Raw genomic sequence first — 223,396 nt, forward strand, 5'->3', positions numbered from 1 at the left:
TGCTGTGACATGTTGGCTCGTATTTCTCTAATCCACAGAATTTGAACTGATCACAAACTCAAGAGGAGAGCTGACCTTAAAAGCACTGTCTGTTAAATATGTAATCAGAGCCTCATCTGGGCAATCTTCCTTTCTTGCCAAACATGCCTGCTCTGCTTCAGTCCTAATATGCTGAACTGAGCCTGAACTATTTCCTAGAGCCATGATTTTCTGTTTGACCTCAGTGCTTCCTCAGAACTGTGAGCACTGTGCACAGCAGCAACGAACACATCCATCAGTCATTCATGCCAGCATAAGCAGAGGGCACTCAACCTGCCACAAAAGCCAACCCAGGGCATTTGAATCTCTCACTACAGGGCTGCCAAGAACTGTAAAACTGCTAAGCATTGTGTACATCAAATCTTTTGGAGAGGATCACTTTGCTTTCAAAGGAAATTGGCCTGGCACAGGAAGGACTTCTCTCCCTGCATCCTGGTCTCAGTGGCAAAATCCGCACTGTGCCAGAGACATTTTCCAAGTCCAGCACAACCCCCTCCTGCCCTCTTGCTTTTTCCTAAGGACGAACAGCTCTCCTAATCTTCCTCCTTTTCCCAAATATGCACTTTGCCCACAAGAGGCAGAAAGCTCTGCAGATAGGTAACAGGGAAGCAGCAATAGTGTTGTCTCATCTGAATACAGAAGTGGCATGAGAAGGGTGAGCAGAGCCAGGCTTGAGAGATCAAGACACAAAGCCAGAAAGACAGGTCTATCAATAGCACAGCAGTCATTTCCATAATGAGTCCGTATCATGGTGATGTAAGGTGATGTCACAAGCTTTTAAATTCAGAACTTTTATTCCAGCCTTGCTTTGTGAATTGCAAAAGACAAGGGACAACAGTTACCATTTACTGACGTATGTAAGAAGTTACTATCACTAGTGTGACAAAAGGAGAATTAATCTGACCCCAGTGCCAAGGTGACAGAACAGCACTCTGCTGCAAATATCCTGAGATTTGGTCTCAGCCTAGCAAAGAGCTGGACATGATTGGTACACGGCATCCTGTCAAGACCATACTGCAGAGGCAGGTCTGGCTAATCTTCTAAATTACATGATACACACTACTACATCTTCCTGATGGAAACATTCCTCCCACGCCATAGATTAGAGATTATTGGATTAAGCATGCAGTGTTCACTAAAACATTTTAGGGCCCAGCTGTGCTGCACTAACCTGGTTAGCAGCACTAGTTTATCATTCAAAATATAATTGGATACACTTCAAAAGCCACGACAAACATAATACTGTTTATGCTAGGCCAATTGTTCTCCTATCAAACTCACATGTAAAATGCAATTTAGAAAAAAATTATAATCCTTTTCCGTTCTTAATTTTAACCTCTGTTTGGGAATCAGGTTAAAACATCATTCAGTTGTTAAAGTTTATAGAGTCCTTTGAGAATTAATAACATGTCTAAATGAGACACAAGACATTACAATGGTTTCATTTGTATGAAACTCCCAATTTATGTTACAGACTGCCCATTTCATTTAAATGATTTGAACTTAATTTCTCAGATTTCAAGAGGAGCCAACTTCTGCCAATACTCACTTCAAAGTTTGGAGTAAGAGATTTTATCCTTGACTTTACACCAGTTTCTGTTGTCCATTATTTTCTCAACTTGACACGTTCTTCCTTAGTGGCTTTGTTTATTTCCACATGGCTTCACCCACAGCTCACCACCCTTTTGGAGCAGCCAGCCCCCACCGTTCTCATACGAGCACCTCACCTGTGAAATACGAAATTAGCCAGGCACGGTCCCAGTGTTTCCAGTTCATCACCAAGGCAGATGTATTAAGTTGGAGATAATAGCCTATTGCCGCAGCATGAAAAGTACAGGTGCCTCATTTTTACATTAGTAAGATATAGAAAGCCAAGTGTGTCAACACTATTATTTTTACACAGAAAGTGCAACAGAAAGTTACACAGCTTTCTTCACAGATTTCAGACGACAGTGCAACCCGGCCTTGAACGCCTCCTGGGATGGCAGATCCACAGCTTCTCTGGGCAGCCTGTGCCAGTGCCTTACCAACCTGTGAGTAAGGAATCTCTTCCTTATATCCAGACTAAATCTGTTTCTCTAGTCTTAAAGCGTTGTTCCTCATCCTACCACTACAAGCCCTGCTAAAACCTTTCTCCACCTTTCATAGAAGCGCCCTTTACTGAAAGGCCACAGTAAGGTCTTCCCGGAACCTTCTCTTCTAGAACAGGCTGAGCAAGCCCAGCTCCTTCAGCCTGTCTTCCCAGGAGAGGTGCTGCAGCCCCCTGATTATTCTGGCAGCCGTCCTCCGGACCCACTCTAGCAGGTCCATGCCTGTCCTGAGCTAGGGGCCCCGAGCTGGACGCAGCATTTCAGGCAGGATTTAGCAATGGGGGGAATCACATCGCTTAACAAGCTGAGAGCGTACTCCTACAGCGTACTACTAAGAGCAGTCCGGGATACAGCCCGCTTTCTGGGCTGCACACACCGCAGCGCCTGCCCGCCTCACCCGGCCGCCTCTCCGCCCATCCCCACCATGGCGCGCGCACGCCGCCCCAGCGCCACGTGACGCGCAGAGGCCTCTCCGCTCTTTGTTTACCTCGTGCGGGGGCAGCGCTCCGGTCCGCGGCGTCCGCACATGCGCAGCGCCGCCCCACCCCGCCCACCAGCCCCGGTCCGCTTCCGCCGCGGAGATTTTCGGTGTTGCTGGTTGACGGCTTTGTCCGTTCACTTGTCCGTCGGTCTGTCTAGTCATCCATCCGCTCCCGGCGCAGCGAGAGCCCGAGGCGGCCGCTCGTCGCCCGTCGTCGCATGCCCCCCGTGGGCGGAGGTGGCGGGACCGCGGTGCCGGCGGTGAGGGGCCATGGCCGCTCCCGGTTCGGAGAAGAGCAGCAAGAAGAAGACGGAGAAGAAGCTCGCAGCCCGCGAGGAGGCCAAGCTGCTGGCTGGCTTTATGGGCGTCATGAACAGCATGCGCAAGCAGGTGCGGGCCGGGCTGCTCGGCGCTGGGGCTGGCGCTCGGAGCCGGGCGGGGTTGGGGCCGGGGGCTCCGTGCGTGGCGCCGTCACGTGCCGCCGTTCGGCTGCGCTTCTCCCGGCACGAGCCTTGGACAGGGCGCCGTCCTGCCGTCAGAAACCGGCAGGCAGCGGCGGCGTTGGTTCTGCTTTGCTCCTCCCTTCGTTCCCGTCCGACGGGCCGTCAGTTACTCTCGTGTACTTGTAGAACTTCACGCAGCTCAGCGGTGTGTGAAGGACTAAGTCGGTCTCCGTGAAAACTTTGTGGTGATCTGAGGTAATGAAATGTTAAGAGTTATGCAGGGACTCAAAGCTGTGAGGGCAGCTCTGCTGAGAAGGACCAGGGGATCCTGATGGATGAAAAGCTGCCCACGAGCCAGAAGTGTACACACAGCCCACAAGGCCAGCTGTATCCCGGCTGCATCTCGAGAGAGGTGACAGCAGGGAGAAGGAGGTGATTGTCTGTCCCCTTTGCTCTGTCCTCACGAGGCCCCATCTGGAGTACTGCATCCCGGGGGCCTGGAGTACAGGAGGGATGTGGAGCTGTTGGAGCGGGTCTAGAGAAGAGCCACGAAGATGATGGGAGGGCTGGAGCACCTCTGCTATGAAGAAATGTTTAGGAGAGCTGTGCTGCTTCGGTTTGGAGAAGGTTCTGGGGAGATCTCACTGTGACCTTCCAGTACTTAAAAGGAGTTTATAAGCAGGAGGACCAACTTCTCACATGTTCTGATAGTGACAGGACAAGGGAATATGGTTTTAAGTTAAAAGAGAGGAAGTTTAGGTTAGATGTTAGGCAGAATCCTTTTAAGCAGAGAGTAGTGAGGCACTGGCACAGCTGCTCAGAGAAGCTGTGGATGCCCCATCCCTGGAGGCGTTCGAGGCCAGGATGGATGGGGCCCTGAGCAGCCTGACCTACTGGATGACAGCCCTGCCTGCTGCAGGGGGGGGTAATTAGATGATTTTTAAGGTCCCTTTCCAACCTAAGCCATGCTGTGATCTGCTTATTGATGTAGGATTTGTTTCTGTTCTGGTGGGGTGTAGCTGAGCTCCTGCCTCTCTCCTTGTTGACAAGGGGATGCCTGGTGCTGTTATGCTTTGGAGACACGTTGTCAATTAAGTTTCCTGAAACATGTTTGAAAGGACAAGTCTTTTTAGAAGAGGCGTTTATTCTACATGGGCTGCAAGGCGTGAAATGCCCAAAAATCAAACACGCAAAGTCTTTACACTGACTTCTATTTATAGTCCAAAATGCTTTCACTATCCACCTACCTAATACATAAGTCACGCCTACCTATGACATATTCATAGAGTTATGTAAGCTTACATAACATTTGAATCTTCTGCGATTGCGCGGGGTTCTTTGGTTGGTCTTCTAGTGATCATTTGGAGAGCTGTCCCACTCCTCACTTCATCTGTGTTTGAGCATAATACTTAGTCTCATCTGATTGATTACTATTTTAGACTCGTGTCTCATCTCAAAGGTGTCTTTTCTTGTTCCTTATTTATGGCCATCTTGGATCTCTGAAGAGAAACAGCTCGTCTTGGGAAGTTTAGTTATCCTCAATGAGCAGGACATCTGGAACTTAAAGCAGAGCTTCAACCTTGAGCAAAATCCCTCAGCCACACAAAAATGTCAAATAATCAGCTTTTGAGACATCAAGCAGGCAGAGGAGATACAGCCCCCAGTGTGAGAGGATCAAACCAAAGTGTTGTGCCGCTTCTGGTTGTCTTCAAACTAACTGTGCTTGAGGGATTGGGGATGCAACTCTAAATTTTGCCTGCTACTTTTTACTTTTAGCCAGACTTCAGATGGTGGCTTTTATGTCTGCTCACCCCTGCCAGTTGACTAGTCTAGAAACTTTTGGGTAGTTTGAGACATTCCTGCTTCTATTAGCTGTGTGTAGGAGGAGCAGCAACCATAGGAAAGTGTTCAGCTTGCTCCTTGTGCTGCAGGAAGCTGCTGTCATATTTTGGTAAGTTGAGACCTCTGCTGTGGTTATAAAACCTCAATGCACTATGAGTTAAAACTCCTGTGATAGAAACAGCAGCCTGTGTGCAGAGCCTACCTGTTCATATGCATTTGGTTAATGATGTAGGAAAATGGGACAGGTACAAAGCACAGCTAATTTTGAAGAGGCTGCTTTTTTTTTTTTTTTTTTGGTGAACTGTGATCTATAGTCAGCTGCTATGTGTGGGATTTTGGAGTAGACTGTGGGCATGTTGGCATTCAGTTCTGGTGAGATACTGGGAGTATGTTCAATGCATAAGGACTAATTGCTGACCTCAAAAATGAAATGGATGTATCTCTGTACGTAATGAGCTTTTTTGACAGCATGTGCATACATCCTGTGTTGCCACTTTGTAGCTGAGTGGAGATGGGTCAAAAGGAAGAAGCTGAGAATGAAGCTGGGATGGAGTTGCAAGGTGTCATCGAGTTAATGAAGCTTGGAAATGCTGGGTGACGCTTGGGGTGTGTGCTTTGGTCGATGAAGCAGCAGTCATGGGTTGCATCAGCAGAATTACTGAGTGATGCAAACAGATCCTTTTGGAAAGTTCTTACTGAGCATTTCTGTACCATGGTTGAAACAGAACAGTTACATCCAGAAATGTCACAGGAAAAGAAAGGAGAATGATGATCTGGTTTGGTTGGCAGATATTTTTTCCCACATCCAGTGAGGCTTTAGGGTATCTGAGATGCTTCAAATACTGAGCTGAGGCATCAAACCTGCCTTAGAAACACAGCATGTAGTTAAAGCAGCAGTTCTGTTTCGTAGCAAAGCTCAGCCACAGTGTCCTATGATGTTGTGTACTGCTAATGTACCTGTTTGGAGCCAGATGTGCTGGGAATTCCAGCTTTGAAACTTTGTTCACATGGTCTTTTTTGTTACTGTTTCAATCTTAAATGTTTTAAAGTCCTGGATGTACAAAGGAAGTTTAGCGACACATACGCTCCCCAAATCTGCACTTGTAATTCAGACTCTTCTTTTTGAAATGTGTTATTTATGTTTTATTCAGTGAATGCTTTCTGATGAGTATCCTGTAAGAAGCTTAAAAAACAGATTGGCAGTTGAGTAGATAAGGATGAAAAGGATGGAATGTCAGTGTAGTCCCTGCTCAATGCTGCGGAGCCTTTAGCATAGGAGGCTGACATAAATGCCACAGGAAAAGCTTTAATCACAGCTCGTGTTATCAGTGACCAGCCTGAAGGCACAAGGTCATGGGAGCATTGAGCTTCCCTAGTTTTTCAGGTTGTTGAGCTTTGTTGACTTTCAGAAAATCTTTTTATTGTGTGATACTATTTGGGTTTATGCAGATACAGGAGACCAATGAATTTTCATAAGCTGTTTTTAGAGAAATATTGTTGAAAGTGTTTCAGGAATGCTGATCTTCTGTTTTTCCATCTGGTTTTCTTCCTCTGATTTAGAGAACGCTCTGTGATGTTATTCTTATGGTTCAGGAAAGGAGGATCCCAGCTCACCGTGTTGTGCTCGCCTCAGCAAGCCACTTTTTTAACTTGATGTTTACTAGTAAGTATTTTCCAAATTGCTTAATTTTATTCTTTCATGAACACATCTTGATAAACAGCTTGTCAGTCACAGTTTCTTTTTTATGAAGTGATTAATTTCAGGGACAGGCGTAAGTGAAGATTTCCTCAGTTCTTATCCATCTTCCATTCATCTCTATTCACCATTCCTCTTATTTTTGTTTCCAAAAAATGTAAGCATTATTGTACTTGTTCTGCCTTTATACGTTCAACTGCATAGTATCTATCTTACAAGTCGTAGGTCAGGTATGCAGAAGTAAAATTGCTGTGCTATAAATCACATGTTAAACTGAAGAAGTAAAATGTCTGTGCCTTCTGGTGGTTGGCTTGTATCCATCTGTGGGTAGATCTGCAGTGCTGTGACAGCGTGGGAGCTCTGAGCTGGCTCTGCTGTTATCAGCTTGAATATGGAAATAGCCTTTGGTGGTGCAGAGCATGCTTCCTATCTTTGGTCATGCTGGCTTGGCAGTCTGCATTGCAGTCCGACAGCATTTTTGACCGTTCCCATTTAAGGCACTTTTCAGCAAAATTGACATAATGCAAACATGTGCACACACCACTTATTTTGGTTATCAAACCTCTTCTTTCTTTCTTGACTTGCATTTGTAAGGGAAAAGCAGCAACCAACTGTGTGCAGTTTTTAGCAGGTTCCCATTTTGTATAATGACTTTATTTCCTAGTTTTTAAAATGGAAACTAACTGGAGTGGCTTATTGATGTAGTTTGTCTTTTAACCTTTTTGCAGCAAATATGCTTGAATCAAAGTCCTTTGAGGTGGAGCTGAAAGATGCGGAACCTGACATTATTGAACAGCTTGTGGAGTTTGCTTATACTGCAAGGTAGTTTTGTTATTTAAAACTGATGCTTCTGCTAGAAAGCCTGCCAACTCTAAATGATGAAATCTTAAAACAATGCTTTTATGATTCATCAGTTTTCATATTATTACAATTCTTCACTTGTTTTAAGTCTGTTGTGACTAAATTTATATCCTCCTTCCTTTTTCCTATTTATTTCATCAGTAGGGAAGCCCTGTGGACTAAAGAGAGTGGTAATTGTCATCAAAAAGTAATTAAGAATACTTCTGGCGTCCGTGTTGGAGTTGAATTATATTCACCATTGTTCTGAAATGTAGACCCTTCTTGTTATAAGCAGGGGCTTCTCCTCATGATCCTAACAACTATCACAAATACCTGTTTTGGGGACTTACACCTTCACCTCTGCACAGTCTGAGTGGGAAGCTGCTTTGCAAAATGCATTTCCCTTCTATCTCCTATGTGTTTGTTTTTAAATAGCACTGCAGGCACTGTAACGTTTAAACGGAGCTTGTTCAAAAGACTGGGATTCCGAGCAGTACTTTGCAACAAGCTCTTATGATGGATGGCAGACCCTGTCTTTGTAGTGATGGGGTGAAGGCTTTTTCTCTGCTTTCTAAGAGAAGTTGTATGTGCTTATCTGTGGTGAGATGCAGCCGATGCTGGCACCCTAGCCCTTTTGGTGCCTTGCAGTCAGAATGGTTGTTCTGCTTGTGCACTCTAGGCAAATAAACTGTAGCAGTTTTGACAATGAGTTTAGGCAGATTTCACTGATGTGCATTTGGGAGTGGGAGGCTGTCAGGGGAAGGCTCTTTTCCTTTTCTGTTCTTGTGAAAATGGCTAACCACACAAATCAGAGCATGGTGTTCCAGATGGCCTGTGTTAAAGGCTAATTCTTTAACTAGCCAATTCTTTAACAGGCTAATCCTGCACTGTTTGCTCTCTGACCTTCCTCAGTAATGTACAGCAAATTAAAGCAATTTGAAAAGACTATGAAGGGAAGTTGTGTCTCAACTGTTTGTGAGTTCAAGAAGCTTGGGGAGATAGCAGGAGAATAATTTTGCCACTTATGGATCGGTGTTTTGGCTACGACTAAGAGGTAGTTTTAGTGATGCTAATATTGCACCTTCTGTTTTGCAGAATTTCTGTTAACAGCAATAATGTCCAGTCTTTACTAGATGCAGCAAACCAATATCAAATTGAACCTGTGAAAAAAATGTGTGTGGACTTTTTGAAAGAACAAGTTGATGCTTCAAATTGTCTTGGTAAGAGAAATATGGACTGGTCACTTTTTTAACTTTTCTGTTCTTGAAAAACAGGTAGTATAATAGTATAACAGACAGTAGTACTTGGCTAAATCCAAATGCATGCAAAGAATAATTTTGCTCTGAATCTGAACTGTTTCCCCTTGCCATAAACAAAATAATTTGTCAGTTATCTTGGCCAGTGTCAGGATCCACTGACTTTGCAAGGTCTCATCCCAGTTTAACAACAGCCTGGAGATTCTTGTTTGTTTCAGATCCTCGGCTGTTTAACAAGGTGATGCTTTCAGTTGTTGTTACTGTTCTTGGAGACTAAATTTGACGGTCGTAGTTTATACAAAACTGACATACCTTCTAAAAATTCCAAATAAAATGAGTTTGTTTGAGTGAAATCAAAAGGAGAAAGCAGCAGCTAAAAACAAAAGGGAGTGAAATCTATGAAAGACATCTGCACTGTTTTGCTGTTTGATGTGCCCTGTAGCCTTAATGCAAACTCAGTATTACAAAAATACAAACACCAAGCAGAACTTGGTGCTTACTATTATTTAGAGATTTGGAGTACTTAATCTTTGGTCTTTGATGTAAGAAAATACTTAGAATTATTGATGTTAGTTATGCAATTCTCCTAACGACATCTCAGTTAAGTATGTTACAGATGTTTAAATATCAACAAATGTTTTGCAAAAGATCTGAATTACAAACATTCAGGTGATGTGCTGTGATGCTGCAGTATAGCAGTGGCTCTGAAATAACTGCTGGAAGGAAGGCATTATTTTCCAAGGAAAATGCCACTTACACTTGCTTTGAGGCATGTTCAGTCCTCTGCAGTCTTTGTTAACTAGAAAATTAATTATATTCTTTAACACTTGCATACTTCGCTAATTCATATCAAAAAGGAGATAGAAATTAAATCAAATTTTCCTAAAGATATACCTTATGAGTTCTATGTAGACTTACAGGCAAGCCCACAGCTCACAAAAATGAATATTTGAAATAAACTATGACTTATTTTGAATCTCTTGAAGTTTTGTTATTTCTCACTGGAAAACCAGCTAGGTCATACTCTTGAATTTTATCATTGGAGTTCGCATTTTGCTTTGTAGAGAGGCTTCACTCTAATTGCATCCTGTGGATTGCATTTCACTCTGGGGTTGCTTCTACTCCACTTGTTGCCATCCTCCAAAAGAGGAGGAGGGGGAAGACCATAGCGTGGTGGGCAAAATGCGTCCACTGAACAGCTCTGTGCTCACCTGGTAACCAGAGAGGAGGTTGGAAATAGTACTTCTCCCCAGAGCCCTGTCCCTAGAGGTATTCAAGGCCAGATTGGATGGGGCCCTGGGCAGCCTGGTCTAGTGTTAAATGGGGAGGCTGGTGGCCCTGCATGGGGCAGGGGGGTTGAAGATTCATGATCCTTGGGGTCCCTTCCAACCCTGGCCATTCTGTGATTCTCAGCAGCATTTGCTGTTCATAGCTTTACGCCAAGCTTCTGCTTTTGCTTCAGTGCTAGCTTGACTTTTTTGTGTTGGTCTGCAGCAGTCTTCACTACTACACTGAAGAGTCCAGCTCACTGTGCCTCTTAGTTGCACTTGGCTGGTGACGTTTGCTGCCTGAGCAGGTCAGGGCAGGTCATGAAACCTGGAAATATCAAGCTGTTCTGGTTAGACTTCAGTGTTACGTGGCTCAGACCTAGTTAATATACTGTTGTATTTTCCATGGTAAGGAAACAGTGCTGGAGAAATAGTACAGCAAGTGCTACAGGCCTGACTTTGCATTTTGCCCTGTAGAGGGGGGGTTCACATACTTGTGCTTATCTTAGTTTGACTTGAGTTACAGAGGAATTATGATAGTATTTTTTTCATTAAGCATATCAGTAAGTACTAAACTGGCATTCTAAGTATCACTGGAATTATGGTATTACCATTTGAGTCAAACATATTAAAGGTAATTGCAGTTCAGTTTGGAAAGGTTTTCTTAATTTTTCTTTCACAGGTATAAGTGTGTTAGCAGAATGCTTAGACTGTCCAGAACTGAAAGCCACCGCAGATGACTTTATCCATCAGCATTTCACTGAGGTTTACAAGACAGATGAATTTCTTCAGCTTGATGTTAAGCGTGTGACACACCTCTTGAACCAAGATACACTGACTGTGAGGGCAGAAGACCAGGTGAGATCTGTTTCATTGTGAAAAGAGCTCTTCTATCAGCTAAGAAGATCGAACTTCACTATCTCTTTTTTAATTGAGAGAAAGTTTCGAGTGTCTTGTTTCAGGTATTCCTGCACAGTGCTTGAGCTGAGGCCACACCAGTGCAGAGCAAAGCAGTACAGTCCTTCACTCAATCAGCTAGCAAGTGTATCCCTGCTTGGCCAAAACGAAACATAAGATGAATATCCACACTTAATCTGGATATAATATATGTAATATCAGCAAAATGGAAAGAAAAGTCATAAATGATGTAGGCAGAACAGTTTCCCTTATTGAGATACAGGGCTTCTGATCCCATGTAACATGAATTGAATTAAGTTTAATGTATTACAACAGTTGCTCCCAGCCTGGGAATTTAGGCACTGTTAGTGGAAGTGAATACCTCAAAGTGAGGAGCAAACTGCATGTGATGTCTCTACCTGACTATGTGCTGAGTGTCAGCCTCTTTCAGAAGGGAGCTGCTGCTGATGGAGACATGTATTCATAAAAAAAACTTGCAAAATTGAAGAACTTAAGAACAAGGTGGACCTAACACTCAAACCTAGAAGCACTGACAGTGACAGATTGATGGAAGGCCCTTGTTTATGGAATAGATACAAAAAAAGCTTAAGTAAATGGGAAGTGCCTTAAGTTTTATTGAAAAGCTGTGAACTGTGGTGGAGATTAGTCACAGCTGTCCCATTTTGAACACTTGATTCAGTATACCATAGCCCTGAACGTGTTTGCCAGCTTATTTTTCCTGCTGCAGGGAAATGGAGTATAGGTGTGTCTGCACTGCAGCTAAAAGAGCTGATTGCGAGATGGTTGTAGCTGCTGGATACTTCCTGAAGGTTCTCAGTCACATCCTCACTGAAATTTTGCCTTTCTAGCTGGTTCTGGTGCGTGTGTTGGGTAATTTAAATTCATTTAGCCATGTTGTCATGAATTTACACTCTTTAAAGTGCATCAGAAGGATCTTGTAATCAAGGTGGTATGTATATGCATTTAAATAGAGACGGGAATTTTACTGACTCTGAAGTTAAGTATTCATAGAATTAATGCATTTTCTTCAATACACGTTACCTGAAAATAGTAATTGCTGTGTTGGGAAATAATATCAGGTGACAAGATCAAAATTCTTACCATGAATTGGGAAGAGTTCAGGCCCCAGGTAGCTTTCCCAGAGTTAGGAGTGTTTTATGCTTTGTTATCTTGCAGTGGAATTTATGCTTTAGAAGCATAAATTTCTTGAAGTTCAGTTGATAAAGTAACATGGCATGCTTCAACTTGGCAGCAGTGATAGAAATTTCAAGTAGGAGCATGGCATGATTAAAATTCCTCTTATAAATGGACAGCATACCAAAGTAATCTTATTTTTCAGGAATACCAATAGAAAGTTAGTGTACTTTCATTTTTATATTGGTATAAAGCATATTTTCACTTAGCAGAAGCAGGAAGGATAGCTTTCATTACTACTTGGCCTCTTGTTCCTGTATGCTAATAGTGTTTCTGTTAGTGACTGAGAAAACAACGCTATATCCCAACATTCTTTTGAATTTCCTTAGCTGATGGAACTTAAGTCTTAAGTTTCTTTATTTCTTTTCCCTTGCTCTCTGGTCATTCCAGCTGGGAAGGTTTAGCAGTCCTTCTGAATAACTCATGACATGGAGAGACTTTTAATGGCAGAACTAATTTCAGTCATTCACTGAGCGCCGTGATCAGTTTCAGCTTCAGTGAGTGGGTATTGACTGCGTTATTACCCGTAACAAAATTAGTGCTGACTCTGGCATGGCAGTGTACTGGATAAGTTTGCTATGTCTGCAGCAGCACTGAGGAGTGTTACTACGTTGGTAACGTTGGACTTCCTTTCTATTCCTTCCTGACTAGTGGATAATCATAAATAGAACAGGTTTCTTGGTTACCTTCCCTGTCCTGTCTGCCAAGAAAATCCATTAGCTTTTCCAGTAAAGAGAAGATAACAAAGGAAAGTTTCAGAATACTATACTTGAGGCAGTCTGTAGCTTTAAAAAAAATAGGGGTTTTTTTTGTTATTTTTTTTTTAATGGTCTGCTAAGAGACAATTTGGAACTTCTTAAGAATGGTTTAATAACACAGTTTGTCAGCTTAGGACACTGTGTGAAGTACAAGCTATTTCAACATTCCTGATGAAGCACTAGCAGTGTTGTGACACTGAACACAAAGCATATTTGTCTTGTATGCTGTGCAGGGATTACGCACGTAGATGTGAATTACAGATTCATGCTTCCTTTTGGGAAAAATGTTAAAAGGTAGTAGAAATTATTGGCTTAAAAAACATAGAGGGGTTTTATCTTGCGTCCGTTCGTTTGTTTTAATTTGTGCCTGAGCATTGTCTTGCCTTTTTTGGAACATAGTGGCATAGATAGTTTTTCTGAAGCCTCTGCATACTGCAATTTTATTATTAGTTACCCTGCAGGGGATGGAAGAATCTGATTGGAGCACTGATGTTTAGTTTTTGCCCGAGTCTGTGGTGATGCACATTACCCTTTTCTTTTGTTTTCTTCTGTTTAAGGTTTATGATGCAGCAGTCAGGTGGCTGAAGTACGATGAACCAAATCGCCAGCCATACATGGTTGACATTCTTGCTAAAGTCCGATTTCCTCTTATATCAAAGAACTTCCTAAGTAAAACAGTTCAGGCTGAACCACTTATTCAGGATAACCCAGAATGCCTTAAGATGGTGATCAGTAAGTTGACCTCTAGTTGAAATCTCTGATGTTCTATATATTTTAAAAATGATGTGGAATGCAAATTTTTATAAGTTATTTCAAATGCTCTGATGATGCTTTCACATTAAAAACATCTCTGTTCCTTCTAGGGTGTTGCATTTAGTTGAAGTTGCATTAGCAGATTGTCATGAACACAACATCTATTCTTATAAGAGAAAAGTGAGAATCGCTAGCAAATGACATTAACTTCACGATGCATAATGGAATGAATTTTCTGCCACTGAGCTGGTGTAACTGGAAATGTGCCTTTGGGACAGGATAGTACCTCAGTGTCTCTTATTGCTCAGAGGTGAATTACTAAAAATCAGTTTGAAGTTTTGAGTATTACGAAGTGTCCCTAAGCAAATAAGGATGTTAAGCCTGAGTTGCACTGTTTTCATCTCTCACACTCTGTGACATTTGAGGCTGTAAACGCTTATGTTCTTAATGTACAAATGAGAAGGGAAAACAAGATTTCTTTTTCTTCTTTTAAGGTATCAAATTTGAAGTTTCATCATTTTATCATTTTTATCATTTTATCATGTATGAGAATAAAGCTTATGTGTTGATGAGTACTCTCGAAGATTTTTGTAAAATTTCAGTAGCAATCAGTCAGCTTCCTTTAAGTGTAGATCTAGAAATGGCATGCAACTCTTTTCCATCAGTCAACGAGTAAGATTCAGATTAACCTGTACGTTGGTAAGTATTTGCTGACCATCAACATCTCAGTTGCACTCCTGCATGACATGGAATTAGGTGCACTGCTGAAAAAATAAGGGTTTTTGTTTTAATGACCTGTAAGATCAGTAATGTTTTTGCATAATTTGGACTGTTTCTTAGAGAAAAAGAAAGCACCTATTTTCTTAAAGCAATTGTAACTCCTATTTTGCATTGTCAAGTTATGAACAGTGGGATTTTTTCCTAAGATGCAGGATGCTAGAGATGTTTCACTTTCAGACACCCAGTTTTGCCAATATTTTTCGTAAGTCACGCTTCCTTTTGCCAGTTTCAGTATGGGAGACATAGTTATTAGCTAAAAGAGCTGATTGATAAATTGGAATCTAACACGAGTCCATATCCAAGTCCAGTTTTCACACAGAGTAGGAAGTTTGAAATAAGATGCAAGTCTGGATGTAATCTGCCACACTCACATTCTTTCATTTAAGAATGAAAACAAAGCTGCATAGATGTACTGCAGAAACTTGAGTCCCTGCTTTTCTCCCTTTCCTAGCTCTGAAACATTCCCTTCTTTGTGAATTAGGCTGGGTCTGCAACAGTTGTCTTCCTTCCAGGTGGGATGCGATACCATCTCCTTTCCCCAGAAGACAGAGAAGAGCTAGTGGAAGGTACACGACCAAGAAGGAAGAAACACGATTATCGCATTGCTTTGTTTGGAGGCTCACAGCCCCAGTCCTGCAGATATTTTAATCCAAAGGTAATCGTTACCTCAGAATGCATTAAGATTCACTGTTTGTAAAGCTTACGTGTTTTACATTTGCTGGTGGTATTAACCAAAGCATCATGGTCTGCAAAATGGAATGGGAAGGATGGATTATTCTGTCTCTTGAGTGTACAGATGGAAGGTATAGCTAATTTGGTGCTTTTAGATCTGTGCTCTAGATGTAATACTTGATTTTAAATAGAATGATTGTGCTTGTCTGTTGCCAGTGTTAGATATAGGGTTCTGAAATGCCTTTGAGTCAGAATTTATTGGTATGTGCATCCCATAGCTGGAAATAAATAAAAGTTTACAGAAATACCAAGCAGTCAGTTTGGAATATATAAATCCATATGCATGTGCTTGCTCTTACTGCTTTGAGTTAGTCTCTGAGCACATTTTTTCTTAGTGTAATTTGAAAGATTGACTTTTGTGATAGTGTAGAACCTGTTTTAGAGTACAGGGGGTTTTGATACTCTTATTAAATATGTAAACATTTCTGAATCCAATGGTTCACAATTCTATTAGTTAAGAATATGTAAGAAAGAGAATTGAGAGCCAAGTACCCCAGAAGTGGGGAAAAAAGTGAATTTCTGCAAAAACCTTAGAGATGATCACTTTAGATCAGTCAAGATTTGCCTGGAATTTGTTTCCATGTTTTGTGAAAGAAATCAAGCCACAGGAATTGTGTTTGTTTCAGCTATGCAGACTAGGTGATCTAGAAACATCAGCTACTTGCAGAAGGACTATCCATATGCTGTTTTACCAGACAACATTTGCAATAGTACAGAAATAAGTTTCTACTCAAGTATCACTGCTGCTCTGATAAGTTCTGAAATTATATACATCATATATTTTGTTAAATAAGTTGTCTTTTCCAAGTGAGCACATTTAATGCCCATTGCAGTTTCAAACAGTTAAGTAGTTCAGTGTGTCATCTGTGAAGTACATTGTCAGTGTGAGCCCTGTCAGATCTAATTCAGGATGAATGACCCCTTGGGACATTCTTCTGAGCTCATTTGATACAAATTTGCATTCCTGTATGTAAAATAGAATTGAAGCCACCTTTTCTGAGCTCTGATTGAGTTTGAAAAAAGCTGCCAGATTTGCTAACTTAGTTTGAGGCATTTAATTTGAATCTTAAGATTTGAGAATTCCAAATTCCTAAGTGTTGTCCATCTTCCTCCTTATTTAAGTAAGCGATATAAATAGTGCTCCAACTGAGGGTGGGAGGAACTGGGAAGATATTTTTTTTCCTGTTGTGAAGCAATAAATTCTTTCCAACATCTGAACTGGGGAAGTCTTTGATCGGGGCATTCATCATCTTCAAATGGTCATTTGGTTTAGGCATTTTAACAGGTTGTAATCCATCTAACATGCTCTGACCTTTTTCCTACTAGAAGAAAATTGGATTGATGTTTCTTCCTCTTGATCTATAGTAACTTAGGTTGGAACAAAGCTATTCTAAGGCAGTGTGGAAACTAGCTTTGAGGCTGTCTGTCCTAGTTGTTAGCTGGCAAGGGTATTATCAGCATAGATAATACTGATCTCTTTGCTAACCTAACTGGCACATGAAATTCCAAAGTAAGCGCCTGTATAATCAATGGATATCAAGATGTTACAATCACAGTGTATAATCAATGGATATCAAGATGTTACAATCACAATGTATAATCAATGGATATCAAGATGTTACAATCACAATACAAACAAGAGAGTTAGGCGAAGTGGACTATGATAACAAGAGAGAATAAACGAAAGGCTTACCCTTATGCTGGGCTCACCACAAAACACCAGAAGGAGGGATCTCCAGAAGAGATCCTTCCCCCCTGGTAGGCAGCTCTTAAATAGGTCTAGGAGGTCACCTTCCGGCAGCACAGCTGAATTGCCTTCACCTGTGCTCCTCTGGCTGACTCATGGCTCACCTCAGGTGATCAATCAGAGGTTCAGGCCGTGACTCAGTATGTCAGCGGTGGTCAGAACTGAAGAAATGGGAGTAGTGGTTTAGTGGCTTCATCACTCTTTATGCATTAATATATAATCTTCGAGTTGACTTTTTTTTTTTGAGGTTTTAATTGTGTTTGAAAAATACTAGGGTTTTTTCCTTTTTTTTTAAAAAAAAAACTTGATGTCATTGTAAAAATAATAACCTCAAGGCATGCTGTGTGGGAGCAAGAGGCAACGTCAGCTGGAGGGAAAATTATATGTAGTTATGGGATATTCTGTCATCAAAACTAGAATATTACAGAAATCTGGCTTGTGGATGAAAAGTCATGCCTACATAAAGCTGCATAATGCATAGGATTAAGATCTCTCTTTTTTTTTCTTTTTTTCCTTAGACTATTTGCCCAGGCTAAATACAAATAAATACATAAATAGAATTTGAAGGGAATTTTTTAGAATTTTCACTTGATGGAACTTACATGTGGGTTCAGTAGGGAGCTGGGGGTGGGCAGGGAAGGAGAAGGAAAGAAGTGAGTGGCTGATTCTAATAAGCATTGTCTCCACTGAATACTATTTCTAGTGCTTATGTGCTTCCTTGAGTGTTCCTAGCTAATCTGTTGTGTCTTATTCAGTCACTCTTACTTATTTTATTTACAGCTTTTAAGTTATTTAAGCATATTTTCCTGGATATTTGAGTATTTCAGTTTGATCTTCAACTGTGACGGTAGCCTAAATGCCACAAACCAAGGATCCAGAACCCCTGCTGGATTAATATCATGTGCATGTAAAATAAGAAGTGTGGGATGTAAGGCACTACATCACAAGTTTGGCTTGCTTTAATTAGTCTCATCAAAAGATGATAGAGCTGTCACCGTGCCAAAAATCAAGGTTATATATGTACTTCTGCAAGGTTAGGACCTTAGGAAGGAATTGAATTTTTTTGTCTGCTGAGCTGACTGAATAGTGCCCTAATCCTCTATTTTTGATTTTAATTAAATTCGGCAATCTAATATATCAGATGAAGAGGTGGTTCAGACAAACTTAGACTGTTTCTCCTGAAAATATTGTCTTGTTTGAATGATACAACTTTCAGTAATTCTCATACTGCAAGGTTAGTGCAAAAATTATTTTCAGTAACATCGCTTTGCATACAAAAATCAGTCTCTGACGTTGATCTTCATTTCCTTTGTCAAAAAGGGTTTTTTTTATGGATGAATAGACTGTTATTTGTCATTGTTTAACAATATTACTTCGTCTATATTTGTTGTCCTTGTTATGCTGTATCTGATACTTCTGTTGATGCATGTACTTCAAGAGAGCAAAGTGATGGAACAGATGCAGACTGGGACATAAAACTCCTATGGAGCAATCTGGCACTATTTTGAGAAGAGATGTTTGGTTTTAGAACTATTCAGAAAGTCTGAGATGACATTTTTGTGGTGTTGGGAAGTGTTTTCTTGTTGAATTTTCCACAGAACATTACAAATGAAAAAAGTTGTTTTTTTTTTCCCAAATTGGAACAAAAATACATACTTTTTGAATTCTTATTTAAAATTTATACATGAGTTTATAGGATTTTGAGGCAGGAATATACTTTCGGAGAAGTAGCTGGTAGTGCTAACTTGTTAATAATACAAAATCCACCAATGGAAATGAAACAGGTGCCTGGCATTGCTATTTCTTGACAAATGGGAGAACCAGCATGCCTCTTAGGAGGAGATAAGGAGTTGTCAATACTAGGCTATTAATAGCAAGGTTGTCCATGGTAGACACGTCTGCTATTCTTCAGGGTATCAACTGAAATTGAAGAAAACACTTTAATCACACCGATCCACTCTTTCACACTGCCCGTAGCTACATGAGGAGTTGTTGTCATGGGGTCTTGTAGCTGACAACAGTTCAGTTCACTGCAAGTTAAATTCATGAAAGTTGTGGTTTTGTCTGGTTTTGTCTTAAAAAAAAAAAAAAAGAAAGAAAGAAAGAAAGAAAAAAAAAAGCAAAAAAAAGCCTTTCAAAAACTATTTAATGCAGCTTTTGCCTCTGGTGTCCTTGCATGAGCAATTGTGGAGAGCCAAGGTCAGCAGGCAAACTGTCACCATATATCTTGTTCTTTCTTTCCTCCTAATGGTCCTCTTCCCAAAATGAGTCTTGCCACTGCCCAGAGTTGTATGGATCTTGACTGGGGCGGAAGGCAGCTGTTGAAATAAATTCTGTGTGGTGCAGACCAACACTGAAGAGCGTTCCAAGAGAAGGAGCTGAAGTGCCTCGTGCTGGAGGAGGCGGGTTCTGCTGAGTATGCTCAGGTTATGGGAGAGCCTGCGGTTCTTTGATAAAGGTGTGGATGAAAGGGTAGTTATGAACTGAAGCCACAGAAGTGGGTCAGATTGCAGCCCTTACGACAGTAAGGGAAAACAACAGGGTTGTTTTTTGTTGTTGGTTTTTTTTTTTTGGTAAAAATGCTGGAAATTTGAGCCAGAAAATATGATGATCTTGCACAAAGCACTGAGACGTTTTTCTTAAGATTTATGCAGCTATTTATTTTGCCATGCTGTAGTATGGCTTTCCTTTCTAGGATGCCCCAGGACGCGTTTCTCATCATAAAGGGCCACATGCACCTGCCAGCTCTTCTTGCTAAGGGGGATGCTACAGGAAAAGATTGTAAGATGTTTTGGACTATAACATGCTCTGCCTCTTTCTTTGAACCCCCATGTAGAAGTCGCTGTTCTTCCTCACTGACCAAGGTGTTTGAAGTATGTCCTTGCCAAGAAAATGTAATCTTGTAATGTCTTGTGTGATTCATTACAATGAAGGTCATGCAGCTGGTTTAGCTAGACCATCTTGAGGTGACAGATAACAGTTAAGGTCCCAAACTTTCCTGTTCAGCATAAGATAAAAGCTATGCTTACGATGGCATGGAATATGTGAGATGCAATTATTCAAGAAGTGTTTCTTGTGCTGTATGCTATCCTGGTCTGCCATCAGTTGCTGAGTTTGGTGTTTTTAAGGCTTTGGGTAGCATTAATGCCTATATTTGATACTTGCTGGTTTTGCCAACCCATGCAAAAGCAGTTTCTAGGCAACATGACTGCCAGTATTTGTGATAAAGCATTACACCATTTCTCATGCTATCAACTGTGGATAGCTATAGATCACTTGTGTTTTGCAAATTCTGTAAATAAGCTTCTAGTTGTCATGGTAATAAAGTATGTACTGGAGCTTTTCAACTGAGTTGCTTGTCAATTGAGATATTATCTTCTTTTTCCATCGCCTTTGTTTGGTTTTACTTTCTGTATTTATTTTCCTTAGAGAGAAAGAGTTTCTTAGTATATGTAAGATGTTTTTTCCATTTCTATAAAAGAAAAAGTAATTCTGCTTTATTGATTACATGCATTGTTTCTGACTTGGTAGCAGCAGGGCATCAATTCTGTTGAGGGAAAAGAACCCTGTTTTTCAGGAAAGCTGTACTGGGTCTACAGAGGGAATGAGGAAATAGGAATTGATTATGTCATGGTTCATTGCAGCTAACTATGTCTGTGTCTAAGTGAATTTTTCAAGAGTACGCCTGAGGAGTATTCTTCAATAAACAGTGTTCATGTTTGTTTTGAAAAGGAAATTTAAAACTGACCGTATCTAGATCTCTATGAAAGCTCTGTTTGAAAAACACTCGCTGTGCAGGTAAGTGTTACAATCTATTAGACATTACTTGTTCTTTGTAATGCAGGATTACAGCTGGACAGACATCCGATGTCCCTTTGAAAAGCGCAGGGATGCAGCTTGTGTCTTCTGGGACAACGTAGTTTATATTTTGGGTGGTTCCCAGCTCTTCCCTATAAAGCGAATGGACTGCTACAATGTGGTGAAGGATAGCTGGTATTCCAAGCTAGGACCTCCAACACCTCGAGATAGCCTTGCAGCCTGTGCTGCTGAGGGCAAAATTTATACATCTGGTGGTTCAGAAGTGGGTAAGACACTAAAAATCTTTAAAAACAACCCCCCAAAAAGCACAAACAAAGATACCTGGAAAATGTTGTTTTTTTGCATGACTCTATTGAAAAGAAACTGCACGTTGCTGTGTTAGCCTCATGAGTTAATTTTCCCATATTTAGAATTCTCTTCTCCCTGAAATCCAACACCCTATTTCTGTTGTGTTCTGTTTCTGATTGAAATTGTGTTACTCACATTAGGAGTTAACTAGGGATATTTGCTAGCTAACTAGCAAATATAGTTTGAAAGTCTCACTCTGCTGTTAGTTTACTGAACACAAATTTGCAGATCTCAGTGTGGTTTAAAATTTCATGACAAATGGCCAGAATAGCTGCATTGTGTTATTCATTTTATATGTTGAGCCTGATGAGCTTTTTTATTATCAATGAAAAAAAGGGATGATAAAAAGCTTTGTAATTGACTGGTTTTGGTGGTGAAATTGTATCTCTCCCAGTAAACTGATTTGTTTCTGTCAAGTGACAGAAGTTATCTTCTTTAATTATTCTGATGGTTTGCTTCAGTAAGTGGAGAATTTAGATGTCATTCACTCATTGTAGTTGAAGAAAGACCATTGAATTCTCCCCAAACCAGGAAAGAAAAACATCTGTAAAGAAACACTGCAGTGCAGTACAGCTTTTGTTAATTTCTGTCTAAATTGTACATCTTGAGCAAACCAAAAGTAGAATGTAAATATGCCATATCTGTAGAAACAGCTTAAAAGAAAAAAGAAAAAGAAAACAATTCTGAAGTTCTGCCTTCTCCCCAAAAAAACTCAACAGGAACAAAAAAACCACTATGCCTACAGATAAATTTTTTAGTAGTTCCTCCTGAGTTCTGTCTCACTGCAGAGGGAAGTGAAGAGACAAAAAGGGTCATAAGGAGCGCCTAAAATTGATGCATCACTCAATAGAAAGCTGTGACATTTAGGTGAAGTTATCTGACTTCTAATGTGTTAAGAGATCTGATGTAGCAGCAGATAGTTCGTGGCTGCCACCTAGTGTGGTAAATGTGACATAACACTTGTCCCATTATTTGCAACAGGTTAAGGCTTGGAACACTACAAAACTGCAAAATCTTTTAGAACTTCCCAGTTTCCCCACACTCCATGATCATGAGGAATTGTGATCCAAACTTTCATTGGATAGTTTTTTTTCTAATGCATCTACATTACAGTATTGTTAACTTCAAAGTTGCTTCTGGTCTACACTTGCTGTACTGCACTGTTTTACTTTGTTTTCTATACATATTTAAGACAGAATAGTAAAATCTACAAATTAATAACAGGTTATTGTGCAAGTCTATTTATTCTTTGGAATCCAATGAATGTTGCTTGTCTAGAAAAGTATGTCTCACATTTTTCTAAACTGGAGCAAACAATTATATGAAACTACTAATTTAAAAGTGTTGTAATTCATAGAATCTTAGAATGGTCCTGGGTTGAAAAGGACCACAATGATCATTTAGTTTCAACCTGCTGTGTGCAGGGTAACCAGCCACTAGACCAGGCTGCCCAGAGCCACATACAGTGTACTGAAACAGAAGCTTTCCTCTAAAAAGACATCAAAGACAGCTTTATTAAATTTCCTCTGTATAAGAATTTGTACAGCTTCCAAGCAATGGATGTGTATGTACATCAAGAAAAAAAATATGGCTCATTCCACAGTTCTTACTGATTTTGAGCACTGTGGTAGGAGTAAGCAAACACGGTTCACAGAAATCTACTCCTGCATTTTTGAACCTGGAAAAGTAGTGCTGTTCCGTGTGATTTTTTTCAGCCCAGTTCCCCAGCTGGCAGTGAGTGCAGCTAGTGTAACACACCTAGCTCTTTTCTGTGAAAGCTGTGCCCAGTCTACTCTGCTTTAAGTATGGCTGGTTATTTAAGGACAAGTCTTGACACTCCCACTTACCTTCATTAGAAAAGTTGCTTTTGATTTCAGTAATTCAGTAAGCTTGCTGGGCCGTGAGAGTGGACGGCACAGACCTCACACTTTGCGAAAATACAAGTGTCTGCCAGGGAAAGAAAGTAAAATGGTGAAGGTTAGCTGTTTTGTGATTGCTAATAATTCAGGAATATGTTGCAACATAATTTAGCTATCTAATTCCAAAAGCACCAAATATTCTGGGAGTAGCGTGAGTCACTTTGCTAGAGAGAGACTCAGGTGAATCGGTTAGGTTTACAAAACAGATGCCACGTTCTGTACACTTCTCAGTACTGAGACATGAGATGATGGAAATTTGATCAGTAATTTATATACAACTTCATTCAGTCTTTCTAGCCCCAGCCCCCCCCTGCCCCTCCTGAAATAAATCTGTATCATTTGTATTTGTTTTCAAACACAAACAGCAATTATATAAACTCACATCCTTTGGAACAAAAGAGCCAAGAAAAGAATTACAAGTATGTGCTTTTTGAGTATCCCAAATTTCAAGTTGGTTAGCTCTGTTTTTAGCGGTGGAAAGCAGCTTTCCCTTTTCAACTAACAAAGCGCCAGTTTGATAAGTACTGTTAGTCTCTTCTCTTGGGGGACAACCATCAAAATTAATGCCACTTTGGTGGGTTTCTTATTTCTTTAAGGAAATTCCGCACTGTATTTGTTTGAATGCTACGATACGAGAACCGAAAGCTGGCATACAAAGCCCAGCATGCTGACTCAACGCTGCAGTCACGGAATGGTAGAGGCGAATGGTCTCATTTACGTGTGTGGAGGGAGCTTGGGAAACAATGTTTCCGGAAGAGTACTAAATTCCTGTGAAGTTTATGATCCGGCCACAGAAACGTAAGTGTTGTGTCAACTGAGTATTTATGGTCGCTTTTGTTCACCCTGCAAAATGTAATATAGATGAACAGGAAGAATTGGGCCCCTCAGCTAGGCCTGGGAGTGTGTCCAGAGAAGGGCAGGGGACCTGATGAAGCGTCTGGAGCACGGGTCTTAGGCTGAGGGAACAGGGATTGTTGAGTCCAGAGAAGTAGAGGCTCAGGGAAGAGCTGGGAGAAGAACTCTTGTCCCAGCTATCTCCTGATAGGATGAGAGCTCATGGCCTCAAGTTGTGCCACGAGTTGTTCAGGTTGGTTATTAGGAAAAATTTCTTCTCAGAGTGGTGACGCGTTGGCACAGGCTGCCCAGGGGGGCAGTGGAGTCACCGTCCCTGGAGGTGTTTGAGAACTGTGTGGGTGGGGACATGGTCAGTGGGGATGGGCTGGCATTGGACTGGGTATCTTAGTTGTCTTTTCCAACCTTAATGATTCTAGGATTCGATAAGTTGCATGTAATCATGAATGAAGCAGTAGTATATCAGCTACTTGTGGTTTTACTTAAAAAGTTAATTTTATCCAGTAGCTTTCTTTCATACTTCTTTTTCCTAACCCCAGGATTTATTTAATATGTATATTTTAAGAAATCCAACCGTGAATTTTCCTGTGATTTTGTTTGTTTTTTTTTTTTTTCATTTGTTTCTTCAGATGGACTGAGCTGTGTCCAATGATTGAAGCCAGGAAGAATCATGGACTGGTGTTTGTAAAGGACAAAATATTTGCTGTGGGTGGACAGAATGGCTTAGGTACTCCAATTCTTTTAATTCTCTAGCTGGACTTGCAAAGTTTTGATGGGGCCTTAATTCTACTTTATTCAGCTGGACAAACTTTGAGCAGTGCTATAAAACATGTTCTGTTGTTGACATTGTTGCATTCCTTTGTTCACCTCCATACTTCATTATATCTTGTTTTCCAGTCTCTTAGTACTGTAAAATTCAGAAATGCATCCATACTAATATAGCCAAGTCAAATATCTTAACAAAAGGCAGTCTTTTAGTTTGTGTATTTGCTTTAAGTCTTTCATTTTCTATTTCAAGAGACTTTGTCATTCCTCTAAACAAAACAGGTGAAAGTGTCATCACTATTCTAGGAACTTCAGTCTGAAGATTTAAAGCTAGTCAGCTATTTTCAAGTGGTGAAAAATAGAGAATTTTCGTGACTGCCCTAGTTAATGAAATGTGACTTACGGTCATGGTCTGTCTCTTTATCTGTAAAACTGGGATGATAGTTGATTTCCCAGGAGAGTTGAACTTCAATTTTAATTACATAGGGTTTCTGAAGCGCTTTTGAAAATGAAAGTTCTCAGCTATGAGGTTTATTAATCACTATTTATGGTAACTAGAATATCTAAATTCACATTAATGCTGCTCTAGAATATAGCTTGTATTTTAATTAGTCACTAAAACTATTCCAGCATGATTGACTCCTATTCAAAAATATTAGTATGTATAATTTTTTGTGCGCTTCACTAAACAGTTATAGCCACAGCTGTCACTTTGCAAGGTTTTAGTGTTTGCTGAATGCATGTTGCTGAACTAATAAGTAAAATATTGTTTTGCTGCTCATATTCTGCAACTTCAATGATAAATTGTTCTTAATTTAATATAATGGCAAAGAGTTATGTCTGGAATGAAATATCTTCTGTGATTATAGAAGTTAATCTCTCAGATCTAATAATTCAGGACTGGAAGTGAAAACTTCTCTGTGCCTCATAGTCATTTATTTTTAAGTATGTATAATAAGATGTTTGTAGATATTGTGAAGTGTGACCTGTGTCTTAAAGAAGAAATTCTTACATACTTCACATAATGTAGTTTCCTTAATAACTTTTGAAACTGTTGGCCCTTGAAAAGTGACTTAGGTTTTTACGATATAAACATATTTGAAGTTTCATCAGTAAGTGGCCTACTGATGTAAAGGTATGGGGATGAACCAACTAGAATGACATGGCTTCACTGGAGATAATTTTTCAGGTGGATTCTTAACTTTTGGTTACTACCCACAAATCCATGAGAAATCAGGTATTGTTGTGTTTGTGGAGCAACTCATTAGAATCTTCACAATGTGAAATTTGTAGCAGCGCATCTCATTTTCAGTCTTTCTTGCCTTCTGTTTCTGTATTTAAAGAGTGAGTAACAGCTAGTTTAGAAAATCGTGACCTTTCCTTTGAAGGATTTTGTCTGTTATATATTTTAATGTAAACTCTGAAAAGTTTTATGTAGCATTCTGTACTCAAGTTCATCCTAGACAGTACGCTGTAGTAACTTCTCTATTTCATTGCTTTTTAGGTGGCCTTGATAATGTAGAATATTATGATATCAAGATGAATGAATGGAAGATGGTGTCTCCAATGCCATGGAAAGGTGTAACAGTGAAGTGTGCTGCTGTGGGATCCATAGTTTATGTCCTGGCTGGTTTTCAGGGTGTTGGTAGATTAGGGCACATTCTTGAGTATAATACTGAAACAGACAAGTGGATAGCCAACTCCAAAGTCCGTGCTTTCCCAGTGACAAGTTGTTTAATCTGTGTCGTAGACACTTGTGGTGCAAATGAAGAAACTTTAGAGACCTGAAAATCTGTAGAATATGCAAAGAAATTCTTCAAGGACTTGGGGAAAGATGGCCATTGGTACTTTGCTTCCATGTTTTATTGAATCTTGTTATACCAAGTAATAGGAAAAACTGAAATGCAGTCTTATTGTATAACATGGATTTTTGTGATGCCCATTTTATTGTCTGTTTTGAGATGGGGATGTGCTTTGAGAATTCACATACCTACCTGAACACGTCACATCTTCCTTTAAAAGGACTCTGTGTGCTGCCTTGTCAAAAAAAAAGACCCAACCCAGTTATTTAGAAGAGCTCAAACCATTTGATAAAGATAACATTTGTGGTTAAATGACACCCAAACATATTTCTTCATTTGATAAAGGTGAGTAAATATATCTTGCATCATTAGGAACACAAACTTTTCTCATTTATACATACCTGCAAAAATCTTATTTTGATGCCGTGAACATTTTGCTCAGGAAAGACCAAGAACAGCTGTTTGACTCCTGTAGTGATAGAGTATCCAACTGTCTTATGCCAGTGATTTTCATCTTCATCTGGGTGACTGCATATTGAATTCCAAGTCAGACAGACCATATATATCATGTATACACAGATCTGAGGAATACTTGGCTTAGTATCATCTTTGGCATTTTGGAAAGCTATCACAAAAAGACTTTCTTAGTAGATGGAGGTGGGTGGGGAAGGTCTGCAGTAATTGTAGACTGTGTAAGCAGGTTAGGAACTTGAGGTTAATTTTCAGTACACCCTCCCAGGCAAACGACTGGATGTACTGTGAATGCCAAGCTGTTAGCAAAGATGGGAATAAGAATAAGAAAGCAAAGTCAGTACCAGAAACATACTGATTTTTCTTCTTGAAAATGGCTGTTTTTAAAATGGCATGAACCAAGTCATTAAAGTTATTTTATAGAAGTCTTCTGAGGTTGCACCTGGTTATTGCTCTGGTTTATAAGAAAAAATTTCCAGCAGACACATTAAATGTGACGACGGTGGTTCTTCCAGCGTAAGGTAAACTTGTCCGGCTCTGCGGGCGGCGATGCTGCGTACATTTCCTCAGTCAGAGAGGGGCCTTGCGCTGTTCTTTTTCTCCTCTTACGGCTTACTGCGGGCCCGGGCCGTGTTGAAATCGGTACCTCAACTACGGGGCCGTACCGGAAGTTTTTTGCAGCCTCCGCCGTTGCGTTCCTTCTGGCTCCTTGCTTATTGGAGATGCGTACCGGCGAAGCCGAACCTCGGCTCGGGGCAGGAGCGCCTACGCCGAAGCCAGCTACCGCCGGCGGCCGGCCCGGCGCAGGCGGAGCCGCGCCGCGCTCGGGGGAGGGGCCACGCGCGTGCATTCCGCTCGGCGCCGCCCGGCGCTCCTCTATGACGTCACGGCGGCGGCAGCTGGCGGCGGCGGTTGGCCAGGCTGGCCATGGCCATCTGTCAGTTCTTCCTGCAGGGTCGCTGCCGCTTCGGCGACAGGTGCTGGAACGAGCATCCCCGCGGCGGCGGGGGCCGCCCTCACTCAGGTACCGGGAGGTGGGGAGATGGGCACAGAAGGAGGGAGGGAGGGGGAGCAAAGCCGCGGCGCGCTGCGGAGAAGTCGCCGTGGGCTGCGAGGTGAGGCGGTCGTTCGCGAAGCGTCGCTTCTGGGTGCGCGTGTCCGGCACCCGCGCCTCCTGCCTCCCGGCCGTAACTCGAAAGCGGCTCCCGAGCGCTGGAGCAGAGCCGAGAGGCGGCACCGAGCCGGCTGCGGTGCGGCGTTGCGGCCGCCGGACGGGAGGCGTGCCCGCGCCGACCCGCCGTCTGGAAGCGGCGCGGGGCTCCTCCGCAGAGCGGCACAGCCGTTGCGCGGGCGCTCTCCGCCCGGACGGGACCCCCGTGTGCGCGTCCTGCGGGACGGCCGGCCGGCTGCTGTGCGCGCGGGGACGCCGTGGCGGGGCTGCGCGGGGGGCTGCGCCGGGGTGACTCGCTGGGAGAACGTCTCGTTTCCGTCGGCGTTGTGCCAGTCGCGTCCCGTGTGAAACGCTTTGCGTCCTTTCTTCTTCCTTAGCGGGTCCCGTCAGAGGAGCCGGAGGAGGATGGGGTGCCGCTACCCAGAGATACGCGAACGTCATCCAGCCTCCTACATTTAAGCACGGCACGTGGGGTGGCAGCAGTGATGGAGGAGGATTCTCTGGCGCCTCCGGTTTTGGATCACAGGGCGACAAAAGCACGGTCTTCTCACAGAACAGATTCTCTGCATTAAGCAGTGCAAACTCTGGTGATGGCTTCAGTGATGAAGAACAGAGACTTTTGTAAGTGATGGCCCTGTCCCCTGGGAAGTGCCTGCGATGAGCTGTTTAACTGCCTACTGGCTTCCTCTGGATAATGGAGAGGATGTGTTCTGGGGGATGGAAGCTGGGATGTGTGGGGAGAACTGTAAGAAACATTGCTTTGTTTAATTATCTTGAGATCCGGAGATGCAGGAAGAAAGCAATCTTTGCTTTGAGGCTGGGTAGGGCAGCTGGACAGCTGTGATCCTAGGAAGACAGTATGGTGTTTAAGTTGCCCACAGGAGTGTAATGAAGGAGAAGCTAAGATTTCAGTGCTTGAAATTAAAGGCTCAAAGCACCATAAATGGCATTTCAGCCTGTTAAAATTTGAGCCTTTAGTTGGCTTAGTTTCCCTGATATTAAAGATAATACATTATTCTACCTATATCGAATCTAATGAGACCTGGTTTCAGACCCAGTTGAAAGTGACCACCGTGCTCACACCCATTACCAGGCATGTGGTGAGATGCAACAAGCAGTGTGATTTCCTGCAGAAATAGAGCTTTGGAACCTGGAAAGTGAGCAGCGCTACCACCTGCAGTTACTTTTTATGATTATGTTAAGAAAATGTTTAACAAATTATTTACCTGGCTTCTGAACTGTAAATGTATGTAGTATTGCAAACATCTGAAATATTTGCAATTAGTATTTAGTGACCTGCTTCTACTGTTTAACCTCCACTTTAACCGTTGGGCTTTCATTCTTTTGCTGTAGCTTCTGTTGTACTTTTGCTAAGTTTGGATTTCAGTGCTCTTGATTGTTTAGCAAAATAAAAGAAAAAAACATAGAACTATTCTCCACTCCCCTTTACTGAGTTTTGCTTTTCAGTACCACACGTGTTCATTCATATTGTAAAATTAGCTGGTACTGAGAAGGTTTTCAATTTTATTGTAGTCAAACAGCTTCAGGGAAAAACCTGTAACAGTGTATGCTGCCAAGGATTAAAAATGCCTTGTGTGGTTTTGTTTCTCGTAAAGATCTGATGTGAGTTACTTGTGGTTTGATGATATGGTAAAATGCTTTGTAGGGAGTCTGTGTGTCCAGCAGAGTGACTGTCGTGTCTTTCACAGATAACTGAATACTTCAGTTGCTCCCTCTGAGCAGCGTCCTATGGAATTAATTCGAATGGCTTTGGCTATTGGAGTTTGACTTTGCTTTTCACAGTTTTGCTTCTGACTGTGTAATTTCTTCTTTTGTTGCTCCGTTTTGTTTCCTAGTGACTGTATAGCAAAAGACATGGCAAGCTGGGAATCATCTAGACAGTGGATGTTTTCATGTTACTCACCTATGAAAGATAAGCCTAATGTTTCAGGTAGGTAACATTTTGAGCGTTGCTGAGCGTTGCTGAGTGCTGCTACTGTTTGGAATGTATTTCTATATTTGTCCACACTGCCGTGCCTCAATGTAACCACTTGCAAGGTGATGACTTGCTTTGTGATGCAGCAGGTAGGGCATTAGATGATGGTATTTGTGTGTTTGCACCTCCGAAGTTGCGCCGGGAGTCCTTTTTGCATCTCCAATCAGAACTGGCTTGTCACAGGTGGTTTAGCAAGGGCAGTTTCTTGTAAAACTCTGAAGGGCAATTTTGTATCTTTGTTGTATTTCCTTTGGAGCATGTTGATTGTTTGCCTCCCTGCAGGTTTTCAAGATTTCTCACCTGAGGAGGTGCGTCTGGAGTATTATAAATGCAGCGCAAACAGTAACACTGAGAACTACGTAAGTATTTAAAACTGACCTTTTATGTGGGTGCATTCAAGGTAGGTAGACCTGCTGGCCTGAATGTTTTGCCATAACTGAGCAACCTGGTCTGGCTGTAGGTTCCCTGTTTGTTGCAGGGGATTTGGGTCAGATGACTTTAAAAGTCCCTTCTGACTCAAACAAGTCTATGATTTTACCTTCTTCTTTCTGATAGCTGCGTGACACAGGCCTCACAAATTATGCAGGTACAAAATGTATTATCCATAGCATGAGTTTCTGTGCATAATGTGGGGCAAAACCTGTATTTTCCAGTCTGTTTTATAAGAGCTGATAGCAAACAACGTGATCTCTTAGCATGTGACTAGACACAAAAGAATTATTGATGTTTGTGGTGCAAGATTCTCTTGGAAAAATTAAGAAATCCAGTAATAAAAATACTCAGCACTTTGCTCTTGGAAGCATTTGGAACATGAGTTGACTTTTTTTGTTTTTTCAGGAAAATTCAGGTAGGCAGAGCTTCAGTTGTGGTGTTTTTGTAAATTTAAGTGTGGAAATTTCTGAAAAATATTAATCACTTTTCTTACGTAGCACTTCAGTCATAGCTACTAAGGCACAGTTACTATTTATTGCTGCATAAGTTGTGTGCAGCAGTCTGTTGGTTTGCATTAAAGGAACTGATTTAAATTAAGCGAGTTCATTTCTGCAAAGCTAAAGATTTTAAGGTGAAACTGCTAAAATAGTTGGAAGTGTTCTGATTTGAAAATGGTTGTTTTGTTTCTCTGAAGACGTGATAGAAGCTAAGACAGACTTAGGGCATGAGCTTAAGGATTGAGCGCATATGTGGATGGGCCAGAAATACAACAAGAACAGAAAAGCTTCGTCTTTTACATTTCAGACTTGTGTTTTTTGTTTTCTTTTGCAAGCACCCTATTCAGATAGTGATAGAGCCTCAATTTAGAAAGCTCCAGGAAATGTTTTAAATCTTACTAGTTTTTATCTTACTAGTTTTTTTTTTTTTTAATAACACTTAATAAGAGCATGTTTGTGTTTTCCCATGTTTAGATAAACTCTGTCAATCAGTTAGTGCAGCAATGGAGAAACAGGCTGCAAGAGCTGAAGGCTTTAAATGCCTCAGGAAAAGCATCCTTGGTAAGTGTTAAAGAAAGGTAAATTATTTCTGTTCCTGTTATTGCTTTTCTCTTAAATCTTGAGCAGAGGTTTTTCTGACAATTCTGTTTTTTAGTCAGATTTTTTAGTCAGAGCCAATTAAGCTGTCTTGCTTACACCAACATCAGTTTCTGTTTGAAAGGCTGTTAATGAAACAATTTCTAAGGCACGATAGTTACAATATGCAACCTTGTTTTCAATAAAGACAGGTTGCAAATTTTCTATAGATACTGCTGCTGTTATCAAAGGATTCTCCTGCAGTCTTACTACTAAAGTAGGTGACAGGTATTGCTTTGAGCATTTTAGGACACAGACTTACTACCAAATATATGTGATAGTGCATCCTTGTTTGTGCCTTAACACCCGAGGCTTGAGAAAGTTTCATTCCTACATTCAGTGTCAGTTCTAATGGTAAACATGTGAACTGTTCTGAGTATCTCAACCATGATGTGTTTTATTCTGGCACTGCAGCCACAAGAAAACATCTGGCAAAAAAGGGTCTGGCTGACCAGCGGCATGAAGATCTTAAGAGTAATCTTAGAGTGCTCCTGGGAGCATTAAAGAAACTGGAAAGGTTAAAAGGAGGAATTACGTGAGGGAATAATTGCAGTTTGAAATCTGCACCGTGCCTATTTCAGTATGTTTTTATAGGTGATAGAAGAGTTTGAGTGAATACTTGAGCACTGTGCCAGTCAGATGAACATGGAAGTCTGTGAACACAGCTTAGGTTCATCAATCTACCTTTCTCTAGAATCATGAAATCAATGAGTTGTTTGCAAGTTGTATTATAAATGAACCTCATTAGTTAATTAAGGAAAAGAGTGAATAACGGTGATTCCAAGATAGCAAGGCAGTAGCTGGATCTCAGTGTTGGAAAATTATCATTATAAGCTGCATGGAAATACCTGTACTTTCAGTTTGTGTCTTGGTCATATAACAATTGTGAATCAGGTGTGTCAGAAGAGGACACTCAGCAGAACAGTTCAAGCCAATATTCAGTGATCAGGGAGATGGTGTAAGTCAATTTAGGTGATGGCTGCGTGAAGTGCATTGAAGTTTCTGTAATGTGATTTGGAGCCCTTGCTCTTTTCTGAAGCTAAAAAGGTGGGGTCCAGACTTCAGCACAGATGGTTGTTGTGCAACACTCAGAGAGCAGACTGAGATGAGAATGAGAGCTCCAAGAGAGTTTGGTGATTACAATTACAGATTTATGCTTCTAGGGTGTTTGACAGAGAATAGCCTGAGAGCATTTTCTTTATAGCTGCAATAGTTTGTGATCAGTGTCTAATTAACTTTGTCTGAGTAATGTTAAATTGGATGGCACGTATACATTTTCGTGTTAAGCACTGATTGAAAGATACTTGCCTGTGTTGGAATGTAGTTTTCATTTATGTATTTGGAATTTTTTTAAGCTATCTCAGTTAAAGAATGCAGTCAGTCAACCGTTACCTTCTCTTGGATTTGGAGGACAGCAAGCCTCAAGCTTTGGTTTTCCAAGTAAGTTTCATGCATAAACAACCAGCACTTAAACAGACATTTTTAAAAGTTCTTCTGCGTTTTTGAAATGCAGCAGTGTTTCAGTATCACAGGTGGACCCATTCTGACCATCCTTATACATTTCATAATTGCAGGCTTTCCAGTGAGCAGCAGCAGCAGCAGCAGTGCTGCCAGTTTCTCCTTTAAAGCAAATCCCAGTGTTCCATCTGGAAATGCTCCAGCTTTTGGGAGCTCTGCTGCCGCCTCCAATCCCCCTACATTTGGTGTGAAGTCCTCCCACAGTGCTCCCACTCCTATTGGGTTTGGCAATTCTTCAGCTCCATCTGCAGCCTCTTTCTCATTTAAAACTTCTGGAACAACCAGTGGCTCTGGAACTTCTGGACTCTCAGGCTTTGGAAATTCTGCTGCTGCAAACTCTTCAAGCACTGCTCCACTTACAGTTTCTGGAACCCCTAATGCAGCGACAGGAACTTCTCAGTCAGGTGCAAGCAATACTTCAGCTGCACAGGCTGCCAGTGCCTCTGGACATAACGTCACAGCCACACCTTCTGCAGTCCTAAATGGTATCACATCAGACAAGCTATATACACCAAGGAGTGAATTAACAGCTGAAGAGTTGGAACAGTTTGAAGCCAAAAGGTTCACACTAGGAAAGATACCTCTTAAACCACCACCCGTAGACCTTATAAATCTTTAGACCTCGTTTATTCTGAACATAAATGTCTTAGTTGTTGTTCTGTGACACCTCCAATAAACAATGTTGTGATGGAGTAGTGAATTGGAATGCTTTCCTCTGACTAAAATTTTCATTTAGTCTCTTAATTTTTTGTAGTAATACACTATGTGATACACACCAACAATCCCTGTTTTTCTGCATAACCCACCAAGTGAACCCAGGTCCCCGTGCAAAAACAGTTCCATGGAGAGGTCTGCCCTTTCCAGAAACTGGGAAGATCCAAACCGTGTTTCCCAACACGTTCTTTACATGGTACTGCAGGGAACTTATCTCCCTGTACATTGTGTAGGGAGCTGGATTAGGTAGAACCATCGTGACTGATAGATCCACGAATATGGTCCAAGCAAGTGGCTTCTGCCAAATGCTGCTCCCAATGCTTAAATATTCCACTACCCATTGCTTTCAATACAGTTTTAACAATACATTGTACCATTTGATTTTTTACCAGAGACCGGTGCATGTGAGGGGATATGATCAATCCACTCAATGCCCAAGTATTTCCAAGGGAATTTTTGAAATGGGTCCCATTTTCTGACTCAATTCTTTCTGGAGTGCCATGTCACCATAGGACTTGCTTCTCCAGACCTTGGGCAGTAGAATGGGGTACTGCATATGACACCCAGTTGTTGCCTCCACAGTAAGCACATAACGCTTACCATCGTGAGTTCATAGCAAGGTGCCACACCTCCCCATATTTATACTTTCACCATCACCCTTCCCCCAGAGAGGTTTCATTTTCTTGGCTTAATTGTGGCACATGTCACAGTCATGGATAACCTGAGTAGTAGTATCCATAATTAAATCCACCCCTTGGTCTCTAGCCCATTTACTCGGTGCATCTCTTCCTTCACGGCCCAAGGTTTCATGGGCCCACCAAGCCAGAAATAATTCACCCTTGTTTTGCCAGTCCAAGACCATTTGAGCCACCTCAATTTTGGCAGCTTTATGTCCTTGGTGGTTATTCTGGTTTTCTTCAGTAGCTCAACTTTTGGGCACATGAGCATCTACACAGTGCACCTTTACAACCGTATCTTTCTTTGGGCAACTTTCCCCAGTTCAGCAGCCCAAATAAGTTTACTTCTTCTTTGTCAGCTGTTTTGTTGCCACTGCTGCTGTTGCAACTGCCCCATAAGGCAGTTGCCACCATCCATGAGTCAGTATAAAGACTGTATAAAGTATAAGGACTTCCCCCACACACGCCTCCTCCTCAGTAACACCTAAGGTGAGCTGGACAGCCATTACCTCTGCAAAGTAGCTCAATTCTCTCTTACCTTCAGTGGCTTCTTCAACTCGCTGTGTGGGGCTCCACACTGCAGCTTTCCATCTGCAGCACTTCCCCTCAATTCGACATGGCCCGTCAGTGAACAGGACATATTTCTTTTTGTTTTCTGGCAATTCATTGGATTGTGGGCCTCTGTAGCATGCAGTATTTCTCCTGATGCCGTTCCAAACATTATATCCTCAGGCCAGTCTGTGATCACTTTTAAGATTCCTGGACTACTGAGGTTCCCCACATGACATTGTTGTGTAATCAACACAATACACTTACTCCAAGTGGCATGAGTAGCATGATGGGTGAAGGGAGCCTTTCCTTTAAGCATGCAGTTGAGCTAACAAGGGGTTAGCTCAACCAGTTTATGACCAATCACAGTTGCTTAGGGAGATGGGGAAGGGAAGTCAGGTGGAAAAAAAAAAAAAAAAAAAAAAGGGTTCATTCAGACAGCAGCCATGAACCCCCTCACACACAACTAAGATCCTTCTCAGTTGGAGTGTGGCACTCTTCAGACCCCATGTGCTCAACTGCAGAACCCCAGGGGTTCAGCTTTAGGTCTCTCCTGAGGCTCTTTGCCACAGACTCCAAGTGGGACCTTTGTCTCCAGCAGCAGTGTAGAGGATGTTCTTTACATCCTGTCCCATCCATACTGGTCCCAGTGCCACGGCTTGGGCTATCAGGGTATCAACACGAATGAAGGAACAAGGGTGAGGAACAGAGCTTTCACAGATGTCTACAGAGAGATAGAAAAAAAATGTAGAGTTGTAGGGTACTGTCTGTAGAAGAACTTGCAGTTGTTTAGATGAGAAAAAACATAGATTGAGATGCAGAAATCTCATTCACTGAGTACTGCTGCATTTCAATCTGTCACTGTAGAGCAGCTTGGCTACTAGAAATTCAGAGAGCAGCCAAAGTGATGGACAACTGGAAGCAAGGCTTTCTTGGAAGCAGAGAAATGAGTGGTGAAAGCAAAGTCTGTATGATGGAATGGCTGTCCTGTTTGGTGTATGCTTTCAGAAGAGAGGAAATTGAATTTTTAAAGCACCTAGACTAGTAAATCTGAGTATTGAAGTCCTTCCTCAGAGACATCTTAGGCAGCACATTTCCCCTCCAGGAAGTCCTATTAACCCTCTGTTAAGGTCTGGCCAGGCCAAAAGTAAAACATTGGAAACAAACTCCTCCCTATAGGCTAGCAACACAAGTCCTCAGAAACCAGAGGCAAGCACTGCACAAACAGTTCTGATCCCATACCTTTGAACTAAAACACACCAGCATTTGTGAAGGGTGACAAGGGTGCAAAGCAGAGCATTGAGAGCCAGCTCTGCTAGGAAAGACTGAGGGCTCTGGCTGTGAACAGGGAACCTCTCCCCATTCACTTGAAAGAGGCAGATGAGCTCTAAAACTGCAAGCAAATACACTCCTCAGTTCTGAAACTCTCACACACAATTGTTTGGTTTCCCTGATAAGGATAGCCAAGTAGAAGAACAAAGAGTAGTTATCAGTAACTCAGCCCAAGGCTGTATACTTATTCAACCCAAAGTGCTGTTGCAAGTTTTCAGTCTGTTCTGCACAATAAAGCTAGGCACTCCTACCACATGCTCTCATGCGACAGGCTCTTTGGTGGGGCTTCCCCTCCTGCAATATGATAAGAACAGCTCTTATGTCAGAGGGAGAAGAGCAAGAACAGCAAGATTCAAATGCCAGCAGGCCGATCAACATTTTTTCCCTTGTTACACAGATTGCTTTGTCTTCCATGCTTCCCTGGACAGGCAGGGAGTGGGATTTACTCCTACTAGGTCACATGAGAAACGAGTTTTGCATCTTGCATCTTCCAGCAGGAGGATCTGTTACATTGCTGAATGCAGAGCAGTCAGCTGAAAAATGAACTGATGGATTTAAAGCCCCTGTAGCAATCGTATCCTATTCCACCCAAAATTCTGTTTCATTATGGGGGAACACTCTTAGGAGGTGTTTTCCAGTGAGTATCACAGAATGGCCAAGGTTGGAAGGGACCTGAAGGATCATGAATCTCCAACCCCCCTGCCCCATGCAGGGCCACCAACCTCCATGTTTAATACTAGACCAGGCTGCCCAGGGCCCCATCCAACCTGGCCTTGAACACCTACGGGGGCATCCACAACCTCTCTGGGCAGCCTGCTCCAGCACCTCACCACTCTCATAGAAAAGAACTTCCCCCTGACATCCAACTCAAATCTTCCCTCCCTCAACTTAAAACCATTTCCCCTTGTCCTGCAGTTATCAACCCTTTCAAAGATTTGATTCTCCTCCTGTTTGTAGGCTCCCTTTAGGTACTGAAAGGCTGCAATGAGGTCACCCCGCAACCTAACTGGATTAACTGAAGATGAAATAATGCCAAAGTCATATTAAACTGAAATAGTAGCAATTTGTATCTGCTATATAACCAAAAAAAAAAAAAAAAAAAAAAAAAAAAAAGCATCAAAATGTAGAACAAAACCTGGCTTTGGATGACTGTTCACACAACAGCAGTTGTTACTTTATACTCAGGGCAGAAATATCCTTACAGTGTCTGTCCCACTCGTGTGCTTTCAAGATATGGGATTTAAACATGTGAATATGGTATTTCTTGCAAAACAGTTACCCTTAGCATTCAATCATCTTACATAATCACTGGTCAGCTTCTCCTGCCCATTCTTCTCTATCTTTGCCTTGTACTTCTCAAAACCTATGCAGAAAATCCAGAGACACGAAGGCTCCCTCCACCAAGAGCATTCTTCTGGTGTTCCAGATATCTGACCAAAACAGGACAGAAGGTTTATCTCTTGAAACGCACCAGTGTGATGACATACCTTCCTGCCTGACTTGTCCCCTGGGCCTCAGCCCTTTAGTACAGGGCCTACTGCAGGAATAGTCCCATCCCAAGACACGATGGGGAGGCAAAAAGCTGCACCAATGCTTTGTCTTTGGCCCCAGTGTGCCACCCAGGGCAGGGTGGGGACACCTCTGGGAGCCCCCTCCTTTAATGAGCATCACCTTTCTGCTGACAGCTGTTTAATTATCTGTATCTGATGGCATTCTTCTGTTTTTTTGCTCGGAGCAATGTTGTACAGAGAATAAGAGAGGAAGAATGGCACAAAGTATCCAGCAACTTTGTTGGAAGCATACTGAAAATCCCTGATGCTACTAGTGGAAGAGGAAGAGGAAATAAATTGCATTTTACAGCATTCCCACCTCAAATGCCAGGCAACCTCCAGAAAGGATGTCGCAGAGCTGCAATGCTGCCTGTTGGCTGTCTAAAAATTACTCTGTGGAAGTAGAACTCCCAAATGTCAATTTAAGTATCTGACATCGTGCACAAGAGCCAGAAGACTGCTGAGTCCAATTCATACTGTTTTCTGTTTTGCAGTCAAATTACTCAATCATTTTAGCAGGTTTCCTAAGAAAATAACATGGTTTTGATTAGACTGTCTGATCATCTGTCTGTCATTTCTTCTGCCCCAGTCCCTTTTTTAAATCCCTTTGGCCAGCTTCCTACCAGTCAAGTCTCAAAGATTATTCTACTCTAATAGCTGCAAGAAGAATTGGCAGCTGGATGAGGAGGGAGACCAAAATTCATTTTGCAATTGGAAGAAAAACAAGTAAAACTCAGCTGCTATTAACATTGCTGGCAGCTGGCTGGCTGACCAGCACCCTTGTAAGTACTTTGCCAGGCTTCTGCCCTACTGAGGTATTGCAAAGGACACCAATCTATAGAAAGTTGAGTTTCATAAACATGTTTGTGGGTCAAAGCCAACTTGTTTTAAACACAAAAGCAAAGTTCTGTCACTTCCAAATGTGAAGTTAACCCAAGACTGAAGAGTAATACCAAAATGCTATGTTTGTAAGTTCAGATAATATAAACTGCAGCTCTCAGCTCCTTGCTGGTTTGCTAACTTGCTACTGATTTCATACTTAGTTAACACTGGTTAAATTATCCATAATGCAGCAGCTGTACCAATGGATCCCAGACCCTTTCCCTTCTAGGACCCGACATGTGACTTCCTCACCCCTCAGAGCTGATGGGAGAACAAGACTCTGGAAAACAAGCTTCTGCAGTTCTACTAACAGACTGTGAAGGATATCTCACTTAAAAGGAACTGGAAATTACTATCTGACTAAACCAAGACCTTTTTTCCTCCCGCTCCTCCCCCCCCCCCCCCCCCACTACTGGCCACAATTGTCACTAACCCTTTATCACATGATATAACATGGTATACAATTTCTCCTGCTCTATCTTGTGGCAGAGGAAATCACATCTGCCAACACACATGGAGATTTTCAAGACATTTCACAAATACTCAGGTTGTTCTGAAGCAGGTGCTGGCCATGCATAGCAGTTGTCATCCAAAATCAGGAAGAACTCTCTAACTCCATTAGAAAACAGCATTCCTTTATTCCTTACAATGCATACTGGGTGATTTGATCAATTAAGCACACCTTCCCAGAGTTCAAGTTCTACATTTAAATAGTTAACACCTACATATGCAATACATTGCACACTTATTCACTCTTTCCCCAAAACTCATTAATATATGCTAATATCCTTCTGAGTGTGCATGGTAGTGGCCTCCAGTGGTCATAGATTACTTACTTTCTTCTCATTTTTCCATCATCAGCTTCACAACAGTGACTTTCGGATGACTTTTAGCTGGTTTTCCCCCATTTGGCAAATTCCCATTGCTTGTTAGGGCATAATGAGCAACTTTCTATCTTTGAGCATTGTAACTCAGAACAATATACCAACGTAATACAATATATCGAAGGTAAAAGCCCTTGCACCTGGTGGATGCAAAGATAAAAGTAGCCTATCGTGGCTTCAGTACTCCTGTGAGGCAAGATCATCGAGAAAAAACAAGGTTGTCCACACACCAACCAATGCTAAAATGGAAAGTTTTAGAACTGGCACTCATTGATTCCATTCGCTAAACTAATATATTATTCCTTAAACTAATATACTGATCCCTATTGCTAAACCACCTTATATCACAGCTGAGGAGACTTGCAACTTATTCATTCCTCTTCCAGCCTTAAATCTAACAAATTCTGCTCCTAAGCCTTATGATACAAGGCAGTCTGAATGTGAATGAATTCCAGAGTGAGATGTTTTTTCTGCTTTCCAGATGGCGACCTCCTGTGCAGCTATCCTACTAGGCCAGTCAAAGAGGAGTTGCATGTCTCAAGCATAAGACAATAAAATAGAGAGCAGAAAGGCACCAGATAAGACCTCCCGCCCCCTGCGTGGCTCCCTGTGGCTGTGCTGTGGGGCACAGCCTGCCTCCTGCTGGCTTCACCTACAGCTCACTTGGGCCTGCAGGCCAGGTGCTGGGGGTCAGGGGCCAGAAAGGCCTTTACAATAATACTGATACCACAAAGACCATGGAATATTGTGCTGATCCCTAACAGAGAACTGCACCTCTGTGCATCTTCCCCTCTCTGCAGGCATGTAGGTTCCACAGAGGTTTGGGTTCTGGCTCATCAAACTGCAAGATGCAATCTGATGGTGATGCTTGCCCTCATTCCCTCCTACCACACTCCCTCCCAGGCTTCTGTGTGAGGCTGCCTGCGTTGGCCAAGCTGGAAGCTACCAAACATTGCCTGCTCAGCTACCACAGCGTAAACAGAAGAACAATGTGTGCTTGCAATCAGTAAATGTTAGTGATTACAGGGAGGCTCTGCCTTCCTGCCGGCCACCAAAGCTCACATGGCAGAAACCGGGGCCACGCTGCAGAACCACGACAGCTGCACAGGACAATCCTGCTGCCATTCTGCACCTGGCTCCCTGGATATCAATATATGCTCATGAAGCGCTTAGCACAAAGTAGCGAGAGTGGATCTTGCCAACTAAATACTACTGTGGCCCTAATGTTAAGTGGTTCTACTACCAAGTTCATTTTCCTGGTTCTTAATTACAGAGAAAGCTGGAAAGACGTGCACATCAAAGAAATCCTTTTCCCTAGCCAGATACGTCTGTTTTTTTTTCCTGCAATATTTTTAAATTCCACACCCTGTTCAGTTTGAAAACCTGCTCTAAGGTGCTGGGATTTAAATCACTACACACTTACCTGAAGCTTTTAAAAATACATGAAAGGTAACATGGACTGGTACAGAATTTCTTTCGTGTAATATTTTTCAGGTGCATAAGAGATGGAATTAAACATCCTCCTATTCTCCCAAGCTGTCCATCGCCAACCTGCAGGCCGGTTGTTTTTTTTTTTTTTTAACCAAATTTTAAAAATTCTCTGAGAAGAACATTCTGCATTTTGAAGCACACTCGGCACGAACTCTGAAAAACATTATTAGCAAAGAACTCATGTGCATCAGCTCTTTTCCTACACAACCTTCTGCAAAAACACTGCAAAGTGAATAGTTTTCATTTCTCAACAGTTCTTGAGAACCAAGTTTTAATCAGACCTAGCTCTTGAGAGCCAAAGCCTTCCTTGTGCATTGTGGAAGTTTATTTTAAGCAGAAGCCATATCAAAGCTCTGCATGAGCTGCAGACCCTCACCCAGCAGGAAATGACCTTCCTTCAGTTACACATAACCTGAAGCTTTAAATATATCTGTAGATATTTAAAGTTAATAACTGCTACAAATACATTATGAGAAGGAGTTGTGTACAATACAGAAATGCATAAAAATCATTCAGAAGAATGATTTTTACACCATAAAAACACCATAAATAAATACAATGCAGAGTTTGTACATCCTTCTGCTTTTAGTACAGCTGTGACAGTGAGGTGGGGTCTGTAATTTGGGCAAAAATTTCACAAAGATTTTCTTTGCTGGGGCTTTTGGCCCTACCTGAATGAACACACAGCCTTGAAGCCCTCCAGTAAAATCTACCCAAAGTCCAAAGCACATGAATACATAACAGCGTAGATGTACTCCCTGTACCTTTTCAAGACATTAAAGGAACTTTCTTAACTTGCTACATTTGACTTCAAAAATTTCATAATGCTGTTTGCTCCCCACTTTATTTCTTGATGCTATAATTAATGTGTTCTAATTAGTGCCCTGAAGAAACAACACTAAACTCTTAATGGAAGACTCTGTGATTTTAATGGAGGATTCCCCCCCCCCCCCCCCCCACAGAATTCAGATGGCCAGAGACAATTTTCAAATGCTTAAACAGAGGAGCAGTCATCATTATATTGTCCATTCCAGAAAGAGACAGTGTGAGCACAGGGGAAGATCCTGGTAATTTATTCAGAGGGAAGAAAGCTGGTTTAGGGTACTTCAGTGGACTCCTCCACCCAACACAAGCATCATCTTTGTTTGTTTTCACTCACAGCCTTCCCATTTCAGATGAATTAAAGGAAGAGGAGGAGGAAGACTTGCAGACCCTCTGCAAAGCCCACCCAAACGCTAGCAATGTTTTTCCCCATTTGTTTTCTGGGGAGGAGAAAAAAAAAAAAAAAAAAAGAAAGAAAAATACCAGAACCCTTCTCTCTATATTCTCTCCTCAGTTTTGTGGCCCTACAAGTTACTTATGAAGATTTTGCTCTTTCTTCATCCACACAGAGAGACAGGCATCCTAAGTCAGCATTGCGCTAAGTGTGGAGATGTGAGCATTGGCACTGTGAGTGATCTCCAGTGGGCTTTTATACTCAAATAGATTACTTCTGCTTAAGAATGTAAGCATCCATATGTTCCATAAACATGGGCAGTTTCACCAATTAAAAGCATGGGAGGGAGGAGGAACATAAATGTTTATCAGTGTGAAACCCAAGAACTCAGAGGTCACAACAGGAAAACAGCTTCAGTGGGGTTGCAACTGCCTTTAAACTTCTGAATTTCATCCCTGACTACGCCACCATTGGAGGGAGAAGCTCTGGCTTAACATTATATCCTAAACAAACTGAACATAGTACTTTAAGCTAGGTACTACATTGCTTTGAATTTGTCAACTTCTTGATTTGCACAGAACTAGACTACATACAAATGCATTTCTAATTAATTTGCCCATTCTCAGCACCCATATGATGTCCTTATTTGTTACCAGAACACTCTTAGAAGGCAAAATGTTACTCAAAGAGAAATGCGTAACAGGCTGGCTTAGTGGCTCCATCTTAGCAAATGCTGATTTTTCTTATGCTTTTAGTACTACACAGCACCATTCACTAGCCAGTTTTTAAATGCTGAGAGGTATTGTGTATCACAATAATAGTAGAAACTGGTACTTGGGAATGCAGCAAAAAGAACAGCAATCTAAAGATCAGGTTATTCCTAAATAATTTTACATTGTTCTTAGTTCGTAAGAATATATATTGTTATGTTCATCTTATCCCTACTCTCATTGCAACTGCAGTGTAAAAAAAAAAAAAAAAAAAAAACCAGAGCAAGTTTTTAGAGGACTGAAAGTACAGCCCATTTTCCTCCTCTTCACTTACACTTGTCTTTATTTTCTTTTCATCAGGGCTTTCTGATGAAGAAAATGATGAAAAAATTCCTTTTATTATTATTATTATTATTAACTTTGACATCATACACAGTACAGGATTAAATCTAAACTATTTGAACTGGAAGCAGCATCTCTAACTGAAGATAACAGTGAATCTGAATTATTTACTAACTGTTAAATTTCCCTCCACCTGCAGCAAAACTAAGCCATTTGCAGTGAAGATGTAACCCCCCATATTGGGCAAGGAAGAGCTTTGTCCCTTTCAGGCTATGGCAGACAAACAGTAGAGCTTGGAGCAAGCAGCTGTAACTAAGCACATCCAAGGGAAGATTTGTTAAGCTATTTTGCTCTTTTAAGAGTGAGAACCACATTTTTCTGTTACACGATGCACACACATTTTCTTTACTAATAGTTATCAAGTCATTCAGCATCCCACATGCAAGCCTCATAGCTATTGCTATCAGCACTTTACACCTAGTAGACAGACAGTTCAGCCTTTGTATTTTGCTTAAGCCAGGGATCTCAAGTGTGCTGCTGTATTAAATCAATTTTTTGGTTCTTGTAGAGTAAGAGTTATGTTAGGTTTTCCAGTACTGGCAAAGAAAGCTGAAATAAAACCACCTTAATCCAATACAGATTTAAAACAGGATCAGTGCAAATTTACTGCTTGCAACACAGGAAATATAAATGAAGTATGTCAGTGTTCAAGATGAACTAAGAAGACATTCCAGTACACGTAATGTACATAATATTATATTTGTCCACCTACAAGTGATTACAACTGTTAAAGATTTTGGCAGTAGAGCATTAAAAAAATAATAAAATGTATATATATATACACACACACACACATAAATTTTGGTTTTTTTTATATAAACACATATTATTTAAAAAAAATTATATATATATATGCGCACACACCCACCCCTCCCCCCATAGTGACCTTCAGAAAACCTTCAGTTTCTGTTAAAGCTTCTGCAGGTAGGAAGCCCTCTACCCATGGGTCTGGCCTCCAAGGAACAGGTGACTCTGATTTACTGCCATGTGCCAGTGGAGTCTAAATAATAACGTAGTCCAAAAAATGCAGGATTTTGCCCATGTTCTTGTTTTTTCAATATGCTAAAGAGAATGTTCTGCTAAAGTTCATCTTCCAGCACTTCCATTTTTTCTGACTGTTTCAGAGAAGTGCTGAGGTTAACTCTTGAGTAGTCAAGACAATTGCACTGGGCTGTGAAACAACATACCTTCTGTGCTGCGCCCTTGTAGCCAGCTCATAATGAATGGAACACAGCACATACAGAGAACAAGATACGATTTAGCATGTTAAGTTTACTCTATTTCTTAGAAAACCTTTAAAGGAGCAGATTCTGACTCTGAGATCACTTTGCCTTCAGTGTCCTACCACTAACATGACTACACAGCTAATGTTTTCATAATGTATTATTCTCTTTACTACATTATTTTCTTGTTTAGGTTTTATTTGTCTTATTGGTCACATATTATTTTTTAAAATACCTTTCTTCTTCTCACAGCCAAAATATCAGTAAGAGTCTTTAGGAAAAACAGCTTTTCAGCAATAATTTGGCTGCTCTGTCTTGAGCTGATGGACACAGAATCTTCCTTTTACAGTCCCCACAAGCAGCAGAGAGGTCTGAATGGATTTCATTACAACATGGTATAAAACACAGGCACTACAGTCGTAATCATGCACTCTCACAGCAATTATCTGCCTCAACGAGCAGAGGATCGTGCCTTAATGAGTCACTGTGAGTATAAACCACATAACTAACCATTCATTAAACCAGCATGAGAAAAGCAGCACAGTAAAAACCAATGTCCATACCGAAACAATTGGTGACAACTCCACACAAGGCTCAGCTGAGATATGCATCAAGCCACCAACAGCTCACAGAGGCCTTTGAGGACATCAGCTAGAGACTGGAACAGGGATTACCACATAACAACTCCTCCTTGCATTAGCACCATACTTTAAAAACCCGCCTACAGACATTAAATGAGGCTCACCTGCTTCATCTAAACACCTGAAGAAGAAAAGATGTGATATCTAAAGGACCAGCATCTGTTACTGTGCTTCAACTGCAACTTCTGGTCATCTGCAGGAATTAACTCCCATCAACAGGAAAACACATCCGCATGTGAGGGAATGTGTGGGTTGGTGCAGATTTGTATTTCATGGCTGAGCTCTTGTGGATTTTTTTTTATGTCAAAAAGCTGCAGCCTTACCCTGATGGAATGACGCCTGGGATTTCCGTGCCTTCCTAAGCTGCTTTCACAAGGCTTCTGGGACACTATCATAAATGTGGCTGTACCTGAGCAGCGAGGCTAGCATTAACATGGAGGAAACAACAAAGACATCCCTAAAGAAGCAGAGGGATGGCATGCTCATTCAAGTCTTTGCTTTAGGTCAAAAGTGACATCTAACACGTGAAAGATCCAGAATTCTATACCCTGGTCAAGTGCAAAGTTTGGGCAGCATCAGTGCTAACACAGGAGAGTAACTGTGTGGAAATGTCTTCCCTTAGAAAGTGGTACAATCTTAGCTGTAGCTTTAGCTGACAAAAAGAAATTAATAATAAAAAAATAAAAATATTTAAAAAAAAGGAGATACTGAAACTATTAAAAGCCATTTCAACTAGTTGTGAGGGTTAATTTATTCTTCAGTGATGAACTGAGCTGGATGGCACCATAAACTGATTAGGAACTTTTGTAGGGCTCTTTTTCCTCTCCTCTCTTCTTTTTTTTTTTTTTTCCCCTCTAAAACAAACAAACAAAAAAAGCAAACTGCTAACATAGTTTTATTTACATGTTCAGTTTTCTCAGCTGATGGGCCCCTGTCCCTTGAGAAGTGAGACACAGGTGATTTCCTCCCAGAAAGGGAACTTGTGTAATCTTAAGCAGCGTTCCCTCAAGAGACTCCAGGGAATGGCAGACAGTTTATACCTGCACATACCTGGTTAACTCAAATAAGATCGTCTCATTTTTGTGTGCTGGCTTGGCCAAAGATCAAGGTCATTCTTCAAATCCCCCCTCCTTTTTTTTCTTTAAGCTCCTGTGAGAAGTGTTTAATAATTCTTGTACTTGTGTTGAGATGGAAGTGTGATAGCATGAGAACATGCCAGCTCTGTCACAATCTAGACATGTAGGTACACATGATTTGATCACACCCTGTCATCTGACAAGCCTTCAGGTAACACAGATCTGTATCTCTTGGACAAGTTTTAATAACTGAGGAAATAAAGCTGTGAAGTACCCACCCATTTCTTTGTAAGATTAAGCCCCAAATCTCTCTGAATGTGTTTCTTTGCTGGAAGAATGTTTAGGATATATTTTAAATATTTCTGCCTTTATAGATATTTAGTTCAGCTATTTTAACTGTGAAGGTGCTTCTCAAGGGACCAAGAATAATAATGTAAATTCTACAAAGTTAATTTAAGATCCAGTGATGATCAGCCAGCTTCAAGCAAGTCTTCAGTATTTCAGAGGAACTCCAAATGTAAATGGTGAAGTCAGCTGAGGCTGTGACACAGATCACTACTTCAATCACTTCAGCCTTCATTTCTAACTTCTACTGCTTTTCCTTGGCCTCTTTATTCCTCTCCTTACTCTTTTTTACAACACTATTCTTCCTAGCTCTTGCTTACATGGCTTCCTCCCCTTCTCTTTTCTTGCTAATGAGTCGGCTGCAGCCACAGCATAAATGGATCCAAAAGTTTTCTGTGTCAGCCCTTCTGGAATGTTTAATCTAATGCCCAAGAGCTGAGGAGGGAGAATGTGAAGGACCAGATCCTCAATGGCACAGCCACCATTTAGCTGTCAACCACCAGCCCTGGTGGTTTTGGATTCCTCTAACCACACACCCAACCCTCAGTGCCCCTGAAGTCTATTTACAACGTGTTCAGTAATTTTCACCAGCTGGCTCTTATTGAGAGTGTCACTCAGTATTTATGTAACATTTTCATGTATCAAATAACACGGCAAAAAATCTCTGTCTTAACCAACTTCATTATTTTTAGGCTGATAAATTTTTGGTTTTAATTACTAGGCATTTGTTGTCAGCAGTTTTCCCCCTGAAGGTTCTAAAAAACCCCATTGGGAAGCAGTGCTCAAACCTCCTTTCTCCCCATCAGGCTTTGGATCAGGCCAACCATGCTGAAACATGGTCTTTGAAGGTCACTTTTCACTTCAAGAATCAACAACCTGGAAACAATGGAGTGCAATTAAAGCTAATGTTCCACATGGTTAAAAAAAAAATTGTGAATGACTTCGTAACCTGGCATTTCATTTGGGAATGGAGTTGATTTAATAACAACAAGAAAGCAACAATCACATGAGGACGCTGCAATCATATGATTTTTTTGCATAGTCAGACACAGCTCTAACTTTGATTTATGCTTCTCTCCTTTCTGCCAGATAATGAGGGCTTAGTCCCAGCAAGCCTGGCATCCCTAAGGCTACTGCCTTCACCCCTTTCCCTGGCTGACGGGAGGCTGCTGAAGCATGGAGCCTACATATGCAGGATGCACTATGCTGTTCACACAGCCTGGGATCCTTCTCTTGGTGCTACTGGGAAGGCAGGAAAAAAGGATATCCAGCTCTCTTCTCCCTTTGTGCAGCTTCATAAACATAGGCCATGACTTAATGCTTCTGAAAGCCCCCCGAACATGGTGTGTTAGAGGACAGAGGGGTGCAGAGAAAATGTGAGAAAAAACGGAAGATACCAAGAACAAATTAAAAATAAAAATAATAAATTATCATAGTTGTAAATTTCCCTCTCATTGAGCAATCTCTTCATTTTGTTTACAGTACCTTGGCTTACAGACTTCCATCTGCTCTGCCCAAATAAAATATAGTTTAGTGTTGCCCAACTTGTTGATTTCTCATTAACTGGTGCCTCCCTTGCCAGTGCTCTACTTTGGGATCACTGAGTCCACTCTTGAGGCCCATACTTGATTCCATGCCATAGCTCACCAAAGCTGCTGCTTTGCTGAAAACAAAAGAAACATCACCAGGCTGACAGAACTGCAAAATAGTTATTGCACTGCCTGCAGAAGACCACCTGTGTCTGGTGAAGCAAGCTGAAGCTGAATGTGAACCAGAAAGTGCAGTGTTTGCCAATGTTGCCCTTCTTCTCTTCAGGCACTGATTACATTTCATTATTAGGTTGGGCAGTAAAATCTATTTTTGCTTCATCCCTATTCATCACACACTACAGTGAAGTACTTGTTAGTGTGTAGATCAACTTGTGACCTAGATATTGACTGTCTATCACAACATAGTCTGTGATCATACCCCTAAGTGTCGTATCACACAACTGTGATAGTAAGGTACGTGTATGTACCCACTAAGTGAACATTTAAATAATGTTTGCCTTCAGGATCAACTCTGATCAAGAGCCAAGTCCAGGGAAGTGCTAGAATCAGCCAGTTTTCATTTAGTTTATGGTTGCTGCTCAGCGTGTGGGAAGAGAAACATGTTAAAAGTAGAGACCAGTTCATCAAATGCAATGAGCTGTTGCAGTAACACTAGCAAATCAGGCTAGGGTGAGAGTTAATTTGGATTTTTGGAAGTAAATAATCCTAATTTAAAAACAAATTAGGTATAAATATTGATCAGAGTGCAAAACCAATATGAAAATGCCTGCAAGGTAAATGGTGTGGCTCTAAACAGGTCTCACAGAAATCCCAGCGAATGCTGAAAGCAAAGGGAGTGAGTCATAAGCACATGAGCTGAAAGAAGCTGAAGACAAAATCATGCATCTCTGCTTAATTCCATCACATGATGAGTCCTGGGGCCCTTCATTTAATCGGAGGGCCGAGCAGTGGAGAAACTTCATTCTCACTTCTCAGTGGAGGCTGAAGGAGTTACTGCTCCGCCGTGCGCGCCGGCCAACGCACAGCCTGGCACCATGTGCGGGGCTCACCGCCACCTCGCGCTCCTGCTCCTGGCCGAAGCGGTCCTGTGTGCTGCTGCCATGCGTGAGTGCCTGCCTCCCTCACCCCTTCCTCCCTCCTGTCCTGCGATGGTGCTTAAAACCTATTTGCTCCCTGATGTGTAGTGATTGCTGAAGCTATACTGAGCTGCAGAAAAATGCCAAGAGCTGTTTGCTGCTCTCCACGGGTAAACAGCTGAGCCTTGGTTCATCTTCTCAAATTTCAAACAATATTTATTTGGCTCAACTACAGCCAGAAAGGCAGAGGCAGGATGGATTTCTTGTAGTTTGCTTGGCTGGGAGAGGCTGCCAGAGCTCCAGGACAGTAGGAGTCCAGGAATTAGACCCTCCAGCTGTGGTGGTCATGCTTGGTCCTTGGCTTCTTCCCAGACTCCCAGCTTGATTTCCAGTCTTACTGACTCACTGAGCTCAGTGCTGGTAACCCAAAATGGGAACTGGGGGTCAATTTCCAGAGTCTGCAAGAAGGAAACTGAAGGCCTTAGCAACTGAGGTCAGGCTGAGCATATCTCTAGCCTTATACCTGTATTTAATGGGTACTTTCCCAGAATCTGATGGTGTATAGCATCAGAACTTCCTCAGCCAGATGTAAAGCCATTGCATTTAACAGGATTTCTCCCCCATCAGTTTGTGCACTCTAGTTTTGGTGGTAGCCCATGTATATTTTGAACCAGCAAGAAATGTCACAGCCAAACTGTGCCTAACTTGAAGAAATAAGTGTATTTTTTGTGCTTAGAACCTATCAACTGCTAGGTTCATTTACTCTCCTTAGCTCCTGGACTTTCAGAAACAGTGAAAAAATGCTTCTTCCTCCATGCTGTTCACGATTCGGTTTTAACAGAATCACCTGTCACCCACTCTCTAGGCTATCTGCTTGTTCCTCATCTGGAAACAATTTCATCCTTTTGGCACCTTTCTCTGTATTTTTCACTTCTCTGATGCCCTGCTCATGCTGTAAAGATCAGAGCAGCATGCAGTATTCAAGACATGAACTAGCACGTGGAGAATTGCACAGCGCTCTAACAATGTTTTCATCTTTGCTCTTTAACCTTTACCTATTTTTTCAACTATTCCCGAGCACCGTATTCAAAACTGTAAAGATACAAGATCTCATTTTCAAGTGGCAATAGTAGATTGGAAGCTCTCGTGCTGTACAAACAGTTCTGTATCAACCCAGTCAGCCTTGTTCACCTGCTCTCCAGCTCCTTTGGCAAAACTTGAATGTATTTGCGAGGAATGCGCTCCTTTATGGCACATCATATTAATTTGCTGTTTCTGACAACTCTGTTCTTCACTGCTGTTTCTACCAGCTTGTCCAATTTGAGCATCACGCCTTTTATAATCCTCTAAATCTTCCCTGGAAATGTTTTAAGAACTGTCAGCACAGTTGCCAACTTTTGTTTCATGACCACTGAAGCAGCTTGGAGCAAGACGTTACACATTATGGTGAACAGTTCATTTATTTCGCTCTTGAACAGCTTCCACACCTTTTGAGCCACCTGATCCAGACGGCTTTTTGATTTGATTTGCTCTATCTTTTTTCTTCACTTTGAGAGAGATTCTCCATCGCTGTGAAGAAAATTCTGGCACAGAAATCTCTTAGGCTCTTCCGTTGAGCATGAAAATGTCAGCGAGTACATTTTTATTTTTGTGCCACCACTTTATCTTCCCTAAATGTTGCTTTTGTATCTATACCCTCTATTCCCCCTACCGACTTTCTGGCAGGCTTTCTAATACTTCTGTATTTAAAAAATTTAATTAGTAAGTTTCACATCTTTGTAAGTTGTTTCTCAAGTTCTCTTTTGTCCCACTTTATTATGTTTCCACATGCAATGTTAGAAAGTTTACGTCATTTTCTTCTCTTCTTAGCTTGGCCATAACATCAGCCTTCTTACATTCTGCTCTTTAACTATGCCATCTTTTTATTGCTGTTCTAACGCTGACTTTCTCCCTTTCGTGGCTAACACACCAGCACAGGAAATGCTGAACTTGTCTTCTTTGTGTTTTTCACCAAAATGAGAACCAGAATGAGAAAGAAGAACGTCCATCAGAGTGTGATCTCTTATGATCACCTCACCAAAACTATTACAGTAATCATTTCCTTAGATTGTATTATTACCCCATCTATTTTGAATTAAACTGCTCTAATTTCATGTTACGACCAACATCTGTGCTTGAGTGTTTTTCATTGTTACAGAAGAAATACATTAAAGCTTCCCATTCCTTTAATTCAGCAGTGGAAAATCTTCAGTTCCAAGTGTTAGCTGAACTAGTGGTGAAGTATTTTGTCATCTTAAAAATGTCTTTGTCTTGTCCTGAAGCTCTTGTGAAATGTTTTATATTTGATTGAAATAAACAAAGCACAATGGGGAGGCACAGAAATGCCTCAGGAGCTCGTGATCTAGAAGCAGTGACCACAGCTATTACTAAAGCTGGACAGGAAAAATGACTTCTGAATTCAAAGATGGCTATTCAAAATGAAAAGCATTTATAAAGTTAGAACTCTTCCAGCTCATTTTGATGAACTGAATATTTGGGGAAAAAATGACTGAAATGTTTTGATTGGGCAAAATCAAAACATTTTTATTCATCACACAATTTTTAGATAAAGTCAAAGAGAATGGGAAAAAAAGGATAAAATTCATAACCACTTACTTTCAAATAAGATGACATTAATTTCTTGACATAACATGTGATTAAGCACAAAAAGCTTTTGTGAAATATTTTTATGGTTTTTATAGCTTCTAATCTGCTTTTCTTTTCCTGGGGGACAACATTACCCAACTCTGACAAAGAGTCAACATAATACAGCACGTGATACAAGCCAAGAGGAAATACAGGTCATGATGTTCTGCTCTGCTCACATCAAAATATCTTGAATCTTCAGGGAAGTCTTGATTCAAGATATTTAAGTGAGATTGCAAGGAGTTCCTGTAGGGCAAAAATGTACAGGAGAATATGTCTCATAACATCTGCAGACTCTTCCTTGTACCTTTTAGTCCTTAAGCCTCAGGAGACCAGGGAGAAATCTGCTTGCTTTGAGGTGACCACTGAGATGGGACTGGCCAAGGGATGCCCTCCCAGACCAGCAGCCATCTCACTGGATGATAAAACATCAAGAGAGAAGCAGCTCCTGCCTGCTCTGTGGTGCTGTCCTTCTGGCTCTTCCCTGCAGTAAAATCAGGAGTCACAAGACCAGGCTGAAATTGTCTACACCTGCTCTGCAACTTTTCCAAAACCGGGACAAACTCCAACACGACTGGTTTTGGTACAGCCCACACAGCCATTCCTGCCCTTCTTACAGGTCCCTGCATCTTCCCTGAAATCATCCAGCTCTTTCTTGCACCCGTGTATAAATCTCAAAAGCATCCAGTATCTACAAACTTTAAAATAAAGTAGAAATCCTGACTCCCTTGATGTTAGGACAGAATGGCACACCCAGCAGTTACCTGATTAAGATGACAGAGTTGTTCAAAGCCTCCAGGCTTTCATGGAACTCTGCATATGAGTCTACTTAAGAACATATTTTTATGGTATCCTACAGTGTTTGACATGTTCCTACGTGTTACTTGAAAATTTATTTTGCTTTGCATTACGTGAGTGCTTTATAATAGAGAGGGATCCTTGAAGGCCTGGGAAAAGTTTGAGTCCCTCATTTGTAGTAATATGAGAAGAAAGAGGTTATTAACATTATTTAATCTGAGTAATTTTAAAGTAATAGGCATGCAGCTGATGTTTTTGCTGTTACACTGTAAACACATTGAATTTACTATTCAGCTCTTCATTTCCTTTTCTGCAAACACCAGCTTCTGTTACACTTGGCTCCAGCCCCCTCACACAAACTAGCAGCCACTCCACCAAAGAAGCATCAATGGGTCAAAATTCATTTCCAGCACAACTTCCATTAGAGCACAGCTCAGACACGATGTATGTTGCTTGTTCCCTTTAAGGCAGAGGTTTGTCACTGGTCCAGCATAAGGCATGCAGCAGTCAGGCAACCTCTTTATAACTGTCATAACTGTTGTGTGCTTATGTTCACTCATAAGAACTATGGCTCTGATATGGTCAAAATGTTGTAAAACATTGTTTTCTTTCTCTGGAAAGCCTGCAATAGAGCAAGTGGAAAAATATCAGTCTGTCAGAGATGGAATTGCTGATTATAGCTGATTAAAGTTTCTAGGGCTGCAGTGATAAAGTTCTGTAACCCTCCTCTGATGAAGAGGACCAGAATACAGTCATAACAGGAAGGCAGTTCAGCACAGGCGTGGTGCTTTTACAGGGTGGGAAGGAGGACACCAGCCCACTGCATGTTTCCATTTCTATCCAGGGTTTCAAGATGTGTTGAGCGATGGAAGAGCTTCTCCTGTCATGCACAACAAGATACAAGGCTGGTCTAGTGATCAAAACAAATGGAATGAAAAACTTTATCCTTTCTGGGAAGACAACGACCCTCGGTGGAAGGACTGCTGGAAAGGTAATCATACACACACACAGTTCAAAGACACAGAGAAAATTGGCCAGAAAATCCTCCTCACTGGAGCTGCAGCGCTTTTTCACAGGTGCAATATTCTCAGCTGCTGCAAACACTGCAAAGTAGGGATGATCTGCTCTGATACCATTAGCAGCATGTTGTCTGAAGAACAGAATAATGAGCTGTTCCAGTTACTGCTTTCCCATACCTCACAGCCTCAGATGTGAATACTTAGCATGACATAGTGATGGCCAGGGATGGGATAATGCTTTGCTTGAAACATGCCCTACAGGACGTGGAGCTTCAATTTCTACCTCAGTAGGGTGCTGCAGGCTTCAATTTAACAACTTCTGTGAAAAGCCTGTTCACTGTCTCCTGGGCTGAGCCAAGTTCTAAATACAGGGGAGAAATACAAATGTTCTCCTTTGGGATATATCAACCTCATAGGTAAAAAATCTCTTGTAGCTCTAGAAAGGAAATGAATGACAGATCAGTAAGTTATGTTGGAGGTATCCCTATTGTTCTAAACTAGGGCTTTGATGAGAACTCAAGTGATTTAGGAGTACAAATCCCCTTGGTTATAAAGGAGCAACCAAGCAAGTGCTTACAATGTAAACAGTGCATGGTTGAAGGTAGCTGCTGCACTGATAAACGCAGTGAAGACCAGTTTGGGTTTTTACAGGAGGAAAGGTGACAACCAAGCTGGTGACTGACAGCCCAGCACTGGTGGGATCCAATGTGACCTTTGTTGTGACCCTGCAGTTTCCCAAGTGCCAGAAAGAAGATCAGGATGGCAACATTATATACCAGAGAAACTGCACCCCGGGTAAGTAGTGGCAATCTCCATGCTGGTGTGAAAGTGCAAATGGTTGAAACCATTAGAAATACACCTCATGAACAGTGGTCATGTTGCTCTTAACTGGTAACTACACCAGAGTCTAACCTGTCATACTATTTTCTTTCTTCACATTGCTGCAATGCTTTTAACATTCTGCATCTCCTACAAATAATGACCGGTTAATTTAAGGAGATTCGTCTTCACTATAAAACTGGCTTCCCAAATATTTCAATTGGCTTTAATTTGGCTTCATAACAAAACTGCTGCTGCTTTTCAGCTCAGTCACAATGTTGCAGTCCCTGGCTGAGTGCAGGTTCAATTGATCACTCAGTCACACTGTTTTCCTCAAAATTTATAAAGCTGCTGGTTTATAAAATTGACTTTTTTTTCAGTTTGGGATTGTAGAACTCACTAACAAACTAACTCTCAAGAAAGAATAAATCTCACATTCCCACATTTTAAGTATTAAAAAAAAAAAAAAAGAAGAAGAAGAAGAAAAACAAATAATTTAAAATCAAGCAATCCACTTCATAGGATAATCATCTTCGTATCTTATTCACGTGTTTAATGGGGGAAAAATATGCAACAACTTCAGTGTTTGAAGCTGCCAGATCTGGAGTGAAAGAGGCTGTTGTACATTTCTTCCTCTGAACTCATAAATCTTCAGCACATTTTTTAATGATGAAAGTAATTTTCATTTCAAGGCATAAAAACTTTTTTTTGTTTTCTTCAGCCTAGATTCTACTTTTTCACTGTCTAATATTTTGCTAGCTGCTGATATCCATTCTCTACGTGATGCTCATTGTGCTGGTTGGGAAAGGAACCTATATTTTATTATTCAAAAAGGAACGGAAATTCAGGTCTAAGTTATTTAAGGAGAACTTTTCTGACAAAACTAAAAGTCGTTTCTTCACAGTGTTTCCATGGCTGAAGTTTCTACTTAAAATTTTAAATTCTGCTTGCCAAATGTTGGGGAAACTTCACCGGCTCCAGCAAAACACTACAATGCCATGTAGTTGTCCACAAATTTTGGAGAAGTAACTTTAAATCATGTCTGGCTCATGACACAGTAGATTTTTTAAGCCTCGAAATAAAAAATTGTAAGCCAGAAAAATTTGGTGTCTGTATTAAAAACAAGCAAACAACAGAAAAACCCACATATATGGAAAAAATGAATGTCAGCCGAAAAATAACCCAATGTACCCTGTTGTTTAAGGCCTTGTCATAACAAGACTTTGTCATAACCTGGGGTGTCTGCCTCCTGTTTCCTCACTTGCTGTGAAATTCTCACTTGACCAGGAATGTGTCCTGTTTCTACACTTAGATTCTCCAGCCCAGGATCAGTACGTCTACAACTGGACTGAATGGATCGACAACTGCAGCTGGGAAAACTGCACAAGCAACCACAGCCATAATATATTCCCAGACGGAAGACCCTTCCCTCATTATCCTGGCTGGAGGAGAAGGAACTTTGTCTACCTGTTCCATACATTTGGTTAGTACTGCAATGTACTCAGTTTGGTTGATGCTGCAAAGCTTATATTCACTCATTTTTTCTAGTATCTTTCATTAAAAGTCCTTGAAAAGGATTCCACACTTCTTGAATGGGGACCCCGAATTTGTTGCCCATTTTTTGAAGAGGCCACCAGGTGTTCTATTAATCTTCTGCTAGATTTGGAAATTGTGTATTACCAGGAGATCTTTTTTAAGTCTGCATTCACAGAACTACCATTAAAGAAAATTAATTTCCTTTCAGTGGTACTCAATACAATTTTCTACGAAAAGATAGGGTCTGAGGTCAGTCAGATGACCTGCTGGCCAGTCGCTGCCTCTTCAGATTCTCAGATTTTATAGAGAGCACAAAGCTGCATATGTTCACATCAGTTTAATGGCACAGCAATTCTTAACTCTGGGGAGAAGGCAAAATCTGTCATTGACTATGTAGTACTGTTCTATTCACAGATGCTGGTTTTCAGTATTTCCAGCTGTGAGTATGTAATGCTTGGGCTATTTCTGGCACAGGCTACATACTAAATCTTAGAATCCTAATTTAGCTTGAGAAAATCAGTATTGTCATCAACATTAGCATGAATAATAATAATATTGTTATATATACAACAAAAGTATATGAAGGGCTATGGGGTATGAAGCATTATATCTTCTTGCTACATTGAAGGTAAACTTAAAATGCCTAAGAGGTAACACCATCCACTACATAATCCTAATTACTCAACATAATGTAATTTCTTTGCAAAGAAGTGCCTTGGCAAATGCAGTCTTCCTTAAATCAGTGAAATGTGGGACACCTTTCTGACACCTTTGGGAAAAAAAAAAAAAAAAAATGGGAGTAAATGCATTGTAAAAGTGCTCCCCAAACACCTGCCAGGCAACTGAAGGACAAATCTGAACTACACATTTTGATTAGGCAACCCAAGAGTCACAAAGATACAGGTTCTGTAAAAATAATTTCTTGTAGCTAGACTCAAAGGAAAATATATGACAAGTTCATGTTCTGTTTCAGGCCAGTACTATCAAACAATTGGACGATCTTCAGCAATTTTTTCAGTCAACACTGCAAATATCACTCTTGGCAAACACACAATGGCAGTATCCATTTACAGGAGAGGGCACTCAACATACGTTCCCATTGCAAGAGCAAGTACCACTTATGTTGTAACAGGTGAGTGTGCTGAAACAAACTGCAACAAAATACTGGGAGCATTTGTTGTTTCGCTGTTAAAAGAAAGAATTCACCACAAACATAATCTGGCATGCAAAGAATGCATAGCCTGAGAAAGGTTTTTAATACAAATGTGATATCTCTAGCAAATTCCCTAGAATAATGTAATTAATCTCTGTAACTATCTCAGTTGTGACATCTCTACTTGATGTGATTTACCAGAGGAAATGCAATTTTCCACTGATACCTGTGATTCCTTATTTGTCCCCATACCTCTCTGGATAACTGTTTGCCACTGACTTGGAAGATCAGTAAATCAAATTAAACTAGAAACCCATGTTAGAGATACTAATGTCTCACATTCTGACTCTTGTTCAGGAGCTTTGGAGCTGTCTGTTGTTTGGAGGCAGATACGTGCACTTTACTCACTTTCTTTCTTTTTTTTTTTTCTGGCAGACAAAATTCCACTATCTGTGAGCTTGTCCCAAAAACATGACCGTAACATCTCAGACTCCATTTTTATCAAAGACTCACCAATCACATTTGATGTGAAAATCCATGATCCCAGCTACTACCTTAATAATTCCGCCATCTCCTACAAGTGGAATTTTGGAGATGGAAGTGGCTTATTTGTAGAAAGCAGTGCCACCACATCTCACACCTTTGCTCTGCAAGGAAACTTCACTCTCAATTTAACTGTTCAAGCTATTATACCCGTGCCTTGCAAGCCAGTAACACCCACTCCATCATTGCCCACCCCAGCAGGTAAGAGTTTATCTATCAGCAGTGAGGATCTATACTAAATCTCTAAATCATTAAGTACATGTATTCAGAACTTTTGGTTTATCAAAAAAGTTCTGTGAAATCTGCAAGCTTCACAAACTGGCTTAGAGACAGAATCAACACACACACAGACATCATATACACATATTCAAAAAACTAATTTCCATTTCTCACCACAATGACTTAAAGGGGTCTTCACATAGACCTAAGCACATATACATCTATTTTCATATCCTCCACTACACCAGATCAAGTGGTTGTGGTCTTGCCCACTCAAGAGACATCTTTTGAGGTAAGATGTAAATTTTAAGCGAGGAAGAAGTATTTCAGAGCCAGTTCCTTTCTGGTTTGCATTAATCTCCACCCAAAATTAAATGAGATTGGATTGAACTAGAAAAACATTTACATGTATTTCAAAATATGGGATTTCCACACTGCATTAAGCCAAGAATGGCTTTTTCACTTTAAATTTATGCACAACTGTATTTCAGAATAATCTTCATGACGGTCAGCATTTTTTTAACATATCAAAGGATTTTAAAGTTTGCAAAAGGCCTGCAGTTTCAGCCTGGGTAACTATATAACACTACCAGTATCAAATTGTAAATCTGGCTATATTTTTCAAATTTCACATTTTTATGTGGTTTTAATGAAATATGAAGTGAGAATTAAAAAGCAAAGAAAAGAGAATTTTCACTACTTCCTTATTAGCTCTAATATAGAACAATAGAAAAATACTTGCTTTCTAAGAGAGCTTTTGTTGGCATTTGGAATATAATTGATGTGGGAATTTTAAAGCTCAATTATACCCAATCTTGCAGTCTCACTTTTATTTCACACAGACAGAGGACTGGCAGAGTTTACTCAGGCCACTGTAGGGTTCTACAGAGCAGCTTCCCACATGTGTTTTCTTTCAGAATGATCCCACAAAGATAAATGTATTACTGCATAGCTGCAAAGCAAAACAACCAGTGACATATGTAATTAGTACTATCGAGAGAGATAGTCATGCTCAGAATACTTCTACACTCATTCTAAAGATGTATATCTATGTTTCTTTCCTCAAACCAACAGTAACAACCGAAGCTCTTTCTAATTCAGACCCTTCTGTCCCCAATGAGACAACAGAAGACAATCCTGATGGAGGCTGCCACATTTACAGATATGGATACTACACAGCTGGTATCGCCATTGTAGGTAATGATGTGAGCCAATACCTGGAGCAGAATGAGGCAAATGTACTACACATATGGCAAAGATAATGTTTGTTTAGTCATAGTTTTATCAGATATGTGAGTCCCACAGTCAAGATCCTTCTCTTGGACACAGCTAGCATTTTCACAGATTAATGCACACATAGTTAACCACCCTACTTTGGTTTCTTTAGATGCTGACAGGTCAGCCTGTACTGAAGTTTATGGTACTTTGGTTTCAGACAAGTCTTGATCTTCTTTTGTCTGGACACCTGCTGATGGTTGTCCCCATGCTACACATGTGTTTCTGGGCACTTGGGCTGGGAGAAAGCTGGTGGGGATACAAGCTCTATAATTCTTTCCTGTTCTGAAACCCACCGGCCAGCGGGATCACATAAGGTTGTGCTAACCTTGGCATGTACAGAAGTGTGGCTACTGGGAGGTGGAAGTGATTTTGTGAAAGAAATAACTAACTATACAAGAAAAATAAAGCGAAGCAGAAAGCCATGATCTCATAGGGAAAGTACTGGAATATTTCTCAGCTTTCAAACCCTTTAAAAGGAGCACAAAGGGAGGAAAGTTATGGCAAACAAGACCTGACCTGAGCATCAGCCAAACACTTGAGTTTCTGTACACACAAGGTTGTCATGTGTCCTACTGTTGACATCTGTTTCCTCTCCCAGAGGGAATCCTTGAGGTAAATATTATTCGGATGACAAGCATCCAGTTGACAGAAAGTGAAGCTGAAAATCCACTGGTTGACTTTGTTGTTACCTGCCAAGGGAGGTAAGTATGTAAATGAAATTGTTAATCATCTTCCCTCTTTAAAAATAATTAGGTGCTGGAACACTGTCTGTGCTTACACACAGCAGAATGAACAAATGTTGGGAACACCACAGTGTTTCTATTTCTTGACTGGAACTAAAGATAATGAAAGTCTCATTTGTAAATTATGTCAATAGAAGCTACTGCCAGGCTCGTAGGATACAGAACAAATGGCAGGCTGAACTAAAAGTAAGAGAACTAGATACTGTGGAGAAGCAATTCTATATTTTCCTGGCAAAGACAGGATTTTAGCACTCAATGTGAAATTGGAAGCAGCCTACTGAAGTTGGAAGGAAGAAGTCTCTTTTCAGTCTCTTTTTTGACATTTAGAGTAAATGGGTGTGTCTAAGCAGTTTCTTAGAGAGAAAATGTTGCACTAATTTTCCTAGCTCCTGGAAGGGGATCAGTTGAGAGGCATGAGAACTACAAAAATTGTCTTGGCAACACAACTGGAAAACAATTTACCTCTCTTAAGTTAGTGTTCACATTTTTCAGCACACGACATTACACATAAGAATCCGTATTCTTTTCATAATTATGTGTATTAAAGGCAACAAATTTCATAAGTCAATCTGTGGCAGGTTTTTCCTGTGATCACCATAAAATGTTAAATGCATAAAATATAGATAATACATATAGATAATATATACATGCCATCTTCATAATCACGACGGTAAGCGAACAAACATCAGTATAAATCTGGGGCAGCAGTGCAAGGTGTCCATAAGTGGGGCTAACAGGATTCCACAACGCAACATATTCTCTCTTCCCACCCCAGCCTCCCTACAGATGTCTGTACAGCAGTTTCTGACCCCACATGCCAGGTGTCTCAGGGCATGGTATGTGACCCCGTCGTCGTCACTGAAGAATGCCTACTCACCATTAGGAGAGCTTTTGATGAACCCGGAACGTACTGTATAAACATCACCTTGGGTGATGACACGAGTCAAGCCCTTGCCAGTGCGCTTATTTCTGTAAATGGAGGTGAGTCCGTGCAGAGCAGATGCAGGTTGTCTGTGAGTAGTTTCTCCCTGTAGTCATTTATCTGCTGAGAAGGGAACACAAGAGAAACATGGGAGTTTCAGTGTGCCTGGAGGCCTCAGCCATCTTGTGTGAGAGGTCATACAGCGACAAAAGACATTTGCTTCCCTATGAAAATTTTAAATGTTAGAACTTGGTTTGATTTACAGCTTACAGAGTACAGCAATCATACAAACCCATCAGTAACACAAAACATGAAATGTTCTTTAGCTGTAGGTTATTTTTGCTACTCTGTTGGGCAGAAAAGTAGGTAAGGGACATGTCATTCATCCTACTGCACACATGGATACATAGAAGACAGTAAGGAAGGATTTGGCTCATTTGAAAGAGAACCGAAGCCTACAGCTGGGCAGGCTGCCCTGTGCCCTCTTTGTAGCTCATTGATCTTAACTGAGTTTCTATTTCTACACAAGATGAACCAGGCTCTGGAAAGGCCTGAGTCATTCACTGATGACAAAGTGTGCCCTAGGTGACTGTTTTCAGAATAGGTTTACCTTGGTCAGATGAGTATCACTGTATCTCACTCACAGTTATTCAAGCAGTCTTTGACAGAAACAGGTATTAACTTGGCCTCACTAAGGACCCTAAACAATAAAGCTGTCTCTCTGCTCCCAACCCATTCCCCTCCTGACCTCTCACTGAACATCCCAGTGACTATTCTTATTTATTTAATTGGCATCAGCCAAGAAACTGACCCTTTGAAGTCACTTGCCACAGTATTTTGGCTGCTTTTATTCTATCTAGCTGTAAAATTAGCTGTGCCTAAATCATTTATGGTGACTAAGACACAATGTCTGACCTAATTGTATTTCAGCTCCAAAAGACAGGAAAAAAAATGAAGTAGGATTTTACAAAAGTGTATTCACAGCAGCTAAATTTAGCCTAACAAGACTGTCTCCCCAGGTTTCCTCCTGAAGGAAAAGCTAATTTGTAGTCTGGAGCTTTACGCTATAATCATTTCGGAAATAGGATCTAAGAGAGGCTGCTGCTACGAATCACCTTCTGGAGGAGCTCACCTAAAATGTGCAAACATTTCCCACGTGTCATGATTTTGCACATATTTCAAGGGAAAATCCCATTTGGTACCCAAGCACACGTAAACATTTGACCTTTGAAGTTTGGCAGGACTGTATCTGGGTTTGTAGGCATTGCTCACAAGCAGCTTTTAACCTGTTCAAACTGCTGTTGAATGAATTGCAGTCCTACAATTTAGACCTGTCCCATCAGTTTCCTTTGCAAGCTAGTCCAGGGACCTGCCTTATTAATAAAACAGTGCAAGTCCCTATACTCTCAGAAAAAATATCATGTGAACAAACAGTGAAGTCAAGCCTCCACAGGTATTTTATCAACAAACTGAAAAATGCATGAGGCACACATACCAAGAAAATGATTTAATGTCATGATTTTTCATAGATATCAATTATAAATCAATTATAAATCAACACACTGGCAAGTAAGTCAACATGCACCTCTAGGTTACTTCACTGTATAAAAACTGTGGTAAATACGAGGAGTAATAATGTGTCTCAGTATTCTCAGTGAATGGGTTGAAGTCCTTTCAATGGGCTGGAAAATTAAGATATGTAACACATTTAAAAAAATTGTAACGATGCACCTTCTTCTATCACATACAATGGAATTTGGAATGGAGTGAAATTGTCAGTGACAAGCCAGAAAATAGAGCTCAATGACGATCAGAGCTCAGAATTAATTTCCCTGGGTAAGAATGTTAAACAGCAGAGCTCTCAGCTCTTCAATAAAGCAAACAAGCCTGGGTCCATTAGGCTCTCAGCCAGGCTTTGCCATCTTAATATGTGGAGCTGAAACAAACAGCATTTAAGAAAGTCTATTTTTATTCTCTTTTCCTTACCTCGTGGCTATTAGTTGATAGGCTAAAGTTGATTCTTATATTATAGCTTATAAAGAAACAACATTTCATACTCCAGTGTAAATGGTCCCCTAACTTTGCAATCGGCGGGGAGCCAATCAGCTCCACCTCATGGGATGCCACCACGGGTCCCTCAGTGGCTGGAGGAGCCACAGCGTGTCTCTGGAGCAATCCACATGCAAAACCAGCAGAGCCAGCCCACTGTGTGCTGCCTCTCAGAATTAAGCCTATCGGGCTGTGAAAACACATCATCTCTTGCCTAAGTCTCTGACTTCCAACGCTTAGCTTGCATTCCAGTGTAATACAGCCATTAAAACAGTTGGATAAAAATTGTATTTTCTTGAGAAAACCAATTACTCTGTTAAAATAAGGCTAATTTTTAATCTAGCTGCTTTCTGAACTCTAGGATCATCCTCAGGGACAACAAAAGGTGTCTTCATCTTCCTTGGTTTGTTGGCAGTGTTTGGCGCCATTGGGGCTTTCGTCCTTTACAAGTAAGTTGCTAAGACTAAAAACAGTTCAAGGAACTGACAAAAATATTAGCTAAACTAGCACAACCCACAACTTAAATTTGTGCTAGCTGTATTTTTGTTTCTTTTTCATTGTTATTCACAAATGTTCTAGCAAACACTCAAGAATATGAGATTACTGGCTTAACCCATAAAGCCATCAGAAAATTTGTAAATATTTAAATTTAATAGAAAATTACATTTGGTGTTTATATGCATTAACAGTAATAAAAGGCCTGGGAACAGCATGTAAGGAAACTCAAACTGCATAATGTCATTTAGTATTCAGTAGAACTTAACAAATAGAAATTTTATGTAGCTTTAAAACTCTTAACAGCAGTGATCAAGAATTAATCATCAAAATATATCAAATAAGTGACAGATTCTCTGGGAAAAGGGTACTGGACATGCAGAAAGTGGTTAAAAGAAACACATATTTGTGCATTATTAGCTTTGATGTTTCTGGTGAAACTTCAAGACTGCACTGAGACTCCTGAGTTAAGAGTATGCTCAGCCTTTGCAGGCAGTGGTGAGGAGGAAACACAGAGCAACAATACTCTAAGCAACAGAGCCTTCTCATTAACCAGGCCTTACCCTTAGTCACAACTAATTAACTACGGCAGTCAATCATTATTGTTTTAATAGAAGGGGGAAGGAATTATGTTATGAATATATGATCAATTCTCCTCTGCACTGGGCCACATGCTAAATGTGGACCTTTGTGTTCAAATGTCATTCTGCACCTAACTCTACATGTTCTTTGCAGGAGATACAAACAATACAAACCTATTGAGAGAAGTGCAGGACAAGCAGAGAACCAGGAGGGACTGAGTGCTTATGTCAGCAGCTTCAAAGCCTTTTTCTTCCCTAAGAGTACCGAGAGAAATCCTCTGTTGAAAAGCAAACCAGGCATTGTTTAAACCTTTAGCTTAACATTGACTTAGATTATGTATAAGACTGTATCATGATTTTTTTGTTGTTGTTATAAAAAGAAATGGGTAAGATAAAAACACATCTAGATTGATTGGTAGCTGTAGGGGGCTTGGTGCAATTCGAAATACCAAAATAGTCCTTCTTAGAAAACAAAGGTAGTTTTGTGCACTTGCTGTTCTTGCTTATGATCTAGGATATGCTTTTCTAAATAACTAACCCTCATGCCTGGCGTTTTCTAACTTTTGGGTTAACTAGATATAAAATTAATCAGATCTAAAACCTGCAGGGGAAAAAATATTATGTAAACAAGCAAAAACCAAAAATGCATAAATACTTAGTCTTAAATAGACAGTCCAGTATAGCTGCTTATCACCTTAAAGAAGATTCAGGTCAGAAACAGGAGGCAGACACTGGCTACAGCTGTGGAAAGAAACTGCCATGCTATACTCCCAGGCACAGGCACCTAGCTGCTCATGTTGATTTACTGTTGGTCTTAGCACAGGCTTGTCCTGCACCTACCAGCTCCCCACCAAGCAAACCCCAGCCTCTGGGAACCTCCACAGGCACTGCTGCTCACATGCAGTTTGGCAGCCACCCTGCTTTGCATGGCAATGGCATTCAGAAGTGTGCAGGCAGACAGGGCTGGACACAGCAGCTCACTGCTGTGGACATAGCTACTAGTGCACAAGACTCACTATAACCTGGACCACAGACCCCAAGCAACAATAACAAGGCCCACCTGCTTGGTTTTTCCTGTCGAAACTTGATTTTAAAGAAATTCTAATTTCTCCACTCTCTCTCTTCGACCACTTTCTCAAGTGAAAACCCCAATCTACATAAGGCACCATGCTTCAGTTATTGCTTTTGCGTCACTCAGCTTGTGCTGGGCACGTAACTCTACACAATCTATTTCTGAACACTGAATTCTTTGAAGATCTATATTTCAATACATTTAGCTTATTTAATGTATCTTACAATTAGCCTGACACATATTGTTTTCCATTCCTGAGGCAATGAAGAACCACAGATGTATTTTCCTGACATCTTGGCAGCCCTGCTCACCATTTGCAATCTGAACACAGCCTTCACTATCACATCCACACTGTGCACAGACATCACTTGAGGATATACAGATTATGACACACTTGTGAGGTTAGGTCTGAAGCTATAAAAATTCAGTAGACTTTTATTTTGTTTCCACATTCTCCAATGAATTGTACTTCTTTTGTAGCCATTTCAGATATACGATTAGAAGTACCAGGTCTGTTTTTGTTATGTCTTCCTTATGGATAGCAAACACCCATCTAACCATAACTGGGCAAACAATTCCCTGACTTGAACAGAAACTACTTTTCCTGTGAAATGTACTGTCTGAACATTACAAGGCCTGTCATCGCCTGAAGCTGACTTGCTGCCCTGGTCTGGGGCAGGACAGGGCTTCCACCAACACCTCACCATGACGACCTGCTATGAGGCAGTGAGAGATGAGCTCTGTCTCAGGGTCAGGAGTAACGCGGGCTGCCAGTGACCCAAGCTACAGGCAGAAAGCACCCTGTTTGGAGAACATTTTAGGAGCCGTGTTGTCTTCTTAGGCTTTTACACCGAAATCAGCTTTCAGGCACACTTCAGTAACTTTTTTTAAATCTTTTACCCAAGAGTACAACACGGTGTGCGCTATCTTTTTTACATATCATGTCACTTTAGTTTTATCATCTGATTTTGCCTTTCCAACTGCAACTTCCATTTTGTACACCTTTCGTTTTATACAATGGAATCTAGCTGCTGTATTGACAAATAAACCATCCAACGATTGTCAAGAGCACTCTCCGTTTGTCTTGCAACGAGTCAAACAGGCAGCTTGGCGAGCTGAGTACTGACCAAACCAGTGCCTACCTGCAGAAAACACAGGTGGACCTGCCTTAGCCTTGGTGCCTTTGTGCAAGCCAGATGCTCAGCTCAAGCCCGCCCTCACAGCGGGGCACGCAGCCCGCACGAAGCAGGACCGAGCCGCCCAGCCGCCATTACAGCACGGCCTCCACACCCCGCCTCACCAACAAGGGCCCCCACGCACGCGCCGTCTCGCGCCCTTCTGTGCAAGCAGATTGACGGCGAGATAAGCTAATAGGCACGAGAGGCGGCCGGCAGGCTGGCCAATCGCTGAGCGGCAGCCAGGCCGTGGGTGGGACGCGGGACGGCCGGAATGTGGCGGGCGCTGCTGGGAGGCCGCCGCCTTCTGCGGTCCTGCTCCACTGCGCCCGCGGTCGGGGCGCCGCGCGGGGGCGGGGGAGCAGCTGTGAGGGGAGCGGGGGGCGGCGGAGCGGCGGCCGCGACGGAGGAGCGGCGGCAGGCGGCAGGTAGGGCCAGCGTGCGGGCCGTTATCGAGTGTCGTCGCGGGTGAGAGCCAGGAGGGCGGATACGGAGCCGGCTTCGTGGCCCCAACCGTGGCAATACTTGCGCGTAGCTGCCGTTCCGTTGTTTGGCTCTGTCTTTGTATTGGTGAACGCGGAGCGCGGCTTTGTGGTAGTGCTCGGTCTGTGCTGAAACGCGCACGGCTGGTATCTGCTGCTTAGGGCAGCTTGGAGCTGACCTGACGCGGTGGTGTGAGCAGAGGGAGCGGCACCCGTGTGCCGGGCTCCTCACCGCCGCTCTGAGAGGTGTTTAACACGGGCTTTATCTCCAGCTTTGTCTGCGGTACGGTAACGGATCTGCAGCTCCCTGAAAGGACGGGGTAGTGAGACGAGGGCCGGCCTCTGCTCCCGGGTAACAGCAGCAGGATGAGAGGTGATGGCCTGACGTTAGGTGGGCTGGTGGCTGGGTTGGATGATGTGAGAGGTGTTTTCCTTTAAAGGCTGTGATAATCCCCAGTGGCAGAGCAGGAAAAGAACAGTGTCGCACTGGCTCTGTTGTAATGCATTCATTTTCTCTGCTTAAGAGTTGGGTTTCTCACACGTTATCCTGGGCCTGCTGGGGCCTGTTGACCAAGCACTGTTGTGGAATATTCCTAATGTGTTCAAAGTGAATGTCTGCTGAAGTATTTTAGTTTTATTCATTTTAATTGTCGAATATCTGATGATAGTATCGACTTTAAGATGTGCTTGTGAGAAATAAAGAAGTTACCTTAAGGAAACTCTGACATTTGCCAACTGCTCCATGCATCTAGAGAGCATTATTTACCAGAAGAGAGCTTTAGTACTCAACTTGGATGATTTTAAAACGTAGCTTTTAAAAATCAGCTGTTCATGTTGGATTGCCGGTACCAAACCAGACTTCACTATGAGTGGCTTTAATTTATTTAGTTCGCTGCTATTTTGCATCTTCGATAACTTGGAAGCGGCAAGAAGGCAGTTATCATTACTGCTGTTATGTTTTCTGTTCTAGACTCTTCTCTTCCAAAGTTCAGCATTGACTTTGTTGTAAATCTGCTGAGGCAAGAGAATGCGAAGGACATCTGTGTCATCCAAATACCTCCAGAAATAAAATACTGCAATTATTTTATAGTTGTGAGCGGATCTTCAACACGGCATCTCCATGCAATGGCACATTACATGCTGAAGATGGTAAGACAGTTCCCACTGTATTCTCTCGGTGGGAGTAGTTTTAGGTGAAGATTTAAACTGTGAAATTAATTTCCCTGGGCTTACTGTTGTGCAGATACACTGGGCAAGATAAAATTGCATATCCTCGTGTCATTTATTTTTGAGTGCATCCAGCAACTGACTGTAGTTTTCTTCTTTAGTAGTGCTGCTCAACATTTAAAGATTATATTTTAATAACATACTTCTGTATTCAGAGCACCGATGACAGTAGCATAGGTTGGTGGCTGCAGTGAGAGTTTATCGGCAATGAGAAATGGTACTGACAAACTGTGTCTGTTTGTGTCTTCAGTTCAACATGCTTCACAGCTATTCCCACTCCCTCAAAATAGCCTAATCTGACTGTTCTCAAACCCTAATCCATCCGATCTGCAGGTTTTCAAATACACTGTGAGACCAGTAGAAAGACTGCATACTATGAGGCAAAGGATCCTCTCCTAGGCTTACTAAAGCAAACTGCTACTGACTGTGCTGTGCATGTGCAGAAGGGAAGGAGAAGCAGCAGCCATCCTTCATAGAAATCTTGTGCAGTTTGGCTTTGGCAGAGTGTGCTTTTCAGTACAGGAGCATAGGTCAGAATAAGAATATACGTAGAGCTTAGTGATGAGGACCTAATTCTGGGAGGGCAAATCTTTGAGGCTAGAAAAGAGCTGTCCTGACTGTTAAAAGCATGGTGTGAAAAGTACAACTTGCCCCCGTCTTGTTCACCTTTCTCTACTCGTAACCTGCAGCTTGCCATTTCCTTAATATGCATCCTTTCACTTCCTGACCCTGTATTTCTCCTAGCTCTTCATTCATTTTTCTTTGAGTCCTGTTGGTTTCAGCTATGAAACTTGAGGGAAGAAGGGGAAGATGGTTTTACTTTTCAGTACTCAGAGTGGCAGAGCGTACCTGGCATTGGAAGCTCTGTGGGCAAAAAGGAAGCTGAAGCCTAAGCATAGCAGGTGTGGGGGCAGCTGGCTAGCTTTAGTACTACCATACTTCCAGTGTTATGGAATGGATGATTTACTGGCACTGAAATGCACATGTGCCTGTGTGTAACATGAGGCCTTCCCACTCTTCTAGCAGCTTGTAAGCAGCAAAGTCCCAACTGCAGCTTACTCCTTCCTGTCTGGTGTTGTGTTAGATTAAGAACATAATGCTTGTCTTTACAATTTGTTCGGCCTTTAAAGATAGGGCTGAAGGAAACCTGTGGTGGAGATCAGCCTCAGCCTTCCCATGTTGAGTTACATGTCTTTGGTTACCTTCTTTTAAGGATATCTCATAAGCTACTTTACAGAAATGTAGTTTCTGTAATTAACTTGTAATTAAGTTATGGCCACTCTGTTCTTTGCAAGTTGATACCGTTGTCCAGTAGGTGGCATTATATGGAACAACCACAAAGAGTTGCATTTGGTGGTAATTGATTTCATATTGAAGTAGGATTCATTTCCTGACTGGCCATACTATTACAGTCTTATTTTTATAATCTGATTTTCAAGGCAGAAGGGACTGCTATTGCTGTGTACCTGTACTGTTTCCTTGTTCAGAAATAAATATTTTCTTAGTTTTCTTGTTTTAATTGCAGCTTTAAAAGGTTTCCATGTTTTAGATAAGATGCATGACCTAGAGATAAGGTAAAACTGATTAAGGAGCAGTGAAGATTCATCAGTTTCAATATTGTAGGTTGTTGTTTGTTTGTTTTTAATTTATGCTTGATATATAAACAAACTGTACTTAAACCTCCAGTTGTGAAATTTCTCCAGCTCTGGGAGATGCTTAGATTGTTGGTGTTGCCGGTAGGAAGACTGGATCCTCTCCAGTCATTGTCTGCAAGAGCTGCTGTGTTGCATAGGAAATTCCCTGCCTTGCCCCCATAGCTTCTGCAGTCCTGCTGTGAGCTGCCCTCTCCTCTTTGTCCTAGTAATTCATAACTTGTAAACCTGAATGCTGATCATGTTTTCCCCACTATGCAACAAGTGCTCAGAGCATGCTCCTGAGGCAGGAGACTTCTTTGCCTTTTCTGTGATGCAGGGTCAAACTCATTTTCTCTCCCTCTCTCTGTTCCATTGGGCATCTCCATTTCTGCCAGCATAAAACAAAACAAAAGATATGTGAAAGGAGGCAAAATGTGATGCTGGTGATAGTTAAGATTCCCCATAACTAGTGCTAGGGAATTTACCTGCAAGGCTATTTCATTGCTAAGTAACAGCTTAGTATTCATCTTGAGGAAGAAATGGACACAAATCTCATGGGTAACTGCTTGGGAGCTTTGGACATTGGAACTCCAGGTCTGATGGTAAATCTCACTGAGAGTTCTGTACTTTTTTTCCAGAGCTGCAGCTGTATATATCTGTGCAGCCCTCAAAACCACCATTATTGTCTACCTATTGCATTTCTGATTTAAAACAACTCTACACAGCTTGATAAAGTCAAGTTTAGCTGCCAGGTCTGAGTGTGTTTAAATGAATGTGAAATATTTCATTTTCTGCTGTTGCTTCTCAGTACAAGCATCAGAAGGAAGAAAGCGATCCTCACACTCGGATTGAAGGGAAAGAAACAGATGACTGGCTGTGCATTGATTTTGGTACGTATTTGTGAACGTGACCTGTATGACATTCTGCACGAGCTCTTTAAGGAAGGAAACATCACAGTGAGCCCTGGTTGCTGTGAACAGTTATCAGTACTCTGCTATTTTACAATTCCAGTTGCTGATGCGCCCCATGGAGCTACTAAGTTACCTTCCACTAAATATCACAGCAGTGAGAAGAAAGCAGAAGCTACTCTTCAGTAGCTGAAACAGTCTTAATGAAAGTTGAGCATGGAACTGCTAAAGAGAACAGCTGCTTCAGTACGTTTCCTCAAGTGTAGAATGACCATTTGGGCAAGCAGGGGCTCTTGGTATGCTGCCTGAGTAGTGAACCGTTGAACAGACTGCCACTGTCTGTCATCCAGTGACACCAGATAAAGCCACAGTCCTAAAGAAGTTGAATTCAGTATTTTGTTCCTGAGTGTGGAACTTTCCACACCAACGTTCAAGGCTTTACCCTCAGAGTGGCATTGCAGCTTCACCGCCATCTCTATAATCTCACCTTCTGTATCTTGGCTTAAGAGAGTACAGGTGAGAAAACACTGCAGCCAGTGGCGTTCAGCTTCAGTTACATTACTGTTGATGATGTTTGATAATTATAAACTGAGAAGTAATTGAAATTGAAGAGTATAACCAGAGAAAACATATTAGAAGTACACTCGAATGAGCTTTTCTTTTTTGCTATTGTTTTAACAGAATGAAACCCTGTAAGAAAACACTTATTGCAGTAAAAGGGTGAGGCTTTGTCAAAGTTTGAGCTCAGCTGTTTTATGTTAAAAAATATGAACAAAGCTAAGAAGCATGGGAAACCTGAAGAAAACTAACTGGCTACAGCTGTACATTGTTGATAATAACAGGAAAGCTGAAGGTTCATCTGTAGCTTTGGGGAAGGAGTTCATTTAAGTAAAAACTCTGGCTTACAATTTCTTGGGGACAGAAGGAGGACAACTTCTTTGATCTGGAGTTCTGTGATCTGCTTTAAACGAGAGCACTGTCCTTCTGCTGGCTGTGTTCTTGCATTCTGCATAAGGAATGACCAATTCCTCTCTGTTCAAGAGCTGGAATCAGTGATCGAGGAAGAGACCTCCCCCATCAGCTGACCTGTTATAGGAGCCAGAATGAGGATGGAGTACTTAGACTCTGTGAAGCTGGAAGTGTGGTAGAGCTTTACAGGTCACTAACAAAAAGGGCTTCTGTGTTTCACTGTTGATAGATCACTAAAATAAGCATTCCTACCCCACCCTATCATGGTTTTTGAGCAGTTTCAGACTTAACCTGATTCATTGCCCTGAACTATGCTGCAAAGGACTTTCACTGCTTATTTACTGTGCTTTTTTCTTCTGTGCAGGAAGCATAGTGGTACACTTCATGCTGCCAGAGACACGAGAGACTTATGAACTGGAGAAGCTGTGGACTCTAGGTTCCTATGACGACCAGTTAGCACAGATGACTCCACAGTTACTGCCAGAAGACTTTATAATAGGACTGACTTCTGAACAGCAGTGATCAACTTGCGACAAGAACTTAATGTAGCTGCTGAGGTGCCTGACTAGGAGACATGAGTTGCCTCAGCGGACACAGGAGGCACAGCAACTTGGCCATCACTACCATGATCAGCATAAACCAGTGTATCAAAAGAGCTGCCGGAATGTCATAAAGGGACAGTATCATAGGGGACCTTCCTGGAAGAAGATGTCTCAATGGAATTTGCAGTGAGGACAGTAGGAAAAGACAACCATTTAAGCTACTTACCCCCAAAACTCAGGCACAGTCTCTGCAAGGGCTGTTTTTCTAGCATCTTTGAAAGGCCTGCCTGTGGTGGCAGTGCATGCTGAAGTACCTTTCCTGCAAAATGGCTTGAGTGCTGTACAGTAAAATTACATTGAGTAGTAAAGTTTAAGTGAGGCTTCTTGTGTGAAGTCAGTTGCTTTTGGTTGAGGTGAAGCAAATGATGTGCTGAGCTGAAGGGAGAGAGAAAACAGTGGTGTTGCTGAACTCATAAAAGCCAAGAGTAGCAGTAACAAATGTGTCTTGAATTAACAGAATAGTAAGTCAGTTCTTCAGCCAAGGCCAATCTGTTTTTAATAATAGTAATAAAAACACAACTGAAGAACTTCAATTCCTTGCCTTCATGTTAAAACATTCAGCTTATTATAAGTGCACAGCTAGCCTCTCAGAAGTTTTCCTCTCACCTGGTTCCTGGAAAAGGACGCTAAGGAACATGCTGTGGCAGTGTAAGCCTTCAGACCTTTTGAGGTGGGTGAAAATAGTCCTAGAGGAAGCCATGTGTTACTTAGCATAACTTGCTGTTGGACAGATAGTTCATCATTTTGACTGCAGTGATGACTACAGACATCACACAGTGATATCTGTATCATTGCACACTGTTCTTGGTCAGCAACTGCTAAAATCCAGCTACAAGAGGTTCAGGATGGTAACAAGTCTTGTTTTCTCATTACGGAACAATGCTTTCATTGCTAGATTAGGATCTCTTCCTTCTGGAGAAGCTTGCTTTGCATCTGGATTTTGGTTGGTTTGTAAACAAAGAATATAATTTGCTCTATTCCAATCTGGGTCATTTATCATGCTGAGTCTGCCCTCTTATTTTAGGAGTAACTTCTGTGAACTCACCTGCTCTTTGATAGAAGGCAGCAGATGGTTATGCAAATTGAACAAGGAACTTTAATAATAAATATAGTTGATGAATGGAGGTAACACCAAATCTGTCCACAAAATTAAAGTGTTAGTGGTAAACGTGTCTGCAAAAAACAATTTGCAAAATGCTTCCTGATCCTTAGCAACAAGAAATTCACCTAGAGGAACATTGGCTTTCTTACACATTGTGGTGGCTTCAAAATCAGGCATTTTTTCCCAGGAGAGATGCATAAAGTAGCTTCAGATCGCTCCCTGAAAGCCTTTCGTGCTGGAGATGTACAGCCAGCTGAATAGAGGCAGACTCGGCACACATTACCCTATTGTATGCACTCACCATACTTTAACATTTAGTAACAAAAGAACAGTAATGAGAGCCTAGAAAAGAACAGGAAGTGATAGGGAACAGCTGTCATGTGAAGTCTAGGACTCTTACCATTAGCAATGAATGATACTAAGAAAAGTATGAGACAAAAACACTAAGATGCATTAAAAAAAAAGAATTCACTGTGAAGGCACATTGTGAAAAGAAGTTGGCTGAAAAATCCACTGATTGCTATTAATCAGAAATTCCAGCTCACGAAGAAAACTTCTTCACCTCTCATTTAACGTAATCTGTCATCATATCAGTATCACCCTATGCGACTCACAGAGCCTTTGGTCTGACTCTTGAATCCTTGGAATTAACAAAGTCTGGCTGGTCACTGCTGTGCAACACTAAATCCCTTTGGGAAGAACACGGGAATGTTTCTCCTCCATGGATAACGTGAGACTCTTGTGTAAAATAAAAAGGCCCCTCTGTAGTTTGTCCAGCGAGACAGATGCACTGATCAGTCTTCTACAAAGGTGTGCTCAGGATCCCTTGACAGTGGTAGACAGCAATATGAAACTTCGGTCACCACATCACAAAATTTCCTGCACTGCATTTCAGTAACTTAGTTATCAGGCAGCGTCTACATCCATCAATTGAGCTAGCAGCTGTTACAGCCCAGCTTACCCAGCTTGAGTGCTTACTCCACTGATTTCTCACATTCATTTTGAAACCCCATGCTCAAGCCCCACGTTGCTCTGCTTGTCCTGCACAGCATACATGCTTCACTTGACGGAAACTAACATAAAGAGCGCATGCCTTTGAAATTGCAGCTCAAGAGTAAAAGCTTCATAAGGTTAGAAGCAAATAAAAGCATCATGATTAAGCAAATGATTAAAAAGTCAGAGGTTTAATGATGGCCAGTGCACCAGCATTAAGGAGGGAAGCTTAATTTATGTTGCTCAAAGGGCAGGGATGCCAGGTCTGAGAAGTGAGCTCAAGGGAAAGATGAGCCCAATTTCCCTGTAAAATGCAGTACCATACAGTGTTTTTGCAGACATCATTTCTTCAGTTCTCTGTTTCTGCTGATTGGTCTCAGTAAATGAGCTGTGAAGACAAGTGGGAAGATGCAAGAGATTGGAAAAGAAGCCTGGTTTTCCACTCCACTTTAAAAGATAGAGTTATTTGTGAACACTTCCTCATTCCCCAACACCTCCCTCTCACCTGGGAGCATTCACAATGAAATATCTCATTTCAAACAACATTAAAAGGGGTCTAAATCAAGAGAAAAAACCACCTCTTGAGATCTAACTGAGGGCACCACCTTCCTGACAATGGGTGTGTATGGGACAGAGGAGGTGGAACAAGGTGGGATACAAGGTGCCTTTTTTACTCCCTAATGAGCAATCCAGGCTCCTGGGGCCACGCTCATTGCCCAGCTGCACCACACGCAAAGCATCAAAGTAAAGACTGGGTAAAAAGCAGCTGAAAAAAGAAAGTTTATACCACAACTCGGATCTCACTTGAAACTTGTTAAAAGCTCCCTTTGGGTTTGCATTGGGTCACAACTGCTGTGCACATGTTCCTTCCAGAGCAAACCACACCAAGTTATCTGCACGAGACAAACTGTGAACTAAAGGTGGTACTACAAACCATAGTGCTGTTGTATGAAAACGAAAAGGTGAACTGGAAGCCACAGAAGTCACTACTTGTACTGGAAAGCGTGAACATCATAGCTTGGCTGCTGGATGCCCTCGCAGCTGTGGAATGCCTGCGGGTGACTGTTCAGCCTTACTCAGTTCTTACTACAGACAGAAAAACAACTCAATCAAAGCACAGTAAATACTTAGAGCAGTCAGTCATTATGCCTCATTAGTTTAAAAAAACAACACACAACTGTATCTGATGATAGGAGTTAAACTCTTTATTCCATTCAGAGGCATCTGGCAAGTGGAGCTGCATTGGGGGGCACATTACAGATGAAAAATGATCCATACTTTGTGGATATTGAAATCATTTACAGTATTTACTTTCTAGCTATTCCCAAATACTCCAAATTACCAAGTCTCAATTGAAAATAAAACATGATTTATCATACTAAGTCTAGAAATTTAAGAGATATGACAGTAATTAAATCAGTAGATGTAAATGCAGCGCCTATTTGTAAATAATTTTTATGGAAAATAATGAAGTCAAATCCTTCTCAAATGTTAAGAAAGGAACATCAGACTGACTTAAGCCTCGACAAAAATTAAAATGCTATGACTTTTCATACTTCAGTAATTTTAAATTCATTGTAAGAAAAAAAATTATCCTAAAGGCTAGAATGAAGGTCACTGTCAAAAAAGGAAAAGAAACTCATTTTTCTTTGCTAAAACTACAACATAAGTTTGTGGTTTTTAAACCAATTAGTAAAGAAGAGATGCAGGAAAAACACTTCAGACCATTTTCAAAATTATCTAATCTGTACAACAATGATCTTTGGGAAAATTATCTAGTCTATGTAGTAATGCCTCTATTTCAACATGAACCTAAGAGGTAGATAACAAAATGATGAAACAAATGTTTTTGCTCGTTGTGCCCCTCAAATCAGTGCAGCATGGTGATTCTGATCATCTCATGCACAAAAAACATCACAAAAAAAGGTTCAGAGGTAATAGCATGGCTCTGTCGACCACACACATACAGGCGCGCACGCGCACACACACACACACAGCAGTCTTTATGCACCATGTGTTGCCACATTTTTTTTTTTAAACTGAGGTAGACTGAAGTTTATTGTAGAAACTTGAATGTGTCACTATTACCACAATCAGCATTCAAATTACATTCTGAAATTAAAAAATTTGGTAACTTTCCTGTTATCCCTGCCTTTTGACATTTTTTTCTCTAATGGTTGGTTGCAGAACGTGCATAAATCCTGCTGCATCTATTATAAGCCAGGCTAGAGAGGTTGTTGGTTTGTTTTTTTTTCTTGTAATAGTTTTAAAACCTTCAAAGTGGCTTAGTGTGGCCCATAACAGCGGCTGGATATGTAAACTTAGCCTTCGTTATCTTTCAACGTGATCAAACACTGTTTGACCTTCCCCCATCGTGGTAACTGAAAGCAGTATGATGTGATCTGCAGACAGCAGAGACCCTCGCGGCCTCCAAAACGCCCTGGCAGATCGAGTGTTCTATCAAACTGAAGATGAAGCTTGCTCTTTGAACAAAATGGCAAAGTCCAAATGGGCTGCAAATGGTTAAATGTAGCATTATTAGGTAGTGATGGTCAAAGGCACAAAGGGTTCATGCATTCAATCAAGTAGCACAAAAAAAAAATTCAGCCTCTTGCAGCCTTCTAAATTTTTCCCCCAACCCCAGCCTCTTGCCATCACTTCCTTGTCCTGTTCCCAAAAAAGTACCGTCACAAACTTTTTCATCCCATCTTAAAAGAAAACTAAACGGCATTGCTGCTATCAGAATGTTGGCATCATTCACTATCTTTTGAACATTCACTGAATTTTTTTTTTTTTTAAACAAATGATGGTGTTGAAGCCCTCAGAAAATCTGAGGCCGTGTTTTTTTTACCCACCTTACTCCCATCAGCCAGCAGCTAGAAGTGCTCTGCTATATTTTTCCCCGATAAGTCCGTAGTACTCCTGGCTGGTGGCTGATCAAATTTTAATTTTTTTTAAAAAAATAAAATGCTCAAGAACTATTAGCTTTATAAAGTATACAAAATACCAAAAAAAAAGCAAAAAAGGAACAATTTCTCATTGAGGTACTAAATGCCTGAGGTAGTTTAGTAAAATGCATATTTATCTTTTTATGCCCTGGCCAACACCATTCAACACTTCCCTTAGGTTATTCATGGCAGTGTTATGTAAAAATGCAACCAAATTCTTTTTAAAAAATGCCACTTGTTTCAACATTGGGACTAACACTTAAACTCCTGTCGATACCCTTGCTCTAACCCTAGCCCACCCACAATCCCACCCTCCTAATGTGTTTCTTCTTTTACCGCTGGACCTATAAGAGCAATGCCTTTTCTTTTTTTCCTTTTTTCTTTTTTCTTTTTTTTTTTTTTTTCTGTTTTTAAACCAGTGAACTCAGAAGAGAAAGCTTCATTAAACCAAGTTCTAAAATTGTTGGGGAATAATAAGAACAATAAAAAAGACTAACGAGTTTATGTTAAATTGTGAGAATAGAACAAAAGGGAAGTGAAGGGGTCCTTATTTTAAAGCTGGGTTTCAAAAGTTTGAGAGAGCCTAAAGAATACATTCTCAGAGACAGCGTTCAGCGGTTGCCTGGTCCTCGAACAGGTGATTGGCTTGGTGGATCTTCTGCATATAACTTCAACAGGTGCTCACCACCCGTCTCTCTGTTGCACAGTCTGTCTTTGGTCTGGCATCTGTCTCTGATGGGCCATTTCCTAAACCTTTATTTTCGTCTTGGCTGAGGCTGTCCACTTTGCAATGTTTTTTGCTGTTGCTGCTGCCTTCTTACCTGAGCCAGTATTTCCTGAATTTTTCTCTGAGCAAGCTGAAGGAAATAAAGAAGAAACAACCCATGATGATGGCATGAAGTTACTGCAGTTCACAACAGACCCTAGAGATGCTACTGGGACACCAAAAACCTGGACTAACCAAGTTCCTAGAACTGATTGCTCATTACCGATTACTCATCATACAATCTTTTTTAGTTGTAGTGCACAAGTTTTAAACTTTTCTACTTTCTCCATCTTCCCATCTTCGGGTTTACCATGCGTAATATAGAAAGCACAGGAATATGACTACCAACAAGACTAACTGAAGTTCCAGACTAACTTCATTTTATTCCCCTGGAGGTACTTGCTATAAGAACAGTCTGCTCTAGTGAAGCTGCTGTTTTTTCATGAGAGATCTCAGGCGGTTACATCTCACAGAATTTAGTAGCCCTCCTGATTTCTGAGCTGTGAATCACCTGCAGCAGCGTAACAAAGGAATCAATGAGGCAAGGGAAGGAATCTTGTGATCCTTTTCTATTACATTAAATTGACAGATTGGGAAATATGGACAAATTGCATTCCTTGCCAGGTATCATGAGAAAGCTTACATCCTTCTTTCATCAGCATTTCAGTCCAATTACAACAACTTGGGTTTTCTTTTGCTTTGGAAGTTGTAACTGCCTGCACCTAAACATAGCAACAGAGACTCGCAAAGAAGATTGTTTTACATATGTATAAATGCAACACTGCTATAAATCTCTCTCATTACAGCAAGACAATTAGACAAGCCTGGCAAGCAGTGCTTCCTACAGGCTGCATGTCTTTTATCTGTACACACATAGATGGAGAAGACAGCCCATAGAAACATCAAGGCAATGTAGAACTTCACTGCAGTCCTCCTACCTGGCATGCATAGAAGTGACCAGTTATTTTCACTACCACCTGGTCATTTTCATCAGGTGTCTGGTCACGAGGGACTACAACTTCTGCACTTGTCAAGTTTTGAAGCTCATTTACCTGTAAATAAAGAGCTGTTAAAAAATCTTAGACAAACAAATACTCCACAACATCCACGCCTCAAAGATGCTGCTGACCTTAGAAACATCCTGTCCAAAAAAAGAAACCCACTACAGAAAGCATCTTTGTGCAGCAGCATACTTTGCAAACTGAGCCTCCTTTCTCTAACATAAATTAGCACCAAATTCTCTATGCTTCTAGAAGTGCTGTGAAGTCTAAATAAAACACACAGAAGACGTTAACTATCCTGCTTATAAAAAGCAGATTACATGCCACAGTGCAGTTGATTTTACAAGTTTAAGGTCAGAGAACTCATACAATGTATGGAAGAAAAAAATGTCAAAGAACACCCAAGACTGATGCCATTTCTTCGCCAGTATCCATCTCCTCATTCACAGACATATGAAAACACAGGAATACCAGCATCTTTGCATAAAAAGAACTGTGCTGAGGAGATGCTGTTAGACAAAGCAAATTACCCACTGGTCATTGGTCATTGCTGTTTTCTGATATTGAGTTTTGAACACATTATAGTTTTCTACCACTAATTTAGAAATTATGCTTTCAATCCATTTGGTCCAAAGCCACCACTTGTGTACGCATTGGATTTGATTTAAACCAAATGAGATCAGTGGATTATTTTCTATTTTCTTATTCCAAAATCTAGCATAAGGTACAGTTCAAAGAAGTAGGTCTTAATGGCTATGTTTTAATTTTAAGTGGCAGAACTGTATTTCTAATATGACCTATAGATCTGACTATGATTAACCGGTTAAGTCAGAATTATGTGCTTCTAAAAAGTCTGAGATTGGTTTGTCTTGAGGCAATAAAAAGTTTAACAAGTATAGTTAAGAAAACAGCATCAGCTTCAATGAAACTTCAAAGGGTTAGCTATTAACTAGTTAGCTAAGTGTCTGAACCTTTAACATATACTGAATTATGAAACGTAACAAAATAACATTGTAAGTTTTATATTGGCTACTTACTGTTTTGCCTCCTTTACCAATAACTCTACCAGCAGCATAGGATGGCACTTTTATATGAGCCTCAAGTTTCACTTCTTCTTTAGGTCCAAAGAAATTTTCTTCTTTAAGTTTTCCATAGATTCTCCCCTGAGCCTACAAAAATGTCTCTGGTTAAAGAGCGTGCTTATTGGGATGGAGTTCACTTCAAAAAGCTCCACTGAAAGGAGAATTTTCAATACACAACTTCACCAAAGCATTTTCCCAATCAGTGCAGCAGCTTCTGAAGTCTTTGTACCAAACTAGGGAGCACTGCCGTCTAATTTTAAAACTACATGACAGACCAGCAAATCAAGGAACGATTTAACAGATTATTATTCTACCTTTTCATAGAAACGTTGCTTTTAGAAGAAGCTATTACATCTCTGTAGTGGTAGAGAGAGGTAGAGAGAACTGTCTGGATGAAATTTGTTATTTTTTTTTAAATTGCACCCAGAAGCACAGAATGCCATTAATTGGCTCAGAAACTTGTTCTTTTAAGTATGCTAAACTTAAAGTCACAGGACAAAGACTTCACTTGCAATAAGCAGCTTTGTTTTTACACTCAATTACAACATATTGTTTAAAAATAAATAAATAAATAAATCAGAGCTTGCTCAATTTTCTGAAGTAGAAAATTAAATCTGTCTAGATCTAAATGGCACCATGGGAACAATGTCGCTTCAGCTAGCGCACAGTTGCCTTTTCTGGAGCATATGCAAGTGCCAGGTAGCAGAAGAAAGTCCACTGAGACTAAAGCTGCTGAATCTTATTCATGTTAAAAGATGTTTCCTCATCCCCTGCCATTTGTCAGTGAATTCTTGAGAAGTAGTAACTAGATTTTCTACTCTGTCTATCCTACAGGCATCAGAAGATGAATTCTATTGAGATACTGAAGAGATGCTCTGTGAAGAAACCTCTGGCCACAAAGCCTTTCCAGTTCAGATCCTTTATCTATTCCTTTAAATCATATCCACCAGCCCTGTCACTAAGTGCAGCCACCTTGCAGTCTACCACTACAATGGAATACAAGACAATTCAGTGATCAGATAATTATGTTAAACAGTGCCAAGTTCTCATTTTTTGCTTGCCCTCAAGATTAGTCAAGTTCACACTACTGTAGAATGGGTAAGACAAAATACATGGTGTGACACTGGAGCTGAAAATACACAGTGTTTTTCAAGGTCAGATTCCACATGAACAGTTTGAAAAGAATCTGCAGTACGTTGTTTTGGTCTAGGTGGAACATCCTGTCACTGAGAGGACACTAAGTGAGCATGCCAGTGGGGCAAAAGTCTGTACCAAGAAAGCCACTAAAACACCACACAAATGCAGCAAGAGACTGCATTGTGGACCATCCAACAATCTGAGAACCAGAGATTCCTGCTGCAGGAAAACTCTTCAAGCAAGTTGGTGAAGAGCAGCTCAAGTACTGCTCCAAGTCTTGAGTTAGAGATTTTGAAATTGTTTCCAAATCTGTTACACGACAAACAGTGGCAGGGCCCATTTTATTTCAACAGCTTTTCAAATGGGTAACACCTGGACAACCTGCAGACTGTTGGATGGTTTCCCAGACTGGAGGCAACATGATCCCCTCAGAGTAGTGGTATCACATGTATGCCTAAACTCTGGGGTGCACTGCAGCACAGACTGTGAACAGTGGCATATTCTCACCCTTCTTCCAGCTCCCTTGCTCACAGATACAGCCTTGCAAACTGCAACATCCTCAGGCTATGACAGCTGAGAAAGAAAGGGTGCAGCCACTGCAGCTACCACTGACATGAATCACAGGGAGCAGAACACAATGTAATAGGGTAAGGGTGCCAAACTCATAGGGCTCTGCGCTGACAAGGCCTCTCCAGGAGCTGGTTACTCATCCAAGCAGCAACCATTCCCTCTTCAAACTGCTGTGCATCCAGATTACATTCCTATTGTGCAGCAAGCAAGAGTCTGTGCTCAGAGATGGAAAGACACCTACACAGAGCTAAAGGACAGAATTAGTGAAGCTTGAGTTTGATTTGTCTTGCTTCAAGTTAAGAGCAGTAATAAAGAACTGAACTCTGCCTCTGCCTCTCCACAAGTCCAACTTGTGCTGATCTCAGGTCATGAGAGCACCCTAGATGTGGATTGTGCCATGTGGGTAGGCCCCTAGAAGCTCAGAACACACTTCAAGGAGGTGGAGCTTCTAAATTATGCTTTACATTTGATAGGTTTTCAAATCTATATGGTAAGAACAAACTGAATAATAATCCCAAATGCATCCAGATCTATTACCACTGTGAAATACCCACCTTGATATATCTCCAAAACTCCTGAAGGCATTAATGAAACTGACTCTAGATATGCCTGAAGTTTGTGCTCCCCCTACTGCAAGATGCCCTGAGGCAATAATGCGAAGACCAAAAAAAAAAAAAAAGCAGCAGGAGAGCCATGCCAGGACATGATCTATCAAGTGGCTTCCTACCTGTTCAGTGTCTCACCTGTGATGAAACACAGCTGCTGTACTGAGCCATCTGCACTCCTAACAGTCACCTCCTTTTGGGGGCAATTACACATAGCCCTCAGCACTCAAGGCAGAAGGCTACTCCATAACTCAATTTGAACACAAATAGAATAATCACATTGGAGTATCTCCATGCAATTACAGTGTAAACACAATTAGAAACTTGGTCCTTATCTGCAGAGCCACCCAAAAAACATTTTCCAGTCAACATGCAACAGTAACCTGAAAAGGCTCAGTCTCCCATCTTGTCAGCTTTGTTATTTCTGTTAAATATGCTGCACTGTTGTATGCATTAAGACAAGCTAGAAAGACTGAACTGCTGTGTCCATAGGTAACAAAAATATACAACATGGTCAAAAAATCAAGTCTAACATGAAAATATCTGATGTGAAGTTGCTACTAGTGTTCAGATGACCAGAACATTGCCTCTGATACTGTATTACTCATGTATTCATGTGACATAATTTTCAGTAAATGGAAAGCAAAAAATCTAGTATTTGCTAGATTTCTGAGTGAAATAGTAATTAGAACCAAATGTTTCTTTTTTAGTATTGGCCTTTGCAGCCTAAAGACCCCCTACATATCAACAAGTCTTTATGCAATGTACCTTAAACTGAGCTTCTGGAGGTCCAGTGATGATAACCATTCTCAGCTTGGCATCTGGTCCTTCAGCAGGGGCAATCTGGAATGCACAAACATAGCTGTTTGGTAGCTATCTTTTGAAGGCATCATTTAAAGCCACCTCCTCCCCATTTCAGTCTCACATTCTGTTCAAGAGTGAGACATTATTCATTACTGCAGTAACATTACACTTCGGTCATGACAGCTTGCTCTCTGAAGTACATTAATTACCTGTAATGGAACGTGGAGAAATTGGCTAAACCATAAGCAAGTTTACTTCTGAAAATTAAAGGTTTAGCTATGCAGCTGCACATGGCAAAATCCCACAGGCAATTTAATGTGGCTGCGAGGCAAGACATGTAGCCTTCAATAGGAAAAATATGGTTAAGAGGCTGAAATTCTTATCCTTGCCCACTAACTTAAGCAGACTTTCTGACAAGTTTTGCCCATTAGAAAGAGTTTGCAATTGTCTCCCTTAGAGCAGATGATCTCTTCACAGTTGTAACTAATCAGGTCCAAAACATTCCTCTGTACTGGAAGAAGAGTTCTCAGTTTCCAAGGGCTTCGTATCTTCAGACACACGTGTGACCCAAATAAAAATTAATCTCCATCAGAGTTGAGACAGAGGCTCTCAGGGTCTTCAGCAGTTCATGTCACCACAAAAGTAAGATTTCTGTGGGTGCTGTTCTCAGACTCCAATGGCATTAAATAATTCAAACTAGCCTCTGACATTCTGGATGAATCTTTTGTTTATCACAACTGACGTTTCCATTGTTGCGTGTAGTATTACATAGCTGCTGTTGAATGGGCAATATTTTAAACACTACAGGATTTCATCTTAGCTGTTGGCAGAGGGATATTATTCATATTTTACAGCTGTAGTTTATTTCAGACAAATTACCAGTCACCATGCATCATTTTCGCTAAAGAATTTTGCTAACCAAAGTTTATATAATTATTCATATTGTACCCTAACATGGAGAATACATTACATGCTAGTTATCTGGTTTGCATACTTAGTTCACGTACCATTTCTGCATTCCAGCTGGCTCTAAAAATACACATTCACTTTACAGGGGTACATTTACTGAAATGCCAACATACAGCACCCTGGGTAAGTGTGCCACAAAATAATCCATTAATTCCATGGAACACAGAACTTTTAGAGGGATGAATTTTTAAGGCACGTTGGGTGCCAGCTGACTGAACAGAGCTCAGCCTGGGGATTTCCATTCAGGCAAAATGGATATTGTAGTTTTTGCCTTTCAGTCACCACATATTTTCTTAGTGAACACCTGCTCCTTTATTGAAATTTTAAGAAAAGTGTTTTCCAGCAAGTCTTCCATTACGTCTTTGCATGTTACACATATTTAAGTGTTCTGCGACGTCTTGCTTTGCTTTCATCTTAGAATATCTTGATCCCAAGAGGTAGAGTAACACTCTATGAAAGAATCATGACCGTAACATTTCACTGTCTGGAGGTACAATCTTAGAGGCTGCAGTGTTCATTTTGACTGTCTGCTCTTGAATGGAGAGTTTATAAATGTACAAATCGTACTCAAGTGGTGAATATTTAATTTCTAAGAGAAATAGCTTTACATTCCCTAACTAGGAAAAAAGCATTCTTCCACACGCTAAGTTAGGACAGACAGTTGCTTTCATACCCCCAAAATCTGTAGCTCCCATTCCAGCCCCTTCAAAGGCAGCAAGGAGGACTGTGAGAAGCATTTCTAAGCAAGGAGACGCCAGTGTTCCCCAACAGATCCCAGTATTCCAGAGCAGAATGGGCAGCCAGCAGTCCAGAAACCTCTGCCTGGCTCCTTGGATAAACCATTCCACCTACGGAAGTTCCATGCCAAGCCTGTATCACCAGGCAGTAGCCTCTGACACAGGAACAGAACCTGAGATTGCCAACAGCTGCCTATGGCTCCAAAGCCATGGGCTGGCACCACAGCTTTGTGCAGAGCCCCTCTGCACCTGCAGTTTATTTAGTCTTGTTCTGTGGCTAGCTAGTTTCATTAGCTCTACAAAGTTCAACACGAGCACAAAGACAACACACGTGGATGTACAATGCTTTCATATGCATCTACCTACAGTACAGCTCAAAATAAGCCCAGAGCATCAAAGGCTTACTTCCTCCATAAACCATGGCTACCAGTTTGGACAGTTGACAGCTTTTCCAGCACTCAACAGTTACTCAGTTACTAAAGTCACTCCCTCAAATTCAGCTAAAAGCACAGGTTCCTCCCTGATTATGACGTATTGCTTTGCTCAGAAGTTATGATAAAGGACAGGTGGTCAACACAATGGAAATTTTGAATAAGTCTGATTACCAGCATCACACGTAACGCTTTTCTCTAAGAAGCAATAGCACTGTTCCACGCTGTTTGGCCAGATCACTGTTAAAATTGTGCTTTTATTCTGATTGATAATTTTACATAGAACATCCAACTTATCAGACTTAAGGCTGGAAAAGACTTTTAAGACCACCTAGTACAACCATTGGCCCATCCCAACCATGCCCACTGACCATGTCCTTCAGTGCTACATCTACACACTTCTCCAGCACCTCCATGGACGGTGACTCCATCACCCCCTTGGGCAGCCTTTCCAGTGCCTCACCACTCTGAGAAGAAATTTTCTTCAATATCCAAACCAAATCTCTTTTGGCATAACTTGAGGCCATTAACTCTCATCCTACCACTGTTATCTGGAAGAAGGGCCTACCCCCACGTCATTGCAACCTCCTTTCAGAAGTTGAAGAGAGTGATAAGGTCTTCTCTGAGCCTCTTCTTCTCCAGACTGAACAATCCCAGCTCCCTCACTCAGCCACTCCTCATAAGAGCTGTGCTCCAGACCCTTCCCCAGCTTTGTTGCCTTTCTTCAGGTGTTATTCAGGACTTCAAATATATTGAAAGCAAAGCTTCCAAATTCAGTAAGCATATCCTGTACTCACTGAATTCCCTCAAGATTTAATCCTACTTTCACAAAAATCTTCCTCACTTATTTTTTAAATGAAGGAACAGAAAAAAAAAAAACCCTGCAGTTCTATAAACTGTTAACTGAATTTCAATTAATACGGATACACTGGGTAGGAGTGCCAGCCAGCAGAAGCAGCCTGAGGCTACTGTTAGCCAGATGCATGAAAAACGCAGGGAACTCCCTCTCCACTGAACCCTCTTTCAAGGACCAGCTAATGGACTGGGTTTGGACTGGTTCTGGGAAGTCCAGGGTATTTCACATCTCTCCACCTAGCAATGCCTTGCACACGTCACTTCATCAATAGATAGAAAACAGAGAGTAGGAAATTGTTGTGGTTGTGGTACATTGCATCCCCTGCAAGACAGATTTGATGAAAACACCTTGCACTTCCTTCTCCTCCACCAATCCACTGAAAACACAACTATTAATCTGTACTAATGAGAACTGTCTAGGTAGTAGAAGTATTTAACAGTGGCTTAACAACATATAGAAACAGGTAGCAAACAGGCCAGTAAATTGATCGACATTCAGCAAACCACACACTAGGCACACCCTGAGAGTTCCCCAGTTTCTGCACACTCAAGTAAACACCTCCCAGGAGAAGCCAAATGTCAATCTGGCAGCAGATGAAGTTACAAACAATAACGGTATGTGGAATACTACATAATTTAGGCCAAGGCTTCATCTTTGCAGCACAGAATAGCAGAACTGACTATTTATGAGAAAAAAGCACCAGCACCTAGAAAAGATATTTATGGTTACAATTACTAGCCAAAACAGAAGGCCTCCCAGCAACTAGTACTAACTGCACAGAGGCATCAAATACTCAGCAACTGGCTGAAGTTGAGTTACTCTTCCATGAAGCCAACCTCTGCCAACCTCTGGCAACAAACTGGGGCAGCAAAGATGCAAACAGACCAGCAATAGAGCAGGGCACCACTGTATGGTCAGCAGGCTGCCCCAGGAGCTCAGGCTGTATCAGAATAAAACACAAGAGCTTCTTCAGGGTAGAGTCACCAGAGGGACCAGCACCACGTGTCCTTCCAAAGCAGAACAAGAGCAGCCACAGCAGCGGTGAGCTTCACCTGTGCTCTTGGTTTCAGAAAGGGTATTTATCTCACCAAATTTCACTTTACTGTAAGCAAGGAGAAACCCTTTAAGCACCGCATCATTAAGACTTAAGTCTGTTTCTAAGAAATCAAGACCACCAAAGTAGCTTTCTTTGCAGCTTATATTTCACACCTCAGGAGACGTTTGAAAACATGCTTCTAATTATCTTGTCTCAAGGAAGATTAAAGGATGATTTATAAACAAATGTACCATTTATCACATCACATTCTAAGCACGGAGTGGGGGAGGACATGCACGAAAACACAGCTTGTGCAAACTTGCTGGAAGTGTCATAGAGAAGAGACAAAGTTAGTCAGTGTAATAATACCTTAATAGATGCGCCTGCAAAGCGAGAAAGTTGTTTGATGTGCTGTCCCTGCTTGCCAATAATAGCTCCAACTGCCAAGGCTGGGATGAACAGATGAACAGTCTCAGACTCAGGCTGTTGCTGTGGGGAAGAAGGAAATATGCAGTGAGTGTTTTTGAACATTATGAATCAGACTGACAGGAGAACTGGTACGGAACAAGCATGCATGGAAACGACGGGGAAATCTTCAATGCCCTCTGAAGTCTGGCTTTTTTTTTTTCTGGAAATCATGGAATTCACAAGACATGAAAGAACGGTTTGAGCCAAAAGAGGATTCTTTTATCTTTTAGGAAATAGTTCCAATTCTAACGCTTTGGAGTTCTGAAAACCACCGAGCTGTTGCTTCTTCCCAAGGCATTCGTCCTTACCTGCGTCTGCCTTGGGGCTTTTCCACATGCAGACTGCAGAGAAGGCTGCTGTGAGTGAGCAGGCTGCAGCGGTGCAGCCAAACGCTTTCTAGTTTTCCTAGCGATTTTGGTTAGATTGTGCTGACGGCTGCACAAAAAGCCTCAGTGTTGCATCTATGCTACAATTTCCTTTGTGTGGGAGCGCTCTGGAATGATAGCCAGCATGAAAGCTGCCAGTGGTTCCTCCTGTGTAACATTATGCAACAGCCGGGGTGCAGGCTGCAAGCCAGAAGCCTGCTGTGAATCCAACAAGATGAGGCGTTCCCCAAGGCTGCAGGGCCAGGCGCTGTGCCTGCAGGACCCAGCGCACCACAACTGTCGCTGCTCTCAGCCACCATACAGTGCAGTACTTGTGCTCTTCTGTATGGACCGCACAGAAGTGAGCCAACCGTAGGGCTGCACCAAGCCATCATTGCTTTACCAGCCTCAGATGGTGCTTCTGGAGAGCTCATCTTGGGCTGGCGGGGCAGCACCGAGTGCCCACTACACTGCGGTGCCATTAATCCAGTCGCGTACGTTGGGATTAGTTCCCAAAAGCACTTCACTGTAAGACCTTTTATGAAGTAAGACGCACTTAAAATCTCCACTCACATCTCCTCAGCGCAGCCCCTTTACGTGCTTTCAAAATTCAGTCCCTTTATTCTCAGCAACAGAGAACTAAAAATCCCTTTCCCTGCAGACGTACTTGCAGACGATGCGTTGGCATCACTCAGTGCCACCACACAGAGCACCGTGCTCCTATAGCTCTGCAGCTCCTGGTAGCGGTGCAGGCCCACATGTAGAAGCACCAAAGCAGCTTTTCCTGTGATACTTTAAAAAGAAGACACGCTGTATGCAACACAGAGCAAAAAGCAGCTGCAATCCAAAAAATAAACCAAAGAAGCAAGACATCTCAACTTGTTTTTAAGTATCCCAGTCCTCCTTTCAAGGGGAAGTGCTGCTCCAGTGCACTGACTGTAAATAAATCAGTAATAAACAAAATGCTTGTTTCCAAGTTCTACCACTTCATTTTGGTAAACACAAATCAACTGTAACCTCAGGGGAGAAAATTCCAGGCATAGCTCCATGCACCAGGTGAAGAAACCCCAAAATAAGATATTTAGACCAGAAACACATTCTGCCAGTTGCTCTGGGTGATTGCAACTGTTACACAAGTGACCCCATGTTTCACACGTAAAGGACCTGCAGGCAATTTGCTCGCTTTAAGGCCATGCTTTCCTCTGGACACCAGTTCCAGCCTTCTGGACCCATCGCCCTGTGGGCCAGTGGGGCTGCAGCTGGTTTGTAACAGCAGCCAAGGATCCTTGACCCGGATAATCACAGAGCCACACAATAGCAGCCCTGCAACAAGGGAGGAAGCAACTGCAATTAGGCCAAAGCATGGGAAAAGGTAGGGACAGCCCTTTTAATCTGCTTCGATATTGGTTTGAAACTATCTTGGAGACCACACCCTGAAACTTCGTATCTGTATGAAAGGTACCAGTCACTACAGTATGTTAAAACCGCTTTCCAGGAGATTACTCATTTTTTCCTCTTATTACAAACATCCTGTGAGCATACTCACAGTAAGTCCCTTTTATGTGTTCATCATGAATCCAGCAAGATTTCCAGTAATTCCAAAATGCCACTGTAGATACTTGGTTGATGTTGTTGCTTTGGAAAACTGATCCTACGTGGATACAAATTAGTGAGACGTTTGCTTCCCCAGTTATGTTGCAAGACCCACAGTAGCTGCACTGGGTACACAGACTCTTTCCAACCAAAATCCAGAAAACCTTGCTGCTCATTGCAGTGATTGCTGCCTTCAATCACCTACACATCAGCTCCTGCAGAAGTCCCACCAAACTTTTCTCCCCCACATGCACCTCCAGCCATCATCCTCTAGCTAGACTTGAACTAATTCATACAATATTGCTTATAGTAACTTGATTGGGCATCAAGAACCTGCCTCAATCCAACTCCAGACACATTTCTCTACCATACAAGCAGGTCAAACTCCTTTACTTTTGTTTGCAGATGATTCCTATCTTCTCTCTGTTGCCCATCTGCCTGCAGCAGTTTTCCTCTTGTCTTCCCAAAGCTTGATTTTGAGCCACTCTCTTGGCTAGATTCAATTCACCACAGAAATTCCTTTCTGCTGCCTCACCCTTCAACACAGGTAAAGGCAGACAGGAGACTTGCACGTTCTGTTCCAACTCTACAGCAGCTCACTATAGCTCTTGCCCCCTCTGTCCATCCTTTCGATTTTGACTTACTGATATTTGTTCATTCTGTGACGTTCCTTAATGTTAAAATTCCATTTTGATGTATTACAGTATATTTTTATTAGGGAACAGACGATAAATTGCCCTTACTGAATTGATTACATCTCATCATTTTCCACTTTTCTTTTTGCAGAACACCTATGTATAACCAAATTCATCTCCAGTACAACAATGTAGGAATTTGGGAAATTATGTCCACTTCTCCACCCACACCGACTTTTAACCAGTCAGAAGAAATCATTTGATATTTTTCAAAGCACAAACATCAAAAACAGACGCTCTTTCTTTTTCTTCTGGCAGAAATCAAGTATAGCAAAAGCTTTCAAGAGAATATCGTAACACCAAGTTCTATTTATTATCTGTCCACCTCCTTACCCACAATATTTTAAAAATCCTTTTATATATACTGGAAGACTGTCCTCCAAAATAAACACATCGAGATGTAATGCAATGACTATACCACCCATCAATCTCACAGATGCTTTGGGGGATCTTAGGAGGGAAGAAAATCAACTATAATTTAATCTTCTCCATGCCACACCACATCAGTCATGTAGCTTTCCAGGAACTTCCAGCATGAGTTATATCTGAAATACATTCCTAGATCTTAAACATATGTTAGAAGCACTAAATTTAGGGAGCTCAATTCCCATCATGTGGAATCTAAGCTTCAACATTCACTCTTACAACAAGGCCAAAGGAATCTTACTTAAATATATAGTTAGAATTTAAAAAATAGATAAATATATGTGTGTATAGAGAGAAGAGAATAACGTCCACTTGGACTCAAGAGAGCATTCCACGCTTCATTTTTTCTTATAATTGTTTCTCTGAAATAGAAGTGCTGTTAAAGAGATGATTTCAAGGCTGTGTGAAGAAGGGGAAAAGATGCCTTTTCAGGTCATGTTTGTTGTGCTTTAACAGCAGAGGCAGCACTGCTGAGTTCACTAATATTTACAGCGAAATTACAACTTCCCCTTACACTTTCATAGGCTCCTTAGGGAAAGATGAATCAGTTTTAGTTTTAAAGGCACGTTGTTCTTCTCAAAGATAGTTAACTGGCAATACGTTGTCTTCATTACATTTAATTTTAAGGGCATTAACTGTACAACTATAAATTTTAATGTTTAAAAAGCATTCTTATTGAAGTAGTAAACTTTATTAATTGTGGAATCAGTAGTAGTAGGTCATCAGTAGTAGGTTCTGGTTTTTACAACAGAAAGGTCTTCTTCACATGGAGACCCACGGAGCCTCTCTGCACCCTGTTCACTGTATTTTCCCCCACATAACAAAACAGCTTGTCTAAGGCCAGCCTGGGAACCGAGTGCAGGAGAAAACTTTTCACACAGAAATATGGAAAAACAACTGTTAAAATATTAACCCACGCTATCCAAGACATCCACCTTAGCTTCCAAAGTAACTGTCTCAGACCTTCTTCTGCTCTACCATTGTTTGCTGGATGGGCTCAGGGCTTCCTAACCTTAATCAGGTCTAAATAACACCAAGTAAGCTGAGAAGAGGAAAGGAAAAATGGGGGTAGGAGATAGGGAAATGGATTTGACATGGACTTTGTTCACTACTGTTACATGATTAGATATCAGCTGTTGGTCTGTGTTGGTCAGCTTGCTCTGGGTTTGACCTGCAGGCTTCCTGCCTGCATACATCTGAAAAATACAAATGTGGGGAGGGAGTTTTTTCTCAGGTAGGTGGGGCATACAGGCACCACCGGGATGTTCACTCAGAGAGCTCAATTTCTTTGAATAAAAAAAATAAAGAACACCTCCAGAAACTGAGATGTCTTAGTTCTAGGAAACAGCTTTTTGAAGAGCATGATGACCAAAAACAATTCAGTTCATAAACAGATGATACTGCTTGCTTTGTTGCTACAAAAATCAGTACGCTTTAAAGACAAAACAGATTTGATAAGCTTTTTTTTTTTCCTCTATCTAGCACAATTAACTAATGAAAACAATTTTAAATGCTATTTTTGTTTATTAATTGGATTTCAATTGCCATCAAAAAGTAGCCTGATAGAAATCGGAACTTAAGATTTAATCAAGCAAATAAGAAAAGCACCATTCCTTTAAGAGAAAGTCACACACACACACAAAAAAACAGAAAATAGATAAAACATTGTCTACACCAAACAGTGAACTAAGCAGTCATTCAAGTAAGTCTACGTGTTCAGTATGTAGTGAAGAGCAGTTGTAGTGTTACAGACCTTTAGAAATGTAACTAAATTCAGATGTAAAATGAGACGCTGACTTAAATCCTATTTCTTGCTTGCTCATTTAAATAATGGCTGAAAACAGTGATCCGCCACAGAGATGTGAATTAGCCCACACCTCTGGATGAAGCTAAACAACCACTTCTGCATGCCAGTGAGCAACAATTTTGGAGCAGCCTCGCTCTTTCCCCTAGCAGCTTGGAAGCACCTCTTTCCATACCTCCTGCGAGTTCATGGACCCCAGCCTTCTACACCTGTAGTGTAACAGCACATATACACTTAAAAATAAAACAACAAACCCTCACACCTCTTTCCAAGATCTAACTTAACCAATTCCTAAACCCTGTAACCCACTGCTACTTCTCCATTACTCTGGCTTGCCCAAAGCCCCTGCACTTCAGGTATCTTCAGGATGGATCCCTTCATTCCAGCCAGGCTCTGTAAGAGATGTTCCCAGGAGAATCACTTCTCTGCTGTCATCCCTACCATGTTATATCTCACTCTGAGCAATCTGGCTCAACATAGAACAGTCATTTGTTTCCAGAGCCTCTGCTGGGATGAGGTTATTCCTTTCATTGGGATATTACCCATGCCCTCCACAGTGAGGTCTATCACTCCACACCACACTAGAAGCTGAAGAATCCCAGCCACGCAAATCTGCAGATTCACTTTTCTTCCTTTGCCTTCCAGAGTTACTTGCAAACATAGGACATTTTGTAGAGCCTCACAGGCTGCCCATAGGAATAGCTTATTGGAATACTTCTGCCAAGGGTGGGTGTGTCAGTCCTTCAAACCACACACAAAAAAGGAAAGCATTTCCCTTACTTGATGGAACGTCAGAAGAAAAAGTATTTACCTTCCTGCACTCATGTAACAGCCAAGGGATGGCTAAACAAGAGTGGAAACTCAGAAAACAACAGAAGATTCTTCAGATGGATAGTGGCAGAAAGAAGCAGAATTCAGACGACCAGCACTGCAAGACTAAGCAATATAAGTAGGGGAATGGTCTTGGTTTTTTTTGTCATTGTCAGTTTTTTAAAACTTTTTAATTGAATCCCCCCTACCCTTTCTTCCTCGTGATAACATCCCTGCACACACTCTTGCTTTCAGCTTTTCTGCTGCTAGGTTAGGCCACTCCCTCAGTCAGTCTGCATATCTCCCTGCATATTGCAGGGCTAGTAAGGGAGATGGCTTTTATATATATATCTCATGTTAACTTGGGCATTAATCTTAGTCTTTTTCTACAAGCCTGCCAACAGTTTGAATCTTTTCCCAATCATGTTTCTCAGCCTCTCCACAGACTCTCTGCTCCATCAAACGTATGTGGTCGGTAAAGTCATTGTAACATTTGGGATAAGGCTGTAAATCTTCAAAATCTTTTACCCACTGAAGTAAATAGGATTTTGTGCCAGACATCAGTGGGAGCAGAATCAAATCATAGCTGTGTTCTAAGTCTGTTATGAATCTCCAGTATATGTTTTTATTTACTGTAAATGTGCTGCAAATGAATTACCTTAGGATGAGGCATTTATTTTATGTCAAAGTCATGTTATTAATTTCTAGCCAGCATCAGTTTTTAGCTGTAAGGGAAATAATTAGGAACTATTTTAAGGCTGAAGGAAACAGCCTCAGCCAATGTTTGTCTACCATCTAGCATAGTGGGTTATTGCTTTTGTTGGTCTTTGTTGTAGTTTGTTTTAAATAACAAATACATCCACTTAGTAAAGTAAAAGAAAACAATTACCACTTGTAGATGACTGCCTTAAGAAGTTCTGTTTTCATTTGCCATCCTCCCCATCCCAACTGCCATGGTCACTATCACCAAGGCAAGGCATTTTTACCACTGACTTGCTTGGTTTTCAGAATGCCCTATGTGCTGCAATTTTTAATGTGCCATTCCTTATAGTTCTAGAGGTCACTAATCTGATTGCACCCATCAGAAGTCTTTCCAACACAAAAACCTAGCCAGAAATGAGGAGAATAGACATCACAGAAGTAGAGAGGGAACATTTTCTGGCAGGCTAGTTGTAAGACATTTCACAAGCAGGAACAGGTCTGATATTTCTGAACATGGCACGAAATTTGTTTTTGCAAAATATGATTGCCCATTAAGACAAAATAAGTAATCTGCCTCCTTTTATTCTGAATAGTTAACCACAAGCAGAAACCAATGCAGGGTACAGATCACGAAAACATGTAAATGAAAACTTTGCTGGTCATTCACAAGCAGTAAACATAGGTATTTGGTGTTACAGCACTGCACGACCACCAAAACTAAAGTGAAGATTAGGTGCTGCAAAAAATTTGGCCATGATACACGAGTCACATGGATACTCCAGAATTCTCAAAGTTACTTACGAAGTGTGTGGCTTTGAAAGATTAAGGTACCCATAATTTCTGGTCTGTGACACTGATCTCAGAATCCTTAGATACTGCAGGAAAAACAGGTTGTGAAAACACAGGAAGGTCACTTATTCTTTCATTATGTTAAGAAAACAAATGGGAGATGGAGCCAGACACTGGAATGAAATCTTAACCTACTTTTGTTTCTGGCCTGAAGGTACTCAGCATACTGTAGTAACAAACTGTTGTTAGGTTCCTTGAGGAACTACATTTCTCATTTAGCTTAACATTCAGGAGATGCTGAGCCTGTTAATTAGAGTTTGGGAGTCTGATGCTCAAGGAAGTGTCAGTGAAATCTTCTACCCACCACAAGAATACAGAGGAGCAGGGGACCAGCAGAAATTCTTCTTGCCTCAGGGAACTACAAGGTACCATACAAGCATTCAAAAACTACAGTGAGGTGCCATTTTTATTTTTTGAAGTGTGCATTACTGGTTGTCCAGTGACACTATTTGCATTACAACAACCTCAGAACTGTACAAAGAGCTATTAAGACTAGCTGGAAGCTTCAACACCTCAGAAAATATGCTAGCTGTCAACTTGCCAGATCTTTGTACATCGCATGGTGCCAGATGCATTTTTACTCCCCACCATTCTCCTCAATGTAGGTCAGTCCATTTCCAGAGGCAGTATGGTTTCTAATTACTCTTGACACAGGCCCCTGCCAACACAGCACAGCAGGAATGGGAGACTGAGACAGTAGGAGGACCAAGTATTTCTATCATGGGACAGAATAAGCCTATAGTTTTATGCAATCTAGAGCTAACTTCTTTAGGGTGTCAACTATGGTTTGTTAATAAACATACAAAACCAAACAAGGAAGGTTTACACAAGGCACTGAGGTTACAATCTTAAAAAGAATTCTAATGGACTGATAGCAGTTGGAGAAAGCACTGTTGTCCTACAATGTCCTCCTCAAGACTGCTTGTGCTGCAAATGTATGGCTTTCATTTCACTGATAATAAACCATTTTGTGAAAACACTGCCAAATCCTCCTTCATCCCCCCAAAACCACATCCTCTTTTGGCTGCAGGACAGCTCCTTACAAAATCATCCACTGCTTAACAAGCCAGCCAAATTACAGCAAAGCCACTTAGACTACACAGATTATAGATGTACATACATAACTAACTTCTGGGTAGTTGAGACATAACAGTTGCACAAGCTAATCCTATCAAACCCAGACATCCAAAGGAGCCCAACTCCACCAAGAAAGAGTCAAAGTACCTGGAAATACAGGACAGATTTTCCTCTTCCTTGTCTCTTTCATACATGCCCAGGGCATCAAATGAAGGCCCTCAATGAAGTAATTTTTCATTTTAAATTACTTTTCTTTCCTGCCAAAAGCACAATACAGTTATTTCTTCTCTCGCATCTATGAGACATAGGAGATCTCTTCTTTATCATTTCTGAAAATTACTGGACAATAAAGAAGGAAACTGTCTTAAACACAACATCTTCTAAGGAGAAAGTTTTCCATTGGAATGTTCCTCACCTGCAACAAAAAGCCTTAAAAGACAGTGAAAAAGGAAGGCAACCTGTCAAGCCTAGCTATGCAGGATGATTCTTCATTCAAGATGCTATTTGATTTCTAATTTTTGTTTATTGTAGGAAACAACTTTTCTCATTTCCCCTCAAAGTGTCTATGGATATCACTGTAACCTGAAAATTAACTGTGAGGCTAAAAAATGGTTAGAAAAGTTACATTTTGAAGGTGGAGCTCCAAGAAGCTATAGTCACTGCGTAAGACCGATACAGAAAGCAACCTCAATGTGAGCAGAACAGCTCTTCACCTAGCTAACTTCTACAGAGCAGTTTAGCCATTTCTTTAGATGCAGGAAACAAGCTGAATGATTTCCTCTCATGGAGGAAAGCTGTCTCCTTCTCACTTTCCAGCTAGAGGACACCTACCACGTGACAGAAATGCCCTACCAGGAGCATTAACTCTGCTCCCATGTTTCAGGACATTCAAGGACAGGATGAACTCTCAACAGGTTAACCCTCCCTTCCTCATTCCTTGGGATGCCAGTTTTCAGACCCAAAGGCTATAAGAGAAATGCAGTCAGATGTGCACTTAAACATGCAAAATTTCAATTATAAAAGGAAGGGTGCAACCCACTTAACCCAAGTAGATGGGCCAAGTGTATTTAATTGAATGATTGTACATAGTTGAACTCCAAGACAAGGAATTCTTGTTTGGTTGGTGCTTCAAGCTCTTCAGCTTTGCACAAGAACAAACTTTTGTTCTTGAGAGGCAAGTATGTGCATATTCTCCCCAAAGTTCAGAAGACAGAAGCAAGTTCATCAAAACAACTTTGAGCAGTGCAACACTGCATCTGAAGCAGTTTGTCCGGGATGCTTCTAGAAACGTTTTTTGTGGTAACCACTTTTAGAAAACTTGAACATGGGCATATTCATTTTTGCAAAATCTTTTCTTTCCTTCCCATGCCTATCCCAGATCTTTGTATAGATGTTCAGCTCATAATGTCTATAAGCAACAGTAGGCAAACTAACAAAACTCTTGGCAACTGTACACATGTACATACTTAAGTTCAGAGCTAAGGAGAAAAGTTGGAAGTGGTGATTCTCCAGACCAAAAAACAGCTGGACAAGACATCAGCTACAAACAGGCACAGAAAGGCTACTAGTCCTTAGTATGGCCACAGAAGGATATCCATTCATCAAAAAACCACTCATTAATCATAATATCAGAACTGTAAGAGTAAAGCCATGCCAATTTGACAGTACCAAGGGTTTTCAAACTCAATATTCTTAATCAACACTTTCTTAACTGCTATATTTTCCTCAAACCTTGAAATGTTTCAACAATTCTCACATGCTGATTTATTTGCCTTTTTGACATACAGAGAAAGAATGCAGACCTTGAATTTTTTGCAAGAAGAGACCAGAAAATATGCAATGCTACTGTATTGCATTTAAATGACTACACAATGATGCAAACAGATTCTGGACTTTGCAAACAGATTGAGTTGCAACATGAAGAACTGTTGCTAGTGATAGGTAAATATCAAATAATGGTTATCTGGCATTAGACAATAGCGCTTAGACACCATAAGCCGCATACAGCAGACATGCATGCACGTGTTGATATCTAAGCAGACAGATACCAAAGACCTTCCTGTATGCACTCTAGCATCAAAACAAAGGGAAAAGCAACCACCAGCTTCCTACTGAGATAAGTCGCATCTCCCACCCAAAATTAGACGAGTCTGTGCATAATAAGGCTTTGATGCTACCTTCAGCCTTTCCTGTTTTCTCCATTTCTTCTTCTAACTATAGCCAGACCTTTCACTTGCTCTTTCTACTTCTACCAGTCCCAGTATTCTATTTGGACAGGGATTTAAGTTACTAGTCTTCTTCTAGCAACTACAGTTACTAGAAGAAAAAGAGAAAGGAGAAAGTAAAGCTGAGAAATTAACAGAAGCTAACCATAAACAAGCAAGATTTAAAAGTCTGTGTGCAAAATGATCAAGATAAACAAAAAAAAAAAAGGAAGTTTTTTCTTCCGAAAACACCTATTTAAAAAGAAAAAAAAATACTACCACCAAAACCTCACATTTTCCTTGTTTTCTGCTTTCAGAGAGGAGAGGCACTCCAAGTAATCGGAGGGGCAGACTTGTCTGAAGCCCATGGAACCATTTCCTCATTTCCAGATGAAATCATATACATATAAAGGAAAGTGTGATATTTTCAAGCGTTCATATACTTGTTTCAGAAACCATTAGCTTCAGTGGACTGTCTTAGCATCATACCCAGCATCCACAAAACCAGAGCTCATTCGTGGTATTATTGAGTTTATCCCTTGTTAGCTTATCATACATTCAGACTACCTGAGGCAAGAATTGAGCAAATAGCAGAAACAGGAGCAATGGAAACCTCAGACACTGTGGTCCTTCCAGCTACAAAGTTTCTGCACTTCTTACAAAATGACACGTGTTTTTGGGGGCTCATCCCAGATGTCACAGCCATCCTATTTCTAGGATAGCCAGAGATCCCAGAAGGGCAAGAAAGGTGCATTTGTGGGGGAGAGCAGCCCCGTAGCAAAGGGACAGACACGCATAAGACTGAAATTGCCAAATTCAACACTATTTAGGTATGTTTTAAGAAAAAAAAAAAAAAAGAAAACAAGGGGAAAAAAAGGGGAAACAAAACAAACAAGGAACAAAACTACAGTTTTACAGTATGAACCTCTCAAGAATAGTAAAGTAGTGTGCAAATTTGATAAAGAGGCTACACTTTTCAAAACCACCAAAGCAAAGGAGGTTATATGCTATTAACAAATCATCTCTAGTTTGTCTTTAAAAAGAATAAATAAGTTGAGACATTCCATTACAGCAACAGATGGCATTTTACACAATACAATGAAGAAAAAAACAGTTTCTTGTTAGTTTAGTCTACCACCAATTAGAGGGGAGGGAATATTTGTTTGTCACAGAGGCATTTCTCTTAGCAGCAAGATAACTGGGCATAAACATGTTTCTGTTGTGGCTCTCATTGGAGTCTTTTTTCTGATAAAGCCACTATTATACCTAATATAGATTATAATACATTCATATCACCCAAGTTGTTCATTCCCACAAACAGTGTTATGAGTGTGGAATTTTTCCTGTTCCTTTCAGTGACATTTTCTTGGCTTCTTCCTCTGGGAAAAATATTTAGGCAATAGCTTCCCTTTAGTGTAATTTGTGTAGGCCACTTGAGTCATTTGGCGAAATTCAGAATGCTGTGCTGCATTTTCACTGTTCTAGCTCATGGACAGTGTCAGACCTCTCTCTCTACATGTTACTGTTAAACAAAGAGGAAGGGGAAGACAGCCACAGCATTTATAAAGCTCCGTTATCCACTTGTTAAGCATTCATTTAAAAAATTAATTTTATATTGAGTTGCTAACAACAACCACTGTCACCAGAAGCAGGAAAGATCACTAATCCATTACTCTATGTAACAAGTTTGCCTTTTCTTGAATAGCAGAGCACCTTCTCTTCCTAGAAAAGCTCTGGAACTTACTAACACAGCAAATTATCCTCTGTTCAGTAGCAAAAAAGTCAAACTATTACTAAGCAGCAGTGGACTCTACTGGGCCTTTTCACATATTTATTTGAAAGCATTGTGGCACAAACCAAGGCTTTATGGAGATTAATCCAAGTCAGTTAAATTCCATCTATTTAGCAATACTTATGAAAGTACAAGTTCTTTTGAAATCTACTACAGGCAAACATTTTGTCTACATACAGATCTCTGCTTCACAACTACAGACCTTTTTTTCCCCTTCCAGATCAGCAGAAATAGTACTACAAACTAGTATTTTGTTACCTGCAAACATGCAGCAACTCTAAAATTCCATTTCATATCTCGTTTCTCTGTGCAATAATTCAAGCTCTCTAGAAAACAGCATCTAGTACTTCTCCAGAAAACATAATTTCCTGATTTCACTGAGTGTTTCAATAAAGGACCAATAAACATCTGTTCTCAACCACAGCTACATGAAATATTTTCAGTGTGTAAAGCAAGGAGACGAACAATGTTTAGAAAACTGACAGAACACAACTGTTCTCAGGTCTTCGAGGTAATTTGGCAAAAATGATGTTTTGGAACATCAGCATTGTATAGATTAACATTACCATCCACTAATTACTCAAAACTGGAGAGTTGTCTTACCCCAAATGGTGGATATGAAGCAGCAGCAGCAGCAGAGGCAACACTCACTGCAGGAGGTGGTATTCCTGAAGAAGAAGGTGGGAACAGACCCAAGGCATTCAGATTTAATCCAGGAATTAAATGTGCTTGAAGCTGCAATGGCAGAGGAGTAATTTGAGATTTATGATTCTGATTAAGTTTAATCAAAATCTTAGCTGGCTATATAATAAGCTATTAAACTTCCAAAAAGATGTCAGCATGTTCCTTAACACTCACCTAAGCCCCCAACGCTCCCCATCTCCACTACCCCAAGGACTCAGTTTCAAATTTATCTCCCTAATACATGTACAGACCAATAATGTTGAAAAGATGATTTTCATTAGATGAAGCAGCTATGAATTCCTCACTACAACTTAAGCGATGTGTATCACAGACTTCATAGCAAGGAATTCAGGGAATAGCACCATTTACTTTCAGAGTGAATAAACTAGCAGAGACAACCATTCTGGCTTTATACTAAAGAAAGCAGTGCTATACAATCAGAGAAATCCCATGAACAAGTCCTGCTTTACCATGCACACTACAAACCTTATCCTCCCTCCCATGCCTGCAAAAGATAAACTAAGATCCCATCAGTTCTTGCTGGGGAAACATCAGCCATGCAGTTGCGCGTCCCTCACTTGGCCACGCAAGTGGTAGCACCAAGTACTAGGAAGCATGTTTTCTGCAACAAAACTTTTCAGCACCACCTCTGACTTTGTCAAATTATTGCCTATTAACAGAACTTTGCTTTAGAAATATTTCAGCTAGATACTGACACCATCTCAGGCCATCGAGGTAATACAATTGCGAGACATAAAAAACATGCCAAAAACTTTACCATCTACCCTATAATCACAAATAACCAAGCTTGAAATGAACCCAGGACTAACTACTAGAGACAGTTTTCTGCTGGCCACACCTTTGCCAAACAGCAGAGCAGAGCTCACTATATGAGGCAAAGATGTACCACAATAAAATACTTTGTGTACTCATATGTAGTTTATGTCCTGCACATGGCACAGCATGGGAGGAAGGGGAAAAACAAAGTTCTCTCTCTAGCCAGTAGAGAAACCATAATGAATAGCCATTCCTAGAAAATCAGAGACTACTGTAAAGTAGAAGATATTTCCAGTCTGATCCTAGACCATAAGATTTGGTAATACGGACACACAAGAAGCTTTTCGTGGCTTATCAGCCATCTCAGATTTTTCCCCAATATGCATTAGTAATACTTTGGCAAACTAATGAGGTGTGTTGTTTTTATTATATAATCACCAATCATTGAATAATTGAATGTCTTTATCATCTATATCAAGAAAAATTTAATATAGCCTTCTAAATTGAATAATTAAAAGCAGGAGAGATCCATCTTCCATATGTTATGCTTTTAACATCAAGAGACTGGGGAGCACAGCTAAGAAACTTATACAGTATGACACAAACCACAATAGCACGGACACACTGTTGTTTCAGGCTTCTGCAACAACAAAGTAAAATCATCACCCATGTCCTCAATCTAAACCAATTTATCTTAAAACAAACTAGCAGAGGAAACCCTCATTAAAATAACAAATGATAATAAAAAACAACAACAACAAAAACATACCCAAGGCTCATAAGCAAATACAAGTGGCAGCAGAGGGAAATTCTATTCACTAGAATTTCTCCCCAGGGGCTGCCAACTCCATCCATGGAGATGTCCCAAAAGGAACAACGTATTACACATGCCCATTTAGGTTTGAAAGAGGTCACTGGTTGGCCAGATGACCTCCACCAGTCCTTCACATCTAAGTCAAAAGAGGTTCATGCCACAGAACAACTCACATTCATAGCAGCAATATCATTTTCATAGGATTCCCTGATTTTCTTCATAATTTCTTCCTCGGCCTTGGCACAAGTTTCAATACTGCCTTTAACTGTAATGGTCCTTTCCGGATTATAGAGTGTCAAGTCCTGCAATCTATGGATGAAACAGAAGCACAATTAATCAGCAAAAAGCAGAGGGGTCATCAAGGCTTGTTAGCTAATTGCAATGACATCTAATTGTGCCACTCCCTCTAAAGAGTGAAGCACCGATTTGGAACGTCACTCAGGCTGTTCTAAGATAATCTGGAGAAAGTCTGCCCTCAAAACAAATCCAAAAGGAATCACCACAGTGAGGTTTGGCATCACGTGGGTACTATGTGCTGAGGTGCAACATGAAATGGAAAGCATCAGACACAGGCAGAATATGAGCAGCGCTCAGCCTCACCAGAGGGCTTCAGGTATTTTAGATGTACCAGAAAACACAGACCGCAAGACATTTTCTTTCCTTAAGAACTCGTGGATTCCCAAAGAAAACAGGGGAAAAGGCCCAAACCCAGTCAGACTACAATCTCCAAATCCTCATGACAGAACAGCCAAACACTTTAAGTCATTTGCTGTGAAATATTAAGTAGTAACTGCCCACAGAAAATGCAAGGGTTACAGCATTAAATTCCAGTACTCTTCATTTTGACTAAAGTCATTCATCTCCTAGCTTCCACCTGAGCTATCTTCTACAGCACACTATTTCCCCCCCCATCCCCGCATTTCTTCTCTTCACACATGTTCATGCATCTTTCAGCCTCGCTCCTTCTCCTACAACCTATAAGCCCTCTTCTTCCTTTCTCAGCTAAAGTTTAAGTCTAGAGTGCTCTCAAATGCCTGGAAGTTCATGCCAGAACATTCGTTATTCAGAACAGGAGGTTCTCTGAAGATATTTCCCCAGGGTAAAACTACTATTAGCAGCCAAACTTCTCCAGAGATATTTAATCAGTGATTTCCTCCCTCACCTCACTGACTTTTCCCGTTACAGTGAAAATTCCTTCCTGATCTCAGATAAATTCAAATAGGTCTTGGTTACCTTCACAAGCTCAGAAACCAAGATCTGTTACTCAGATGCAGACTAGTCAACATATCCTAGTTCAGCTGCTAGTAATCAGAGAGGGACAGAATCACCACTAAAAATACTCTTTTCAGTATTCATTTGATTTCTTTCTCTCTTGTCAAAAAATTAATCTGTATCAGAAGCCAGAATCCTTACAAGAAAGACTGGTAGTTTCATGCATTTTCACACATACAGAACTAATCCAACCTTGTAGTTTAAAACACCATTCCTTGCACACAGCATAATATATTGAAAACAACAAACACTTAAAATGTATTTCTAAGATGAGCTCCACATAGCTTCTATTATTTTTAGGTGTTGTTGGCTGAATTTGCAATGAAGAATTGAAGTTTACATGCACTGTAACTGATGTTAGGTAGCAGTTAAACCCAAATTTTGAATGTGGCTCCAAGGGTGTGTCATAGACTCATAGAATCACTCAGGTTGGAAAAGACCTTAAAGATCGTGGAGTCCAGCCATAACCTAACCATACTCCCCTAATTAACAACTCCCCGCTAAATCATGTCCCTGAGCAGTCGTTGCATTCTTCAAAACATGCAACATTTATAAGAGTTCTGCATCTAAACATATGTACCACAGCAGCATTGAACATCTCACTAAAATATTATATGACCAAAAACTTACGGAGATATCGTGATTTTAGTATCTGTGTCCTGCTCAATTTTCTTCAGGTTTCTTCCTTCTTTGCCAATAAGCCGACCAACAAAGTTGTTGTGTGCCAGTATCTTCAGAGGAATTTCTTCCGTACTGTAACACAGGTTACACCCAGTGAGACTTGAAAACCAGAGCGCAAACTTTTATGCATGTTATGGATAAACTGTATTTTCACAGAAATGCCTACCACTCCTATTCACCCCTCCCCCCTGCGCTTATAATAAGAGATGCAGAATGAATACAGGTGCAATGCTATTTCAGCACTATCAATTAAAGATTTCTTGTGATGTATCTGCAAACAGCAAGAGCTGTTGGGAAGGAAGCAAGATATTAAAGCTTTTAGTGACAGTTCACTAAAGCTACTAGTGCCTCAAAAACTTTCAATATTTGCTCCGTTTCACCTCAAAATTGCAGGCACTGAGTAGCTGGGAACGTAGACAGGTACTGAAGGATACTTAAGCAATTAAACCATCCTTAGAAGGTAAAAGAAGCAAGACTTCTCTAGTTAAGTGCAAATAACAACAGAGGAAAGATTCACTACATAATAGATTTTAAGAACCCTTCTTGAAATGAAATCAACAAGGATTTAGAATTTTTAATGCCTTCACAATGAAATGGCTTTTACTCACAATTTAGTATCTTGAGCTTCTTTTTGCATGATCTCCATAATGATTTTACAAGCTGTTGAGCAGCCTTCAGGAGTTGAGTGAATGGTAATTGGTTTCTCAGCAGCACCTGCATTCTCTTTACGATGAATATCAATTCTTAGAAGAAAGAAAAACACCAACTGTAACCACATACTGTATAGTACACTCTGCATACTTACAACTCTCATAGAACTAATTAACTTTGAGCTAGCAACAACTACATTTCAGTACTTCCATTTCAAGAGGATACAATTACTTAAACATTCCCTAAATACGAGGGCTGCTCTGAAAGTACTTCTTACAGTGTTGGCCCACAATGTCAGAGGCAGATGGTGGTGGTACAGCAGTGGAGGTTGAACCTTCCTGCCAATAAGTCATTTATGTTGCCATAAAATAGACGCAGCAGAGGGCAGTCTGACAAAATGGTGTCTGACGTGGAAGTGTGTATGAAGCAAAGGCGTAGCACTGAATTTCTCCAGGAGGAAGAATCTGCACCCATTGATACCCATCAGTGTCAGCTTTCTGAGCAGCAGCGGAGACCAAACAGTGGGTGTTAGCACAGTGAAGGTTGGACTGCATGAGCAACATTTTCCCAGCAACCACATCATCCTAGCAACTGTGAAACAGCTCTGTTAAATTGTGCTACTGTGCGCTTTGTTTCTGGTGTAGTTTCCACAGAAACAGATAGGAAGCATTACTTTTGGAGCAACCTTTGTACTGTTTGGATGCTAGGATCTTCATTCTTCAAACTGCATTCAAAGGAGACATTAGATAGACAATCTGTGATGTCCCACTGAAGAGAAGATTTCATCAAGGTTTCCCAAAGCTCTGAATGTTTGTCAGCAGCCCCATCACTCCACTAATAATGAGTGCAACTACAGGTACAGCAAGACTTTGTCCCTTCTTGGTGTTCTCATGGCCTCAACAACAGGTTTTCCTAGCACTTCTCCACTAACAAGTGGAAAGTAGTGTTTACATTTATCCTAAAGACTACTTGTTATGTGTTTTAAACCTAAAATTTGTCCATCAGCTCCAGTCTGACATTCTGAAACCTTGAATCTACATCACATTTTATGTAGCTGCAGAACTTAAAATTAATCACAACCTACAACAAGACAATACTTTGGATATTTTCTGTACTCTGCCAATAAATGCAGGTTATTTTTATTCCCATCTCTTCTTTCTGCTTCCTCCCTCCCCCTTTCCCCCAAATGATAGCTGTTTCTGAATTTAAAAAACAATCACATACAAGGGTTAAGAAAAGAGTAATACTTTTTTTTCCAGTTCTGATATTGAAAAATCATTTTGTGTCATGATGCAACATTTTGAAAAGTCCATGACAATCCTCAGTGCAACTGAAGTAGACTTCTCTTTCTTCAATCCCCCAAACAGGAAAAAAAATCATTCTTGAAGCAGTGTATCCTTAGAGCTAGCAAGCTGCAATTGTTTCTGCTCTATTCAGTCTTCTTATGCCAAATTCTAGTTCAGATACTATAGTAAAGAAGCCTGGAAGTTTCAGATATCACCTGAGAATTGGTTGCCCATAGACAAACTACAACCAAGTCTTGTTAGGACACCACAAATCTCTTAAATCTTTGTTGTTAAACACAGAGAATAGTCTCCTGGGTTACAGCATGCTAATGAGAAATTGAAATTAGCATCAAGATAATCCTGGGTATGGTGGGCAAGGGGCCTCTTTTTTGTTGCACTACTCAAGGCAGTATCTTTCATCCTGTGCCTTTTGGAGAATCCTAGAAGAATTCTTTGATTGTGACCCCACCTTCCTCTGCATCTGTGCTTACACCTTCCTTGTGGGTAGGGATTTAACACACTCTAAAAACAATTTCCTTCTGTGTCTCTGGACCCTAGTGCTCTAAGCTTCTTGGGTCAATCAGCAGCTTGCTTTTTGCCTTGTGCATTTTCTTAATCTTTGTTTTGGCATGGTCTGCAATCTGATAGCAAAGAATATATTAGATAAATTAGAACAAGGTATAAAGGAAGAAAGAGCTGAAGGTTCTTTTTCCTGCTTCCAGCTTCCCACCCATAACTGAGAACAAATTTAAATCCAAAGAATACCCTAAATTAAACTAAAGCTACAGTAAGCACTTAAAGGCTTGGATATGTCACCACACTGCCTACACATTTTGCAGACCAATATATTTCAGTTTTCTGTTTTCCTTCTTATTCCCAGAGTCTTATTAGTACACCTGCTAAATAACTCTGGCATCAATATCATCCTACTAGCACTGCTAATTTCATTCAAAGTAAATTGGGGAAAAAAAAAGGCAAGTATCTGAACATGTGTCAAGGGCAGAATCAAGCTCTTAAATCTTGCCCCAAATTTTCTATTTGCAGTTACTTTCATTTGTTGTGGAATTTCACATGATTTACTTGTTCCTAAAGTCACTACTTGGCATCTCAGAACAGAAAGCAGCACTGGTTACACAAGCTGAAACAAAAATGTTTGGTCTCCAAAAACGATGCTGCTGAGGAAACTGCAGCCTTTCAAAGGCTGTAACAGCATTATGGGAGAAGTGGGAGACAATCTCGTTCTGTAACCAAGAACATTCCAATAACATAAATATTCCAGATTTAAAGAAAAAAAAAGGAAAAGAACCCCCCCTCCTTCTATTTGTAAGGTTGAGCTTCCTTCAGAAACAAAAAGTATGTGCAAACTAAGACACAGCACACATAGAACACAGCAGAAAACACACTTATAGTGCTAAGGCAAAGTGTTCCCAGCAGCTCCTACAGGAAGACAAACTGCTGAACAGACTGTAAATACACTCATCCCATAGAAGAGGCAGAAATTTTGCTTCTCCTTTCACACAGTAGACAAGGACACAACACTGAAACTTACAGTAACATCTTTACAGTAACCTACTTGGACTGAGTCTGCTTTGTAATATTTCTGATGGTTGCTCCTTCTTTCCCAATAATGGCTCCAACAAACTGCGTGGGGACCAACATCCGTAGAGGAACGTCTGACTGTGGTTTCTGCCGCGCGGTTGCGCTGGGTGAGCCCTGCCTTGGAGGGCCCCTCTGTCCAAATCCACGCCGTCCCTGGGGATGTTGCTGCGGAGGTTGCTGTGCCGCCATTTCATCAGGGATATACGCAACTTTCAAGGAATAGTTTTCAAGCTGAAACCCGTTCAGTTTTTCTATTGCTCTGTTTGCAAAGGGGAGAAGAGTAGGAGGGGGTTGGGAGACAAAATAAAAAGAAAGTCACAGGTGGGACACCATAAGAATGAGAAATCATTCAGGTGTAGCCTTCCACACTTCCCAAGTAAAACAAGCTAAAAATCTGTTCCCAGGTGAAAGCTTATATTCAATTATTTGCTTATTTTTTTAATCTAAATCTTGACTGAAGACAGTAAAGTTACCATATTAAGAACTACAAGTTAGCTCTTGCTTGCTCTGGGCTTCTGTGCACTTTAAAGGTTTTGCTGGTGCAGCCCTATCAGCAAAACCTCACAGGAGACAAGGCTTATATACTCAAAAGCATTCTTTTGCCTGCTGTAATTTAAATCAGTTTCCCAAATAGAATTAAATCTGCACCAGAGGGAAAACTTTTTAGCTGATATCACAGCACCTTCATTAGAGTTTTTGCCAGCACAACTATTTGGCTGGAGGTTTTTTGCACTAACTGACATAGCTATGACAGAAAAAGATAGGAAAAACCACTCGCGCTTCGTTCTCAGCAGGAGAGAAAGTATTCAAAGCCAGTCAATGGCACTTGAAACATCAGCTTACCAACCAGTTATGGATTAAAAGTTAACCAACAAATTAAAACTAATGCATCTTTGCTCTTGATCGATGCAAAGGTGTTTGAAGACATGGTGTTTCAAGCTCTATTCTGCCCTTAAGACCATACCATCCCACTACACTGAGTAGAGCACATCCTCAGCATAACACTGAATGCTTGAAGGCCACTCAGACATTGGCTACATTTAATAGAGGCCCCCAGCTACAGGAAGCTTTAAATCTGAATCTCTTGGTGGATCAGTTGGCAAATCATTGCTGGTTTCCTGTAGAGGGAATACCAAAGGACAGGCATATTGTAGCAGGTTATTTTTACCTAATACAAAAATACCCTGGTCACCTATGCTCTAAGCAGCACCCACAAATAAAGTAGCTCCCATACCCCTTTCATAGCCCTGAGGACATTATGATAACAAGGAGAGACCAGCATCTGAAAACAGCCTTTTCAACTAAGCAAAGTCCCACATAACATAGGTCAACCTGACCCAGCCTCCTCTCTGCAGAAGCACAACTCCAGGGCCCAAAACAACTGATTTCTGAAAGGTAGAAGACCTTGCACTTGCAAGCAGAAGAGGAAGTGTCAATAGAATTGAAGATCCAGGAAGCAGTAGGGATAACTAAGCTACCCACAACATGCTGGAAACATATTAGTATAAGCTTAATGCACCTATTTGAAAAAGTTTGAGTTCGACCACAGAAGGCATGTTATTGACATGATCAGAAATGCCATATACTGATATCACTGAAACGTGCATCAATCTGGGGGTAGTTTATGAACACCAGGCTTAATCTAGGACAAAAAAAAATTACTAAGAGACTTTGCTTAAAGGTTAAATTAAAAACATTTGTGAGAGGGAGGGAGATTCATATTGCATATAAGGAATCCACCTACATTTTCTTTTAAAAAGCTCATAGTAACCGTACACTCTGGAGCAAGGTCTTGGAGATACAGAAACTGAATCTAGTTTTCACACATGTGTAGTGACAGCTGGTTTACAACACACTGCTCCCCAGGACAACTTTACCCCCTCGTCTGCCACAGCGATACAAGGCCAACCATTTCCAAGGGCAGTTAGCAAAGTACTGCTCACCTCCCAGGTGTCCCGATCGACCGTCAGGCCCCTGGCCTCAAACCGCTATTGGAAGAGAGCAGCAGCCGTGCACAGAAGTGGTACCAAGACAATGACCTTCAGATACAGTAAAGAGGATAACATGCACCCTCACATCTCGGGGAGTAAACCGTTGTCTGTGAAATACTCCAATAGGACAGTGAAGAGCTTACAAAATTAATTCTTGTCTTTGGAGCAGCATCTAATAAGGGTTGGTAATAAATAAGGCCTAAGGCAATTCCACTGAACAACAAGAAAAGCAAAATATTGAATAACTGATCACTGCTCATTAAATACTTCTGTTCACCAAACGAGACGGAAGTCCTCTGGGGATGGAATGGAAGTGCAATTGTTCCCATAATGGGAGAATCTCCTACAACATATGGCAGAAGAGAGCTGGATTAAAATTTGCTGAGGTCATATCAAAGCTGACATTTCTGAACTTCTACTCCACAGACCAGAGAGAATTTTACTACACAAAATGCTGTTTGCAAGAACAGAAAAGACTGAGCAGTACTACTAACGAAATTTGCTGTCCTATGGATTTATCTCTCAAGTTTCAGCACAGAGTAGTAATGCTGAAAAGGTATTTCCCCAAAGTGGGTCTCTCTTGGTGGAGATATTATTTGGGGAAGGGGTATGAAGTCTCATCTTCTCATGTAACCTGAAAGAGAGTTCTCACTGATTGCAAATATCTGCAACCTCTATTTACGGTTTGAGCTTTTCTGAAATCAGCCAAGAAGCTGAAAAGCTGTGGGGAAGGGGAATGGCACCATCAGCCAGAGCAGTTGCCCAAGCCCTGTTTCGTTTGGAATCAGACTTCAAGATGTTGAAGAGATGAGCTCCAACCATTTTGCTGGTAGGCGGCAGATTGACATTCATACCAGCTCATTCCCTTCCATGCATTCATTTGACAAGTTCAGACACTGCTTCTTTCCTAAAGTGCTTCCAGCTTCTCTGGCTTTAAAACTTCCTAGGCCAGAATCCCAGCACTTACAAAATCCTACATTAAACCAGTGCAAGAGGCATCCCACTCTTCTCAGAAGTAACAGGGGAGGAAAAGACTAGGCTTTTGTTTGCAACCAACCTACAGACACATCATGTTGTCACAACAGATATTATAAAGTAACAATTGACATATACCATACTTCCTCTGGAAAGAATTTGAGTTTTTCTGATTAAAAGCAATTTATAAACTGTTAAGCAGTTCTATGAGATATTCTATATGACTTAAAATTTGAAACAAACTGAGAAAAGCTTGTTTTCCGTTTTGGAAACAAAAAAAACAAACAATCATATCAGCAGTACACAATCCTCCCTGGCTACCAAAGCCATATGATGAGAAGGGGAGAAAAAATATCAAATACTGAACAGGTTGGTTTTGAGCAGGCATTTGGAAGCAAGCATGATTTAGAGTTTGCTTCTCAAGCTAGATAGCAGGGGTGTGCACCTGAGCACATAGAAATATTCAGTGGCATCACTGGTTTGACTAGTTCAGATACGTAGAGAGAAAAGTTTAAAATAAGGAATTCACTGTCTGAATCAGAGATCCCCACCATGCCATACTTATTGCCTTTTTTGCAGTCCACCAAAAGATACATTAAATCCACTCCCTTCTTCCAAGTATATCCTCTTACACGATGACCACCTCAGAACCTCCAACTACACCACCTCTGCCTTTCAGCAAGGCCTCTCCTTTCCCAAACAGAGCTAAGGATCTCCCCTCCCATGATCACAGCTACAAAGATGTCACAGGTTACCTCTGTCAGAAGTCATTGCTGGTACTCACCACCTTTTACATGAGGGCTAAAAGCCTCACAGAGACTTAATGGAGATGGAGAAACTGCGGAAACTACGGAGATGGAGAAACCTTCAGTAAGCTTCCTCTCCAAGTAGTATCTTCCATGCCCCAAAATCTGTTTTGTTTTGTTTTTTTTTAAATTAAGACAATGGGGAAAATTGAAAGCACTTACCTTTCAAATGCCAGCAAGAGCTGGCAGAAATCTCACTGTAGTTCCTTTCTTTTTTTTTTTTTTTTTTTTTTTTTTTTAAATAAAACTAAATTTTGCAATGACCACTGTCTATGCTTCTATGCTGTTAGATTGTACTACAGCTTGGCTTGTAACTCTTACTCTTCGGGTAAGACCTACTCAAAAGAGGATCACTTGGTGAAGATGAAGCCACTAAATAAATACTTCGTTATGCAGCCAGTTGAGTTTTCCCCCCCCATCAAAATTGCATCTTACTGCTGTCCTCTTGCGAGCTTCCTATGAGAAGATATTTGACCAGCCTTCTACCTTCTGATACTGGTAGAGGTTAAACATTCTAAATTAACGAATACAGAAGAAGCATCAAATCTTGTGCAGGTAATCATTCACCCATTGATAGCATGACAATGCTAAACACTAGATGGAGAACACATTTCACTCCCACATGCAGCTTATATGTACACTACCTTTCATTTTTCCTCCCTAAGCAGATACATTTGCATACCAAGAAGACAGATTTACGTAGTAATCTTTCTTTGGCTGAATTTTTTTTTTCCCCCCACATTAAGTAAAAATATAGTTTTCATTAGTATTTCTGAAAATAAAAACAAAGCAAAAGACAAATCTTAACTTATAATCACATACCATTTAGAATTCTCAGTCTTATCGTTCCTATGGCAACGTTACCATCCTGATCCATGATGGTGTATGAAAATATTAGTTATATGAACTCTTACCCATTTGTCAAAGATGCTTCCTTGTCTGCACACACAGCTTTGTGCTTCAGTGAAAGGGGTAACAACATTTGTTTTGTATATATTCTCATTAAAAAGCCATCATCAGCATCTTAAGTATATCTGCTTGTATCTGCTACGACAAAGACCCTGAGCTCCTCACATCACAGCCAGTAGTTAAAACACTCCATCAGTTATAACTATGAGACACAATCAGCAGCCATAGCTCAGTGATGAGCTGAAAAATAAGATATAAAAAAATGGTAATCCAGCCCCATCCTGAAATAACAGGCACCCACTCCACAGACAGAAGACCAGCTTTGTATGGAAATCCCTTCCAAAAACCAGAGCTAAATTCTGTAGCACTCAATGCTTACACTCTGGAACATTTGGGGGAGAAAAGAGGAGGCAGCATGACTGTGACGATGACAGCCACAGAGGTGGCCAGAAAGACATGGTCAGCCCATCCTGGATCAACAAGGAAAGAAGAGGAGGGCCCTTCAGCCAGCAGATCACCTCAAGACACACATGTTTCAGGGTGAACACCAAGCCAGCACTGCATGATCTGGGCTCTGCCACTTGCCCTCTCTACTCCTCTCCCAGATATTCCAGAATACATCACAACAGTAACTGCATGTTTAAGAGCAGTGCATGTATACTTGTTAAGACTCTCTCTAATTTATGGGAATGATAGGGCTTTGAGTTGGAACAACTCCTTCCTCCTTCTAGTCACTTGCAGGAGGAGTGGTTTGAGGTCACAGAGCTCCCCAGACAGTCCCAGATTTCTTCTCACTATCCTGGGAGCAGAGATCTTACTGCTTGCCCTATGCCTCTCTGCAAACCTCTTTGCCTAACTAGTCTGACTTTCCTAAAAAGTACAGACGTTCATGACAGCATTCCAGTCACATGAGCTGTCTCACAAAGTTGCTGTGATTGCAACAAGACCATGGCTCTGTGACTGCAGACAGATCCTTAGTTCTTCCTGTTTACTTCTTGTGCTGTGTACACTTGTATACATGCACTTAAGAGAAGTAAAGGGAGCAGAGTATGCAGGTTTCCCTAGAGAAGTGAGCAATTTCTACACGCCCTTGAGATGGCTGACATCCTGACCTGTGATGCTGTGGTCATGAGAGGTAGCTAAGGAACATTTGTCACTATTCTGGTTGGCCTGGCTTATTCTCCCACTCACTGCAATGGCGTAGCATTACCTCTTTGGACTGAGCTCTCAACTCCTTCAGTTTAGAACCAGAACTGCAGCACCAGTCCAGAAAATGGGGGAGAAGAAACTTGCTGTGGCAGAGGTTAAGGCAGAGGAAAGCTCAACCTGGCCAAGACTAGGAGTTATATTCAAAAGTAACATCCTTCAAACAATACACGCCACGTGTTTAAACTGCATATCACCAGTTTAAATCAGAACCAGGTTGTGGTGCAGCACCATCGCTGCACCATTCCATCAGTACACAGCCCCTTCTATTCAGAAGGGAAGCAGCGAGCTTAGCCCGTTTTGTTGTCACCAACCATGAGGTTAGCATGTGTTGCAAAAGGTGTAAAACACACTGAGAACTGGGGAGCCACAGCATACAGCACCATAGGCATTGCATGATCTCTTTGTCTTTGTCACGCGTGCAGGATGCTGTGATGTGCTAGCAGCACTGCTAATAGCAATATTTGCCCTAAGCTGCTTTATCTCAACATACAAAACTTTTTGTTAGCTGTTGATTCCCAGCCAGCCTGAGCAACTTTCAAATAAGTATTTCTTGTTACTCCCGCTACTCCATGGGCTGACCAGTGCTGACTTCTATCAGGTGTCAAACACTCACGTACCCCTCCTCCCTTCGAAAGCCACTGCTGTCTACCACAACCATCCAAGAAGCACAACTAAGTCATGTCTTGCAAAAACACTCAACTGAAACACCAGTGTCCTTGGAGATCAGCCACACGTGCCCCGTGGTGATTCTACCTGGCAATTCCTCACTGCTTTCACCAGAAGAACATCCATCTGGCCACTTGGGTTGGTTTTTTTTTCAGTAGCTGAAGAGTTACAACCTGAACCAACATTTTCTTGGCATACATTAACTAATCCCTTAGGTAAGCCTGAGTCTCTGTCACAGTATTCACAAAAGCAAATTCAAGGCTCATGCACTTTCCCTACACGCTCAAGGCAAACACACGACGTGTCATCATTCATCTTGCACTACATCTGGTCCTCCACCAATGTCTATTATGTCTACTACTTCACCTGCTTCAAACTCAAGGTACCTTCAATTATTTTTTCATGCGATTTCTCATGCAAAACCGGATTATTTGTTTTTAATCTCAATCACTTCCTCACAGACTCAACTTATTGTGGCATTTTCTCAGGATTATCCATAAAATTTAACAAATATTGTCTAAGGGAGAAGAAATTGCACTTTGCTGTCCTCGGCTTCAGAATGTAGTGCACAAATCCAGGAAACCACATCACAGGTGGCAGATCAAATTTACGCATCACGCTTCTTTCCGTGGCGCTTTTGGTACTTCCTCATTACATTTTTGAAGAGGTAACTTACAACCAATTTCTAACACTGCACCACTGGACTCCTTCAGAACAAGAAATCCAGCATATTTTTAAATTATTTTGCAGCAGAATTAGAAGAAACGAAAGATCACAGAGAGGAAAATATCAACTCAGGTTTTGAGGAGGAAAGTTCAATAGCAATTTGAAGAAAAGTAGTTTCCTTCAGTTCCAGTACTGACAAGCAACCTAACTTCTGGTCATATGACTTGTGTTGCTTTCAAGTTGCACAGAACTCATAAATGCTTAAGTGTACAAATGTATTTCATTTGTAATTTTGTATTAATGCATACCATCAGCATAGCCTACGTCTTTAATGCTCATTCTAGTTAGCCACAAGGTGGCAGAAATTTCAAAGTTAAAAAAGGAAATTCATTGCAGGCTATTCCCTTGGGTATGGTTTTGTTTAACCTGCTATAATTAAAAAGGAGGGGGGGGGGAAAAAAGTGGTTGAGTCTCCAAATTAGAAATTAAGAAAAAGAACTAGAGTTCCTAGCTACAAAGGAAAAGCAAATTTAAACCTATAGTATAATAAATAATATCAATATTCAACGGGAAATTATACAACTGTTGGTTAAGAAAACATTTTGGTTTTAAATTTTAAAGATCTAGATTAAAAAAATCATTGATTACTGAAGACATAAGCAAACAAAATAAGCAGATAAGCAAATCAGCTATAGTGTGACAGCTGGTGCTGGGACACCAACCATTCTGAGAGAGTCATAAGCTTGGCAAAAGTCATAATCACGAGCACACAGAGAGAGAATCCTCCCAGCCCCTACCTGATCAATGGCCTTTCAACCCTCCCTACACAAATAATTTTACCCAAATTTTCAATTTCATCTGACACAAACACACACTCTGGACTTGCAGGAAGAGTTGATGACAGAAAATAGCAAACACTAAGGTAAAGCACAGAAGACTTGGCAAAGAGGCTTTCTTAAAGTGGTATCACTCACATGATAATTTTACTGGTAGATTAATCAGAAGAAAAGATGCATATAAAATCTGAACATGAACTCCAACATATAAGCCAGCCTACAGCAGCAAATACTAATATACTTACTGTCTAGCCTGGTCCTTATTGCCATATGTTACATTTACAACTGCAGTCTCTGTGTCAGTGTTCACTAGAGAGGAAAACAAAAGGAAAGAAGGTAAATTTAGCATGCATTCACTTCTTACTACAAATTTAAAAGCAATTTGAGGTCAGAGTGCCTACCTTGCTCACAGTTCTCCACTGTTCCATACTGAGCTAACAAACTGTCCAACACCTAACAGGGGGGGAGAGAAATAAAAGGTTTCAATTTCAAAATCATTAACAAAAGACTAATTACACTAAAATTTATAATGATTTTATCAGAACGTGAGCATTCAAGACAACTTCTCTGATAAGCTATAAATCATATCAGCTTGGAAAGAGTAAGCATGTGTTACTTACATTTGTTCTGAATTCAGAAAATCCACACAAAACTTGACAAATTTGAAAACAAAGAACACAGCTGAAGCAGTATAATACCTAAGTCCCAGCTTTTTGGGAGTAAACCTTGAAACCACCTGTTCACAGTGCGGGGCAAAACAGAGTCAGGAATAATTACTCTTTGGTTTCATAGGAAAGTGTTATTCTCCATTCTAAAGGAATCAATAGCAGGAGCATCCTCACAGTTATTGAGAGTCACATTTCATTTGTCCGTTGGTAGACAGTCAGGAAGAAAACAAGTGGGGAAAAAAACACAAGAAGAGGCAGCTGAATAAAGTAGTTTCGTGAGGCCATAATTAATTTTAGTCCAGTCAATTGGAAAATGAAAGGGCAAGAAACAATCACATCTTTAGAAAAATCAAGGTATCAGAGCATTCAAATAAAAAGACCAAAATACACACTGATAGCCCTTCTAAAATCCAGATGGTGTAAACTTGACTTTCCTCCTGCAGAGAAATACTGTTCCATACTGTTCCACAGTGGCTAGCACAGAACACGAGTATACCACTGTGCTCTGTTGTGTCTAGTGTTTTGTTCTGAGAATTAAAGCGATACTGCAGAAGCAACCAATTTAAACTAAGAAGTTAGAAAAGCCTTTGTGATCCCCTAAAAGTTTTTTCTGCTACTCCTCAAATTCTAGAGTCTGAAACAACTTAAGAACACATTTACCCCGAAATTCACTAAATATTTCTGAGAGCAGAGAAGTTCTGGGGCATCAGAAGAAATGAGAAGCCTGGGGGAAAGCCTTTGGAGACCATTTAAACGATCACCAAGAGAAATGGGACCTGGGAGGTCTTATAGCTCGGGGTTGCACATCAGCACAAGCCTGGAGGGTCACTGCATGTGTCTAGTGAAAAGCTTTCTGCTAGAGATGGCCCAAATGATAATTTTTCCTCAGTTGACATCAACAGATGAGCAGGAGTGAGTGCTTCAAAAACAAGCAAAAGCAAGCCAAGTCCCTGGCTCAGAGACCCACTTTGAGATGTTTACCGGAAATAGGATACTGAAGAGTTCATTAGTCAGAAAAAAGCAATTTTTGTCCCTACAGTATGTCAACACCAGTGCTGTATTACACAGAAGACTGCATTACAAGTGTGAGCTAATGTTTTAGTGATTTATGACAAATTTTGATCACATTTGAACTCCGCAGCCCACCCTAGCCAAAAGCTGCATGATTTCAAAAATTACTGAACTTCATTTCATTCATACGGGAGAAGAGCAATGCTGAAATGAAAGTTAAACAATGTTTTGCAATTTATTTCCACACTAAATTTATGTTCTGACTTGAGAATACATTTTAATGAAGAACCAGATTTTTAAAGTCACCACCTTCACCAGGAAAAGGAATGCTTTCAAGCTGAAACTATGCAGCATTTCAAAAGGTGTTGCATGCACTCCCAGAACTACTGCTTTCAGTATACTTAGAGTCAGCTATCAAAATGCTCTCAACATGTTCGACATGCATCTACTCCAAGAACCCTATGAAACAAAAGGCTCTTTTGCCACCACTGAGGAATTGCTCAGTATTCAACATCCCACTCCTCTTCATCTGAAGTTCTCCAGTTATACTACTCCTTAATCCTCCTCTGAGCTATCTCAGAGAGAGAGCAGAGTGTTCATCTCAGAGCGTTAATTTAAGTGACTGGAGCTCCCATTTTCATTTTAATGGAGTTGAACCTAATCAAGCAGATTTGCGGTAAGCTTCCTTGGACAACTGGAACTTTAACAAAATACACAATCCCTGTTGAGTGAAGTAGAGTTGCTCTTAGCAGCACAGTCCCCATCACACACTCTTATTTTCATCTTGCTCATGTAAGAAGGTTGTGTGAGCGGCACCATCAAGACAGTCTGTTAACCAGACTATTTGAAACATATTAGTAAAAAATATATGAGAAGTGGTTGGGGGAGATGGGAGTGCATGTGTCTATTTTCCAGGGATCAGCAAGCTTTGCTGTGCACACTATCAGAACCAGTTGATCCAGCTGCTGAAAGCCACTGCAACTACTCAAAAACCAGACACTCCCCTCTTCCCCCCCCTCCATTGTAATTCACTGGCAAAACATAGAAATCCACTCCCGCATGTTTCTTGCTTAACATCTATTTACTGTAACAGCCAGGTTCTGTTTACATCCATCATTTTTTCACATTTCTCCTCATTCAGTCTTTTCCCCTCTCCTCAGTTTTTTTCCTCTAGTTCAAAGCCTCCTAATTCGGCTGCAAAACAAACATGTTTTGTTTAAGCTGCTCTTCCGTAATACTCTTGGTGTACAGCCTTGTTGGACCATCAGAACAAAATTCAAAGCCAAGTTGGTGGTGCAGCAGCAATTCTGATGAGCAGCTGAAAGGAGAAGTTTATTTGTATAAACTTTTCATCTAAGCTAGGGGGAAAAAAAGTCCTTGCTTCGCTTTTCTTGAGCTCTTGTTCTAGCAGTTGTCTAAATTGGGTCTCCTGCTCTTGTTATAGCACAGATGTCTCTCACACAAAAAAGCCGCAGTCTTATACTGTGGACTTTCATTCATCAGGCTTTAAAAGCCAGTTCTGACTTCATTATAAACAGCGTTACCCTACACCAAGCCCCACAGATTGCTGCTGCTCTACAAGTGCTGCCTCACAAGCAAATGTTACTCTTCAGCAGCGCTGAGATCAGGAAGCCCACATCAAAATATTCCAGTTCTCACATAGATTTCATGGGTTTAGAAGTGGAGCCCCTTTGTGCCAGAAGAGCCTGTTCCTGCTCTTTTAGAGCACGCTATTTCATACATCCCTTCTTACTGTAGGTTTTCTGCCCTGTACCATGAACGGATTAGTCTCAAGGCATTAGGTCCATAAGAACAGTTTTCCATACTGTTTCTCACACACATACAACATACGACCCTTAAAGTATTACTGCAGAATCTGCTCATGTAAAGCAAATGCACTGTACCACCATCCTAATTTCTACAACTCCTAGCATGCTCAGGAGTTATAATTAGCAACTGAAATCACAGGTAGCAGAGGCAGAAATAGAGACGGGAAGATTAGGGTCATTCAGTAAAAGACTACGTGGATGTTTTTGGCTGCAAATGCTGAGTGTTCCAGGTGATTTAACAAAAAGAGAAAAAGGGAAAAAAAGGTCTGGCAACAATATGAGGAAAGAAGATGCTGGTGAAACGGCTTCTATTTTCAGAGAAGAGAGTCAAGGTGAAAGAAAGGGAAAGAGCTGGGTGAGGCAATCCTGGTATAGCTCCAGATTTCAAGCCTGCTTGAAACACCGATGCCATCTGTACACCTTAGCTGTTCTGTATTTTCATGTCCACAAAAAATGCAATTTTAAATTACATTGATGCAACAAAACAACATGATGTAATCCCCACCAGGCCCTGGTGCACATGAGTGCACGAAGCAATGCCTCAGCAGAGCCACCAGCACTCACCCAGCCCCACAATTTACAGCAACGAGGAATTTGGAGCAGCTTCCTTCTGGCTTATGTACTCTTTTCATTGCTGAAACTTGTGTCCCCAGTAGGGGGCCCAAACAGCATGGCTTACAGAGAAAATTAAATGAGAAGCGCCTCATAAATCCCTGAGGAAGCTGTCATTTCTGAGAGGTGCAATTAGACAAGGCCGCACCACTGCTGAGGAAACTCCAACAGACTGCTGAGATGGTGCCAGGCTGGCCTGCCTGCTGCCACAAGCCAGAGCATCAACTGAGCACCTTTGCTTCTTTTTTGGATTTTATTTTTTAAACCAAAAAAAGCAAGACCCCACAAGTCTCCTGCAGAGGCAAAGCAGGACAGGCGTGGAGTATCCAAACCTGCACGAAGTCCGCTGGGGCAAGGCTGCTCCTTCAAAACATTATGAAGGCATTTGAATAGGCAAAGCCAGATCGCAGTGGCTCAACACATTGCAACATGTGGTGATGGTGTTTTTCATCTTGTAGGCCCTTCAGTACCCAGTTTACTGTCTCGTGAAACCACGACCATAGTCTGGAAGAATCAGAAAAATAAGTCTGGAAGCTGCTGAAGTTATTGTTTGCACACACCAGAAAGGCAGTGCCTGAAAACAATAACTCTGGCTTATTTACCACATCCCATACAAACCCTGGAGTGAATTCTTCTCCTGGGAACTTACAGTTGTAACCAAATGTTCAAAACTATTAATAAGTTTACCCTATAATACAGTTCTGTTTAGGTGGCATTACCAGGGTTTTAAGAATGTAGAACTGAACCACAGAGAACAAACCCAAAATTGTCAGAAGGAACTACTAATTGAGTGACCAATTTGGACACCAAAGGCTTCATTTTCCACAGAGCTCAGCACTTCTGTGCATTCAAAGTGCAACTTCAAAGCTGCACAAAGCAGCAAGGAGAACCGTGCATTTCTCCAAGAGGGAACCAAAGCTCTTGACAGGACAAACCAACCACGGGACACACCACAGGTGACTTGCAGCAGCTTCTGCCCCAGTACGAGGCAGCTGAGGCATGGTATAGAATTCAGTTTTCCACAGCAGTCCCAACCAAAGGGGAGTGTTTTCCTGAAAGTCCTCAACTCACCACACACTTTCTGAATTTTATTTCTTTTTTAATTTCCTGACCAAAGAACCATCCTCCTACCCCAAGCCAAGATCCCTCCCCTATAGGGAGGAACAGCAGGCGTCATCTTCCCCTCACTCTCATTACTCCAATATCTGGAACATCTGATTAGAAAGAATTAGTTAAGGGATGATGTGGGTTATTTCAATTTCAGCATTTCAAATTAAGCAAAATAAATATAAGCAATTGGAAATAGATTTCAGGTACAGCATCACATGCAACCGTAACTACAACCCTTGCAACTGATTTCACATACCACGTGTTTACAACTAATTTCAGATAACACTGCTCAACCATTTACATTTTTATACATAGACACACACATAAAATCAAAAGATGAGAGAACTAAATGCTTTAAAGCCATACCAGTATTCAAGAACAACATTTAAAAGAACCTAAATCTGCTAAGTCTAAAAAAATAATAATCACACAGTATGGTTAGCATGATTTACAGATGGAGTAAGGTAATTTCCAAAGAAAAACTTAAGAGGAATCCAGCAAATGAAAGAAATGGGTTAAAATCAGTACCTATGAAGATCAGCATCAGAAAAACCTTCTCCCCTCTCTCCCCCCATTTTAGCATACAGATTCGTTATTGAATTCCCTCAGTGTGTTTTTCCAAGGGAGTTCTGAAAACAGAAGAAATTGCAATATGAATTTTTGGGCCACAACACTGGAGGTAGAAATTAGGCCAGGTACTCAGTTTGGCAGGCCGAGTGTTCATGTGTGCTTTTGTGTTCCCACATCACACTCTGAGCTGGAAAATCTCCTGATCGTGCGATAGGGAGGAAAGATTAGTGTGCATTACACTAAGGAGTTAGGGGATGCCAGAAAAATAAAAAATAAAAAGGAGGATCGTATTATCAATGCTGACAAATAGCATTAAATAGTGTCCAAGGTTAGAAAGAGTGCATGAGAAATGGTTAGAGAAGGGTAAAAACTTATTAGATGCATGGGTGGCCTCCTTCGTAAAGAGATTAAAGGGAGCAAGATAACTCAGTTTGGAAAGGAATGAGAGGGAATATGATACAGGTATTATGAAATAACGAATCATGTAGAGATGGCCAAATTGGCAGCTTCTATTCACCCTTCATCTAAATTAAATGAAAACAAGTTTGAAAACAGAGAAAACTATTTAAGCAACGTTATCTGAATGCAATTAAGCACCACACAATATCTGCCACAATATTAATCCCCTCTCTCCTCCCATTGAAACCACAGGAGGAGGGACAGATAACATCAGAGTTTATAAAACCAGGTGATCACTAATCCCAGCAGCCAGTGCTCCTGAGAGGTCGGGATGCATGCAGAGGGCTCTCTGCAATAGCTGGGCATTGCGGTGCTGTAGAAAGCAGCAACACATCTCAGGCTGAGCCTCCAGCTCCCACACCAGCTCAAGCTGAAACACACCTCTGCTTCTACAAGCTCATTTAGAGCTTGCCAAAGACGGGGTACTCATGGGGGTAACGACAAAACTTTAACTGTGAAAAAGCATTACTACCCATTGAGTATCTGTTGCCCAACTTAGATTACATGGTAGACTGTACAAAAGCACAGGAGACAGCAAATTTTGAAAGAACATTTGGAAAACAGGCTGGGGTAAAGGCGAGTTTTCTTCTTTCACTGTTTGAATGCAACCAGCGCTCCTTTGACAGGTCCTACACTATGCTCGCAGCACAGGGCCGTCACAGTGCCTGCCATGCAACTAACTCTTCCATAGGGCAGGCTTTAGCATCCTGCTCTCTCATAAAAAGCCCACTAGAAAATGGTCCAATTTTTCCTTCCCCCTTCCAAAACCTTTCACTCTTTCCAATTTTGCTGACTCAGTACCATAATGAGAAATGTGGTCTTTCTAACTGGGAAAAGTATTAGGGACGACTACACACTTCACTCTTTTCTACTGTGTGAACAGATGGAAAGGACACTTTTTGAAGCTATTTTCCAGTACTTATTAAAAATTCTTGATGCCATTTCCTTATCGCTCTACAGGGCTGCTGTTAGTTTGATATGTTTTAGTTCAATATAATAATTTGTTCATTTAAAACAAAAATTAAACCTGCTTCTGCAAAGTTGGAAGCCTGCAACTATGAAAGAAACCTGTCAGACTAAGACAAATCAGTTTTTGAATCATCTTTCAGAAGCCATCAACAATTGCAAGTTCCAAGAGATCTCTCAACAACGACACAAGGATCATTTCACATGGCTGCATATATGAAAAGTGCTTCTCCTGCTACAGCTGTGTTGGTGCCTTTTAGAAACACACCCAGGTTTGATTCTAGGGGAAGTGTGTACCATATCCCAGCTGTAAGCATTTCCTCTAGAATCTGCTTGTAGCTATCTGAAAGTGATAGAGCAAATCGGAGGGAAATCTTGTAAAATGGATTTAGGTCTCAGATTAACACAGATAAAATATATTAGAACTCAGGTGGTGCTCACATCCAAGTCATTCCTTCTACTACACACAAGACTCTGGATGAAAAGCTTCCAGGAAGTGTCCTTAACAACTCCGATCTCCTTATAACATAGGAAAAACCCATAAGATGGCTGAAGCATTTTACTAGATTTACAACTACAAGAGCCTTCCCATTCTTTACTTAAAAACAAGTCAGCTGTAAGGTGCATACCAGAAGCCCAAGTGACAGCACTGCTGTGGTTCAGACAGACACTTACGAGGAGTCTTGGCCACTGAGCAACTGGTGTCTGAAACGTAAGGGACCACTACAGAGAGGTTACCTTCATTTTATATATATGGATGGCTGGATGTTTTCACGCAAAACTCTACCATCTGGCTGACAGTGCATGAAAGGTACTGTAATCGACCTCACCTACACTGTTACTGTCCTGGCACAGAGAACACCTAAACCTTCATGCACATTATCAGTAGCAGCCTCGTAGCACAAGGTGCAGCTCAGTGACTTCAGTAGTCCCAGGTTTCGAGGACTGGAATTACTTTGAGACACAGTCAGGTCAAAACATAACTTACTATAAACCTCTGGACAGTACTAAAGCAGAGATGAGAGCTTTGCAAACAACAGCTATTAAGCACTGTGAAAGCCTTCCAGCTGAGGAAACATGAACCTCATAGCAAGTAAGGATCATGAGGATTTTGGGTGCAGAAAATTTTTATGGTGAAAAACCAAGCCACTGTCTAGCAGATACACAGATTCAGACAGAGATACATGCAGACAGTCATAAAAACAAAGGCATATATTTAATTTTTTTTAAAAGCTAATTACTAAAAAAAAAAAAAGTTACTCAGAAGACCACCACAAGTTAAAGGGACATGACCATGAAATTTTGTTAACACACATTTGGCAAGATCAATGAGATTCTAAAGTGCGGCTTAAAGGATCCCAGCCTTATGGTCTATGCTGATACCATTTGACCTTTGTATCTCCAAACAAAACAATTCAGTTTGAATACTGATGCTAGCTAACAGCTTTCAGCCTATCAATTACTTTTAAGTGTCAGTTGTGAAGGAGCGATCAACTGACAAGCTAGATGCCAGGAACAACCCAAGGAGAAAAGCCACAACTAAATGATTTGCCCACAACTTGTGTTACTGTGCTTTACAAGGAAGCTGTGTCCACCTCCTTGTGTTCAGAGCCTCCTATAAAAAAATTGGAAGTTTTCCATTTGTGGCCCCACACCACATCAGTCACCACCTCCCTAATTTTATTGGGAAGCCTCACTGTTAATTGGGAGAAGAGAAATAAGACCAAGGCAATGACAATGGAGGCAAGTTTAAACTGTTCCACTTTCTTTGCAGTAATTATTACTGGATGGTTGCATGACCTGAGAATTGAAGATCCTGGAAGTCATAGAGAAAAGAACAATTACAAACCAACATGTTGCAAGGTGGTTCAGTTTTTTTGTTTTCTAATTTAAGTGGGACTGCTTACCTGCAAAATATTTAGATCCTACAGCTCTTCAGATATATGTAGGAAGAAAGAGCACAAGACATCAAACACACCACAGCAGAGGCCTGCTCTGGTACAGCTCCAGCGTCCCCACGGCAAAGTTTACACATAAGTCTGTCTTACATTTTGTAGTCAAGTTTTAAATCAAACTAAATAATCAGCTCCATCCTGCACATCACGTTTTAGCTGCTAAAAGAGCCATTAGAACTATCCTTCAAAAAAAAAAAAAAAAAGAGCTCTTGTACAAACATCTAAGCAGTTTGGTAGAACTAGGTGCCAGGAAAACACACTTTGCTTTAAATAAGCTTCCTTCCCTGAAAGCTGGGCACTCATTTTCAGTGCAATTTCCCTTGTGCCCCGACATGGGCACTGCAAGCCTTCAGCTAAAAAGCCCGGTCTTGTTTCACTACTGCACCACCATAGGTAGCTCTGCAAGCCATCCTCTGCTCAAAGTGCTCCAACTCACTACAGCAATATTCCCTTGAATAGGGAACAAAAACACCTATATAAATGTATAGTAACAAATGAAAAGTAAAAGTGAACAATAATGAAGGGTACCAAGAAGTTGTATGCCATTTATCAGTTTTACATGTACTATAGAATGAATTATCTGCTCTTGTCAAAAGAGCTTCTCCTCATCAAAAAAAAAAAAAAATAAAATAAATTACAATTTAAGTTTTTGACATATAAGAAGTCAGCTTTTGCTTAAAATAAGGGAAGTAAGAATGTAAATCCTCAGTTTATGCCTGTATGAATATACACTTCATTCTGATTGTTCTCTGATTCATAGTGAAATCCTCAGCCCAGCAGAAGGGGAACTAGATTTTGAAGCAGAGGAAAAGAGTACTTCAGTGCTTTGCAATCAGCATGAGAAGAAAGAGAAGACGGTGTAAGAGGAACTAAGAAATATTGGTCATTCGTCCACTGACTATTTAGAGAGCCACAGCTCTTCAATCCCTGACCATGGCATCTGGATAAGAATGAAATATATGGTACTTGGAGCTTAACGTAGCAAGAAATAGAGGAGCAGGAAAAAACTTGATTTTAAGTCCACGGTGGAGCACATGTTTTGCATTAAACAGCGACTGAGAATAACAAAGGCAAGAGGTAGACTGTACCTCACAGAGCTTATGAAGTGCAGCCAACAGGCACAACAGGGAGGTTGTCCAAAGATGTGGTGGGTACCCCATCCCTGGAGACATTCAAGGTCAAGCTGAACAGGGCTCTGAGCAACCTTGTCTAGCTGTAGGTGTCCCTGTTCATTGCAGGGGAGTCGGACCAAATGACCTTTACAGGTCCCTTCCAACTCAAATGATTCTACGAACAACCAAATGGGGAATTATCAGAGGAAGAAAAATGAAAATATTCAGCTGGTGTTCTGGTTCAGATGCTCCCATCCAGCCTGGGCTGCAGCTGTAGCCTGGCAGAAATGTGAATCAGCCAGTCCAAGCACTGAAGAAAGTCCAGCCCAGCTGGGAAGTGACAGCATCACAGCCATTGGACTTCTGAGAGCGTACAGGAGAAGCTTCACTGAGAACTGGATCTTTGTTGAGTAGGAAGGGATGATGGTGGAGACAATGCCTGCTACTGAAGTAAGTACTTTCAAAATAAGAAAGGCAACATACAAAAAAGCCCTCCGACAGCATTGGAGCTACACCACAACCCATCTGGAATAGATACAGAGATGGGATCCCACCTCAGCAGCTGGCAAGTGAATGTGCAAGAGCAGCTTCTAGGGTAAGTAAGGTACGTTGAACGCAATGGGAGAAATGGAAGAAAGCAGGAGCACAGATCAATATGCGTTCTCTCCTAGTCTCATATCTCTTCCTACACCCCAGTCCTCAGTTTCAGGGCAACAGAAATAGCTCAGCATGCAGAAGCAACTGCTCACTAAAGCTTCAGTGTTGAAAAGCACAAGACAAGGCACTGATGACATGATTTTCATCATCCAGATAGTCAAAAGGAACAACAAGGGAGAAATGGAAGCATGACAGTTGGGACCCTCTCACAAAGCAAAGCAGAGCTGCACTCTGCAGAGATGCTCCAAGATGCTCTTCAGACAAGAGCTGACTGAATAAAGATGGGCCTGGTGCAAATGTTGTACTAGGAAGACAGGTTCTTAAATTATGAATAACAGACGCAAGATACAAACAGTACAGCATCCCAGAGGAGATGCAAAATACTTTAAATGCCAAGAAAACAAACAAGAAAATCCTACCCACCCTCTTCCCCCATGAAGCTAGCAGCAAATTTCACAACAAAAATCCAGAATTTGTCAGTAGCTCTAAATAAAATATGCATGCTGAAGAAGAGTGTTTGTGCCAGCCCAGCTGATGGAAGCACCAGAAACAGCCCACTTAGCAGACTTTCTCCTCACTACTGTGTTAGAACAGTAACTGAGGACACCCTTCTTCCAGATGCTTATGTTATAAAGAGCCCCGCTGCTTCCGGGACCTTTTAGCAGCACTTTTAAAGTTGCTCTGACAGAAAATGGATTTAAGAGATTCCAACTAGGAGACCACTACATTGTCCCCTTCAGGACATGGCACCACACATGTTGCTACCTCTGCCTGGCAGCGCAGTGACTGCCCCAGAAGCCAGGTCAGAAACCCGAATGCCCTTTGCTAGGGTTCAAGATATACACACTCCGTGCTGCCCCAAAAATACACACGTTTGGCCAGTCTTCCACATACCAGTGATGAAATTATTTTGCCCTCTGCCTATCCATGAGGACACTTAACTTTCAAGCTAGCATAAATAGCAAGCTCAGCTATGGCAGAGGAACATCTTACAGGATGGGATAACAGCAGCGCGTGGAAAGAAATATCCCAAAGAGGTTTGGCAGCAGGTCAGTGGCAGTCACTTGAACTTCTTTTCAGATACATAGTTTTGTGAACTTGTTTTGGTAAGATTTAGCCTTCTAAAAGCCTCTCTATGAGAAGTGATCTTTCCCATCTCCTCCTTGCTTGAGCACACACCATGCAGCCATGCTGCGTCGGCTTCCAACAAGACCAGCCCAGAGCAGGAGGAATGCCTCCCTTTCCAGCCTTCCTCTTTAATTTTAGCATGTGCACAGCCCTGCTGCCAGGGCATGCTGTGCCAGGCCAATATTTGATTTGTAAACAGACACTGCAACAAGCTCATCTCTGCTGCGGGCTCCAAGCGATCTGCTGTTGCTCCCAGCCAGCACATGGAAGACTACTGTACATAGCATTATCTGAAATGGTGAGCTTTTGCAAGGAAGAGGCCGATAGTGAGATACGCCTACTTCTCACGTGTGTTCTTTATTTCCCCCCCTCCTCCCCCCGTGACTATATTAGCTTTTCCTAGAAGTGGAGAAAAAATTCATTGTCATGCCACAGCCCAGGCTGGGCAAGGTTCAGGAACAAAACCCAGTTAAGACAGACAGACTTCGCCTGCACACACTACAACATGTGCAGGGTGTGTCTTTCTTATACTAAATAAAGGTAATTATGCTTTCCAATTTGATAAAAGAAATTCCCCCAAGGTTAATGCTTCAAAATACGAACAGACTGTGACAAGGAGACCTATGGGTTTTGTTCTGCATCTCCCACCAGCACAACACGGGGCTTCTTTTAACCTGAATTAGCAGTGACCATTGTAACTTCTGAAGTGCACGCCAGGCATCATCATCGCTAATCTTAACAGTTGAGTTTGGCCCCTGTTTTCTCTTTTTTCTTCTCTTCCTTTTTTTGGCAGCTGATTAGATATGCCATCTTTGATATCAAATTTCAGTACATTGGGATCTTCTCAGGTAAAATATTCAAAAAACGTTTGTGTTCATTTCTGGGTGCCTGGAGACCAACGTTTCTTTCAATTTGTTTTTTCACTTGCCCCTTTCAGAAGTACTGGGAGAGAACCAAGTAAATGTCAATCTATTTCCGGATGGGAAGACCAGCTTCTTGTTACTGATGCACCAGACTGCTCCACTCTGGCAATCACACCCCTACACTCACCTCAATGCTAGTTGCAGTGCTTTCTTCCCAACCCCCCCCCCCCCCCCATTGTTTTTTTCCTTCTGGTGGTCTTGCCTAAAACTATTAAGGACAAACCTTTTCCTTAATACATTCACAAGAACAAGAGGTAATACTTGCAAAGGTCTAACCTGGGATAAACAATAACAGGTACCTAAAGGGTAGCAATGGGCTTTCCATTTAAAACAGTATGACTTATTTATTGGTTAAAAAAAAAAAAAAAAAAAGGCTCAGCTCAAAAAGTCAGTCTTAAACATCTGGCTAGAAAAGGAAGTTGCTGCTCACATACCACTGACAAGGTCTCTGAACAGCAACGCTCTTATTATATCATGATCCTCACAGTTTTAGCAGCAACAAAACTACAATTGAATTCTTCAGTGCCCGTGGTATTTCTATGCCTTGAGATGAGAAGTCAGGAAACAATAATTCAAGAGGTCTTTGTCCAAATTCTGGAAAAAGAAAGCCTGATTTATCTACGCTTTGACTACAGGCTGTAACAGTATATTATACAAATAACCAGTCCTTAATTTAAGAAAGCCAAACGTGTACTACCACTTCCTTACACCTGGTTCTTGTTAATGTACAGGTACCAATATCTCCAGCCAGATTTTCATCACTAAAACTAAGAGAAGCACTAAAGTGAGCTTTAACCAGAACAATATGTAGATAGCAGTGTGCTCACCTCAAGCTGTACCACTCGAGAATGAAAAACAGGAATACTTCACCAGCACAAATATAGTTATTGTATTAACTGCATTATTATGTTCTCCTGCTCATGAATGTTCAGGCTGGTCCCAGCGGTTGACAGACAAATCTTAGCAAGTTCAAACTCAGGATGATTTTTAGAAAACTCTCCACAAATATGGCCCTGCTTCCCATTCTCTCCAGACTCCTGGATAGGACTGCATTATGGAAGCTACAGATGTTGGTTCCAACTGCTAATGCTTGAATACATGCAGCTGACTGCTATTTTATGTTATTTTTAAATCAAAAGCTTAGCTGCCCTTACTTGATAAATATTTCTGAGTATATATGTACATATATACGCACACAACACATACATATTCATTCACATTCCACCCACCTGCAAGATAGCAAGACTGGAGCGGGGAAAAGCAATCTGGTATGAGAAGATGCATCACGAGTGAAAACATTTGTTGTGGGATGCATGCAGAGCGCACATCTTAAAGAATTAGTGTTAGTGTAAGATGAATAATGCTCATCTCACTTATGTGATTGGCTCATTTAAAAGGTGACATCTCAAAGTCTGGTAGCACATACGGAATATTGTTTACTCAATTCAGCCTCTCATCATACACTTAAGCTACTTGATAAATACAACTCAAGCTGGTCTCTAAAAAGATATGCAGAATGAAAACACTTCTCAGCCAAAGTGGAAAAAACATGACCAGAACTTATATCAGCAAGTCAGCCAGCAGAAGTTTTATAACACTACAGCTCAAAAGATACAGTTTTAAAGCTAAGATTTCTTCATCCCTCCATTCTGTATACTGTGACTGAATACTAGACAGAAACACCAAGAACAGCTCATCACAAACAGCAGTGTTGTCATATGCGCTGGTGGGCTTCATGTCCACTTAATCATGCCTCCTACAGGGACAGAAATCCAGTACTTTGACACCACACACAGGTGCTCCCTTAGCCTAAAACTGAAATATTTGCAGCATTTTTCTTCTACTACTTTGAAAAGGAACACGTCAAACTCACACATAAATAGCACTGAATTAAAACAAGTGATTTAACGGCCTATGTCCACACTTGGAAGATGAGGTCCAGAATTTGTCCCTTAACAGACTTAGCAGTCTGACTTCAGAAGCAGGGTTGATCTAATGAACCAGAACCTTGACTGAAATTGAATTTGACTTCTAGAATTTGAGGTGCAAACACTAGAGGCAAGTATCACACACCACCAAAGTCATACAGTATCTCAACATGCCACTTAACCTAGCAGCTGGAAATACCATTACCTGCACCTCAGTAACAAGAAAAACATACAATATCTCCAGAGGTAGAGACGTGTAACTATGAATGAATTTTAGACACTATCAGAAATACCCTTCCCTGATTGCTGCAAATTTAATTATTGAAGCCCTCTACAATTTCTCTTATCTACAACAGATATTAAAACATCTCAGGCACTTGTTGATTGATATAATGACCTCAAGTCCTTGGAGGTGATTTTTTTTTTTCCTTGCTGAAGATGCCCTTAAAAGCAGGCATCTTCACGCTTTGTGTGACACAATGGCACTTGAGGAGCAAGCCCAGAGCCACAGAGCCCAGGATAAAAATACTAAGGTGGCAGAACCAGCTGAAATGAGAATGTTTGTCTCAAAGGAGGTGGCAGTACGGAGAGAATGACCCAGAGTCACTTCCCTCAGCACCTGAGAAATCTCATCTGCTAGAATTCTCATCTCCACAAATATCATTTGAGGCATCAGTAACTGGTTTAGCATAAGCCTATATCCATCAAATTCATGAATAAAATTTCACCTTAAAATCACCAAGACACTTCAGGAAACGGATGCTTAGACTAGCTCTGCACTCCATCATTCTCTATTGCTTTTGAAACAATACTAAGGCGCTTGTAAGCTCTTTAGTTTCATTCCCAGCTTGAGCCAAGTATAAAGTGCAAGTTACTCTGTATTAAAAGAAACTGGGACATAAAACAAATACAATTTGCTAACATAAATCTATGTGCAAGCACACAGACAAAATGTTGTCATCCATCTATTACACAGTTCACATACTGGGGGAGCAGACTTACATGAATATAGACAGCTGTGTAAACATTCTTGAAGTTTAAATACAAAACACGCAAGGAAATAAAGTAACACTGAAAAAGTCATACATTTTCCTTTCCTTTATCTTCACAAACATTTTTCTAATGCATTCATAAATAGACTTGTAAAGCATCTTGGAAGCAGCATCAAGGAAGTTTGCAGTAGTTTTAGGTAAGTGACAAAGCTCTAGATACGTGGAAAGCTGCATGGAACTTATGGTATCTCTAAGTTGTAAACGATTATAAAGGTTTGGGTTTGTTTCGTTTTGAGGATGGGGTCTTGCAGTATATTTCTCCATTGATTTTTGAAGTCTGTTAACACTGCAATAGGAATCAATTAAAAAAAATCTCTGTACTGGGAACATCGCAGAACAGCAAGTGATAACACAAGAAGACTGTCACCCCTTGTGATAGAGCCAAATACAACAGAAGACAACCCGGTTGTAGCAGAGATGCACTGAGATAAAGTAATGGGGACTGCAGCTGTAAGAGTGCTTACAAACTACCAAACTACAAGATCAAAAAAGCAGTGGGTTTTCTAACTTGGATGTTAGAAGTTAAATTCCTTAACCCAGAACAAGTCAGCAGCAGAACTTAACGCCTCTGCCCCTCTAAGCAGAAAGGCCAAATATCCCAGTTTTAAAGAGAAGTCTGATCTAATTAATATAGCTACAGAAAACCAGAGCCTCCAGGTATACTAGTTTCATTTCTACTACTTAACAAGACTTGCATCTGTGTAGCCTTTAAATTACACAGGCAACTACATGAACACTGCTTGCACACAGCCCGAATCCAATAACAAGCACACAACTGATCTGGTAACAGAGCTGACCACGTGAGGGCATGGCCATCTGTATGACAACTGCCATGCACATTTCTGTTGTAGTGTGTCATGTTCCTCCCTCCTTAAGAACACCAGCACAAAGCCATGTGTGTGGAGTACACGCCTGTTTACAACTATAACTTCCCCAGAAGAGCTCAGCAGACTATAAAGCTAGCAACAAGAGGCAGTGGCCATGAGCAGCTCCACAGAGAGCTTGTGCTCTGCTGCACCCAGCATCAACCTCACCACGTCCTACACAGGATGTCCCAAGCAGAGGTGGCCATCATGGACGCGAGTGAGGTATTCCTGAGTCCTATCCTTCCTCTTTGCCTTGTACCAGCCATGTGCCATTTGTGCACCTACTGCAAAATGCCTGAAGGGGATATTTACAGTAGTTTTCAGAGTTAGTCATGATTTAGAAATGCACAGCTTAATTTGGGCAACTTTACGTCCCTGTATCTGCCTGTTAACACTGTGTAATTTGCACTTTATGTCAGTTCAAGCTGGAAAGAAAACTAAGTACAGCTTGCAGACCTGCAGTTGTACTTCTGAAGCAATACAGAATGACATGCAAGCTCTAATCATCATTTATACAAGCGGTGAAATTCTTTTTGGAATTTGAGGGATAGCGGTGTCTGAAAATTCTATGCAAAGTTTAAGGTTATTATAAGGTGGGATACAGTGCAAACAGATTATTTGCTTGCAAGGGCAATCAGTTTGGAATATGCCAAACACCTTTTCCCATCCACGTCATTCACTGGAGCCCTGCCTGCTGCCCTATGCCACCATCTGGAGATGTTCAAACTGCCTAAAGGCACCTGCAGCACAGCATGAAGAGCTGCCCTCGGCCTGCAAATCGGGGCCTCCTAGAAATAACCAAAAGTCCTGTGGCCCCATCACTTACGAAAGAAAAGCCTGAAGAAAATTGGCCTTCGGATGAACCTGAGATGGTAGAGAGGCTTCCAAAGGCTGAGACAAGCTGGGGTAGATGCAGAGGGCAGCTCCTTGCATGCGTTGGCCAAGCACAGTTCTCACAGAGCCCTCAGCCTCATACACCCAGCTGCTTCCCTATCCTTCTTCCCTATCTGGAGCACAACAAGCCTAGTTTAGGCGCAAATGGGAGCTTTGTACTGAAATAAATCCTGGGTTGTGCTCCAAGGGATCCCTCCCTGCAGGATCAGGCAAATCGCCATTTGGCAACACTGCAAACTGCCGGGGTCAGAAACGCAAGTTTTGAGGAATGCATCTGAGAGACATATAGAAACCTTCACACGATATACACATCGTACCACAGCAGGAAATGTTTTCATTAGCTTCAATAGTTCAGCTTTCTTTTTCTTTAAAAAAAAAAAAAAAAAGGACAATAAAAGCACAGTCAAAAATAGACAGCTTTAGCTAATACTGCTGATAATTTCTCCAACCACATCACAACCACATCTGAGTACTTTCAGTAACAACAAGTGACAATAACCAGCAAGGAGGTAACAACAAATGTGACTTCACAACCAGATCAGCAGTGTCAAAAATCCTCACAAAAGCACCGCATAACACAGAAAGAGCTCAGATGTGTTAAAATGACTGAACATTCCCCCCCTCCCCCAGGGAGATTATAAAAAGTTACTGAGCATTATGAACAGATATGCCACACACTGAATTTCGGTCACGTAAAGAGGTGAATTGGGAGCCCTATGTACTGGACTCATATACAGAAATCAAAGTGACATCCAAGTATTTTAGAATTCCTACTTGCTTTCCGGAAAAAAACGTGATCATTCATATGATTGCTTAAGTAGGAGAGCATCTTTTTAGACAAATAGGAAGCCTGAGAGCTTGTAGTGATTTCAAGCAGTCCTATTTTTAGAAGTGTGTGTCAAGGGCACATGCCTAGAAAGCGCTTTCACTGCTTCAGCAGTTTGCAGGAAAAACAAGGTAGACAAGCACATGCGTATTTACAGACAGATGAGCCCAAGTCTCATGTGTGAGCAATCACATGGGGTCGTTTCAGTTCTGCCAGGTGACTCATGGAGCAGCCTCCGCTCTCCTGCCGCAATGCCGGCCCAGTGCCACTCAGTGATGTGGGTGGCATGGGCGGGGGGCAGGCTGTGGCACGCAATGGCAGGGCACCAGAACAGGCTGAAAGCACGTGGATTAAGTTACATTCTTTCTAATGAATATTAGATAATATTGGTAAATATTATTTATTTACACATAAAGATAAAATAGCAAACCATCATCGAAAACCTTGTATTCCCACTTGTTTGCTACTTTGTGTTCCACGTACGACAATTTGTTAGTCAGTACATCCAATGTCAGCTGCAAAAAAAGAACAAAACAAAATCTTTCATCTGTGGATGAAAGTCTACAAGAGTCATTTAAAGAAGGCAAGAAGCCTGACCCTCTTGGTCATTGTTTTTAATACATTTTCAAGTACTGGATTCAGTTTTGGGCCACTCACCGCAAGAAAGACATTGAGGCCCCAAAGCATGTCCAGAGAAGGGCAATGAAGCTGTGAAGGATCCAGGGCACAAGTTTTATGGGGAGCAGCTCAGGGAACTGGGATTATTTGTTGTGCGGGAGACTCAGAGAGACCTCAGTGCTCTCTCTTTTGTCTAAAAAGATGTTGCGGTGAGGTGGGAGTCCGCTACTTCTCCCAGGTAACAGTGATAGGACAACAGGTAATGGCTTCAAGTTGCACAAGGGGAGGTTCAAGTTGGAAAAATTTCTTTTACGAGTGGTGATCCTGGGGAGGTAGTGAAGTAACGGCCCTTGGAAATGTTCAAGAAATGTGAAGATATGGCACTGAGGGCCATGGTGGGGATGCGTTGGAGTTGGAATAGATAATCTCAGATGCCTTCTCTAACTTCTGTGGTTCTACAACTTAATGCCTCCCAAGTCAGACCACAGTCTCTATTACAGCATTACTCATTACCCAGTGGATCTTATTTGTTAATACAGTTAGCAAACATTTCCTTAATACTCACATGCTCAACCTTCTACTTTCAAGATATGTCTATTCACCTGCAACTGCGCCCAAGCACTGTTCCAAGGAAAGTTCACTGCAATTTCTCCACTAGCAGGTCTCTCTTATACAAATTATCAGTTGAATAGTTTGAAGTAAATTCCTTAATATAGACATAATTCCTTAATAGATTTAGGCTATCCTTAAATACACTTTAGCTAATGAGCAGTGCAGTGAGGAAAGCAACAAAGACTAAATGATCACAGAGCAGCCCAGATTGGAACAACAATCACTTGGCTTCAACCACTCATAAAGAAGGCTGCTTCACTGAGGTGCTTTGCAGCCTCTGCAGTCCACACTTGAAGATGAACAGGACTGCTGTGAAAGTACAGAAAACAGGATATTCCTTCTGACTCTGTTCTGCTGGTACAATGGTGTCAGAAGAGCTGAGCTTAGGCCATTTGTGAGCAGTTTAACAAATGCTTTTGCCAGAGGCAAGGTCTGATAGCCAAAGGCTCATCAGTCAAATTAGAAACCTGGCAAGAAGGTATGTTGTATGTAAATGAAACAGAAGACTAGAAAGCACTGAGTCTGAAGCATGGCAATAAACAGGGGTAAATACAAATTAACAATTTAATTGGACAAAGGCGCAATCTAAAAAAAAAAAAAAAAAAAAAAGTACAAACTAAAAAAACCAAAACCCTTCAGCATTCTACCTGAAGGTACCAAAGAACTTCTGTATCCAAAAGCTGCTTGCTATTTCAAGTTATGTTAGTGCCTGTTGCACCAAGAAACCTTTTTACACCTCACAGCACATTTACAAGGAACAGGAACACAACAGCAAGTAAGCGTTAGCAGCCTATTCTGAAAACAGAAACCAAGAACTAGCTGTCATATGTCTCCAGTGGACAAAGCATTATTTGGTCACTATACAGACTGAAGTCAGAGGACAATTACAAAAATAACCTGATCAGTTCACTCACGTGTAGAAACTGCCTTGTATGGCCTCTCCTGGTGCTACTCTCGCGCATGCCATGTTGTTCTTATGGCAGGATAACAAGGAACAAGTAAGAGACCGCTACTATTGCCAGCAAACAAGTACAAATGAGGGGGAAGAACGGTAGAGATATTTGTATCTCCTTTTTGCTGCATTAGTAAGTAAGCTGCTGAGTGATACAAATCCTACTAATTTTCCGTAGGAACAGATGTTCACCAAACAATATTTCACTTTTAACACTTGCTTGTAGAAAATGCATTACACAGAATGCACTACTAGAAGAATGACAGAAAACAGAACAAAATAAAGACCAGTTCCAACTTACAAGATATTTCTGTGCCTGTTTGAACAAGATGAGATAGAGGCTTAATCCTCACACTACAGTTTCTCTCCTGAAACATCAAGGTGTAATTGCACTCCCATGCCATTATTCAGACCATCCTACATATTATAGGCAAAACAGTCCAGCATAGCTATTTTGTGAGCATCCATACAGTTTGCAGTTAACTCTAATTTTTGGATGCATCTCTGCTGAAAAGCCACCTGCAAGAACCTGAAGAACACAGGTAAGGAGCACAGGTAATTCATTCTCCAAGTCCAAGTAACTAGGAATTTGCTGTAGCACCGTTATCTAAAACCTTAAATTCCAGTGCTGTTTAGATATCCTTGCCCTCCTGCTGCCCCACAGGAGGTCAGAGTCATACAGAGGGTAAATTGTCCCACCCTGAGCCTCCTGGACTCTGCCCCAGTGTCATGCCCAGCCCTGGCCCACAGCAAAGCCACACTGAGACGGGCACAGGGAAGCAGAGCTTGTTCTTTACCCAGCGAAGCATGTACAAACCAACAGCAAAGGGGGAAAGCAGCAGCAAGGTACAGCAACATCACTGTAAAGCTACATAAAGCTGAAAGAATCAAAGTCATGATCAAGGCTGCAATTTTCCACCATCTGAAACATAAGCCATTTAAAAATAGATTAATTCAGAATGAATTTGCCTAGAAAGGAAGTACTTACTTTAAAAGGGTCACCTGCCTTTTATATAAGACGTACCAACTTCCCAGCAGCATCTGCTTAAGTTGTGTAGCAAGCATTAGACAATGTCTGACAAATCAATAGATTGCTTACACTTCATGGTCCAGTGTTTATAAATGAACTTTTGTAAATATGTCTTATTTTAAATTTTGACTTAATACTTTAAATCTTTATTGAAAAATCTTCTGATAGGATGTTGGGTTTTTTTTGTTGTTTGGGTCTTTTTTTTTTTTTTTAATACTCAGATGGGCTGTTTCTGACAGAAGTTTCACACAAAAATATGTAACTTTAAAGCAAACCAAAGTAAAATGAGGGTATATTTCAAGCTGTGATTACATACTTACAAGAAGGCCAAGCTGAGAAAAGCACTCTGGTTTCAAACCTCCCGTGAGCCACTGAATTTGAAGTTCCCATTACTTTAAGACCAGCCTAAACGCTTGTCTCTAAATCTGAAGAATTAAGTTTTGCTAATTGGAAAGTATAAAGACAAAAGTATTCCTACAAGAGACATTGCTTGAGTGCAGAACCCAGCTCCACTGGTTATTTTCCCTACAACTCCATGAAAACACATTTTTGGAGCAGGGTCGACAAGTAGGGAGATGCCTCTGAAATGAGAGGACATCAATAAAGTGTTAATGCTACTCAATTCCTATGAATGCAAATAAAAAATATCTTCTAGAAGATATTCATACTCTCAGTGTGTCCAATGTTCTCATTAAAATAGCAAATGAAACAGTGATTCATATAGCATACCAAAAGAAGTCTCACACTGAGTAAGAGATACTACAACAAATAAGATGAAGAGCTTGAACTCCCTGCTTTTTCTCAAGCTTTGTGACAGTTGAAGCTCCTTTTCCCTTTTGCTAAGGTGACCACCAGTGTTCAGTCAAGGAACACAGAAACAAAGAGAGAGAAAGCCACACACATTGCATCAGCCAAGACAACCAACCACCTCTCTCACTGCAATGACGTACAAGTTAGAAGTAAATCAAAGTTTAATCCTGATTTCAGTACAATAAGAAATGATTTCATGCAACAACAAACAAGTTACCAGAACTTTAAGGTAAGCTTCATTCTGATGTTGCCCTAAGCCGCACATCTGCCCATGCTTTTTGTATGAAGAACTTCACTGTCCTGACACCAGCAATAAAGCATGAGGTGGGCAGTCCTGGGTAAGGCGATGGTTAAAAGGAACGCACTGAAAGCATCTCCCAAAACAACTTGGAAAAAAACATTAAAGATATTTCTCATGCAGAGAATCAAGTTTCACTTTTACTATACTGCTTTTAAACCATTAATGAGTCATCTCTTAAATCACTATCTATTTTTGTAAGGGATTATTCACACAGTAAACTAGATTTCATAAAGTGTAACCATTTCCAATGCAAATTATTTTTCCCCACTTAGCCTAATTACCACTGCACAGGATTTTTTTTTTTTTTTTTTTTTTTTAAATTTCTCACTAATGAACATCTACCATAGAGGCTTTTTTCCCCACCTCTCAGCAAGTCTTACTGTCTGTGCCAGATTTTCCTTTCTACCACTGGGGCTTACTACCAAAGCCAATGGCCAGCAATCAAGAGAGCGCGGTACAGCAGAAGAACATAAAAAGCAATTAGTGGTAAAGTTTTTGTAGGTTGTGTCATTTCGTGTTCCTTCCACGCCTTCCCAGGGCAGCAAAGACTTCATTAGAACAAACTTCAAACAAAGACAGCCTCCTGCAGTCACTGCCCACTTGGATTATTCTTAATCTTAGTGGCAGTACAGCAATTTTTGCTGATTGCTTGTTTGAGGAACACACAATTTCTGCCATGTTTATTTTGGGCAGTCACTAAGGGAGGGAGGAGCTCAGCCAAGCGGGCAGCATCCCAAACCAGATCACACAGAAGACGTTATCCGCACTCGAGGAACGGCACTCAGCTTACTCCCCGCATCAGGGAGGGCCGCGTGCCTTCGGCCTCACTGCAGGGCTCCTGTCGGAGGAGGCTACGCATCCACACCCTGCCTGACAACTGAGACCAGCACAGCCCCCTTCTGTCAGCTACACTGCAGCGTGGGCAATCTTGGCAATGCAGCACTGTGGGCTAGGCCATGAGGAGCGCAGTCGGCCCAGCGTTGCTGAAAGGGCTGTGAAGATCTTCAAAATGCAGTGAGCTCCTCCATAGGCAATAGGGGACACTGCCACAGAACAAACACCACACTCCAGACTTCCAAAAAAGCAGCACATTCCTCACCCAAGCCAAACTAGAAAGCCTCAGATGTCAAATACCTTTCTTCATAGAGAATCTTCCGCGCACACACACCGCATTCTACTGAAGTTAGCATGGAGCTGTGTTAGGGGACGGTCAGGTTGAATGTCAGGAAAAGATTCTTCACCAGAGAGCGGTGGGCATGGAACAGGTTGTCCAGGGCAGTGGTCATGGCACCAAGCTGATGGAGTTCAGGAAGCATTTGGCCAGCACTCTCAGACACAGGGTTTGAATTTTGGGTAGTGCCATGCGAAGCCAGAAGCTGGACCTGGTGATCCTCATCTGTCCCTTCCAATTTGGGATATTCTGCGATTCTATGAAAGTCACCAAAAGTCTTTCACAGGATGCACATAAACAAGCAAAAACTCCAGTCATTTAAATGACTTTTTAATGATCCCAAAACAGCATTGTTGTGGATCACAGCACCTCATTGCTAACTGCAAACACCAAGGCATCTGCAGCTCTGTTGGGTGTGAGCTCTGTTGATAGCACGTACTCCAGGTACTGAGTGATCATAAGAATGAAGTTACAATTCACATACACTCCAGCATCACCCATCCATGCTGAGCCAACACAGGGTAAGCTACTTCCCAGGCGCACAGCACCAGAGGTTACTGCTGCAAGGGCACGAGGTTGCCACAAGGAGCAAAACCCATGCTAAGGGTGTCCTTATGGCCAGCCAGAGTCTAACAGCGGGATTCCCAAAGACAGCCTTACTACTCCTGGATTGCTCTCAGAAGTTAATGAAAAGCAACGCTTCCACAAGATGCACCATCAGTTAAATCAAAGCCACAAATCATGCAGGAGGCAGCTGCAAGATGAATTCAAGCACTAGCAGAAATAACAAAGAAAAGTCAATGTGCATTACAAGTTACCACTGTGCAGGCAAATCAGAAGTGATCATCACACCTTGAAGCACAGAAACATCACATAGCACAATGCACTGATCACTAAAAATTTTTTACAGCCAGCTGATGGGTAATTAAGAAAGAGCATGTTATACTCTTAGAAATGCTTTTCTTGCAGCACCTCAAGGTAAGCTAGACCTTGGAAAGCCTAAACAAGGAGGTTTTGCTCCTGCTTTTTCTGTACAGACAGGTAACACACAGAACTGCAAGAAAACCCACCAGAATTTGATTCCAAGAGCAGAAGACTATGATACACAAGCAATTCTGTAGGAAGCATTTGTAGTGGTGCTATCAGTTAAATTCTAGGGGGAAAAAACAAACCTTATTTTTCTAAAGCCATAGAACAGTATTTCTTGCTAGCAATAGTAGCAGATAGGGTGTTTGCAGATGTAGGCCTACTTACAAGTAATTTCCTTTCTCTATTATTCATTTCATAGAACAGTTTGGGTTGGAAGGGACCTTTAAGATCACCTAGTTCCAACCTCCTGACTATAGGCAGGGGCACCTCCCTCTGGACCAGGCTGCTCACAACCCCATCCAGCCTGGTCTTGAATGCCTCCAGGAAGGGAGCATCCACAACCTCCCTGATCAACCTATTCCATTATCTCACCACCCTCACAGTAAAGAGCTTCTTCCTGATATTTAGTCTAAATCTACCCTCTTCCAGTTTAAAACCATTGCCCCTTGCCCTGTCACTTCATGCCTTATAAAAAATCCCTCAACAGTTTCCTTGAGGCCCATTCAGATGCTGGAAGGCAGCTATAAGGTCATCCCTCCTCCCTCCTTGCCTCCCTCCCCCTCCCAAAGCCTTCTCTTCTGCAGCCTGAAGAGCCCCAGCTTTCTCAGCCTGTCCCCCTAGGAAAATTTTCTTCAAATTTGTACTTTTTCTTTCCATTCTGAATGGATAAGCAGTTGATGAAGATTAGGCAGTGAGCGGGTTTTAACTTTTTTTCTCTACAGAACAATCACAACTTATCAAGTCTTATAATGCAGCAGATAAAAGCCATAAACTGCCCTGTAAAGATCTCACATGCGGCTGATATACATGCTGACATTTATCAAAGGTGCAAAGATCCCTGTTGTGTACTAGCACGGAATATAGAGCCTTTGTACTAAAAACTCCTTTGATCAAACACAGTATAAGCTTTCTTCACAATTCTGGTTATAAAGATATATATTTTATAATTTATTTAGCCCAATTAAAGTATCTCAAATCCAATTTTTCTTAAACTAATATAGAAGCAGGAATTTTACACTGAATTCATAGGAAGCATCACACAAGTTGCTAGTGAAGAAGTAGTCTAGGTTTAAGGACATATCTGCAACACATACAAATTACATCAGGACAAAAAAATTCTAGAATCACTTTAAGTCACATTTCAAAAGAATGAGAGGAAAAATACGTCAAAAGGATCTGGAAAGCTTATTTTTGTCAAATAAAGACTGAACTGCATAGTTCCAGCTAGTAATCCCTTATTCACCTAGAAAAAGAATAGGTTTAAGACTTTTTCACTGTAGCCCAGGTGGGTGTGCAGCATCTGTTTTCAAGCAGCAGCTGGTACGGTAGCAATGTCCACATCCCTCAGGTTTCTGCCACCTGATGGGGTTTGTAGACCCTACACCTTTGGTGTCAGTATATCACAGCAGCTAAAAATCCACCTACCGATCCAAACTTCTTTAGTTCAAGCTCACAAACCATCTTCCATACCCTAGTGGGACTGGGCATTAGACCCTAGCTAATAGAGCCTGGAGAAGAGATGTCCTTAGCACTCAATCCTGCCCCAATCTTTGATGGAAACAAGCGGCCCAAGAGCTCTGCATGTCCCACAAAGCCCAGGACCTCTAGGACACAGGGGACTCAGCACAGTGGTGCTACCACAAAGCTACTGCTCCTAAAGGATTAAAAAAACCAACAGAAAACAGCTTTCTCCAGTTTGCTGCAGTGGAGACAAAACGGACATGACAGAATGCTCTTATGCCAAAAAGGACAGGATCTTGGCTCACTGGCTGCAGAGAGTTTTAATTTGGAGGGAGGTAAGCCTTTAAAGCATGAAATCTCACCCACTAGTTTAAGTGCCACTTTGAAAGCCTAGAAGCCATGGGTCACATTTCTTCCCAAGAACAAACTGAAGCGTAGAACAGGACTACATGCATCACTCACATTTGCTTTACTCCTAGCATCAACTTGATAAAGGCCAGAAAACACATAAGCAAATGGAGACATGATTTTACTTACATTTTGCTCGAAGAAAAACTTAATTAATAAATGACAAATACTTTGAAAGAGGAGGGCAGGAGCTTGGAACAAGGGAATAATTTGCAGACAAACATAAGTTTCTGATAACACTATGAAAATGCTTACTAATAAGTGCAGATGGGTGAGTGTGTGTGGTGCATTTTGGTGTCGGGTTTTTTTTCCCCTCCTCTAAGCATTCCTTTTCACAGAAGAAAATTCAGGATTCATCTGACAATAAAATTTTCTTTTGCTGATTTATGGAAATACCCCTGAACCGTTCATCTGACGTCAGACTAACAGTCTGGGAAGATCTATTTAGAAGCACTTTTAAAAAGTTTAGATAACTGCCGTTAGATGTTGGAACTCAACTAGAGACGTTGATTTTCCATCTTTCTATCATCTACAGTTTCCTTTTGCCAAGTTTAAGATGTCAAAAAGAAAAAGCAGAACTAATATACTATCTATAATTAACTTGTTAGTCACAAATTAAATTTGATGGTATCGCTATTCTGAAACTCATTATTAAGATTAACCTTCACTTGCTTACGAAGCTACTATTGCCTGAATGAGAGGAAAATCGTTATGAAGTAACTTAGTAACTTTATTTGCTCCAATTAGATTACAAAAGGTACTCTTGAGAAAGATTTCCTTCTCAACACTTCTAAAGGCTTCAAGAACTTCATTTTACCGCTAACCTGCATTTGCCGTGACCAGAAGGTGCAACAGTGAACCAAGTCAGCACTGAACAAGAGTCAGTAAGGTTTTTGTTGTGTGTATTTCTGTTTTTAGGAGTATTTCTCATGCACACACAAAGTTCTCTGGCAGCAAAGTCAGCGGTGTCTGCCCATAGATTTTATGCACTAGCTGTGTCACTCATTGCAAGTTTCCTACTGCAACTGAAGGCAAGCTTTCCTGTTACTTGCAGACTGGAAGTTTTCCATATCATACAGAGCCACATAATTTGATTAGATATAAGAAAGGCAGAGATAGCGTTTTCTACCACATACATACAGAAAGTAATTGAGGTGTTGCTGGAGCATCTGTTCTTTACTTCTGGCATTTATTTCCACCAAAATGAGACATTTTTAAGAGACAAGATGTCATAAGCTACAAGGTTTGTTACCCTATCACTTATGGTGCAGCCTACAGGCTGCTCACACAGACCTCCTTCTATGGCCATATCTGCACAGAGAACAGCATTTCTCTTTATTTTTCCCACCTTTTCTCACAACCTGCATCACCTCATTCTCTGAAATTGGGTAAATTTTTCTGAAAGTCAGAAGTTTCATATGTTCACTCATACTGCGTCTTTCACCTTTCTCCCAGCAGCTTTGCAAGAATATCCTAGGATTGTTGTGTCACTACTCTACAAACAGCACCTATTGAGCATCCTCCCAAATCTCAGGGCTCTGCTGCCTTTGAGATGCTCCCATCAACTCAAAACAGCTCATCTTGTTGCAAGAAAAATGCAAGATATAGCACTGTAACTTGGTCAAGCAGGATATCCAAAAGCAAGCTACGTAAGGCAGTATATTTCATCCCATAAAGCTGTTGCAGATGCCATGCAAAATAATGGGGAACAACATAGAATGGGTCAGCACTATCAAGAATACTGGAGGCTGTAGCTTTAAGATCCCTTGCACATTCCAGTTTTGATGATCATACGCTTGGCTCACTTCTGGGAATCTACATTAATGCTGTAATTGTCTGAATAGCAGAGAAATTAATAGATGTTCTACAACAAGAAAATGAGCAATCAAACTGAGGTGTGGCCACTAGGCAGGTTGGTTTTTGCAGTTAATTGGAACCGTTGATTCTCCAGTACACAAATTCAGGTACACACTATCTCAGAAAAAAAATCAAGTATTCCTGCTGTGAGAAGGAAATCAGCTGTTCCTATCTTTTCTTTTGCAGCAGACAGCAACTTCACAAAGCAATAGAGGATCACCTGCTGACTCTAAACAGTAAGACATAGAAGACATTTACAAGCACATCAGTGCCTCACAACTAGGGGAAGCTGTAAGATCACAGTTGACACAGCCTGCTTTGGTTTAGTAGCTTTACCTGTTTTGTAAACAAAATCACAGCCTCACACTGACACAGATAATGTACCTAATTAGCCAGGTGAGGAAACCACTCAGAGGTATACCTGCTTCATGAACACTGAAGCAACTTTCCAACATATAACAACACAAAATAACTACCAACATGTGCATTTCTACAAAGTACAAAGGCATCACTGGACATGGAAATTAAAGTCATGGCAAAGCAGTGAAACCCACGGACTCTTATCTCTACCACTGAGAATCACAACCAGACTTTTCCCTCTCAGCTACTACACTGAGAAAAGATGAAGATCTCTCTCCATAGCCCTTCCACCCTCCTGATAGATCCCCATAGTGGATTTCACAGCCAGTGAGCTCTAGGCCTCAGAGATCAGAGAGCTGGACATAAGGAGTATGTGCAGCATAAAATAAGTTCATATCTGTTTGACAGCAACTGCACACATCCCTAAATGTGGTCATCACTCATAAAAATTCCATGGAGCTCTCATGGTCAGAGTCCCAACTACTGATTTGTCATGAATTCCCACAGCACACTTGCACTGCAGTCCCAGACTGCAAAACCTCTTCAAGTCTCAAGTATCCCCACTTTTTCTTCTACGTGTTCAGAAAACAGTAACAGATCTCCTGGGTACAAAACCCAAGTGTACTACTGGGTGACAATACACACATTAACGTGTGTTAGGATGGAACTGCTACAAAGGGACAAACAAACTTTCCTACAAAGATGCAGACATTTAAGTTCTTAAGGAGTCATCATGGTTTGTGTTACTAAACCAGCAAACACTTGGGGGTGCATAGTCCCATGAATCATAAGGTTAGGGATAACAAGCCAATCCCACACTGTCTGCTGGACTGCTACTGGCCCATGCTCACAACACAACAGAATAAAAAGTTCAGCAGATGGAATGTAGCAAGCATCCCTTCTTTGTAAGCTCACGTTTAGAGGAACTGATCGTTTCTAGACATTTGGATAGGGATTTACTAGAACACAACATGCTGAAAGAGAGAAGATGTGCTGAGAAGGTATGTGGGATTTTCCCCATACCAAAAGCTTTCTGAATTTACACAAAGCCTAGCAGCACACATGAATGTCAGATGCACAGCTAAGACCACAACCTAAAAGGCAGATGGTTTTTTTTGCTGTACGCAGATGGCAGCTATGGATGTATACATCCAATGCAACCAATAGCTAAGGAACACCTATCTAGAGGCCACAAGCACATCATTATAAGCCTCCACTTTAGAGTAAATAGTTGAGATTGGCCTCATTGCTGCTCGTAGTAGAAAACTGAGTTCAGTAAGTGAACTATGCAAGTGAATATGCACAAATAGCTATTTGCCAATCACATAACAGCCTGATTCTATTAACTAAGAGCAACCAAAGAAAACCAACACCCAATAAAAGGTGTCCCAAGATATGTTGATTTGGATCTGTTTCTCACACATGCACTCAATCCCCTATTAGGAAAAAAGGAACTCAAGAACAAGAAGGCTGTTTACAAGGATAGTTTTAATATAACTTCCCATCTTTCCAAGTTCATGGTGAGCTATAGCTTTCAGTGTTTTCCTGTTTGCATTATTTTCTCAAAATTCTGCTCATTTGCTCCGCAAAAAGGCATGTGCTTGGAAGTGGTTTTGATGGCTTTTAGTCACAACCCCTCTTTGATTGCCACAACTTCTAAAGAATCTGAAAATAAGATAGCTATTTCAAGTTACATTCCCTTCCTTCCCTGCCCACATATACTTGGCTACCAATTTGAGACACAGGATCAGAGGGAGCTTCAGACTTCAGAATAAAATGAAAACTTAAAAAAGGAAATGCGTTAACACAACTTGATCTCCCTTCCTCCTGCTCAGCATGCTTCAGCTCTGTTGGCATCCAGCTAGATATTAAAGATCTAGCTGAATCTAGATATTCTTCACATACTAACCCTTCTTCATGGCCTTGCTGTTCCTTTCCAAGGCCCCACACTAGCAGCAAGGACCTAACCCTCAGGAGCATCTGGACTCCTACCATCTGAGCTAGCTGCTCCATGAGATAGCACTGTGCAGCAGCTGGGGCAGATGTGCCAGCATCTCTTGCCTTCCTGTAAGCCTGTGCCATTCTCACTTGCTTGACACATTGACACAATGACCTCACTGCTCGCCTTGGTCAAGCATCTCCCTCTTTCTGTAGCTGAGCTCATATTGTTCTTTTTCCCCACATGTCCAGGAAATATCCCAGTAACACTAGATGAAAGCAAGAAGGGGATGCAAGAAGAGACAAAGATCAGTCTTGGATGCCCAAGACTTCAGCTGAAAGTCAATGCGAAGGAAGTAGTAGAGGAACACAAAGGCAGTGAAGAGCCTTGCAGGAGGAGTAATGAAGCAGTGGGCTTGCAGAAGGAGCAGCAGCCTGGCAGCCTTTGCAGGAGTGTCAGCAGGGTTACTCCTTCAAAAACTAGCCCAAAAGCCATTTCCAACTGTCTAATCAACAAGAAAAGAATAATCCAGACCCCTGGTGCAAGACCGAGGAGAGAGATGCTTGTTGCTTTTACCTTACAGAATCAAGAGGTCTGGAAACTGGTTGGCCCCTTGGAAATACGCACTTTTTTTTCCCCCCTCTCTTTACACAAGAGCCAGTTGCATAAGGTTTGGTCAACATGTGGTACGCATATGATTCAAATGTAACATTTCCTGGCAGCCAGCAGCAAGCCCAGAGGAGGATCTGCAGTACTGATAATATTGATTTTTTTTGTTAATGACAACCATGGGGAAAAAAAGTTGCATGATCTCTTGAGACATCAGCAGCAAACTCCATTCCACAGATCAGCTTTCCACCAGTTTCACTACAGTATTTTCCTTGTTTGAGAAGCAAATCCAAGACATACACAATGCTCTGAGAGTAAATATACTCATGAAGCAAAATAACTTAAAATGAATGACATAACTCTACAGTTCCAGTTCCTCAACTCAAAAATCACTCAGTAGAACCTCCATGAATGGGGTGAAGATGATCAAAAGACAGGAACCTGCTTCAACACAGAGACTAAGGGTATGGCTCTTCTTCAGCCTGGAGAAGTAATGGTTGAGGAATAAAGGTCCTTAAAATAATAAGGGAAGGAGAGAGGGAGAAGCACCTCATGGATCTAACAACTGTGCTGTTCCCCCCAGTACAGGAGCTGGGAGGCGCTTGAGACTAGCTGGTAGAAATTCAAAGCAAGCAAAAAGAGATGGCTCTTCCTGAAAAGGATCTTTAAACCATACAGCTCTCCATCACGGAATATTGTGAACGCTAAGTGTAAGCATTAGTTCAAGAACACGTTTGCAGAAGCTCTAGATTAATTTCTTAAGCCTGAAGGCATAATTTCCTGGCTTGCTAAGTTCCAAGGCTGCAAAATACAAAAAGCCACAAGAGTGCTATAGGGAAAGGATCACTACATTCTTATCTTTATTCCCATACTCTTCCAAGTGCTCAGAAGAGTCAGAATACAGGGCTATATACAAACCTTCTAACTCAACGTACTTTTCTGTTCTTTATGCACATGCTCTGTAAATGGATTGAAAGAGAATCATTGAGGCCACTTGAAGTTAATATTTTCCTCCTTCATTGGCTATAATCAATCAGAGTTCATAACATTTCTCCTACTACTACCTAAAGAACATCTCACTCACAGAACTTCAATTCTTCTTACACAACTGATAATTCTGAAGAGACAATTCCTACTACTTACATCTTCTGACAAAGCAGGTAACTGAAACTACTGGAGACAGTCAGACAGCCTGACTCAGAGGACAGTACTCCACATAGGTAATATTCTTCTACCTGGAGGGCAACAACAGTAAACAAATGCTGAATAATGAGAGACAATCTGTCATATAGACCTGATATCCAATCTGGAGACCTTGAGTACAGAAAGACATTGATAACATGGAACAAATTCAGCAGAGGACCTCTAAGGTGGCTGAGCGCAGTGAGAAGCTGAAAGAGCTGGACTTGTTCAGCCCCAAGATGGCAACTTTGGAAGAGGCATAGCAGCTTGGCACAGAGATCACTGAGAAAACAGAGCCGGGCTTATCAGAGATGCGTGGTAGGAGAACAGTATAAAACACAAGCTGACATGGGAAAGGTCTTCACTGAGTAAGAAAGACAATTCTCATTAAGAATGATTAAGTCTTAGAAAAAGTCGCTGACAGAGCTTGCACAAATTCAACTTCTAGAGATTTCCAAGACTTAAAATCCTAAGCAATCTAGTTTAAGTTCATTTCAGATCTTTGCTTTGAGCAGAAAGTTGGACTACAAACCTCCTAAGATTCCCTCCAATCTGAATGGTTTTGTGATTCTGTGAGAAGACATCACAACATTGAATAAAGATGCGCACTATGATCAAAATTACTTCTTAATTGAAAAGAATAACTAGGGACAGCAAGGCTTTGGCAGCTGAGCCTGTGACAAAATATTTTCCCATATATCTTTCTAGAATTTTAAATAAAATGTTTGGTGGCTGGTTTCCCAAGAAATATGCTGAATCAACCAAGCTTTCTGCATCTTTTTAGGTTTTTCAACTTTTGTAGAGACTGTTAAATCCATGTACTCTACGTAAGAGAATACAGGTCATCAACACAAGTAATCATATTACTCTAGGACTGTGAGCAGTGCATTATTCTAACATCACCAAGTAACCCTGTGGTGATAGACAATGCCAGAATTCTTGCACACCAATAGTTTTAGTTACTGGAAAAATTCTCAAAAGTTGAGGGACCATTGGTTATGACTTTCTGTATCCTAGAAGATCAAAAACTCACCATGAAAACAATTTTTCTTCAGTCACAAAATGATGGAGCAAGTCTGGATCAGGAGAAAAAGGCTGGATCAGACATAGCACTGATCAAGTGAGTACACTGAAACAGTGTTTCAACTACTTCTCCATCTCAACACTGGAAGAAAATGCAGATAGACTGCATTTATGGGTCCACAAAGACAAAGCTTTTGACTGTCTTAGGTGAAATAGTCACATATCAAACTCATAGCTCACTAGTTTTCTGTGCTCTCACATTTAAGCCCACCTCTGACTAAGCCAGCTCATAGTTCAACGTGGAAATCTCAGCAGATCTCTGAATCATAAAGCTCAGATGAGACAACAGATTACGTCTCAAACCCAAACAGTTGCTGCCCTCTTCTCCTTACCCTCCTCCTTCCACAGCAGTGTCAACAAACAGCAAGTAACTACAGCTTACTGCTCACAGTAGTCAAGGAAAGCAGCAGTTATTCCACTTACTTAATGTTCTGAGCTAAAGAGCTGTGGAACTTGAGCAACTTCTTCAAAAGTTGCTCAGCCAAACATTTCGCCTCTATCAGAGGCATCTGCATGACACCATGCACCCTACAGCACAAGCTCCAAAATCCTTCACTTGCACTTTCAAGTTATCACCCAGGAGGAAGAATGCCTCTAAACTGTATTCATCAAACCAGCTCTGAGCTGGTAGGAACTGCAATTTCTTGGAAATGGAACATTGACATTATTTCTAGTTATCATCATTGGAAGAGAAGACAACCTCTACGCTTTCTTGAGCCCTAAGCTCACCTGGAACTTCTCTATATGTTACTTGTCCAGCTGTAATACGAGTTGGAAGTGTAACATTAATGTAGTACTGTTTTTCTAACCCTAAAAGCAAAATATGTATGTATCACACCACAGTATATCCAGTGGGGGCATCAGGAACGTTAGCTCTAAAATGGGGACGTATTTGACAGAAGCAAATCAACATCAGCTGCTTTCAATAAACTCCTGATATTTTTTTTTTTACTTCAATAAAAAATAAGAGTTGAGTATTTTGAGTAGAAATTTGGAGTCCATCTTCCAAAAATAAAGGTTTTCCCCATTTTATTCTCCCCCTTGTTTACAACAACTGCAAGCTGATTATCAGCTCTGCTCCAGCCAACACTTGTATGAATAAATCACTTCAAGTGAGAAATATACTTAAAAACATATCATATGTTTACCCCGGGACCTCCACTCCCACACCCTGCATTTTAAACACCTGCAAAAGGTGTTTATTACCTCACATATACCAGTAAGTATCACCCCCTATAATTAAGCCAGGCAATTAAATTCCCCCAATATAAGCCGTTATGTTGTCTCAAGTGCAAAACAGGGTGGTCTGCCACAGAGGTGGTCACTTCCCAATATCAGGTTGCCTCACCTGCTGCTACGACCAGCTAGAGGATGGGAAATCTGCACAAATAGTCAATGCAAAGTGTGGGGCCCTGCTCAGAGCAGAAAGTAAGGAGGACCACCTTTTCCTTTCGGCAGAAGAGCAAAGCCCCTGTGTTCCCCAAGCATAGATGCAAGACCAGCCAGGGTGCTCATATATTCCTGAAGAGACCGCAACAAGAAGAAGGTAAGAAGGCAGATGGTAGGTCCCCATCCTTTGAGATAATAGTGCAATGCAAACAGGAAAAGCAGTTGGGTGAAAACCAACGTGACAATCAACATCTCAACTTTTGTTTGAGATGCACGATTCTTACAGTCTCTCCAGTCAGCAATTCTGTTATGCGAAATCCGCACGCATGGGACATGGCACAGATCTTTTTACACAGCTGCCTCCCCACAGCAGACTCATGAGTTAAATACGGGCAACACTACAACTGCAGGTGAGATGTTAACTTTATAAGCAGACAGCAGCCAATACGAGCCATTACAATACCAAACTAAAAATCTCTATTTCATGAGGTTTTGCAAGGACAATCACATCTAATATTTTATTGTGTTTACATTTATTACAGTGAAAGAGAGCACAAGGCTAAAATGAAATGCAGATGTAACAAAGGACAAGGCAAGAACTCAAAAGTGATCTTAAGCTACAGAAACTAGTCTGGGTAAAGCCTCATGAGACATTCCCAGAAGACAGTCACTAGAACACCTGAAAACATGAATGCTGTGGAAATACTCAAAGAGCTTCAATTCTCTCCTTACTCCTCTCTGCACGTTATACATCACCAAACATGTAAAGCTGCTGCATACAACCAAGTAATGCACTCTCCTCTCCATCTTCCTGCAGAGTGGGGCTAGTAGCACCTGGCAAGAACTGCACAGCTTACTGCCCGATGTCTTCTGTTTCTTCCTCAGCATGGTACAAAGATTCCTACACCTAGACAGTAGCAGCAGATAGAAATAATTTGTGCACGCTTAGCATTCTACTAGCATTTTTATAGCTGTATATTATTTTTATAGCATAACATTAAATTATGATTCTTGGAGATGGCTTGAGGTGAAAGCTCATATTTCAATATATTTTAAGAATCAAATGTACGGATATTTCTTTCTTCTAGAATTCTTTCCATTAAAGTGCAGCTCATTCCTACATCTTCCTTCTACAACTTGCTTTATGAGAATTATCCTCTTTGTATAATCTTAATTCATTCTTAAATGCAATGTTTCCACGCTTTTCTTAAAATACCAGGGTTCCCCACCTGTCCGTTCTCCATATCTTTGATATTCTAGAGCAAGTTGCATCACGAGTAGCTGCCATTCAGAGCAAAAGCAGTTTTCACACTGCTTGTTATAACAGAATAAAACAAAACCAGTCCAAAAACACAATCAAAAGAAAAACCTCACAAAGCTCAGCTGTTTTAATAAGTAATAACAAAAGCTAGTAAGATCCTCTGGAGAAGTTGTTATGTGCAGTGTAAAATTGACTAACTTTTACTCACAGTCATAGTCTCACTTCATTTAAAGAAAATGAAAGCTGTCTTACAATATATGCAGATGGGTTTGAGCCATTTCCGCTCTTCTTGCACTGGCAGATCTCAATGCAGAACATGTAATTACATTGTAACTGATCTAGAAATCCTTTTTCCTGACATAGAGAATCTAAAGCACCAGGTCTCAGTGTAACTATGAGACTTTCTCATTCCCGCAGAAAAGTGAGGAAAAGCAGAACCTGGTTAGTGACACCTCTCTACCTTTGGAGCAGCTAACTCAGACCTCCCATCCCACGTGTTTCTACCCCCAAAGGCAACTCGCAGATCTCACAGCAAAGCCAGAAACACACACTCACAAGGTTTCTTCGCCTCTCTGCTAGCTCAACAGGCTCACACTCTTTGAGATGGGCTTTTACTCCACCTTTTCTATTACAGAGTTCACCAACACCGTATCTGTTTATCTGCTCCAAACAAACCGGTAAGGGAACAGGCGTGCAGAAGTTCAGTGAGAAGAGCTACCTTCCCTCTGAGCCAGCAAGTGCTGTTTCTGGCACCATCTGTGTTCTGAAAATCTGTTCTTTAGCAATTCACTAAACATGGAAAAAATATTTGGAAAGCAAATTTCTTGAAGCATCTTATACACCAAAGAAGCTAGCTATAAAATGCTTTAAGAGGAAAAAAAAAAAAAATCACAACTTTTCCTTCTCAGGAAAAGAACCCTATACCTGGATTCTCATCATGTTTAATCAGGAACTGAGCCTGGATGCTTCCACTTTAAATCATAGATTAGAAATCACCACGCCTAGACCTCCCTTCTGGAGATCTCATTGTTTTATCCTGCAAATGAATGCTTACAAGCTAAGAAAGACAACCTGAGGTTATAAAATTAGGAGTCAAAACTGGTATTGTGAAAGAAACTGTAGTTCCAGAAAGGGTAATAAAGCTCTCAATGTTTTTGCAGAGACCATAAAGCCAGGGAGCTGTTTCCTATGAGAAAGAGGCAAGATGGAAGAAGCAGTACAGCAAACCCACCTCTTGGCATGCTTCTTAGCATCAAATTTGTGCTTCATATTTGATGAAGGAGAGAAAGGGAAAAAAATACATATACCCACACACTGTCACTAAAAGGGGTGAACTAATTGTGGCTTTGCTCCTCCAAACAATCTTGATAACAAGCAAAACTACTTTATTTAAGAAATGAAATCTGTTAATGCGCATGGCCTCCAAATTACAAGATTGGTAGAGCCGCCTCTGTGTGCACCTCATATGCAAGCAGAGGAAGAGGCAGCAGATCACTCCAAATAAGACCGTGCTTTTATAAACACACACACGTTCAGAGTTCTCAAGCCCAAACAGTCCAGTGAGGAAAGGGGAAACTGCATGTGATCTCCTGGATGAGCAGAGAATGTACTCCCACGTAAGTCCCAGCAGTTCACCTCCAGCCTCAGCCGACGGCCAGAACTATGTATTCTTATTTCAGGCAGAGATGCTGCCCTCCTCCCTACCTCCAGTATCTCCCCCAGCTGGAAGAGAAGTACAAGCATCCCCAATTCCCTGCAACCTGCAGGACCTCACAAAAAATCTTCTTTTGAAGTTCAAACAAATGAGCAGACAAGTTTTGTACAAACTTAACCTCGAATGCCTTGAAGTACATCAGAATATTATCTTTTACAGTTGCACTTTAAGAGCAAGCTTTTCAGTGTGAAATCTTGTTTCAGAGTAGCAACTCAGCAGATTACAGCAGGTCATCACCTGCCTTTCTTCAGCCTCTTTGCTCTGAATGTGGTCTAAAAGGGTTGTTTTACCTATTTTGCTTACACCACAATGGTCTGATGAGTACACAGGAAATGCAGAGGAAACAGATAGAAATCCAACTGCTACAGCTGCCTGTCAAGTCAGTATTTATTTCAGGAAATTGTTCTACCTATGTAAAAAGAGGAAACTAGCAGGTTCATTTTTCTCCAAAAACACATCTAGAAAAATGAAGAACAAAGGTATGGATTTGGGCACCTTTTTAATTATTAATAAATGCTTGTTACCACCTGACCACTTACACCTGACCATTTACACACACTATTTCCCAGCCCATTTGGAATAATTTTATGAGTCTAACTACCTCTTGCATGAGTCCTCAGGATAGTCACTTCATTCAAAAGTGAAGCCAAGGTTTTCTTAACGTTAACCTGCTCCTCTGACCTGAGCAAGCTGCATTTCAGAACAGTATGGATTCCCTCCTTAGCAGAGATTTGGTGGGCCATTTTTCACATACACTAAGGAGCCCACCTGTGGAGTTGCAGCCCTACGTGTGGCCCATGACCCAGAGATACCTCTGTGTAACACATACTGCAAGGAGAGCTGCAAGTCATTGAGACAGAGGCGTGCATGCTGCTTGTTGGGGCACAGCTGTAGGTTTCCATGTAAAATACCTGTGTTCTATAAAGAGCAAAACATGACAATTATTTCAACAGAGCTTAAGAAGCTTCTGTGTCTTCTGCATGCAATGACAAGGTAACCTTCACAATAACAATTACTCTAGAAAAAATAATCTCAAGAACATTCATCTTTCTTTGTTTCTTTTTCAGATCTTCATACCAGTGTAAAAAGAAAGGTGTTGCAGGATAATAAGTGTTCTGTGTTTTGCTACTGAAAGAGGACTAATAGACTGAGCTAACCCAGAAATCTCCTTCGTTGGTTGTTTCTGGTTTGGTCTTAAGAACTTCACACCCATTAGAAGTCAGTCTTCATTCAAGTAATTAACAGAAGAGTGATGAAGTCAGTCAATTGGCTCAGAGGGACAATAAGAAACAATTTAATAAGTAAAATTGCCACGGCTGCTGCACATGTACCACTCAGAAAACATCATGCAAGAACATTACTCCAACGTAAACTCCTCTCTGTACATATTGTACACACAAACTTACTCTCCCTACCAAGTAACTGACTGCAAAAAAAGACTTGGTTTCAGTAGTGACCATTCAAAGCTTTTTTTTATGATGTTAAAAGGAAGTTTTGATAAAGTTCTTCAACACCAGAAGACAACAGAGCCCAAGGAAAGCTTGATATAACTGTTGAATTCGGGCATCAGTTGCCATACTTTGCCAGTAGCACTTTTTTGAGAACCTATAAACTTACCTGCTTAGTGCAGAAGTGACAGAAACCCTGCATTTACAAAGAAAAGTTGACAGGAAGTTTGTGAAAAGTACACATTTTGTGAGCAGCCTTGACGTTGTGAGGAAGCACCAAAGCACTGTACAAATTACCACAGGGCCTGATCCCTCAACTTCTGTGCCCAGACACAGCCTGTACAACCAGCTGCAGGACACCGAGGTGGTGTCCTTGCCACTCATTTGAAATCTTGCTCTGTAACTTTGGGAAGACAGCATTTTGAAACAGTGAGGCAGGGGGACCACGATTTTGGAAGCAATGGAGAAGGGAAGGGAAATTATTTGTAAATCAGGCAGCAGATGAAAAGCAGGGTAGAAAGCTGCTACCTACAAGTAGTAAAAGCTACACGTGCATAAGATCTAACAAGAAGGTGAATGCTGTTTGATGTCTGTGCTCAGCAGTGCTTACATCAGTGTTCATTCCCAGTCTTTCTGATTCATATGCTCCTGCTCTGACGCTCAGTCCTTTCAGTCAGCTGGTACTGATGGCACACACCAGCAAAAGTTGGTGTTTGTCAATTCCCAACAGAAAGGCTGCAGCTGACAGCCTGGACTGGGCAAGTCGTACCTCCATCTTTCTCCTAAGCTAGGGAACAATGCAAATGAAGTAGCAATGGACAAAGCCAGGTGAGGCACGCAGACCCTCTGAGAATAGACCAACAGTGCTCCATACAGTGCTACCAGCACTGCTTCTCTGTCCCTCCGCCCAAGTTCCCTCATGTAAAATGATGACTTACTGCTACAAAAAGTGAAAACAAAGTTTTAAACACTCACAAGGTAAGAAAAACAGCAAAGAAAACAGATCTGTTCTCATGCCTGCTCATCTATTTTAAAAATTGTAACACTTTTTGCAGAGTACTAACGTAACAAGTTCATAATACAGTTGGGAAAGCCAGTAACTATAATAACATGAGCAAACAATTTGCCACAATGCCACACCCACTTACAGAGGAGAAAAAGAGGAAGAAAAAAAAAACTTAAAGAAAAAAACAATTTGTATGAATGTTCACCTTTTGTAAAGATTTTGGCCAAGTATTTAAATCTGAAGGTGCACCAAGGTTACCAAACACACACACCAACGAGGTCTGAAATGGACAAGCTTTCAGTCAAAGAGTGACTGCATCAGGAAGTCAGCATTCACCAAAGAATCCATTTCAACATTTTTTATGGTTAACTCGGAGCGCAGAAATGAAGGCAGTTATCTGAATTGCTTAGAAGGCTCTATTGTTCCCTCTTCCAAAGGATTTTTCCCCAGAAAAGAATGGGTGGTGTGTGCACAGCAATGAAAGGTGGGGGAAGGGGAAGAGTCTTGGGGACGCCGAGAGAAACAGAAGCAGTTTTAAACATGGATGTCTTAATTCTAAATTAATTTCCTACCTCCCATTGCAAGTGAGGCGGGATGTTTCTGATCTGAAGTTTCCGACTCCTGCAAATTAATTAAAGAACACAGTTAATAAACAGAAATAAACACTGTTAGAAGGCAATCTATACACAGCAGCATCCATATTTAACCATTTTCTACTAGGAGGGGCAAAAGCAAATGTGAAACATCAGGTCAAAACCTGTGTGTCCAAAGAACTCTTACAGTACGCCTTGTTATTTGTTGGGCAGCTGCTGGGTTTTATGAATTGCTCGCTTTTCTTGAAGACTATTTCTGTTTCAGCATTAAGGCCATCAGTATCCAACACCCTCCATTATAAACGGGTGTGATAACCCTGTGTATTTGTAATAGGTTCCCTTAAGATTTTTTTTTTTAAATTCTCCGAAATGATCCTTCGGTATACTTCTGCCCCTTAAGGAAAGGGCCATAAACTTGAATAAATGCATCTACTCCAACACCACGCTCTTCATTAGTCTAACAAGGGGCTGTACTTGAACACATATGCCTGACATTCTTCATCTCTGGTTAGAGGACAGGAAGGGAAAGAACAATTTAATTGCATTTCGAGCCCAAATTTATATCATTTCCACCAATCTAGTGAAGAGAACCCACACTTTGAAGTGCTCCCGCCGAGCCGGGTGGCAGCGTGTTTGCGGCCTTCACAGCCAACTCCTTTGTCTCCTCCCTTCCCCCAAAGCGAGAGAACAAACAAATGCCAGAGATGCCAGCAGCCCCTGGGGACTCGCAGGAATGTGCGAGCGGCGGGGCTCAGGTAGGGCAGTGCCGCGGGGCAGCCCGGGGAGCGCGCCTGGGGCCGCGGCCACCGCAGCCACTCAATCCCGGCCCCGTGCTCCAACACGCACTTCTTCCCAGCGCTTTAGCTGCTCGGTGCTGACCTCTCACTGAGAAACCCGGCGCGTCTTAGGGACCCTTTTACGACGGAAGTTGGTGAATCTCGCAAAGTCTTGCGACAAAACAAGTTTCAGAGATGTCCTCGCCTGGCAACCTAACTCAGAGCCTCGGTTCTCCTCAGCACCGCCACCCACATGCGGCCCCGCAACGAATGTTGTTTCATGGGTGTTGGGTTGGTTGTTTTTTTTTTTTGCGTCGGGAAATGCTCCACCCAATAGGCTGTGCTCTGGGTGCAGCTCGCGCTCCCCACACACAAAGCTGCTCTGCTCGGAGCGCTCTGTGCGCATAGTTTTACCTCCAGAAGTGCACCCGAGCACCGTGCTTTCTCCACAGAGGAGGCAGCCTGCAGGGGCAGCACCTCGCGCTGCCTTCCGCCCCCCTCAGCAAAGAGCCCGTTCCTGCGTTTGATCGCGATCACGTAAATCGGCAAAGAAGCGGCTGAGCAAAAACCCGGATCACACAACCCCTTTTAAGCTGTCATTTCCAATAAAGCAGAGTCAGGCGCTGCGTTGTTGTAACGGAGGGGAGAAAGCTCCTTAGAGCCTGAAAACTTCTCTCAGCTGTGCTCTCAGCGAGAGAAACTGCTATGAAACGGCTGTGAATTAGAGACGCTGCTCTGAAACATCACGGGAATCTCACACAGCAACCTGGAAGCTGAACGCTCGCTCCTGAAGTGGAACAAAGAAGGGGACACTCATTCAATATTACAAATACTGGGAAATCGTAACGCTGAAAAATCCCAAACCACATCATTGGCAGTCAATACGCTATTCACTGCGTTTCCAATTGTGTCATGTCATCAGTCTCTCGCCCTCCTAGACCCAAATTAAAATTCATGAGGGTTTCGCAGCCAGCGGTGCCACTCGCAGAGGGGCCTGGGAACGCACGGTCCCAGCTGCGTGCTGAGAGAACCGTGCCCCATAGCCACCCCATAGCAAACAGTGGGGAGAAGGGGAGCATCCCATCCAGAAACATGCACACCGGTCCTGTACACCTCCCATTTACCTTCATAAGCAAAGCTGCATATCTGCTGGACCACCTGACACAAAAATGATGCACTGAAAGCACGAGCAGCAGCCCCTACACCCACTTAATGAAAGCACACAACACAAGCTTTTGGCGTTTTCTTTCTTCCTGCGTGGCTTTGAAGGATGAAGTGGTTTGATGCAAGTTAGAACTTTGCCAGCCAGCTTTCAGAGCACAGAAACAACTTGGGTATCCTGAAAGGGATGAGTGACACAGAAGAAACGCACCTCCCAGTTACACCTTCCTCTACCACACAGAGCAGAAGGAAATGGAGAGCTGCGTACAGAACGGGGACAGTCCTGCTGTGCACCTCAATTTGTGGCTATAGTGAGACACCTATTGTACAGAACTGAAAGGTCACTTCAAAACATGAGAGCAGCCACACGAACCATGCCGTTTGACGCTATTTACACCACAATCAGATGCCTGTCTGCACCACAAGCAATTTTAGCTCCGTACCCAATTCACAAGCTTAAAAGTGGCTGTCTGTTGGTGCATGTGAAAAATTAAAAAGAATTGGTTTTTTTTTTTACATTATTGCTGTACTGCAACAAGCAAAGCAAACAAAGCCTTATGCAGACCAAAGGGGAGTTACACAGAACAGCATCAGGTAGAAAAGCATGAGATTTCTCTCTCGTGAAATTTGAGATTTCTCTCCGTTACTATCAGCTCCTACAGGGGAAAAAAAGAAAAACCAAAATTTCTTCAAAATACTGCCAGCCTATTTCCACCAGGTGACAAATCGTGCATCTGGTGCATGCTCCTTCTCTACTTCAAGCAAGCTTCTTATTTTATTCATGAATTCTAACCTGGCAGTGCAAGTAGCCATCAACTGAAGAGCCTTGGCAAATTGTGTTTCTGCTCCATACCTTTCAAAGCCTTCACGTGCTACCTGTGGTTTGCAACACATGAATTCGGCACATCAAATGTCTTACTGGTCATGAAAACAGACTTCTCTGTTTCCTGAGCTGTCCATACTATTATTTGGAAAAACTTTTTTTTTTTTTTTTTTTTTAAGCCCATTTGCAAATACTCCAATTCTCTTTTCAGGAACTATGTAGGTAAGTGGCTTGTTACTCCAGCCCACTGCTGGTTGGTGCAGACATGCTAACACATCTATTCTGTGAACACTGAGGACACACAGCCTTCACTTTGGGAGACACATGCTTGCACTGAGAGCAAGCAAAACAAGGAGTCATTGCCCCTTTACAAGGACAGCAGCATTTGTGCCCTATGTGCACACAGAGACATAAACTGCAAAGTAGCATCAGATAGATCACATACAAAGGATGCTGTTAGTGTTCTCTGGAAGGGCAATTTCTTCTAAGAAAATTCAGAAAACAGGCCCGTGGTCATCTTGCCAATGTTCACAACCCATGAGAACCCTCCACATATCAGAAATAACATTAACCATGTCTTGGGAAAGTGGGGAAGGGAACCCCACAATTTCAGCATTTGTTAACGTGTACTGTACTCACCTTCCTTCTCTCTGTTCTACCACATACACTTGTTTTCCCCTTCCATCTACCATTGGGTGCACAAAAGACCCTTCTTCCCTTCAGGGATTTTTGTTTGTTTGTTTGTTTAAATAAGAACAGAATAGATGCATTTATAAGGTAAAAAACAACAACAACAAAACATTAAAATACCACACTTTTAATTAGAGTTCTTAACTTTTTGTGCTAAAGGGCATCTTACAGATCTCCCCAAGTCTGACCAGCATGGAGAGAAACACACACACGTATCTAAGTAACCGCATTTCTGCATGGTCATTGTGCCCACACTCACCACAGACCCTTCTCCTCATCCCACCACCCCAAAGCTGCTGCCATCTTCTCTTTAATTCCCATTTTTCCACAATAACCCCACACAACACTCAGTTTTAATTGAGCAGACGACGAACTACCTTCATCACACTGTTACTGCTAAAAAAAAAAAAAAAAAAAAAAAAAAAAGCACAAAAGCACAGAACTACTCTTTAGACATTTCTGTGGAGCAAGTTAAACATGTTTGAGAAGAGACTGGGTGAACATCAGTGACATCAGTCCATTCAGTTGTTAGAATTCAATACCTATGGGATGGAAAGTAAATGGTCCACCTTCTCTACTCCCAGGATTGGGCACTGAGCAAGTGCTCATCCATCTCATTCACTTCAGGTAGGCACCATTCTAGGACAAGCTACATGGGAAAAGCCTTGGCACATCACTCCACAGGCACAACTGCAGTGTGCACCACAATCTATCAGCACTGAGAGCCACAAAGAGAAAACTATTTTGGTGTAAGAAGCCTCAATGTGATCAACTGCAGTTACAGGATTAGTGACTCCTATGCCCAAATGGAAAACTGCTGCTACTAAAACCAATTGGGGGGGGAAGGAGAGAAGATATCTTGGTTACTCTGCAACCATCAGAACAAAAATGGGCAAATAAACCTCAAAAAGCGACACACACACACAGTTTATTAGTTTGTTCCCCTAGATTGCCTTCAAGCAGGCAATGCTGTACCACAACAGAGTGAATCAGTGTTCAAAATGTCTTTCTAGTGCAAAAGTACTAAATAAAAGAGTCCTTGACTCTTAATATTAGTGTGGCTGAGGAATAGGAAAAAAAGGACAGGGTTTTTTAGTCACAACATGGAGAAGAGGCAGGGGGACTCTCTATCACATCCGTTGTGGCAAACATAGGCAGTGCAGTAGATTAAAGCACTGAAGCTCATTCTGTAAGAAATGCTGCAGCTTTAGCCTGTCCCCTGGCTTCAGTGTACACAACTGGTTTAAGGCAGTCTTTTCCACCTCTTTAACTTGTTTAGATTTAATTCCTGAAAGCACCCATCATTGGTAATAAATCTGAGTAAAACTTCTAAACCATTTTTACACATACCTTAAAAATATATGCAGTTTTGTATATAATGGTATTTACAACTGTGTGTATAATATAAAGATACTCATCAAATTTTGTACGTAAAGCATTTAGTCCTAACAAGTAGTTCGGGTACCTGCAAAAGCACGTGGTCACATCTGTTGCTCAAAAAAAAAAAAAAAAAGGCACACTTAATTTCAGTTAAAAACACTCAGTAAAGTGACAAATTGAGATTTTTACATTACTTCTATTAAGAGGTAATTAATTTCTAGAGTATATTAGAAGGCATGCTAAAGACACCACTGCTGTATTTTATCTAAGCAAGCCATCAGCTTGTGAACCAGAAATTTCCTCTTGCTGCCTTACTGGATAAGAAAGGGGAATGGTTTCAGGTACCAACTTGTTAACAAACATCACCTCCTTCTATTTCAATGCTGAGCTCTGGACAGTAGGGTACATGAAACATTTTTGCTCCTGGGACAGACCAAAATCAGCAGGTCGAGCAGACAAAGCTTAGATAAGCCACAAGCTGCAGCGGTGCTTCTCTTTGTGTTGCCTTGCTATTTAACTCCACACCTGGATTTAAAAGCACTGCACTACACTCAGAATAAGCATTTCCTATGAAATTCAGGAAAGCAAATTCTCAAGGTTCACGCAGGACATTACAGTTGGATCTGAAGTACACTTTTCCCGCCTCATCTTGCACACAACCCACCACAGGAGCAGTGCTGCAGTGGTGTATCATCCAAACCCTCAACGTGAAAATCTACCTTTTGGATTGCTTCACGGATTCTACTGTGTGAATGATCAGATTTCCTCTCAGTGCCTGTAAAACATCTTATTTGCTTACTTCTCCCCTCCAGGAGCAACTGGAGCTGCCTGCAGACTACATGGCCCCATTCTCCAAGGCACCAGCCCAGCTCCAGACCCCATGTGCACCCTAGTTTTGGGGTTGCTCCACCTCAGTGTGTGGAAGAGACTGGATATTTGTGGGCAGGACATAGCACAGAAAGCACAACCAGAAGACTTATATTAGCATATCCAAGTTAAGTCACACAGAACAGGTAAATGTGGTGTTCTGAGGCAAGACAGGCAGTCAGCTTTCACCTATTACCACTTACTTTGAGATTTCATTTTGACAACTCCTCACACCACTAATTAAAGTAAAAGCTTACATTAATTATTTATAAATTCCCACATGTGCTCCATAAAGACATTTTAAAAAGAGAATTCTCAGATTCCTCCATTACCACATTAATGCTGAATGTCTCATTTTAAAAACATTTTTTTCCAGGTGTTGTTAATGACTGAAGGCTGTTAAGATATTTGTTCTTTAATTAAGGGATTAAGCACTGCTTCAAAATTAATGGGAAGTACCAATATTGAAAAAGGAAAAGAACTTTCACCTCACCTCCCCCTTGCTTGGTGGCTTCCAACATTTCAGCTCTCCCTCTCTTCTCCAAACTCTTTGGAGAAATGGAAAGTGTGTTTTTGGTTGTTTTGTTGTGGACTGGGAGGGGGGTGGAAGGGAGAGGAGGGGGGGGAAATATGAAGAGAGTTGTTGATTAAATGACAGTTTCTCTTCCCCTCTTAGAACACCAAGTCTATATTGCTCAAATAATGTCACTACTGAGTTGACTTTTTTCACCAGATATTTTAGGGCTATAGTCACTTGCCATTTATTCTCCCATCCCAACAGCTAACTTGCAATTAGCTGGGATGTGGATAACACCAAAAATACTCAGAATGTATAAGAAGAACTAAAAATAATACATTTAAACACAGAAGTGCTTCTTAGACATATGAAAAATTGTCTAGAAGCTATCCTAACCCAACCAAGTTAATAATCCCTTAGTAATGTGACAATATTTTTTGTTTCATGTTTTCCCACTCTCTTCTCCTCAGTCCTATCCCTTCCTTTGGCCACCAAAAGGGTCAGAAGCTCCTTCTATCCCCTTATTTTCCTGGTGCCCACAAGGCTACTAGATGAAGCAGCCAACATTCCCATGGACCAATTACAGAGCTTTACACCAGCTGCAGAAGCAGATCTAGACCAAAGTTAATGTACAACATCCCTGCAACATAAGACTGTGCTCCGGGTTAGGGATCTCTAAGGAAAAGAAGAATTACTTAGTTTCAAAAATCTTGATGAACTGAGATACTATTAAAAACACAGAGAGATAGAAAGAAATGGTGCAGGACACTTCAGAGTCATTTCTAAAGGGAAAGAGGGTCCAAAGTTTTAGGAACTGAGATGCCAACCAGACGCCTTGCTTCGTGATGCAGTTGCTAGACAGACTCCACAGCACTTCCATCTGCCTGATTTCCCACCATTACATTCCCAATTTGTTCACCCATGAGACTGTATTTGCAAAGAATATTGGAAATGCCTTCCAGATTCCTTACATCGCGTTACCACATAAGCATAACACATTTTGGCTGATTTCAGGTCAATTTCAACTGAAACAGAGGCTATTCATACTCAGGTTAAGGTGACTGTATGCTACACATTAACCATTCCAACACATTTCTGCATTGAACGTTATAGAAGGCTTGAAATAAAATAGCAAGAGGTGTTCTAACTCTACCACACACAGCATGCAACTTCCGTTGTATAACATCAAAAAGCAGGGAATTATTTGCTACTTTTTTTACTAGTAAATACCTGATTTAAGCCTCTCAGCCCCAGGGCATGCTGCATGCTCTAGAGCTTAACTTGAGAGATGCTTTAGGTGTTCAGGGAACACAAGGATGCATCACAGTGCACACCCTGCTGCAGCCTCACAATTTCACCCCACACATGGACTTATTATTACTATATATTTTTTATTTTATTTTTAAAGAAAAACCTCTCTGCCTCTCTTTGACTATTCTATACATATATATATAAAAAAGACAAATTACCATCCAATTCCACAGATTCTCAGTAAATTACGATCTTTCTGAGGGTCTGAGAGATGTAGATAGTACTTTCTGGAGCATTCAAGAAGCTCACATGCTGTAACTAGAATACGACGAAAGTCAGAGCCAAAGGGAGATTGTAAGTGTACACATGAACTTCAGCTAGCAGATGGGCTCACTAACATTTCCATGATACAAGAAGGATATTTAAGAAGTACTAATTACTTAGACAACTGCCAGCCTGCTTATGTGTTGATGGTTTTTTTGCAGTTGGATTTATTTATTGTTGTTGATGGTTTAAGTTTTAAACCTATTAATTTCCTCCTTATTACTGTCCACCCTTCAATCTCGAGACAAACCAAGAAACATTTAAAATGCAATGGCAAAACAGTTGGCTTTTAAATCCCCAACACTGAGTTAACAGGAATAGATTTGAATTCATATCTTGCCAGGCTTACAACACTAGATATGTCCAAGTTGTCATACATTTCCTATTACTATTGCTTTAAGTAAGATCTTCCATCTCAAAGGATTCAGTGTAACAAACCTCAGTGACAACTGAAAAGTTTTGTTTTTTGCAAATCAAACCTTTAAAGTATAAACTGATGCACGTAACCAAGACATCAACTCCCATATGGATGTTTTAGTTATTATTTTACTGGTCTGCACACTGATCTATCCAAACACCAACAGAAATCAGTAAGGGCAATTCCATGCCACCTTAAAGAAGTTAAATGACAGTCAGTGACATAACACGCCTCTCAGAAGCAGTACAACCTGCGAGTTATGCACTTCCATCACCAAATCTTTTTTCCTTCTTTTCCGATTGCCCTCTCACAAAGCAAGTATCATAGAAACTGACCACTGTGCAGCTTGTCATCTTCTTGCTGACTGTCACCACATGCAAGAAAAGAAAGCCAAATAAATCAGTCTCATGGCTTTCAAACAGCACTGTCACTTTCCTGAATTAATATTTTCTGAAGAATTCCCTACAAAAGAGAAAAATCCCGTTCAACTGCACATAAAATATGTGGGCAAAGCAGTACCACACTTATTTCACAGCTGCACTTTTAATCATGATTGTTATGTGATTATGTGAAGACAAAAACTGCATGCTCTGCCCTCAAGAAGTTCAATTCTCCCATGTTATGGAGCACTGCCTTTCAGCCAGGGTGCAGCACTACATCATGCACAGAGCATGCACGCATGCATGATTTTATGCATGTGTTGGTCTAAAAGCATTACTGGAAAACACGGCTTTGTGATTTCCATGTCTTTAGAACCAAATTTGTGAAGTACTACCTACACCACTTCCTCTGTGAACACAGATCCTCATAGCAAATGCTTTTTTAAATTAAGAAGTATGCTGTTAATTTTACCTTCATTAAATGATATTTTTTAAGAATTGCCGAAGCACCTTCTGTGCTTTCACCACAGCAGACCTGCTCAGCACATAAAGGGTTACCATGAAGGCAGTCCCTGAACTTTCACACCAGCCCTTCACCACGGCCTCCGAGTATCTGCCCAAATGAAAAAGCCAGTAACTAAAACACAAGAAGTGAGAGATCTTAAGATATGAAAAAAATTGTCAAATTGTGAAATGCCACAGCATCAAGTTTATGCTTACAAACACTTGCACGTAAGAGGCATAAGCACATTTTCTTTGTTAACCTTTACATTTATTATTTTTCCACACCTTTCTAATACTATAAAGTCCCCCACGACTGTGGGAAGTTCAATGAAAACACTTGTAGGAGAGCCATTTAAATAACCTTTTAAATAACCCCATTATTTTTCATTTCCTTCTTCACAGAATCCTGAAAAATCGCTTGAGGGTGGTCAGCATCAGCTTCTTCCACTCTCACTGCCCATTCAAAATACACTGTTATGACCAGGGAAAGTTTCTGCAGTCCTAAAGATTGCACTGTACTCAGTGTAGCCAATAAACATTTAAACTATTTTAGTTCACTCTGCATTAAGCCGAGCATTGTAGATTTGAATAAAGCCAAAAAACTGCATACCATACTGCAGCTAAGTAACTCATTCATAAGTATTTTGTAAATTATAGTTTATGTAAATTATGAGTTTATGATCATTAGAAGCAAGATTTGCCTTTAATAACTTGTTTTCAAACACAGTATTTTGAGATATTTAAGTCAAGAGAAGGAGCAGAGTTTGTATGAGTGACAATGATAACTCTGACCAAGGTTACATTATTTAGCAGTTGATTGCTCCAGATTCAGTCTGTACAGAGATCTGTGAGCTTACTATCACACCAAGACAGTAATTACCAGCTTTCTTGCAGTTCTACAGTACAGATGACTGAGAAGGACGCTGACATCGGGTGGTGCCTATCCCCAGTTCTATCACAGGTTGCCATTAGCGAGCACGTGGCTTAGCGCAGCTCAAACACCCCTCACAAAGCTCTGAAATTCAGCTGTTCCACATGCACCTACATGTGCCCAGCTACTGAGGACCGAAGAAGATTTTAAAGGAGGAATAGAGAGCAGAAAAAAAAGCTTAGAATACCAATCACCAGAAAAAAAGCCAGCATAAGGAAGACAATGATTCCATAAGATAAGCATTCACCACAGAAGGAAACCATTCTTCCCTGGGAATCACGGGCTCACTCCCTCCTAACACCAGAGCCTGTGCATACTCGTTTTTCTTCCCAGCATCACCCCTCAAATTTCAGCTCATTTTGAATTCCTCTTGGACCACTTTCATGTCATTCTGGGACTACAGAGCAAGACAAAGAACCCAAGTAGCCTCACCTCCCCCCAGCCTCAAGGAGTGTTTAAGGGTTCCTAAACCACGTGCACAGCATGCACAGGGCACTGGGGGGTTCTGAGCTGGATGTCAGAGGAGCAACAGCAGCTCAGGACATCCAAGTTCTGAACAGAATTTCCCAAGCCTTGCCTTTTATCATTTTATTTCTCCCTTCCCCCCCCCCCTTTTTAAAGGGTATCACCCAAGGAACCCACTCAGCAGCGCGAGGCAAAGCTCCCTCCCCCAGCAGCTTTGCAGCGCACAGCCCAGCACCGTTCCCACCACCACGCAGCTCAGCCGTCAGCACAGCTTGCGCCTCCATCCCAAAAGCCACGTTGCGGAGCTGCCGTGCCCAGCGGAGCAGCGCTCTGCAGCATGCTGTCATGAACGCTCGCGCAGCGCTGCATCCCCGCAGCCGGCCGGGCGCTCAGAAGCAGCACTGCCACGCCACGGTGCTGATCTCAAGCACCAAAGCCAGTGACAGTTCAGTGAGTGAGCTGTGTGGACAGGTGCTGGGAGCACAAGCGCTGAGGCAAAGAGCAGCGTGCGTAAGCTTATTATTTACCAAAAGACAGGCAAAATGAATGCAATTTTGTGATTTTACTGGAGCTACTCAAACACAAAGGGAAAGCAATCTTTAACTCAGTCCGAAAGGACCCTGCAAATTATAATGATAAATCCATCTTCTGCATTTATCCTCTAAATCTTTCTCCAATACTACTTTCAGTGAACAACAGAGCTTCACCTCCATGTGGACAAATCACATGCTATGCACCTGAGAGGATAACTCCACTCACAACTTGTGTGTAACTGAACAACCGCCATCAAATCTGGTTGTACAAAAGGTGTGTAATCTGCCACTTCAGCAGAGTTCACAGTTCTGTGCATAACACAGGAGCTGGAGTACATTCACGTGTGCACAGGCATTTCTTGTTTAAGACAGCAGCCGGGGCAAAAAGAGATTGGAAATCACATTTCTTTCGGGGAAAGAAAAACCTGTCAACTGCATAACGGGAAAATGAAGTCTTCTAAACAGAGATATACAGCACAGCTCAGGAAAACAAGGTGAGCAGCAATCCAAAGCATGGTGCCAGGATTTCACCAATTTGGTATCAGGAGTCAGAGCACCAAGCACCAAACCTCACATTTAACGAAGAAATGAAGCAAGAACTAACGGTCACCTACTGTGACTTAGTTTTTTAAGGTCTTTTTAAAAAAGTTCTTGTGCATCTCAGGATGAAGCAGTATTAATAGAGTGAAAGCAGTTTTACACCACTGCTACAAAGCAGCAGCATTGAACTCAAGAGAAATTTAATGCTGAGCATGCAGTACTGCAAAGAAAGAAGAAATCTGTGTTCAGGCTTTAAGAGCTGTCCATTCCTCCTTTATTTAGCACAGGTTAATAGAATCAGCTTAAATACTCATGCTGCATCATAGGACCCTTCTCTTCCTTCAGTACATGTTAGTATATCTACAGAACACATGTTCAACTACACGCTTAATATCTCTTATTGTACTTGAAACTGAAAAATAATCTCAATTGCCATACAGCTTCAAATACCTAGTAGCTGAGGGGTACACGTTGCTAAAAAAGTATTCTACATGAAAATCTTTCAGAGTCCATACAGTGAGTAAGGAATGAGCAACAAGGCAGTGTGGCTGTCCTGTCAGGGCCAGAATCCCTGCAGCCTTGCTGCACAGCAGCTCACACTGCCAGCACCTGAACCCATGGAGACCAATGCTGCTCTCACTTGACCCCAGTTCTGGTTTTCCAAAGGAAAACATGATTCTTCCAGATACCACAGAGCCTCAATGAGAAGACCCACACATCCTTGATGGCACAGCAATACCCATCTGTGACCAACCAGTGCGCAATACTTCTAGACAAATAATGTTTTCTCCCCAAGTGATGTGCCTGCAGCTGCTGCAAAACTTTCACTGGAAAGCCATCTGAAGCACTTCTACCAGAACTCGTAACCAGAAAAAGAAAATATGTCGTTTACACATTATCTTGTCTCTTATCTCAGATTAAACTACTGCCTGAATTCCTCAAACATCTACAGAATATATTTTTCAAGTACTGTCCTGAAGACACATTGCTTTGAAATTTTTACTGTAGAAGTCAGAGAACAAATTGAACTGTTCTTATGTGATAACTGGAGAACCACGAGCACACCAAGAGCCTTCCACACACGTGTAAACCCAACAGTCCACTTGATGGCTGAAAACAAATTCCTGGATTGGCCATGTAACAGTTCTACAAATAAATTTGTAAAACAAATAAATTTGTTTTTTAGGTTTTTTTGTGTGTGTTTTGTTTTTGTCTTTTGTTTTTCATTCACTTATTTTAAAGGGATACCTTTCCCTTTGCCAGACGATGCACGCATGTTCCTGGTACAGCTGGTGCGCGTTTCTGCACCGCAATACTTCAGACTCCATTAAGGTGCAACAAGCTCCATTTTTAAGGGAGAACTGACAGGGTTTGTACCTCTTAAGTTTTTAATCAATTTACCAAAACAAAGCTCCACTATTTTCAGAGGGGAAAAATGTAATGGACACTCAGTACAGACTACGTATTTTAAAATTGCATTCCTAAGGTTCAGCTGAGCATGAAGTTAATCTTTCAAAAGTGAACATTCATCTCCGATTGTGTTCAAGTGTGCTAACACTAGCAAAAAGAAGAGCCACTGCCAATAACCTGGGCTGTTTTTTATAGATTGCCTGGATACTTTTAGTAAATCTCTCCTTAAACTGCCCTGATTTTACAGTAACGTGCTTTTATAACACACACATATATATATATTTTTTTTAAACACATGCTATATATACATACACACACTTAAACATTTCCCAGCATTATTTCTGACCAAGCTACACTCACTTTTTTAAAGTCTCAAGATACCCTCCTCCCCAAAAAAATCAAATGGAATAAGGCCCATCCCACCTGAAGATCTTTCATTCCAAGATAGTTTCAATACTTAGTCCCATCTCCAGGAAGTATCAGATCCTTCGTTCACTTGTTTTGTTATCTGTGCTCCAACCCAAATCTGAACTAGACTAACAGTACTGAATGCCTCATGTTTCCTGTTAGAGTCGGTTTTCCATTCAGATGAGAACAAGAACAATTTAGGGTGATGCTGGTGAAGAGGCAATCAACTAAGAGGCACTTTGGTGTTGGGGTTGCACTGCCCAGAAGATGGCCCTTACACTGCAGGTTTCTCTTATGCAAACTGCTTTGAGAACACATTTCAACAAAATAACAATTAACATTATAATTGAATATAGTTTTCCATATCATATTTCAGTACGCTTATGAATAAAGCACCTTTCTCCTATCTGTTTCTTACTGCTGTTTTAAGTTCAGTATGTTAATATTTTCCCAAGTATTGACCCTAGCAGCACATTTGATTTGCCAAATATAAAGATATCTAACTAAAACACAAAGATCTTCTTTTTGGCCAAACGTGTGTGTCTGTCAACACCAACTAATACTGCTGATTCTTATTTCCTCCTGTTTTTCCATCTTTCCAATCATTTTTTAAAAATTATTTTTATTTTTCAATTACCTGAAACATGCCCAAGCACTCTTGCTTCTGTACAGGAACTTCCCAAAGGCAGATTGCTTACATTGTAGGTAATAGGAAAAAACAACTGCCCCTAAAGTGCCCGCTCTGATAAGTGTGGAGCACCTAATCTGCTTCTGCGCAGCACAGTCCATGCCAAGGGTCCCCCCGCAGTTTATCAACAATATTGTCTTTATTTGGACAACAGATGTAAGATTTGTAGAGCAAAGATGCAAGATAGAAATCTATATAAATGTGTATTCTCTGCACGTCCAGGGAAATATAAAAGTACATATGAGTGTGGATGGAACCCGCAGTACTTCTGGTGACAGCGTCAACTATCTAGACAAAATAAGGAAAAGTTAGGTTTTTATCCTAGCAAACATAAAGCTTTGTACTCTGCTTCAGCCAAGAGAAAGAACACGCAGATAACCACGTTGCATACAAAAACTGAGAGCATGCTTTAGAAGAGAACTGCACTGCAGAACCCTGGATGCATCTACTGCACCCAGGCACTGCTGAATGCATCAACCTTGCTCAGGCTTTTCCACCTATCCTTGTCCCTCTGAAAAAGATGAAGTTATTCTCCTGATGTTTTATAACATTTATCTTTCTCCCCCCATACTCCACCTATTTTCTTGCTCTGAAGGAGCAAGTTTCAATTAATTTCAATTTCAAATCAAAACTGGCTCAAACTACGAGAACAAAAATCTGAAGTTCGTGCCACACAACACCACGCCTGCCTCACTGGGCACAGGACAAAGCCACCAGAAGAGAGCTGTACTTGTGCTCCACACATTAACAGAAGTTTGGGAGGAGTAAGCCTTGAAAGTTAAAACGTCTTTAGTGAGAGGAGCGGGCTTAGGGAGGTTGGATTCATTATGTGAGCCCTGACCATAGCTAAGAAGGTGCATTTCATTTCTGCCTGTGTCCTTGCTCAAAAGCATTGTGGGAAGCTCTATGTTTTCTGTTAGAGAGATAAATGCCAAGCTCTTCAAGATTTTTTCAGGTCAAAACTGAGCATTTGAAGTCCACCCAAAAGCCAGCCAGAAGCTATAAAAGGACTCCAGCACTGCAGAGTCCTAAGCTCTGCACTTGAAAGAGCAACTGATATGAATACCCCTGTTTTACAAAAATACCGCCTTCAAGGGCTCAAAAAGGTGCAAAAGGGCTCTCATTACTCCAACAGTAAGAACAAAAAGAAAAATTGGGAATTTTTAAATGTTTCCTATTTAAACTTCATTGCTTTTGCACTACTCTTCAAAAAATACTATTTTTCATGCCTTCCCTTCAGGATTTACCCATCTACATACAACTTAATGTCTACTACAGGTATGCTTTCCCATAAAGTAAAAAGAGAATGAAACTGAGTTTTCAGGGCACAACTTGGGGGATGTATTTCCTGTATTTTAGCTTATTTAAAAAAATAAAAAATAAAAAAAACCTGCAGCAAAAAAGGATATATATTTTTTTAAGTGATGAGATAGTATGAGTAGTTGTAAAATTTAAGTGTTCAACAACATAAGAGAACATGGTCAGCAAATAATTTCTTGTTCTTGCCGTCACAACTTGGCCACATAGGAATCACAAGAGTTACACAGGTTCACATTTTCTACTTCAAGAGTGAGCTTTCAAACAATTATTTATTTATTAAGAGGGAGGAAAAAAAAAATCCCTGCTCACATCTGCAAGTAGAAGTGTGAGAACAGAGACTAAAGCTTCCAATTTTAAATCGCGCATTTTGACTTTCCGCTCTCTAAAATGCTGATCCGCACCCAGGCGCGGCCTCAGCCTCGTTCCACAGAAAAGGGCACAAATACAGTTAATGAATGACGTTTTCTATCACATCTCCTTACATACAGCATGCTTAGCCTTGCTTTATGTTTACAGAAGCAAGACTAAAAATGTCTGCCACAAAATTATTTTTAAATACCCATGACTGCCGTAGCTTCCCTGCATAGGTTGGCCCTGAAGCCTTTTCCCACTGCCCTGCGCACACAGAAGACACAAGCCCTAATTATACTAGAAATTAGCAACCGAATCCGACAGCACAGCGCAAGGCTCCCACAGACGGGTTTTGTGAGCACTTTGGGGCCTGCTGCCCTCAGATCAGCCATCACCCGCTTGGGTGTTACATCAAAGGAGGCCTCACCCACGTGGCACACCTCTGTCACCTCCTCTCCTAGAGAAAGCCCCTCCAGCAGAGGGAAAGGGAATTTATTTTCTCTACAGAACAAAGGGCCCCCAGAGGTGCGGTTAAAAAAAATTAACCTCCCAATCAGAGAAAACACCTCCTCATTAATGCAGTTCAGGTGTCACGAGTGATTTAAGCACCTGGAAGGGACGGGAGGCAGGGAGGGGCCAGCCCCAGGTGCCCCCATTTGGGGTGTGATGAGAGGGAATGGCACAGCCCAAGTGACACGGGGCCACGTCAGCGACCAGGCACAGCGCAGGCGGCCTCGCAGGGTGCCAGCTGCTCCTGCCGTGCCACGAGGCAGCACCCAAAGGCGTGCCATGTGCTGCTCCGTGCTGGCCCCAGGGAGGAGAGCCGGGCCAAGGCACGGCTGCCACAAACCGTGCCCCGCGTTCCTCGGTGGAACACGAGTGGCGGGCGGGATGATTGCGATGCCTCCACAGAGTTTTGAATAAAGTGACCTAAACCTTTAAATATTGCAATGGCCTTCCCTCAGTGCAGAGGGGTCCGAATGTAGAATTTCTGCATTCCTTTCACATTCCCTTGAGATTTCCATAGTAAGTCAGAAATGTACGCTGAGCTTATTAAAGACTTTGCACCTCCCCCGAAATAATTCCCCACCCTTCTATCAAGAAAACCTTGACCAGGCCCCTTCTTTCAGCACAGCTCTTGTCTTTAAATACTTCCAGGGGGAGGGGAGGCAGAGCCATACACAGGCCTGCACAGCAGGTAGGGAGGCAATTTTGCAGGCCTGGGTGTGCCCACTCCCAGCGAGGGGATCCAGCAGAGGCTGGAATGCAGCCCCCCCAGCCCTCAGTCCCTCTCCACCCATCAGCATCATGGCAGCCCCGGCCTATGGCATCCTGACCTCCTGTGCATGACAGGGAGACGGATGGCCAAGCACTCGGCCTTCCCTCCCACCCTTCCCTGGAAGGACACCCACAAACCACCAGTGGGAGCCATACAGTCTTAAAAATAATAATAATAATAATAATAATAGAGGAATTTGTGAGGCAGTGAGCTGGAGCTCCCCACAAAGCAGCCTCACAGTGACCAGGGGGCAATACAACAACTCCAACGCACCACAAACCAACTTTTGCTCTTAAGAAACATCACTTGACCCAACTTAATTGTACGCTCACAGGGAGGGACAGCTTTGGTGTATCCGCTGGTGCTGTGAACAGTGCCACTCCTCTGGCCGGCTGGGAGGCAGAGAAGCACATGAGGCCCTATGGAGGCCCAGCCAGCACCCCCTGCATCGAGAGATACGGGGGCTGCAGGAAGCTACTCTAAAAACACGTTAACAACCAGCCTCACCAAAACGCCAGCTTAGGAAGGCCGTGCCCTCACACATCTCACCACTCTACATGCACACCCAGTCAGCAATGTCTGGAGACGCAAAAAAATCCCAACTTTTTGACAACCCCCCTCCCCCCCCCTCCTTCCAGTCCCACCCCCAAATGGAAGAGTATCCTACATCTATAAAAGGAGCAGGAAAGGCATTTTTACTTACGGAGGCCACTGAACAAATTCTAAATGGGTTTCTATATTTGATTTTGGAAGAGGAGTAGTAGAAACAAAGGGGAAGGAAGTGCAGCTATGAGAAATGCAAGTTAATTTTCTCTTAAATGGCAGCGTAAATCGGAGCTGTGTGTGCTTTAACTAGTGAGGACTTGGGGAGAAACAAGGCGGCTAGGCTGATACAATTGTATCTGCCTTTTTTTTTTTTTTTTTTTTTTTTTTTTTTTTTTAAATCCTATTGCTATGCCCATATGTAGGCTGGAGAAGTGCTAAAGTCCAGTGCAGCCCTGTTCCCAACCCCAGTGCAGACAGATCCACACTGGTGATAGCTGGGAATTCACAAATACAAGAAGACACCAACAAACGTGAAAAAGGGACTTTTACACTAATCCACATCTGACAACAGCTCGGAGAGCAGGAAAATACACTGAAGCACATTAAACAGTAATACAAAAAAGTTTGGGGAGAGGAACACAGCAATGTTCAGTTTGCCTCTACCATAAGCAAAATAAATTTGTTTTCAACAACGTGAACAGAATAATTTGTGCAAGCTTAAGATGAATAAGAATGATACGCTCATTTATTATGGAAATTGAGAGGAAGTGATCAGTCCTTACGTGTCCCACAGACTCTTCCTTCTTAAATATAAAAATATTTTCCCTCCACAATAATTTCTTTTTATATACAGAAGACCTGAAATGCAGACTGCTGCAAACCAAAGCCACGTATCTCGCATAACAAATGAAGGAGCGCACATAGTATATTAATTCCCAATTAAAAGAAATACCAAATGCAACCACAATGATCAGCACACTGCAAAATGCTCCAGAAAGGGTTTTCAGTTGTGCTTTTTTTTTTTTTAATGCCCCTTAAATAGATCAAAAATCCTCCATCTTTCCCAAGCAAAGATTTCCTCCAACACCTAACAGTGATTAAACTTCAATTCCCAAAGCAACCCATTACTACGTCCAAATTCTCCTTTTACAATCAGCTATTTTCAAATGACCGTGCTTTTAAAATGAATGCTGAAATGGCAGAAGCCCCTCTCCCCCAAAGTTCCACACAGATGTACTTCTCAGATCGAATAATGGAGCTCAGAAACAAGCACGTGCAAAGTTTAGTGCCTTTTGCTGGTATTATCTGGTGCATGCCAGGTTCCCTGCAATCTAGCATTTGTGGCTGAATTGCTACAGGCAGCAGAAAAACACCGCCCTGCTGTATCGCGAGTATCGCTTCTGTACACGAGGCCCACTAAATTACTACCCTGAAAAAAATTAAACATGCATTTTGAAATTAAGGACCCATTAATCCAGCCTTTCTTAGGAAGAAGCCATCCTCCTGCTGCTTCACTACACCGACTCGAAGGAGATACAAACCCTCTTGCACACAGATAGTCAAACACAGCTCTGCACCGCGTGCCTATAAAACGCTCTGGACTCCAACATGGCAGGAGCAGAGATGTACACAGCAGCGTATTTACACGACGCGTTCTGCTGCTGGAGCTCATGTGCTCGCTGCTCCACAGCCCCTCACTCTGCAGCTCCTGCTCACACACTGAATTTTCACTCCTTGAGGGAACTTTAAAATCTTACCAACCTTCCACCATTGCAATGCAATAACCTGATCATTCCACAAAAAGGCCTTTTTCTTTTATTTTCTTTTCTTTTTTTTTAAATACTACCCTGCTCAATGCAATCCATAAAAATACACGGGGCCATTAGGCACAGAACAAGCTGTGGGTGTAAGAAAGACATCCCTTTATCTATAAGGATGAGAAACCCAAGCCTATGCAATTTTTCAAATCACTTATCACTAGGGAAACGCAGAGGGAATTAACAATAATAATAATGAGAAAAAAGAGAAATTACCTTTGTCTTTTAGGGACTGAATGCTCAACTTCTATGAGTTTCCCGTGCAGCTCCACTTTACCTGCGAAGAACAGAAGGGAAAATATTGGAGAGCGGCCGTGCGGCTCGCGGCGGCGCGAGGCAGCAAAGCGGAGCGCAACACGTTAGAGCCCATTCATCGGCCGCGGGGCAGCGCGGGGCGGCCCGGGGCGGGAACAAAGCCGTGGCCGCGGGCCGCTGCTCCCGGGGAAGGAGAGAGGGGCTGCGCGGAGCCGCGGGCCTCCAAGCCGGCCCGGGAGCACGCAGGGAAGGCGGCCCGACCGCGGCGGGGCCGCCGTTCGCGGAGGTTCCGCTAAGCAGCTTCACCCGCTGTTTTTATTATTATTGTCATTATTACGTTATTTGTTGGGGTTTTTTGTTGCTGTTGTTGTTGGCGGTTTTTTGGCGTTGTGTATTTTTGGGGGTTTTTTTTGTTTTGTTTTGTTTTTAATTCACAAAAACAGGATGTCGGGGCCGGGAGCAGGAGCGCTGCTGGAGGCGGTGATGGGTGCGTGAGAGCGGCGAAAAGAAACCGAAATAAATACCGGGTGGAGCGAGGGAGGGGGGGGCGGCGGGGCTCCCATCTCCCTGCTGCGGGGCATTTCGGCGGGCAGCCCGCGGCCTGCGCCGGGCCGAGCCGAGGGGCCGCGGGGAGGGAATGGGGGAGGGGGGGCACCGAGGGCCGCCCGCCCCCGCGACGGGCCCCGGGGTGTGGAAAAAGCAGGGGGCCGCGGGCCCGGCCCTCCTCCGCTTCCCCCCTCCCCCCCCCCGGGGGCCGCTGCCGCGCCGGGGGAGTCTCACCTGGGCGCGGGGGGGGGCAACGGGGGCCGTCGGGGGTGGGCGCGGGGCCGCTCACCTGAAAGCGCCTCGATGGCCTTCATGGCCCAGCTCTCGTCGGGGCAGTCCACGAAGGCGTAGCCCGTCTTCACCAGGAACTGGCCCGAGAAGGGGATCTTGGAGTCCTTAAAGAGACTTTCCAGGTCGAGCGGGCTGACGTTCTCGCCGAGGTTGCCGATGTAGAGCTTGTTCATCTTCTCGGCGGCGGCTGCAGCCCTCGGCTGGCGGGAGGAGGTGGGGAGAAAACAAAACGCGATGGAGGAAGGAGAGAGAGAGAGGACGGGGAGGATAATCGGCTCCGCAGCTCGCGGCCCTCCCTCCCTCTCTCAAGGGGTAAAAAATAAAACGAAAACGAAGGCGAACGGAGCCCTAAGTGCGTGCCGTGCCACCCGGGCGCATGGGGGGCCGCGGGAACAGCCGGCGCCGGGCCGCGATGGCGGGCTGCGAGAGGAAGAGGAGGAGGGGAGGGAGGGAAAAAAAGTACTTTTTGTCTTTGCCCCCGAGCCCCTCCGGCAGCAGCGGGCGGACTATGGAAATGTCACACTACGTGCGCGCAGGCACCGCCTCTCGCTGCAAAAAAACACACAGAGAGAGGAGGGGAGGGGGAAGGAAGGAGGGAGGGAGTCAGAGAAGGGAAAGAAAAAAAAATTACTTGAATATTCCGGCTTTTTGAATGAGCCACGTGTTCAAACTACAAATCAACTTCTCACGTGAGGAATCCCGGCTCTTCAATTAGCGAGCGACTGGGCCGGAGTGGGGGGTGGGAGGAAGGAGGAGGAGGAGGAGGAGGAGGAGGAGGAGGAGGAGGAGGAGGGTCGGGGTGAAGGCCGAGGGGAGCCGGGCGGGACGGGAGAAGTTGAGAGCGGAGGGCGGGGGAAGGGGAACGCGGAGCCGGGTGGGCGCAAGCCCTGCCCCCGCCTCTGCCCTTCCGCCGGGGGGCCCCAGCCACCCGAAAAGGAGCGAGTGAGAGGGGTGGCGGCCCGAGGAGGGAGGGGAAAAGGCACCGCAGTGCCCGCCCCCCGCCCCGCTCCTCCCCGCCGGGCCGGGCCGGGGGATTGGGCAGCGGTGGCGCGGCGCGGAGAGCCCGAGGCGCCTGGAGGGTCGGGGGGAGGAAGAGGAGGAGGAGGAGAATGAGGATGGGAATGGGAATGGGAATGGGAATTGGGGGGTTGGGGGAGCGGCCGCGACTGCGTGCTGGGGGGCTGCGATGAGGCGGGGGTCTGCGCAGCCCCTCCAGAGCCCCATCTGGTAATGGTTGTGCGATGCGGGCGTTAGGGGAAGGAGGGGAGAAAGGGGGGAAAAATACAAGAGGGAAAAAAAAAAAAGACAAAGGGGCGGAGGGCAGCGGGGGAGGATGGGGAAGGGGAGCGGCGGAACCTCGCTTGGGGCACCGGAGCCGGGCCGGGGGCACACAAAGGGCCGCGGCCCCCTCCCCCCAGAGCCGTTAGTGACTCGGGCGGGCGGGCACGGCGGGGGGCTCGGGGCGGGGGGAAGCACGGAGGGACGGGCGGGGGGACGAGGGAAGGCGCATTCAGCGGGGAGAGGAGACGGAAATGAGAGCCGGGCCGCGCTCCGTGAGGTCGTCCAGCGGGGCTCGGCGCGCCCGAGGGAGGTGCGTCCCTTCCCGCGCGGCCCCGCACGATGGGAGCGCGGCGGACCGCTGTTTTCCCCGCGCCGCGCTCGTTCCCACGCGTGCAGCAGCGGCCGCGGGGCGCAACTTCGGCACAACTCGACGGGGCCGCTCCTTTGTTCCCCGCGCTCCGGGGGCATCGGGGCCTCTCCTTCCCGAAGCCATCGTGCGCGGCCGCGCAGAGCGGCCCTCCCACTGTGCGCGGCGGTGCCCACGGCTCCGCCAGGAACCGGGATGGGCGAGCGCGGCAGCTCGGAGCCGGCTGGAGGGATTGTCGGCTGGGCTGCGCTCATCGGAATTTAAGCACTACTTCCGTTTTGTTGGAAATGAGCAAATAATTCTCTTCATCTTCCCCCCCACTCTTTTTTTTTTTTTTTCCCCGACTGTATTAACCTCCTCCTGGCTCTTTAACGCCGGCTGAGGCATTTCCCGAAATGAATTTGTGTTTCATCGTTTCAAACGTTATGGCGTCGTTGAAAGAAACAATTGTGTCAGCAGGGTGCAGCCCCCCGCCAAGCGCCCCGCGCTCGGTCGGACCCGGGCAGCCATCGGCCGCCGTCCTCGAGGCTTCGTTGCGCCCTGCACGAATTCGATCCGTGCCGAATTTCCCAGCGCTGTGCATGTGCTCGTTCCGCCATGGTTGGGCTGCGGGATTTCCTCCGGCCGCCAGCCGGGCTGCGCCCATGCAGTGTCCTCTTTTGCGGATGTGTTTGCTGGGAGATCTACTGTAAGAAATGAAGCTTGAAAGTCCACAGCACGATCGCAATCGGATGGCTGGGAAAAAAAAATAATGTAGAAATAAAACCCCGTTTATTAGCAGTCCCTTTCTTTTGCTCCTCTGGAAACATCTCGCTAATAAGGCGGAATGTTTGTCTCTAATGCTCAATAATACGGAGCTTTGTTTGCAAGAAGTGTGGGTTGGGTAGCGGTTTCGTGAGTAAATCCGAAGGCTGAAATGCCAGAAAATAAAGGAGCACCCGGTGGAGCGGGGGTCGCGGTGCGGAGATCCGCCCTGTACAGAGTAGGCGGGCGGGCCCTCGTACGGCGACCCCCACTCCGCGCCGGCCCGGGGCAGCCGTCGGGGCCGCGGCTCCACTCCCACCCGTGGGCGGCCATCGCCACTCGTAGTAAAACGGCGCGGGGCGTGGCGCGCCGCCTCTTCCCATTGGCCAGCGGACGGCCGAGCGCGCCGCTGCGCCGTTTTCTATTGGCTAAAGCGCCGGCCCGCGTGGCGCGAAAGAGGGGGCGCGGGCGAGAGAGAAGGGGGCGCGGGAGCGGGGGGCGAGGGCGGGGAGAGCCGGTGGCGGCCCGGCCTTTGTCACGCGGTAAGTGCGGCCGTGCCGGTGAGCGCGGCGGAAAAAGAGGCGGCGGCGGCGGGACCGGGGCCGAGGGGATGCGGGGCGAGCGGCCGCCGATCCCCGGTGTACGGTCCCGGCATTGTCTTCGGACCGCGCGCCGCTCGAAGGCGGCTCGGAACCGGGTACCGGGCTAGCGGCGCGGCCGGGCGGGTGGAGAGCGATGAAGACGGAGAGCTGGAGATAACGCTGCGGGCGGCCCCGCGCCGGGTAGGGCGGTTTTTCCAATAAAGCAGAGCAGCAAAGAGATCGCCTCGGTGTCTGTGTGACTGTGCGGCCGGGAAGCTACAGGGACTGCTTACTTTGTAACGCGGCGGTCACGCCGCGCGCTACCGAAACGATGCAAACCCCATTTCTGAGCGAGCGTTCCGGTGTGCAGAGCGCGGTGCCTGTGGCTCAGCATGGAGCTGCGTGCTCAGCTCGGAGAGCAAAGGTTTTATTTCTTCATTCTGTACGGTGATCTCAGGCTCCGGATTCTGTTGCTCGGTTTATCTCCTTTTCAGCTTTAAAACATTCGCAAACCGATCGTAGAAAACCAAAAATCCTCTCACGCGCATTTAAAACCCAAATCCAATTTGCAGTCACGTTGGCACGCACCGGCCGTCAACTTTTTATCGGCTCCGACTCCGCTGGGCGCAGCCGCGTTCCGAACGGGGCTTTCGGAACGGCCCCGCTGCGACGGGGCACTGCGGCGTCCGGGACGCGAGCTCTGCTCCCGGCGGTGGCGGAGACGGGAAGAGGGAACCCCGGCGGGCGCTGCCCGGGCTCCATCCCAGCCGGCGGCCGGAGCCCTCCCCACGTGGCTCCTCCGGCCCGGGGTGCTCCGCGGGGCTCCCGCTGGAAGCGCGGGGCTGGAAACGAAGCGCGGCTTCGGCCGCGGGACCGCTTTCCCCCGTCGAAGGGGGTTTAACTCGATTCGGGACGTGTTTTTTTGTTCGGCTTTTGTTTTGTTTCGTTCGGGTGCGTTCGGGAGAAATCCGGCTCCGCTTCCCGCTTCGCTCAAGGAGCTCTTTTAGCCGAGGGGAAAAAAATATCGAGGGAGGGAAACGGGGCAGCAGCCCGAGCGTGAAATCCCCGCGGAGAGAACAATGGGCGCCCCGCGGCCCCGCGCTGGGTTCCCGCCAGGGCCCGGGCCGGGGGCTCCGCCGGTCCCTCCGCGCCGGGGGAGGGTCGGGGCCGGGAGCCCCGCGCGGGCAGGGCGGGACGCCCCCGGCTCCTGCCCAGCAGTCGTTAGGCGTTCGGAGGAGAAATCTTCGTTTTTTTCTCCACAAATGTTGGTATGGCACTGCCTCGGAGGAAGCTCTGTAACATTTTTCTTTAGATATTTAAAAAAGGAAAAAAAAAAAAAAAAAAAAAAACGACTTTATTTTGAGTTCCGATGGTTTCTTTAGGTATTTTATAAGCACGATTGGAGATGTTAGCTGCTGGGGTTTGACAGAGTTTACTTTTTTGGTTGTTTTATTTTAAATTGGTTTAATATCTTAGCAGATATTTATTCCTTTCCTGGAGGTTGATAAGAGCTCAGCCCCCCCCCCCCCCCCGCTCCTGTGATAGTTGGGGTTGATTTTGGTTTTGTCTTTTTACAAACCCAACCATATTTGTATGGTTTATAACATCCCAATAGCAAGGCAACACCCCTGAAACCAGCTTCAACTCAGCCATTAATCCACATACCCTCTGGAGAACCAGCTCCCAAACTCTTCTGTTGAAAATGCCCTTTCCCTTCACAATATACAATTTCATATTTGCTCCTTATATTTTTTTCTTGTGCTCAGGAGCGACCCAGTGCTGAGAGCTTTGGCTTTTTCTTCCTATTCTTTGGACAGCTTAGCCCACAAATTGCAGAGCCCAGGGCCACCTCACCGCCCCTCCTGCACCCCAACCTCCTCCCTGCGTCCTTCTGTCCTTCTTCATCTGCCCTGAAATGAGCTCTGCTCAGTGCTCTGTGCTCCTCACAAAGCCATTCCCCAGAGCTGTTTGCCTTGTGCTGTGCATTACCTTAGTGCATGGCTCATGGCTCTAGGTAGAAAAACGTGGGGAACTTTGATGAGGGGAGATCTGTTTGGATGGTATTGTCAGTGCAAAATGGCTGCACAGCCATGTGAGGGGAGGAAATGCCTTTTTTTTTTTCTTCTTTTTTTCTTTGTTGTTTCCCCCACACCCCCAAGTTTCTGACAATTAATTAGCTAATGAAGTTTGACCTTTTTTTGTGTTTTTTTTTTTTTCCTACAACACTTTATGGTTACTGCAAAAATAATAATAATAAAAATAATAATAATTTAATTTAATTTAAAAAAGAAAATGGGAGCAGCTAAAACTTGTACTAAAAAAAAAAAAAAAAAGTACTGAAGTGGGAGCAGAGAAATCAGCATAGCCCAGCAGTGCTGTGCATCCCCAAGGCTCCAGCCTGGGGAAATGAACGGCAGCCCCAGTGCAGGCAGCCAGCCCCGCTCTCTGCTCATTCATTGCCATTTTGAGGATCCACTTGCATCTCAGTGGGGCGATCCCTGATGCCACTGTGGCACAGAAATGTATCCCAAACTAAGAAGCACTTTCTACTAACTTTAGCCCCTGGTTTTTCTGCAGAAAATATTTTTGGGTTCACAGCAGATAATTTGTTTTAATTACTATCTTTCTTTCTTTGTTTGTTTTCTTTCTTTCTTTCTTTCTTTATTGGAACAGTGAACAGTTTTTCTGCACATTCAAATGTTTTTCAGATCTTACTTAAGCTAAAGTTTGCAAATCCAAGAGGGAAACATGAGAGAAATGCCACATTTAGGTGTGGTGAGAGGCTGTTCGCCGTGAGCGCGTTGTAGGGCATTGTGTGAGCGGATCAGGGCTTGTGGCAGTGGGGCTGAGCTCGCGGAGCGCGCGGGCACAGTGCTGTGATGGGGTCACGGGGCCAGAGGAAAAATGCAGCTTTCTTGCATCAGAGCCATGATAAAGCCCCCGCCCATACACACACATCCACCGAGGCGTTCTGATAGGCAGCGGTTGGAGGCAAGGCTCCTATCCACCTTCCCGGCCACAATGTAGCAATGTAAGAACAGAGGCAAGTTGTGCCACCAACGAAATGCCAATGTTTGTTTGCTTTTGCTCTTTGGGTGAAAAAAAAATGAAATTATCCACAATATTCTATTGTCTTGCATTGAGCATTGGATCCAAGGAAATTCGGGAGTGTTTCGTGCCTCCTTCCTTCAGCTTTGTTTGGGTTTATGGTGCCAATAAGGCTGCATCCCAACACTGAACCCAGGTGTGGTTTGAGTCAAAAGAGCGGCGAAGTTTCTTCTCAAAACAAAAAAATCCAAATGCTGGTTCCGATGGCGATGAAATGCAGCCTTAATCAAAATGGGTGCTAAAGCTGCTGAACGAAACCATGAAACTCCAGAAATTCTCCTTGAATTTCCCCCAGCGCCTGCAAGATAACGAAAATACAGAACTTGGTCTCTTCAAATCAAAATAAAAACAAAATAACAATAAAACAATGGAATACGTGTTTGTAGACAATGGTTAAGTGAAGACACCTCCTGTCAGAGGCTCAGTCTAACTGAGTGATGGAATATGCCATATTCCCAGCCCACAGTTCTCGTTTCGATGGCAGCCGTTGCGTTGTTCTGAGCTGGCCCAGCCATTGAAAGGTTCCACCCAGCTGCATCAGGCTGAGGGTAGCGGGGCTTGGCCAGGGGCTGCAATGGGGACTCAGGGGGCCTCTGTGGGGATCTGGGGGAGATCCATCCCTCAGTGGGTCAGCGTTTGATGTTTCCACCTTTGCCCTGTCTCGTAGGGGCTGCTCGTGGGTGCGCAGCCATGCGCTGGGTGCCAAAGTCCGGCCGTCCCAATCATTGGGAAAGAGGGAGCAGCCCATGCTCCCCCTGGAACACACTGTTTCTGTCCCATGCTGCCTTCACACAGCTCAGGAGCCCTTCTGAGCAGGAAAAAAACCCACAACAAATGGCAGCCAAAAGGAATATTTCGTTTTCTCTATAAATTATGTGTGGAAAAGGAACGAAAAATATATGAGATTTCACACCTGAAATCCCCACCAGAACCCTCTCCTGTTTCCTTCTGCTACAAATAAAGTTGCAGTTGATTCTTTCAATTCTCATACAAAATATTGTATGTCTTTTTTTTTTTTTTTAATTATTATTTTTTTAATGGTAATTCCTTCACGCCGGGCACCTTGCAGTGGGCTCCCTGCCACCAGGAATCGTGCCGGTGCCGTTGGCAGCCCCACAGCACAGCAGCAAGCCAGGGCACGCTGTGCTGCAACTGTGGGTCCAGCAGGGAGGTGCTGAGCTCCTCGGGATCCGGGGCTGGGGTTGTGCTGCTGCCCAGCCCTCCAGCAGGACACCCATGGCCCAGACTGCAGAACCTGGGCTTGCTCGTGGGGCGGGGGGCACAACGGTTGTGTTTTTAAACGAATAATGCAGAACTTTTCTTTGGGATTCTCTTCACACATTGCGCTTGTGGGGTTTGTCTCCTGGTTATTAACTGGTTCTTGCTAACCTGTTAATTTACTGCTATTAGTTTGCTTACATGATTTCTGGTTTTTATTTGAATTTTTTTAATAGTTTTCTGGTCTCAAAACCAGCTTAATCGATAGTACCTCCTTCATTGTTGTTCATATTCTTTTTACACACTTAACAAATTCAAACATTCATGAATCTTGCCCAGGCACCTCAAAAAGTAAGAAATACCCTAAGAATCAAGGAATAAAGACAGCAGAGCAGAACAAAATTTTGGTTTTGTTTTTAGTATGAGATACGATGCATTTCTTGCAATGAAATGCTGAGATACAGCACTTACTATTTTCAGGAGAGGCATTCCTTTCCATGATCCTTTCTGTATGACCCCTGCAACAACACAGGAAGTAGTTTCAGGCACAGCAGAGCTCTGTACTTCTGCCCACACTGGAACCAACAGCAGCAGAGAACCAAGGGGCAGAGGGATGCCTTTCCTTGCTCTACCATGAAAAACCACATCACCTTTAGTTGCTATTTTAAATTCAGATCTATTAGCAACTAAGCTAAACCGAGGAATCCACACCAACAGAGACTATATTAGCACAAATCTCAAACCCATTCCATCTGTGGGCAGCGTTCCCTTCTCACAGTGAGCTTTTATCCTAAAACGAAGGTGGGGTCCCGTGGAGGACTTCTCCCTTCTGACAAAGCTCAGCAACCTTCGGAGGAGATCAGTGCACACAGCGCAGGGCAGCGCCATCCCTGTGGCTCCCACAGCCCTGCTGCAGGCACCTTCCCTGGGGATGGGAGACAGTCGCCTTTCTCTTCATCATGGCTCAGTATCTGACAAAGAGCAGTGATGAGGCACCTGGGAGCCAGATCTCTGCTGTTTCAGCGGGTGGAAGGTGGCTTCACAGTCACCGTTTTAACTGTACAATTCACAGATGTAATGTTCCACTTTGGCTGTGGAGGTTCCTGAATAGAGATTGCTTAGAGATGTGTGCTAATAGATAAAACCTCCTGGATTTAACACACATACAAGCTCACAACGTGGGTCCCACTGCTATATGGCCAGGCCAGCAGACCCTGCTCCAATGCACACTGTCTCCACAAAGTTGGGCACTCTTTGGAGGGAGCTGAGCCGATCTACCTCCAGCTGAGCAAGGGGGAACGTTCAGTGCAATGATCCCACCAAAAATTGAATGGAGAGGCTTTCAGAACAGGTGGGCTTTCAGAATGGGTGGGTAATGCTTCCCCTCCTTTGTTTCCTGCCTTGGAGTGCAGCAGCTTGCAGCTAAGGAAGAAACCTGCTGGAGGAGCTGAGCGAGCCCACGTCGGAAGCTCTGCGGGAAGGACACCTTCTGCCGTGGTGAGGATAGGGGGGAGGCATGGCTGGAGCCAGAGATACCACGATGGCTCCGTGGGGTTCGGGATCCCCAGCCCGTCCCTCCTCCCCCCGGGGGAGAGCGGCAGCTACTGGGGCAGAGGCTGGGGATGAGGCAGCCTGGGGACATCATGTCCCCGCCTCTGGTTTCTGCCCTCCAGACAGTGGTCTGGGGGGGAACACGGAGCTTGTGGGATGCTGGGACGCTGTAGTGAAGGCATAAGACGGGGATAAATCAGCAGCAATTTTTGGCTTGGAGCAGCGGGAGAAGGGAAGACACCAAGATTTCCTTTGCGCTGACCTCGTGGAAGGTGCCCTCACCTCTCCACCACTGCCTGAAAATGTTCTAGCATGTGCATGCTTTACATTAACAATCGGCTCTATACATATTTAAATAGGGACATTATTAAGCTCGTGCCTGTTCAGACATATGCCCCTAGCAGGGGTGCTGGCTTCGCTTATTTTCTTTGGCTGTGGTCTCAAACAGGAGGCGGCAGAGCCAGAGCAAATTGTGTACGTGTGGATCCCAAAAAAAGTGTATTTTACATACATGTGTTGCTACAACACAGCATCCTTCCCGAGAGCTATAGGTGAACCTGATCCTGGAGAGAACAGCGGGCTGTGCGATGATGATCAGAGCACTTCCTTTTCCTGCAGCAAAAGCCCAAGGGAGAAGGGCAGCGGCACAAAGGCAGCACCCACGAGAGCCGTGCCCACCTGCTCTCAGGTCTCCACACCCCCCGGTTCCTCGCTGCTCACTGGGCATGGCCACAGAACCCGGCTCTGGGGAAGCAGATCTTGGTGAGCAGCCCTCTCCCTACTCAGCACAGGTGCCAGCTCGGTGCCTGTCCACCCACAGGTGGATGCTGGGGATGTCACACTCGCTGCTCCCCTCTGTGCAGGGATGTCACAACCCGCTCCCTGCTCTCGCTTGCTCTGCTCATAGCATGCCTTTCCTGTTTCACCCAACTTTTCTTCCTGCTCCGCTTCCCTTTTTGGCTGCTGACCTTCAGCTCCCACCCTTCCTCCAGCTATGCCCCCTGATCCCCCTTCTCCTTTCCCTCTCCTCTTCAGGAGTTGTGCCTCCATCCCCTGGCTGCCCCGTACTCACTTCTACTCTGTGCCGGTTCCATGGCACACGTGTACATTTTGCTGTCCTGTCCCACACCAGAAGTCAGAATTTAACATCTCTGATCAGGATTTCCATAAGCCAGCCACATCTTGGGAGCACCCAGCTTGCAGACTTCCCTGGTGCAACACTGGTCCCCAAATACCACAATACTTAGCACAATAAACTTCAGGGGAGAGCATCCAGCATAGGTCAGTCTCTCTTTGGGGCAACTTTATGAGAAGGCAGAGCAGCAGCAGAGCATTGGGAGACTGCTTGGGTCTGGGGTTGTACTCCTCAAGATCAGTGCTGGAGGGTCGCAGAGTGGGGACACAGCGGTGGGAACACAGTGGCAGGGAAGTAGGAGATGGCAGTGGGTCCAAGCACAGCAGACACAGGGCAGTGGAGTGACGTCGGGTGCAGCAGATGCAGAGCAGCGCCTGGTGAACAGCTGTCGGGGTGCTGGGCAGGGGAGCACTGAGCCCGGCTGGGGAGGAAGTGAAAAGCAGACGAGATCTTTGTGGGTTTGCAGCAACTGGTGGCTGACAGGAAGAGCCAATTCATGCCGGCATGAAGGGAAGAAGAAAGGAGAAGGGCAGTAGTGAAAATCCACGTTGTTCACTTAGATGCCTAACAGTCGCTCTGCTGCAGGAGAAAAACAATTTGCTGGTCGCAAGAAGGAAAAGCAAGATGTTTCTGGAGCACTCAGAAAATTATGGGTGCTCCTTAACTTACTGCTGTCAGCACTTTAAGATAGCAGACATCACCCCTATCTTCTCTGCAGATCTCTGCTGTTTTGAAATTTTACAGGTTCCCTGTTTAGTAACTCAAAGGTTACCAGCTCGTATTCAGCAAAACACCACTCAGACAGGTTCATCCCACAGCAACTTTGCGTAATGAGAAACATCACTGTGCAGGAGGCAAGGAGATGGCTCTCAGCACTGCAGAGCAACCTGGGGCTCTGAGAGGAGAATGCTGGGATCGAGCAGAAAGTCCCCTTCCAGGCTGCTTCTTGCCCAAGCCCTGCACCTCCCGTTCCTGCATCCTGCTCAGTCCTCAGTCCATGGCTGGGCTCTCAGTGTGGCTGAACCGGGCTCCTCTCTCACTGCGGCTGTTCTGAGGTTCTCCCACTCCATGACCCACACCATTCTGCTCTGCTCCTTTCTGCATCTTTGTAACTCCCAGGGTGAGCTCTGACCTTCCCCTTGCTGCCTTCAGCCCTGCTGCTTCTTCCCTTCTCCCCGTGGTGTTCCCACACCATCCAGCAGAGTAGTGGAAATTCCCCTTATCACACCTTCCTCCTTTCTTCCTTCCTTCGCTGTGCTGCAGTCTCTGGAGCTCAGGAATGTCGCCCAGCTTTGTCCCCACACTCAACGTAACCAGCCCTTCTGTCTCTCCCCTTTTACAGGACGCTTTTTCTCCCTCATCTTTGTGAAAGATGAGCTGAATGTCGAGTAGAGCCAGTGCCAGTTTCAGCAGTGCTGCAGAGAAGGGCTGCCTCCCCAGCCTGGGAGAGATGAAAGCAGAGCTTTCTGTAAGTCTGAGCTGGTGCACCTAATGACATTTGGGACATTCTTGGGCAGCTCTTCAGATTTCCTCTCATTCCTCATGATTAGTAGAAGATCACAGCAACTTTTTGAATGGGTATCATCACCACAAGCGGGCTGGCCGCGTCCCTCAGCGAGCCAACAGCTCGGCAGCCAACTCAGAAAGCAATTGACGGCCATAGAAGGCTTCAGCCAGGAGCTGGGGAGGAGCCGAGCCCAGGACACGGCTGTGCAGCCATGGGGTTTCAGAGCTCCCCTCATGTGGGGCCGCCGCTCAGCTCACACCATGGCTGCTCCCATCCCAGCTGCCGCGGCCGTTCAGCGCTGCTGACGTGCCCACAGTGAGGGGCAGCGAGGCTGCAGGGCACTGCTGGCGGGACTAACGAGCTAAAAGTAGAAAGCAGGAGGAGACCGCAGCAGGTGGCTTCAGCGGGCGGGAAAAATGAAGGTTTCCATTTCCACATGCCACGGAGGATGGCGTTAGCTATGTGGGAAGGGATTTGAGTGGAAATCCTCCTGCCGCTCGCCTGGCTGTGGGCTGCTCCCTGGCGCCAGGTGCCTCAGGGGTATATTTGGCAGTCGGATCGCTTTTGTAAAGAGCGCGACGCCTGCAACACCTGGGGTGGGCTGTGCTTCAAAGACGGCCCGGCTCATTTTCCAGGCAGGAGGGGAGCTCTGGGAAGGATTGCTGCAGGCTTGGAGCAAGTGTGGCCATCCAGGCACTGCTGTGCTTTTATGGGCACAGGCCATCTGATGAGGATGGCCGAACCTTTCTGGCTGCATTCAGGAGCTGAAATAAATGAACACTACACCCCACTCTGCCCCGTGTCGCAGCTGCTGAGCCTGGGGAGAAAGCAGCATCCTGCAGGAAGGCAGCAGGATGGGCTCCTCGCAGGCGGCCTGCTGCTGCACGGGTGTGTGAGAGCTGCCCACATCCCAGCAGAGAGGGCATTAATCGCTGTGTGCATCCCCTTAACACAAAGGGCAAGAAGATGCTGCCGTGTTTCCCTGTGGCAGTTTTCCTCCTCTTGTAACAGCCTTTCTAGGGGGGTCTTTTCCACGACAATGTCTGAAGGAGCTTCTCCAGATCTCGGTGGTGCTCACCTCATTAAAAATCTCTTGTATCACTCACTGCTTTCTATTCCTGCCCGGCTCCCAGGCTGATGTCAGCGCTCTCCCCAAATGTACGTTTCATGTGGGAGATACTGTGTTCAGAGACAGCTCAGCACACAGCCACCAGCTCTTCTGATGGCTCTCCATGGGGCTCAGGCTCAGGATCCCCTGCAGAGGAACGGGTGCAGGATTGAAAGCTTTTGGTTTCAGATAAGGTCCCATTTGCCCATTTCACAACACACTTCTGCCAAGTCTTCATTCAGCCAGTTCACCCACTCCCTGCTTTGTGAATGATCCATCCCTATTATCAACTTAATTCTCACGATTCCTACTTCCTGACTCCTCCTGAGCATTAGGAAAGCCACGCACGCCTTCCCCTTTGCATACAGCAGGGTAAGACCCCAGGAAGCAGGATCCATGGCCTCAGCCTGGACCTCAGCAGGGGAGAACTACACAGTGAGTGTCCACAATGGAAAGATTGTAAAGAGGATAACGGAGGAAACAACGAGGCAACCATTTGCCTGCTGTGGGGAGTTCATTTTAAAAACAGGCATGTCTTTCACAGTTGCCATCTCCCAACTACCTGCCCCCATCGATTAATTAAACTGATTAATGATATTTGCTGTCAGAGGAGACTCATGAAAGGGAGATGAGGGAGCAGCTGTCCCTCTGCCTCTCCCTCATCGCATCACTGCATGGGAATGGGGTTGGGGCTGGGTAAAGTGCCTGCAGCCCATATCCAGCTCCCCATGCAGTCTGGCTTGTAGCCTGATTCAGCCCAGCTCCAGCCCCATGTCCAGCCTGGTTCAAGACATACCTGCAGCCCCGGGGCACAAGGGCCCAGCCTGGCTCTGGGGTGTGCAGTCTGCAGGCACTGCTAGGTGCCTCGCTGCTTAATCTTTCATGGATCCTTTCACAAACTGCCCGTTGTCTTCTAAACAAAAGATAATGAGAGAAGGGAGACTCTCATCCTTGTCTTCACCGCCAGAAAAGCAAGATGCCACACTCTGAAGTTAAAAGCCAGCTGAGGCAGGAGCTGAACCACCATGGAGTGACTTTGTCCCAGCACAGACTTACCAGAGAACATCCTCAGCCAGACCAGTGTCTGGTCCAGCATTCAGCTCCAGTCAGGCTTTGTCATCCTGTATTTTGAATACCTGTTTTTCTTGTCTGCTCTCTATGTGAAGCCCTCAGGGGTCTTTGCTGCATGGGCTCCTTTCCGGGCTGCAGCCAGATGTCAGATACACTGTAGATGAGTGCCTGGAAGTCAAGATTTTGAAAGATGTATGTTAACCCCAGAACAAACCACTGTACTTTTATGTTCCGCTCTGAGTGAGAGACCAGAACTGGATGTTTGTTTTTAGCGAAGCCTTGTGCTCACTGCCTTCTACCTTGAAGATCAGGGGATAACATAGCAAAGTTGAATGCAGCGCCCACCCCAGCTGCAGTGCTGGACCCGTGCTGCAGGTCCTGCACAGCCATTGTTTTGTTCATTGTAGACTTGTGAAGGAAGCTTCAGTGTGAGCAAGCACTTGTCTCCAGCTCCACCATCACCCTTTTTTGCCTGCCTGCCAGGTATTACTCTCAGCCCCAATACAGTCCACCAGGAAGAAGCTGGTAGCTTTACTGTTCAGCCCCCCACACACAAGGAAAGGCCTTCAAGTATGCAGTGCAGGTTATAACCTGATTTCTCTGCTTCTTTATCCCTCTTTTGGTCAACAACAGAGCATTCAGGGATCTGCCACTGTTCAAGGCACAGAGAAAAGTAGATGAGAGCAGGGGTATGGAGCAGCTGCCCCAGCCTGGGCTTGGGGTGGCAGCCAGGGAGGTCAGCATTCTGCTAACAGGAGGCTTTATTACACATAACTAACCTTCCTCTAAGGAGAATGGATTGCTCTGAAGGTACAAGAACTATTAGAGGTTTCTGTGTCTATAGAATTATATAAAGAGTTCAGCTGAGCTGAGATGCATCTGAGTGGGTTTCCTTGTTTATTTGTCTGTCTGCCTGGGGAGGGGGGGCCTTTTATTTAATTTTATTCCTTTTTTTGATGACCAACTTCTGAACATTTGCTGCACTACAATCCAAATCAGAAATCCAAATCAGATCCTCAGCCAGGAGGGACTCGGCTGTATAGTGACCATGGGATTTCACATCTGGGATTTCTCACAATGAAGCAGATTAGCTTTCTCAAGATTTTGCTTCTCTCCACCTGCCCCCAGCACTGCACCAAACCCAGAGGGAGGGAAAAGCTGACACTGCGAGCCAGGAGCAGAAGAAAAATGGGAGCACTAGGAAAGCACAAGAAGAGGTGAAATGTTACAAGCAGGAGATAGGAGCTGCTGACAAAGTTCTTCATTCTGTTGCCGTTCTGCTACAATCCAGATCATGCCAACATATTCCACTGTGTGTGAGATCGCCATCAAAGTAGCTGAATTCTTTCTACTAAAAATATTTTGTGCATTTGATGGGAATTAGATGCTTTATATTACTTATATTCATAGGGATCTTGAGTCACATATCACCAATCATGTTTCAGTCAACAACAGCCAGGAGCTTTTTCTTCCTACATGAACGACTGCTGAGAGCTGAGTGTCCATTGCCACAGACCCTGTGGAAGAGGGCTGAGCTATTGCAAATTATTAGAAACTGACTGCATAGAGGGTACAAGTATTAGTTGTCTTTAGCTGTACTTCGAGTCTTCTGTATCTTCTCATTTCCACCACAAGACAGAGGGGGCCAGCTGACAGATATCGTAGTACAGTAAATAAGCATCTCATTTTCATTATCCTGGTTCATTACCATCATGCTGAGAATGTGAGCAAACGTGGAGCAGTACAACAGATGGGTCCAAACAGCCCGCGGTTCCTCCACACAGAGATCTGCAACTCTGCTCTCTAGTAGCACCGACGCATTGCTCTACCCCATCGAGTTTATAGGTGCATGTATTTTTTTTTTCCTTTTAAAATAAGGACCCACAGAAGCTCCACCCAGTAACTGTGATGCATCTCTGTGCAACTTGAGGAATGCTGTCAGTACCTCCCCTCGGGGTACATCTTGAAAGCCAAAGCCACCGAAGCAGCCTGGAAGGCTATCACATGCCTGGCAATGCTTATTTCTAACAGCATATTCCATGCAATAAGGGAGTAGGTTTGCAAGAGAAAAAAATCAGCTTGGAAGATTTGACAGATCACAAACTACTGGATTTGAGCTTTTCAGAGAATGTGCATCCCAGTCCTGTAAGGGTGAGACTGTGGTCACAGGCAGGATGTGAGGAGCATTTACAGTCAGGATTGCTTTCTTCTGTGACAACTCACCACTCACACAGGAAGCACTGCAAGCCTTTTCTCACTTAGGGAAACTTCTATTTCCATAGCAGCCACCCATTTTTTCCAAGAACTGATTTAAATACAGGTATCCTATCTTAGTTAATCACCTTTAGTGTTCAGCCCAATACGTTAATGGTTAATTTGAATATGAAAAGGTATCTGCTATTAGACATCAATGATGCCACAAGGGCTGTCATTCTGTGTAAGGTGATCTCTCTCCTCATCACGTCCTTCAACAGCAGCGACTTACAGCTCTAAGGCACATAGAGCTGTGATTTCTTTAAAACAAACACATAACATCTTTTATCCCCAGCTCCTATCTAAAGCAGAGAAGCAAAATGATTAAGCTTATTCGCTCCGGTTTAATGATACTTTTGACACAAGCTGAAGGAGTGTGATGATGGCATTCCCACGCTGTCTACGCATAGTACCGATCTACTTATGGGAAACAGTGCTTTCCACCTAGACTGGATGCAGGTGCTGTACTTCCAGCTCTGTACAGCACAAACATGATAAAACACAATACAAACTGATGAAACTAGCACTCCTTCACCCAGGAGCCAAACATAAATAGCATGGGAGATGTCTGGATATCGGAGACAGTGTGGCTTGAAAACATTGCACTCTCCATCACACTTCTATTTAGAAGATGCTGACCACATGCACAAGGAGTTTGGCCACATCATTCACCCAACTTCTACCATAGGAAGCAATACAAACCGCTTGTGCCAGATTGTGGCATAGAGAGGTCCTGTAAGCCCCTGAGAACTGCAGCAGCTCCACAGAAGGCAGCTGGGTAAGAGCTGGAGCCTCTTCCGCAGGAGGAAAATTGTGCAGAGCTGTAATGACAAGGTTTATTCACTCAGCTCGTGCTTGTCCCTATCTACTAAGAATATATCAAGGAAAGGGTAAGCATATGTAACTACCGTTCCTTACTGAAGCTGTGCAACAGAAGGTGCTTCTCCCACAAAGCATTACTCAGTAGACTAGGTCACAACTGCTTGGTCAGTACTGCAGGACAGAACCTTCCGTGTTGTCAAGCATAAATGACATCAAATGATAGCCTTAATAAACTTCACCTTATGCCCGTATCTTAGCTTTGCACATGCAAACTCAGAAGTTATTTTGACCAAATACGTAAAGCAGTGTTTCTCTTAACGGCTGCCATCAGCTGCAGGCTTTCCATTACAGCCTTGGGCTGGCCTGCACAGCAGCTGTTGGGAGCATGATCTTGCACTCTATATGCTAAACTTTCAATTAGAGCTACAGAAGAACCAAGGTGAACCACTGGGTTTTTCCTTAGTCAGTACTTATTCAAATCCCATGGCGAAATGCAGCTTTCTGGGTACTAGCACAAAGCAACATCTTCTCCGAGTTTTGTTACGTAGGTTGACTTAATTCTACTTTGTTGCAAAACTTCTGTGTACCATCAGAGCCCTAGAACTGGAAACTGGCAGGAGGAAGTACTTCCTGTGCAATCAGCTGTCTTTCAAGGCCCGCACACACTGCTTCACCAGGCTGCTTTCTTTCATAAACACCACCAGCACTATCAGTCAGATAAATGGCGCTCCTAAATCCATTGAACACCGACCCTAAAGAAAAGTTCTCTGGGAGAACACAGGCTCATTTTATTGAGAACTTTCAATTGCAGTTTAGGGATAAACCGTAACAGATAAACACTGAGCAGCAGCAGTAAGATACACATTTCTCCATGTGTGTTCTATCAAATCTTTTAAAAATATGTGGGTGTCTGTTTCTTTTAATTACTCATAAATAGTTCCTGGCACTGACACTCAGAAATAGTTACAATTGCTTCATACGCTTACCCTTAAAATTATGAGAAATGTTTTTGGTGGCATTCTGTGACAACCAGGATGCGATGCTTCTTGCTGCAAGAGCTTGGTAGTTCCATTGCTGTTGCTGTGCCAACACCAACACTGAGCCAGCCGCATGGCAAGTTATTTCAGGGGGCACAACTTGCCAGAAACCCAAACAAAGTTAATAGCGTTTCCTCTCCTTAAACCATCTCACCATGATTCCAAGTGCCAAAGCTGTCGGGGACAACCCGGACTGCCCACTCTGCTTAGCCATCTCACACCACTGCATGCCACTTCTCAGGGAAGGCAAAGTCCCCAGGCAAGCTGATAAATGCTGACTTTACTAACCATTCAGCAGTATCGCGTCCTGCTTAACCTGTCTACCAAGCTGATGGGAGACGCACAGCAGACAACAAGAAAGTACATCTCAGTGGAATTTACTTTTATTGAAAGGAAAGAAAAGTTTACATGTAGTTACAGGTTTTCCATCCATGCTTTCAAAAGGACTGGAAACAAAACTTCATCATTATTGCAATACCAAAAGTCTGTTTGTTGTTAAGTGAACAGCAAATTATATAACTAATTGCTATGTTCAATAAATAGTTGTTTTCTCCTGCACTTATTAAGGGGAAATATTTAACCAAGCACAATAAAAAAAAAATCCCAGGAGTTCTATGGTTTTAACTCCAAATATTTTCCACTGTTCAGCTATCCAGAAATTTATCTATAAAACGCAGCCTTAATTTTCAGTGTACAAGGATGTTTTCCAAGTCAGTCAAATACCCATTTTTTTCTCTAGCTCAAATATTCTACATTCAAAGCAACTACCTGACCAAAAAACAAAACAAAACAAAAAAAAACCAACCAAAATCCTCTGGTTCATCACTACCTAAATAAATTTGTCTTTACAGTAAAGGCTCGAAGTTGTTACTTGTTTATCAAAGTAAAATGTTTGCCTTTTAAGACAAGGATCAACGAGTTACTTGGAAATGCAGGTTTATATCAAAGTATCTGTGTGTGCATTACGTATGACATGCAAGCTTTAAAAATATCACCGCTCTCTTGATTAGCCAGGAGTCCAATTGTTTTAAAAACAAAATAGGAATGACTTCCAAAATGTATCAACACTTTGGGTTTTCTATTTAACTTTTCTTAAGATGTTATACTACACAAAAACTACAATTACGATATTTAAGAGTATTACATAAGGAGGGATGGAAAACAGGAATACTTCAACGGAAGATATGTATATTCTAAATGAACCCAAGTTTTCTAAAATAGCTGGATGGAGGTCAAGGAAGGGAGGGGAAGGAGGGAAAACAGTAGGGAAGCTAAGATCTAAACTTTTTATTTAAAAATCAAGTCCTCAGCTGTTCGTTCTTCTGATCTTCAGTAGCGCCCTGGAAAGAAACAAAAGACAACATCGTTACTATGAACTAAGAGCACACACAGACTCCAGCATTGCAGAGCCCAGGTTTTTTTGCATTCACGTTCAGAACTCTCACTGACCAGTTAGTACTGTAACAGGTGTCACACCAGCCCGATTCTATTTATTCATTCCTGTTTACTTACTTGGACTATAGGAACGGGATCTTGACCGTGACCGGTACCTGCTATAGTAAGGCGACGGTGATCGTCTCCTTTAAAGGAAATTAAAAAGAAAGCAAACAATCATAATGAAAGAGGCCTCATTCACATCACTTCTACAGAATATTATCATTTCCTTAGCACTGAAAACCTTGGCCTGCATGAATGACTCCAGCTTGATCTGGCTGCGGCTTACAGTTATTTAACAAATGCTTTTGTATTTCTCTATCTGACGTGTTTAAAACCTGATGTATCTCTACAGCACATTTAATAAACTCTCACTAGCTCTGTAAACACCTAAGTGCTTTTACAGATGCCTACCATTCTTGTTGTACAACATTCTCTGAAACTAGATAACTTTCAGAATGGTCAGATAGCTGTAAAATGTCAAGCATTAAAAACCCCATCTACAAATAACTCCTTCTTCAGCAGCACTGTTTGTCAGCTGTTCCTGGTTCTACATACAGTACGGAAGAGTTCCCTTTTATTCCTGTCTGCTACAGTTGGAGGGCATACGTTCTACACCTTCTCCAGCTAGCAAAATTAACCTCTCACACAACCCATTAACAAGTAACTGCACTACAGAAACACTGAAGATTACAAGCACTTCAATCTTGTATTACAAAATCTACTGTAAGGCGGCTCTCAACAAAGCAAGCACACATGAGGAATCTTGTACAAATGGAGTAACATTTCTACCATCTAAAACTGAGAAATTTGTTTTCTTCCAACATTTTTTTTCTTTTTTTCTTTTTTTACAGAAATACAACCATTACTTACCTGTATCTGTAGTCATACTCTTCGTATCTGTCATACCCTCTGTCATACCCCCTATCATAGTAAGAGTCACGGCGTCGACCTGCTCCACCACCACCACCTCCTCCACTGCTGTTAGGAAAAAATAAGAAGGAATTCAGGTTATAGTCTCATCAAATTAAATCATTCAAAAACATTTTTCAGTATTGTAAATCAGACACTGAAGACTGAGCCCTTAAACAATCTAATAATTAAGCACGTAAACACCTTCCAAACAAATAACCCTTAACACCTACTCCCCTCCCAAAAAAGGCAAAATACCATCAAGACTTTCAGCCTAGATCTCATTAGAACTGAAGGCACATAGGCACCCTGGTATTTCATAAAGCTAAGGGTGTGTTAGCTGAATGTGCTGGATGAAATTTTTTTAAAAATAACACACTTTTTTTTTTAGATAAAAACCACAGAAGGACTTAAATCTGAATCGCAGTAACACACTTTACATTAATACCTTTGTGCAGAAAAACGTTTAATTCTAAAATGTAAAAATAAAATAGGCAGTCTGCAGCACAGTTTCCTCAACCAGACTTCAGTCTTCCCATTTAAATCAATTTTAGTCCCACCACAGGAAATGAGGACTCCTTACTGCGTTGGCCTGCCCATGTAGATGCCTGGGGTGGGTGTATGCGCTCTCTTGGTGATGGAGTAATCCACCCGAATCCTCCTGCCATCCAGCTCCATTCCGTTTGCATGCTCCATTGCCTGCGGGAAAGAGAAGGAATGAGGACAGGAAACCTTCGACCTCCTATGGAAAGCTAGGCACAAACCACACTGATTTCTGCCAGACCCAGACCAACAAGCCCCAAGCCGGCTCCACTTAGGCTGGCTACTAGTGCCCCATTGTGGTGGCTCGGCCCCAGCCCCCGGCCCGCTTGCCGGCAGCGCTTTCAGGGCTGCATCGAGGCGCCGAGTGCCGTGGCAGGCAATCAATCCCTTTTTAAGAAAGCACAGGACCATCCACTAGCACAATCGCTTCCCTTGTAGTAGACTTTGCCTTCTACCCATCAAAAAGGTAAACAAAGTCAAAACGGCTTTTCCTGAAAACCACATCTTTCCTACCATCGGCTCCGACCCAGAGGGGATGGGCGGATTCAAAGGCTGTGCAAAACAGTGGCTTCCTGTAGGGTGCATATGGCCGGATTACTGCTAGTCGGCTGCCATTTCATGCTCTCCCAGCCTCCTGCCATCTCCCTTACAAGGACCTACTCCAGCTTAGTAAAATGGCGGGTTCAGCCTACATGGATACCTAATTACAACCTTCCTCCCCACCCGCTCTCACAATAGCGGCCAGCCAAAGCCATACGCACAGGGGGCTGCGCCTGAGAAGCCCGCGCCTTCAGAGCTGCTCACAGCCGTGCACGCGCTCACTGGGGGTCCTACCCCGCTCCTTTCAGCTTTGAATCAATACAACGGCCTTTCGCAAACCCAAATCATGCAAGCAGTTTTTCCAAAGGACCACAGCAAACTTATGAGAATTATACACAGGGAATGCTACCTTGAAAAAAATAATTTCACAAATAACTGATGGTGGATTTAATCGTTATTAAAATTTTCAAAGGACATTTTTGGTGTTTGCACTTTCCATCTACCACTGCCCTAAGATCTCCAAAATACTACTTTACAAGGCAGCTTGTCCTATATGTATTATTTTCATTTTTGGGACAGATGTATCTTACAATCTTGAGTTTAACTCAAGATTTTTTTTAATATTATTTACCTGAGACACAATTCACACCCCCAGCTCATGAACACGCCTCTGAGCAGAGCAGCTTTTCCCTTTTTCTAAAACCAAAAAAGGGTATAACAGCTGCTCAGAAATTCACTTCTTACCAGTTCCGTGACAGGAACCTTGCTGAATTCACATCTAATCTACGTAGAGGAGGAAACAAAACTAACACCCACATGAGTTCACTTTGTGGCTCCAAACTGGAAGTGACCGAGCTATCTATCACTAGCCTATTTATCCCCACTTATTGTGCTTTAAGAGCTCTGTTCATACCTGTGCTATATCGCCACCTAGTGACGCCTGTTCCTACACAGCAACATCACACCTAGGCTAACTGCTCGGCTGAGCCAGACCATGTCACATCTCAACATACACTACTATGTTTTCTGAACAAAGCATGTTCATTAACTTCAGCTTCCCAGCCTGTAATTTTTTAGATCTTGCTGCACAAGGATGAAATGAAAATAATTCTGTGCATGCATACTGTGACTTATTACAAATCCAAAACAATGCTGCAAACAAGCTGGTGGAAATACTAACTTTTATGATTAAAAGCATCTTTCTGGAAATTTGGCAATACACAACGCATCCTAAAAAGAAAGGAATTTCCTGCTTCGTGGCACTTTCATGTCCGATCCCCAACATGCAGTGAGCTGACAGACAGCCACCTGAAACCCAGATCATTTGGCACTAGGTTCATTTAGAACAAATGAAACAACAGAAGAACAAACACTTCTTAGAGGAAAAAAAAAACCAACCCAACAGTTCTTTGACATAGGGAGCGGTGCAGAGAAGAGCAAGGTAACAGCAAGACAGCCAACAAGTTACTTTTGATAACAAAATCTGATGGTTCATCTTCAAAGTACTGAGATGCATTACATTTCAACAGATGATGACTAGCTGATAGCTCCCAGTCTGCATGGAACCCAGAAGCCTCAGTCACAATATCTGATGTCTTTCTCAATGGTAAAACTTCCACTATATTTGCTTTTAACAGCTGTTAGCAATAACTGATAACTATAAAATTTAAGTTAGCCAAAATGTTAATAGATACATAGGCATGTGAAGCCTTCCATGGTTATCTTCATCCTCAAGCTGCAAGAAAGCAACAATACTGATACCACCACTCAGTTCAGTCCCTCATGACTGCAGCTCGCACACCGTAACGCCCCGAAGCCAAGCACAAACTAGCGAATGAGTGCAGCACTTCCACCAGTATTTTAAAACCACCTCAGACATGCGGCACCACATGTTTGTTTTGAACACAGACTGGAATCTTACATGTAACTGACAATTACTCACATTTTCATTTTCTCCTCAAACTAAGAGCACCTTATAACCAAATGTGGGATTTTACAGTTTTGTTAGAGTAGCGTGTTTCATTCCAAACAAATCTCTGCTCGCTTCTCCTGCTGCTTTTGTACGTGCACAAACGCTAAGAGCATCTGGATGTCCAAGTGAAAAGACATTGCACACTTGGGCCAACAATTAAGAAGCATTCTCAAATGCTGTCTAGAAATCGGAAGTATATTTTTCAGATCATCAAATAAAACATGCTGAAGAAAAAAAAAATCGTATTATATTGGGATTTAGAGGCTTATAATACCCTCTCAGGAGCCTTTAACTGACAAATCTATTTTTATTCCACAGCCTGGGTTTTCTTCCAAATATCTAAGCACTGTTAAAAGACTGGCACAGCTTTTGCAAGACGACAGTAAGCAAGCAAGCAGCTGGGATTCACATGAACATACACTAGCAGCTTTGGCTGCAAAACGCACTGATGTCATACACCACATTCTGTACCTGTACATGGAGGGTCAGAAACAGAGTAAGACTTGGCAGTGACACAGGTAGGAACACAATCTCAGATTACAGTTTTAAACCTAGAACAATGTACCCTTAATAATAAAAGTCTTTTGAATTAGTACTGGTAAGGCGTTAATTAGTCAAGATGAGCAGTTCCCTAACTACTGGGTCAGACCTCCATCGGCTACAAACAGAAAACTTTAAATTCAACAGATTTTAACTCATCCAATGCGTATTACAGTACTTGGCATTTTGTAAATGTCCAAGTGCTTACAGAAAGTAGTCTGAATATATTTAAATAGCCAAACACAAACAATTTGTTACAACTCATTTTATAAGAAATCTACTTTGAGGATCTAAACATCCTATTTTCTTTATGAAACCAAATCCTTCCTATGTCGTACTTAGCATCAACAGTAATAAGATCACCTCTACTGAATTGCAGGTGAAGCACGGGACGAACAGACATCATCGCTGCTTTTTGTTTTTAAATATAATCAAAATACTGGTAATTACTTCCCTCCCCACCCCAGTTTCTGAGCTTTAACATCTATTGATTACACGGATTCTTTTTAAAGCAAACCTTAGAGCTGTAGTGTAAAGACAAACAAGATTTTAGAGAATCAGAATGAGTAACTGGGTATGCTTCTCTAACTATTAGCAATGGTCTCCAGAAGCCTGTAATTCCAGGCTTACCCAATTTCAATTCCAAACATGGGAGACATTCTCATGCTCTTTTCTGGTTTACCGAGAGTCCTCTTGATGCCGAAAACATCACTTAAGGCAGTGGGAGAAGTTTTGATCAATAACAACTCTTCTAAATTGCTCTGCCTGCACCACAGAATGTCTTGCGCAAACGAACAAAGAAACACACAGAAACATGGAAATATTACAGTCTCAGGCAACAAATTATGTCAGAGGTTCAGTTGTCTGTGTCAGGGTCGTCTTAACTGTCAATCCACACTACTTCAGAAAAGTGTTCTGAAACATGGTCAAAACTGTAAATGGCATGTAAGTAGCATGAGAAACTGAATATTCCATACTGCCAACAGCTGTTGTAGTTAATGCTTCACAGATGAGTTCCTTGTACAGACACAGCATTCACAGTAGTCTCAGTTTTAACAACTACTGGTTGATTGTGTGACAAGTGACTGAAAAGCCTGAATGAAATCCCTAGTAAATGTAGAACCACCTCCATACAACTCCGAGCCTTTTACTTGTGATCCTGTTATTACTGACCCCAAGACAATCAATCTGCCTCAAAAGGTGGTGGTTGTTTTTTTTCCCATTCTACTACACAGCTTGCAACACAGTGTGTACTTCTTCTGTAAGAGGAAGAAACAAAAATCCTAAACTACTACCATGGTGGACACGCGAATAACTCAGCTAAAACACTGCATTAACTGTTCAGTGCTAGTGTTACAAAACAAAGTATGTCAGTCTTCAGAAAGAGGTCTTCCACAGAAGATAACAAGTCTGGCTCTTCACACAGCAATGCTGTACTCCTCATGTGTGGCTCTGAAGTCTTAGCAGAAGGATGATAACTTAAGACAAGACTTTGCAACACACAGGGCAAAAACAACACCAAATACTACTTCTCTTGCTTTCAAGAAACCAAAATGTAATTTCATAAAAAAGCAAGACACGGTTACGCTTCCACCAGCTCAATATCTGAGGTGATTTTTAAGGAAGTTTACTAGTGTCAGCAAAGATCCCAGCAGGATTTCAGCTGCAAGAGAACCCACGCAATACCACAGCTGACCAAACTGCAAAGTTTAAAGACAACTACTCACAACTCTTTGGGTGTCCTATCTGAAATCAACACTGTTTCAAAGCACACCAACTAAAAGGCTTTCTCGAGCATCCCTCTGGGAAGGGTAGAAGATGATGTGAAATCTCAGTGATTACCCCCTCTTGCCAGGGTTTTTCTAAACCTATTTAATCCATCTATGACTGTTTTAAAAAAGACAGGAGTTCCACTTCACTTCTTACCTGGAGCTTTACACTGCCTATACTCAGAGGCTTGGTTTATTTTATTGTTTCTTTAAAGAGGAAACGTATTTACATGAAACAGAAGCAGCTCAAGTAACATTACTTTTAGCATACCCAGCTTTTCACATCTGACCCATCTTCCCCAAGGATTTATATCACTCCTCTTAGTCCTCCTCCAGGGCCTGTCAGTTTCATGCCTATAGCTGTATCCTGTTTTCCTACTTCAAATCTGCCTTCATGGTCTGTGAAATTAAGTCAAATGAAGCCATCTTTTCTCCCCAGTGAGCTGATGTAGAGAGGAGGAGGGATGAAAAAAGTCCCACCACTTGGAACAAAGTGGAGATGGGAAACATTTGGTAATATTCCCATTTAGTTTAGTTCCTTCTTACAGTGCTCATCTTTATTACATTTTTGCTTCTGTATGTAATATCCCATCTTTTTTGCTCTGCATTCCAATTTTGTACCTTCTGCCAAAGCAGCTTCATACTAAACAAATTACTTCATGGTATTTACACGGAACATTTTAAAAAATGTATGATGTCATGCATGACCATTGCCAATGACAACTAGAAAAAAAGTACTTCTAAAGACACGAAGTTTTAAAACAGACAAAACCGGCACATGAATGCCACAAAACAACATGCAAGTGTTTTGGATACTGACTGCACTACAGAACAGTCATAGCTTCAGAATCCTACCAGTCTGCAAACAAACACAAGACTAAGAAGTAGAACCAAAGAGACCACTAAATATGAACAGACAGCAATCCAGCCCATTAACTCCTCTCTTAACCTTTCAAGGTGATACTGGGGAAACAAAGGGAAGCTGAAGGAAGCTTCCAGCTCTTTTTACTTGCTCCTCTCCTATAACCTACAACAATCATACAAATACAACTTCTATCCTTGTCATAAACTGGCTCTCTGTAAGTCTTGTTTCATCACCTTCTACAGCTGCTTGCTCTATCACAATTGCTTGTAGAATCATACCAGAAATGAGTTAAAGTTCAAAAATGCATCTAGCCCAACTAAGTTATTCATGACTTTCAGTACCATAATTCCCATCAGCAGTTTTCATTTTTAAGTTACTGACAGTAGGTCCACAGCTGTCATCCTCCCACCCTGCAGCGCTAAGTGAGAGAAGTCATACCCAAACATCATGAATACGAATACTTTTACCTAGTGAAAACAGAATCAAACTGCTTATCTGAAACGTCTGCCCATGATTGTTTATGCACAAACGTGTTACGTCTGTCCATAAGAAAGAAAAGATATCCTCATGAGGAAGGTATGACATTCAAGTGCACTGTTACTAAAAAGGAGTGTATGATAAAATACCTTGGGTAACTGAAATACAGACACTTCTTTATTTTGTCAGAACAAACAGAATACATCTATTTGTTTAACAGCAAACTCATGAAATCTTAGTAAATTCGTAAGGCTTGCTGCACCCTTACACAGGTTAAAAAAAAAAAAACCGAATGTAGTGAACCATAATACAGACTGCAGTTCAGATTCTTTGATTGCTTCCTTACACATCAATTACACTAATGGACACTTAGTCCAGACACGCACAGCTATTTTCTAACTAGCCACTAACTCAAGACACAAACACTCTCAAATGCACAACACACTTCCAAAGAGAATGGTGAATAAAGTATTCAGAATTTTGATACAGAAAGTTATTTTCAAGAGTTAGTTTTCAAAAAATTTGAAAAATCCTATGATTCTTCTGTGCCTGTCTGAAGATTTTCATCTTGAAGTAACAGATTAAGAAATCAAATTGCCACTTTTGTTAGTGATTCAATACAAACAACAGTCAGCCTCAAACTTCACTTGAGCTTCTGAACATCGAACTGGTGTTGTTAATCTGTTTAGAAGTGCCACACAGTTTGAAGAAAGCATTTGAAATGAATCTCAGAGAACTTCTGTAGTGAACACACACAACTTTTTACAAAGATACTTGTGAAGACAATACACAAACAGCACGCTGATTAAGTAGCAAATGTTGAATTTACCTCTTTAGAATCATCAATTCTCTCAAAATAAACAAAAGCAAATCCTCTCGATCGTCCAGTCCGTTGGTCATAAACAACATTGACACCAGTCAAAGGTCCATAACGAGAGAAGACTTCACGCAAATCTCTCTCAGTGGTGTATAAACTGAGACCAAACACTCCAAGACATGTATTTGGATCCGGATTAGCCTGGTAAGATAAGAGGTTAACACCAGCTAAGTTAATAAAAAACAAGTCATGCATTTACACGTATACATTTCTCAACATTTTATGAAGTATAGCTCATTATACATTTTAATACTTCAAGAGTTAACATTCCAATCTTAAGATACTTTCAAAATGTAACTAATTTCCTGATATTTATTTTAGAAAACACAAGGGTAAATTTCTCAAGTTTCTGAAGTGTGCCATCAGTACCACATGAGGTATTACAACTACAGAAAAGAGGCAGCAAACAGGAAACTGTTTTACTAATATTTTTCACTTGAATCATCAACAAGATGCAGTCAGGATATTTAAGGGTGCTAAAAATGGGCCAGTCATCCCAAAGTCCCTCCCATCTTTAACATTCCCACACCGTCACCAATGATGCCACACTGCCAAACGCTGGACGCTGCCTCTACTTTCATACAATAAATACACTTGAGCTTGTCAGCACAAACAGCTGAACTTTAACTCACCTTTTACCAGAACTGGGTACTTCCTTCCCACCTCAACACTTCCCCTTCAGATATAGTGAAGGTTAGTATTTAAATTGAAAATTTTCTCTCTGCCCCATAAAGCTGGATCAAAATCACCAACTTAACTACACAGAAACAAATACTAGTTCTACCAAACTAATTCAGAAGCATGTGCACTTGTTTAGAACAAGACTCCAGACTCCTTTAACATGATGCAAGAGATTGAACTATTTGTATAATTCAACTAAAGTAAGTCAAACATGGAATTGTACAATTGCTCAAGGTAATGCAATTCATTTTTTTTATTAGGTTCAAAGTTTCCCTACTTGCCTCAAGAGTTAAGCCAACCCCTAAGGGGCTACCTTTATCAACATAAGTGGAGTGTTTTTTGTTAGCTTTTTTCCTTTCCAGTCAAGTTCCTGACACCTGCTACGCTAGAATACTCTAAAATAACAGCATAATAATAACAGGCAGAGGGATTTCATTTTTTCCTGCTGAAATACTAATGGGAAGTTAACAGCTGAAATTTCTGTTTCAGTTTCAGATTTTCAGAGCCACTGGTGCACAGTAATATGCCTCAGAGCTTCCTCTTCATTGTGACTTGAAGAATGAAGAGGCCTTGCTCTTCTCACATGCTCTTTTATGAACTCTACTCCGTAGTTCTGGATACCAAGATGACAGTTTTTAGATGACAATTTTGAAGTAAAGCCTTCAATTTCAAAACTTCCATAACAAAGGAAATTTCTGCTTTAAAGCACAGACAGAAGGCAAGTTGAGACTAAAGGCTGAGCCAAGGTATTGCATGGTCTCTACCTTAAACTTAAAAAAATAACTAAACCAAAATTTTGGAGTATGCACATAGGTACCTGGGTTTTAATCTGCAACATGCAGATTTTGAAATAAAGAGCTCTGGGAGTCAGCATGCAAAACATAAAGACAAACACGCCTATGACCTGTATGCTCCAAGTTTACTCTACAAGACTCTGCTTAAGGCTTAAACTCCTTTTCTGGAGAACCATAGCATTAGTTCACTAGCTGTGACTGAGATAAGCACATCTTTATATGCAGGAGGTAAAAAGCATCTGGATAGTATTTTTCCATGTAGAAAATAGGGGCATCATACGCAGTTATTTTCACAAGCATTTTGAAGAACATTACAAGCTCTGCTCACCTGCTTTCATCTAAGCATGTTCAACTAGCCCATCAGTTTCTTCTATCAGGAGATCTGCAACCTAGCTTAGCTCTTGTTGCAAGAATCCAATTTAACTCAACTCTCTTTTAAAAGGATTCTCCCTCACCATAAAGAGAAAAGACTGAACAGAGAAAAAATTTTCACACACAAAGGTCAGTAAACAAACCGTATTCCAAGCCACTCACTATTAAGAGTGGAGCACAGGTTCAGCCAAAGGCTTCTCATCAAGGAAGAGGTCTGGATGAGGCAGCAGCTAAGCATTTCCTGAGCACTGCGACAGCACAACTCTCACTTTTCTTAAACAGGAGCACGCTTCCCCCCCAAAAAAACCCACAGCTGACAAACTCTCCTCATCTTCTACCAAGACACAGAAGAGGGATGAAGAATGTGATTTACCTACACTTCCATCCTACCTTTCCTTATTTTTGCAATGCTACATTTCAAATTGGTGTGGATTTTTCCACTTTCAGAGTTTGTGTTCAGGAGCCCATTGTAAAAAACAGTGGACAAAATTCTTGCCTATTTGCTTTTTCCATTTGCCAAATTTCCAGCTTTTAGAACATGAACTTCATACAACTCATCACATTAAATGGCACAACAAAAACTGGCAGTCTGCCACTTTGAAGTTTCAATTAGAGAGGTTTACATTTCTTTTTTATTCCTCTTCATTTAAGGCTATTTAATAATTCAGTGGCATTAGCATCCACTGACGAAGTGCAGTGAGAACTCACAGTCTTTTAAAACATTGCGTAGACAAGTCCCTGCACACGGTGCTCCTCAGTATTGCTCTCTTATACATCCCCACTCAAAATTAAACCTAATTACCTTTTCCGAGACAAGAGAACCAGTCTGTGCAACCTAAGCAACAAGAGATAGTTACATCATCCATCACTAGATGGATTTCAGTGGTGGAGGACAAAAAGACAGCTTTAATATCAAGTTTTTGTACTGCCTCCACAGACCCAGGTCAGCAGAAGTGGCAAAATTGTCACCAATTTCTCTGGTGTCTGTAGGACCTTGCATTTAGAGAATTCAAATCTGGTTTATTTTGCTTTGACATTACTAGAACTATTGTTCAGAATTAGTGTGGAATTCATTTTGAAAAGGAGTTTCATGTTTCACAGTCACTGAGTCATTTCCAAGAAAAAAAAAAACCTCCCAGAATTTATTCAGAGCAAAACATCCTAGTATTTCTAAAAGTAATAAAGTAGATTCATTTGTCTTTCACCAGGAAATCTGCTATGCCTTTTGAAGTTCAGTTATTCCTTCCAACTTTTCAAGACATTAGATTCATATTTACTACATCATGATTAAACACCAGCAACAATTCACAAACAGCTTAACTACAAATGCTGCTTCACAGCAGCTTAAGACACTGTACATTAATTAGCACTGGTGTAGTCTTGCTGCCTTCCACACACTCATTTCTCTCTCACATTGGTATTATCTGGTCCTAGTGAGCAGCTTCACCATAAGCAGAACTAATTCATAAATACATTCAGAGAAACTAAACTACATCAAAGCTGAAAGTATCACAGCCCTCACCAAGGAAGAAGTGTGCAGCAACGTTTATTTTGATCAGCTTGAAGCAATGCAAAAACCTAAGGTGCTGAAGAAGGAATGACTTTGGGGGAGATCTCTCAGAATGACATACAAGAAGTATCCTGCATCTTAGTTTGTTTACCTACGCTTTCTATTCTGTCCACAGAAAGACTATTTATTTCCCATTTGAATTCTCAGAGGCCTACCGGTCCTTTGCATAACTTCTTCTCTAGCTTATTAAGATTTACATATTAGCTAACAGTGCACAGGTATATTCAAGTTAAACCCAATTCATTTATTTAGAGGTATAAAATCACAAGCAACCTTCAACATTGTAAACTATGTTATGAACAAGAACACTTCAGAAGCCTGTTCCTTTGTTTCGCTGGTCCATCTTGTAGGTATCTGTTTTGTTTTGTTTCATTGTAACCAGAGAAGACCTTATTTTGTGAACGAGGTATATGCTGGCAACAAAATAAAAAAAAAAACTCCAAAGGTAGAGCAGAGGGAAGTAGACATTAACAATCTGCTTACACTGAATGCAGTGCTACGGTTCTTAGCATCTGCCCCATTACTTGCACAAGCAGTAAGGCCAGTGGAAAGACTTTGCTGTTTCCAACCCCTTCTTTCACTCAAAACCCAATTCCCCTATCTTCCACTGACACGACAGTAAATCACACTCAGCCTGCAGTTAACTTGATCACACCGTTGTTAAAGCAGCCACCGTTTTGTTAATACTCAGCCTTGAACACGACATACCCTGCTGCCTGTGTGCCTTCTTCTGTTGGACATTGGAGAGTGACTACGGCTCCTTCGACGACGATATTCTGGCGTGTACGATCTGCTTCGAGAACGTCTCCTATGGGAATGAGAATGGGAATGGGATCTGGAGCGAGTGTAACGTCTGTGCGAGTGTCTCCTGGACCTGGATCTTCAACAAAGATAAAGGTTTTGGTTACATCATATGCACACAAGCATATAGAATTGTGAGCTTTGCTCTTCCCAGAGAAAAACCTCAAATTCATTTTTCTGAGGCTCGCTACAATTAAAATAGTTGTTTGAGCTGAAAAATATTTTAAGATGCATTTAAAGAAGACAGGCATGCAGTCCTCCCTGTACTCAGAGGGATCTCTCTGTTTTACCACTTCCTTAAAAGGGAGAGCTATAGAACTTTGCCTGCACAGGTACACACTGACAGGGAGATGAAGAGATTTAAAAATGAATTTAAATCTTAAAACCCAGGAAAATAAAGAAGCTACCCATCCTCAACTTTAGCCGTAGCTTTCAGATTTTGTTTTTATAAAGACTCAGCATTTCAGTGAAGAAATGTCAAGAACTGTCCCCAAGCAATTATCCTTCAACATTTCCAATAGCTCCAATACAGAGCTAACCCTTATCTAACACAGGCTACTTTTGCTGTGGTTTTCAGTTGAGTCTTCCTTCGTACCTGCACAAAGGGACCACACACAAGACCCTCTCCATGAAGATTTTTGAGGAAAGAGACCATTAGATTTTGAGTAAGTGAACTGTAACCTCTTCTCCCTTCTCAGGAATAGTTAAATCGCTTTATTTTAGGGGCGACTTCTACACAGCTATTCCAATTTACATTACTTCCTCTTTACATACACATGCTTTATTACTTATGGAATCTTCCCCCAGCCTTTGCCACCAAAATGCAAATTAACACGGCCCTCTTAACACCCTCTAAAATATAACTTTTACAGGAGAAAAAAAATCTCAGTAATGTAACGAATGAATGAACAAAAGCAATAACTCTGAATGAACCTGAACTACTTCCCAGACATACCTCGATTTTGATCTTGACCTAGAGTGTGATTCAGAATGTTTGGAAGCTCTCGATGGACTGCGAGATCCTGACCTGCTCTCCGATTTTACACGAGCAGGACTCCCAGCTGGAGATTTTGACTGGGAGCGAGACTCCTAACAAAAAGAACAGTATTACAAATGGTATTGGTTGTATAAATGCCTAACTCCTAACATTTAAAGTACAGTAATTCTATTATATTGATTGCTCCTGAAAAACAAATGGTTAGGGAATACCCTCCAGAACAAATTTCATTTTGCTAGCCCACTGTTAATATTGTATGCTTTCCTCAAATAGATCCCTGCTCGAACCAGATCACCAGTTCTCTATTAACTAAGTAATCATGCAAATTCATCTACAACTTGATCATACAGACACTGGAACATAAACCATACATTTACTTAACCTAGGACCCATTCATTCTTCCAGATTCTTTTAATTCTACTTCACTCTTGCTTTCTACTTTTCTTCATTCTTCATTGAGTTTTTCATTTTTCATACTTCGTGTATTCTTCCCCAATTCAAACAATTCATTATAGCCTTAAAAAAACATTCAAGTGCTTCTATCTGACCAATCTTCTGTTCAATTTTTTCCCCCATTCAATTTTAATTTTCTGATCTTTAATACTTTTCATTAGCCTTCTTTTATCTTGATTTATCTTCCACATTCTTGGAAAAAACTCTTCAATTTCTTCACGAACATTAACCTTAATGGAAAAAGAACATTTAGTATATTTAAGCACGTGGGGATTATAAAACTCTGCTGGAGTTCAGATGTTATCTACCAAATTGAAAAGCCAGCAGGTAAAGTGCAAGAAACTACTTTATAAAACAACTTTTTTTAAAAAAGCTTTAAAACTGTATAAGTGTCTATGGTCTAACAATAAGCTTACTGGGTTCTCAGTGTTTTACTGTATTTTCAAAGCTACCCTCCTCCCCTTTCAAACTTGTTATTCTTTGTAAGATACACAAATGAACTAAACGACTACTTAGCACAAATATATTAAAATATTGACACGGCAACTGAATTTCCCCCCTGAAAAAGCAACTGTGTTTTCTCAGCATTCAATATCCCAAATTCTACTCCTACACATTATTACTAAGACACTCTCAGTTCAATAGAATGGCCAACAATTTCCAGTCAAAATCTATCTCTGCACATACTTACTCGCACAGTACATGCACATAGATATACGCAAGACAAAATTTTCTTCCTACTTTCTCTTCCTCATTGTTATCCTGTTTTTCTTGCATACAACTTAATCCACAAAAACAAAAAGACATAATACAGCAGTTCAAAGCAATCCAATGAAATATACAACTTTCTTGTTTTCTTGTATGATAGTGCACACGAGAAAAACTAAGAAAACAAGTAAACAAAGAGCAGGTTAGGATTTCCTCACATTCCTTTAGTATGCAGCATTTCTAGGGAGCCCAGCAACAAGAATGAACTATGGAAATACTACACATATAATCTGTATGTATCTATAATATCTACATTATCACAAAAAATTGTGCAGAACTCTTAACAGAAAAAAGCATAGCAAGTTCCCCTCCCACAAGTGACATTTCACTCTTATTTTCACCATTTCCCCTCCTGCTTGTCCACAGAACGTATTTCTCAATTTATCACTCTACGTAAATTCAGATTTGTATTTCCTTTCACAGTTAGCACTCTGAACCCAACCCCTTTTTCAAAGGGCTCCTTCCTCGCATTTCTAGACAATAAAAATGCGCAAAATGGAACTTGAAAGATCCCTTACTAACAAGCATTACAGCTACGCTACCTGTTGCCCTTCACCTCAATGAAAAGGGCAAGGGATATATGGAGAACGTCACTTACTGGGATGACAGGCATGTTAAACTTATCAGCAAGGGCTACATTGAAAGCCTGGCTGTGACATGAGAACCACAGCATTAGAGGTTTCCCTTATTAAACCAGCCTACTGCTGATCTAGCTACAAGGCTGTCACAGAAATAGGAGGAAGGATGCACACTTTGATATCACTGAATTTTGATGTTTATATTTTTACATCTAAAATTGACTCTTCACAAAAAAAAAAAAAAAAAAAAAAAAAAAGCATCTATACACACATTATCCTTTAAAGGCACTAATGTGATTTTTTTAAGTACCTCTCCTCAATTCTTCCCTTTACACTTAATCCCCAGCAGCAGCTCTTTTTCTCTGGCAGTTACTTCCACCCGTCCCCCTTCTCCCCCCAGTAAGAGTAATCAGCAATACAGAAAAGCATTTAATGCATCACTGTCAAGATTTAAATAAGAACTTCCAATAAAAAAAGCAAAGAAGTGAGGAAATTATATTGCCCACTCTTATTACATTTGGAAGACCACTTCTTGAACAATAATAATGATACAAACAACAAAAAGAACAGCAGCAGCAAAAAGAAAAAAGAAAAAAGTAACGTCACAGTTCTGTTGGGAGGTACCAAAAGTATTGAGGACCTGGTAATTCCCATACATGAAAAAGTTAGCTTAGCATCCTTATCTATTCACCTGCAGCATCTTCTGACACCACCCACAGCTTTTTCTAATAGCACCGGTTATGACAGTGAGTCCATACGCAGCTGCCGAGAGCAAATATTACGTTATTCCATGTAGGCCACGTTCATTCAGAGCTCGTTGCTTAAGCCCTTCAGAGGCTGCATTTGCAAGCATATAACCTTAGAAGTGGAGCAACAGAGGTGACAGCGTAAGTCTGTATACATTTCAAACTTCCTCAACTTTACTGTAGATGTAACTGCAGCTAAAGAGAGATTACCTGTTAGCAGTTGCATAGTGTGTGTGGCATTGGCAGGCAATTACATCTCATCTTCCGATGCAAACTGATCACCTAGTTTTATCTCCTACAGTGCTCTTCAACAGGAGGGACTAAGAGAATCATAATAAGCTGCAAGAGTTTAAGGACTTAAGGAAGTCACTGAAAAAGCACCTAATAAGATTTATATTAGCAAGACTACAGGTAGGGATTAAGAGATTCAGAGCTTCAAAGTGTCACAAAGTGAGATTTTAAGGAACTTTCCTCCTCTGTTTCCCCACAAGGAAATAATCAAGGTAACTCTTAGTCTGTGTCAGATAGATCCAACAGTCCTGCATTAACAATTTATGCCCACTGCAGTATCAAAAAGAATGCTATGTTTAATTTTTTTCTTATTATGTCATCTTTAACAAGAGCAAATAGACACCTCTATTATCCAAAGCATTCCAATCCCTTACTATTCTTCAAGCAATTTACACACTCTGATCTTTGCTCCATATTTACCCAGAAATGAATTTGACTACTGACAAGAGAACAAGCTACACTTTCTGCATCCTCAACATTTACTTCTCTTTCTGCTCTGAAGATCCTCAGCCACCTGAAGGCCATAGATTAGACTGCACTTTTTTCAACTCAGCTTCTCACCCCACCACCACCTCACGAGTGACAGCAGGCATCTTCTGCTTTGTTGTGCAGCTACCAGTCACTGCTCTAACCCTCACAAACTCGCAAGGCAGATACTCACTGTCACTATTTCCAAGTATCTAGATTTGCTGTCACTACAGCCTGTGGGAGACTGACTGTCTATATTCTTCAGATCAAGTTTCCCTTTCAGAGGGAAAACACGTGCAAGTAACACTTTTTCCCATGGCAAAATGGAAAAAAAAAAAAGTGTGCTCCTCAGAACGTCCCATTGCAATACCCTCAGCATATGGGGGAAGTGGGATTAATGATTCATAAAGAACTGGAACCAGGAGCCAAATAAATTGCTGTAGGGGAATGCAATCTAAGGACTGCAGCTTCAGCAACTGATTCTCTGGATGACAACTCCAAAGCCAACGAGTATTTTCCATTCTTCACACCCTCTTTCTTCCAGAAAGACCAAAGTGAAACCAAGCGGTACGGACAGGAAAAGTCCTTTCCTATCATTACCTAACAATTGCATATATCTAGGCACTGAGTAATTCACCGACAGCTCCCCACCAGCCAGCTGAGCAAGACGTCAGAGCATTTCATCCACACTGTACAACTGTATCAACAGATCCCAGGTACATCTGTCTCTCATTTGTCTTCCTCACATCCTTCAGCAGAAATGCTGCTTTCAAATATAGGTATTCCTTGAAGAAAAAAAAAGTTATTCAAAACAGTTCTACAGTGAGCGGAACTGCCAAAGTCTTCACAAAATACTTTTAGGTTTCCAGCTGCCATCAGAGGGTATGATAAAAGACAGTGAGACAACAAAAATAGCTCTCTTAAGCCACTTCTCACCCTCACTGTGTCATGTCTTACCTCACCCCAGGTGCTACCATTTCAGGGTACGACAGAACAGGATTATCACGAGGCTATCAAAATCTACAGTGAGACTAAATAAAAAGAGCTGATGAAGCTTATGCTAGGCTTTCTGCTAACAAAATATGGAAAGTAAAATAGGAAGAAAAAAAACAATCATGAAATCACACTAATTTCAGCTGTGCTTCATTCAACCTTAGGAAGTACCCACAGCACACCAGGGATGGAAGCACACAGCACCAGTAGCCCAGCAACACCACTGAACGAGCAAAACAAAAGCTCAGACTTCATAAAAATCTTGCTAGAAAACTCCTGCCCAAATGCCAAAAAATAAATGAAGTCCAACTTTATCAGGAAACAGAAAAGTATAAGTGGTCAGAAAAGCAGCAAATTTAATATCATCCGACATGCACTGGATGAATTCATCAATTCAGTAGCAAAGCTTTGAGATAAGACCATCATACTTTTTAGCTATTGCTTTGACAGGAGCCTACTGACTTGAAGCTCACAAGTTAAAAAATATTTGTTTAATGCTATGACCTGTCACTCTATACTCAAACTAATCCCTTTATTAGCTATTCTTCCATAAATGTGTTAATGCATATGTGTAGGCAATAAACTTTTCTACAAAGCAAAATTAACCTGCGCTGCCTTGCAGACACCTTTAAAAAGTTAGCAGCATCAACAAGCATTATGCATTCATTCATTACACTACTCCATCTAAGAAAAAAATCTTCAGCAATTAATTTCTTGCAGATTATCAGCTTACAATTCTGCATCTTCTCACTGAGGGCTGAATGTACACCTGCTCAGGGAAGGGTTCAGTAGGTAGTCTTCTGCCCAGGTACCGACCTCAACTTTAAGCTCAACTGAACAAAAAAAGCGATCAACTTGCCAAAGAAGTCTCCTTTCCATGCCTGCCATTAGAAACACCATCACAGCTTTCTCCAAGCTGATGCAGAACCACACAGCACGAGCACAGCCACATCTGTACCTCAACAACCATAGTAAGCAGTGTGCCTGCTTGCTGCTGAAGTAGCAGATTGCCACTACACTAGTCTGAATCAAAGTGCTGCAGGCGTGATCAGGTTTAGATAATTAACATTAGCACATATGTTAACTTTAATATTTTCTTCATGAAGCTTGTGATTAGCAGGTCTAAAAGCCACTCGCATACATAGGAACAACACATATACTTCCTTTAGTAGTAATATATACTTCAAGTGCTTTTTTAGAAGGAGACCACTGTGATTTTACAGCAAGCAGGAAGAAGCATCTCGTGAGAATCAAGGGCAATCAATCTGGAGTTCTGCCTTCGTTGTAATGCTGCAAGTGGAGCTTCTGCCCAGCTCTGTTCAGACTGCCAGTCCTTCACTGCTCAGAGAAAGCTTCCAAAGAAGTTGCATCACAGAATATGCACTGGATGAGTGTGTTGTTACAAATAAGGACAAAGATGAAAGGAAATAACACCTAAATTCTTGTTTAAAGTTGCCTGCTACCTAACAACAGGATAAAAAGCCTCATCTGCCTAACCTGCTCTCAATGAATACTGATAAAATCCTTTAACTGCTCCAAAACTCAAGTCACTGCATACAAACATGACTTAAAATCATCTTCCTCCTTGAAACCCATAAACTTAACTCTAATGTCTATTATGTTTCCAACTACTCTAGCAATTTCTATTAAATCACCATGTTTCTGTGCTTTCTGGGGAGGAAGCGGAAGAGAGTTCTTCTGTTCAACCAGCAACTAAACTTGCTGAAGTTGAAGCAAAATGATACAAAGCCAGAGCAGATGTTGATTAGCCTAAGCATATCTGATTAACAGCTGCTTTGAAAAAAAGCAGTCACTAAAGAAATGAGCAAGCTCGAGAGTAATAATAATTAAAAAATCCCTACTGATGTCAACAATGATTTTATCCAATGCTTCAGAAAGGCAGTTTCCTAGACAGCACAAACTACACAGCCTTGCTGGAAAGTTGCTTCCGAGATCATCCTAAATCTCCTCTACATATTAAATAATGGAAATGATTCTAAAATTTACAAGTTAAAACAAAAAGTAGAAAATTAAAAACTATCAATAACCACATATGAAACTTATCCACAAGTAAGAGGCAAAACAGGAAAGACTTTCTAGCTAATCTTATATACCAGGATGTGTTTGAAAGAGTCGTTTGCTTACTACTCATTCAATCAGTACCTTCATCTCAGCATCAGATTACTGCTACCTACAAGAACCAGGCCTCCTCAAACACCACTCCAGTGGGTACTGAAACCCAGTAGTGAAGGAGGTGGGGGGAACTCAAAAGGCACTCACACCTCTTTCGTGGTAAGCTTGAGGAAAGCAGGCTCTTCACAAACCCTCTCCCACCCCCAGACCCCACCCCACGTCTTCTGTTTCTTCTTCTGCTGAAGACTTAGGCCACACAATCCTTACGTGCCTGCACACAGCACACTAAACCACTAAGACATCCTAGCGTTTAAGAGTTCTGGTCTGATCAGGAACATCAAGTCAAACACCAAATCCCCTCCTCCCACAAATTTATGCATTTAATTTTACACCTGCAACTATTTTCAGTTACAATAAAATAAATAAATAAATATATTAGGCTACAAGGTTTTCTAAGTATTTTAATAGCGTTATCAAAAATGCATTACTGAAATAAGTAAAAGAACTACTTAGGAACATTCTTAATTAGAACAAAAAAATGCTGTGGGAGAATCAATTATCTGCCATTGTGTTCAGATACATTTAGAAAAATGAGACACTCACATGCGAGTGCTTCATAAATTCCAATACTGAGGACTGAAAAGAATGCAAGTTTTCCAAAGAAAAGCTCAATAAGGTCAGCAGCTCTTTCCAACAGGTAGACTTTCCACCTCAAAAAAAATAAAGCATAAGCCAACTGAGAGGTAACAGAAAAACTGCTATGTGGGACTCCTATACTTCACATACTGTCAAAATGCTGTTTCACTTCTACGTTTGGCAGAACATATGCAGAAATCCTCAGCTCTATTTGCTTCTTTAGCACTAACAAGAGACCCATTAAGGAACCCAATATAAATATTTCAATCAAAAAGCAAGAGCTGCCAAAATATCAAGAAGAAAATATAAAAAAAATATATAAATCTTGATAGAGATGATGTGACTGGAGTAACAAACCTTAAAAATGAACGACAAAGAACACATGCTGCTCAGCTTTCTCAGACCTGGCTGGCTTCCCCCAGAGATTAGCTTATTTAACTGGAAAGAGCACAGGTACCTGCCACCTTTGTGTAACAATTAACACAAGAACAGATTTTGTTTACCTCACCTGAGGAACCAGCAGCAGTCACTGCACAGGTAAAACACACCGAGCCTGGGGACTGGGTTTTTCGGTTGTTTTTGTTTTTTAAACTAACAACACAAAAGGATAAGCACGTTTCTGTAAAGATCATTATTGGAATAAGACTCAGCTCTTTTAAAACGTTCATTTCTCCAGGCAACAACCTGATAGAAGCGAAAAGCTGCTACCACTGGTTCATCAGAAAAAGTCACCAAAAGGATGCTCAGGTGTTCTTCTAAAGCAATTCTTAGGGAGCATACAAAAAAATCTTCAAAATTAAAAAATTTCAGCAGTGATGGAGCGAGGATAACACACGTTTAATTTCTGCTTCAAGCAGCTTCCAACTGCTGCTTATCCTCATCATCACTAAGCAATTAAAAAAAAAAAAAAAAACAAAAAACGAAACAGAAAATGGAAAGGCCCGGTTATTACAGGCGTACAGAGAAACCGCAGCAATGGGAGGGAGGGGAAGAGAAGACACGGGCCTAACAGCGTTACAAAACCGCAGCGGCGCTGAGATAAAGCCCTCGGCTACACGGCCGGGCGCCGCGCGGCTCCCGAGGAGGGCCGTGCCTCCGGGGATCCCGGCACGGCCCGAGGGCGCTGCCGCGAGCGGCGCCGCTCACAAAGGGATCGGGCGGGCACGGCGAGGGCCGCACGCGGGGTGAGCGGGAGCGGACGGCTCGGGACGGCGGGCAGGGACGGAAATAATGGAGAAGTGGGGAGAGAGCGCGGGGCTCGGCGAGCCCAGGCCGAGGGGGAGGGAGAAAGGAGGGGAGGGAGGAGGGGGGCGATAGCGCCCGCAGCCCGGGCAGGGGGTCGGGACGGAGCCGTGAAGGGAGAAGGAAGCGGGCGAGGGCCGAGGCGGCGGGGCCCAGTCCGCGCCGGGCCGAGTCACAAGAGAAATAAAAGAAATAAATGAGGACGGCGGGGAGAGGAGGGACGCGAGCGCCCGGGCCCCGCCGGGAGCTGGGCTCCCCAAGGAGCCATTTTAGAAACGGCCGCGCCGCCACCTCCGCCCGAGCCGCACCGGGCGCCCCCGCTCCCCGCCCGGGCCCGGCCGGCCCTCAGCACGGCCCCGGCAGGGACGGCCACTCACCCTCCCCTCGAAGTTGTTCTCCTCCACGTCGCTCATGTCGGCAAAGTCCTGACCGCGGGGCCGGGCGAACGGGGACGCTGGTCCCAAGCAGCGACCGCACCCGCCGCCGCTACCGCTACAGTTACCGCGGTTAACGCTATCCCTACCGCCACCGTCCGCCACCGTCCGCCCCCCTCCCGCCAAAGCTCCCAACCCGTCTCCCGCAGCAGCGCAAAATGGCGCCTCCGCTTCGTCTGCGCCCGACACGGCTCGGGGGTGGGGCCGGGCCCGGCCCGCCCGCCCGCCACAAAGGAGGCGCCGCCGGCGGACGACGAGCGGCTGCGACGCGCTCTGAGCCGTGCGGCCGCCACGCACGCGCAGGCTCGTCCTCGTGCCGCCGAGAACCGAGTCCCGCCCGCCAGCGCGCGGCTCCACGCCTCCTCACGGCGGCCGTACGAGGACGTGCCGGGTCTGTAATACCGCGCGAGGCCTCGCACTGCGCAGCTTCACTTTTCTTCTCTCGTTAACGTCACCCCTTCTGCTCTTTTCTAGTAAATTGCCCTGAGTTCTGCACCGCTAGAAAGGCATCTAAACGGAAACGCGTTCAGGCTACCAGTACCAGTCTGGTGTCGCAACAAGCGGTTACTTCATTTACAGGGCTAGAAGGTTGCTTTCATTGTAAAAGAAAAAAAAAAAAAAAAAGCCAAATGAGGAAAATTTTAAGAAAGACAGCTTTCCCAGAAAGGAACAGAGCTCAGAGGTGCCCAAGCAGCCAGGGAGTGCTCCCTAAAGATCACATCCTTGCTTCATGAGGCATGCTCCAGGGGCTCCAGCAACCAGCAGTGCCTGCAGCTCTGCCTGGCTCTCCTCCAGTCCATCACACAGGATTCCAACAGCACCTCTACAGCCACTCCAGCCAGATTGCAGTAGAGAAGCTCATCCCTATGCAGCTGGGGCAGAAATTCCAATACAGCTGTAGCAGAAACGCTAAGTCACAGCATGAAACAGTGAGCACCTGGTGGGAACGTAGGGCTAACCCAGGGGAGCTCAGTGCAATGCACCTGAGTGACCAGAAGGGGTGAAGGATCCATCCCTTTCCAAACCTCACTTAGGGGTTGGCAGTGGAGGCAAGGATATCTTACCGTAGAGCCTTAGCTACCTGTGGCCTTTCAAAGGTAAACAGCCTTTTTTTCCTTAGTTTCTACAGCAGCAGCTGCTGCTTTTGGGCTCATCCTCACTTGCTGCAGTCTAGGACATTGCCTACAGCACTGACTCTGCTTTTACCCTGTGCTTTTCATTGCACTGTAGCTTTACAATAGCCATTGTGTATGCTTATCTGTATGCAAAGGATTGGTGTTGTTTCCTACATCAGTGAAGTTGATTAAATGAAAGGCTGGAACTCTACATGCTAGTCTTTCCTCTTTTTGCCCAGAGAACCAGAAGCAAATATTTTAACTAACCAATACCACGGTAGTAAAAGTAGGTGGTATATCAGAAAGATCTTCATTCTCTAGGCTTTTGAAATGTTTCATTTTGGCTGAAAGCTTCTTGCTTTTGATTTCTCTGAAGTTTTAGTTAACTCCTTAACCTTGTTTAATTGCAATTAATTTGTCATTCCTAAAAGTCTAGGCTATATTGTAGACACTGCTGTTGTCTAGCTTTCCAAAATACATTCTTAGTCAATGTCACAATGTCTTTTATACCATCTCTGCTCCATTCAGTTCTAGTAGATAGGTTTGCTCATGTCCCCTTCCCAGTGTAACTCTATCAATGAGCAAGTGTCCTACTACAGGATTGCATTCTGTTCTGGCATAATCCGATCCTGGTCCCAGCTGATGCTGCATATAAGCAGAGGGAACAAAAGGAAAATGAAACAAAAGCCACACTTAAATTCTAACACAAATAAGCTTGTCAGTCTTCTGCCACCAGGTGGATCAGTGGAAAAAAAGGGAACCAAGAACAGAGTGGAAAAAGAATATGTATATATAAAATACAACACTTAAAAAAAAAAAAAAGTGGGAGGGGAAGGAAAATGAGGCAAGAGAACATAAGACAGGAATATATTCTCATTAACATGTACGTATGTGAGACTTTGCCACAGTGTACAGTGACAGTGCTTCCTAAGTACCAATATTAATTCCAGCAGTATTTTAAGATATTCCAATGATTAAACTAAAAAAAAAAAAAAAAAAAAAAAAAGTAGAAACTGATACAAAGACCTACTTGTAAAAAAAAAAAATCAGATTTACATTTTAAATTGAAAACTGCAAGCACTCTGTGTTTTCCACAACCAGCCTGTCTTCATCATTTCCTACAATACGCTACAGTAACATCACCACAGCTTCCTGGAGTCTAAAATTGATAATTATTTGATATTACCTGTGTATTTCAGGTTTGACTTTCACAATCTATAAGGTGGCAAGGATAAAAAGAGTATATGATGAGATGCACATTCATGAAGGATGATCAAATGCATGACGCCTTCAGGCAACAGAAAAAAATATTATTAATAGTTGAGAGTTCCTGTAAACAGAGGATACATTTATAACAGAGACATATCTTAATTCTCCAATCCCACCAGCAAATCTTCTTGTGCTTACACTATTGACAGATTTCCCTTTCTTTCCCTTGCAAGCTCTAAATTTCATATAATTTATATTTGCAAAGATATTACAGCTGCTCACTGCGTGTCTGTGAAAATAAAGGATTAATCACTGTGCAAGTAGTACAGCAATAAATGGCAGTAAATAGCTGTGATACATTTGTTACGTGAAGTCCATTTCAGCTGTTGTTTTTGATCTTTTCTTGATGTTAGGAGAGGAATTATTAATGAGAAAATGCTTACAGAAACTGATGAGATTATTTGCCTTTGGAAAATAATTCTACCAACAAATTTATTGGTGGTGTACAACATGTAATCAGTCTCTTCACTCAAAAGCTAAATTATGAAATATTTCATGTCTTAATTTTTGCCTCTTGTCTGTGTTGTGTAATTTAGCAAAAGTCTCTTTTCCATGGGACAGATTGAATAATCAAAAATTTTACAAATTCCTTTAATGCAGCTTCTTATGGTTTCTCTGTGGGAATGCAGCATCTAGCTCAATAACTGTATAATCTTCCAAATTGAAATGGGCCTTTGGGTAAACACCAATATTTTTCACACCAGCAAGAAAAATTCATTTTTCCAAAGTAGCTCTTACAAGACTGAAATAAAAGCACTATAGACTAGTCAGCATCAGAAAACTCATACAAGTAAATATTTGCATATGTCTGATTTGCTGTCTGTTGGGATACCACCTACCCCCAGTTCTATTTGTTTTCTTAGGTCTAGGCCACCAACCCCGCTGACACATTAATATCCTTTTCTTCCTGTTGGAGCAACAGATTTAAATGCTGAATTTTCCCATGTCTAATCCATCCAGAAAAGAAGGCTGAAAAATTCAGAACTGGCAAGTAGATTCAGACAAGCACTGGAAATGCGGGAAGAAATGCACATGTGGGAAGATGGTGTGATCAGCAAGGTGAAAACTGCTTTCTGCATCTCTGTTTATTTTACAAGGTGAAGCTATGCATGCAGAACAACACTGCAAGTAAAACTTTCTAATACACTAAAATTGAGTTACTTGATTGGTAACAGGTATGAGAGCTAACCTAGAGATAAAGAATCCTGAAGAGATTAAGTAAACTAGAAGTACTTCTGATCACAGCAACGTGACAGTTGAAGGTGCCCACACCTTCACATTTGGTAAATTGATACCAATTTCCTTATGTGCAGCACTGTAGGAACACGATGTAACTTGCTGGCACAGCTCTGTACGTACATCTGACTTACATGAATGTTTGAATACTATGGCATTAGAGTGCCAAAGTGCCAAAGCTGTGAGTAGCTTCTGCAACCCATTACAATAACTGAACTGTATGTAACAGCAAACTAACCACAT

The 223,396-nt window shown here is 42.3% G+C and overlaps 6 protein-coding genes and 1 long non-coding RNA gene across 16 annotated transcripts; 4 read left to right on the top strand and 3 right to left on the bottom strand.

Moving 5' to 3' along the window:
• The first annotated feature begins 2,669 nt into the window (after positions 1-2,669).
• Positions 2,670-27,238, top strand: KLHL7 (kelch like family member 7). 2 transcript variants are annotated; one of them, XM_052693725.1, is made up of 11 exons: positions 2,670-3,000; positions 6,456-6,558; positions 7,320-7,413; positions 8,527-8,651; positions 10,638-10,813; positions 13,383-13,557; positions 14,871-15,013; positions 20,682-20,922; positions 23,520-23,721; positions 24,405-24,502; positions 26,045-27,238. In XM_052693725.1, the coding sequence occupies exons 1-11, from the start codon at positions 2,881-2,883 to the stop codon at positions 26,326-26,328; spliced, it is 1,761 nt and encodes a 586-aa protein (XP_052549685.1). In that variant the 5' UTR covers positions 2,670-2,880; the 3' UTR covers positions 26,329-27,238. The 2 variants fall into 2 exon arrangements, with proteins under 2 accessions (XP_052549685.1, XP_052549686.1); XM_052693726.1 differs by lacking the exon at positions 2,670-3,000 and having other exon boundaries at positions 6,454-6,558; positions 7,297-7,413.
• Positions 27,239-27,681: 443 nt separating this feature from the next.
• NUP42 (nucleoporin 42) lies at positions 27,682-33,807 on the top strand. The gene is made up of 7 exons (XM_052693739.1): positions 27,682-27,837; positions 28,362-28,605; positions 29,841-29,935; positions 30,263-30,339; positions 31,384-31,470; positions 32,901-32,985; positions 33,120-33,807. The coding sequence occupies exons 1-7, from the start codon at positions 27,741-27,743 to the stop codon at positions 33,680-33,682; spliced, it is 1,248 nt and encodes a 415-aa protein (XP_052549699.1). The 5' UTR covers positions 27,682-27,740; the 3' UTR covers positions 33,683-33,807.
• Positions 33,808-34,038: 231 nt separating this feature from the next.
• On the bottom strand, positions 34,039-66,587 carry LOC128085835 (uncharacterized). 6 transcript variants are annotated; one of them, XR_008209117.1, is made up of 5 exons: positions 66,436-66,587; positions 64,396-64,499; positions 61,052-61,219; positions 59,948-60,120; positions 34,039-35,727 (listed from the first exon to the last, which is right to left on the bottom strand). It is a non-coding gene; the product is annotated as an uncharacterized LOC128085835 (long non-coding RNA). The 6 variants fall into 6 exon arrangements; XR_008209119.1 differs by lacking the exon at positions 34,039-35,727 and adding an exon at positions 44,344-47,631; XR_008209120.1 differs by lacking the exon at positions 34,039-35,727 and adding an exon at positions 56,813-57,007.
• GPNMB (glycoprotein nmb) lies at positions 49,223-66,359 on the top strand. Its single transcript, XM_052693729.1, has 11 exons — positions 49,223-49,409; positions 53,709-53,855; positions 54,535-54,678; positions 56,015-56,185; positions 57,212-57,370; positions 57,827-58,135; positions 59,228-59,350; positions 60,030-60,132; positions 60,950-61,155; positions 63,507-63,594; positions 64,376-66,359. Exons 1-11 carry the CDS (start codon positions 49,340-49,342, stop codon positions 64,527-64,529), a joined length of 1,674 nt encoding a protein of 557 aa, XP_052549689.1. The 5' UTR covers positions 49,223-49,339; the 3' UTR covers positions 64,530-66,359.
• A 155-nt stretch (positions 66,588-66,742) lies between the features above and the next one.
• On the top strand, positions 66,743-77,178 carry MALSU1 (mitochondrial assembly of ribosomal large subunit 1). The gene is made up of 4 exons (XM_052693747.1): positions 66,743-66,896; positions 67,921-68,099; positions 70,620-70,701; positions 72,053-77,178. Exons 1-4 carry the CDS (start codon positions 66,743-66,745, stop codon positions 72,208-72,210), a joined length of 573 nt encoding a protein of 190 aa, XP_052549707.1. The 3' UTR covers positions 72,211-77,178.
• A 515-nt stretch (positions 77,179-77,693) lies between these two features.
• IGF2BP3 (insulin like growth factor 2 mRNA binding protein 3) lies at positions 77,694-178,790 on the bottom strand. Of its 2 annotated transcripts, none has more exons than XM_052693727.1 (16): positions 178,496-178,790; positions 177,863-178,064; positions 176,989-177,049; positions 157,373-157,421; positions 116,336-116,387; positions 116,180-116,243; positions 107,851-108,135; positions 104,949-105,083; positions 104,290-104,412; positions 102,561-102,696; positions 100,716-100,847; positions 87,697-87,816; positions 83,263-83,337; positions 80,138-80,269; positions 79,038-79,151; positions 77,694-78,190 (listed from the first exon to the last, which is right to left on the bottom strand). In XM_052693727.1, the coding sequence occupies exons 2-16, from the start codon at positions 178,035-178,037 to the stop codon at positions 78,089-78,091; spliced, it is 1,755 nt and encodes a 584-aa protein (XP_052549687.1). In that variant the 5' UTR covers positions 178,038-178,064; positions 178,496-178,790; the 3' UTR covers positions 77,694-78,088. The 2 variants fall into 2 exon arrangements, with proteins under 2 accessions (XP_052549687.1, XP_052549688.1); XM_052693728.1 differs by lacking the exon at positions 178,496-178,790 and adding an exon at positions 178,328-178,474.
• Positions 178,791-196,014: 17,224 nt separating this feature from the next.
• Positions 196,015-219,692, bottom strand: TRA2A (transformer 2 alpha homolog). Of its 3 annotated transcripts, none has more exons than XM_052693740.1 (8): positions 219,477-219,692; positions 210,750-210,883; positions 209,702-209,873; positions 205,529-205,717; positions 198,577-198,692; positions 197,955-198,062; positions 197,160-197,227; positions 196,015-196,987 (listed from the first exon to the last, which is right to left on the bottom strand). In XM_052693740.1, the coding sequence occupies exons 1-8, from the start codon at positions 219,510-219,512 to the stop codon at positions 196,977-196,979; spliced, it is 834 nt and encodes a 277-aa protein (XP_052549700.1). In that variant the 5' UTR covers positions 219,513-219,692; the 3' UTR covers positions 196,015-196,976. The 3 variants fall into 3 exon arrangements, with proteins under 3 accessions (XP_052549700.1, XP_052549701.1, XP_052549702.1); XM_052693741.1 differs by having other exon boundaries at positions 210,750-211,474; positions 219,477-219,691; XM_052693742.1 differs by lacking the exon at positions 219,477-219,692 and adding an exon at positions 211,163-217,418.
• Between the last annotated feature and the right edge of the window lie 3,704 nt (positions 219,693-223,396).

The sequence above is a fragment of the Tympanuchus pallidicinctus genome, unplaced genomic scaffold (assembly GCF_026119805.1).
Source record: "Tympanuchus pallidicinctus isolate F22 unplaced genomic scaffold, pur_lepc_1.0 scaffold3, whole genome shotgun sequence".
Taxonomy (NCBI): domain Eukaryota; kingdom Metazoa; phylum Chordata; class Aves; order Galliformes; family Phasianidae; genus Tympanuchus; species Tympanuchus pallidicinctus.

Bases quoted from the DNA above. Each gene is read 5' to 3' on its own strand.
- TRA2A (XM_052693740.1), bottom strand. From the start codon at position 219,512: ATGAGCGACGTGGAGGAGAACAACTTCGAGGGGAGG. The intron at 210,884-219,476 runs GTGAGTGGCCGT...TCTTTTTGTTAG, and splicing joins AGAACAACTTCGAGGGGAGG to GAGTCTCGCTCCCAGTCAAA. The intron at 197,228-197,954 runs GTAAGTAATGGT...TTTCCTTTAAAG, and splicing joins GAGTATGACTACAGATACAG to GAGACGATCACCGTCGCCTT.
- NUP42 (XM_052693739.1), top strand. From the start codon at position 27,741: ATGGCCATCTGTCAGTTCTTCCTGCAGGGTCGCTGCCGCTTCGGCGAC. The intron at 27,838-28,361 runs GTACCGGGAGGT...CTTCTTCCTTAG, and splicing joins CGGGGGCCGCCCTCACTCAG to CGGGTCCCGTCAGAGGAGCC. The intron at 32,986-33,119 runs GTAAGTTTCATG...TCATAATTGCAG, and splicing joins CTCAAGCTTTGGTTTTCCAA to GCTTTCCAGTGAGCAGCAGC.
- IGF2BP3 (XM_052693727.1), bottom strand. From the start codon at position 178,037: ATGAACAAGCTCTACATCGGCAACCTCGGCGAGAACGTCAGCCCGCTC. The intron at 102,697-104,289 runs GTAAGTTTTTGG...TTTCATCCATAG, and splicing joins ACTAAAATCACGATATCTCC to ATTGCAGGACTTGACACTCT. The intron at 100,848-102,560 runs GTGAGTTGTTCT...CTGCCATTGCAG, and splicing joins ATGATATTGCTGCTATGAAT to CTTCAAGCACATTTAATTCC.
- MALSU1 (XM_052693747.1), top strand. From the start codon at position 66,743: ATGTGGCGGGCGCTGCTGGGAGGCCGCCGCCTTCTGCGGTCCTGCTCC. The intron at 68,100-70,619 runs GTAAGACAGTTC...GTTGCTTCTCAG, and splicing joins CACATTACATGCTGAAGATG to TACAAGCATCAGAAGGAAGA. The intron at 70,702-72,052 runs GTACGTATTTGT...TCTTCTGTGCAG, and splicing joins CTGGCTGTGCATTGATTTTG to GAAGCATAGTGGTACACTTC.
- GPNMB (XM_052693729.1), top strand. From the start codon at position 49,340: ATGTGCGGGGCTCACCGCCACCTCGCGCTCCTGCTCCTGGCCGAAGCG. The intron at 54,679-56,014 runs GTAAGTAGTGGC...TTCTACACTTAG, and splicing joins CCAGAGAAACTGCACCCCGG to ATTCTCCAGCCCAGGATCAG. The intron at 63,595-64,375 runs GTAAGTTGCTAA...TGTTCTTTGCAG, and splicing joins GGGGCTTTCGTCCTTTACAA to GAGATACAAACAATACAAAC.
- KLHL7 (XM_052693725.1), top strand. From the start codon at position 2,881: ATGGCCGCTCCCGGTTCGGAGAAGAGCAGCAAGAAGAAGACGGAGAAG. The intron at 8,652-10,637 runs GTAAGAGAAATA...TTTCTTTCACAG, and splicing joins TGATGCTTCAAATTGTCTTG to GTATAAGTGTGTTAGCAGAA. The intron at 23,722-24,404 runs GTAAGTGTTGTG...TTGTTTCTTCAG, and splicing joins TATGATCCGGCCACAGAAAC to ATGGACTGAGCTGTGTCCAA.